This window comes from Rhododendron vialii, chromosome 5a, assembly GCF_030253575.1.
Source record: "Rhododendron vialii isolate Sample 1 chromosome 5a, ASM3025357v1".
NCBI lineage: Eukaryota > Viridiplantae > Streptophyta > Magnoliopsida > Ericales > Ericaceae > Rhododendron > Rhododendron vialii.
In genome coordinates, this window is record NC_080561.1 from 33,701,326 (window position 1) to 33,904,657 (window position 203,332).

General features: G+C 37.8%; 14 protein-coding genes, 2 long non-coding RNA genes, 1 other non-coding gene and 1 pseudogene across 26 annotated transcripts; 10 read left to right on the forward strand and 8 right to left on the reverse strand.

The window, feature by feature from the left end:
- The first annotated feature begins 2,317 nt into the window (after window positions 1-2,317).
- LOC131326818 (protein neprosin) lies at window positions 2,318-12,262 on the forward strand. 2 transcript variants are annotated; one of them, XM_058359703.1, is made up of 7 exons: window positions 2,318-2,847; window positions 2,965-3,051; window positions 3,526-3,810; window positions 7,749-7,919; window positions 8,610-8,663; window positions 10,942-11,088; window positions 11,677-12,262. In XM_058359703.1, the coding sequence occupies exons 1-7, from the start codon at window positions 2,632-2,634 to the stop codon at window positions 12,052-12,054; spliced, it is 1,338 nt and encodes a 445-aa protein (XP_058215686.1). In that variant the 5' UTR covers window positions 2,318-2,631; the 3' UTR covers window positions 12,055-12,262. The 2 variants fall into 2 exon arrangements, with proteins under 2 accessions (XP_058215686.1, XP_058215687.1); XM_058359704.1 differs by having other exon boundaries at window positions 2,357-2,847; window positions 3,637-3,810.
- A 976-nt stretch (window positions 12,263-13,238) lies between these two features.
- Window positions 13,239-21,730, forward strand: LOC131326772 (uncharacterized). Its single transcript, XM_058359655.1, has 6 exons — window positions 13,239-13,531; window positions 16,243-16,317; window positions 17,075-17,163; window positions 17,914-17,998; window positions 19,526-19,607; window positions 21,338-21,730. The coding sequence occupies exons 1-6, from the start codon at window positions 13,349-13,351 to the stop codon at window positions 21,430-21,432; spliced, it is 609 nt and encodes a 202-aa protein (XP_058215638.1). The 5' UTR covers window positions 13,239-13,348; the 3' UTR covers window positions 21,433-21,730.
- Window positions 21,731-24,382: 2,652 nt separating this feature from the next.
- On the forward strand, window positions 24,383-34,295 carry LOC131325814 (uncharacterized). 2 transcript variants are annotated; one of them, XM_058358267.1, is made up of 9 exons: window positions 24,553-24,937; window positions 25,576-25,635; window positions 25,746-25,793; window positions 27,537-27,669; window positions 27,755-27,831; window positions 30,345-30,443; window positions 33,460-33,530; window positions 33,630-33,720; window positions 33,969-34,295. In XM_058358267.1, exons 1-9 carry the CDS (start codon window positions 24,656-24,658, stop codon window positions 34,077-34,079), a joined length of 972 nt encoding a protein of 323 aa, XP_058214250.1. In that variant the 5' UTR covers window positions 24,553-24,655; the 3' UTR covers window positions 34,080-34,295. The 2 variants fall into 2 exon arrangements, with proteins under 2 accessions (XP_058214251.1, XP_058214250.1); XM_058358268.1 differs by lacking the exon at window positions 30,345-30,443 and having other exon boundaries at window positions 24,383-24,937.
- Window positions 31,403-31,510, forward strand: LOC131328115 (small nucleolar RNA snoR100). Its single transcript, XR_009200396.1, has one exon. It is a non-coding gene; the product is annotated as a small nucleolar RNA snoR100 (small nucleolar RNA).
- Window positions 34,296-35,522: 1,227 nt separating the features above from the next.
- Window positions 35,523-38,036, forward strand: LOC131327118 (uncharacterized). Its single transcript, XM_058360129.1, has 2 exons — window positions 35,523-35,717; window positions 36,983-38,036. The coding sequence occupies exon 2, from the start codon at window positions 36,986-36,988 to the stop codon at window positions 37,748-37,750; it is 765 nt and encodes a 254-aa protein (XP_058216112.1). The 5' UTR covers window positions 35,523-35,717; window positions 36,983-36,985; the 3' UTR covers window positions 37,751-38,036.
- Window positions 38,037-39,021: 985 nt separating this feature from the next.
- Window positions 39,022-54,472, reverse strand: LOC131327839 (uncharacterized). The gene is made up of 10 exons (XM_058360968.1): window positions 54,344-54,472; window positions 51,824-51,946; window positions 51,634-51,736; window positions 47,675-47,812; window positions 45,073-45,218; window positions 44,389-44,690; window positions 43,583-43,703; window positions 39,932-40,024; window positions 39,464-39,591; window positions 39,022-39,216 (listed from the first exon to the last, which is right to left on the reverse strand). The coding sequence occupies exons 1-10, from the start codon at window positions 54,470-54,472 to the stop codon at window positions 39,165-39,167; spliced, it is 1,335 nt and encodes a 444-aa protein (XP_058216951.1). The 3' UTR covers window positions 39,022-39,164.
- Window positions 54,473-64,768: 10,296 nt separating this feature from the next.
- LOC131327114 (putative protease Do-like 14) lies at window positions 64,769-79,672 on the forward strand. Its single transcript, XM_058360125.1, has 11 exons — window positions 64,769-64,845; window positions 64,992-65,085; window positions 66,691-66,828; window positions 69,583-69,719; window positions 70,396-70,700; window positions 71,662-71,722; window positions 71,941-72,071; window positions 77,074-77,194; window positions 78,641-78,733; window positions 79,066-79,190; window positions 79,426-79,672. The coding sequence occupies exons 2-11, from the start codon at window positions 65,007-65,009 to the stop codon at window positions 79,475-79,477; spliced, it is 1,242 nt and encodes a 413-aa protein (XP_058216108.1). The 5' UTR covers window positions 64,769-64,845; window positions 64,992-65,006; the 3' UTR covers window positions 79,478-79,672.
- Window positions 79,673-84,772: 5,100 nt separating this feature from the next.
- Window positions 84,773-86,257, reverse strand: LOC131327117 (uncharacterized). Its single transcript, XM_058360128.1, has 2 exons — window positions 86,067-86,257; window positions 84,773-85,774 (listed from the first exon to the last, which is right to left on the reverse strand). The coding sequence occupies exon 2, from the start codon at window positions 85,765-85,767 to the stop codon at window positions 84,994-84,996; it is 774 nt and encodes a 257-aa protein (XP_058216111.1). The 5' UTR covers window positions 85,768-85,774; window positions 86,067-86,257; the 3' UTR covers window positions 84,773-84,993.
- Window positions 86,258-91,288: 5,031 nt separating this feature from the next.
- LOC131327115 (uncharacterized) lies at window positions 91,289-94,684 on the reverse strand. Its single transcript, XM_058360126.1, has 2 exons — window positions 94,508-94,684; window positions 91,289-92,216 (listed from the first exon to the last, which is right to left on the reverse strand). The coding sequence occupies exons 1-2, from the start codon at window positions 94,667-94,669 to the stop codon at window positions 91,482-91,484; spliced, it is 897 nt and encodes a 298-aa protein (XP_058216109.1). The 5' UTR covers window positions 94,670-94,684; the 3' UTR covers window positions 91,289-91,481.
- A 9,358-nt stretch (window positions 94,685-104,042) lies between these two features.
- On the reverse strand, window positions 104,043-111,441 carry LOC131327840 (riboflavin biosynthesis protein PYRR, chloroplastic-like; annotated as a pseudogene).
- A 3,243-nt stretch (window positions 111,442-114,684) lies between these two features.
- Window positions 114,685-117,476, forward strand: LOC131327116 (uncharacterized). Its single transcript, XM_058360127.1, has 2 exons — window positions 114,685-114,873; window positions 116,369-117,476. The coding sequence occupies exon 2, from the start codon at window positions 116,372-116,374 to the stop codon at window positions 117,161-117,163; it is 792 nt and encodes a 263-aa protein (XP_058216110.1). The 5' UTR covers window positions 114,685-114,873; window positions 116,369-116,371; the 3' UTR covers window positions 117,164-117,476.
- Window positions 117,477-118,449: 973 nt separating this feature from the next.
- On the reverse strand, window positions 118,450-131,197 carry LOC131327111 (putative protease Do-like 14). 4 transcript variants are annotated; one of them, XM_058360117.1, is made up of 11 exons: window positions 131,065-131,197; window positions 130,851-130,952; window positions 126,907-127,044; window positions 124,324-124,469; window positions 123,638-123,939; window positions 123,393-123,453; window positions 123,050-123,180; window positions 122,834-122,954; window positions 119,401-119,493; window positions 118,933-119,060; window positions 118,450-118,679 (listed from the first exon to the last, which is right to left on the reverse strand). In XM_058360117.1, the coding sequence occupies exons 2-11, from the start codon at window positions 130,927-130,929 to the stop codon at window positions 118,628-118,630; spliced, it is 1,251 nt and encodes a 416-aa protein (XP_058216100.1). In that variant the 5' UTR covers window positions 130,930-130,952; window positions 131,065-131,197; the 3' UTR covers window positions 118,450-118,627. The 4 variants fall into 4 exon arrangements, with proteins under 4 accessions (XP_058216100.1, XP_058216099.1, XP_058216102.1 ...); XM_058360116.1 differs by having other exon boundaries at window positions 131,039-131,197; XM_058360119.1 differs by lacking the exons at window positions 130,851-130,952; window positions 131,065-131,197 and adding an exon at window positions 124,615-124,721 and having other exon boundaries at window positions 126,907-127,045.
- A 1,120-nt stretch (window positions 131,198-132,317) lies between these two features.
- Window positions 132,318-139,132, reverse strand: LOC131327119 (uncharacterized). The gene is made up of 4 exons (XR_009200196.1): window positions 138,602-139,132; window positions 137,445-137,636; window positions 134,951-135,076; window positions 132,318-132,906 (listed from the first exon to the last, which is right to left on the reverse strand). It is a non-coding gene; the product is annotated as an uncharacterized LOC131327119 (long non-coding RNA).
- Window positions 139,133-146,875: 7,743 nt separating this feature from the next.
- On the forward strand, window positions 146,876-162,104 carry LOC131327113 (putative protease Do-like 14). Of its 4 annotated transcripts, XM_058360120.1 has the most exons (11): window positions 146,876-147,005; window positions 147,131-147,224; window positions 148,993-149,130; window positions 152,082-152,218; window positions 152,894-153,198; window positions 154,148-154,208; window positions 154,428-154,558; window positions 159,481-159,601; window positions 161,022-161,114; window positions 161,450-161,574; window positions 161,810-162,104. In XM_058360120.1, exons 2-11 carry the CDS (start codon window positions 147,146-147,148, stop codon window positions 161,859-161,861), a joined length of 1,242 nt encoding a protein of 413 aa, XP_058216103.1. In that variant the 5' UTR covers window positions 146,876-147,005; window positions 147,131-147,145; the 3' UTR covers window positions 161,862-162,104. The 4 variants fall into 4 exon arrangements, with proteins under 4 accessions (XP_058216103.1, XP_058216104.1, XP_058216105.1 ...); XM_058360121.1 differs by lacking the exon at window positions 148,993-149,130 and having other exon boundaries at window positions 146,877-147,005; XM_058360122.1 differs by lacking the exon at window positions 147,131-147,224 and having other exon boundaries at window positions 146,905-147,005.
- A 2,792-nt stretch (window positions 162,105-164,896) lies between these two features.
- LOC131327122 (uncharacterized) lies at window positions 164,897-167,364 on the forward strand. The gene is made up of 2 exons (XR_009200197.1): window positions 164,897-165,180; window positions 166,933-167,364. It is a non-coding gene; the product is annotated as an uncharacterized LOC131327122 (long non-coding RNA).
- On the reverse strand, window positions 165,623-168,990 carry LOC131327120 (uncharacterized). Its single transcript, XM_058360130.1, has 2 exons — window positions 168,848-168,990; window positions 165,623-166,490 (listed from the first exon to the last, which is right to left on the reverse strand). The coding sequence occupies exon 2, from the start codon at window positions 166,485-166,487 to the stop codon at window positions 165,756-165,758; it is 732 nt and encodes a 243-aa protein (XP_058216113.1). The 5' UTR covers window positions 166,488-166,490; window positions 168,848-168,990; the 3' UTR covers window positions 165,623-165,755.
- A 2,695-nt stretch (window positions 168,991-171,685) lies between these two features.
- LOC131326834 (riboflavin biosynthesis protein PYRR, chloroplastic) lies at window positions 171,686-180,337 on the reverse strand. The gene is made up of 9 exons (XM_058359719.1): window positions 179,920-180,337; window positions 178,241-178,375; window positions 176,605-176,704; window positions 176,407-176,532; window positions 176,011-176,324; window positions 174,905-175,024; window positions 173,528-173,773; window positions 173,320-173,445; window positions 171,686-172,237 (listed from the first exon to the last, which is right to left on the reverse strand). Exons 1-9 carry the CDS (start codon window positions 180,265-180,267, stop codon window positions 171,959-171,961), a joined length of 1,794 nt encoding a protein of 597 aa, XP_058215702.1. The 5' UTR covers window positions 180,268-180,337; the 3' UTR covers window positions 171,686-171,958.
- Window positions 180,338-185,857: 5,520 nt separating this feature from the next.
- On the forward strand, window positions 185,858-194,669 carry LOC131326216 (bifunctional TH2 protein, mitochondrial). Of its 2 annotated transcripts, XM_058358903.1 has the most exons (8): window positions 185,858-185,873; window positions 185,906-186,266; window positions 191,029-191,137; window positions 191,453-191,746; window positions 191,857-192,271; window positions 192,405-192,671; window positions 193,676-194,264; window positions 194,364-194,669. In XM_058358903.1, exons 2-7 carry the CDS (start codon window positions 185,938-185,940, stop codon window positions 194,086-194,088), a joined length of 1,827 nt encoding a protein of 608 aa, XP_058214886.1. In that variant the 5' UTR covers window positions 185,858-185,873; window positions 185,906-185,937; the 3' UTR covers window positions 194,089-194,264; window positions 194,364-194,669. The 2 variants fall into 2 exon arrangements, with proteins under 2 accessions (XP_058214886.1, XP_058214887.1); XM_058358904.1 differs by lacking the exons at window positions 185,858-185,873; window positions 185,906-186,266 and adding an exon at window positions 189,848-190,014.
- Window positions 194,670-203,332: the final 8,663 nt, after the last annotated feature.

Below are 203,332 nucleotides of genomic sequence, written 5' to 3' on the forward strand. Positions count from 1 at the left end.
TTTGAATGAACCTTAAAGAATGGGAAATGCAGGAGTATTTATTCATGGGTACGTTTTGTCATACACCAACTAAAATGCATGAATATTGGTAGAGAAAATGGCACGTGGCAGCGGCACGTGCTGGTGGTAGAAACTACTAGTAGTACTAATAAAGCCCGGCCGGTTATTGCGTGCAACTTGGGACTAAAGAAAGAGAAAGAAAGGTTGAGAGACTGAGAAGCAAAGAAAACTCCAAACCAAAGTTGAGGGTGAGACTGAGCGGTTTCAAGAAGGCCGGGGAAATATTAATTGCCAAGGTATGTGTGGTGCCACAGTTAGATATGTCGAATACGTATGTATGTGAGAGAAACTTATTCACAGAGTTTCCGAAAACAGGATATCGTGACTCAATCTCGCGCGTTTGTTTCGGTTTTGAACGGTACAGATTTTCCAAAAATTTTTTTATTAACATCCGGACCGTCTAAAACCGAAACGAACGGCCGATATTGCGTAAAAAATTATCTACGTATATATATACATATATACATGGAGAGAGAGAGAGAGAGAGAGTGAATTACATCAGCGGTCCCTATATATATTTAGAAACAAGATTTGACTTATGTTTTTAAATTGTCGTTGAGAAAACCTACGTGAGTTAGATGATACTAACATATACTACTAGTATATCAGTTTTTATTGAAAGACACAAAGAAATAGCTAGTCATATGAGTTCTGCATGTTAATTGTGGTATAATGTCTACTCAAATTAATACTAACCTTCTCCTCAAAAAGTTTGTCGGATTCGCAAAACGAGAATTTAAAAATAATATTATCTTTTTCAGAACAAATTTTCAAAGTTTTTTTCATAAATTCAAAAAACTACTTGATATCTAGTAAATTGTCGAAAGTGTCGTTGGACTATAAAGCCCGTTGGTGGACACCTTAGTTATTTAAAAAAGAGAAAGTAAAAATCCGATATAACACGGGTAATACCCATATAGATATCGTAAAATTCCTATAAACATCCCTTTTAATGAGATTGTAATGATTTATACTACTTCTATTATAGAGAAAATGTGGGTTGTTTGTGTAATAAACGTTTTGTCTATCTGTGTGTGTTGAATTATGGGGGTAGGTCTGGGTTTTTATACCGCCTTGAATGAACATCTTCCCCCACTGGTCTCTCTCTCTCTCTCTTTCTCTCTCTCTGCTATCTTTCTTTCTTTCTTTGCTAGCTGGTGCAAGTAACCCCATAAATACGTACAAGAATTTCAACAGTGATTGTTAGATACAAATCCCATGTACATTGCAGGCAATATTAATGATGATGATGATGATGATGATGCTGAAACTCTTTGGGGTACTATACTTCTGCGCTCAGCTTAATTAATTACCTCTCCACCCACCTCCCCATCTGAACATTTATTTACCCTGCACACACTCTCACATATGTGTACTATGTGAGAGAGAGAGAGAGACAAAGAAGAGACGAGAGACAAAGAAGAGAGGGCGTTTATGTTAAATTAAATGGACTAAAACTCATGTTTCATGGATTTTTAGATAAATCGTTCTTCTCATTTTTATCGACTAAAATATTATTAGTGGAATCAACTTGACTATTTACATTAACCTATAATCCGATAATAAAGTGTAAACGCACATAGTCAGTTTCTCGAATTCAATAATGTAGCGGAAATGCACATATGGGGTGTTTTAGTTACCCTACCTTTTGGGTTTATACATTTTGGTTATTGACTTTTTGACTTTTTGTCAAAATGTGTTTTGAATATGGCAACGTGTTTGGGAGATGTATACAGAATGTATTTTGTAATATAATTATTGTTTGAGAGATATGTGTAGAATAAATTCTGTAGATCTTTTTGTTTACCAAAATAATAATAAAAAAAAAAAAGAAGCCAAAAAGCTCCTCTCTCTCTCCCTAGCTACTGTACTTCTTACTTCTCTTCTCTAAACCCAAAAACATCAAATGAGTGCTACGAAAATGGGTTTCGAAAATGAGAAAAACTTGTTCTCGGTTGTGCTGTAAACACAGCACTCAATCGTGACCGTTTAAAAGTGCTTTGGATGGTCCGCATGTTAATGAAATTTTTTCGGATCTCCGAAAAAGTTTCATCAAAATCTGGACTATCCAGAACACTTTTGAACAACTGTGATCGGTTTGTACTGTAAACAGGTTATTTATAGCACAGCCGAAAACAAAACAATCTCTTCGAAAATAGCTAACCAAACACCCAAAATTGGAAAAGGAGATAATGAGAAGCTGAAAATTAGGGAACCAAACAACCCCTAGTCATTTTCTGGTTTCCATTTTCTATTTCTAGTGAACATTTATTTACAAACACTCTCTCACATATGAGAGAGAGAGAGAGAGAGAGAGAGAGAGAGAGAGAGAGAGAGAGGAGGCGTGGTGGTAACTTTCATTTGTGATTAATTACCAGTCATTTTCTGGGTTCCCTTTTCTTCAATATTGGGCGTGTAAGTGCTAGCTAGGGGGGGGAGGGGCTAAATAAAGCTAGCTATTAAGGGGCCTCTGTGATTTCTTCCATCGTGAAGTTTGTTCTTTGCCAGTAATGGTGATGGTTTGTTTGTTCTGTCTCTGCTCCTTTCGTTGTTGGCACTGAATGCAACGACATGGGCATTACTGTCATTAAAAGGAAGAGAGGGGTTTCAACTCTGCATCTTCTTCTTCTCCTTCTCCATTTCCTCTCCTCCTCTGCCATTTTCTCTGGAAAACTAGTTGTGGGTTTGAATTACACCAAGCATACGAGGAGAGTTGGAAGCTTGAGACTCTCCAGGATTCAGAGGCACTTGGAGAAGATCAACAAGCCTCCTGTCTTCACCATTGAGGTACTGAATGTGTATATATAGATGAATCAATTAGGTTTTTTAGTTTTTTTTATTTGATTTTTGGTTTCTTGATTAGTTGGGTATTTTTAATGGTATATATGGTTTGATCTTTCTCAGAGCCCAGATGGAGATGTTATCGATTGTGTTCATAAGAGAAAACAGCCAGCTTTGGATCACCCTCTCCTCAAGAATCACAAGATCCAGGTACAAAAGTCAAACAAGACTCTCTCTCTCTCTCTCTCTCTCTCTCTCTCTCTCTCTCTCTCTCTCTCTCTCTCTCTCTCTCTCTCTCATGTTATTAATGTTTCCATTTCGTGAGAGAAAGTTGCCCAAAAAAAAAAGCCTCTATATGTTCTTGGGTTTCAATTGAATGGTCTCAACTACCAACTACTTCATTTTCTTGATTGGTGTAAATGTGGAGTCCCTTTGTGATGAAGGAAAAATACAGCTCACTGGAACAATATATGGTAAAAAAACAGTGTAAAAAATGTTCTAGAGTTTTCAAAATTTGCATCGAAAAGTGTTTAAAAGTGTACTGGAGCGTGTGTTTTTCCGTTTTTCAACTAGCAGTTTATTGACAGCCCCTTCAATAGGACCCTTGTGATGAAATATGTATATTATTATTATTATGTTTTTGATCGGCGACAAAAGGAATTTATTGATTATTGTATATTACAGAGACATCCACCAGAAAGGCCTAAATCAAAAACATTGAAGAGAGAGGAGGAAAATGGCTCCAACAACACAACTAGAGAGGGGATGGTTGCATGGCAGACGTGGCACCAAAAGGGGGAGAGGTGTCCGAAGGGGACGGTGCCGATACGGCGGAGCACGGTGGACGATGTGCTGAGGGCCAAGTCCTTGTATGACTTTGGGAAGAAGCAAGTGAAAACACCATTAATTAAAAATGGTGGTGGCAGGCAAATTAATGCACCAGATGTGGTTAGTGGTAATGGCCATGAGGTATGCTTGCTACCTATATCTTTTAATTTCTCACCTGTTTTTTTTTTCTTTTTTCTAAGCTTCTTTTTTACCCTTTTTTTATGAGTATCGAATGTCTGGGCCAGCTTGCGCATGCCTCAACTAGTTCGGGGTGTCGAAGTTAACAACCGAACAAACCCTTGAATGGCCCCGTTTGGAATGTTTGGCTGGCCTCCTTGTAATTCAAAAATACGACCTCAAGAGGACAAGTACTTATTTGTTTTCTCAAGTCCTCTTGGCCGAACATGTGTTTTGTTTTTTTTTTTTCAGTCAGTGTTTAGTTGAGTCCATGTGATTGGTTACTTCCTATACGAAATAACTTCACTGCACAATATCAGTAACAAGGAATTAAAAAAATAATAATAATGAAGGGAAATACTGCATTACACAATTTAGTAAGTACATTTGCACATAAATCCAAAAAAAAATTCGTCAATTGTAAATTTGCATGTTATGAGTTTTGGATATGTTATAAATTTTCAAGCAAAACATTATGAATTTTTCTTGGCAAATTTATGTATTTCTATGCAAATATTAAAATTATTACCTTACCGATTCAAGGGGATGGGGTCGATACCGTACAAGGAGTGTATATAAAGAAATAATGTGGTGTTTTTATTAGGCACAACGCAGATTTTATTAGGCCCCGTTTCACTAAAGTTTTTATCTTTAAAGTACTTTTTTTTTCGTTTTTTTTTTTAGCAGAACGGGCCTAAGTGGGGCTAAAAGAAAATCGGGCAAATTTGACACCAGAAATGAATTTGAAAATTAAACCTGTTACATCCGCATCGAGGCATCCATGTTGTAGATCTTTATTGCTTTTTGATCCAACTATTGATTAAACGGTGACAACTAATGGCAGTTGTGCCTTCAACTAATTGAGCAAATACTCCTATAAGAAAAGTTTTTGGGTGTCAGGTACCACGTAGCAAAATCCGTCAACGATTAGGATTGTCCAAACGGTGATCCAACGGCCCGGATTTATTCGTGGGACGGTCCGAATTGCCATCAGTGTACCCAAGGACGGAACCAAAATTTTATCCTAGCAGTGGCGAAATGTATACTAAAAAAAATCTAGTAGTGACGAGACTATATAAGTTTGGCATAAATTTTTTTTTTTACATATAATAATTGTATTTTTTAAAATTTTAGTCGTGGCGGTCGCCGCCACTAGACCCCCCCTGATCCCATCCTTGAGTGTACCACGCACGTGGTACCCTACCGGCATCTTTTAATGACAATATTGAAGCAAATCCATTTTTGGCAATGGCATTATGTTAGGACGGCTTAATAAATCGTGTAACTATGTTTAATTTCTTACCATCTTTAATGCTACGTGCATTTTTTTTTTTTTTTGCGCGGCATCTAGTTTAATGCTATGTACTTTATGGCGTGTCATACTCCTAAGATAAACGAAAATGCCACAAAAAAAAATGCAAATATATATATATATTCGCCTTTTATTTTAGTCCCACATTTGGGTTAAAATGAATACTGCAAGAGGTTCTCTATTTCGCATGTATTAATAGCGGTACATACTAGGGGTGGTGTAAGAGCGTAAGTTTGAGTAAAAGCTTCATTTGGTACTATGAAACACGCCAATGGGTAAACCCAAATCAAAATATAAATTTGAGTAAAAGCTTCATTCATTCATGACCCAATTGTAAAATTGGGAGGGAAAATATGCTTGTGAAATTTGAGCCTCTCTTTATCTAAGTAAGAATTTGAGTTGTGGTATAGGTTTGAAATCAAGGAGCGGATCGCAAGTAGATTTAGAAGGTTTTTACTTAAAAACTTTGAATTTCAGTTGAAAAAAATGGTAAAAGTTCTTGAGATTGAAACCTCATATTTTGCTATCTATTCCCGAGGTTGAGTTCCGTTAAGATTTTGCTTTTTTTGTTTTGTCTTTATTTAAAAAAAATTCGCATTAATTTGCACCTAATTTTTGTGAATTATTTTTTACCTAAACATGACCTTTACCCAAATATTTTTTGAAATATTCAAAATAAAGTCCAAAAAACCGGCTTTAACACGTATTTAACAAGTTCCATCGTGCCATCGACTTCATTCAACTTCTATATATAGAATTGTCTTCCCCTTGTATATGATTTTGTGTCCAAATAAATAAATAAGTTCATAATATTATACTCCATAAATAAGAATATAAAAAAAAAGATGTTCATAAATCAGCAAGTATTAAAAAATAGCATTCTACATTCCCTAGGTAAAATTACATGTTCGAAGTTCAAATCATGGAATCCTTTGACAAGTCAGAGCATTTAAAATACAACTGACTATTGAGGCAAACTAAACACTGAGAGGGTGAGTTTGACTATGTTATTTTTGGGTTATTTATTGACCTATTTTTATTTATTATTTTCGTGTCAAATTTTTTTTTTTGAATTATTTACTCGTCCTGTATGAGGAATAAGGAAAAGTAAACTATTGAGACAAAAAATTAAAAAGAGTTCACTAAAGACAACAATAGGTGGATTTTTTGAATTATTGTGACTTTTGCAGATTTTATTTAAAGTTTGATCTTAATTTTTTTCCTTTCGTGACTCCACTTTTTTAAAGTTTGAATAATAACGAAAAACTCCAAAAAAAAAAAAAAAAAGGGGGGGGGGGGGGGGGGGGGGGGGGGGGGGGGGAAGTGAGCTTTTTTTATTTATTTATAAAAGTTAAGACCCCGTTTCAGAAATCTTCTTAAAAAATAAGTACTTATTTTGGAACTTCTCAAAGAAAAATACGAAAGATTGTTCCACAAAGTCCAAATAAGCAGTTTATTTCATATTTTCAAACTCAAAAAATAATGTAAATAAAAAATAATTTTTTAATTTTTTTTGCATCATATTAAAGATCTCAATGAGATCTATCAAACAAGAGCTATATTGATGAAAAATTATTTGCGTAAGCACATAATTTTTAAGTTTCAAATTGTCTTCTTAAAAAGTAAATATTTATTTACCCTTTTATGAAACATGTCTTATTATTAGATAAAAAATAAGTTCTTAAACCCGTTCTGGAACGGGGTCTAAAAGAATTCTTCTTTCGTCGGTAGGAGTATAGAACTTATTTCATAATGGGTACTGTCACACTGTCACGGTGTCACCCATTTTCTTTTGAATTTACTATATCTCGTAAGGGATTAATTAAACTTTAAACGATTCTACCCCTTTAGACGATTTTATTGCACTGCTGGTCCCCGCAATTGATTGCTCACTTGCATTTTTATTTTTATTTTATTTTACTGTATTTCATCTGTTTTTAATTTTTCCAGAAGAAGATGATTGTACCTGTAGGCCCTCAGAGAAGTTTATTCAGTGGACCACCACGTGGTGGCATGACTTGGCACTTAATTTTATGCCAGTGGACCCACGTAGGGTTAATGTGCCATTTTCAAAATTGAGTGTTTATTCCAGTTGCAATGCCATTTTCTTTGGTCCAACTTTTACCCGTGCGTACTTATCACCTTAGGGGTCCTGTTTCGGATCTCGTAAAAATGCTCGTTTCGTTTAAAATATTTTATTAGAATTTTTGTAAAAAATTAACTGAATCGGATACCGTTAAAGACGTTTACCAAACATTCAAATTTGTCCCATAATTTAAGGTTTAATTCTGAGGCAAAAGTTGAATGATAATTAAACACCGTTAGCGACGTCCAATTGAACTGACTTTTTTCAAAGAGCCCTAAAGAATGGAGTTTTTTGAAGAAAATGGGCGACTCTAATCATCTTTGTGAAAACCCGAAACGAGGTTCAAATTAATTTGTACCCTCGGGCACAGACCCCCTTTTTTGTGTACCCGTATCCTTTCTGAAAAATAAAATGCCAGCCAACGGTGGAGTATTTTTCTGCGAATATGAGGAAGCTGACGTGGAGGAGTAACGATTTTTTTGGACGTTTGGTGGGTTTTTATAGCATGCGATAGCGTACACGGGAGCCTCGCAAGAGGTGTACGGGGCTAAAGCGACAATAAACGTGTGGGACCCATCCATAGAAGAAGTCAACGAGTTCAGCCTCTCCCAGATTTGGGTGCTCTCGGGATCGTTCGATGGCTCAGATCTCAACAGCATCGAAGCTGGCTGGCAGGTACTTCTTCCTTCCCCTGTCCCCGCATACACCCTCCCAAAACTCTCTTCTTTTCCATTTTTTTTTACTGCATTTCTCTTATTTATTATACTTGATTTTGGGGTGGTTTGGGTTCCTGCTCCAAAACCAAGAATAAATACTTACTTGTAATTTTCAATGAGATCTTTTAAATGATACAAAAAAAAATTAAAAATTATTTTTGTAAACTCATTATTTTTAAGCTTAAAAATTGCAAATAAGTACTTATTTTTTAAGAAGATTTCTGGAACGGGTTAATCATTGGGATTATTTTTCAATCCGGACCGTCGGTTGCATTTTTGGACGGCCTGGATGTTCGCGTCGGGCACCACATCAGCTGTATACCCTATTTACACCCAAGAATTGCTCGGATTAAATTCACCTTTTTTTTTTCTTTCTTTATGCAGCTTAAATTAAAGATTAGATATTCTTGGAAAGGGAAAATTAGGTTTTCGAACTCCAAATCCAATGAGCCAGCCCAAAAGCACTCACTACTTGAGCAGAACCGCTGATTTGAGAAAATATTTTTATTTTCGATGGAAATTGATTTTGTAAAAATGTTGGAGCCGATAAATTCAAGTACCAGATTTAAAAAAATAATTTGCTAGTAGTGATTTTTGCACTAAATATAGGTATTGAATTTTCTGAAGTTTTGATTGTTCTACTAGTCAGGTTAGTCCGGAGCTTTATGGTGACAGCAGGCCCAGATTATTCACTTATTGGACGGTCAGATCTCTCTTCCTTGTTACTTTTTTATTTATTACAAGTATTTTATTTTTTTGGTAATCCATACTGTCCCGGACCAGCTTGCGCACACCTCAGACTAATCCCTACAGACCCTCCCACGGCCGTTTCACATGCTTATGAGTGGGGGTAAGGCGGCCCCAACTCCAAGAGTTGTTGGAAAGGGGTGGAATCAATAATGTAATCTGTCCTAGGCTAAAATGGGTTGGGTTAAAATTACTATTTGGGTTAAGTTTTGCACATAATTTTTCTTTTCAAAGCTGACTTAGGCTATATATCCCACCCATCTATAATCATAATTCCGCACTTGGTTGTTGGTAAAGAGAATTGAATTTGAGACAATAGGAATAAGCAAATCCCAAGTTCCAGACCCAACACTACTAGGCCAACCGCTTCAGGTTTAAAAAAGAGAGCATGTAGTTCATTCTTTTGTTTTTATATTTTTGTAATCACTAGTTTGTGCTTTTATTTGTTTCATAAACTGTTGGAGGAACTAGGAAGTATAGTACTGTTTGTATGTCTCGTTAAAAAACAGCATGGTAGAGAAGTCAACCTCACCTTTTCTCTGTAGGAAAGGTCAACTTAAATATTTTTTTTTCCCAATATTGTATATATTAGAGGGGGTTAGTGGGGGTATTAGAGTTAACATAGGAGAGCTAGTCTAGAGGCTATCTATAGTCCTAGCCCCCAAAGCTCCACCCCTCATGGAACTCGAACCTTGGTCAACATAATTAGCTAGGGTTAACTTTAAGAAAAAGGTCGGTAACATAAATGTCCTCTTGGAGAGTATTTAACTATATTAGCAACATGTCAACATAATAACTTTCTCAATGCAAAATGATCCTCGCAAGTGAGTGGTTGGATCAGACTCTGAGAATTAGTCGATGTACGCGTAAATTAGTCCAAACACCTGAGTCATCGAAACATGGTCTTTTGAAAGAATAGCTAAATCACATCAACTTGTTTTTTTTTATTGGCAAAAAAGTTTTATTCATAAATTTTTACAAAAGGTACATCAAGATGGGAGTGGGAAAAGGAAATCCAACCAAGAGTTGGATGAAAATTAAAGATCTGTTTGGACAACGCCCAAACACTCCCAATGGGCCAGGCCCCAAAAAATACATCTCTTAAACAACACATGGGCCTGACCCAAAAAGGCTTAGCCCAAAAACAATGGGTTAAGCCTGCCAAGATTCAAAACCTAAACCCTAAAACAGATAAGAAACAACCATCGTCACTACAATCAGATCTAGCATCGCCACCACCACCAGAAGCCCCAACACCACCACGCGATCCACCACAGCCCCCACCTCCACCAGTCGAACGTCAACTTGTTGGTAAGACGATTAATGGAGTCTTTGACTTTATGACCGTCCTATGCTCTAAGGCCCCGTTTGATAACAGTAATAGATGGATGAGATTCGTAAGGAGATGGGATTAGGATTGGGATTGGTAATGAGAAGGGGTTGTCGGATTGATAATGAGTATGTTTGTTTGGGATGAGATTAGATGATGAAATTATTAATATTATGTTTATTTGAGATGAGATTAGATGATGGGATTGGATTGATAGAAGGGATTGGTAATGAGAAGGGGTTGGGTTCGGACTATGAATACCAAGTCTCACGGGGTATTGCTAATACCCCCTAAAGTCCGGCTTCCTCGTCCCAACAGATTACGAATCCGAACCAATTTTGAAAACCAAACGCAGTATTGTCAATACCTTCGGCTTAGTAATCCAATTCCATCTCCTAAGAGCTTTATCAAACGGGGCCTAACAGCAATCATGGTAGGACAAAAATTTCACTCGAAAGCCGAATGAGAAACACTAGTACAATTAATGGACCAAGTACATGGGGTTGTAGTGCCGGTGCAGATTTAATTGCTCATTAAGCACGAAAATTGACAGGTACAGTACCATGCCAGTGTTTATGCCATATTAGGCCCCTCCAATCCTCTGTACTAGAAATTTGGTGTACGCATGTTCCGATGGCACCATTGGAGCAACCTTGCTAAATTCCGACAAAATAAATACTGTAAATAATACTGTAGCAAGTCAAAACATAGCTTTGCCGTGAAAAAAAAAATTGACTCAAATCATTAGAGACGCTCGATGAAGAAAGAACTAGTTCGGTGTGGCTTTTCTATTTTAGTATAGTGTCACTATGGATCAATTTAGTTTTTTTTTTTTTTTTTTGAATTAACTCAGATCACTGACCAAATCCTCCAATTGTTATTTGTGATGGGATCCAAACAACAGAGTGATTCATACCAAGCAACAGGGTGCTACAACCTTCTCTGCTCAGGGTTTATCCAGACCAACAGTAAGATTGCCATTGGGGCTGCCATTTCTCCTGTGTCCTCACTTTCAGGCAGCCAATTCGACATCACAATCCTCATTTGGAAGGTATAATTAACATCAATCTCCCGATCTCCTGAGTGATTATAGCACCGTCACGTGACACTCGATGTGCTTTTTCCCACCATATATTTGTGTTGCGTGGGAGCCACACACTTGATAGTTTTTGAAGCACCACGTGGCGGTGCTCCAGGATCAAGTAATAATTTTCCCACAATCCCCTTTGATGTATATATCCTACATCTTGATAAATGAAAACCCATGAGACAATGGAAGGGGTAAATGGTAATTTTCTTTTCTTCATTCCTTTGTTTGGTTCCTAGTTTAAGGAGGAAATCTTTAAAAAAATAAAAATAAAAAGGAAAAACAAGCAAAAAGTTATTTTTCCATTTACTTTTCTTTCAAAAAAAGGTAATAGTATCGGATAAAATTTCAAATATCACAAATTTACAGTGTCTTGTGTCGTAGTAACATTCACCATAGAAGCAAGTAACATATACAATTTTTCTCGTACCATTTCTTATCTTGGCGAACCGACAAATTTCCATAATTAGCAAATAATCCTAGCAGAGCTTGCTACATTGTATGCACTAACGAGGTCTCAAAGTTTGCTAATTTCAAATTTGAATGATTCAGGATCCAAAACTTGGGAATTGGTGGATGAGCTTTGGAGAGAGCACGCTAGTAGGATATTGGCCGGCGGAGCTGTTCACGCACCTAGATGATGGAGCCACCATGGTGGAGTGGGGAGGAGAGGTGGTGAACTCACGGGCCAACAACCGACACACCACCACCCAAATGGGCTCAGGCCAATTTGCTGAACAAGGTTTTGGAAAAGCTAGTTACTTTCGAAATCTCGAGGTTGTGGACTCGGACAACAGCCTCACCTCGGCCAAGGGCATATCGACCCTAGCCGAGAACGTCAACTGCTACGACATCAAGAGTTTCTCCAACGGTGCATGGGGCACCTACTTCTACTATGGAGGGCCTGGGTACAACCCAAAATGTCCATGATCACCCTATATATATGTTTCTATAGAGAATTCTTTTGTCAAATCTTGGAAGTAAAAAAATGCTATTTCCACTCTTGTTTCTGCTACGTCCACGAATTTATTTTTTGGCGGGGCATGTTCATGACGTACGTGAACGTGAGGAAGGCATGTACTCGGTATATAAGACCGAAGTTAGCATCAAACAGGTATGGAAATAACATTATTTGGTACTTCATCGGAGCCGAATTTGTGGCGTACGTCATTGCGACCCTAATTTTCTGGAATCAACATTCGTGAGGATAAAGCATCTCTCTCTTGTTAGGGAATTGATATCGTCGTTAAGATGTTTAGCACGACTTTCCATTTAGGGTTTCAAAATGATCATTTTTTCACCACTAATACCATGTATGTTTTTATCCCTAATTGGACCCAAAATATCCTTTAAAGTAGAGACAATTTCAATCCTAGAGGGCGTGATTAATAATCTGGAATTAGAGGGGCACTGGACTACCAATCAAGTTTACCAAATAACCTGATGGCTTAATATTACGACTCATAACAATTTTATTTGAAAACCAACTTCACCTCTCAAACCCCAAAGTTTATATTTTTTGTGAGACCCACCTCGGGTACACCATTTGCGCATGGGGTTGCGTGAGACCCATCTCGGGGTCCTAAACAAATGATCAAAACCGTTTAATTTATTTAACATATTATTTAAGAATTTTTGCGAAAATGGCTTGTCGATTTTGTGTTAGATTTCCTGTCAAAATAATGAGCAAAGATCCCTTTATCAAGGCCCTTACTGATATCTAACTAAACTGATGTTTTACAAAAATCTTAAAATCGGTTTTAAATAAATCGAGCAGTTTTCATCATTTATGTGGAACCCATTTCTTTTCTTTTTTTTTTTTTTTTTGTCATACGATATACATCAGCGGAGTCAACGAAGGGTTGAGAGGCCCCAACCTGCTCCCCATGAGACTTGAACTCAAGTCACCATTGAAGAGAGAAATGAGACAACCAACTCGGCAAACTTGATTTCTCATGTCTAACCCAACTAGACATGACCTGAACCCGGGGTACCCATAGTTTTATTGAACTCAAACCGATTTCCGGTTCGACATTTCGGTGTAAGAAAAAAAAAACCCGTCGATTTTTGTTCCGGTTCCACTTTGATTGTAAATTTCGAATTCGGTTCAGGTTTTGGAAAAAACCCTCGCAGCGGACAAAGAACGTCTACTTCACTTTCTTTCGTCTTCCCAACCAAGCACCTCGATTCTAGAGAGAGAGAGAGAGAGAGAGAGAGAGAGAGAATGCAAGAGAGAGATGGTTCGAAAGAGGAGGAGGAGTTGGTAACGCCAGGTGAAGTGCTGGGGAAGGCGTCGGAGTTGAAGGCGGGAAGAGGGGCCTACGTCGCACCTCACGGCAACACCGTGTACGCCGCCCTCACTGGGCGCCGATCCCTCATCCCTCCTCCGCCCGACTCGTCCGACCAGGTAAAGTAACCTATGCTCGAACGAGCCGAACAGTTCGTTGTTCAAAGCATTTTTTGAAAACTCAAGGAGCTTTAACATTACATTCGGGTTTGGCTTGTTTATGAGAGGAACGTATCTCAAACGAGCTTTAATCGAGCCAAACAATGTATTGTTTGTTTGAAAACTTAACGAGCTTTAATTATGTTCGTGCTTGGCTTGTTTATGAGACGAACTTATCTCAAACGATCTTTAATCGAGCCGAACAATGTGTTTGAAAACTTAACAAGCTTTAAAATTATGTTCGAGCTTGGCTTGTTCGTGAGACAACTGGATCTCAAAGGAGCTTTAATCGAGCCAAACCATTTATTGTTAAGCTTTGTTTGAAAACTTGACGAGCTTTATAAATATGTTCAAGCTTGGCTTGTTATGAGACGTCGTCTCAAACGAGCTTTAATCGAGCCCGAACACAAACCGAGTAGCTTGAATTTTGTAGATATCAAAAATTGAACTAGCCCAGTAGTAGTAGTTTGTTCGAGCTTGGTTCGAAAGCTTAACGGAGTTTCAAAAATAGGTTCAAGTTTGGTTTGTTTATGTGACAAACCGATCTCAAATGAGCTTTAAACGAGTGAGTCCGTTTGTATAGGTTTGTTCTATTCTCATCTGTTACTTGTTAAGAATTTATGCTTGTGGATTTAAGCAGAATTTGTGTAAGGAAAACGAGTTAATCTTAAGACATAGCCATAAAATTCTGATGATTTTCAGTGCTTGTACCCCCAAAGACAAATGGACATAGTTTATCAACTTCAAGTTTTCTGTTTCTACCCTGTTTGTTTTGTCTTAGATTTATTTAGTTATATTTCCTTTGGTGATTTTTTGTCGTGAGGACTAATCTGTACGGCCCACAAAGGTTGAAGAGTTGCTTGAAAATTTCGGGATTACAAGGCTTGTTCTGTTTTCCTTTTTGGTATTTTGTTATATTTATAAAGATAAGAGAGTTAGATAAAAGCTGCCAAACGAGAGAGAATTCAGAGATCGTTCCTCCAGTTAATCGCACACCATTCGATCATGTGATTGTTCCCATAGGAAAGGTGGGCAAATGAAAATGTGGCTAAAGTGAGGTTAAAAGGCCGTGCTAACTTTTGCAACAGAAGGAAGGGTTATTTTACAGTTTGAGGGTGGATTTAGCACTTTCAAGAGCCACATCAGTCTCCACATACCATGAAGTGGGTAGGACTGTCATGGATTGGTAGTGCTTTTTTAGGATTGTATAGATTGTGATGATACATTAAGTGGAGGTTTCTTGAACCTTGGATGAGGTTTGTCTGTTTGTGGCAACGTACAGACGTACAATGGCAAACCTAAATATATCGTTACCACACAAGTAAAAGTTGGTGAGATGGATTTGAGTTGACACAAGGAGTGGTTGATGTGGGTGCTAAGAAATTGAAGTTATAAGCAGAATTATGGCAATGGAAGCTGAAGACGATGAAAGGGCCAAATCTAATCCTCCTCAGCATGTTGTTTGATCCTTTGTCGCAATTGGGGTTTGTTACGTTTGTATTTGTGGGTGTTTTTGTGGATTCGGGGTCTATTGTATCTCTTTGTGGTTGGGTGGAGCTCTTTTTTGGGTGTTTTGGTGTATCTTTTATGTTGGCACCTTGCCAATCCAAGGTTGTTATTTCCTCTTTCGGTCTTAGAGGCATATGATCTTTGTTGCTGGCGTTTGCCATTTCTTTGGTTTGCCTTTTAATCATTGTAATTTGCTTCCAAAGATTAATAAATTCTTCTTTTTCTGTTCAAAAAAATAATAACTTGAGATTGATGCCTCATCAACTGAAGGGCTCTTCGAGGAACAGTCGAACAGATAAGGGGTATGGAAAGCATACTTGTGGTTTTTCTGTAGGTTGGGTGTTTAGAGTGTCCATTTCTGTTTTGCTGACTTAATTTGGGTATGTCATGTGATTATTTTGGGGTATTGTAATATTTTACCTTTTTCTGCTATGTGTACTCTAGCAATAATAAGCTTAAGTTTGAGGGTGACTTTTGGAAGACCTAGTTGAGGATATTTCATGATTTGCTACCGAAAGAAAACTTCTTACTTGAGTTCCTCTTTTTCCCGTACTTGGTTCTCCTCGGTTTTTCCTTTTAAGGTGATAAATTGCGAGATTGATTGCTAAAAGGTTCGGGAATAAGTTAACAAGTTGGAAATGTTGCATTAGCGCAAGGGATGGGCTGATTTTGATTGAGAGAACTTTGTCTAGTCTTTTCCGAAGTGCTTTACGTGGGGCGATCACTAGAATAGAAGTTTGTAAATGATCTTAAATCAACTTAATGAAAGGAACAATCATGTCTAAGAAGATGCTGTGTTCATGTGAACTCGTCTGACATACCTCAACAGGAAGTCATTCTACCTATTCCTTCAGTTCAGCTACATGGATTCACTATTATCACATTGTAATACTACGAAATAAGAGGTGATTATAAACTTATCATGATAGAGTGAATGTCATGTTGATATAAATTATATAATTAAGAGGAACACTTTGTGAATCTTGTTAAGAGATGGTAAACTCTTGCTACCAGATTTTCGGTTTGTATAAGGTCGCTCTAAGGCTCTAACCTTATAATCCCTTTCTTTTCTCTTTCTTCTTAAATTTATAAAGTGAATATGGTACAGTAGTTACATGCCAATAGGTTCTTACTGCTTGTTTCTTCTTTGAATCATTTCTTAGAGACCAACAGTTGAAGTTACAGGTCACAAGGCCCATGGAGCTGTTCCTGAGCCTGGGTCTATTGTCATTGCTCGTGTAAGTTTTTCTTCACAATTGTTGTCCTTCTTCGTTAATGGCGAAAGGTCTAGCCTAGCGCTGCTTATTTTTGCAAAAAAAATACGTCTATAGAAGACTTTTTTTGGGAAATCAAATGAATATGACCACATGCAAGAAGTGTTGTCCTTTTTTCATCTCTTGTCAACGAGTTATATTGTGCACAAGATGTTAGATGAGAAAAAAAGAACATAGCAGAGGAAAGAACAAAAAGTGTCACGTGTGGACACTTTTTGGGTCCTATCATCGTTTAGCTTTTTTGCTGGGTCTGTCATTGTTGGGTGTGGGCTTGATTTATTTTGTTATAAAATTTGGGATGGGATGGGATGGGCCCGCTCTGATACCATGTAGAAACTTTATATTCATCTCAAAATATTTGAACAAAGGGTCTAGATTCTCCGGGGCAAGACAAAGGTGTTGCAACACATGCGGCTGGAAATCAAGGGCGAACGATCCGGACAAGAAACGATCGAGGGTTACTGCCTTATTGTGTTAGAAGGGGAACTGTTTCTTGTCCGGATCGTTCGCCCTTGATTTCCAGCCGCATGTGTTGCAACGCCTTTGTCCTGCCCCGGAGAATCTGGACCCTACGTTCAAATATTTTGAGATGGATATAATGTTTCTACATGGTATTAGAGCCGGCCCATTCCATCCCAAACAATGTGGGACAACTACTCTAACATCTTGTTTTGGTGACCTGAACCTCACGTTGTATTCATTTTTTGCTTGCTCATTATAGGTGACTAAAGTGATGGTTAGAATGGCTTCGGCTGACATAATGTGTGTTGGACCCAAATCTGTTCGAGAAAAGTTCACTGGCAGTATTAGGTAATTGGACTTGTTCTTAGTTATGGAGTGTTACTTGTTGAACCGTGAATTTAACATGGATTAGAATAATTTCTCATCATCATGATCACATAAATGTTTGATTATATTGTTGTAAACCTATTGTTACTTCTGTCTGTGAATGTAGTCTTTTATCCCCAATCAACATTATGGCAGCGTTATATTGACAAATTGGTAGTATTAAGCTGTCTTAATGTTTCTAGTTAGTCAGTGTGGTTTAGATTTTAACTTGTTAAAAGTTACGGAGGTTCCAGTTTTCACTATTATTGGATACCCAGTACCATAACAAGTTGCATGTTGTCTACGACTCTACTGTTATGCAATATGAAGCTTGAGCAATTTTGGAGATCTCTCTCTCTCTCTCTCTCTCTCTCTCTCTCACACACACACACACAAGTCCCACTTTTTGTTCTCTCCCTCTCTTTTGGTGAGTGGTAGAAGAAGCACTTAAGGAAGAATAGTTCTCTAACGAAATGAACATTAAATGAGCCTTTATTTCATTTGAAATACGATGAGGGGGCTACTAAATAATGTTTTCACTGCAGGATAAATACAGATCTCACTAGGGTATCTGACTGATAGAAAAACTCATTAGGATATGTGAGCGTGTCTAATAACTAATATGATCGAATGTTTAGTTGTTAATTTGATATGTACAGTTTATGTTCATGTAATCCCTCTCAGTTATAGAAGAAGTATGTGACAAACTCTGTTTTGGTTCAATGTAATCAGGCAACAAGATGTTAGAGCAACTGAGATTGACAAGGTGGATATGCACTCGTCTTTCCGCCCTGGGGATATTGTTAGAGCTTTAGTTGTATCCTTTATGCTTGGGATTGCTCTGCTATTTTTATAAAATGAACCTGACAAACATATTGTCCTGTGAGATCTGCATAAACATGAATTGTGTTTCATACTTGCTCTTTTTACTGATAACAGTACTGGATTCTTAGTTTTTCCCATGGAAATACTAGTCCCTGTAGATGGTAAGCAGAACTTTGCCTCGTTCTGTTGGTGAACACAAGCCTACTTTAGATCCACCAAAATCCCCTTCTTGGTAAAATACTAAATAAAACGAAGAATCCAGATATAGTTCTTTAATTCAAGTGACGTTTGTCTCTCGTATCAGATAGGTAATTAAATTGATGATTCCGAATACTTAACTGGACTCAAAGTAGCAGGAGAGAAAACAGTGAATGCAAGCTCGGAAAGTGCTTGCGTATTTGATTTTATTTTCTTTTACATTTTGCTAATTCCCATGTTCTGTAACTTTATTCCCCATTGTTCGTTGGCTTATGAAGCACTTATGTGCAATTAGGGCAAGCTTTTCAATTATTCTCTTTATAAGAATGCCATACAATTAATTTACCACGATAACATACATAGAGGTTTGTGTGTTGTCTCTCAAATGTCTTCCATCATGGACATCATAAGGAGTTATGAAGACCATGACGTTTTTCAACTGATGCTTTCAGGAATTGACACTGACAATTATGGACCAAGTTGTTGGCTATGAAACTCTTGCCTTTAGGTAATCAGAATCATCAGATAATGCATAAGTTTTATAGACATAAGAGAGAAGCATGAGCAACTCTATCTTTAATGATTCAGGATTGCTAATTCCTATTGATAGTACGATTCATTCCATTTTCAAGGAGTAGACAGAATATTGCTTAACATTTGATGGATTGGTTGTATTTGTAAGTCAAAGGTGATATTTATCTTTTTCATGAATAGTGATGGACAGTACTTGAGCTACTGGAAAGCACTTATAAAGATACCTGGTGGCATGGTGTTAATGAACATTCCAACATGGGTAGCAGCCGTAAAATACTTGGTGTAGCAGTTCAAGTATGCCTTTTGTTTGTCTATTGGGAAAAATTAATATTTTCCCTTCGTAACTTGCGGTTGGAACACTTCTCCCCTAGCTTTTGAACTAGCCAATTTATATTACTCCTACATGATCGAGGACTTGAAGGGGGATCATTAAAGGGCCGAGCGAGAGAATGAAGAGAAAGTATAGATTGAGAAAGTAACGTTAGCTACACCAGACCAGACACACCCTCTCTTTTTTTAATCCTATTTCTTGCGACTAGGCAGGTCGAGGTCCTATGAGGTGCCCGCTACTCAGTGTACCATCCCAAAAGGAAAAAGATGCGTCTGTCAGGGGATTTGATTAACAACTGTTAACACTGTGTGAAATTGGGTTTTTTGACTTGTATGTTGCTCATGTTTGTCCTTTTGTTTTTCTATTGCTCATCTTGTATCTTAATCAGTTGCGCAACCAATGACTCATAAATCACTCAAACGTGATAGTTACCCTTGACACACTGCACTTGGTTAGCTGTCCCTTGGAGATGCTCGGGCATACTATCTATCAACTGCCAAAAATGAATTGGGTGTTGTATCTGCGGAAAGCACAGCAGGTAAATTTCCATCCAGTTGCCCAGCAGTATTTGGAAAATTTATTGTCACACACACACATGTGTTCATGTGTCTGAGAATGACTTCGTATTCAGCGAATTAAAATTTTAGCTTGCAGTTTTAAGTGTTGAATGCGAAGCCTGTGTGCTTATTTTTTATTTGGATAAGAATGATTCTAGGGTGGGGCAACCATCATTGATAAGTATGGGAAAGATATATGAGGACATGTAGTTGCTTATGGCTTGTATATACCAAAGTTTTTCAGTGGTGAAAGCGCAAGGTAAGGCTGCTGACCTCTCATGAGGCGAGGTGTAAGCCTCAAGGCGTTGAGGCATAAGCCTTCAGAATTTTTATTTTTTGTTAAAAATAAAAAGATTAATTAAAAATACCATAGAAAGAGGGGATAGTGTTTGCGCCATACAAAGATAGCTAACAAAGAACAAGAAAATAGTAGATAAAATTCACAAAAAAGCATGTTAAGGCTTAGAATTAGAAACATAGTACATTAATAGATCCAACTTTTAAAAGCACTCTCAGTCGTCTCGCAAATACGTGAAAACCCTTTGTCTTCAGCCCAATAACTTAATAATGAACCGACTCTTCTGATGCGTTCGCCTCCATCATCTGGGCAAAAAGGCGTGAAAAGCGTACTCCTCTAAATGCCTCCAATAGATGGGCGAACGCCTTTGTCGTGCTCTGCCTAAAAAAATCAATGCCTTGAGGCGTTTTTGATGTGCCTTGCCTTGAGGCGAGCCCCAAATTGCCTTTTTAAACATTGGTATATGCCTCATTTTGAATTTGTAATTACCTGATCAATTAACAAAAAAAATTATTGCATGTTGATTTAGGTCGAATGAATGATACCTTCAGAGTTTTGTTGTCCATTCTTCTGTGATCTATAAGTATTGTGTTGTTTATTTATTTAGCAGTTTATTTATCTGTTTCTCCCTCCATCCCAATTGTTTGTCCTTTCATCCATTTTTGGGAAACCAACTGGTTAAACACAATCATTGCCCTTTACAAAATGCCCTTCAATTCATGTTGGACTTATCTCAACAGCGAAGAGCAAAAAGGGAATCTTGTAGGATTTTCGCTATTGAAAATGGACAATTATTTTGGAACATCAAAAAATCAAATAGTGAACAAACAAGATTGGATGCGAGGGGGTAGTTTTTATTGTCAGTAAGTCCGGTGATTTTCAGCAACAAAGACATTATATAGTTGAAATATAATGCAGGAGAAGGGAACACTGCGAAGCAAGGATCCCACTATACATCAGATACTAAAAGTAAATGAAACCAAACAAAAAAGGAAAATGTTAAATCTCACAATCTGCACTCTCAAGTTTCCAGCTATTACTATTCACAGAGGATTTCCTCTTTGCGGGAACCCAAAAAGAGGTCAAATAACAAATTGTCTCCACGGTAGGCCAATTCTTCCAACTTCAATGTGTGTGCCCGAGAGTGTTGTCATCCCATGTTCTTTTACTAATATGTCATTAGCCCACTTCTGCTGGAAGGTTTATATGAAATCTTTGTACTTTTAAGTTTAGCAGTCCTTGAGAATGTGAATGTATCTGCTACTTTTTTTTCCACTTGAAGAGCCACAATGTGCCTTCCTACAAGTGTTTACCTAGTTTGGAATATGCACGAGTCACACATTAAACTCCCCTCCCCCAGGTGATCTGTGATGTGTGCTAACCTGAGTTGATCTGTTCAAACTGTCACCTTAGGTGCAGCAATGGTCCCAATTAGTTGGACAGAGATGCAGTGCCCTCTGACAGGCCAAATTGAGCAGAGGAAAGTTGCTAAAACTGAGTCTTCATAATACCACATAATCAAGGATGGATTGGAAGTGATCTACGCCTGTAGCCAACTACTAATGCTTTGATGAAGGGACTCTGTATTGAGGTTAACGTAGTTTTATACATACCTTCTTATTTGATACTCAATGTGGCTTTGTTGAGCAACCATATTTTTTGCTGCAGTCTGTCGTTTTGACCTGCCTTTGCCAGCAATGTTGGTTCAACTGGTAAGGTTTATATGTTACTTTTTGGTCTCTAAGATTGTAGTGATCCTGATCCCCCAATTGCAAAATTAGAGAGAATCCATGTGGCTTTACATTAGGTTCTGGACTTATTTGCTGTTTTTTTCTTCTGTCCATTCATTGAAATTTTGAAGCCCTGACCCATATTGTGTTGGTTATCCTTATAAAAAAGGGTTGTGCGTTTAATCAAGATCTTTCTGGGGTTTCTTTCTTGTGATCATTTCTGACGAAGAGACCCTAACTCTGAATGCCTTGAGAAAAGGACAAGAATCTCTTATCGCAGCCCTATTAGGCTTTCTAGTTTGACTCTGTATGTTAGGTCTTGTATCGGAGTTCAGAGTTTTGATGAACTTGAACAATTGTGGTGTCCATGTGCTGTTTGGAAATTCTGAAATAGTTCATTAACTTGTTAAGGTAGTACCATGTAGCACATGCATACAGATGCATGGGACGATATCTCTGCTGATCTTATTGTCACAGTCATCTGTTGCTTGGACAATGTCTCTATTTTATATTTGTGCGAAGGGTATTCTAACCTCACTCTTGTTTGGATAATCATGTGGAGCGTAGATTGGTTTAGAAACAAATGACTGACATTGGATGAAGCTCCAACCTGAAAATATATTCTTACCTTTGAGGCCATACGTTACCTTTGACTGGCATCCTGTTCATTATCAAGCTTTCCTAGTACTTATCGTTCATGCTACTTTCAAAATTTTGCTTCCTCACAGTATCACACCTATTCTCATATACTAATTGTGACTTGCTAGACTTTGTATGCGTAAGATTCAGCTCCTCGCTGTTTCTGGTAGGTTTATGGGTAAGATCTGGCTTCTCGCTGTGTCTGGCGGGAAATGTTGATCTTCATTGCATCATCCGAATACAAAAGAAATAGTTTGCAACGTGATCCCTCAAGGTATTTTTAGTTATAAGACATTTCATCGGTTCAATTGATTTATTTTTTTGTTATTTCAATCGTTTTATCAGTCATTCTTCGTTGGCTTTCAATGTTTTTGCGCTCTCTCGGGAAGGCAGTTGAAGGGCGAAGCCATGCATTTGATAGTTCAAACAGATGAAAACTAGTAATTCTGCAGTACTGGGTTCATCTGCAACCAAGTCTTTCCCTGTTAGAGGCAAAACTTTCAGGGGGGTTTCCCTCTCTTTTATTGGCAAACGCATGAGCCAAGATGACCATGGTACCATTAAACCCAAACAAAACCAAAACCAAAACCAAACCGTTTGTTCGGAGGATGTAGAAGCCGAAGGTGGACTATACCTGGATATAAAAATCCGGGTGGAGGGATATCCGATGTTTGTATAGTTTTTTCTACCTGGATAAATGAGCCTAAGGCTTTGAAATTTGCAACACTTAACTCTGGTCAAATAGATTCAGCTCCAGAGCAAGACGTTCTTGATCAACTGCCGAAGAGGCAAAAAAACAAATCAATTTTACTTTTGATCTTTTACTTATTGTAAGTTACCACTGGAGCTCGCCCTCACTGAAAATCGCCAGAACTCACTTACACTGCCTGCATATGCCGAAAAATTGACCCGAACAGAATTAGATATCCAACGTTGCACTGGAACTCACCCTTACCGAAATCCGCTAGAACTCACTGACAGCTAAAACATTAACCCGAACGGAATTAGATATCCAACGTTGTGGAAGAAGGGAAAAAAGAGAGAGAAACTGATTAGATATCCAACTTTGTGGAAGAAGGTAGGGAAGAAAAAAAAGAGAGAAACTTGACGAAAAGCTTTCTTCGTTTGGTTTTCGTTACAAAGGGATGTGTGCGGGTCAGTTTTGGCGGATTATAAAACTAAAGTTTCAACCAATTCATAGTTGGCGGGTTGGATATATTTTCACTCAACCCGCACAACCTCAAAACCAACGATGGTTGGGTTTAGCGGTTTGGAACAACGGATTACGGCAAGTTGAGTTGGTTGCATGACGGATTAAGAAGACTTGCCACTACACAACTTATCACCCACTCAATCCAACTCGTTCCTCCTCCCTTACTGCAGGTGGCGGTATGGAATGGTTCATGTTGGATCGATTTGGCGGTTTTTAAGGGTGGTTGTGGGTCAATTTGGCGGTTTTGAGGGTGGTTGTGTGCACTCCAAATTTTGTACTCCAAATTCATAAGGGAAATTTCGATTGTTGAAAATAAATGATATAAAATGAAAAACAAGTTCAAGAGTACAATTAAAATGGATATACTTCCCTCTTACTCCCTCCGTCCCTAAATAAGTGTCCGGTGCGCAAAACTAGGCCTTACAAAATATGCATGTTTTTCATTAAAAAATTTAATTTTTTTTCACAATCTAATAGAACTCATTGCTATCTATTGATTTGTGAAAAATTTTTGATTTTTTTAACGAAAGAAATACATCTTTTTAAAAGCCTAGGTTTGCACATCAGACACTTATTTAGGGACGGAGGGAGTATTAGATAGATTGGAAACAACGCATATCTTTTAGCCCATATAGCCATTTGGCATAAGCAATTTTCTTTACTCTTGTCTTGTTTTCTTTTTCTTTTCCTCCTGAGGGATGTCCGTAGGCTGTATATTCAGTTAGTCTTTTTTTAATTTCAAGTTGTTTTACCCAAAAAAAAAAAGATATAATAGATAAGAAGGAAAAAATTCACTTGTTTTTTAAAAAGTAATAACAACTTCATTAATAATAAAGAGTACAACCTATAGTGTGCAGCTAATATAACTGAAAAAAAGACATTTGCTCATAAGCCAAACAAATAACACTTTTAAATCAAGTGAAAGATACATGATCAGCAAGGTGATCACGGTATTTTCACAATTGGCGAAACTTCCCATAGAGACGGACAATTCACTTGTTCGCGATTCCCCCTCCTATTTTCATGTTTTTTATAATAAAAAAAAAAAATGGATTAGTTTTTCTTGCTTGCTGTACGATTTTCCCTTCCACACTCTCTTGCTAACTTCCCAAGAACGCCCAAAAAGATTTCAGCGGCTGCAAGAGTGAGATGATGGCTTCTCCTCTCCACCTTCAACCCCCCACTCTCTCTACCACCCCCACCCATATCTTCATCCGAAGTACCCATCTTGTCCCTTCCCCAACAACCCATCTCAGACCCTCCTCCTCCTCCTCTTCTTCTTCTTACTACTACCGCAACAAGGCACACCTCAGCTTCTTCAAGTCCCTCACAGTAGTCCCGTTTGCCCTTACAGAATCAGAAGGCTCTTCCAAATCCCTTGACGAAGCAAACCAAGATCTCCAAGTCCAAACCCTCCTTCAAGAACTCGCGGTTATAACCCAACCCACCTTTTTTTTTATTGCTTATTATATTTTCGCATGAGTTGTAATTGCGGGTGCGAGCGAGCGGGGTCAAGCCGAGTTTTGTATTGTTTGAGCTCAGCTTGTTTACTCATGGAGCCTAAGCTCGAGGTCAAACAAGCCGAACCCGGTTCTTTTACTGAACAAGACTCTGTAAATGAGCCGAGCCTGTACAAACGCCCGAGCTTGAGAGTGTTGAGCTCGGTTCGTTTGCTACACGAGCTTAAAACTCAAGCTCGAGCTTGGCTCGATAACTAAGCGAGTTGTAATTGCGGGTGCAAACAAGCTGAGTTTTGTAGTGTTCGAGCTTGGCTTGGTTTGTTTACTAAATGAGCCTAAAACCCGAGATCAATGTCAAACGAGCCGAACCTGTTTACTAAACAGGCCTCTATAAATGAGCCGACTCTATAAAAACGACTAAAAGTTGCTGAACCGAGCTTTAGAGTGATTGAGCTTGGTTCGTTTACTACACGAGCCTACAACTCGAGCTCGAGCTCGGCTTGATAGCTAAATGAGTCAAGCCGAGCTTTGAGCTGCTCTCGAGCAACTAGGTTTGTTTGCATTTGCGTATAAAGTTTAAGCAATAATTGGCTTTACTAATTTTTGCAGGAAAGTTTTGTTCTTCCAGCGGATTACTTTGGGCAGCTGCCTCGGGATCTTCGATTGGATGTAAGTGGAATTTGTAGGGCATAGTTTAGTTTTGAGAAATAGATGTTTGTTTTGTGTGTATTTTGTCTCTAATTAGAAGTTCTTTGGGTGATGTTTCGAAAATGGTGAAGTTGAACGATGCAGCTTTCGATCTTTCTAGTGGCGCAATCATTGATGAGGTTAGCTGTTGTTATCCATTAGCTCTGTTTTTAGGTATTTCTTCTGTTTTCCTGGGTGAATCTCACCCAAGAATCAAGATTCTTGTATGCAACTTACATTAAAAAATGTGTAGTGGAGTGGCAACAAAGGACGCGAAGATGGAATCCTTTTTATTTTCTTTCTTCAGTAATTGATACGAACTTAGAGGCCAACTCCAATTGATTGAGACACAGGGCTTAGTTTGGTGTGATTTATGCAACAACAACAATAACTGTACCATTTAACTCCCAATGGATGGGGTACGGACAATGAGGGCAGTAATATGCACAAAGTGATTACTCTCAAAATGTTTTACCACTGAAATGGAGGCCCTCTATACCTCCAAAAGTGGAGAAACTCAAGGGACGCCATGCCGTGGAACCATACCCCCAAATCAAAGCCAAAAGGCATTTGGTTTGGTTTTATGTCACTTAGAGTTTCAAAAACCTTTCTGGTGGTACTGTTTTCTTATGGAAACATAACCTTCTTGTATCAATTCCTTTATTTCTTTTGTAAGGATAGACATTCTTGTATCAATTCTAGACCCATAAAAGTTTTGGAAACCATGTGACTACCATCAAATTCCAACAAAATACTGCTAACCCTTAAATCATATTCAAGACGTATACCTGTCTAGGATGTAGTTTTTCATCTCTGGAAGCTATACAGACTTTGCAGACTTGTGAAAGGGTCATTGTAAAGTACATAATGCTCAAAACTTTGTTTACTTTTTTCATCTGGAAGCTACACCGACTTTGCATAGTTGTGGACGGGTCATTGTAAAGTACTTAATGCTCAAAACTTTGTTTACTTTGATGTGATGGTCACTCATACTGTACAGTCTACAGGAAGTTGCTTGTACTGTGTCTGATACCCACGGGTTTTGTGCTGTGGATATTACTCCACTACAATATTTTGAAGGGGAGAGAGAGAGAGAGAGAGAGAGAGAGAGAGAGGATTTCATAATTCCTGTTAATAACAAGATACAATACCGTTTTGAAGTTTTTGATTCCACGTTTCCAACTGAGCAAAGATCTCCTCTTCCGTGATCCTTCAGCAGAATCAGCACTTTAAAATACCAATTTCGTATTTTCGTACCATAAACTCCCTGGATAACTCAGATGTCCAAATTAATATTAATTCGTGGAACACAAACTATTTGTGGTTTCACATACAACATATTTGATGTTGGTTAGTTCCTTCAGCTTGTTCTGTGTTTTCGTATCAAATTTCTTGGTTAGATACGTTCAATCTAGCAAGGTAGAATACAAACTGCAGAATAGATGGGGGGAACAGTAACATAACACATGATAAGAAACGAAGAAAAAATGCTCATTCCAAGCAGCAAGCAATAACTGATGCTCACTTCTTCCCAGAGGTAATATTTTGTTTCAGAATAGGACTGATTGTTGGCACCTGAACCAGAGAAACATACACAGAAATACCAAACTTTAAAAGTTCAAATTTTCCTTTAAATTCTTATGACAGAGATCACTTCTCCCATGCATTGATTGCATTCTCATCAATTAATGAAGGCTTATTTTGGCTGTGAAATTCTTCAACTCTCTCTCTCTCTCTCTCTCTCTCTCTCTCTCTCTCTCTCTCTCTCTCTCTCTCTCTCTCTCTCTCTCTCTCGCATTTAATGTTTTCTCATGATTGACCTGAAGGTTTGTTGGTTAAACCCATTACCAAGGAAACTTGTTTCTATTAATTTTAATTTCCAGTGTGGACGAGAGCTGGGAGAGACATTGTTAAACATATCTCGAGCATGGGAGCAAGCAGACACATCAACTTCCAAAACTTTGGTGGGCAAGCTCCCTTTGTTAGTGGGCTCATTGGGAGGTAACGCCCAATCAGGTAAGAATGGCAAGATATGCTTTCTATGCTTATTTGCTTATAAACATTCCTTGTGACAAGGCTTTTGTTTCGATTGCTACTTCAGCATTAGGCAGGCGGTTGGTATCTGCTGGAAGGAGGTTCCAATCCATGGGACAATATGGTCAAGGTGAACTACAAAGGGTATTTTGCATTTTCTCCCTATAATGGTAATGTCTTCTAAATGTAAGTGTAACATTAGAACATTTCCTAAACTTTTTGGACCTTAAAGCAAAGAGGAGATGCTCTTTGTAGTACTATTATACCTCAACTATTTTTATCAAAAGTCTTTATATCTTCCTCCTTGACTCTGGACTAACCCGTACACTTGATTTGTGCTTAAACGTACAACATTTAGAAGGTTTTTATCATGGCAAAATGCCTATTTTGTGTCAGAATGATCATATCAATACTGAGAGGCAGATTGCGTGGAAACCATTACTGGGATACTATTGTCTCATTAGTGGATGCATGTCAGGCACATGCCATTAGAATATAACACCAATTAAAAACAATAGTGTTGTCCCCTTCCTCCAACAGCATGGCATAAGATGCATTATTGCCTGTTCTCTAAAGGCCTAGACATTATGGCTCTAGGCCTTACTCAGCGAGTCAATATCTGTGTGGTTGGCTAAATCTCCACACCCAACTACCTAAAGTCTCAAGAATATGCAGAACATAGGAATTTTTTGTGTTTTGTAAAGAACAGGAAGCAAAGAGGAATCAAACTCATGAGTTGACGTAATGCACGGTATAGTATTTGTAACGACCCGCCCCAGCTGACCTGCTAACCCGTAGCCTAACCACGTGGCTCAAAAGGTTAACCTCAGGTTAATATAGTAACTGGTGGACGTTTTGTTATATATTACACTTAGTTTCCTTTATCCACCTATGTGGGACTAAAGAAGTGGGATCTCACAGTATTAACCTAGTCAAAACCACAAATTTAGTTATTATTAGAACTCAATTTATATAGGTCTTAAGCCCATCAATACAGCTTTTCCAATTGTTGTTGCCTTACCCTTTAACTACAATGAATAGAAAATCTTGGTTTTGACAACACAATGGAGCAAGAAAATACCAACTGAAACAGAATTTTACCTTAGGTGTGGGGACTGAGTCTTGAAGTTTTGCAATTAGAAATTTGAGATCGACAATTGTGGTTTCTAATTTGTTACCGATGTTGGTAATTGTTGGTGTCGTTTTAGTGGAGGTGTGACGCCAGTGTAGTCGAGTCTGGATGGCCAATATAGCCCACATTCACCACAGGAAGGGGTGGGGGGACCCTTTTTTTATTAGAGTGTGCAGGGAGGTTATACATTTTTTGCTGGTTGGTTTACATTTGATAGGTGTTAAGTTTTAGGAGTCAAACGTAATCGTGAAGGCAAGGCAAGACCAATCTGAGCTTACGAGATTAGAAAGCATCCCAAAGCTGAAGAGAGAAAGCCAATCTTAGCCATTAATTTAAGGAAGAACTAATCTAGGCCCTTGGATTCAAGGCATATTTTAAAAGACTGAGCTTTCTTATTATATAGATTAAAGTTGAAGCATACAATGCTTTAAAAAGTTGCGTCTTAGGCAGCTTACTAGTCTGTCCATTTTGCGGTTTAACTTTCCAATCCAGCAGAATTGCAAATCACCTAACGTCCACATTGTATATGGTAATCAAATGAAACACGAAGTGTGAAATGCTTGTACATCTTTTGAAAGTACATGTCCTGGGGAATTACAATCATGTCAAGCTTTCTTAACCAAGATGTTTAAGACCCTCTGTAACGAGACCTGTTAAATTTAATGAGGTAGTGATATATGTTATTTGATGTCAAATTGTGGCTTCCATTTTTTGATGGCCAGCAAGCAGGAGTTGTCTAGATGTGGATAAAGGAATCTTGAGCCCTTTGGTCTCGTTATATTCCTGATTAATTTTTCAAAGGATTAGAAAAGGTGGGATTGAGGATGAAGATGGAGTGGGCATATGGGTCCCCGGGATAATAGATGATATTATGCGTAGTATGAGGTCATTTGTAGTATGTCTGATTTGTGTGGGATAAAGAGTGTAGAATCCTTTTTGACCACTGGATGGATGAAGAGAATCCAAAAGGCTCGGATTAAATGATAATCTCGTCTGGCTGCTATTATACAATCCCTTTTATGGGTTGCTAAGTGGGAAAATAGTCTGACCATAATCCAGTACTTGGATCTTATCATTATATCTCAGGCATCAAACGTGTGACCTAATAATTCAGGGGCACATGTGAGGCCACATGTTCCCCAGGGCACATGTGAGGCCACATGTTCCCCAGGGCACTATTCCAATCTTCTAGTTCCTGGCATCAAACATGGTGATAAGCGACTATGCGATCTTTTGTCCAGATTCTTCATGTAACCTTTTTAAAACCCTTATTTATCACACAATTGCCAGAAATCATGTGTTTCTTTTCCTCCCCTCTCTTTATTCATTGATTTGTGTTCTTTTAATCTTTTTTATATGCTGGACGCATTTGAAAGGTATACAGCAACACTTTCATGTGCACTTACCTGGATCATGCGGCGGGGCATTATATGCTTCAATGATTTATTAGGCGTGTTGCTTCTTTCCATTGTAAGAATAAGAAGTAAAGTAACCTACTTACCATCAAATACCCAATACAAAGCAGATCGCAAAAGCGATGCTGGCATGTGGAAAGCTTTTGGCTGAAATTGGGGTATCTACAGCAACCAATGGAGAACCAAAAACGGAAGCTAGGATGCTGAAGGTAATGATTCTACAAATTTTGTTGAACTTTGCTTTTGGATCTTGGGAATTTTAATGGGAAAAAAAGGAACACGGAAATATTGGGACAAAACGAAGTAGAACCAAATTCTCTTTTTCGGTTGTGTTAGGAAACGAGATGTTTCTGAAACAGCTTCATATTGTGTTGAGTTACATTACATATAGGGCCTGAGCCAAAAATCATGATTAGTGGGGTCAAAATCTCATATAAAATTGTGCTTGACTTTTTTAATGTGATAATGAGGAAAATTATTCTTTGTACGTGGATTTATTAGTTGCAAATGTACATTCTTATATCCAACATATTTCATTTATAGAAGGAATTTGATTTATGAAAGCCCCTAATTTTTTTTTATTCTAGTAAAATACGTGGTTAGGCTTGGGGCCATGGTAATTTTCACAAAAATTGATTTCCTACCCAGCTAAGAAGCATAGATACGGATACGTGATTTTTCCAAAAAGAAGGATACGATACGTTGGGGGATACGTTGAATATAAAAGTAAATAAAAAGTATATTATATATGTAATTTTTAATTCCTAAAATTCCATTAATGATTAGAGTTTTCCATTATACAAGTTCACCATTTCACATGCCAAGAGAGATATATTTATATATAGTTATATATATAGGGAAATGATTTTGCCACTCCCTTTTTTATTAACGTCACTCCGCTGCAAGTGTATTTTTGGTGCAAAAATACACTTGCAGGGGAGTGACGTTAACAAAAAAGGAAGTGGCAAAATTAGCAGCCTATATATAATTGTATCTATATAGTTATTTCTCGCAGGTACCCTTAAGATCACATTTTGATCACATTGAGCTGCTCACATCATCAAAATTTGATCGGGAACTATAAAGTGTTTTTTTAGGTGTCTAATTAGTTATCTCCGGAACCGCCCTGGTTATATACACACACACACACACCGATGCTCTGAACTATCAATGAAGGAAGCATGGTAATGTGCACATAAATTGATTTGGGTCTTTAGACCTGCCCTCTCTGATGCCATTTGGCTTTGATTTGAGGGCATGGTTTTACAACAAAACGTCATTGTAGCTCATCGGTTCTTGGAGGTTTAGGGGGGCCACTGTTTTAGTGGTATTCTGAGAGCAGCCACTTTGTACATATATTGTCAAAGGTTAGGTCTGTCTCCAATCATTCCCCGCCCATACCCCCAATGATTGGGGACTAGATGGGTTATGTTATGTTGTACACACACACACACAACGAGAGAGACTTGAGACGAGACTTACAAGGTTGTCGAGAGAGATGAGAGACAAGAGAGAGGATATCGTTGGTGTGTTCCTGGTGTCGATTGGTTGGGGAAAAAGAAAAATAGTCCTAATTGCAATTTTAACCCATATATTTTAAGTAATAATATATTTACCCTTGCGTATCCAAAACGTATCCGAGCTTATCCAACACGTATCTGAGTGTATCCAAAATGTATAGGGATACCAAAAAATAATTTTAAAAGCAAAAAACTCGTATCGCATACGTATCCAGAGAGTATCCGCACGTATCCAAAGCGTATCGGGATACCAAAAAATAATTCTAAAAGCAGGATACTTTAAAAAAGCGTATCGGATACGTATCCGGAGAGTATCCGAGAGTATTGGTATTCAATACGGATACGATACGTGATACGGATGCCAAAATGGAGTATCCATGTTTCATAGCCTTTCGGCTTTGATTTGGGGGCATGGTTCGGCAACAAAACGTCCCTTTAGCTCCTCGGAGCTTGGAGGTTTAAGGGGGCCACTATTTCAGTGGTATTCTAAGAGCAGCTAGGTTAGGTCTGTCTCTATTCCTCCCCCGCCCATACCCCCAAAGGTTGGGGGCTAGAAGAGTCCTGCTAGTGTTTTTTCCTTTTTTTTCCCTTTCATTGAAAAAAAATCACCAAAACAGGATCAACAGAGCATACCCCTGTCACTAGCCTGGGACGAGGCTAGACTGAGATCACTAGCCTGGGACGAGGCTAAACTGAGATCAAAACAAAAGCTCCACGAAAAGTAATGCAATTGAGTACTACAACTCCTATTCGAGAATACACGAAAAGGAATGCCATTTAGTACAAATAAGCCTATTCTCGTTAGTCTTCTTGATATGCCTCCATGAGGGAGTTATGTTGGAAAATTCCTCAGTTGCACTCACCAAATATGGTAAATGGTAGCAGCTAGGAAATTTTTGTAGACCCAATCAATCTCAGCTTGAAGGTGTAAAGTCAGCCTATCAATTCCATTCTTATGCAGAAAATGACCCCAAATATTAGCAGAGTAAGAACATTGAAAAAACAAGTGAGAGTAGTCCTCTTGGGCTAAGTTACACAGCACACACACCCCATCTGAGGCAATCCCTGATTTAAGGAGTCTGTCCTTAGTAGAGAGGCAACCAAGGATAGCCATCCACTATATAATAGCCCATCTAGGAATGTAGTGAGGGATCCAGACCACCTTGCTCCAAGGGACTAGAGGGGCTATACTTCTAATGGCTTGCCAAGCTGAATTAGTTGAAAAAAACTCCTGAACTTTTGAGAGTCCAACACACAGAATCAATACAGCCAGTTCTAGGAAGGGTCCTCCTGTTGTTGTTGGTAAAATACTTGGGCTATGGGTTACGCACAATAAGAATGGTAGAAATATTTGTCTTTTATTTTGGTAAAATACTTGGGCTATAGGTTACTCACAATGTGCATGATAGAAATATTTCTTTTGTTTTGGTGACATTCTTGGAACAATTTTGTAACTTGTGTAGAATGTTCAGTGCAATATCACTAGTTTAGTGGGGTCACATTTCTAAGTTAAGGTTCAATCCCATCACAATGACACAATTTTTAGAAAATTGAATGGGGTCAAGGCACCCTCACACCCCTTGGTTACATATGAGTTTGAGTAGGTACAAGTGATTCTATTTCCCTTGACAAACACGAGAGCCAAGCATAGCCCGAGTATACGCCCTAAGGGAACTCCAAATTACTGATGTTGTTTAAACTGCAGTTTGGGGATCTTCAGGTTGAGCTTACAGCAGACAAGGCCTATATTGGAGCTGTAATTAGTTTGATTTTTGGGTAACTATCCCCTCCAGTTTTTTGGTTTGGACTTCTACTTCCACTTTTAAGAGTACTAACCAATTTTTTTTTCTAATTATCTAATACTTTGCATTGCAGGATTATTTCGTGGCAATTAAATCAAGGAGTCCAAAGCACACCAGAGAACTCATTGCAATATGCAAATGACAACGCTTTGCTTCTTGCCAAGGTCTTTATGTCGTCTGCAAAAATTTCATATATTTTTTTTCCCTGCATGATGTAAAAGGTCAATTTCGTTCATCCACCAGATATGTTGGTGAACAAACCCTCTTTTTTTCTGGGTAAAGCTTAAATTAGTTGACCCCCACTGTTTTTATCCAAAGAGGGTTAGTTTCACCATGATAGGTTGGTGAACAAAATTGATAGGTAGGTGAACAAAATCGGATTCTGCTCACTACATCTACCATCATGATGCAGTCCTTAAGGGGAGCACTACTAGCACTTGGCTATTCATCCTCTATCTTATCTGCTTTTACTGCTGTGGGACTTATCTTGCTTGGACGACAACTCGAGCCAAAAGAAAAGTGACGTTATGGGTGCTATCTTTGCCTCCGTTTTGCTTGTAAATTCTTTTGTACTCGGCAAGTTTCACTAGATTAGTTACGATAATGAGGATGAAATGAACAATTGTGAAAGAGTGACATGGTCTTTGTCATACCTAACAAGAGAGGATATTCTGGAAACACCGTTTTTATCATCTGATGCCTTTTTTGGCCAGGAATTTGTAGCTACATTTCCCTGTAATGTTTGTGTTAGGGATGGAACACTATGGGAGCCGAAAATTCACACAAAAAAAAAAAAAAGTTCATCGATACCGCTTTTTTCTTTAAATCCTGAAAGCGGAAGGTGTCTTCAGACACCACGTAGCAAATAAACTTAGTGATGGATCCGATAATTGCAATGTGTGTGCATGATTTGATTTCCTTCGCTCTCGTTTCAGAAAACAAAAAAATTCACCTAAGGCTTCGTTTGCTTATCAAGAAACTAGTACAGCAGGAAAAATTATTCATGAGAAAATTTAAGTGAAGTGAGGGAAAAGTATTATCGTACATGTGTTCATTTGATAAAAGAAATTTGCGGAAAGAGTTTTTTTTCTTTTTATCCTCTAAATTATGCACATTTTTTCTGCTTAGTCTCTAAACTATCAATTTGATAATTTCATTCCCTCAATTATTATACCGTTACCTAATTTTATCTCCTCAATTATCATCCCCTCAAAGTGACCGGGCCGATGGGTCATTGATTCAACCATTAGGTCAACCGGATCGAACCGGTCATTGATTCAACCATTAGGTCAACCGGATCGAACCACGACGTTATTATTACATAACATATATAAGTATAAAACATTCCAAAAGATCAAAAAATAGCCATATTAGATTTCCAAATCAGTACTTGTAAAACTACTCTAATTAACTTTGGAAGTCTTCCAACTTTGTATTGAAAACCTTGTCTTGGCCCAACCTGTTTATTCTGGCAATGTTTGCCACTTCGTTTTGGCTCTCAAACACAGAACTCTTTTTGTTGTATATGTATACTCTATAGCTTCTCCCTGTCCCAAATTGGTGGCCCAAGTAATTGTTGAAAGCTGATCCTGTTCGTTTTGAGATTTTGAATTTGAATTTGTAGGTAATGAGGGTAGGGAGAAATAGAATAATTATTAAAAATATGAGTAATGATTGGAGAGAGATAGAGAAAAAAAAAGAGAGTAATAATTAGAGAAAATTAGGATAATAATTAGAATCCAAAATCGAAAACCCCAAAACGAACGTGGTTACTATGCCTTGTTTGGATTGGTTTTTGAAATTTTTTTTGAAAAATAGTAGGGACAATAAATGGAGTGAGATAGAAAAAGAAATGTTAAAAATAAGAATAATTTAAAGGGAATTTTTTCTAAAATTTTTTTTTGAGTTATAAAACAAACAAAAACCCAGTTCCAGTACCAAAAGCCATTTCCCAGTAGTACCCATAGCAGGGCACCCAAAAAGCGTAACGTCTAAAAGGGTTTGTTTCACTTTTACCAAGTTCTACGCTTGAGTGATTCAACTGTAGTGGGCAGGCAGGCAGGCATCCCACTCGCAGGAACCGCATCTCTCCCGTCGGCGAAACAGATCCGGTACCGGCGACTATACTTCGACCATTCACACAGCAGCAGCTCCGACACAGGTAACTGCAATGTAGAAGAAGCCGTTCTTTAATTGTTTTGTGCTCTGATTTTGGAGCTGCTTTCGAAAAAGCCCCCTAAGTTTGTGGAACTTCTAATCTAACGAAACCCTATTTTCTCGGGGCCTGGGAGATTATTCTGATCTTGATCTGCAACTTGGGCTAAGTTTTCTCCGCTTGCTTTCACTTTCATGTTAGGGCTTTGAACTGATTGCATTTTCATGCTAGGACTTGGGACTAATTGCTTTCTCTCTCCTCCTTTTGCCTTTGATACACAGATTATGGATATGGGTTCCTTGTCCTACTCCTACTGTTACTAGTGATGATATGCATCCCAGTATTATGAACTCTGCTATGCTACACACACACACACACACACAATTTTCTATTTTCCAAGTATTTTCTAAGTTACCATAATATCTGTATCCCATTGTATCCATATTCCATTTCCATATTCCATTTCCTTGTCCGCGCTCCATAGCATACATGCTTCTGTCATCCTGCCCCATTTGAGTTTTATACTAGTTTTCTGATGTACCTCAAAACAAAAATTGGTTAAGCATGATGGCCTCTTTTGGTCGAGGCTGTCGAAAATTTGCTCAAGGTCCAATGTTTGTTACATATTTCCCATCTCTGATTTGTAATCCATTATGCCCAGAGTATCTTTCTACTCAGTTAGGCGTCATTTCAAGTTTCCTACTTTTTTTTTTACAACCCTTACATGATCCATTATGTGTACTCCATTTTTTGTACGGTAACTTGCATGCTACTAATTTCCACGTTGCTTATCACATTAAATTGGAAACCTTAGCAACATTTGTTTCACTCTTGTACTCGATGCCCGTTGATTCGATTTGATAGTAATGATAACATTGTCACATGTTGAGAAATACATTCTTGATTTCCCTATAAATCTTTTGCTTGTTTGTGTTTGTCTTTGTCCTTAGTACTTGGTAGTAGTTTGACAACAGTTTAATCAATACCTAATGCAAGAAGAGAACCTTATCTTGCCTAGGAGGAATTAAGTTGCTTGCTAGTGCCCATCCTGCACTAATCTTGCCAAATGTGATATCACTAACTTAGTGTCCATTAGTGGTGGTCATGGTCACTACATTTACGAGAAAGGTTCTAACTGTGATGTCCTTATATTCTATGTCAAATCATAATGCATCAATTGTTTTGCTAATACCAGTATATTGTGAACTAGCTTGTTTTTTAATAGCAATTTGCTAGATGTTGATTTTCTGGGTTCTTGTTTATTTATGCAGGTAATGGCAATGGCGCTTGATTTTGAAACGGAGTTCCCAAGGACCAGTAGTTCTTACCTTTCCCCAGAACAAAGGCATCAATTCTTCCTAAAATTGAAGCAGGTTGTTGTAATTGTAAGAACTGAGTTGGTGAAACCTGGAGGTGGATTTGCTAAGGGACGAAAATATGAAAGGCCTGGAAGCTCAAATACTACTTGTCCAATAGTTTATCATGGTGCCGGGGTGGTTTTGGATAAAAATGGAACGATATTAACAAGTGCATATTTAGTTCCGAACAACCTACAGACTATTCTTGTCCGCCATGAGGTTGATGAAGCCTTCTGGGAAGCAAAATGTGAGGCGAAAAGTCCACAACATGATTTAGCTATTATTGTGCCAAAGAAGAATGTCGGTCCATTTGCTTTTGCAACATTGGGCACAGAAGGGTCATTTCGGATAGGAAAGGAAGTGCTTTCAATTTTTCATGTGGGCAATCTCTCGTACACATCAGTGGTAGGTCAGCTTGCATGCCAGGATCACAGACTTTTCAGGGATGTGGGGGATGACAAAGATATCGCTCCTTCAAGGTCAGAAAAGCTCGACCGTGATTTGAAACTTCTACAAATCAACAACTGTCATGGATCGCCAAGTGCATCGGGTGCCCCGGTATTCAATTCAAGTGGCCAAGTCATTGGACTTTCTTCTTTTGTCTTGAATAAATTCGACTTTGCTGTGCATTTAACGATTTTGGAACGGTTCTACAATGATTATCAAGAGAGAAGGAAATGAAAGGGGAGAGTCTAACAGGAAATGACTCGGCACCTTGGTTCTTTGTTAGATAGTATTTTATATGCTTTCTTCACTGTACATCATCTGTAGTTACTTACAAATATTGTATTCCGATGAGTTTCTAATGCCGGTTGTTAGTTTGTCGATCGTTTTATCTTATAATGTTCTGTGTTGTTTTCCCTTGTAGGTGTTTGTCTTGTTCGCAACTAAATACTATCAAACTCCAAATAACTATGGTTGTTAGTTTGTCAATCGTTTTATCTTATTATGTTCTGTGTTGTTTTCCCTTGTTAGTTTGTCAATCGTTTTATCTTATTATGTTCTGTGTTGTTTTCCCTTGTCGGTGTTTGTCTTGTTCGCAACTAAATACTATCAAACTCCAAATAACTATGGTTGTTAGTTTGTCAATCGTTTTATCTTATTATGTTCTGTGTTATTTTCCCTTGTAGGTGTTTGTCTTGTTCGCAACTAAATACTATCAAACTCCAAATAACTATGGGGGTAAGGTAGATTTTTTTTAATCTGGTGCTTTGCAGATGGCAGTGGTGATTCAGACCATTTTGTGTAGGAAAAAAAGAAAGAGAGGAACAAAAGGAGAGAAATCAGTGAATGGGTTTTGTGAAATCTAAGGGGTTTGATTTCATGGTTTTTTTTGTCCTTTTTTCTCCTTTTCTCATTTTGGATGGCAAAAATCTTGGGCATGAATGAGAATATGATGCCTTATTTCTATGATTCTGACGTTTAGAAGAAACAAAAATGGGAATGAAATTTCATATTTCCATATTCCTGTTAGCAGCTTCATCACTGGTGGATCGCCCGGATGATGGGCAAGCCAAGGAAAAAAAATATGGGGGGGGGGGGGGGGGTGGGTTTGGTGTGGGTGAGAGGTTTAGCTCAACGTGCCTTTATATCGCACTAATTTGGAATAACTATCTCACAGGTAAACCATGCCTTGCATAGAAACCTCACCGTACTTGATCCAATTATCATTCAAAATTTACAGCCAACATTTTTATAAACGTGTATGTTATACCGTATGGCAATAGTCTCGAGTTAAAACAGTCCATCAACGTCAAACAAATAAAGCAAGTGTAGTAGCCAAGTGGTAGACACCGCATACTCTCATGCATTAGACAGGGGTTCAAACTCACTAACTACTCTCATGCTGACATTCGCCAAGGGAAAAAAACGTCAAATGAATAGTAAGATTAACGAACGAATGGGAGCTAGAGAAGTAGATAACCAACATTAAGTAACGTACACAATAACAATAAGTTAACGGTAATTAATTAAACGAGAATAGTTAATTGGAATAATTCTATGCAAATAAAACAACGGAGAACATAATTAAACAACTCCGATAAATATTGCAATTAGCAGGGTATATATACATCACTTTCAACTGTTCATGGGTTTACATCCGAACTCTTTTAACAGCCACCATGCATTCTTCAGGGAGCGGCCACCTGAGAAGAAAACGAAAATAATGAGAAATCGAACGAACCAAACGAAAGATCAAATAATTAGATAAAAAACACCCACTTCTCTGATAAATTGCTCGAATTTATCCGAAGTATACACATAAAACTACCCAAAAGTACAAACTCGTTTCTTTTGACAAAAGTGATGAAAAAATCCATGAATTTAAAGCCTTTCTAAAGACGGGTACAAATGTATGAAGACATTAATCAAAATGCTTAAGAGGTAATTAACCTATAAAAATTTTCTCGTCTAATCTCTTCGAGCTTCACCTTTAGCTTCAAACGGCCACCACTTGTTGCTCTTATCACAACCAGCTTCTCAGATTTCCCTGCCGTCTTGTCCCATATTATACCACAGAACTGCAACAGGAGAACGATTACACAAACATACACCATAGCGCAAGTGGCAAATGACTAGTAAGAGGGAACAAATGTGAAAAATGGAAAACAGGGTTCATACTACATAGTGGAAAGGCTTCTGGCAGTCAATAGTCCATGGAGGCATCAATAAAGGCCCCTTAACAACCTAACAGGGAGCCTTAGCAACCTAGAGCCCAAGACCCACCCATATGAACAGCTTATAGCATGCAATACGGGGCGAGAGGCCCCAACACATCCCTTAACAACAGTGATTTTTCTCATTTTCTTCCTTTTTGGGACAAGTTCTGTGATAACAACAATGATGATAAAAACGATATACCTCCAAAAAACTCCTAACATTGTTGCGTGCGCATCGAACAATAACATCACCGTTGAGTATTCCAGCACGTTCAGCAGGCGACCCTTCTATAACCTGTTGATTGTTAGCAAGAATATGCAGCAGAGTATAAGATTACTAGGAAATAACTCAACTGAGAGACAGATTAAACCCATCAATATATACATATGCACACCAACATTATCGCTGTTCTAACGAGACAAACAAACAAAAACAAAAAGGAAATTATTTTGGTTAAAGAGGGAGTGAAAATCATTTCTCTAAAACTCAAAGGCAAGAAAGCACTTGATTAGAACACATGCGAGTGCATAAATCATAATACATTCCCTGTTTCCTACACTTACAGAAAATTAGGGTTACATGTACCAAAATATCGAAACTGTCCATCAAAGGAATCTTGATTATTGTGTTTTATGTTCCAAAATTACAATTGCTGTGATACTGTTTTCTGTCTCTGTCCAATAAAGTTTCTGGTTCAAACAAAGAGCTCAAAATGCTTCACCACATTGTCGATCAGGACCATTTGTGAGAAACCAGGGAAGCTAGCCACTTTCCTTGCAAAATACATGAAAAGAAGCTTAACTTCTAGCTTTCCTTGCAAAATACACGAAAAGAAGCTTAACTAGAGCTCTTTCAAATTCCGGATTGCATTGAGAAAAGCGCCTATAGAATCCCACGTTTTCAAAAAATGGTGGTCTCTCTTTTTTTTAGGGGGACCCACTTAATACGGTTATAGAGGTAACTAACACAAAGAACACCAACATTTGCTTAAGCTGCAAGAGTTCAGGCTATGTTCAAGTCAATAAAATCCTGACCTGAATCTCATTTAACTTGAAAGTGACTTGCTAGCATCTATAATCCCTCACTTTCGCCAGGAGCTAGGAAAAAGTTATCTCTGCCTGTCCTTCCTTTCGTTCGCGGCCACTATTAAGGCACTCTGGTCAGTCTCTCGCTCTTTAAATAAGCAGATATGTTAAGAATCATTTTTCAATGCCCCATTCTGCGATATGAAACTTACATGAATACGTCACTAACGACACACCCACGCCTGAACCTCGTACTCAAGTCCATGTATCAATATCCAGTGCTCGATTAGGAAAGAACTAACAATTGATGTGTTAGGCAGATGGAGTAAACACGAACAAAGTTTCGAGAGTTCTCAATAACCACCAAAAGCATAAAGGTTACCATATCTGACTACCATTTGAATCCAAAAGGTCCAAGAGAATCCAGTAAACAAAAATTCCCCAGAAAGAACCAATATCTATGAGGAAAAGGCAAAGAAGTGGAATATTGATGAGTTATGCGACCGAACAAAATTACCCCAATTAAGAATACTAGAGAAGGACGATCAGGCTACTTGGTGGTCAGCAAGCCCTTAAAAATGAGCCAGCATTAGCTAGCACATAATTTAAGGATTCGTCGCTAAATTCGTAATCTTTTGCAACTACTTCTAAAAGAACATGAGAAATTTGCTTATTTCCATTGTTTAAAATAGAAAAGGTATAGAACCTTTTCCTGCTTTGAGTAGTTGTAGCTATTCCACCATTTAGAAATACATCTACTTTCCATCCCAAATAAGAAAAAGTACTGACCCATTCTGCCAAAATTAAAAATCCAAAGAGCTTGTAGTCTATTTAGTAGACGCATTAACTCGGAGTAGCATGGGAAATCCGGTTAACAGGATCATAAATAATAAATGTCTACTTTCTACTATATTTTATTCGAGCCATTGGATGCCTTTATGACCCATTACCCTGAACCTGATCTTCCAACAGCCCTAAGCAGATCAAAAATTTCCCCTAGTTGTCCTCATTGATGCAACCAAAGATACCCATAGATAATGTAGAGAGAGAAACTCCCAAATAGGATACAAAAGAGACTAGCTCTTGATAATATTTGTTCAAAATGATAAAAGCTACCAAATAAGAGACTCCAACACATATATATAGACCCCTTACTACTAAGAGCACAAAATGACATAGGTACCCTTGCTACATACTACATCACTCATAACCGAGCTACTTTCTAAAAAAAGTGTCAGACATAGGTAGCCATGAATCTCATGCCAAAAGGCACCTGATACACCATACTTCCCAGGAAAACCTACTTCTTGCTGTTTCAGAAAATTTGACATGAAAAGCAGTTCCATATTGGTCCGTAAATTACTAATGAAAAAGCATATGCAAGATAGTCTTCCTTTACAACCAGTAAAATCTTTTAAAACGGATGTGCATATGACTCAAGCATTTTGGAACACAGTTATCCAAGGTACAAAGCACATTTAAGTGTGAAAGCTGTCGAGCCTAGATAACCGGAGAGGTGCCAAACAGAGGATTGGATTATGTTTCCAACCTTCGAAAACTTTCCTTTTATTGCACATTCAAAGAGTCGTGCATGCAGCTATTTTAAGACTCTACATGGATGATAACAGATCATGTTCTTTTCTTCAATCCTTAAATTTACCCAAAACAAAATTGTTGTTCTAGGCATTAAAGATTATGAAAGATTCGAGATAAGAGATAAGTAGTTTATCTCAATCAACTTTGATTTACAAACATAGATGAATCTAGTAATCAACTGAGTTAAGAGAGTAGAAGCATTAATCTCCTCTAATTACAAATGCCATTATGGTGGAACCATGTAAACCTTTCGCATCTTCTCTCTCTATTATTGCCCCTTCCATTCCTTGTGTGACTCATGTCTATATGCATTCTTATTGATAATCCAGGTACTAACTCTTCTCTGTAACAGGATGATTTGGATCGAGTGTGCCCCTTATCGTTGGTGTTTGATGACGTTTTCTCATAAGAAACTTAATACCAATGATATGTATCAAAAGAGAGGACCAATTTGATTTTCACCCTGATTCGTCGGTCCTGTGAGGGGAGCCAAGGAGAGTATGGATCTTTGTTCTTACATTCCCTAAATGGGAGAAAGTACAGCATTTGGCGATACTTCATGGTAGTAAGTACAGCATTTGGCAGTAGTAGACTGGGCAACTCATCATAATTGGTGTTTGTTATGCATTCAGTTCAGAGGCTTTGGTTCAGATGACAAAGTGGGACTCTTAAGGAGTCGTGTGGTGTGTGCTGTTACACAGTTCTTTGTCTTGAAAGGAATGCTATAATTTTCTAGGATAGAAGCGAAGACATGAGAGTATGTGGAGACAATTCGTTCTCTTGCTTCTTTTTGAGTTGGGCTGCCTCCTCCTTGCAAAGGGACACCATTGCTTTTTATTACTACTAGATAGACATCAAGTAGGGATTTGTACTTTTTCCCTTTTCTTGGTGGACTACTGTTGCTAATCAAAAGGGACAAAAAAATTGAGATTGGGACAAAAGAAGTCTAATCACATTTAGTTGCACCAAAATATGCCACAATATGACTTTCTGGCCAGCATCACAGTCAAAGTACAAAAAAAGACAGATTCCTGCCAATTATTTAACAAATCTATTATAGAACCTCACAGAGTAGAAACAAGAGGTCAAGATTGCATGTGGCCACAATAATAGGTTTGGAATGATCCTGACACCAACAACCTCAGTTCTAAACATAAGCAGTGAAATTTCTTGTAGTTTTTCACTGCCGTTCTATTTAATCATCTACAAAACACGGTAGCAGAGAAAATACCTTTTCAACAAGAACACCTTTGGAGACGTTGGGAAACTTTTGGATTATCTTTTCCAACAGGCCCAACCTTGCAGCACAGAGATTAGTCATCTGCATTCCAAGCCAATGTCGACAGAATCTCCTGTGCACAACATTATAGCATCTAAGACAGCTTTAAAATGAGACTTAATAGGAAAGACTCTACAATAAAATGACACACAAAGATTTGGAACATGCCCGTATTGCTTAAAATGCTCCAGCCATTTCAAAGCTATGTTGATGGGTAGAAAAGGAGTACACAGCCGGTCGTAAAAATTGACTCCAATGACGTCTCCATACATATTAATAAGAGGTCCACCAATGCCACACTAGCAAAAGAAAAATCATTAGCTCAAGAAATAGCCATAAATACACATAATCTACTCAAATGAAACCAAGAGCAAATTGCATTAACTTCTACAGACACACAGACATACATACATCAATTGCCTCCAAGATGTTTTAGGGTAGGATCTCAACCGCATCTGTGTTCTACATTTAAGGACATAACTCTTTGCCTAAAGAGAGAGTAAAGTACGTACTTTTGAAATCTTACAGTTCGCCCTGAACAGCTCCTTACAATCAAACTCGCACAAATCAAGGCTGGACGAAAAAAAATAGAGAGCAAGAGTAAGTAATTATCAAGAAATTGCCATACAAGAGCACCCCACAATTTATACAACAATGCATCCTTGATCTGTGGAAAGATTACTAAAGGCTAACATATATGGGATACATTCTTGCATTTTTGTTTAAGAAAATCACAGCATGTAGGCATTTTCGCGTACCTGAATTCCCCTGGGGCAGCCATAATCTCATGTGGTTCCTCAAAGTACCGGCCAAGAGCAACAACCTTGTCTCCAGGACAAAGATGAAATAAATCAGAATGGGGACGAAGCTGAAAAGATTCAGAACCCGTCCCGCTTTGGATTTCACAAGGATGTATACTGATAGAGTCATCCAGATTCCTTAGACTTGCTGGTTGCAACAATGCACCAGATTCAATCTTAACCAAAGCAAGATTATAGTGGAAATCGCAGGCGTACACTTGACCATCCAGTAATGTACCATCTGATAAATACACTTCAACCTGCCATAGTAGTGAAACCATTTTTCACATCATTGCAAAATTGTGATTGGTATTCTTCTAAACCATAAAACTACTTTACAGATATGAGACATAGACTCTTGGAAATGCATAGTGTACTTGCCGATAAGGAAATTAGTTGTGTCTGAAAATTTTGTTGGCACACATCTCGAAACATCTTTAGTAAATCAAGTATAGCACAACTGTTCATTTGACTCTCATATAATGCATGAAATATGTTGAGAAATCTCAATACATCATCTTCCCTTGTCCCTGTGTCCTTGATTTGATAACACTATGGCCCAACACTCATATGCGTACCTCCGTCCACATACCTCCACCATTACTCATACCCAAGTCCAGGCAACATAGATCATAAAACTACCTTGATATCATTAGGTAAGGCGTCTGATTCAGCAGAAGTTCTGAAAAGACTGGCTGAAGTCAAGATAGTACTAGTACTGAGGTGTGCACCATTAGCTTCCTCGCAATCCACGATAGTGCCAGAGCCCATAAATAGTGGCTTCCCACCTTGAAAAAAATTTTGTACGTAATTAGACATATAAAAACATTACAATCAAAACAGGTATTGTAGTAATAACAATTTACATTTTCAGAATATGCAATATGAACCACAGTACAACCTACCCATACAGAGGAAAAATTAGTGTTTTACCTGTGTAATTCAGTTTGTTATCATTTCAGGTGAAAACTGTTGAGCTAGAAACTATTAACTCATAGTTCCAAAAAGTCAGCATGTTTCTTGCCGAGTCAACCATTGGTACTGGTAACCAACAAAAAACTAGTCTTATAATCATCCATAAGTGTGAATTATCTTGCAATGAAATAGTACTTGAAGCATAACGATTAACGACTCCCCGTCTATGACCTCTCTAATCACTTCCCCAAAGATAGACAAACTTTACATCTACTAAGCAATCAGTACGGCACGAATTCAAAGACATAACACACTGAATTTTCACACATGATCTTCGTATAACAACCTGAAAGTATTAGCAATCAACCTGGAATGAGGATACATAAAGTAATTTGTCTAACAATCAGCTAAAAAAGATTTTCAACCTGAAAACAGTTTCAATCCGTAGTAAAGATACAGGACAATGTCAGCTTTTCACAGTTTAAATAACTTTTTTCTAGCTATTATTATTCCTTCCAAAGAAAGGGTTTACATGGTTAGACCTAAACGGTTCAAAATGGAACCAAACACGACAAAAAGGCCAACACTTCCAGGTTGGATGAACCAAAAAGCATTAATTACCAACTCAGCACATTCTCATTCTCTTTAGGAACAATGAACAAAGATTGAAGTGAAGAGTCAAAAGATTATTCATGCCAATTGAACCTTAGCTGAAACCTATCCAAACAACAAAGTAAAGAAAGTATCAGATAGCAATTACAGGTTAGTCAAATTTCCCAAGACTCCAATCAAAAGGTGTAATCCCAGCAGTAGTTCGATAATAACTTCCATACATTGGCTTTGTACAACCACCTGATAGTATTCGCTATCAAAATCCCTCCAAAATGAAATAACACCAATATAAAGAGAAAAATCATTCAGGGTCAAAACCAAAAGTGCCAAAGAAAAAAACCAAAAAGTGTCAGGAGCAAAATTCTTGACAGAGCAAGATTATGACCCCAATTTCCTTAGCTATATTACTTTCTGTTTGCCTCACCCATCTTGAGACACAAAGTCAGTTGAATACTGATTTCAACTACAAAGAGTTCTACCTTCAACAAAAAACTATGTAGTTGAATACTGATTTCAACTACAAAGAGTTCTACCTTCAACACAAAACTATGTACTTCTAATTCTTGAGAGAAAAGCTTGTTTCTACATGAACTATGCTAATATTGTCCTAGAAGACACTGAGATTACATTAATAGGTTGAAACCCGCACACCTGATAACACCTGAATGCAACCGTTTAGCTTAATCAAATATGGGCTGTAAAGAAATTTCAAACAAACAATAGGTTTAAACGATGCCAAACATAAAAAAAAAGTGAACATCAAATTTCAATAGAGCAACATTAAATTAGAAAAATACCCTTCTCATGAATCTGGTAATTGGTTCCTAAGGACAATCATCCTGAGCTTCAAATCATGTCCGTGTGAGGGGGTGCATGGTTTGTTATGAGGAATTGTTGTGGTTGGCTTGTGGTGGCCGTGATAAAATGGAGTAGGGTCTCAAAAAGAAAAAGATCAACGGATGGGTGAGGGACCAAGTGATGATTAGGGGTCCAAATTTGGAAGTTCATATCAGGGTGGGATTCAAAATTTGGAAGCTAAAAATACCACATCGTACTAGAAAACAATTGTCCTGACTGCTAAGGTTATCCAAAAATAAATGTCAAAAGGCATAAAAAAAGAGGAGAGTGGTTTGGGGGAAGAGAGAGTCCCACGTATGGTAGAGATAGAGAGTTCGGACCCTCTTGGGGAAACTCCGCTCCTTACTCAACATAACTCACAGGAAACGAAACAAACACATTAAAACCTCTCTAATCCTTTACCTAACCAACCACCGATTGAGATTACTCAAACTCCTACCAAATAAAGGGAGACACAAATCCTTAATCAAATTATTCAAAGCCATTTTATGTCTTTTAAATTTACACAGATGCTTTGCCCATCGGAGTACATCATTAAAGCTTTTACTCAAACTTTCACCCAAATTAGAGCAAGGGCTGGAGATAGTTGATAGCCTACTACATTGCCATATCACAGGTGCTAAAGATGGAAAAGAAGGACAATCATACTGAAAAAAATAAAAATGGAACAGTTTAATAAATGTCAACCTTCAACGGAAACAAAACGGACAACAAATGGGGAATCTTTCAAAGCAGCTCCTTTCGTACCAATGTCCAAGTCCATATTAGCATAGGTGTAGATGGAATGAAAGGACATAAACCAAGGGCCATATGGAGAATAAAGAAAAGAACAAAATATCATAATTCAGTAAACATCAACCTGAAAGGGAGACAAGGCTGACAACAAATGGAGAAGCTTTCGTAGCAGCTCTTTTCGTGTCAATGTCCAAGTCCATATTGGCAAAGGTATGAGTATCAAACTCTTCCCAAAAAGAATGCCGGCCAATTTGGCAGTGACCTGTTCATATCATTATCAAATCAAAGATAAAAAATATAAACCTATGCATAATCGAAAAGAATAAAGCCTGAAAAGTCTGTCCTACTTTTACTGTCCTAAACTACCCTTGAATCCTTGATCAGAAAACAAAAACACAGACTGAAACGTCTCCAAACCAACAAGGAGAAAATTGAAACGTATCCAACACAAACAAAATGGCACAAAAGTGAAATATAACTCATCCTTCCACCCAAGTAACACAGTTTCAAGCAGAAACATCATATCATTTCAACCTGCAATTCAAATTGGTTCTCCAATACAATTCGAATGCATTCTATCCGCAACACTATTGTCTCCACTCCCACACAAAAACATCATATGGACACTGGTAATCGACCATGGAAGCGTTCTGGTGCAGCATTTTGGTTTGAATTGCAGTCAGCCCCCCTGATACTCCACCAGGTAATTCAATATTCGTAGTTCAAAGCTTGTAATATATACAATGTATAACGCATAAAAAGCTAGACCTGACTGAGTACCATAAGTGTAGATTTGCATACATGACCTATGTACATACATTTTAAATTTGTGAGCGAAAAATAATGAGCATAAATTTGAAATTTAATTGCCTCATGCAACGTGTTGTATAACACTGTTAGAATGCGAGGACAGCATAGAATTATGTTTGACCAACTTTTTATGAACTACTCGCGACAAGAATGTTTATAAAACTGCTGAAAAATAAATTCACACAGAAGTTTTATCCATGACCTGTTTGGGAAGATAGAAATATAAGAAAGTAAATGTGTAGAACACTACAATTTCCTGTTATAACAAGTTCTTTAAAGCAAATAAAGAACAAAGCTACTTTAAGAAATCAATAAATCATGTCAGTATACTTATTGATGATCACTCTGCTTCTAGATGATTAAAGACGAACATATTAACGATTCCTGTATTAAAGCCTGATTAGATAGTTTTTCTGTTTATTAAGAAAACATTTCTAAGGCTTGAATCCGGCAAACCAAAGCAGAAGCGTTTCCTGAAAGAACATGAAAATCCAAATTACCATCACTTGCTTTCCTCAGACGTACACACCTAGAAAATTTATGTTACGTTCTGAGAATCTCAGTAAGACTACAATTAAAGTTTAATAGAGCTGCCTCGTCATTAAGGAGATGGCGTAGAAATTTAAGGATCCACGAGTTTTTCATACTGACTGTTTCCCTCCCAATCCACATTGCATATGTTGTAAAAATAACTTTCTAAGACAGTTTGTTTGAAGTTTTACTTTGCAAGGAATGCCACATATCCATACCATTTAATTAATTTACCACAAACATGCAAGTTAGAGCAAAAAACTACGTGAACTCCAATACTAATTATCTAGAATTGCTACACAACTATGAATGATTTCCAAAACAATGCATTCAAATTACATTTATTTTTGACACAAGTGAGTAATGAGGAAGAAAACGCGGACATTCATCTAAATTATCTTTGACCTTAAGACTGAGGTTAGATAACCTTATCTAACGTTATCGACTTGTGAAATGTGAGATAGTATATGTGGAACCATGTCCCATTCCAAAATGCTCTGGCAACATGTGGAAAAGCACACTACTGGATTAACACGTGCACCCATAAAACAAGAATATCATCACTCATCAGCATGGGCTATTAGAGAAGTGATAAGCACCGAGATTTTTTGCCTGACAGGAAAGAGGAAAAACAGAAAACAAAGAAGTAATCGAAGAAATTTTGGTGCCATCACGCATGTATAGTACAATGAAGAGCAAACAAAGGAGAATTTGTTTCAAGAAAAATAAGGGGGAATAGTTAAATTTTACCAAGATAGTTTTCCTTGGATTCAACCTCTAATGATCGTCCCTTTTCAATCTTCTAATTTTCTAGATCATTGTCAATTAGAGTCGCATCACATTTAACACTTTGGTCAAAAAAGGAAAATCCCAGATATCGCAAATGTACAAAAGATGTTGAACTAACATTGTCGGGATACACGCATGAAGAAATGCCTAATTGGAGGTCACATCATAAGACCATTCATGGTCATGATCAAAGTGAGTTGACTTCAGGGTTCAAAATCGCGGGATCCGGATATGTATCCCAAACGGTGATATCGCCATTTATTGGCCAATAGCGGATAGTATCAAGCGATATATATATGCAAATAATGCTATAGGAAGACCAAAATCACATATAGGCCAGTTCTATAGGTAATGACCGCTATTTTGAACCATGGTTGGCTGAAATAGTAAAACTACAGCAATATAAACACGACGTGGGAATCCATGTTGTAAAAAACCCTCCTCAAATCCATTTCTTAGTTAGTGGCTATTTGTTTCCCTTCTCCAGGAAACTATATTACAAGCAAATAAACCCTGAATAACAGCCCGCAAACCCTGAAAAAAACTTAGAAAGAAGGATCAAAGTCCACGAATGTCCATAGAGTCAGGCTACAACAAACAATTAGGTATACAGACTTCCAATTCCGAGATTGGAAGACATACCAGAGAAAATGGAGGGCTCTAAAGCTTTTCAATAAGGGATTCAGCAGCCCATCAAAGAGGTGAAGTAGTGGTATTGTTCTTGCCATTACAAATTGTGCGTCCACTAGCGCCCTTGTCTACTTGTCTAGAGCAAAGAGAAGGCAAAAAAATGGTGCCAAAGCAGCATGAGCGGACTTCTATTGCTACGTAAGAATAGAGCAACATTTTGTGCCACACTTGAATTTGAAGGTAAAGGGCTCAATTGTTATATGGTCTCCAACTCATGCAGCAGAGCAAAACAACGTTCCATTTTTTTATGCACATCCATCCGCATTGCAAGCAAGCGGTGTGCCACAACCCCATGCTTCATTTTTGTTATCTAAGGTAGGAAGTAAAGACGGAGAGCTACCGGAAAGGGGAGAGGAGAACAGAGGTAGCCATCAAACTATAGAACCACACCAAAACAAAGGCCCTCGGACGAGCATAAAGTATAGCAACATGCAAATAACAGAAACCCTACGAAAGGCTTCATCTCAAAGAAATAGAACGTTTGATTATAGAAGCTCTAGTTGTCTAAAATTGGAATTATTTTTGACGAATAAACTCTTAAACAAAAAGGATGCCAACCGAGATTCGAACTCGGGCATTTCCTGTGGGATGAAATCAATTTACTGCTAAACCACAAGAGCCACTTTTCCTAAGATGCGAATAAATTATGTATATACATATTTAGGAAGGGGGCTCCTATTTTGGGCCTAAAATTTAGAGGCCCTGCGCGACAGCCTCTTGGGCCTTGCAAAGGGTAGTTGCTTTCCAAATCTATGGATTGCATACGTAATATCGTTGATTGTTCCAGTTACAAGTTGCCTCAGGGGGGAAGATTATTTTCGAAATTAAAGTTGGTAAAAACCTACCTTTGGTCAACCATGTCACAGGGGTACATTTGCAACTAAAAATGCACGAAGAACATTGTTTAAAAGGATAATTTTTAAAATATTGTAAGAATTAGTGATTTTGAGTATTTATGCTCTCAAATTCTTGTACACTAAATTGAGGGCCCTATTCAAAAAATTAGCTTTATGCTCCATAAATCTCAGAGCCAGCCGTAGGCACAATACGACAGCGTGACAGGGAGGTGTCGTGTGTCTTGTATACATGCACGTGCAGTTGTGTAATCTTGTATTGTGTAGTGAGAATATTCAATACAAGTGTATCAGTTTGAGGTGTCCAAACTCAACAATAATCATAGAGTTAGACTTTATTTACTGGCTAAGAAATTGCTCCTTCCCAAACTCAAATAAAAAAACAATGCACGACCGTTATTTTACCTACCCCAAGACTCGGAGCGTCCCCGTTTCCATGGGCTAAAGCTCGCCATTTTTTCCTCTGGGTCGCGAGTGTCGAACTCCATTTTTTTCGTCTGGTACGTTTGGACCTGATAGTAAAAATTTAGACAGAAAAAAAAAAAAAAAAAACCAAGTTTAACCATAGAAAGCAGAAGCAATCGCGCTGAGAAAATAACCTCAAATAGAGCGATGAGAGAACGACCGTGCAATCTGCCGCTGGCGACGGCGCCCGTGGCGGTGGAGCAGATACTTGTAGCAGTGGAGATTCCGACCTGAGACCGAGGTATTGTACTGAAGTACTTTGTTGAACCGTTTTAATAAGAGGGAGGGTGAACATTATAATGGGTAGAAATTTTGTAGGGTGCACAAAATCAATACACTTTTGGCATGAGTTGGGCTCTGTTATATAAATTTTTTTTAAAAATAAGTACTTTATTTTATATTTTTAAATTAAAAAATAATATAAATAAAAAATAAATTTTTAAATTTTTTTCATCGTATTCTCGATGAGATCTTCCAAAGAAGATCCATATTGCATATTTTTAGATTTCAATAAATTCATAATTTTTTACCTTGAAATTGTCTTATTAAAAAATAAGGGTTTTTTAACGTTCTGGAACGGGGTGAAAATTGTGTCGGGTATACGAAATTTTAGGGGTGTTCAAGAAAATCGAATTGTAAACCGGTCCAATTCAGACCGAACCATCTTATTTGGTCCGATTCTGCAGTTTTACGATCAGGTTATGATTCCAAAAAAATAAGAACCGTTAATTTTAGTTTGGTTACTGATTCTCAATTAATGAACTGTGGTTAGAATTGAACCGAACCGAACTGTTTAAAACTAAGATAAATATAGAAACACACATGTTTGTGTAATTAAATATGTAATTGAATTTGGTAGGTTAATCTTTTCCTTGCTAAACTTAATTTATTTAGAGATGAAATCTCATTTGTTAGGAAAGTTTTTATTTTCTTCCTTCATTTCTTATTCAAGCAGGTTATCTTCCTATTTCTTTAATTTTATGAATTCATATTTTGTGAATAAGTATTTGGATGCTTATTGGATAGAATCGAAACCGAACCAAAATCGGACCGGTCTTGCGGTTTGGTTCTGGTTAGGTTTCATGTATATGTTGGTTAGGTTCTGGTTTTCAATTTTCTAGAACCGTTTGAAATGATCCGATTATTGATTTTCTAGAGAACCGGACCAATCCGAACCGTGTACACTACGAAAATTTATATATATTTTGGTAATAATGAGTTAGTGGGAAAAGAAAACTTTTTAACGGGGCTTCCCGTTAATAAAGTTTATGGAGGTTAATCTTGCTATCCAAAAATATTTTGAACGATCCAAATTAAAGATAAACTATAAATTATTAACAGTAAGAAGTATTTATTTTCAGTAATAGTTTAAAAATGTATATCAATCGTTGATTGTCAAAATAGACGGATGAAATTGTGCGAAGACGTGAATAAATTTTTCTCCGGTAGAAATTATGTAGGATCCACTGAACTATACTTTTTTTTCTTTTTTGGTAATAATGAGTTAGTTTGTCGTATAATCGGGCGAAGAAAATTATTCTCCACTCCGAAGGACCGAAAGAGTATATAATATGAGAGGGAAATTGTGTAAATAATCCCTGAGCTTGTCCGCTATTTGCATTTAGGACTTTAACACAAACAAAATTCAATTACTTTTGGTTCCGTCAATAATCCCTGACGTCAAGTGCATCAAAACCCAAACGAAAATGGTTTGCGGAGCGCTTATTTGAACAAACGCCTAAATTGCATGGCTGGCAATGATGCGGCCAAAGTCCTGGGGAAAATTTCGAAGCAACACCTAAACTTGCCCTGCAATTGCAATCTCACACCTGACCTTATGGAAATTGCACTCCCTCGTACACGTATGTGTATATGTACAGTGTATGTGTACAGTGTATATGTGTGATTAGGGGATAATTGGGTCCCCATTCACCGTTGCAACTTACACGAAATCTATTCTATTGAGAGGGTTTCCAACGGGAAAAAAAATATTGATGGATGATGATAGTTATAAAAAGAAAACAAATTGTTGAAATTTACTTTATTGTTTTGCTATTCTATCCTTACTATGTTTAGAGAAACCTACATGGATATATATAGATAAATAGCGTAATCGGGACTGATTGGGTAAAACGAGACCAGGGGAAGCAAATAACTAGTAATTTGTATCTTATTTTATCTTTTGAACTCTCATCACTTATTATTATTATTATTATTATTATTTTGATGGAACCCCTCTCATTTTATTTTATTTTATGAAATCCCTCTCATAAGAATAAGAGGGTCTTAGTTGTTTCTCCCGATTAACCTTTTATATTTTTTTAGCTTTTTTGATTGAGACGAATCCCAAGAGTAAAAAATCTTGACCAATATATGAAAAAGGTTCACAAAGGTAGTAATAAAAAGGCCAAAAAACTGCCTTTCTAATACTTTTTTTGTCTTTTTTAAAACTTTTTCGTCTCCTTGTCAAGATTTTTTAGTTTTGAAATTCATCTGGACAAGTGAATTCAAAAAATAATAATATTTAACCCAAAATGCAAAATAATAATAATAATAATAATAATAATAATAATAATAATAGAAACAACAAAGGATTCATAAAAAATAAAAAGACAAAAAGAAAGCCTAGGCCAAACACTCTCTAAATTTAGTACAAGTTGCAACGATGAATGCTGAACCAATAATTTCTTGAGCCTGTCTTCTTCTTGATTGTCCCCACTCTGTCCCCAATGAGGAACGAGGCGGCGTTCCATAAAACAAGCCCCAATTCGCAACTTTGCCATCCCTAGTTACAATTAATTCCACTTTTGTTGATGATCCATTGATCATATACATACATTGTACATGCATACGCACACATCTAGAGGGAGAGTGTGTGTGCACGCGCACGCGTGTAGGATTGCAATTTTGATAAGATCATATGTGAGAATGTTGGATGACAAGTTTAGGGGTTCTTACGAAATTTTTCTTAAAACTGGCTGCATTCATCGCCAACTATGCAATTTAGGCACCGTTATGTCTACATAAATGCCCTTCAGACCATTTTTTTTTGGATTTTGACGGCATTTGGTGACATGGGTCTACAATTATTTTATCAATAATTTTACAACCACACATGCCCTTTAAACCATTCGCCAAATTGCAGGTGTGCAGTGTGTGTATGACCCACTCCCTTTGTGAGTGTACGTGCAAGTGTTTATGTGTGATTGTAGCATTATTGTTATTTTATAACCATACATAATCACACAAATACTTTACACACACACTCACAACTTTTGACGGGTCTCACACACACTGAAGATGTAGTGTGTATGGGACACAATGTGGATGTGAGTGGATTTGTGTAAATAGTGTTTGTGGTTGTAGAATGATTGCATGGGTCTACTTGTTGGGTTTTGACTGCATTTGACAATAAGGGTCTAATTGTTGACAAAATCCAAAGTTCAAGTGTTTAATTGAAGTTTATTTAAGTTCAGGTATCTAAATGCAAATCGTGGACAAGGTCAGGTTTTCTTTGAAATTTTACTTTACAAAAAAATATATATATATTTAAAGTATCCTCTTTCGAAAGACTACTATCGGATGTCCCCCAAGGAACCGCAAGATTATAGAACCCCCAAAAAAATAGGGAATTGATATTTGTGCTCATTTTTTTTTTTACAGACGCTACTTTCAACGTGAAGTTACTAGTAACTTCATGAACAAAGTGAAGCGCCTGCATCAAAAAAATGAATGTGAATATCAATTTCCAAAAAATACTTGTATATTACTTATTGCTCCCTTTGTCCCTTATTTTTTATTCACTTGTTGACTATTTTATGTCTCATATTGACTCGGTTAATTAGCACTTATATTCTAGCTTAAAAAGCTAATTAATGATACTAGTACTATATAAATAGTCAATTATTTGATTTTTCTAAAATACGTACGGCCCCTTTATCTTGAGGTTCTTTGCGAGCTAAGGACACCGAGCACCAGCCATTTTTTTTAATCAGTTAAGAAAGAAATATACTCGTATACATCTTTCCTTTATTTTTTAGTTAATTTGAGCTTGTATAAAAACTTAATTGCTGAATGGAAAAGATATTAAGAAAAAATAAATGGGATATATGTAATGTAAAGTCCCACATCCACTAATTGTGAAAGTGTTGAATGGTATATAAGGATTTGTGAGCAGCTACTATATAATTCAAGATTAGCACGGACCATTACATGTGGCATCAGAGTTTGCACCAATTGAAAGTGTGGGGCGAGTCCGCAAGAAGACGTGCTTAGGTGAACTCGACAAGTAAGGAGCTTGAGGAAATTGACGTTCTTAAGCGGGGACCTGTCTCACATCTCTTGTTGGGTGGAAGTTGTTGAATCATGGGACGCAACAAAAACGTTGCCATTGTGAAAGTGTTTAACGTTATTTAAGGATTTGTGAACAACTCTATAATTTGAGCTTAAGCTTTTGAGTCAAGTGACAAGACTAAGGGTTAGCTGGCGCAAGTCATTACATGTATTTCACTAATGTTACTTGGAAAGTTTAAGACTCTGTTTGGTTTGGATTTTGAGGGAGTTTTCAAAATAATGAGTGAAGTGGAATAAATAGAAAACTTAAGGCTCGTTTGGATGGGGTATTGAAAAGGGGTATTAGTTTTCCCCCTCTTAAGACCATGAGTCCAAGTTTATCACCTGATTTGGCAACCAAAAAATGCAAGGGTATTAGGTTTCCCCCCTATTCTCTTGTACCAGCTAATATCCCCCGCGGGGGATTATTTATGGGTAGATTTTGGGGTGTTATCCACTGGATAAGGCCGAAATAATACTCTCTCCTCCTCCATTTCAACTACAAAATAACATTATCCCCTCATTTTATCTCTCATTCAAACCAAATACTATTTTATCTACCCATTTTTAATACCCTCATCCAAACCAACTTCTATTTAATTCCCCTCTATAAACATCATCATATCAATGTGGGTCATCATTTATTAACCAATACCATCTACTGTTTTATCTCTCCTTCATAAATAATACCCCTACTCCTTATCCCACATCCAAACGAGCCCTTAGAGTAATAATTAGGGAGAAAAGTTTTTGGAGACAGTGTGCAGCCCCTAGACTCAAACTGTAGAGACCCGTATTTTCAACAAAAAAATAAATTCGTTTAAAGGTTTTATTAATGTTAGACTATCGAGTAAATGTGAAATTTGTTGAATTTGTTTGATTTGGGGTCAATGTGATAGGATTAAAAATGGAGGGAGTGCAAGTGTGGTTGGTGTGTGTCCTAGTATATATATGTGTGTGTGTGAGGGTGTAGAGGAAAAAAATCCTCAACCCTCTCTCTCTCTCCTCCCGATCTCTCCCTCTCTCGGCTTCTCTCGTTCTCTCTCTCTCTCACACTCTAACACCCCAAAATACCTCGAACCCACCTCAATCCGCCGCAAAGTTCTCGCATTCAAGTGTTCTAGAGCTTGGAAATTCGTGGGTTTGAGCTCGGAGAGGAGTATGCGGATGATTCGAAGTTTTCGGAGCTAGGGCTTGCTTGGTTGGGCTTGGATTTCGTTCTTCGACTTCGAGGTAGGGATTTTTCACAACTATTATATGTTTATGTGTTGATTTGGTGTTTAAATCGCACCCTAGATCATTGGTTTTGTTGTTGGAATTGTTCTGGTGAAATCTGAAAATCGTGCACTGAAAACCCAAGTCCTACCGGTAGGAGTTTTGGCCCTACCGGTAGAAACGCTGTCCAGCAGAGTCATTTTCGTGAAATTGTGGTCTCCTACCGGTAGGAAAATATGTCCTACCGGTAGGGGAAAATATGTCCTACCGGTAGGAAATGAAAAATTCAGCATTTTGGCAAAACTTCGGAAGGGCATAACTTTTTCATCCGAACTTCGTTTTGGGTAAATTTTATACCGAAATTCATGTGCCGGAAGTCTACTTTCCAATGGTGGTGGTCTCACCTCCTAATTCTTAACCAATAAGATTTGGTAGCCAAAATAAGATAGATATGTTCGTAGATGTTGGAAAATCCTTTTCCTTAGAATCGTTTGGGTGAGACATGGATATTCTTAGGTTCTCCTAAGTACTTAATTGAGTGGTTTGACGAGGCTAGTGGTATACTAGGCTTTGTGGTGGTCGTTGGGTTCCGTATGAGTCTTATGACACCGAAACGAGGGTTTAGAGAATATAAGGAATATAGGTGGGCGAAGGTTATATGTGTTGACATACGATGTGAAAAACGAATACGTAGAACACTCTTTTGAGTTAAACAACGCTAGGCGTGGACACGTGAGACATTTCTTTGTGTTTGATATGTGGTATACCTCTTGCGTAACTTATACGATTTTACGAGTTGCAAGGTGAAAATCTATGAATCGTTGTGAGAGAAAATCCTTTGATATGTGAATGCTTATATGAAGAATGAACGGTGTAATGATTATGAGTTGAATGAAGTCGGATTATCCTTATTACTATTACAACTACTACCTCTTGTGAATAAGTCTTCGTTGTGAAATCATTATATGTGATTGAGATGAATGGTTGAGTGGTGAGGTGTGTTGGAGGAATTGTGGTACGGTGACTTATGCTACGTGATGTGATTTAGTTCCTTTAGTGAGGAAGGTATTTGTAGGGAGTAGCGGGACTCCATAAATAGCCCGGAAGGAGCACTCGTTTACGCCATGTGATGTGGGATTGCAACGGTGATATATATATGAGTAAACGTAAGGGTTTATTTGATGAATATACGAGAGAAGTGATTGGTTGCTGAGACAACACCATAGAGTCATGTATCAACAGGTCTTTTTCTTTAAACATGTGACGTTATGACTAAAGCGAAGTCGAGGAGCGGATAGAGTATTCGGAATAGGGTGTTATGGTTAGCCTATAGTCTTGATGTATAGTCACGGAACTTCATATATGTCGTCGATATTGGGACAATCACTAATCATGTTTTGTTTCTACTTTGAGATACCTTACCTTGTCTCCGTTATTCATTCTACCTGTCATCCCATTTGCATATAATGGTCGTGTAGATTTCTCTGCTGGGCTAGTGTAGCTCAACCTATCATTTTTCAGGTATGAACCCGGAGTAGTAACATAGAGCGAAGTGCATGCATTCAAGTGATATTCTCGAAAGAGGTGGTAAAAGAGACCTATGGACATTTTGATAAAACGCATTTTTTGGGAATGTAATGGTACCTATTTTTTTTTATGATGTAATATATTCAAACTCTTGAAGTTGGATTTGTAATTTAATGATTAGGACATGGTGAAATCTTTTGGGGTATTATGTAAGATATCGTGAGGAGTTTTATTTACAAAAAGCTATCTTTATTTATGTTAAAAATCGAGGGCGTGACACAAACCGAACACAGTCCCCGTTCACGCAAGTAATTAACTTATGTACCACAATTTTTTGATTTTGTCCTTATTCATTTTTTTTTTTGCGTTTGTTAGTTTTACACCAAACTTTTATGTGATATGGGTAAGTAAAGACGAGAAGAATTGAAAAAATAAAAACTTTTAACTTTTTTCTTGGGTAATTTAAAATTTTTTTTTTGTAACTTATGCACAAGTATTTTTGGAAATATCCAAAAAAAAAATCTCAAAAAAGTTAGTTTTTAGACTTTTCTTGAATATTTACTAAAATACTTATTTAAAAGTCAAAATTTTTAACTTTTTCGATTCATCTCGTTCTTATTCACTCATATCACATAAAAATTTGGCATAAAATTAACAAATGAAAAAAAAATTGAACAAGTTTGAACCAAAAAAATATTCTGCAAAAATTAATCGCTATCGTAAACACCCTTGAGTCTATCTATTTGTGTAGCATGTAGAAGTTGGAACAAATTGGTCTTGTGGTACCACTACAACACTGTCACATCCCATCCCGGGCCAGCATTCAAATGAACCCAAATCGATGTGAGGGTGCAACATCAACCACCAACCCATTCATAAAACTCAAGTTCTAGAAATTAAGTTGATCAAAAGTCATTTTATTGATAACGCAAAACATATCGTTCTTACAAACACAGTGGAAGTTTCAAGAAAGCATTAAATTGTACAACAAACTAAATATCAACATAGGTTGAAACTAGATCCCTATCTACAGTGTCTCGCCAAAAAACCGCCAAGTATTCTTGTCACGCTATCCTAAGCAAGGGTACAACCACACGACGATCAGCAGTGGATATATACAACGCCTGCAAAACTGGATTCCATAATGGAATCCGGGAGTGTTTGTAAAACATGGATGCAATTCCATATTAAATGTACAGCTAAAAGATAATCTTAACTTGCTAAATAGTTATCAACAATATTAAAAGCAACACCGGGCACAAAACCAATAATTTAAGGCATAATAAGCCTTTTAACATTAAGCCAATCACCGGGCACACAGCCAATAATTTAAGGCATAAGCCTTTTGGCATTAAGCCAATCATCGGGCACACAGCCAATAACTTAAGACATTAAAGCCTTTTGGCATAAAGCCATTCACCGGGCACACAGCCAACAGTTCAATTTAATATAGAACAACATCTATGAATCAAACACTCACATCGTACTCCAAAAGAAAGTACAATTTATGGTTTCGGTACTCCTTGATTTACCGACTCATCACCTATCCATAAGCCAAACATTTTAGTATAGAAATACTTGAAAGGCCTAACAAATATAAAATTTAGGTAAGTTCACCAATTCACACCCCAAAACTGAGAATCTCACAAAACACACACAACACACACAAGAGACAACCGACAACCCTGCGATCTACGATTTTATGGAATTGATCTACTCATCCGCGTATCTTGATATTTTTACCTCAAACCATAGACACGTACATGAACGTCATATTGAAATCTCAGAATTTTCCAAGCTTTGTAGCTATTTCTAATCAGATAATAACTAAACCAAGAACTCGCAGCAAATTCCACAAAATAGATTTCTAACTAACTTCAAACTATAATCTGCTATTCCATAGGAATAATTGGGTTACAAGGCTGGTCAATTATGAAAGCCCCATGCGTCTAGTTTCAGAAAAATCAAGCGGAACGTAAAACCGTTACTCGAGCTAGGAGATATGCTTGTTTCCCCAAGATGTGTCGGTGCAGTCAGCACATACACGAGTCTGACAGTAGTTTGGTGCGTGTTTTTTTTATCTTTTTCCACACTTCATATAAAATTCTGAAAATTTTACAACATATGCTAAACACATAGAGGCATCTCCAGTAAAAATACCAGAAAATAACATGGTAGGCGTGTTAATGAGAAAAATTTGTCAAACACAAGACAGATTCACAAATCTGTCTCAAACAGATTCTCCAGAACAGGCCAACATTCGAAAATTCAGAATAAATTGAGTTCTTAACCATTTCAAGTGATTCCAATGCCAAAATATCATCAATTGATCAATCTTAAAGACTCATGAGAACCCATGTCCACCCAGCATGCTTAAACTTGTGAAATTTCACGAAGAACACAAAGCCAAAAGCTGTCCAGAATCCCAGAACTCCCCAAAACCTGAACTTTAATTAAAAAACTGCTATAATCTAGAAAGATTCAAGGCACAACCCATACATATTCAGAAAAATATACGAGTCTAGTTTTTGAATCAAGAAACGGTTCACAAAATAGACACCTGAGCAAGAAGTTATGCCCGTTTTTCCAACACGTGTTTGTGTTGCCAGCACAGACGCGAACCAGACACCAGTTCAGTCCACGAATTTTGTAGGCCAAAACACTTCGAGTTATTTTCTGAAAATTTAACACGATGCAATAGACTCACAGATGAACATTCAAGATTTTAGTTCAAGAATTTAGAAGATTTCTAGGTACCTTGAATAAATTCGTGAAGTACAGCCACAAATTCCCTTTCCTCCTCTGCTTCTTCTTCCTCTTCTCTCTCTCTCTCTCTCTCTCTCTCTCTCCTTCTTTATGCTGAAAACACACCTAGCCCTATTGGGTTTCTTCTTTTTTTTTTTAATGAAACACACATACACACGGCACACATGCACAGTTCTTAAAAAAAAAACACTTTAGCCCTTTAAGTTATTAAATGTAACTTTAAAGCACCACAAATATAAAGGATGTTACACCCTCCCCTCTTAGAAAATTTTATCCCCGAAATTACTTACCAAGTTCAAACAAATGCGGATAGCTCTTTCGCATAGACTCCTCTGTCTCCCACATAGCTTCCTTCTCCAAATGATTACGCCGTTTAACTTTCACCAACGGTATTACTTGTGGTACTGGTGGTTGAACATTTGGTAATGGAGCTAAGAGCAACCTCTGACTTCCCTCCCACCATATTAAAACTTGCCCTTTTCAGGTAAAAGTTTCTAAGGTCACCTTCTGTTAATCAGTAACCCCCATAGTTGTTAGAACCCTCTCAAGCACAATTCCCGGTAATTCATCTGGAAAGACATCCGGAAACTCCCTCACAATCGATATATCCGATAACTCTGAAAAGGAGTTCCACGTCCACTTGAACTACTCCCCTTGCCAAAACTTGGCTTACTTGCCTCATAGCCTTGACTGCCTTGTTGTTTACCCTCATTTTGACCTTTCAAATGTTGAAATCTTCCTCCACCTCTGTAAAACCCTCCAGGTCTTCCCCTTGGCTCGCCTGCCTTGCCTTGAATTTACTCTTCTTTGATTGTTCCAGTCTGCTACACATTTCTTCAACATCCTTGCCAACCTTCTTCGCCGTTTCAATTAAATCCGCATAGTCTTTTTCTTTATAAGGCGTCATTTAGGTTCGAACATTTTCCTCCAGTCCACCTCTGAACCGTCTACCCTTCTTTGATTGTTAAAAAGATTCATGGCACAACCCATACATATTCAGAAAAATATACGAGTCTAGTTTTTGAATTAAGAAACGGTTCGCAAAATAGACACCCGAGTAAGAAGTTATGCCCGTTTTTTCAACACGTGTCTGTGCTGCCAGCACAGACGCAAACCAGACACCAGTTCAGTCCACGAATTTTGTAGGCCAAAACACTTCGAGTTATTTTCTGAAAATTTAACACAATGCAATAGTCTCACAGATGAACATTCAGGATTTATTTCAAGAATTTAGAAGATTTCTAGGTACCTTGAATAAATTCGTGAAGTACAGCCACGAATTCCCTTTCCTCCTCTTCTTCATCCTCCTCATCTTTGCTTCTCTCTCTCTCTCTCTCTCTCTCTCCTTGTGCTAAAAACACACTAGCCCTATTGGGTTTCTTTTTTTTTTTTTTAATGAAACACACATACACAAGGCACACATGCACAGCTCTTAAAAAAAAACCATTTTAGCCCTTTAAGTTATTAAATGTAACTTTAAAGCACCTCAAATATAAAGGATGTTGCATACACACTCTTTGATAGGCTGTTGTTCAAAATTCAAGGGAAAAATGACGGTCAATGACGTGTTTTGATAATTAATATCTGTCAAGAACATGCTGAGAACATTTTTGTTAATGCTGAAAATGTCTTTGACGAATATTAATTATCAAAACACGTCTTGGGCCATCATTTTCCCAAAATTCAATAGGTAAAAAGTTTTTAAATACGTCAGGGAAAATGACGGCCAAGGACGTGTTTAGATAATTAATACCCGCCAAGGATATTTTCAGCATTAATAAATATTCTTAGCTTGTCCTTGGTAGGTATTAATTATCAAAACACGTCCTGAACCATCATTTCCCTTTTACAATACAGTCTTTGCCGCTGGGCCAAAGTCCATATCTTGGGCTATTTATATATACTTTGACCTATTGGGTCTTGCCTTAGGAGCTAGGGAAAAGAAAAAAAAAAGATTATTTTAAGATTTAATTATAATTTTTTAGGAAAATGACTGTGCCAAGACGTGTTTTGATAATTAATATCCGCCAATGACATTTTCAGTATTAACAAATGTTCTCAGCATGTCCTTGACGGATATTAATTATCAAAACACATCATTGACTGTTATTTTCCCTCAATTTTTTTGGTTATTTAAATTGTTAAAACATGAATGGATAAAAAAAAAATCATAAAGTGATTAGTTTATAAAACAACTATTTGATAGCTTATTCAAGCAAACACGTTTTTTTTACAACTTATTAAAAGCTACTCCTATAACAAACAGTTTACAACTTACTCCATTTTATTTTTCTTAAGCCCATAATCTAAAAATCTATGGCATTGTTTGCTAACACTTATATTATAATTATGGAGCTTGTTTGCTTTAAAAAAATTGATGAATTGTTTTTGTAAAAGTGTCTATACACAATGATTAAGGTTAATTTAGGCATTTTCATGAAAATAAGTTGTTTTACAATTTATTTAACATTCAATATGAAATTTAATTTAGCCTATAAAAAGCTATACACCAAACGCATCACCAACTTGTTTGAATTTTTTCAAATGAAAAAAATCAAAATATTCACAATTTTATAATGTAAGTAATAATTTACAAGGGATAACAAATGGAGGCAAAGCAAAAGAAGTAATTGTTCGTCTATTTAAAAAAATACTAATGTTTTTTGTGACTATGTATGAGTACCACAATTTTGGGCACCATGTAAAGTGTCACGAGTGTATTGATAGAATGCGTCTCATTTATCATTTAGGGGAGCACATTCAACCAACGTGTTACCCAAAAATATGGTACTGGTCACCATAGCATTGCACTTCAGAAAATAGAAGTATAATTTTTTACGAACTTCCTCTTCTACCTTTATTTCAAGAGTAAGGGCGTAAAGGAGCCGGGTCTAGCGTCGTAGTGTTCGAGCTTGACTTGTTTACTAAATGAGCCTAAATGCGAGCCCAAGCTTGGTTCGTTTACAAACGAGCCGAGCCCTTAACAATTTGAGTTTGGCTAATTTACTTAACGAGTTTATTTAAACGAGTCGAGTATACACAAATGAACCAAGTTTTTGCAAGTAAAAACCGAGCTTTTGAGTGTCAAGTTGACTTGTTTAGTAAACGAGTCAAAAAACTTAAGCGCGAATTTGATTCAATTACTAAGTGAGCCGAGCCGAGCCGAGCATCGGAGGAGCTAGCCACCCGGTTCGTTTGCAGCGATATTAAATCAAGAGTTGGAAACTTGGAATGACCCAAGACTACAAATTTTGACCGGGACAAATTGGCACGGAAGGAGTTGAGTATCTTGCCCAGCTGCTCCACCGCCACCACGGTCCTTCCTCGTCTCTCTCTCTCTCTCTCTCTCTCTCTCTCTCTCTCTCTCCATATATATATATATATGTATATTTTTCGATTTAGCTTCGTGGTTTATGTGAGAGTTTGTTTGTTTTTTTACTACTTCTAAAACTTTACTCTCAGGTTCACCGTAACTTAATGGAGCCCGATCTTCGCGGCCCGGAGGAAAAAATGGCGAGCTTCAGCCCATGGAAACGGGGACGCCCTGAGTCTTGGGGTAGGTAAAATACTGGTTGCACATTGTGTTTTGTTTAAATTTGGATAGGACAGAGTAATTTTTCTGTTTTTGGCAACTGGGATTGAGGAATTTCTCAGCAAAAAAATATATAAAGGGTATATATATACGGGACGGTTATGCGGACAACTATTTAGACACCTAAAAAAACACCCCAAATCTCAATCTCATAATTACCGATCAAATTTTTACGATCCGAACCATTCAATGTTTGCAGAATGTGATTTTAAGAGTGGTTGCGAGAAATTAGCAAAAAAAATACCGGGAAGTGCTTGTTTTGAGCAGTTTTTAATTGAACCGTTCATTAAATCTAAGCTAAAAACTGCTCAGATCAAGTCATTCCCGGTCTTTGTTTTTGCTGATTTTTTCGCGAGTACCCTAAAAATCACGTTCTGATCACATTGAGCTGCTCGGATCATTAAAATTTGATCAGGAACTACGAGATGTTTTTTCAGCGTTTTTGCCATGCTAAAAAAATGTGTCTAGATGTTGTCTTGGGTGCTAAGATAAATTATTTTCACACAATTCTATTCCTTTGAGGTGAAGCCTTTGGTAATGCCTTAGAGACGTCTCCTTAATGAACAGAAAGGCTATCTAATCAGGTATAATGCCGGAATTGTTTATATATTGGTCTTTAATCATCTGAAAGCAAAGTCTCTCGTGTACTGACACTTTATGGTTATGTCATTCGTATTTTCTCAAAAAGTTGCCGCCTTCTTTATTTCCACAAAAGAATGAAAATTTAGTTCTACACATTTTTGTTTTGGATTTCTATCTTCTTGAAGAGGTAATGCATAAAATTTTGGGTGGTTTTGTTATTCAGCAGTTTATAAACATTTGTTCTTGTGAGCATTGATTTGTATAATGCTCATACATAAACTTTCCCTGTACTGAGAGGAGGGCTTTGAAGTAGCCTTTCCACTGGTGACTTTCTATGCAGATCTATGCATTCTAAAAGTGTTCTACCGGTACAATGAATCACATTAGGCAATTAAGTTGAAATTTATCTCCTTTCTGGTTTGCCCAGCGAAGTTAGAACGTATGCACATATGTCACGTATGCCAATGTACGCCTGTTGGTCTTGGTCAGTTCTGATGTTATGCTTAGTTCCTTTAATCTCTATCACATGCCTTGTAAGCACAAAGTTGTATTTACCTGGTGAAGTATCTGGGGAACTGACTGCAATTCAAACCGAAACATGGTGCTACGCGCTTCCCTGGATGATTACTCGTGTTGATATGACATTTTCTTGTTGGAGTGGAGACAGTAGTGTTATGAACAGAATGCAATTGAATTGAAACCGGGAACATGCTTCTGATTCCAATTGCAGGTTGAAATGAGAAGTAGTTTCTGCTGGAAACTATGTGCAACTTGGGAGCAAGGATGAGTTCTGTTTCAATGTTGTGCCTTTTTTTTTTGTCCTAGATACATCTAAATTATGTGCTTGCTGGTTTGAGATGTTTCAGCCAGTATATTGTTATTTTTCCTGAGCAGGGGTGTTTCTACTTCTTCTTCTTCTTTTTTTTTTTTGTCTTTTCAATGAAGTATAGGTTCGTATTTATGATTTTTGTATAATGATATGAACAGGTACCTGCAAAATTGTCCGGCATTCTTTTTGGGAGAAGTTTGATAATCGTGTCTATGCTAATATGGACTTGGACATTGACACAAAAAGAGTTGCATTGAAAGCTTCCCCATTTGTTGTTAGCCTTGTCTCCCTTGCAGGTTGATGTTTATCAAATAATTCCATTGTGTTTTTTCCCCCTTTGTTCTCCATATTGTGTTTAATGTCTGTCCCTTTGATCCCATATTATACATGATACGACAACGTAGTAGGCTCTCAACCATCTCCAGCTCTTACTCAAATTTTAGTAAAAGTTTCATTTGAAGCACTCAAATGAGCTAACTCATAGCCCAGAGCACCAACACTGGAGGCTTGACTCGACTGAAGTCGTGATTCTTCTTCCAAGCCACTTATACAATTTCCAACCCACCCTTACTAAAAAAGGAGTTTGCTCAATTGATGCTTTCTTCACTTTCGCTTTTGAGGTCTGGCTGGCTTAGAGCATCTCCAGCAGAGTTTACAAACATCAAATTTGTTACCTCTAACAGATTTTAGGTGCTCCAGCAGAGGTAGCATATGCCAAACTAATTTTACCCAACCTTCAAATCTACCTTCTCTCTCTACAAATTTGTTACCTACCCACAAACCTTCAAACACCAAATTTACAATATTCCATTCCTTTTTGTATTTACCTTTTCTCTTTTTCTATTTGGGTTTACAACTAGCCATTGATTTACATGTATTTTTTTCCTCTCAAATGTTACCGTTTGAACAGTACAATCCCAATGTTCATTTATTATTTATTTTAATCCTTCTACATTTTTGACTATATATACTAATTGTTCTTGAGTTTTTTTCACTACCAAATTTTCTAGACTTTTTCACTCTCCTAAGTTATTTTAATCTCAACACGAACTCTATAAATGTTCCAGAAAATGATTCTTATATTCCAAAAATATATTTTTCTTCATGTATTGATGATCAAAAATCTCAATTTGCTTCTCAATTCTCTAAACCACATACACAATACGTACGTGGATAATTCATTGGCAAGTGGTAAGGCTAAAAAGAGAGGAGACAATTTCTCTATGGCTAATGAAAAGGTTGAGTCTTTACTTGCCATGATCCATTACATTTGATTGTATCTCCAAACCACATTGAACTGGATGTTTCCACTCCACAAATTAGATGTTCCTACTAGCTCCTCGTTGTTGCCACAAGTACTCCACAAGATCAGCTTGGAGTTGAGAAATCATTACCTTATTTCGAATGCGATGATGATTTTGAAAGAATTGCATTAGTTCTACTATATGCTCCCAACTCACGTGACACCACAACATCAACATCTCCAGCAATGTATGATAATTGTTCGTAAACAAAAAACCAAAGATAAAGGGGGTCATTTTTTTCTGAAATTGTTAAAGATATAAAATGATAAAAAATTTGAATTTGTAGAGTCTGCTGGAGTGCAAACCAATCAATCCACCCTTCAAATTTGTAGAATGGTAGCAAAGTACAGTTTTGAAGCTAGTTTTTGTAACTCTACTAGAGATGCTTTTATGATCATTTGATTTGGTCATGCCACTACTTGTCTCCCTTACTTAGATTATTAGTATTGGGGCACAAATCTCAAAAGCTCTTTGTGCAATTTGAATGAATCGATTATGTCTAAGCATACTTCGAGTTAAAGGGTTGATTTATGGCATAGGTGTAAATTTAAAGACAGAATGGCTTTGAAAATCTTGATTAAGTGTTTGAGTCTCCCTTGATTTGGGTAATTTTTGTAGTAAACTTCAATTTGATATAGTTTTTAAGACTAAGTAAATGAGTGGAAATGGTTTAAGGGTATTTAATTTTGGTCTGAAATTTGAGTTGGTCCTGGACTAAACATTTGAAAGGCTCCTAACATTCTCATTTATATCTCTCTTAGCCTGGAGTCTCCCCTTTCCCACCCCACTCTTCTCTTTTTTTTCCTGCTTTTTGATAATTATTTTTTGCACAACCTCAGCAGTTAGGACAAATCATAATCTAGTGTGTTACAAACTTCTTTTGATGCTGTCGTCACGATATCTATTTTAGCTGATAGTGACTTGAGTTTATTTTATGTGCTGTGTTTATTGTTCTCATGCTAGGTTGTTTTAATCATCTATTTGCGAGTGCAACATATGATGTTACTTCAGTTAATTCGTGTGAATTGTTGGTCCAATTTATTTGAACTGATGGAACTGGAAACATTACAAGTTATGTCTTCTATGTTTGCTATCTGGGTTGGTTTTATCTTTTACGTTTCAGATAGGACATGAGCTATTACTTGTTTGGTGTGAATATTAAAGCGTTTCACTTATTTGAAGTCGTAGATGATGGGTGTGCTGGCTGATTGCTTCGTAGATGTACAGTTGCTCCATATTTCCATTATGCTCGGATTATATTTCATAACAAGCTATTTTGATGGTTAATCGGCAAGAGAAAGCCTCATTTATTTACATGTTCATATTTGTTTTTTGTTTCTAACTTTCTAGCTCAGCAATTTTCCACTTGAAAGGATCACATATTTTCTTCCCACGGTTATGAACCCCTACATTGCACGGGTTACTCGCTACTTCATGTATATAGATGTATTGTATTGGCACGGTCCGTTTCTCCTAAGGACCACCGCATTTTAAGCATTTTAATGCGGGCTACTGTTTTGGCCGTTGGATTGTGTTTTGAAGGGTCAGGGTTCGCGGACAATCTATTCGTGCGAATAGATATCCATTCAAAACACAATCCAATGGCCAGAACGGTAGTCCTCATTTTAGCTTAAAATGCGGTGGTCCTCATGTGAAACACTCAGATCACTAATAATTCCTACAAGTTGTCATTCTGACATTGTTGTGTGTTTGTGTATAAATGAATCTATTTGTTTCTTTTTCAAGGTGGGGAGCTGTTGTGCATGGGTTCTGGCACTATTGTGGATTGTGAGGCAGCTAATGGTGCATACTCTATTACTATATTGGCTTCGGCTGGGCTGCTCGGATCTTCGGCTGGATTAGATGTAGATAATGATATCGAGGTAGTTACTTTTGATCAATTTTTACAAGGACTTGGGCTGTTGGGAATGGGTATGGGGTGCGGGAACATGTTTGAGTGTTGGGGTCATAGACTCAGAATAGTCTCTGATCAAGGACACATGGACCTCGGCAAAATGTTTGTATATTTATGAGTATATTCATGGATTAACTCCGCCTGTGCCGTGCTTAGAGTCTTATTGTTTTTACAGCCAGTCCCAAGCCTAGAAGCCCGGATAAAGGAGGAGAATTGGCTGTCACGTAAAACCCATTAGATCTTTATGACATGAATCATAATATGAATAGGCGAAATGCTAGGGCGTTCCCCTTAAGCGACGCTTTGTGCCTTCTTGCCCTGGGCTGCCCAATGGAAAAATTAGGATTCATGTAGCCGACCCCTATTGATTGGGACACAAGGCTTGGTTTGGTTTTTTATATTTCATGCATGACATGGGAGTTCAATGCATGGGTTCTACACTAAACTCAAATTGCTTAATAAGTTTTTATGTGTGTCCCGCACACACAACCAATACCCTTATTTGGCGAGCGTTTTCTATGGAGATACATAATGCATTTCAAAGAGTCCATGTAACAGAGCTTTCGGTAGAAGTTATCTTAGGTCCTATAAAATCACTGTTCATTCATTTGGATATTTGACATCCAGTTGCACTTTTGTTGCAGATTGAAGTGCGTCTCTCAGATGGTACATTGTTACATGGTCAAGTGGATGCATGTGATTTCCACTATAATCTTGCTTTGATTAAGATTCAACATGAAGTAATGGTGCAACCTGCAAGCCTTAGGATTCTTGATGATTCTATAAGTACACATCCATGTCGAATCCAGGACAAGGGGGTGGATTCTGAATCTTTTCAGCTTCGCCCTCATTCTGATTTAATTCGTCTTTGTCCCGGAGACGTGGTTGTTGCTCTTGGCCGATACTTTGAGGAACCATATGAGATCATGGCTGCACCTGGAAGATTTAGGTACACGAAGATGCTTACATGTAATTTCTTTATCAATTGGGAGAATACACCACATACCTTGAAGAGTTGAACACAAGAAGTAAATGTATCTTTATTAATTAGAAACACTTGTACTCTAAACTTGTGTACACACAACACCACACACTATAACTTTCAGAGGACAACTCACACACACACAATATTTAGTACACTATCTTGGAAGACAATTCAACTTTTGGACACCTCACTTGAGTCTCTCACTTGGACTCTTACTCTCTTACTTGGAGTATCTCTCACTCTTTTTTCTTGATCGGCTAGTATCTCTCACTCTTGCATGCACTCTCTTTTTGCATACGTGCCTAAAGAGGCTCCTCCCCTGTTGAGTTGTGTCTTCTAGACTCAATACTTCTACAAGCTTCTAGAGAGCTCCTTAGGTTCTAACATATTCTGGTGGAACCCGACTGAAAAAGAACCTCTTTTATTACTTCCTATGATGCAATTGGAGCTTATCGATAGAAACGAATCAATTTGGAGAACCCGATGTGGCTCCGGTGGCGACTATATCAATGTGTTATTTCTTCAAGAGAAGTTCCTGTCAAGGTTCACTATGAATCTTAGCCGAAAGCATTACGGAAGAGTCTGAAAGACTCTAGCATATTCTAGATGTTTCCGAAAATGTTTGGAAGTTTCCGGCGACATCCAGAAGACTCCGAAAAATTCAAGAGAGGTGGTGATGATTTTTTACTCATCTTCTATCCTATGATAAGTTTTCCGAAGATCAAACTGAGAGTGTATGAAGCTCATGTCTTTCAAAGATTGTATTATGCTATACATATTGCCCACTAATTGTGCTGTTTTGTGTTAATCACACTATCACAGTGCATCAAAGATGCACCAGAAGACATGATGTATATATTGTGGAGCATTCTTGTTTCGATTTCTTGACAAGTACTTACCTATGCTCTCCTTTCTTTTTGTCCAGTCTTGATTCTGTCGAGTTTGATTGTAAAGAACTATTCAGAGCGAACTGCAAGATTTCAAAAGTAATAACTCATTCTCTCTTTAGGCAAGTGTTGTTGTAGTATAGTGTAGATCACACATGATGGAATGAGACCCTAGCCTACACAGTTTTGGTGACAATTGACTTAATTCTTTGTAAGTTTGTAGTCTCTAGAAGTTAATGGAGTTTGGTCTTGGTTTTATTTGAGTAGATTTTTTGTCTTTATGGTTATCTCTTGAACTAATGATCTTCTTTTGCTAGTGTGGCATTGGTGGACCCCTTATTAATAGGTATGGAGACGTCATTGGAGTCAATTTTTACGATGAGCTGTGTACTCCTTTTCTACCCATCAACATAGTTTTGAAATGGTTGGAGCATTTTAAGAAATATGGGTAAGTTCCAAGTATCTTCGTGCGTCATTACAAAGTAGGGTCTTTTCTATTAAGTAGCGTGCAATTCATGTAGGGGTTTGTTTGATAGTTTAACAGGCATGTGAATGAATGTTTCTTTTTGTCACCACTTTTGATTGTTTGAGCTTGGACAAGTAAAGAGAGCTCCTATATGCAAGTTGTCTCTCACACTGGAAACCTTCTTGTCAAAATTGCTCTTTTGAGGTGTATAATGCTAAGCCTAATGGTTCAGTTCTGCAGAATTTGACACCATTGGTTGACCTACTTGCACATGGGGTGAAACAAGCTTGTTTGGCTTGGAAAGTTCATGGGAGTGCCCAAGTTTGGACAATCATAGTTGGGTTCGGTCAATTTTTTTTGTCTGACCTTCCTAAAGCTTATTCTGCTAGCCTTAATTGGTCGACCACTGTACTATCGGCAACCAGTGTATATTGGGGCATATTTATAACGTGTAAGATATGAAGTCAATCAACCATTGGGGAATGCATTTTTGTTTTGAATTTCTAGAGTGCCTAGCTATCAAAACTAGGGCATCTAGGCCCAATTAGATCTCCTCGAAGCACCACTTTATTGTGGATGGAACTCCTTGATCCTCCATGTGGTCATCAATCTTCCCTTTGAGGTGCTAGGTGCTTCATGTAGCCTTCGGGTAGTAACTAAAGGCATTTGTGTAGTAACTCTTCTATGGATCCTTTGTCCTAGAGTACAAATGCAAGTGTATGGAAAGGGAACCCTTGCAATCGTGGCTTTTGTACAATCCCTTGTAAATTGTAAATGCAAATCAATACATCCCAAATTAATATTCCCTTCCTTTTCACGACTTTGGATTAACTGGTGTGTCCTCACAGAGGCATATTATGGATTAGGAGTTATGACGTAGTTGTTTACATTGTCCCATTAAAAATAACCATAGGAAGATTTGAGGTGAATGATCTTATCTCTTACTCCTATGGCCTTGTGGCTTGTGCCTGAAAGAAGTTACTAGTTTCATTGAAGTTATATTGTGGACTGTAATTTAGGCCCCTAGCATGGGATCCAGTACAATAAAATCTAGCGTACAAGAGTAGTAGAGTCAGATGGGGACAACTGCAAAGGTGATGATGGTAGGTTGCACGAGGATATGAGGATAAGTTGCAAGTCGTCGATGTAGGACGGTTTTCGGACACTTAGAATTGGAATCATGGTGGTTTTTCGGTGGGGACATAAGAATCATTACTTGGATAAGTGCACAAAGAAGAAGGAAGGAAAGAATGAGAAGGAGAAGAGAGAGATTCACCGTCGCAAGGGGTAGGTGGTTAGTTTTGAGAGTTAGAAGGCGATTGGCGAAATGAGGCGACTTCTCTCTAAACCCTAGCCGCCGCACCGACCACCGGCGATCCTTGCCAGCCGTGCCTCCCCACTTCCCCCGCCTCTTCTCTCCTCTCTTCCTCTTCTCCATCCCCTCTTTGCAGTGGAATTCCTTGGGATTCACGTTGATTCTCGAGGAGTTGTGCAGTCTGAGAGAGCAAGCTGGGGGGTTAGCGACGAGCGATTGGAAGATCGGCGGGGTGTTCGGCGAAGATCGGCGGGGTGTTCGGCGAAGAACGGCGGAGGGAAGGAGGGGGAGTGAGGGACGTGCACAGGATAATAGTGGAACAACCGGGAAGGTTGACTCCACAGATCAGTCACTTAAGGGGCCTCACCTAGGCTTCTCTGTTCTTCTCTCGTCAGAATAGTAAGTACCCTCCCTGCTCTTGTTAGGGTTTGACATTAGGGTCTTTGCAAATCATGGGTAAACAAAAATCGGCTAAGAAATTTACTCTACGGGACTTTCATGACCAAATTGATAATGAGTATGGTTTTTTTGATGTCGAAATTGTCTCTATTAAAGAGGAAGATGATGATGAGGCAGCTGATAATGATTTAGGGGTGGCAATGGCTATTTCCAGTCCTGGATTGAAAACTTCGGCCAAGGCTGCTGAGCATGGTGAAGGAGTGATCTTGACTCCTCCTCAAAGTCCGTCTACTAGACCTTTGAGTGTGGTTGCTCAGATTCCTCCTGTTCAAGGGGACAAACCAGAAGGTAAAGCTACTGTTTGGACAAAACGGAAGATTTTACCTACCAATGATGTTAAAATTGGAAAGCTAAGTAAACACGTTAAGAAGGTTCCAATTGTTTATGAGAATGGTCAAGTCATGATTCCGTCTAATATTTCTGAAAATGGGGCTTTGAAATGGAAAAATGCCATTATGGGCTGCTTTGTTGACAAACGGTTATCCTACTTTCAAGTTAGATCCTGGGCTCAACGGGTGTGGAAAACAGAAGTTGAGGATGTCGTCCCCTTGGACAACGGTTTTTTTGTTTTCAACTTTAGGGACACGGAAACTTTGGACTCCATTCTTGAGAACGACCCATATTTTTGTGGGGGCAAACATAGTGTGATTAAAAAGTGGCATCCTGGGATGCATCTCACTAAAGGAGCCTTCTCTAGTGTTCCGGTTTGGGTTAAACTCCACAATGTTCCCCTTGAATCATGGACCAAAGATGGATTGAGTTATATTGCTAGTTATATCGGTAATCCCCTTAGATGATTTCACGCAAAATCTTAGCCGGTTGACGTTTGCTCATGTCTGTATTGAAGTGGAAGCGGCGAAGTAGATTCCCAAGTCCTTTGTTGTTAATTTGGGTTATGGTGAGCCATAAGTAGAGGTTTCTTGGAAACCCCAAGCCTGTAACACTTGCAAAATTTTTGGCCACACTACTAATGCTTGTGCAATCCAGCCCTAAGGTCCTCCTTCTCAAGTGTGGAAAGCCAAGGAGCCAGTAGGACATGAAGTCCTCGTTGCTCAAAAGCGAATTTCCCCCGTTGCTTGCCTTTGGTTACCTCTTCTGGCTCCTTAGCTCCTTGGAAACGAAGGTAAAGCGTGGGAAGAAGTTAAGAGGAAGAAAGACCATAGATCCCCTCTGAGCTTGCCTTTGGTTACCTCTTCTCCTTGCCATTCGGGTGCCTCCTTCGATGTGCTAAGGAAAGATGATACGGGGAATATGCCTCCTTCGGTCATGGCATCTTCTAGTTGTTTTGATGTGCTGAAGTCGTGTGACACCAACAATTACTCATGTGTGATGGACCAATGAGAGGTTCCTGAGATTGACCCTGTGGCTCCTCGTCGGTCTACACGGTTCCGAAAGCCTCCAAGGATTCCTTTGGAAGGCGACTTCGTAGGGCCTAGACATGGCTCGAATCCGTTGGTAGGGGAATCTTCATCCTCTCGAGGTGAAAATAAAAAGAAGCTTCACGAGAAGATAAAAATGTTAAAGGCTTCGAGGACTTAGATAGTTGGGGCTTAGGTGGTTGAGGCTTGCCTTTTAGAGTTGTGTTGCTTCTTTGCAGTGTGCTTTGAGCGTCATCGGATATCTCTTTTGCTTTGTTTAGTTTTTTTTTTTTTAGCTTTGTATTTGCTTTTTTGTTTGCCTGGGGTATGCCCCTTGTAAACATGTACATTCGGTTATCCTTTTTTAATTTCAAGCTAATTTACCAAAAAAAGAAGAAGGGGTTAGGTGGTTGTCTGCAAGGAAAGACCGCAGCCCAAACCCCAATTACAATGGCCCCAACCTTATAAAAACTCAATTCATTAATCAACTCTGTGTTGGAAAGAAAGATTACATCCATAACTAGGCTAAACAATGGCCTGTTGAAGTCCTAGAAGTCTAAGTGACATGAACCTAATCAATGAATACGTTTAACAAAATGATGGATTAACCTAGATATAAATGCATACATTGAACCTATAACAATTAGATGCAAAAAACTAAAAATATGTTTAATGCATACACTGAACAAAGCATTTGTGCTAATGAACCTAACTAAATAATAAATGCAGATTCATGTACTAAAAGACCTATAAGATGACCCTTGAGTGGCCCCGACAACCCATGAGTAACCCCATGACTAGGGCTGTAAACGAACCGAATCGAGCCGAACCCTGTTAAGTTCGGCTCGGGTTCGTTAAGGTACTAATCTGGCTCGAGTTCGGATCGAGTTTGATTCGAGCCTGAACAACTTGGCTCGAGTTTGGCTCGTTAAAAATTTTCAAAGCTCGGGTTTGGCTCAGTCGGGTTCGTTAAGGTACTAGTCTGGCTCGAGTTCAGCTCGGGTTCGATTCAAGCCTGAACATCTTGGCTCGAATTCGGCTCGCTAAACTCAAATGAACCGAGCCGAGCCGAATCTAAGCTCGAATTGAGCTCGTCAAGACTCGGGTTTGGTTCGGCTCGGCTCATTACACTCAACCGAACCTAAACTCTCTCCTTGATTGTATAGAATTTGGGAGAAAAATAAGTATTGAATTATATATATAACCTTAAAATTTTTTATATTTACAAATAGACCCCTAAAGAATTATTAATTATATTTAACTACAGTTTCGCGAGCCTAACTGAGCCAAATACCGTTAGGCTCAGGTTTGGCTCATTTACGGAACGAGCCTAGAATCGAGGTCCAAGTTCAGTTCGTTTAGTAGACGAATCAAACTCGATTGAGCTCTTGCCGAATCGAGCCTCGAACAGTTCGCGAACGGCTGAGTTCATTTACAGCCCTACCCATGACCAGAGCCTCTCTGAACCTATCAAAGCACCCTTGACTGCTTCTCGTGGACCACATCAGTTGTATAAAGTAAGGATGATATTTTTTCCTAGGTTTTCTGGCCTGCATTTCTCTGTCATAACAATTTTTTGTTAAACTCCTCGCATTCCTCTGTTACATACTTCTCGATGGAGGGATATAGGGTAGCAGTATCTTTTGAGACAGTGTTTTCCTCTAATCTGTTGTTTGAATACTATTAGTGTTGCTACATGTTCTCATTTATAGGCAATCCTCACCCTCTCCCTCTGAAAGGAAAAATAACTAGTTGGTCAACTAAAAGTTTGTATAGATTTTTTGTGAACTGCCAAAACATTCATCTGAAATCATTTTATGCGGTCTTAGAGGGTTTAATGTCGTGGTATCAGGAGATTCTTCCGACCTTGCCTTGGAATGCAGATGACTAATCTCTGTGCTGCAAGGCCAGGCCAGTTGGAAAAGATTATCCAGAAGTTTCCCAATATGTCCGAAGGTGTTCTTGTTGAAGAGGTATGTTCTCTGCTGCTACTCCCTTTTCCTAGATGGATCCTGATTCACCTGCAATCTTATTTAGGACTTACAGATGCATTTCTTCGTAGATGTTTAAATACACCCCTATGGTAAAGCTACAAGAAATTTGACTGCATATGTAGAATATTGAGTTGACGGTGTCACGATGATTGGAAAAGATATTATTGTGGCCATATGCAATCTAGACCTCTTGCTTCAACTCGGTGTGACCAGTACAGATTGCTAAATTAATTGATTGTCCTTTTGTAGTTTGACTATAATGCTGGCATAAAGGCTTTGACATATTGACACTTAACTAGCTGTGATTAGTCTTCCTTCTCCATGTATTTTCCCTTCTTTTCTTGATCAGCAACAAATTTGCTAATATTAATAAAGAAATTGACAGAAAGATAAAAGAAAAGGAGGACAAGTAGTCCACCAACGTGAAGGGAAAAAAAGTACAATAAACTCTACGTGCCACAAATGGCTCTCCAATCTCTTGTAATAAAAAAACAATGGTATCCCTTGAAAGGAGGAGACACTGCCACCCAAAAGAAGCAAAGATAACATATCTCTCAGCGATGTTACACCGACTTAGGTGCAGATATCGGGTGTGGGTGTTTATCAAAGGATCGGGCAGCTCAAAATGTATGATACACAGCTATGGATCCGAGTTCTAATATGGATATGGTGCACATTAAACACCTTGTCCATTATGACATTTCCTGTCAGTTACTGGGAAGTAGAAGCTGGATATGAGCCTGTGAGTATCAAACTCAGCGGGTCGCCACCGAATATTTGTAAAGCTCCTGCCCAGGTCGAAACCTTTAACCCTGGTGGCCTGGTCAAATACCAAACTCCTTTGATATGCCAACTGCTAAGACACCCCAAGTTCCTAACAGCACTGCAATCAGTACAGACCCTGGCAGCACCACACTATCGACAATATGTTCAAGCATTTTGAGCTTTGTTTTAACAGTAAACTTCGTTGGACAACGGCAGTTAGCAGTCACAAAAGTTCAAATTTTGGAAAATGAAACAGAATAATCAAAGAGGATATCTTTCACATGCAATTTTGATATTTTAAGGTACATGTAAAACTAATAAGGAATGATTTTCTTACACTCCTTGTTTAACCAAAATCACTCCTTTTGTCTTCTTTTTTTATTACACGTTAAAAAAGCCACTGTATTTTGGTAGTATTTTTTTTTCCTCTGGACGTCAACACAAAATGCCCCGACAATTTTGGATATTTGGATATTTTTGCATAATGATACAAGAAGAGCAGTGCTTTCAATCAAAAGTGGAGTGTGAATGATTTCCGTTGTGTTTGACAAGTACGTCTATGGCATTTATGGTTTCGAACATATGGATGTGCTCCCTCTCTCAATTGAGATGTTACAAGTAATCTTATAATCGCTGCATTTTGTTGTAACAATCAACTAGGTTATAGAAGGGTCCCCTGCTGAGTGGGCTGGAATACTCCATGGCGATGTTATTGTCCAATGTGCAGGCAAATTTGTTCGAAGTTTTTTGGAGGTACGCAACTTTTATCATTGTTGTTACAAGCAAGGACAAAATAGAAAATTGTCATTGCTGTTAAGGGGAGGTATTGGGGGCTTGCCCTATATGGGTGGCTGGTCTGGTCACTGGCCCTGTCTAGGTCCATGAGGCTCCCCATTTGGTTGTAGAGTGGCCTTTGTGGATATGCCTCAGCCTAGCGACTGCCAGTAGCCTTTTCATTATGGAGTATGAATTGTGTTTTTATTTTCCTCCCATTTTAGTTTATGTTATTTTTCGATTGGCCCCTTGTGTTTTTGCATTATTGCCCTCTTATGATATGTTTTTGTTTAATCTTTCTCCTGTCGCAGTTCTGTGGAGTAGTATGGGACAAGGCTGGGAAATCTGTGAAGGTGGTTGTGATAAGAAAAACAAGCGGTGCCCGTTTGAAGATTACGGTGAATGTTGATGAGATAAACCCAGGAAATTTTTATAGGTAAATATCTTTGCATTTTGGTTAATCTGTACTTACGTTTTTAAAATGGGTGTAAGTTTATGGATTTGCTTTCGTATCACATTTTGTCGAAAGAAATGGGCTTGTTGTTTGGTGGTTTTACTATCTTATCATATTTTATTATGAACTTTTTACATCTAACTTACGTCAGTCATGTTGTTTTACACTGACCATTTATGCTTCATTCTGTTTCTTACGATTTGGCTTTTCTTCTTAGATGGCCGCTCCCTGAAAAACGCAGGGTGTCCGTCAATAGAGTTCGGAGGTAATCCCGTGAACCACTGACTGTGATGTATGACCTGCTAATGGACAATATTTATCGGCACAACTGTAGTAGTTTAATACCTTACCCCTTCTTCTGTCTGCTTTGGATGAATTTCTGATTACGTATGTATGTATGTAATTAAGTAACTTAACGGGTGGTTATTATGGTTTTTACTCAATGATCAGTATCTACTTTTGTAGCTCCCATTTGTTCACAGATCTTTAGAATCTTAACTGACAATTTAACACACCTAACTATTGCTGTACTGAGAAGAGAATATGATTCTATCAAATGTCGGATGTAAATTATGAGGTTTCTACAAGAACTTGGTTTACTGGTGAGATGCTTATGGAAAAATGAGACAGGTTGAGGTATTATGGTTCATTTTTTTGTTTTTTTGTTTGTGGTTTTTCTTTTGGGGGTGTCCTAGCACCAAGAAAAAGAGTGGCCGGCCCTTTAGTCTATGTTTAGGTCTGTCCCTGTTCAGCTCAATGTTCTCCAAAAGATCAGTATTCACCCGACGGTCCTTATGTTCAGTCTCCTTTGCCACTACTGCAGTTATCTCAAGCTCTTTTTACTCGGTCCTTTGATAATGGTGCAACTAGCCGTGATTTGTTTAATCTCTCTATTCAACAACCGTACTCTGGATCTGACACTGTTATTGTTAGTAATGGTTCGGCTTCACTCATAACTCATTCTGGTAAGGGCTTACTACCAACTCCTCCCTACCCAATTCACTTCGAATAATGTTCTTCATTTTCCCTGAATTACGCATTTTTCTATGTACATTAATGATAAATCTGAGAAACACAACCATGGCAGACTTGTTTTTTTATGTGTTCGGTTTTTATAATCCTTGACAAGCACTCACAACATAGTGCTTCATCAGTGCCATTATACTAAGGATCTTATTCGACCTTGCTCTGACCAAGATAAACGTCTTATTGACTTTTTCGCCAGGGGTTTGGTCACCACAATTCAAGTTTTTGCGCCAGGGGCTTTGGTCACCACAGTTCACGTATAGGCTCCGTTATTCTGCAGTTAACTATCAAATACCTTATCAGCTATCAGTACCTCGTTACCCTAGTGGCCTAAGTTTCAGTTACTTTGGTGGTTGTTGCTTCCCTTGGATAAGACCATACACAAACTCCTCCAAAGTAATATCATATCAATACATGTTTTGATCCATTTCTAACACGTATGTTTCTAGACACATTGAATTTGCTCAGTTCCTAAACGATATAGGTGTTCGTTGTTTTCCCATGATTGTGCAAAATGTGCCCAATCGAGTAGGGGCAGAGAATTGGCATAATGCTATCCCCATTTGGCTTTCTCTTGTTCATGATTTGACCCGTTATGGTCAATTGTGATGTGCTTTTCACGCTTTGTTCTTCTAAATCCTTTTGTTTCTTTTTGTTTCTTGTCTAATGTTGTTTTAATTGATTCCTGTTTCTGCTCAAATCGTTCCTTCAATTCTTGATTCTTCTACTGCTCCTCCTTCTGCTCCTCTTCTTGATAATTTTGTTTCCTCATTGTCCCAGTTTCTGCTATTCCTTCTGGTGGTCCAGCTAGTTTAGTTTCTTCCACTCATTCCATGTTCACTACAGTAGTATATCGAAAAATGGCCTTTCGAAGCCTAATAAGTATCGTGATCATGTCTTACCTTGTATGACCAGCCTTGATTTTTTGGAGAAGCTGACAAACTTGTTTGTTTTTGGAAACTAGGCACCTGGACTTTAGTCCCTTTTTGTTAAACAACCAAAAAAATTTCATTAATTTTGAAATTGTTACAAGACTAATTACGAGCAAGGAAATAGTATCAAATGTTCTCCCTCGTTGGTTGTGCAGATAAAGTTGAGGGATTCTGATAAGTTAATTAAGTCCAGGCGTTGAACGGGGCACCTCAAGGCTCAGGTGTGGGGGGCCAATAATGGTTCCCAATGATATCCCGGAAATACATAAAAACTACTTGTAGTGAAAAATAGGAGTATTTTTTGGAAGGAACGGCAAGAAATTCATTAATATGAGTACACTGAAATTGAATATAAATTTCAATAGTCATCGGTATTAAGGCTCTGTTGGTTTTGGCATAAAATAATTCACGACAAAAATTTCCGTGTAAGATTCTACACATAACGAACTTGGTCAAAACAATTTTTCAGCTTTTGGCATCAACCTAGAAAGAAATTTTATGGACAAACGATTTTCTGAATTGCGTTGCAAAAACCGTAGTGAAGCGGCTGAATGACTACGCCGACCACGGATAACTCAAACAAATCGAGAATTCAAGCCAAGTATTCATAACGATTGTTCAAACATACGAGGTTTGATACCGAGGCAAGTGGTGATCGAGCATTAGAGCATGTCCAACCAAGCTCCATATTTTCTACATATGGGGATTACGTGCACGCTAAATCAACCATCATTTTGGAGAATTACAATGGAGACGACCCAGTTAAAAATCGAAGACTCCGTCTCTATTTTTGCTTTTCTTTTTTGATTTGTACTTTATTAATTTTCACTATTCATCTTTTCTGAGACCCCATTTTATGTTTTGATGACAACTTCTAATACCATATATCCCTTGCACTTTCTGTTGCATTTATGTTAAATATGATAAACTTTTCCTTGTTATAGATCTAATATTCTAAAAATTGGTACCATTGCAAACATATCGACGATACCCTTAAAATGAGTCGAATTTCGAATATGAAATTAAAAACTCATCTCTTTTTCTTTCTTTTTTTTATTTAAGTTTTTAGCTATTCTTAAACAGTTTTTTTATTTTTTTTTATTTTTATCGGTACCATTTGTACCATACTACTCCAGTATTACTACGCATGTAATCTTGACTTTACTGACCAATGTAGTCCATTTAACTTCTTTACCAACTAGCTAGTGCTACCACCAATAAAGTTTGCTCAACGTGGCCATTGGATGGAGTGTCTACCAACCAGTCTTGATTGTTGAACTGAATACCTCAGCTGCAAATGGTCTAAAGACTCTCTCATCACTCCTCTTCCATCTTCCAAAACCAGAGCTGAATTCTTCCCATTATATACATTCTGCCTAAAGTTCTTCGACAATGGAGTCTTTTTTTGAGTTACAACCATGGAAGTCTTATTCAAAGTCTTCGCAACGTGGCCTGGCTTTTTCGAGCTGTAAGAGAAGAGGCTTAAACAGAAAGGAGAAGACGAGAGGCAGCAATTGGATTCCAAGGGGCATCGGCGGCCGGACCTGACATCGACCGACCTTAAAATAACTTACAGAGATTTGGCCGGCCGGTAAGTTATTTTCATCTCCTTCTCCTAAAATATTTTTCAGCCAAACAGATATTGCTCCATTTACATGCAACCAAACACCGGAAATTGAAGAATTGTTTGTGCCAAAAATATTTTACCTATGATCAAATGAGAGAGCCTAAAAGTTTCAGAGGTTAAATCCAATGGCTGGAACTGACAAAAAATGCAGATTCCTCGGTAAAGCTAATTACAGTTTCGTGGTAGCTAGAGGTCGCAGGGTCAAGAGACAAAGATCATGTCCAAGCCTAGACTAGGTAACATGTACTTTTGCAACCCATATTTGCAAGAATCCTAGATTTATAAGAACACAGTAGTTTTAACTCTGTCTGCATGTTAAGCCATTTGCAATTTTCCCTAGGTAAAAAGAGGTTACAATCTGCATTCTTTAACACATCCTTTCGAATATGTTTCAAAAAATGTATTCATGGAATCCTTGCGTTTGTGCGCCTGTGAAGATAGTAGTCAACAACTGCCATACAAGACAGAAAGGATGTTGAATAGCCATGATATGTGAGATACAATGTCAGACAGATGAAGCACCTTTAGTTTAAAAAAACAGACAGACGAAGCGCCTTCGTCATAGCTGGTAGCCCCAATAACGCCTATATAAGCATGCCTTGTGCACTTGAATGGTTTTGAATCACGGAAGGCACCGGTTTCAGATAGAATGGAATATGGGCGGGAAAGGTGAAAATTTCAGACCTGACATTTCGCCGTTCTTAAGACTCACCACTTCAAGAGATCACTTCTTGAGTACATTTTGTGAAAACCACTGAACAGGCCCTCAACATTGCTTTCATGAAAGAGGGAGTTGCTGCAAGATTAGCTGAAATGGCATAGCTGCGTAGTTCACCAATCATACTTCAGCATACATTACGTGAGATTAGCTCAGACAATACACCGACTTCATCTTAAAACAAACAAATTGCAGCTGCTAACAGTCGCTTGTTTAACATTGATGTGTATAAATTGGGAAAAGGAAAAGAAGTAGAAGAAATCAACACAGAATCAATGCTGTAAAGAACTGAACAAACAAAACAGTTGAACACCACACGTCAGAATACAGAAAAGAAAATAGAAAACCTGTTTGTTTTAGTTCAAAATTCGTTGTGAATATCCTTGAACTCGTAAAAGCAACAATTACCTTATCTGCCCACTATGAACATTTTTTTTTCTTCCCATATTTGTTGTTTGGAACAATTTTTCTATTTACTCCCGTATGAGATGCATACGTCGTTTTACATTGTGCCCAAAGAAACAGAAAAAAGCAAAAAATATCCTTTCGAATCTGTTCGAAACAATTTACTAGGGAATCCTTACATTTATGCACCTCTGATGATTATGGTATCCCTCTGCTATGTATGCTGTAAATGAACAGGAATAGTCATGACGTGCGAAAACAATATCAGCAGGATGAAGCACCTACACCAGAGCACCAATGACTCCTTAAGTAAGCAAGGCTAGCAAGCCTTAAGTACTCAAAAAGATCTTGATTCGCCAAAGACACAGGTACTGATATAAAGGAATGTGGGCTGCAAAGGTAAAACTTTCAGTTTGGCCATACACATTAAGAACAAGCCATGGAAAGAATAACCTACTTGTCTCCTTCTAACATGAAGTCTATGAGGAGGCTTATCACACGGAATTCCAACAGCACACGAAACTTGGTCATTTTGGAGTTGCCCCCAGCACATCATTGACCAGCTCCAAAGATGCCCTCACTTGTTGGGGGTTTGTAAACATCCGAGACAAGACGAAATCAAATTGAAACTTGGATGAAACGCCAGAGCAAAATTGTCAAAGCAACATAAGGTGGACGAACCACCAAAGTAACAGCCGTCTTCTTCTCCTATGATCTCTCCAAATTATCAAAGATGTGGTCTATGTCTAAAGAAATTCACACAAGGTTTCTATCTATCCATGAAGTTTTCTAATTTTACCCAAGAGCAGGAGGAAAAAAAAAGTTAAACAAAAAGAAATCAATCCACCATTCAAAATAACAAAAGGAAATAGTTAACATTTGATTGTAAAAGATTGCACCAAAAGACTACATAAAACGGATATCATATCGGAACAAAATAGAAGAAAGACCGGTAAAACCATGGTGCAATGTCTAGAAAAGAAACTTAACATAGAGGGGCCTTGTAGCAACTAACATAGATGCACTTCAATTACAATTGTTCCCTACCAAATTAAATATCATACCAAAAATACCAGATCATTTTTTCTTTCTCCTTTTAGATCCTTTCGTGTTCTGTCTTTCTCGAGACCCTTTCTTGTTCTTCCCTTTTTGAGACTCAGCCCCAGGATGTTGTGCTTCATAGTACGGTTCACAGAACTGTTTTAAGGTGGTGAAGTGAATGGCGAAATCAAAGCCATCCAATGTGAGTGCAATGACACCAACGACTTTACCTTGGGAATCAAAAACTGGGCCTCCGGATAAACCGGTTGAACCATGAGAGTTGTTTATTTGCACTACTCTCAAGTCTCCCTTTAAATTGAACAGCTCATCCTCAAATCCCTTGTAGATATCCCGATAAAGCCTATAGTCCTCAAAAGCTACCTCACCGACCATGTAGGAAAACATCAAATCCCTAGGATGACCAATTAAAAAGACTTCTGTTCCGATGTGAAGAGGCCCCTCGCTGAAAGTTGCAAAATCAGGATGATATTCTTTTTTTGGCTTCAAGATAGCTAAATCAATGTCATACTTTGCATAAACTACATTGGCTTCCTTATCATTCTGACTATCATCATCAACTCCCCAGAAACAAACTGCATTCCAATTTTCTGGAACATTATGTCCAGCTGTCAGGATAAGCCCGTTGGAGTTGAAAAAAAACCCCGTACCATGTTTTATCTCACCGTCATCTGTTACTGTCTCAATTAGTACAACCACCCCCTTCATTCTCTGAAAGAATGCTGCCCTTTGTTGGGGGGAAAGGCGCTCACGGCTGTTCTCGATAGACTGGCGTTCAAAATCAATCTTCATGATGCAACTACGGTAGCAATTTAAAAAAGAATTGTTAACAATTTACTTCGAATATAAGAGAACCTTTACTAAGTCCACATTATCCATACATACCTATCATCAAAGAGTTTCTTATAACTACAATTAGAGGACCCGATTATTGAAATTAGGGAACTTACCCAAAACAATCTCCCTAATTACAACGACCATCTAGTTCTTTTAGGGCTGGATGAACTAATTAAGGTATACAATTGGGTACAAGGATGTACATAAAGGCCATCTATTATCCCAATTAAAGGAAGGGAGAAAAAGGATCAAACCTAGTGAAGGTAGGCAACGATGGAAGTTGAAGTCGTGCACGTTGGTGGTTGGCCGCGAGAGCTGTACGGCGCCGGTAAGAAACAAGGAGAGAGAGGGAGAGAGAGAGAGAGAGGATGTGGTAACCAAGAAGTGAATACGTCGTGGTCCTCGCCGGTGATGGGGGTCGCCAGTGGTCTCGAGCTCCTCCCCCTCCCCCTCCCCACACCCCACCCCCGTTGTTGATTTTTGATTGTTAATCCAGTGTCGGGTGTACAAAATGCGTGTTTTAGATGTTTAAGTTAAAATTGATTCCCATTTTGTGGTATGTACATTGCTAGTAATGATTAGGATAAGAGTAATTTATAGGGATGTTCAAGAAAACCGTTCGAACCGTAAAATCGGTTCGACCCGGATCAAACCGTCCTATTTGGTCCGGTTCTGCGGTTCTACGGTCAGGTTATGGTTCTAAAAAAATAAGAACCGTTAATTTTGGTTTGGTTACTGGTTCTCAATTAATGAACCGTAGTTAGAACCGAACCGGACCGTTTAAAACTAAGATAAATATAGATATACATATGTGTGTGTAATTAAATATGTATTTGAATTTGGTAGGTTAATCTTTTCTTTACTAAACTTAATTTATTTAGAGATGAAATTTCATTTATTAGGAAAGCTTTTATTTTCTTCCTTCATTTCCAGTAGGTTATTTTCCTATTTCTTTTAATTTTATGAGTTCATATTTGTGAATAAGTGTTTGGATGCTTATTGGATAGAACCGAAACTGAACCAAAACCAGACTGGTCTTGTGGTTAGGTTCCATGCATATATTGGTTAGGTTCTGGTTCCGAATTTTTTAGAACCGTTTGAAATGGTTCGATTACTGATTTTCTAGAGAACCGGACCAATTTGAACCATGTACACCCCAAATAATTCCTTTATCAAATTAGCATTTGAATTTAGACACTGATGGGCGTTAGTTTAAATAGGAGTGGGTTTTAATTAAGCCAAACAAGCCAAATAGAGTATTGTTTGCCTTATCTCAACATTTTTTTTACACGTGTTCGACTTCGAATGGAAATTGAGAATTTTTTAAGATTTTGGCTTGCAACAATTACTTTAGCCCCCAATTTGGGACCGAGAAGCTATTGGAGTAGTATACATAATCTGATATACAGCAAAAAGAGAGAAGTTATTATACATATACAACACACGAGTTCTATGTTTGATAGTCCGCACTGCTCCGTTTGGATTGGAGTTTCGGGAATCTTTTTGCTGATCAACTAAATTTTGTCACTCCCTTGTTTATTAAGTGACAAAATCAAATTTTTTTTTTTCAAAAAGTGAGCCCCACCACCATATCTGCGGCCGGTGCTGGGCAGGGGTTGACTTCGTGGTACCTAGACTGACTTATTGCACATGGATCACTTGTGAGAATGAACCCTCTATGGACCTAGGGCTCTAGCTAGCCCAAGTGGGCACTTGAAGTGTTCAGGTGTGAGGTTTTATTATAATTTATTTTTTATTCGATTAGAATAGAACGAAGGATTGTTAAATAGGAACGAAAGGAGCATTATCCAGAAAGGAAAACAAGAACATAAAATTAGTTGGCCAAAAGAAACCTCCTTGGATTTGAACCATAGGCCTCTGGGTTTAATACGCTTCCACGAACCTCGTAGGCCAAGAGTTACCTTGTATTATACTCCCTCCGTCCCACTTTGTTCCGCCTGTTTCCTTTTTTGGACGTCGTAAAAAATTGTCTATATCTCATAATCTATAATATTTTATATATTCAATATGGATCTTGTTTGATAGATCTCAATTTATTTTATTAAATAAAATTTTCAAAATCATAAAAAATATTATGGATTGTGAGATATAGATAATTTTTTGGGATGTTCCAAAAAAGAAACAGGCGAAACAAAGTGGGACGGAGGGAGTATTAGATAGCTGCATTATATGGAAAACGTATTGGGGTCCACCCCTTCGGTGGACCAGTTTCTTTTTCTCTTGTTGGTCCAGTTTCTTTTTCTCTTGTTTTATATTGAGAAATGATTTTGTCACTCTCTTTTTTGTTAACGTCATTCCCCTGCAAGTGCATTTTTGCACTAAAAATACACTTGTAAGAGAGTGACATTAACAAAAAAAGGAGTGACAAAATCAGCGGCCTTTACATTTACATATAAAAGGGTTTTCCTTTTATTGTGTGTGTGTGTGCTAGTTACCGATGAGAGAGAGAGAGAGAGAGAGAGAGAGAGAGAGAGAGAGAGAGAGAGAGAGAGAGAGAGAGAGTTGGGTGAGGCTCCTCCTTCTGGAGAAAGAGTGCTCCTCAGAGATGCTCAAATACTCCGTCGGAGAGCCACTGGATGAGGGAGAGAGGGTGAGGACTGAGGGGAGAGTGGAGAAACGATTTGTGGCTCTCCCAGAGAGGTTTTGTCAGTTGTATGTTTGTAGACATATACAATGAGTTTTTTATCAGTGTTGGTCTCTCGATTTGTGCTTGGTTATTTTGTGCTAGTGCTTAGAGGTGTGATCGGGGTCGAGGTCTCGACCCAACAGTAGTATCAGAGTTGCAATTGCAGGTTCGAAGTACATCGGAGGTGCACGGACACAGCATGATCGGAAAGCACGAGAGCATTGCCTTAACTAGGTTCAGTTTTGAGCCATCTAAAAACTCGATCGGACCAGTAAGGGTTGTGCGCCTCATGGAGACGAGTCCATCGGAGGTGTCAATGTCCGGTTTTGACATCGGAGGAAGGCTTGAGAGCTGTTTGAATGGCGACAGATGGTGGCGGAGAGGCGGTTCAAGGGCGGCTCGTACTAGGACTGGTCAAATACAAGATTTGATCATGGGATTTTGTTCGTCTCGTCGAGATGAGTTCGGAACTAGTTGGAAGACGCCGGATGAAGCCATACGCGCTGATCAAAGTTTGGCGTTGACCGCTAGTGAGATCTAGTCTCAGGCATGCCAGGTGTGTGCCACACGTGTGTAAGCATGTGCCACGCGTGTGCTGGAGCCTAGGTGGCGCCATGTCAGTGGCACATCATCTGCCGCATCATCAAATGGTTTAGGTGGACCCTGGGTTTGACCCCTTGAAGGGTCAACGGGGTCAGTTTCGGGTTATAAGGGTCAAATTTGCCATGTCAAAAGGTCCAGAGACGGTTCAGAGTCTTTGGAGGAAGGGTCCAAGGTGTTGTTCGCGATTTCGAAGCCAATACAACTCCGTTTTTCACGAATAAGTCATTGATTTTGATTATCTCGACGTCCCGGGTCCAAGCTGGGCACCCGGTGAGAGGGTGCGGCGTATTGGCGGCTATGCCAGTATGGGCCATTGAGATCTAGCCAGAGATGAAGACGTCCCGGATTCGAGAGTTTTGTATCTCGGTTTAGAGGTACGGAGTAGCTCAACGGGGGATGCTAGAGTGACGGGATTGCAACTGGACAGCGCTGCATGATCGACGATTACCCACTCGGGCTGAAGGGGGTGATTGTTGGGATCCACCCCTTTAGTGGACCAGCTTCTTCTTCTCATGTTTTACATTTACATATAAAAGGGTTTTCCTTTTATTGATATTGTGTGCGCTAGTGACTTGTGAGAGCATAGAGAGAGTGAGCACTGTTCCTCAGTGATGCTCGGATACTCCGTTGGAGAGCCACCAGATGAGGGAGAGAAGAAGGACTGAGGGGAGAGGGGAGAGTGGAGAGCCGGTTTGTGGCTCTTTCAGAGATGTTTTTTCAGTTGTATATGTGTAAATATATACAAGGAGTTTTTCCCAAGTGTTTGTCTATCGGTTTGTGCTTGGTTATTTTGTGCTTGTGCTTGGAGGTGTGATCGGGGTTGGGGTCTCTATCCAACAAAATGGGGCCTCGACTTTTGCATAAAATCAGAAGGTCTAAAACGATTGCAGCTCCGACAACGCTGAATATAACTAAAGTTCACTGAAAACAAAAAAAAGTTTGGAAAAAAATTAATCTTTTTAGTGTATTCAGCATTCAACTTTAGTCTCTTCAGATTTCCCTCCTTGACACAAACGCTGTAAATTGTAATGCAAGATAACTAAAAGTTAAATAATATTGATTGTATTTACCAAAAACCTATTTATTTCAAATGCAACGTAGAGTCTATTCACTATTGTTTTTGCATTTTTTACGTCGGCAAAGAGGGAATGCAAGAGAAATAAAGATAAAGATACAAGAAAGAATGAGAATGAGAGCACAAGGGAATAGAACCTCACCTACAATTGCAAGTCAAAATAATTTTCAAATAAAGGTCAAGAACTCACCTACAATTGTAGGTCAAAAGGCCCAGAACCTCCGAATCATTTTAAAACGTTGGCATTCAAGAAAAAATAGAACATTACCCATCACGCCAAAGCTCGTGAAAAGCAAAAAACAACCAGCAGGCAGTATAAACAACATTCTCTTCATGCTGAAAAATGACCTCTGATAATCAGGCATATATACCTTCCCCTCGTTTGATTGACCTGCTTCTCCTTGAAAAACAGCTCCACTTATCTTCTTCTTCCACCGCAAACGAAGCAGTGCAAAGAAAGGACCGAGGGTTGCAAACGCAAATGCGCAAGCAGCTTGAAGCTAATATTTTCTTCCACCGGGAGAAAACAAAGCAGGTCGAAGAAAGGACCGAGGGCTAGCGAACGCACAAGCAGCTCGAAGCTAATATCTTCTCGATTCAAGCTCGTAATCTTCTTGACTCAAGCTTGTTTAATTTTTATTGCTGCAACTACTACTTTTGAACTGCAGAAACTGGTTTTAAAACTACTGAAACAGAGTTCTCATTGGCGGAACTGCTGAAAGAAAGTGTTCTAAATGCAGAAACTGGTACTTCAAAAACAGAACCTTATTTTAAAAGGTGTATCTAAATCTCCATATCAATATCCAATTTTAGAAACTCCGTGCTAGTCTTACATTGTCCGTGTTAGTTACGGAGAGACTAATAAATAAACATGAATGTTGTAATATATAGGTAAGTTAATTTTTCACATTTCACCACATATACTAATTGCCTATTGTGTGCAACAAAACATATTTCATAAAATTCCGAACAAAAATTCCCTCGTGCAGCTCACGTGAAATTAAACTAGTAGCAACAAACATACCCGAAAAAAAAAAAAAACTCTTTCTACAGAATCCTGTTAGCCAGTGCATGGGGTCATTGGGATATTTTCGATGCATAGAGTAGAATACGAAATCGAAATTAGGGTTTAAGAGCGATGGCAATAACAATAACAATAAGCATGCTTGAATCATAGATATATAAGAACCATGAGGTCCATAACCAGACCCAAAAAAAACATGGATACGCTTGCCCAAACCCCATTACAAGTATACAGTCAAACATGACAAAGCTTTCAAAACAGATGAATAGAGTAGGATAAAAAGACTAATACAACATAGAGCTATAACAAAGCTTGGAGTTTCACTTTTTTTTCCCCTTTCCCTTTTTATAAGATCTGTAGAAGTCCTTTAGAACGGTTAAATGTACGGCAAAGTCGAACTCCTTCCAGACAAAAGTAGAAAGTCCGATAAGTCCGCCGCTTGAACTGAACACCGGGGCACCCATTGCATTATTCCATCCATGAAAATTATTAATCTGCATTAGCTTCAAATCACCGTCGAGCGATAATGGAGCAACGTTCTTTGGGTCATCCTCCACGTCTCGCGCAAGCATGTGATCCTGGCATGCGAGATGACCTATCATTAGTGTGTACATAAAATTGGCTGTGTGAGAAATAGAAAGCACCTCCTTCCCAATATCGAATCCTTCTTCCTCGTCAAATGTAGCAAAGTCAAAGGCACACACATTCTTCTTCGGCACAAGAATAGTTAAATCATATTTTGGCATTTTCCCCTCTCTATTGGCTTCCCAAAAGTCTTCATCAACTTCCTGGCGGACACGTATAGATAGTGCGTCGTCTGGAACCAAATACGCACTAGTTAGTATTGTCCCATTTTTATCTATGATCAGCCCGGCACCACGAAGAACCATTGGCTTAGTAGGCGGAGCACCCCCTGCGATTCCAGGTATTTCGGTATTTACAATAACAACAACTTGCTTTAGTTTTTCGAAGAATTGATGTCTTTGTTCTTGGGAAAGGTAATTATTACTAATCTTTGGAAACTCAGTTTCAAAATCAATCGCCCTCGCCATTACCTGTACAAATAAACCAGGACCCCGAAAATTAACATCTAAGAAATTGCTACCAAATCAGGCAAGAGTCAGCAACCTAGAAGACTAGTGTAGGACAAGCATTTGCAAACAACTTGGTTGGTCTTAGGCAAGATAAAGTTCTCTTCTTACATTAGGCAGTGATTAAACTGCCATCAAACTACTATCAAGTACAAACATACGAAAGAATGAAAGAGTAAGAGGCTCCAAAAGGAGAATTGGGAATTTTGAATTTTCGAAGCAAGAACTTTATGTAGGAGTTTTGAAGCTCCAAAAGGAGAATTGGGAATTTTTTTGAATAGGAGATCAAAATGTTTTTTCCTAGGAGATGGAAAATTCAACCGCTGGATTTTGTAAATTTGCAAGTTCTTCCTCAACTAGTTAAAAGAATGAAATTGGTTGAAATTTTGATGATACTTGTAGCATAGATATTCTAACAATGTTATCATTAGTATCAGATCAAATCAACGGGTATCAAGTACAAGATTGAAAACAAATGTTGCTAAGGTGAAACAATTAGGTGCAGGAACTACACTGCACATGCTGAAACTTGGTAACTTCAAGTATAAAATGAGGCATAGGAGTGGCAAATATTGTTTTTAACTGACGAAAATATGCCCAAGTGCTGAGTGACTTTGATGCGAGAAACCATGATGGAAATGCATCTGATCATGGGGTTTAGTACGGGGGAATCATATTTCATATCCAGCCATCTTCATTTATCAGCAAAGATCCGAGCACATGAGCATAAAGAGAACAAAAAGAAGCTTTGATGTCAAACCAACGAGTATAATTTCACTAAGAACAGTCGATGCAATAAACATGTTGTTGCTAAGCCAACTATTATGATTGATCCCATAAAAATAGTTGAAAACAGTTGATCCCACAAACAATTGGGCAAGGACGAAGCTAGAATAACCTCTTAAGGGGAAACTAGCAAGTCTATATAACATAAAAAAAGAAGAAGTCCCACTGGTACAATTATGCATAATACAAAAGGCACTTGTTAATCTATTCTAATATATAACGGGAGAGGAACTTTTGGTGTGAAGTGTTTTCGTGTGAAGTGTTTTCGAAGCCGTGTCACAAAAGTGATTTACATTTTTGCCCTAATCAAAACTCATGTTTTACATCTGATTTTACTGTAACACGATTAACCTTAGGGCAAAATCGTAAAATCACAATAGAACACTAGTATTTAAAAATTAGGCTATGACAATAGAACACCACCATATATTTTATTCTTTAATACCTGGCAACACCTTCCTTTTTGAAGTAAGAATCAACTTTTGATTCCTCTCTCAATTATATTTCCTAGAAGTATCTATAGCAATATTTTATAATTCTAAATGCTAGTAATATAGTAAATAGTTATCCATTTGGATTCACCCATTTCGATTATATAGCAGTAAACTAAAAAACTATTCTAAAATTATTTTAAAAGGAGGAATCATAATATTAAACTCCCTCTAAATTTCAGCAATCAGTAGTAAAAATATAGGGGAAAGATTTCGAAAGTGAGGAAAGTATAAAAGATTGGTATAGGTACAGATTTTTTTTTTATACCATCTTGTAATCAGCATTAGACTCATCTAAGGTGTTTCGGCTTCGGCCTTTTCAGGTGGACTCCATCCCATATGGGTGTTCTCCATTAGCTTCTTGCCAATCGTAAGTTTGGGTCTTGAATTTGGGCAGAAGTTTGTTCTTTGAACTTGTTGTTTCCCTTTCCTATTAGTCTTGCAACAATTTCACGATTTTCTTTTGCCGTTCAAAAAAACCAACAGCAAATGACATTTCTGTTTGCGGATTAGAAAAAGTAAAGCCAAGAACCAAAGCCTATTAGAACATCGCCATACTAGAAAAGTAGCCAAGGACCAGGTTTCTTTACCAACATTGGCCCTCATTGTTCAAAATATTCAGAAATAAGTAGTAAATTTCAGCACATGTAACATCGTTCTTCCAAAATATCATAAATGAGTATAGTAAATTTCTACACATTTAACAGTTCTTCCAAAATAAATGGTCAGCCGAAACCCATGCTGAAAACGAAATCTTCAAGATGGAAATTCCCAAATAAAACAGATACATTTCCCAAATAAAGCAGATACGTTTGATTTTGACTGTCGTGAGGATACCTCAGCTTCCGATTCGAACTTTAAAACCCTTAGATGAAAGTGAAAGAAAACTTAGCCCAGGTTGGAGAAATTAGGGCGTTAGATTTAGAACTTTCACAAACTCCAGGGGGTTTCGAAAGCAGCTCCAAAATCAGATTATACCTGTGTCAGAAGCTGCTGCTGAGTGATTGCTCGGAGTTCAGTCGCCGGCACCGGAGCTGTTTCGCCGACGGGACAGAGCGGGTGGGTTAGTGACTGTAGTAAAAGAGCTCTTGTAGTGGATTTGCCTGCTGCCTGCTGCCTGCTGTCCGGGACAGCATGCATGTTTGGCCAATCCAGGCAGCCTGTGCTCGGTAATAAACAGCTCAGATTGCTTCTCAGCTGAACAGACTGAACAGTAATGGACGGCTGAGATCTGTTCAGCTGAGATGCAATTTGAGCCGTCTATTGTCAAGCATGAACGATCCGGATTGACCCAATACGCACCCCTACTTCCTAAACCTGTGACTCGAGGGCAGAACTTATTACTGGGTATAAGTGAAACCCAATTGACTGAAGTGTGAACTTTTTTTGAGCCCTTGTATGGGTACACCACTATGGTGTACACCAAATATACATCGCATCTTGTGGGATCTATTTTGGAGTTCCACATAAATGATCGGAGCCTCTTAATTTTTTTAAAATATTTTGAAAAGGTTCGTGCAAAAAAACAGTTCATCCAGATATCGATAAGAGCTTATCAACTATTTACTCAATTTTCTATGAGCAAATTGGGCTTAGAATCGATCAAGCCTTTACCGGTATCCGGTTGATCTTGTTTTTACAAAGACCCTTAAAAAAGTGTTTTAAAAATATTGAACGGCTTCGATTATTTGTGTGTAACTCCAAGTGGGTCCCATGGAATGCGATGTACATTTGATGTACCAAATGGGGTACCCATAGTTTTGTTGTTTTCTGGGGGAAATGATTTTGTCACTCCCTTTTTTGTTAACGCCACTCCCTGCAAGTATATTTTTAAATCAATAGCCTTTTTTGGGTACGTCGGAAATTCAAGTGTTGATTTTTGATTGTTAATCACCAAAAATACACTTGCAGGGGAGTGACGTTAACAAAAAAGAGAGTGGTAAAATCAGCAGCATTTTTTGGGTATGTCGGAAATTCAAGTGTTGATTTTTGATTGTTAATCCAGTGTCGGGTGTACAAAATGCGTGTTTTAGATGTTTAAGTTAAAATTGATTCTCATTTTGGGGTATGTACATTGCTAGTAATGATTAGGATAAGAGTAATTCCTTTATCAAATTAGCATTTGAATTTAGATACTGATGGGCGTTGGTTTAACTAGGAGTGGGTTTTAATCAAGCCAAACAAGTCAAATAGAGTATTCTTTGTATTATCTCAACACTTTTTTTACACGTGTTCGAGTTCAAATGGAATTTGAGAATTTTTTAAGAGTTTGGCTTGCAACAATTACTTTAGCCCCCAATTTGGGACCGAGAAGCTATTGGAGTAGTATACATAAACTGATATACAGCACAAAAAGAGAAGTTATTATACATATACAGCACACGAGTTCTATGTTTGACAGTCCGCTCAGTTCTATGCTTGTGTAATTTGTGGAGGTAAATATTAAAAAGGGCCCATTCGACTTTTGTTAAGGTTAAAAAAATATATTGCAATGTTTGAATTGTGTGTAGAAAAGTGTAAAAAATGTAGGGAAGATTTCAAAATAGCACCTGACCTTTTGCACAAATCACATATAGGCACCTGACCTTTTAAAATTATCAAAAAAACACCTGACCTATTTAAAAACCCATCAATTTTACACCCGCCGTTAACTTTCTATCCAAAACAAACGGAAATGCTGAAAATGTATATTTTGGCACGAATATTGGCAAAACAAGATTAAGGCTCATTTTGGCAAAACACAATATTATACTCATAAACAAAATTAAGGCTCGATTTGACTTTAAAAGTCAATTAATAACTTAATTTTTGTCTTTATTTAAAAGAAAAAAAACGCATTTGTTAATTTTGCGTCAAGACGAATCAATAAGTCACAAAAATTACTTAACTTTTCAATCCAAATCCGCCCTAAATAAGGAATCAAGCTTAATTTAATAATTAAATACCCATAACTATGTAGCCAAATAAGATTACTCTGTATTAAACAAAGGAACATGCAAAAACAAAAAATATAGAATAGTCAAGCTTAATTTAGTAATTAAATACCCATGACTTGTCACTTTTCACACCTACTCGTGACTATTGTATGTTTTTTGTTTTTGCCTTTTCCTTTGTTTATTTAATACAGAGTAATCTTATTTGGCTGCATAGTTATGAGTATTTAATTACTAAATTAAGCTTGATTCCTTATTTAGGATGGGTTTGGATTGAAAAATTAAGTAATTTTTGTGACTTATTGATTCGTCTTGAAGCAAAACTAACAAATGCGTTTTTTTTCTTTCGAATAAAGATAAAAATTAAGTTATTAATTGACTTTGAAAGCCAAATTGAGCCTTAATCTTGTTTATGAGTATAATATTGTGTTTTGCCAAAATGAGCCTTAATCTTGTTTTGCCAATATTCGTGCCAAAATGCCAAAATTCACATTTTCAGGATTTCCGTTTGTTTTGGATGGGAAGTTAATGGTAGGTGTAAAATTGATGGGTTTTTAAATAGGTCAGGTGTTTTTTTGATAATTTTTTTTTGATAATTTTAAAAGGTCAGGTGCCTGTGTGTGATTTGTGCGAAAGTTCAGGTGTTATTTTGAAATTTTCCCAAAAATGTATATTAGAGTTTATGTTTATTTTGTCATTTTGTTTAGCTTAATGAAAGTCCGATCGGCTTTCGATTTTTTTTTTTATCTATCAAAACATTATTTTGTGGATCTCCCTCTGTGGAGGCTTTTTTGCTTCCTACAAGTAGACCTTTCTGTTGGAGAAAATATATGCATTAGGAATTTTCTGATAGAATAATAAATCTAAATAATATTCATCGATCAAATTTACAGAATCAAATAAATAGAGAAAGGAATAGAATAGCCTGTGGGATAGTCGAGGCACGTGATAGCGCTCTCCTAAGGAGCGATATACCCATTCTTGCACAGGGTTGAATGGTACTCCTTCCCTAAGATACATCGACCGTCAACAAGTTCTCTTCTGTGCAGTGAATTGAACTCACGAACCATGTAGTTTCCCGACGCGGCTCGAAATCCAAATAAATTATAATCTATATCGGAAAAGGATGGCTGAATGTATTTAATCGGAACAAAAGCAGTACATATGAAATATGTGATAACCACTGTGTATGTTTTTTAATGCAGGGTAGAGAAGAGGATATTGATGAGAGTTTTTTCACCATGTGTTTCAGCCGAAAAAGGGGATTAGATTTATATGCAGTTTAAGCAAACAACTTCTCTGATTTTTTGGAGAACAAATAGGAGATAATCAAGCTAAAGGTTTTTCTGCCGTTAGTATGCAACACATGCTATTAATAATTAGGAGTAAAACAAGGAGACCACTTCAAAGATATTTACACTCCTTTATCTCTAACTGCATATATTACCTCTTTTATAAATAAACCCACGAAATTAATATTAACATTAAAGTAAAATATTAAATTAAACCAACACTTTCTTTCCCTCTTGGGACCTTTATTGTGCACCGATCTACTTTAGTGTTCGAATTTTTGTTGGTATTGCGATATACTCCGATTAGTCGATTTATCAGCCTAAACATGCAAGGAACACTAAATAGTGGTTTATGGAGGTGAATTGCACCGGTCCAAAGTGTATTGGACAGTCCGGATCTTAATGAAGCTTTTTTAGGGAAAAGTTTCATTAAGATCAAATCTTCTCCAGAAAAGTTTCATTAAGATTCAGACCATCCAATTCCGAAATAGACGACTGAGTTTAAACGGCTCCTTAAATTTCCTCTTTACATTGGTTCCGCGAATAAGGCACACTCCACAAGTAAATCGTTGTTTGCAATTTTGGAACTTGGAACTGTTACAGAAAACGTGGATGGAAGGTGAGAGGAACTTGCATAGGGCTTCTCCAACCCTTCAACAATTAAATTACTTATCAAAAAGGGTTCCAACCTTTTCACTAAATTAATAAATCCGTGGAAAACCAAAATTTTCATTAAATTGAGCCAAAACCAGATGGCCAAGCCTTGTCAACCGTTGATCTCTCAAATTTAATGGTGAGGATGGGAAATGTGTGTGGTGGTGGTGACAGTGGAGTGTGGCGGCGGTGCTAGTGATGGTGGTTGTAGTCGTCGTGTTGGTGGGGCGATAGTGGTCAAAATTCTGACAGCTTTTCATCCTCGTAGCTGGTGGTTTGGTTCAAGTCGTTTTCACAATGAAGCAGAAAGGTGAGATAAATCGCGTGGCACAATAATTTTTGGCAGCAAACATGAGTCAAAAGGTAGCCGTTACTCCTCAATTCATTCCCCAGCCCCACGGTACTTATTGCTGAAACACACCGTTTGATCAACGGTAAAGAAAACAGATCAAGAGGCAAGACCCGGTTTCATCTGATCAGTTTGCCAGTTCCAGTTCCATCAGATCAGTTTGCCAATTCCGAGTCCTCTCCCCGAGTCTCGCGTAATGCCCTAACCCCCCTTGACGCACATTCATGTGAAACCCGTACACCTAGTCCTGGACCCTACATGAGTGCAGTGGTGGAGGGGGTCGGGACACCACAAGGCAATTATCCCGGAGCACTTAAATTTTTGTCATACCTAGACCACTGTATCGAAGCTTTGTACGGAATACTGTTTAACTCATTTAAAACCACACCAAAAATTCTTCTGAGAACCAAATTTAAAAATAAAAAAAAAACCTCGAGCAAAAAAGAGAAGAAAAAATTTTCTGTAAAGAGTTTCATAATTTATTTGCTGCAACTACAATTAATCCATTTCACCCAAATACGTAACTAATATTTCTGTCTTACAATGCAAGGGTACAGCCACAGCAAGACCATATGTGCAAGTATGAGAGCACAAAAAGTGATTCAGTGTCAAAGTATAAAGTTCCCATCTCAGAAACTCAGATGACATCAACTAGGTCGTACAAAATATACAGCAAAATTGACTGACAAAATTATCATTTGTTGACAGTTATTCTGCACAAGGATGATGTTACATAAGAGAAGATCATGATGTTTCTCAACTCATCTCTATTTCTTGATGAGTTATCGGGTTGTTATTTGGTGTCGAAATACTTGATTGATTTATTTTCTTCTCATAATGAGGTACAATATATAGACTGGATACAAGGTAAAATAAGGAAAGAGAATAAAATCAAATCAAATTCCTAATTGATTCTACCTAATTGAGTATCTTCCTAATTACATTCAATACATTAAATACAATCAACACTCCCCCTCAAGCTGGAGCATAAACATCATGTACTCCTAGCTTGTGACAAATAGTATCAATGGAAGTCTTGGGAAGTGTCTTGGTAAAAATATCAGCCAGTTGAGAGCCTGAATTTGAGAGCCTGAAGGAACAAAAGGAGTGAATATCTTTAGATTTCACCTTTGACCAAATGAAATGACAATCAACTTCAATGTGTTTAGTCCTCTCATGGAATACTGGATTATTAGCAATGTGGATAGCAGCTTGATTATACAATATAGAGGAGCAGGACCATGTACCAGGATCCCAAACTCTTCTAAAAGTGTGCGCAACCAAGTCAACTCACTAGCGGTATGAGCCATTGCTCTACACTCTGCCTCAGCACTAGAACGTGCTACAACTAACTGTTTCTTACTTCTCCATGTCACAAGATTGCCTCCTATAAAGGTGCAATAGCCAGTAGTAGAACGACAATCAACAGGAGATCCTACCCAGTCAACATCTGTATATCCTTCAATACGAAGATGTCCAGATGATTTGTAGAGAAGTCCACGTTCGGGAGCATTTTTTAGATACTTCAAGATACGAACAACTGCCTCCATATGAGGAACTCGAGGACAAGTCATAAATTGACTGACAACGCTAACTGCATAGGAGATATCGGGTCGAGTAATAGTTAGATAGATAAGTTTTTCCACAAGTCTCCGATACATCTCAGGGTCGTCAATCAGCTCACCATCTTCAGGCATTAACTTAAGATTAGTCTCCATAGGAGTAGCTATAGGTTTAGACCCAATATAACATGTATCTTTCAAGAGATCGATAGTGTATTTCCTTTGTGATAAACTGATACCCGTTTTGGAACGAGCCACCTCAATGCCAAGGAAATATCGAAGCTTGCCTAGATCTTTGGTAAGAAAGCTAGAACCAAGATGGTGAATTAGTGTTTGAATCCCAATACTATCACTACCAGTGATGACGATATCATCCACATAAATCACGAGGATCACAATACCACGAGTGGACTTTTTAAAGAACACGGAGTGATCAGCCTGACTCCGAGTCATACCATGAGAAATAATAGTATTGCTGAACTTATCGAACCAAGCTCGGGAAGACTGTTTGAGGCCATATATAGATTTGTGGAGACGACACACACTCTCCCCCTTGGACTTAAAACCGGGTGGTTGTGCCATATAAACAGTCTCCCCTATGTAGAAAGGCATTCTTGACATCAAACTGGTGGAGAGGCCAATCAAGATTTGCTGCAAGAGAGATAACAATCCGTACAGAATTAAGTTTGGCCACTAGAGAAAAAGTCTCAGTATAATCAAGCCCTTAGGTTTGGGTGAAACCTTTGGCCACAAGACGAGCTTTCAGTCGATCAAGAGTACCATCAGGATTTTGTTTAACAGTAAACACCCAACGACAACCAACAATATGTGCCCCAATAGGCTTGGAAACAAGGGTCCAAGTATGATTTATGGACAAGGCACGCATCTCTTCTTCCATAGCGGAGCGCCATCCAGGATGAGAAAGAGCCTCCAAATAAGACTTAGGAACAACAACAGAAGATAGAGACACAGAAAAAGTGCGAAAAGATGGAGATAAACGATCATAGGACACAAACTGAGAAATAGGATGGAAAGTGCAAGAACGCGCACCCTTACGAACAGCAACAGGCAAGTCAGAATCCGAATCCTTAGACGGTGAAGGAGATGATGTTGGTAAAGAAGTTGGGTCTGCAGGAGCAATAGGTGGTGCGGCGGCGGAAGAGCGACGAACATAGACATGTTTTATGGGTGGTCGAGGAACAGTCTTGGGAGGATGGACCGGTGTAATGGGTGGTCGAGGAGCAATCTCGGAAAGACAAGGTGACAGACCAAGATCAACCAACATGGGTGGCTGTAACCGTGCACCTGCTGGGGAATAATATGGGATGGTCTCAAAGAATGTCACGTCAGCACTTACAAAGTGCTTACGTAGCAAGGGACTATAACACCTGTATCCTTTCTGTGTCCGAGAGTAACCAAGAAATATACATTTATAGGAACGAGGATCAAGCTTATTACGACCTGGAGAGAAATTATGTACGAATGAAACACAACCAAAAAATTTTGGGAAGAGAGAAAAAAAATACCTTGTCAGGAAAGAGAATCTAGTAAGGAGTTTTGCCGTTCAAAGCCTGAGATGGCATTCTATTTATAAGATAATTAGCTATAAGAACTGCATACCCCCAAAAATGTTTTGGAACATGCATGTGAAGCCTAAGAGCTCGAGAAACTGCTAAAATCGGTCCATTTTTCCGCTCAGCAACTCCATTTTGTTGAGGGGTGGTTACACAAGTAGTTTGATGGATAATGCGATTAGTTTCAGTAAAATTCGTAAATTGATGAGAAATATATTCTTTGGCATTATCAGTCTGCAAAATACGTATTTTGGCATTAAATTGAATGACAATTTCAACATAAAAATTAGAAAACACATAAAATAATTGAGACCGATCTTTGAGAAGATATACCCAAGTTAAATGAGAAAAATCATCAATAAACGTAACAAAATAGCGAGCACCACATAAACTTGTGGTACGAGATGGTCCCCAAATATCCGAATGAACTAAAACAAACGGTTCTAAACTAGGTGACTCAACTCGTAAAGGAAAAGAAACCCTATGATGTTTACTGAGTTCACAAGTGTCACAATTAAAAGGAGAAAAACTAGGTAAATCAGTGACTATCTTGCGAAGATTGGCAGAAGATGGGTGTCCAAGATGACAATGCCACTGGTAAGGTGTGGTAGTGGAGTGGAGGCAGATAACTTGGAAAGATTGGACGGCTGAAGGTAGTACAGGCCATTCTTCTCATACCCCCTACCAATCATCCTCTGTGTCTTGAGATCCTGAAATTCACAATGAGAGGGATAGAAGAGTACAGAACAATTGTGAGTTTGAGAAAGTTTATGAATAAAAAGTAGATTAAAAGGAAATTGTGGTAAGTATAAGACAGAAGTAAAAATAAGGCCAGAGGCACGATAAGTACCAATGCCATGTACACGAATTTTAGTACCATCCGCAATAGTAACATAAGAAGGAACGGAAGGTGTAACGACATCAATAAGAAGAGACAAATCACCTGTCATATGATCAAATGCACCAGAATCGAGAATCCATGGAGCACTGCCAGTACGAGAAGATGAGTGAAGGCAAGTATTACCTGATGAGACATGAGTCGCAATGGAAGTCGAAGATGCATTAACCTTGTGAAACATGGAATCATACTCAGACCTAGAGATAGTAATCTGATCCGGAAGAGCCAGCCCAGACGGCTCCCCCTCAAATGTAGCCTGATTAGCCCAAGCCGGCTTGCCATGAAGCTTCCAACAGAACTCAACAGTGTGATTGGTTGCATTGCAATGTGTACACTTTTTGGTGCCATGACCACCACGCCCCCCACGGCCGCCACGTCGACCACCACGTTCATAAGAACCATTACGACTGTGGGGAGGATTAGAGTGGCTAAAATTCCCAGAAGATAGAATAAGACCAGTAGCAGGAGCAGCTAGGGCAGATGGAGTTGGATGCTCTAAAACAGAAGCCTGAGGAGCAGCCCTTCGAATACGAGCAAAAGTCTCACCAACAGTAGGAACTTCCTTGCCGGAAAGAATTTGGGGACTAAGAAGAGCAAGTTCTGTATACAACCCGAACAAGAATTTGGTAACTCGAAATTCATCTCTGTACTTATGTTGAACCTTTAAATCTGTGGTTAAAAGTTGATAAACATTTAACTCATCCCACATCCCTTTTAAGGTAGAAAAGTACTCATCAACCAATCGATCTCCTTGTTGGAAAGAGAAAATATTCTAATAAATCTAATAAATGCGAGAGAGATTCTGTTCGGATGAATATAACTCATGTAAAGTATCTCATACTTCTTTGGATGTGTCAAGGCATGCAACATTATTAAAAATATCAAGTTCAAGACTATTCCAAAGCAAAGTCATAATATACGAATCATTTTGAATCCAAATAGAATCTTCAGATGGGGCATCAGGGATATAGGAAGTCTCACCACTTGCTCGTAAAGAAATAATCACGGCACGTGACCATGGCAAATAATTGGCCCCATTTAATTTAATTGAGGTGAGAGAATGACGATGAAATGGATCCCTAACAGTGTCCTTAGAGCCTAATGTTTCGGTTTTCTTATCCTTATCACCCATAATACGAGAGCAAACCAAAAAATAAGAATAAACCAAATATTACCAGATCTGGTGGGGATGCAACAGAGATACCCGGAGTTGATATGTTTTAGACGAGGGTCTGACGTAGCTGCTGGGATTCAGGCAAGTTTGCCAGAGTCCGACTGAGTGGGCGGCGGAGTCTGTAGAAGGTCGGAGAAGGCAGTCTCAGTGTTGTTGAGAACTGAGAGTACTTCGTCGGACAAGATGAGTTTCTCAGATAGGTCTGAGAAACAGAGATCGTTCGAGAGAGAATAGAGACAGGCTCCCTGGCTCTGAAAAAAAGACGATACTTGGTCGAAAGACCAAGAAAAGAAGAAAAAAGAAGAAATCAGGTTCTTGGAACCCGCTCTGATACCATGTCGAAATACTTGATTGATTTATTTTCTTCTCACAATGAGGTACAATATATAGACTGGATACAAGGTAAAATAAGGAAAGAAAATAAAATAAAATAAAATCCCTAATTGATTCTACCTAATTGAGTATCTTCCTAATTACAATCAATACATTAAATACAGTCAACATTTGGTGTCAAAGAGTCGCCTAGAAACTCCGACCTTTACTGCATCAGCAACCTGCCTAGATAGTTTAGGCCTTCCCCCTTCCGACCTCCGCCCCAAAAGAGATCATGGGGTGAGGCCTCAACAAGAACACACCCCACCGTAGAGAGCAACATAGAGTTTAGATGAGGGTAAACTGAGAACTTACATTTCAAGGCCCTGTACATAACATCAATCTTGACAGACTCCCAATCAGATCTTACCTGTATTTTCACATACGAAGAATGTTCAAAACAAGATTGCAAACTACATCATATTCCTTAACCTAAATTTACTTGCACAACTCTTGGTGTTGTCAATATTTTTACTTCCAACTGTCAAACACCATTTCTGAAAGCCTTTCATTTGAGGGGTATTTTACAAAAAATAATTACACCCGTCAAGTCTTTCATGACACCAAGTATTCAAATATCGCCAAAAAAAACCAGAACAAAAAATATTATCAAAGGCATGGAGTTAGTCAGCGGAGGGAAGCAAAAAATGGAAGTCACTGGAGGTGCATTGTTCTAGCTTTATCGGGAAACAACAAAGCCATGAGTGAATCTGGATCAGGTCTAAGAGTAATTAACAGGGTGTTTATACAATCTTCTCTCTATAAGTCCAAGTTCAATGATTAGATCCAGAACCTCAAAATACTGATGAGTGATGATAATAGCATGTCTGTGACATAGAGAATCGTGGGAATTGATGAACATCAATATGAAACCAGCACATCTGTAATTTACACAGTTAGTATGTTCTACGGAGCCATAGTCTAACTATCAACCATATCCGGGTTCACTGCCTTCTTTATTCTTTGAGCAAAGGACACCAGCTTTTGCTTTTTTAATACAACAATTTCAGTTATTCCAACTCCAAGATCAAGAGCAAAAACAAATCATAGGAAAGCCAATATTTTCAAGCATTACATGATAACATGATCTGTCAAGAAGTCATGTTTCCAAATCCATCCAGGCATCCACATAACCTTTACAGTAATTAAGAACTTTAGCGTTTATTTAACTCTGCTGAATAGTTTGTATACACAGCGTCCATTGGACCTAATAAAAACTTCACTGCATGTCTACAAATTATAGCTATAGACAACAAAAGGCTGAACAATCAAGTAGGAAGTGGATACAAATTATTGCTATGGGTATCTGAAACCATACCAGATCAGGGTGCTGTCTCTGCATTGTCCATCCCATTCGTGCTGCTTCCTCGGGACTTTTTGCAGATCTTATAGCTTCCACACAATTTCTGGCTTCAGTATTATTCACCCCCCAAAACTTGTGTGCCTGCATATGAAAACAAGATGATAATAACAGTAGAGCCACAAAAGTTGCAACAACCCATATAATTCTGGAAATAGCAAGTCACCTGATAATAATTCTCCACACTTGGCCAGCTGATGTAATTGCCACTTTCGTCAGTCATTTGAATTGCATGAGGAGAGAAGTTTGAAAAAGCTCCACAAGGATCCCATGTCTTGTAAAAGAATATTATGCTCGATTCATAAGGAGTAACCGTCGGATCAATAGTAGAAGTTTCCTCCACTGACGGAATAACAGGTGTCAAGTCTGGAACGGGCTGAAGAAATCCACTTATAAGCATGTCAGGTCCAATCTGCAGTTCACGTGTTATAGATAAGCCACAACAAAACCTGAAAGTGTAGATGGAACCTATTTAGCAACCAAGCAATTTTTACATAAGAAACTACTAACAATTGAAGTTTTCACACTTTTCTAGGATATGAATGACCCCTGTGGCATCAGAAATGCTTAATTAAATTAATGAAATAAGGATTTTGTCAAAAAAAGCCCTACTCCCGCATGTTAAGAGGCTTAAAATGGTTGTACAGTCCCCATGAAAGTGCGTGGTTAGAGAATGTGTGCGAAGTTTAAGCTCTCTTAATGTATGCCCTAAGCCCTTGGGGCACATGCTCACAATACCAAAAAATAAGACTTCACCAATTAACATCTTGCTTATTTTCCGATAACAAGATCTAATTTTAAGGCAGGTTATCGATAAATAGACTCCCTACTTGGTCACACAAAATAGACTTACTCCATTTCAAATCAAATTTGACGGCAGATGAAAATGGTCCTTTTGTAATTTGGTTAACTTTAAACTTGCGTAGGTGTTGAACACAGATTTTTTGATTCTCCTTAACTTTAAACTTGCGTAGGTGTTGAACACAGATTTTTTGATTCTCCTTCAGTTAAGATCTTTATATATTCCCAAGACTGGCAATAAAATGGGAAATAATATAAACAGGGTTCGTTGAGGAAATAAGAAGAGTTGCCATCACAGCTACAGTTGTATCTGCCTTCCCTTTCAACCTTGGTTGAAGCAGCCTGAACATTCAAGACGGAGCAGTCCCAGCTCACTACATGGAAAACATTGGTCTTATACATGTACCTATAAGTTAAATGATTTCTTTAGGTGATTTTGTGTTGAATGTGATCCTTAGGGGTTGGTTGACCTCAGGGAATGTATGTTCTTTTTCTTTACATCAATTGCACCCTCATTCTCTTCATTATTTTAGAGAACATAGATTTAGCATAGAAAGAGAAATTGAATGACTAATCTTCCAGCAGAACACTAACACGGCACGGCTTTGGGTAAAGTGAAACAACCTCCCCACAACAAGAAACAAATGAAAAGTCCAGTAAGGCTGCCTACTACCTTTTCTAGACGCCAAGCATGAGCATCATACTCTGGTATGGCCTTGTTTAAAGATAAGCAATTGAAATTCACGACCATTGTTTTGACATTGCGAATATGTTACTAGGTCAAAGAATATATTACTAGGTCAGAAAAATCATTCTAAGAAACACGAAAATCAACATGAACCTGCTAATAGCAAACGTCAATTAATTCCAAAGCTTGTGCAATCTCAACCATCCCAAGTTCACCAACTGGAGAAGGTGCATTCTTGCCACCAATGACTTTAGGAGCAACAAATGCATACACCTGAAACAAGTCAAAGTCAAACAAATGACCAATATGCAAGCAAAATTACATGGGAGCCAAAATGGGATCATTGGGATGAAAAGTTTGTATTGACCTTTTCTTAAGATCTACATATTTCTCAAATCCATGTTTAACATAAACCAAACCAAGCCCTAAGTCCCAATCAACTGGGGCCGGCTACATGAATCCGTTGTCTCCATTGAACATATCCATAGTCGGATTCATGTCCTGAGGATCTAACGGGGTTTGTCTCGTGCTGGCTATCAGCTACATAATGCACAACCTTCTCCTTTGTCCGGACTTGGGATTCGTTGTGTGGTAGCAACACTCGAAACTAAATCCATGTTTAGTTTATTTGAATCAAAATTGTCGCTACAACACCTTCGCCAAAACGTTTAAAACATGTATACTGGTAGGAGTACTGGTTCAATACTCGTACGGAAAAACTTATAAATACAGGATACGGGTATGGATGGCCTATGTCTGTAGAAATCTATTTTTCCAAATTTGGAGAAATATATTCCATGTAATAACTGCACATAGGTGAAGTGAAATGAATTAGGTGATTATCAAACATAGAAATCACAATAAAATGCGAAAAAATTAAGGTAAATCAAGAGTTAATGTCATTTACACTAAAGAACATACAAACAAAAATCATAATACTACAAGCAATATAAGCATAGGTAAAAAGTATTATCAAGCTAGCTTCATCTGGTGATTAAAAAAAGAGTTAGCTCCCACTATACAAAACAATGAACTATACAGAATAGGGTACTGCAACAAAGGGAAAAAGTCTCATCAAGTTAGATTCATCTCTATGTAACACAAAAAATTATTCCTGTGATGGTAGGGCTTGGTTATATGTCAGGTGTAGCAAAAATCTGGTATGTACTTTGCATACCTGGAATGCATGAACCTGGTACTTTATGGTACAGGTCCGATATGGCTAAACAAATACCCATGCTATGCAAGCAAGATTACATGGGAGCCAAAAATGGATGCAGGATTTTGATAGGCCTACTCTCAAGATCTACATTCCGCAGATCCACGTTTAATATACATGAATCAAATTGTCTCTCCTGCACCTTGGGCCAAAACAGAAATATCCATAGATACAAAAGTTATCAAATCACAAATAGCAAGCCCAAAGAAAGAACTAAATCCAACATTCAAAACTAAACCTGGAAGTTAGTGTACTATAGTAGAAGCTCAAAGAATCCTTAGTACCAATTGTAAAATAGGAAAAAGATCACATTAGGTAGCCTGCTGAAGGAAATAGGCAAGAGTAACTTAATAACAATAGTTATATATGACAAACAAATTATGTACACATGAGCCAAAAACCAATTCAAAGTGTCGAGATATACGAGTATTCTGGTAAAACATGCAACCTGGCGGGTAATAAATAGAAGCACACAAAATAGCCACCTTTATGATACCAAAGAATCACAGAAAATGTGGAAGGATAGGATCATGGATGCAAGCCCACCAATGATATTATCCGCCCACAAATATCATAAAGCTCTGCAGAAGGCTGAAAAACTGAATTGAAATGACGGAGAAAATCTTGCACCTACCTTGTGTATGACACCAGATGAAATGGCAGATGCAGCTAATGTCCCTCCACACTCCCACATTATTGAAAGGTAACCACGGTCGTATAAATATTCCATGACATCTTTAGGATTTAATATGTCAAACTCCACTACTTCAACACCTTTGGATGCAAGGAACTTCTGAAAACTCTTTCTGGCACCTCGTTGTGTTGCAACTACGGTGGGCACATCAGCAACATCCCAAAGATGTGCTACATCAGGAAGATTTGAGAGTTTGTGACATAACAATCCTCATGGGCAGATGGCCACCTCCGTGTCTTGCAGTTAATCATGGATCCGTTTTTAAAGTAAAATTAGAACAGCACATAATTATATAACAAAAAAATCTCCATACATAACTGCTCTTAAAAATCCTTACTATCCATGCGAACGGTATTTCCTCCAACAATAACAGCATCGCTTCTACCCCATAATTCAAACACACGACTTCTTGACATTTTGCTGCTTATCCACGATGCACGTCCACTGCTAGCTGCAATTTTTCCTGCAATCACTACCAGATGTTAGAAACTATTTGCAAACCGGTTAGATATTCCTCTGAAAGAGCAATGCTTACCGTCAAGGGTCATTGCATACTTGAGGGAAGAAAATGGAACTCGAGAGGCAACTCTGTAAAGCAAAGGAGCATTGACCAAGAGGCAGGATTTCAGAGCTCCCTAAAACACACAATATAAAGCTTCAGACACAACAAAGGAAGCAATTTACAAACACAGGACTCTATACAACCTAAAATACAACCAATAGAAGTGCAAAAGTTAGACAAGACGCTTTGTCCGATGGAAATGCACACATGCCCCAAGAAGTTGTTGGAGTTTTTTCACAGCAATAGGAATCTTCAGTCATCTCTGATAGAGTAAGTTAGGTTCCTATCCCATACATGGTACCCGTACATTGCTCCATAATAATGACCATCGGTTTAGAACTTGTACTCCTAACTCGTTTGTAGAACTCCTTGACTGTATCTAAAATATTGCTCAAAGTTGATCTCCATTTAGAATACATGCAGCCACTTTAGCAACCAGAGGTGCAAAATGAGCAACACTATGCTGGCCCATTTATTTCCCTGCCCAGTCGGACTTTGTGTTGCGCTAGGCCAGACCCATTTCTTAATCTAATTGTGTCGTGCCGGCCTATCAAAAGAAAACCTAGGCCCAGTTTGGCCGTGGTCACAGCACGGTTCATGCCTAGTGTCATGTGGTGCCTTGCTGATGCCGTACCTACCTAATCGTGCTCATGCCCATACTGTGCTTGACAATAACTGATTTAACAAATCAAATTCTTTCTAACCACATTTAAAAAGAAGAAGAAGTGGTTTCCAGCACAATGTATCAATTTCAAAACATTTCATAAGTTCTGGTTCGACAGCAAAACACCTAAATAATGGATATCAGAAATTCTGGAAATCATTTGCAGAGTCATCAAGAACTTCTATATATGTTTCACAACCTTAAATAATGACACTAGAGAACTGTAGAACTATTTCTCAAAAAATCCAACAATTTACCACCTTCAAACCTAACCTAGTTAGAGTAGGCTTAGACCTAGAACTACTAGACCAAAATCTGTTTTGTTCATCACATAAAAGCCTAAAAGCTGTAGTCTATACCTTACACCCGTATTAGTTTTTCAATGGAGAAGCTTTCTTTAAGAAGTGAATGCTTCTTTGGACATTTAAACTATTTCAGCATGGGATCCTCTCCAGTACCGTATTCTAGTAATCTTGTCTTGGTTTTAAATAAAGAGATGGGAGGTGAAGGGTCTGATTAATTTCCTAACCTAGTTTCCCTTCTTCTTCTCTATTCCGCTCTTCCCAACCAAACTCTAGTCTGTTTTCTACAATTCAACTGAACTGATAAGAGAACCTCCTTATCAAAATCCAACAACCACAAAAATGCACTATCTTGGGCTTAGATTAAAGCGCTCGCGAAAAGACAACCTGGTAACTTCACAATGGCTCTGACGTGTGTCACCAATCTTAAGTATCCTCAATATGTCAGAAGTCAGAGGATATGTCCAAGTCTTCACAACATAATTCCCAAAAGGAGTCTTGTTTCAAAAAATCAGGAAAGGACTTCGCTGGCGTACACTCAACTTTATATAAAATGGGCTACTTCAGTTCCAAAGCTCGTCAAAAAATATTGAGACCATTGCGCGTAGAGGTACCCCTCCCCGACCCCCTCGCTGGCCGGGGTGACAATCACGCAGCCGAAATTCGGGTGGGGGAACGTGAACCCGGCGGACTTGTCGGCGATCCCGGCGGCGCGTTGGATGTAGGACGCGTCGAGCGCGTGCGAGTTGCTGCCGTTGCTGGCTATGGCTTTGCACACGATGGGAGAGGCAGAAACTCCTAGTGGAAACCCCATTTCCAGCAACCACCACATTGTAAGCAGGCAAACTCCTAGTTAAGAAGAACCCATCTCCAACAACAAAAACTCCCCTAATTCCCGGTTCGGTCAAAGGTGAACCATACATGTCAAAATTAAAATTTAAACAAAATAAATAAATAAGGAATATGGTTTTTACACTTTTATTTTTTTTTATAATTCATACTTTTTTTTTATCTCTATTCATTTGAATTTACAATATTACCCTTGAACACGTTAAAAAAGTACTGAACAATGGACAAAATAGTAATTTTGGATAATGACAAAAAAGAGTGAATTGTAAGAAGAGGGGTGTCAAAATCGCTTCCCAAAATTAATTTCTTACAACCTGAATTCAAAGACCGCATTGTAATGAAAGCAGACTCGCCAGCCAACGAGAGTTACTTGGACTGAGGTTGGGTTCTTTTAACTAAATTTCTTCATTTTTGTTTTGTGTATTTTATTTGTCTTTTCTGAATTTTTATTAGATTTGCGTGATTTTTTGGATTAATCATTTGTCAGATGAGATGAGTCTAAAAGGTGCAAATTCATGACTAAAAGCCAAAAAAAAAATCACTAAAAACGAAAACAGTGTCAAATAGATATCTTAATTGTCTAAAATACCGTCTTATTTAAAAAAGATTAACATCTGTTCATATTTTAATAGCTTTTCTATTCATCTCGTCGAGACAAAAGATTAACCTAAAAAATTATGACAAAAAGCTACATAAAAAGTTACGAAAAATAAAAAAATATCGAAATAAGTTTTAGACTTATAAGTTTGGTAGAACGTAGCCTAAGGCCCAATTCTTCTAAACTTAACTTATTTTTTCGTTTTTTTGTGTTTTGTTCGTCTTTTCTGAATTTTTGTTAGATTCGCATGATTTTTTTGGATTAATCATCCGTCTCGACGAAAGAAGTCTAAAAAGTACAAAATTATGATCAAAAACCAAAAAAAAGAGAGAGTATCAAATAGCTATCTTTTGAGCTTAAGTGCTGTTTTATTTGAAATTTTTAATATCGGTCCATATTTTTATACTTTTTCGATTCGGCTCATTGAGATGAACAATTAATTCCTAAAATTACGTCACAAAGCTAAGTAAAAAATTACGTCACAAAGCTAAGTAAAAAATTACGAAAAATAAAAAACACCGGAATAAAAGAGTTTAATATCGTTCTCATAGTACCGGTCCTCTTGCTGGCAATCAGTTTAGCTTAGAAAACCATAGGTCCTTCGTTCGAGGATCGGTACAGGTCAAAGAGTCGGTATTTGAGTCGAGTCGGTATTTGAGTCGAGTCGAGTCAAGACTCGACTCAAGTTCAGTTTGGTTTGGTTTGGTTTAAGTGTGAGGTATTGTAATTTAAACCGTTTATAGTATAAGACCCCACAGTATAATATTGCCATGCAAAAAAATCAGTTTCATCGAATTTGGATTTTGGTTTATAAAATGGACGATCTGATTTCTGTCAATAATAATAAAGATAAACTGTTCATTTTATAAAACCAAATTCAATTTTTGATACTCCTCTCGATGTCCGATCGCATGGATACACTATTATGTGGGGTCTACAAGATGAACGGTTTAGATCAATAATAAACACACGATTGGACCGAAAAAGACGGTGATGAAAAAGTGGAGTTTTTCTACCGCCGGTGTAAATAATTTAATCTTTTTATTATTTGTATGTTCATAATTCATAAATATGGTCGAATTGCAGAAAAAAACATTTGCCGGAACAAGCACTTTTCTGACCACCACAACTCATATTCACCAACAAGACTATGGTACACCATTTGATATATACCAAATATACACTGCATTTCATGGGACTCATATCGGAATCCATACAAGTTATTGAAACCACTCGACGTTCTTAAAATATCATTTTAAAAATTCATGTGGAAAATCAGCTCAATTATATATAAGTAAGAGTTTCGTGAACAAGAAATTGTGCAAAAAAATTAAGGCAAATTTCACTTAGACTCCCTGAGGTATTTAACAATGACAGAATGTACCTCTCAGCTTTTAAAAATGACAAAGACCTCCCCTACTTCACGGTTTGGGTTTCATTTCGTTAGTTCCACTAGTGAGATGTACGGAAAATGTAATCTTCAATTTTATTTAGTTCTATAGCTATCTTAGGACTCTTATTGAAAGTCTTAGCGCAAAAAATTAATTGTGACCTTTTAGGATAAAATGATCAGAAAAATGAGATCTTTGCACCGATTCAAACGGATTGAAAATTGGAGTACTTAAGTATCTTCTCTTCATTTGGTTCTATGGTTTTTTTAGGGCTCTTATTGAAAGCACTAGAGCGAAAAATTAATTATGACCCTTAGGATAAAATGATTAAAAAAATAAAATCTTCGCACCGATTCAAATGGATTAAAAATTGGAGCATTTAAATTTTTGCTCTTCATTTGGTTTTAGGGCTTTCAATAAAGAGCAAATACTTAAGTACTTCAATTTTCAATCCATTTGAATCGGTGTGAAGATCTTATTTTTTTGATTATTTTATCCTAAAGTGTCATAATTAATTTTTAGTTCTAAGATTTTCAATGAGAGCCCTAAGATAGCCGTAGAACTAAACGAAGAGGAGATACTTAAGTACTCAAATTTTCAATCCGTTTGAATTGGTGCGAAGACATTATTTTTCTGATTATTTTATCCTAATGGATCATAATTAATTTTTCGCTCTAGTGCTTTCAATGAGAGCCCTAAGAAAACCGTAGAACCAAATGAAGAGCAGATACTTAAGTGCTCCAATTTTCAATCATTTTGAATCAGTGCGAAGATCTCATTTTTTTTATTATTTTATCCTAAAGAGTCATACCTATTTTTCGCTTTAGGATTTTCAATGAGAGCCCTAAGAAAATCGTAGAACCAAATGAAGAGCAGATACTTGAGTGCTCCAATTTTCAATCTGTTTGAATCGGTGCGAAGATCTCATTTTTCTGATCATTTTCTCCTAAAAGGTCATAATTAATTTTTTATTCTAAGACTTTCAATAAGAGTCCTAAGATAGCTGTAAAACTAAATAAAATTGAAGATTACATTTTCTGTACATTTCCGTCCATCTCGCTAGCAGAACTAACGGAATGAAACCCAAACTGTGAATTAGGAGAGGTTTCTGTTATTTTCGAAAATTGAGGGTACCTTCTGTCATTGTCAGATACCTTACGGGGTCCGAGTGAAATTTGCCCAAAAATCTATTAAACCCTGGAGTACCCCACAGCAGGGCACCCAAAAAGCGTAACGTCTAAAAGGTTTGTTTCACTTTTACCAAGTTCTACATTTGAGTGATTCACAACTGTAGTGGGCAGGCAGGCAGGCATCCCACTCGCAGGAACCGCATCTCTCCCGTCGGCGAAACTGCTCCGGTGCCGGCGACTATACTTCGAGCATTCACGCAGCAGCAGCTCCGACACAGGTAACTGCAATGTAGAAGAAGCCGTTCTTTAATTGTTTTGTGCTCTGATTTTGGAGCTGCTTTCGAAAAAGCCCCGAGTTTGTGAAATTTCTAATCTAACGAAAACCCTATTCTCTCGGGGCCTGGGAGATTGTTCTGATCTTGATCTGCAACTTGGGCTAAGTTTTTAGGGCATTGCATTTTCATGCTAGGATTTGGGACTAATTGCTTTCTCTCTTCTCCTTTGGCCTTTGATACACAGATTATAGATATGGGTTCCTTGTCCTACTCCTACTGTTACTAATGATGATATGCATCCCAGTATTGTGAACTTTGCTATGCTACACACACACACACACAAAATTTTCTATTTTCCTAGTATTTTCTAAGTTACCATAATATCTGTATTTTCTAAGTTACCATAAGTTTTCTCCACTTGCTTTCACTTTCATGTTAGGGCTTTGAACTGATTGCATTTTCATGCTAGGATTTGGGACTAATTGCTTTCTCTCTCCTCCTTTGGCCTTTGATACACGGATTATGGATATGGGTTCCTTGTCCTACTCCTACTGTTACTAGTGATGAACTGATGATATGCATCCCAGTATTGTGAACTTTGCTATGCTACACACACACACAAAATTTTCTATTTTCCAAGTATTTTCTAAGTTACCATATTATCTGTATCCCATTGTATCCATATTCCGTTTCCTTGTCCGCGTTCCATAGCGTACATGCTTCTGTCATCATGCTCTATTTGAGTTTTATACTAGTTTTCCGATGTACCTCAAAACTAAAATTGGTTAAGCATGATGGCCTCTTTTGGTGGCTGTCGAAAATTTGCTCAAGGTCCAATGTTTGTTTCATATTTCCCGTCTCCGATTTGTAATCCATTATGCCAAGAGTATCTTTCTACTTAATTAGGCGTCATTTCAAGTTTGTCTTCATACTTTTGTTTACAACCCTTACATGATCCATTATGTGTACTCCATTTTTTGTGCGGTAACTTGCATGCTACTAATTTCCCCGTTGTTTATCACATTAAATTGGAAACCTTAGCAACATTTGTTTCACTTTTGTACTCGATGCCCATTGATTCGATTTGATAGTAATGATAACATTGTCACATGTTGAGAAATACATTCTTGATTTCCCTATAAATCTTTTGCTTGTTTGTTTTTGTCTTTGTCCTTGGTACTTGGTAGCAGTTTGACAACAGTTTAATCATTAACTTATTCGAGAAGAGAACCTTATCTTGCCTAAGAGCAATTAAGTTGCTTGCTAGTACCCATCCTACACTAGTCTTGCCAAATGTGATATCACTGACTTAGTGTCCATTGGTGGTGGCCGTGGTCTCTACATTTACGAGAAAGGTCCTAATTGTGATGTCCTTGTATTCTATGTCAAATCATAATGCATCAATTGTTTTGCTAATACAAGTATATTGTGAACTGGCTTGTTTTTTAATAGCAATTTGCTAGATGTTAATTTTCTGGATTCTTGTTTATTTATGCAGGTAATGGCGATGGCGCTTGATTTTGAGACGGAGTTCCCAAGGACCAATAGTTCTTACCTTTCCCCAGAACAAAGGCATCAATTCTTCCAAAAACTGAAGCAGGTTGTTGTAATTGTAAACACTGAGTTGGTGAAACCTGGGGGTGGATTTGCTAAGGGACGAAAATTTGAAAGGCCTGGAAGCTCAAATACTACTTGTCCAACAGTTCATCAAGGTGCCGGGGTGGTTTTGGATGAAAATGGAACGATATTAACAAGTGCATATTTAGTTCCGGACAACCTACAGACTATTCTTGTCCGCCGTGAGGTTGATGAAGCCTTCTGGGAAGCAAAATTAGAGGCAAAAAGTCCACAACATGATTTAGCTATTATTGTGCCAAAGAAGAATGTGGGTCCATTTGCTTTTGCTACATTGGACACAGAAGGGTCATTTCGGATAGGAAAGGAAGTACTTTCAATTTGTCATGTGGGCAATCTCTCATACACATCAGTGGTTGGTCAGCTTGCATGTCAGGATCACAGACTTTTTAGGGATGTGGGGGATGACAAAGATATCGCTCCTTTAAGGTCAGAAAAGCTCAACCGTGATTTGAAACTTCTACAAATCAACAACTGTCACGGATCGCCAAGTGCATCGGGTGCCCCGGTGTTTAGTTCAAGTGGACGAGTCATTGGACTTTCTTCTTTTGTCTTGAATAAATTCGACTTTGCTGTGCATTTAACGATTTTGGAACGGTTCTACAATTCTTATCAAGAGAGAGAAGGAAATGAAAGGGGAGAGTCTCACAGGAAATGACTCGGCACCTTGGCTCTTTCTTAGATGCTTTCTTAACTGTAATTCATCTGTAGTTACTTGCAAATGTTGTATTCCGAGGAGTTTTTAATGCCGGTTGTTAGTTTGTCAATCGTTTTATCTTGTTACGGTAATCCTAGTCCTGTTTTGTAAGCTTTGTCATAGTTGAGTGTAGACTTGTATTGGGGTTTGGTTATGTGTTCCAATGTTTTTGTTGTCTGGTCATGTACCTCATGACTCGGGTTGGGATGTAAGATGAAACTATCCAATGTAGTATTTTCATTTCATATATTTATAGGAGTAATTTTCTTGCGAAGCATCTTTATATTAAAGTAAGACGGTATCTTTTCTTTAGGGATGTGTGGTTCTGTTATTCTTTTCTAACTTTGAATTCTGCCCAAAAGATAACAGAAACAACAGAAATGGGGAAAAAAGTAAAGCGAAAACAAGTTCAAATGTTAAAGCATTACAGTAGGTCAAGTATATAGAGGGGAATTCGTTCAGTCCCTCTTTTTTCTCCCGAAGTTCCAAAAAAAAGGAAAAAAGGAAAAAAGAAAAAGAAAAAGAAAAGAAAAGACACGGACACCTCCTAAATCTTGAATTCGTTCAAGAATTCTACTACAACGAATTCTATGTTGTTTTTCCTTGTAGGTCTTGTTATCAAATTCCAAATAACTATGGGGTAACGTTGATTTTGTTTATTCTGGTGCTTTGCTGATGGCAGAAAGAAAGGAACAAAACGAGAGAAATCAGTGAGTGGGTTTTGTGAAATCTCGGTGGTTTGATTTCATGGTTTTTTTTTTCCTTTCTTTTTTCTTATTTCGGATGGTAGAAATCTTGAGCATGAATGAGAATATGATGCCTTATTTCCATGATTCTGACGTTTAGAAGAGACAGAAACGGGAATGAGATTCCATATTTCCATATTATTCGTGTTAGCAGCTTCATCACTGGTGGATCACCCGGATGATGGGCATGCCAAGAAAAAAGAAGGGAGGTTTAGCTCAACATGCCTTATATCGCACTAATTTGGAATAATTCATTCCCAATTTACAGCCAACATTTGATAGAAACATGTATATTACACCGTATGGCCATAGTCTCAAGTTAAAACAGTCCATCGTCAAACAAATGGAGCAAGTGTTAGTAGCCAAGTGCTAGGCACCACACACTCTCATATATTGGGCAGGGGTTCAAACTCACTAACTACTCACATGCTAACTTTCACCAAGGGAAAAAAAAACGACAGATGAATAGGAAGATTAGTGATCGAATGGGAGCGAGAGAAGTAGATAACCAACATTAAGTAACGTACATAATAACAATAGGTTAACGATAATTAATTACACGAGAATAGTTAATTGGAATAATTCTATGCAAATCGAACAAAGAGAACATAATTAAACAACTACGATAAATATTGCAATTAGCAGGGTATATATACATCACTTTTAACTGTTCATGGGTTTACATCCGAACTCTTTTAACAGCCACCATGCATTTTTCAGGGAGCGGCCACCTGAGAAGAAAAGGAAAATAATGAGAAATCGAACAAATCAAATGAAAGATGAAAGATCAAATAATTAGAACAAAAACACCCACTTCTCTAATAAATTGCTTGAATTTATCCGAAGTATACACATAAAACTACCCAAAGTACAAACTCGTTTCTTTTGACAAATGTGATGAAAAAATCCATGAATTTGAAGCCTTTTTAAAGACGGGTACAAATGTATGAAGACATTAATCAAAATGCTTAATAGGTAATTTACTTGTAAAATTTATCTGGTCTAGTCTCTTCGAGCTTCACCTTTAGCTTCAAACGGCCACCACTTGTTGCTCTTATCACAACCAGCTTCTCAGATTTCCCCGCCGTCTTGTCCCATATTATGTCACAGAACTGCAACAGGAGAATGATTACACAAACATACACCATAGCGCAAGTGGCAAATGACTAGTAAGAGGGAACAAATGTGAAAAATGGAAAACAGGGTTCATACTACATAGTGGAAAGGCTTCTGGCAGTCAATAGTCCATGGAGGCATCAATAAAGGCCCCTTAACAACCTAACAGGGAGCCTCAGCAGCCTAGAGCCCAAGACCCACCCATATGTACAGCTTATAGCATGCATTATGGGGCGAGAGCCCCCAATACATCCCTTAACAACAGTGATTTTTCTCATTTTCTTCCTTTTTGGGACAAGTTCTGTGATAACAACAATGATGATAAAAACGATATACCTCCAAAAAACTCCTAACTTTGTTGCGTGCGCATCGAACAATAACATCACCGTCGAGTATTCCAGCACGTTCAGCAGGCGACCCTGCAATAACCTGTTGATTGTTGGCAAGAATATGCAGCGGAGTATAAGATTACAAATCCATATATACATATGCACACCAGCATTATCGCTGTTCAAAAGTTGCATTACAGACAAGCAAACAAAACAAAAAGGAAATTATTTTAGTTAAAGAGGGAGTGTAAAATCATTTCTCTAAAACTCAAAGGCAAGAAAGCACTTGATTAGAACACATGTGAGTGCATAAATCATAATACATTCCCTGTTTCCTACACTTACAGAAAATTAGGGTTACATGTACCAAAAATATCGAAACTGTCCATCAAAGGAATCTTGATTATTGTGTTTTATGTTCCAAAATTACAATTGCTGTGATACTGTTTTTTGTCTCTGTCCAATAGAGTTTCTGGTTCAAACAAAGAGCTCAAAATGCTTCACCACATTGTTGATCAGGACCATTTGTGAGAAACCAGGGAAGCTAGCCACTTTCCTTGCAAAATACATGAAAAGAAGCTTATCTTCTAGCTTTCCTTTCAAAATACACGAAAAGAAGCTTAACTAGAGCTCTTTCAAATTCCGGATTGCATTGAGAAAAGCGCCTATAGAATCCCACGTTTTCAAAAAATGGCAGTCTTATCTTTTTTTTTTGGGGACCCACTTAATATGGTTAGAAAGGTAACTAACAAAAAGAACACCAACATTTGCTTAAGCTGCAAGAGTTCAGGTTATGTTCAAGTCAATAAAATCCTGATCTGAATCTCATTTAACTTGAAAGTGACTTGCTAGCATCTATAATCCCTCTCACTTTCCCCAGGAGCAAGGAAAGAGTTATCTCTGCCTGTCCTTCCTTTCATTCGGGGCCACTATTAAGGCACTCTGGTCAGTCTCTCGCTCTTTAAATAAACAGATATGTTAAGAATCATTTTTCAATGCCCCATTCTGCGATATGAAACTTACATGAATACGTCGCTAACGACACACCCACGCCTGAAACTCGTACTCGAGTCCATGTATCAATATCCAGTGCTCGATTAGGAAAGAACTAACAATTGATGTGTTAGGCAGATAGAGTAAACATGAACAAAGTTTCTAGAGTTCTCAATAATCACCAAAAGCATAAAGGTTACCATATCTGACTACCATTTGAATCCAAAAAAGGTCCAAGAGAATCCAGTAAACAAAAATTCCCCAGAAAGAACCAATATCTATGGGGAAAAGGCAAAGAAGTGGAATATTGATGAGTTATGCGACCGAACAAAATTACCCCAATTAAGAATACTAGAGAAGGGCGATCGGCTACTTGGTGGTCAGCGAGCCCTTAAAAAATGAGCCAGCATTAGCTAGCACATAATTTAAGGATTCGTCGCTAAATTCGTAATCTTTTGCAACTACTTCTAAAAGAACATGAGAAATTTGCTTATTTCCATTGTTTAAAATAGAAAAGGTATAGAACCTTTTCCTGCTTTGAGTAGTAGTAGCTATTCCACCATTTAGAAATACATCCACTTTCCATCCCAAATAAGAAAAAGTACTGACCCATTCTGCCAAAATTAAAAATCCAAAGAGCTTGTAGTCTATTTAGTGACGCATTAACTCAGAGTAGCATGGGAAAATCCGGTTAACAGGATCATAAATAATAAATGTCTACTTTCTACTATATTTTATTCGAGCCATTGGATGCCTTTATGACCCATTACCCTGAACCTGATCTACCAACAGCCCTAAGCAGATCAAAAATTTCCCCTAGTTGTCCTCATAACCGAGCTACTTTTTAAAAAAAGTGTCAGACATAGGTAGCCATGAATCTCATGCCATAAGGCACCTGATACACCATATTTCCCAGGAAAACCTACTTCTTACGGTTTCAGAAAATTTGACACGAAAAGCAGTTCCATATTGGTCCGTAAATTACTAATGAAAAAGCATATGCAAGATAGTCTTCCTTTACAACCAGTAAAATCTTTTAAAACAGATGTGCATATGACTCAAGCATTTTGGAACATAGTTATCCAAGGTGCAGAGCACATTTAAGTGTGAAAGCTGTCGAGCCTAGATAACTGGAGAGGTGCCAAACACAGGATTGGATTATGTTTCCAACCTTCGAAAACTTACCTTTTATCGCACGTTCAAAGAGTCATGCACACAGCTATTTTAAGACTCTACATGGATGATAACAGATCATGTTCTTTTCTTCAATCCTTAAATTTACCCAAAACAAAATTGTTGTTCTAGGCATTGAAGATTATGAAAGATTCGAGATAAGAGATAAGTAGTTTATCTCAATCAACTTTGACTTACAAACATAGATGAATCTAGTAATCAGCTGAGTTTAGAGAGTAGTAGCAGTGATCTCCTCTAATTACAAATGCCATTATGGTGGAACCATGTAAACCTTTCGCATCTTCTCTCTCTATTATTGTCCCTTCCATTCCTTGTGTGACTTGTGTCTATATGCATTCTTATTGATAATCCAGGTACTAACTCTTCTCTGTAACAGGATGATTTGGATCGAGTGTGCCCCTTATAGTTGGTGTTTGATGATGTTTTCTCATAAGAAACTTACTACCAATGATATGTTTCAAAAGAGAAGACCAATTTGATTTTCACCCTGATTCGTCGGTCCTGTGAGGGGAGCCAAGGAGAGTATGGATCTTTGTTCTTACATTCCCTAAATGGGAGAAAGTACAGCATTTGGCGATACTTCATGGTAGTCAGTACAGCATTTGGCAGTAGTAGACTGGGTAACTCATCATAATTGGTGTTTGTTATGCATTCAGTTCAGAGGCTTTGGTTCAGATGACAAAGTGGGACTCTTAAGGAGTCGTGTGGTGTGTGCTGTTACACAGTTCTTTGTCTTGAAAGGAATGCTATAATTTTCTAGGATAGAAGCGAAGACATGAGAGTATGTGGAGACGATTCGTTCTCTTGCTTCTTTTTGAGTTGGGCTGCCTCCTCCTTGCAAAGGGACACCATTACTTTTTATTACTACTAGATAGACATCATGTAGGGATTTGTACTTTTTCCCCTTTCTTGGTGGACTACTGTTGCTAATCAAAAGGGACAAAAAAACTGAGATTGGGACAAAAGAAGTCTAATCACATTTAGTTGCACCAAAATATGCCACAACATGACTTTCTGGCCAGCATCACAGTCAAAGTACCAAAAAAGACAGATTCCTGCCAATTATTTAACAAATCTATTATAGAACCTCACAGAGTTGAAACAAGAGGTCAAGATAGCATGTGGCCACAATAATAGGTTTGGAATGATCCTGACACCAACAACCTCAGTTCTAAACATATGCAGTGAAATTTCTTGTAGTTTTACTGTCGTTCGATTTAATCATCTACAAAACACGGTAGCAGAGAAAATACCTTTTCAACAAGAACACCTTTGGAGACGTTGGGAAACTTTTGGATTATCTTTTCCAACAGGCCCAACCTTGCAGCACAGAGATTAGTCATCTGCATTCCGAGCCAATGTCGACAGAATCTCCTGTGCACAACATTATAGCGTCTAAGAAAGCTTAAAAATGAGACTTAATAGGAAAGACTCTACAATAAAATGACACACAAAGATTTGGAACATGCCCGTATTTCTTAAAATGCTCCAGCCATTTCAAAGCTATGTTGATGGGTAGAAAAGGAGTACACAGCCGGTCGTAAAAATTGACTCCAATGACGTCTCCATACATATTAATAAGAGGTCCACCAATGCCACACTAGCAAAAGAAAAATCATTAGCTCAAGAAATAGCCATAAATACACATAATCTACTCAAATGAAACCAAGAGCAAATTGCATTAACTTCTACAGACACACAAACATACATACATCAATTGCCTCCAAGATGTTTTAGGGTAGGATCTCAACCTCACCTGTGTTCTACATTTAAGGACAAAACTCTTGCCTAAAAAGAGAGTAAAGTACGTACTTTTGAAATCTTACAGTTCGCCCTGAACAGCTCCTTACAATCAAACTCGCACAAATCAAGGCTGGACGAAAAAAATAGAAAGCAAGAGTAAGTAATTATCAAGAAATTGCCATACAAGAGCATCCCACAATTTATACAACAATGCATCCTTGATCTGTGGAAAGATTACTAAAGGCTAACATATATGGGATACATTCTTGCATTTTTGTTTAAGAAAATCACAGCATGTAGGCATTTTCGCGTACCTGAATTTCCCCGGGGCAACCATAATCTCATGTGGTTCCTCAAAGTACCGGCCAAGAGCAACAACCTTGTCTCCAGGACAAAGATGAAATAAATCAGAATTGGGATGGAGCTGAAAAGATTCAGAACTCGTCCCGCTCTGGATTTCACAAGGATGTATACTGATAGAGTCATCCAGATTCCTTAGATTTGCTGGTTGCAACAATGCACCAGATTCAATCTTAACCAAAGCAAGATTATAGTGGAAATCGCAGGCGTACACTTGACCATCCAGTAATGTACCATCCGATAAATACACGTCAACCTGCCATAGTAGTGAAACCATTTTTCACATCATTGCAAAATTGTGATTGGTATTCTTCTGAACCATAAAACTACTTTACAAATATGAGACATAGACTCTTGGAAATGCATAGTGTACTCGCCGATAAGGAAATCAGTTGTGTGTCCGAAAATTTTGTTGGCACACATCTTGAAACATCTTTAGTAAATCAAGTATAGCACCACTGTTCATTTGACTCTCATATAATGCATGAAATATGTTGAGAAATCTCAATACATCATCTTCCCTTGTCCCTGTGTCCTTGATTTGATAACACTATGGCCCAACACTCATATGCGTACCTCCATCCACATACCTCCACCATTACTCATACCCAAGTCCACGCAACATAGATCATAAAACTACCTTGATATCATTAGGTAAGGCGTCTGATTCAGCAGAAGTTCTGAAAAGACTGGCTGAAGTCAAGATAGTACTAGTACTGAGTTGTGCACCATTGGCTTCCTCGCAATCCACGATAGTGCCAGAGCCCATAAATAGTGGCTTCCCACCTTGAAAAAAAAATTGTACATAATTAGACATATAAAAACATTACAATCGAAACAAGTATTGTAGTAATAACAATTTACATTTTCAGAATATGCAATATGAACCACAGTACAACCTACCTATACAGAGGAAAAATAAGTGTTTTACCTGTGTAATTCAGTTTGTTATCATTTCAGGTGAAACTGTTGAGCTAGAAACAATAAACTCATAGTTCCAAAAAGTCAGCATGTTTCTTGCCGAGTCAACCATTGGTACTGGTAACCAACAAAAAACTAGTCTTATAATCATCCAAAAGTGTGAATTATCTCGCAATGAAATAGTACTTGAAGCATAACGATTAACGACTCCCCGTATATGACCTCTCTAATCACTTCCCCAAAGATAGACAAACTTTACATCTACTAAGCAATCAGTACTGCACGAATTTGAAGACATAACACACTGAATTTTCACACATGATCTTCATATTACCACCTGAAAGTATTAGCAATCAACCAGGAATGAGGATACATAAAGTAATTTGTCTAACAATCAGCTAAAAAAGATTTTCAACCCGAAAACAATTTCAATCCGTAGTAAAGATACAGGACAATGTCAGCTTTTCACAGTTTAAATAACTTTTTTCTAGCTATTATTATTCCTTCCAAAGAAAGGGTTTACATGGTTAGACCTAAACGGTTCAAAATGGAACCAAACACGACAAAAAGTCTAACAGTTCCAGGTAGGATGAACCAAAAAGCATTAATTACCAACTCAGCACATTCTCATTCTCTATAGAAACAATGAACAAAGATTGAAGTGAAGAGTCAAAAGATTATTCATGCCAATTGAACCTTAGCTGAAACCCATCCAAACAACAAAGTAAAGAAAGTATCAGATAGCAATTACAGGTTAGTCAAATTTCCCAAGAATCCAACCAAAAGGTGTAATCCCAGCAGTAGTCTGATAATAACTTCCATACATTGGCTTTGTACAACCACCTGAAAGTATTCGCTATCAAAATCCCTCCAAAATGAAATAACACCAATACAAAGAGAAAAATCATTCAGGGTCAAAACCAAAATTGCCAAAGAAACAAACCAAAAAGTGTCAAAACCAAAAGTGCCAAAGAAACAAACCAAAAAGTGTTAGGAGCAAAATTCTTGACAGAGCAAGATTATGACCCCAATTTCCTTAGCTATATTACTTTCTGTTTGCCTCACCCATCTTGAGACACGAAGTCAGTTGAATACTGATTTCAACTACAAAGAGTTCTACCTTCAACACAAAACTATGTACTTTTAATTCTTGAGAGAAAAGTTTGTTTCTACATAAACTATGCTAATATTGTCCTAGAAGACACTGAGATTACATTAATAGGTTGAAACCCGCACACCTGATAACACCTGAATGCAACCATTTAGCTTAATCAAATATGGGCTGTAAAGAAATTTCAAACAAACAATAGGTTTAAACGATGCCAAACATAAAAAAAAGTGAACATCAAATTTCAATAGAGCAACATTAAATTAGAAAAATACCCTTCTCATGAATCTGGTAATTGGTTCCTAAGGACAATCATCTTGAGCTTCAAATCATGTCCGTGTGAGGGTGTGCATGGTTTGTTATGAGGAATTGTTGTGGTTGGCTTGTGGTGGCCGTGATCAAATGGAGGAGGATCTCAAAAAGAAAAAGATCAACGGATGGGTGAGGGACCAAGTGATGATTAGGGGTCAAAATTTGGAAGTTCATATCAGAGTGGGATTCAAAATTTGGAAGCTAAAAATACCACATCGTACTAGAAAACAATTGTCCTGACTGCTAAGGTTATCCAAAAATAAATGTCGAAAAGCATAAAAAAGAGTAGAGTGGTTTGGGGGAAGAGAGAGTCCCACGTATGGTAGAGATAGAGAGTTCGGACCCTCTTGGGGAAACTCCGCTCCTTACTCAACATTACTCACAGGAAACTAAACAAACACCTTAAAACCTCTCTAATCCTTTACCTAACCAACCACCGATTGAGATTACTCAAACTCCTACCAAATAAAGGGAGACACAAATCCTTAATCAAATTTTTCAAAGCCATTTTATGTCTTTTAAATTTACACAGATGCTTTGCCCATCGGAGTACATCATTAAAGCTTTTACTCAAACTTTCACCCAAATTAGAGCAAGGGCTGGAGATAGTTGATAGCCTACTACATTGCCATATCACAGGTGCTAAAGATGGAAAAGAAGGACAATCATACGGAAAAAAATTAAAATGGAACAGTTTAATAAAGGTCGACCTTCAACGGAAACAAAACGGACAACAAATGGGGAATCTTTCAAAGCAGCTCCTTTCGTACCAATGTCAAAGTCCATATTTGCATAGGTGTAGATGTAATGAAAGGACATAAACCAAGGGCCATATGGAGAATAAAGAAAAGAACAAAATATCATAATTCAGTAAACATCAACCTGAAAGGGAGACAAGGCTGACAACAAATGGAGAAGCTTTCGTAGCAGCTCTTTTCGTGTCAATGTCCAAGTCCATATTGGCAAAGGTACGAGTATCAAACTCTTCCCAAAAAGAATGCCGGACAATTTGGTAGGGACCTGTTCATATCATTATCAAATCAAAGATCAAAAATAAAAACCTATGCATAATCGAAAAGAATAAAGCCTGAAAAGTCTGTCCTACTTTTACTGTCCAAAACTACCCTTGAATCCTTGATCAGAAAACAAAAACACAGACTGAAACATCTCCAAACCTACAAGGAGAAAATTGAAACGTATCCAACACAAACAAAATGGCACAAAAGTGAAATATAACTCATCCTTCCACCCAAGTAACACAGTTTCAAGCAGAAACATCATATCATTTCAACCCGCAATTCAAATTGGTTCTCCAATACAATTCGAATGCATTCTATCCGCAACACTATTGTCTCCACTCCTACACAAAAACATCATATGGACACTGGTAATCGGCCATGGAAGCGTTCTGGTGCATCATTTTGGTTTGAATTGCAGTCAGCCCCCCTGATACTCCACCAGGTAATTCAATATTCGTAGTTCAAAGCTTGTAATATATACAATGTATAACACATAAAAAGCTAGACCTGACTGAGTACCATCAGTGTAGATTTGCATACATGACATATGTACATACATTTTAAATTTGTGGGCGAAAAATAATGAGCATAAATTTGAAATTTAATTGCCTCATGCAACGTGTTGTATAACACTATTAGAATGCGTAGGACAGCATAGAATTATGTTTGACCAACTTTTTATGAACTACTCGCGACAAGAATGTTTATAAAACTGCTGAAAAATAAATTCACACAGAAGTTTTATCCATGACCTGTTTGGGAAGATAGAAATATAAGAAAGTAAATGTGTAGAACACTACAATTTCCTGTTATAACAAGTTCTTTAAAGCAAATAAAGAACAAAGCTACTTTAAGAAATCAATAAATCATGTCAGTATACTTATTGATGATCACTCTGCTTCTAGATGATTAAAGACGAACATATTAACGATTCCTGTATTAAAGCCTGATTAGATAGTTTTTCTGTTTATTAAGAAAACAATTCTAAAGCTTGAATCCGGCAAACCAAAGCAGAAGCGTTTCCTGAAAGAACATGAAAATCCAAATTACCATCACTTGCTTTCCTCGGACGTACACACCTAGAAAATTTATGTTACGTTCTGAGAATCTCAGTAAGACTACAATTAAAGTTTAATAGAGTTGCCTCATCATTAAGGAGATGGCGTAGAAATTTAAGGATCCACGAGTTTTTCATACTGACTGTTTCCCTCCCAATCCACATTGCATATGTTGTAAAAATAACTTTCTAAGACAGTTTGTTTGAAGTTTTACTTTGCAAGGAATGCCACATATCCATACCATTTAATTAATTTACCACAAACATGCAAGTTAGAGCAAAAAACTACGTGAACTCCAATACTAATTATCTAGAATTGCTACACAACTATGAATGATTTCCAAAACAATGCATTCAAATTACATTTATTTTTGACACAAGTGAGTAATGAGGAAGAAAACGCGGACATTCATCTAAATTATCTTTGACCTTAAGACTGAGGTTAGATAACCTTATCTAACGTTATCGACTTGTGAAATGTGAGATAGTATATGTGGAACCATGTCCCATTCCAAAATGCTCTGGCAACATGTGGAAAAGCACACTACTGGATTAACACGTGCACCCATAAAACAAGAATATCATCACTCATCAGCATGGGATATTAGAGAAGTGATAAGCACCGAGATTTTTTGCCTGACAGGAAAGAGGAAAAACAGAAAACAAAGAAGTAATCGAAGAAATTTGGGTGCCATCAAGCATGTATAGTACAATGAAGAACAAACAAAGGAGAATTTGTTTCAAGAAAAATAAGGGGGAATAGTTAAATTTTACCAAGATAGTTTTCCTTGGATTCAACCTCTAATGATCGTCCCTTTTCAATCTTCTAATTTTCTAGATCATTGTCAATTATAGTCGCATCACATTTAACACTTTGGTCAAAAGAGGAAAATCCCAGATATCGCAAATGTACAAAAGATGTTGAACTAACATTGTCGGGATACACGCATGAAGAAATGCCTAATTGGAGGTCACATCATAAGACCATTCATGGTCATGGTCAAAGTGAGTTGACTTCAGGGTTCAAAATCGCGGGATCCGGATATGTATCCCAAACGGTGATATCGCCATTTATTGGCCAATAGCGGATAGTATCAAGCGATATATATGCAAATAATGCTATAGGAAGACCAAAATCACATATAGGCCAGTTCTATTTGTAATGACCGCTATTTTGAACCATGGTTGGCTGAAATAGTAAAACTACAGCAATATAAACACGATGTGGGAATCCATGTTGTAAAAAACCCTCCTCAAATCCATTTCTTAGTTAGTGGCTATTTGTTTCCCTTCTCCAGGAAACTATATTACAAGCAAATAAACCCTGAATAACATCCCGCAAACCCCGAAAAAAACTTAGAAAGAAGGATCAAAGTCCACGAATGTCCATAGAGTCAGGCTACAACAAACAATTAGGTATACAGACTTCCAATTCCGAGATTGGAAATGGAGGGCTCTAAAGCTTTTCAATAAGGGATTCAGCAGCCCATCAAAGAGGTGAAGTAGTGGTATTGTTCTTGCCATTACAAATTGGCGTCCACTAGCGCCCTTGTCTACTTGTCTAGAGCAAAGAGAAGGCAAAAAAATGGTGCCAAAGCAGCATGAGCGGACTTCTATTGCTACGTAAGAATAGAGCAACATTTTGTGCCACACGTTTGAATTTGAAGGTAAAGGGCTCAATTGTTATATGGTCTCCAACTCATGCAGCAGAGCAAAACAACGTTCCATTTTTTTATGCACATCCATCCGCATTGCAAGCAAGCGGTGTGCCACAACCCCATGCTTCATTTTTGTTATCTAAGGTAGGAAGTAAAGACGGAGAGCTACCGGAAAGGGGAGAGGAGAACAGAGGTAGCCATCAAACTATGGAACCACACCAAAACAAAGGCCCTCGGACGAGCATGAAGTATAGCAACATGCAAATAACAGAAACCCTACGAAAGGCTTCATCTCAAAGAAATAGAACGTTTGATTATAGAAGCTCTAGTTGTCTATATTGGAATTATTTTTGACGAATAAACTCTTAAACAAAAAGGATGCCAACCGAGATTCGAACTCGGGCATTTCTTGTGGGATGAAATCAATTTACTGCTAAACCACAAGAGCCACTTTTCCTAAGATGCGAATAAATTATGTATATACATATTTAGGAAGGGGGCTCCTATTTTGGGCCTAAAATTTAGAGGCCCTGCGCGACAGCCTCTTGGGCCTTGCAAAGGGTAGTTGCTTTCCAAATCTATGGATTGCATACGTAATATCGTTGATTGTTCCAGTTACAAGTTGCCTCAGGGGGGAAGATTATTTTCGAAATTAAAGTTGGTAAAAACCTACCTTTGGTCAACCATGTCACAGGGGTACATTTGCAACTAAAAATGCACGAAGAACATTGTTTAAAAGGATAATTTTTAAAATATTGTAAGAATTAGTGATTTTGAGTATTTATGCTCTCAAATTCTTGTACACTAAATTGAGGGCCCTATTCAAAAAATTAGCTTTATGCTCCATAAATCTCAGAGCCAGCCGTAGGCACAATACGGCAGCGTGACAGGGAGGTGTCGTGTGTCTTGTATACATGCACGTGCAGTTGTGTAATCTTGTATTGTGTAGTGAGAATATTCAACACAAGTGTATCAGTTTGAGGTGTCCAAACTCAACAATAATCATAGAGTTAGACTTTATTTACTGGCTAAGAAATTGCTCCTTCCCAAAACTAAAATAAAAAAACAATGCACGACCGTTATTTTACCTACCCCAAGACTCGGGGCGTCCCCGTTTCCATGGACTAAAGCTCGCCATTTTTTCCTCCGGGTCGCGAGTGTCGAACTCCATTTTTTTCCTCTGGTACGTTGGACCTGATAGTAAAAATTTAGACAGACAAAAAAAAAAAAAACCAAGTTTTAACCATAGAAAGCAGAAGCAATCGCGCTGAGAAAATAACCTCAAATAGAGCGATGAGAGAACGACCGTGCAATCTGCCGCAGGCGACGGCGCCCGTGGCGGTGGAGCAGATACTTATAGCAGTGGAGATTCCGACCTGAGACTGAGGTATTGTACGAGAATGAAGTAATTTTGTTGAACCCTATTAATAAGAGGGAGGGTGAACATTATAATGGGTAGAAATTTTGCAGGGTGCACAAAATTAATACACTTTTGGCATGAGTTAGTGGAAATTGCGTCGGGTATACGAAATTTATATTTTTTTGGTAATAATGAGTTAATGGTAAAAGAAAAACTTTTTAACGGAGCTTTCCGTCAATAAAGTTTACGGAGGTTAATCTCGACTATCCATAAGTGTTTTAAACGATTCAAATTAAAGATAAACTATAAATTATTAACAGTAAGAAGTATTTATTTTCAGTAATAGTTTAAAAACGCATATCAATCGTTGATTTTCAGAACAGACGGATGAAATTGCCCAGAGTCGTTAATAAATTTATCTCTAGTAGAAATTATGTAGGATCCACTGAATCTATACATTTATTTATTTTTTTTGATAATAATAAGTTAATTTGTGGTATAATCGGGCGAAGAAAATTATTCTCCACTCCGAAAGAATATATAATATGAGAGGGAAATTGTGAAAATAATCGCTGAGCTTGTCCGCTATTTGCATTTAGGACTTTAACACAAACAAAATTCAATTAAACACACTTTGGGTTCCGTCAACATTTAGATCCCTGACGTCAAGTGCATCAAAACCCAAACGAAAATGGTTTGCGGGGCGCTTATTTGGACAAACGCCTAAATTGCATGGCTGGCAATGATGCGGCCAAAGTCCTGGGGACAATTTCGAAGCAACCCCTAAACTTGCCTTGCAATTGCAATCTCACACCTGACCTTATGGAAATTGCACTCCCTCGTACACGTATGTGTATATGTACAGTGTATATGTGTGATTAGGGGATAATTGAGTCCCCATTCACCGTTGCAACTTACACGAAATCTATTCTATTGAGAGGGTTTCCAACGGAAAAAAAAAAATATTGATGGATGATGATAGTTAAAAAAGGAAAACAAATTGCTGAAATTTACTTTATTGTTTTGCTATTCTACGCTTACTATGTTTAGAGAAACCTACGTGGATATATATTAATATAAAAATAGAAAAATAGCGTAATCGGGGCTGATTGGGTAAAGCAAAACTAGGGGAAGCAAATACCTAGTAATTTGTATCTTATTTTTATCTTTTGAACTCTCATCACTTATTATTATTATTATTACTAGTGTAATGCTCGTGCTCCGCACGATTTCACGTGCTCATTGGATTAATTGGTAGTATGGAAGTATTTTTGGTTTTGCAGTGATGATAATAGAAAAATAGCAAGAGCTTATTGAAATATAATGAATCGTAATGTAATCTATTTATATGACTACACATGAACTATTCCATTATAGAAATATAATTCGAAAAATAATCAAATGGACCGAATGGAGCCAGACTTAACGAAGACCAGAACACAGAAACAAAATCCAATGACTTAATACTCTCTAAGAAACTCTTGAAATTGAAGTATCGATTTCATGACGACGATTAGAAAGGAATGAAAACCAGTATTATCAAAAAGATGAACTGCACAAAATAATCCTTCAGATCTCTTGATTTGGATGCCAAAAGGATTTCAATCAATCTACAACTCATCTTTCCGGTATCCATTGTCCTCTATGGGACTGGCATTATCCACTGTCTGTGTCATTTTGGTGCTTCTCGAGAAGTAGTTCAAAAGGAGGATCTCCTCGTCGTCGAAAAACTTGATCTCCTATCTTAATCTCGTATGCTTCAGGTTGGTTGAATACAAGCTCTTTAAGCTGAGGAAAGAGTAGATAGAAATTAGCAATGTGATATGTTTGAGGATGCAAATGGGGAATGTAGGATCATGACCAAACTTACTGAATCTAGACATCTTCAATCCTAAGCATAAAATTCAGTGCAATAAAAATCAATAAAGATGCATAAATGAGAGACCATCACAACGAAAGCTTGGGATGTAAAATCCACAACACATGGATCTACCAAACTTGAAGGAGGCTAGCAATCTTACTCGAACCAAAACACAACCTAGCAAACAATACATAGATACACAAATACAAACCTATAATTAAGCAAACAAATCGACTGCTAAACCATGGAATTGGTTACTATATTTGTAGTTATATGCCCAATGATTTCTGCCTAGGAATTAAAACACGGTCTTTTGAGCTTATGAAAATTCAGGAGAAACATTTGTTCTTGACATTTCTGAAAAGTGTTTCTAGCTTCAATAGAAGACTGACAAATGGATGAAAAGCATGTATGGCCGATGATAATTGGTAATATCTAAAACGAACAGTCGCTTAATTAAAAAAACATTGGAATTGGCTTAAGAACCATACTGCAACCAGCTGATATCCAATTTTGCACGCCAATTCATCACCCTCTAAAGTTGAAAAATAGGTGCAACTTCTCAGTGGGACATTCATATATCTTCAAGTCCAGGATAAGAACTCAGATTTGCTTATTAGCTTATAAAAGAGAGAATAATTCAGATATGGATAGTACAATACAATTAAGAAAGTGAGAACACCACAGTTTGGTCAATTAAAGTTCCAGCAGCAAATTAAGTTTAAAATAGGACTACACGAGAGCTCTAAAGGGCAGTCAACGTCTTCAAATGGTGCACACATACAAGATGACTAAGTAATTCAAAAAAGGGCAAAATTGTATCCCTATATACATAAGATAAATTTGGTCAATTGCACAGATCCGATGGCCATATTCTATTGAACATCTAATCTGTTCCACTTCCCCAATTTATCCTTTATTAGCAGTCTAAACATACAGTATGAACAAAGGATAGTGTATCTTTTGAATTATGCTCCATTGTCAAAGATAGTGTATCCATAGTTTAAGGAACTCATCACCTCATGAAACCTCCATTGTCCCACCAATTAGTGTATTTTGTCTCATCTTCCCTTCTTTTTTTTTCCTTTCTTTTTCTGTTTTTTTCCTCTACCTTTCTCCTTTTCCTTCCTTCAAACCTAAGTGACTATTCATATGGCTTCTATTACTTCGATTACTAATGCTCAGAAACTCTTCTACTCAAATAAATACAGATTTTCTAAACCTATGTAACTGCCTTCTAAGCCTTATGATTCAGTGACATGTTGTAAACTCCAGTGAGTTGTCCAGTATCTTTTTCTTTCCTATCTTTTTTGTGCTTTTTTCCTCTGCCTTTCTCCTTTTCCTTCCTTCTCAACTCAGTCAGTGACTCAGTATTCTTATGGATTCTATTACTTCTATTACTGATTCTTAGAAACTCTTTTACTCAAAGAAATACAGTTTTTTCGAGCCTACGTAGCTGCCTTCAGTGGCATGTGAAATCCAGTGAGTTGAGTCATTTAACAATTATAGCGACATCATAAATGGAATACATGCACCATTTAAAGCGGCAATAGGAAAAATATAGTGCTCAAAATTTCCTACAGAAAAATGAACACTGTTCCCAGTCCTTTGGCTTTTAACTCTTACTATATGATTTTCAGATCAAGTTGCATACCTAAAATACTGGGTTACTTCCAGGTTTAAACAATTAGAATCTATGCATGGAGCCACAATAGGCTTTTTTGTCAAACTAAAACATGTGACCAAACATAAGTTTCAGCATCCATCGCTAGCTATCTCGAAGTGATTTAAAATGCACGCAACCATGCACTAAAGCACTTGGCGGCCAAGAGAGCAGAGTACCAGCTGGGTCTTTAGACTACTAACCCCGTACCAATTATAGGAACACACAATAAAAACCACATGTGTGGTAACATACCAGTGAGTGTGACACATGAATTAGTGCTTCATCGAGTGGAGCTGAGAACTCACCAATCTGGTTAATTCCTTTTCTATCACCAAGTCCGTGTTGCAAAGTCTGGATGAACCAGAAAGTTAAGTTGTAAGACTCGAACTCGTATACATGTATTAGTGCGCTGCTTTCCAGTTTCCAAGTACCTAGCATAAGCACATACAGTTCAACGCTTAAAAAATGAGGTATCACCGGAATGAATGACGTGAAATAGAAACAAAGTCAATAACTGAAACTCAAAGAAATCCTCAAAATTACACCCAAAAATATCTTAACAGAAATTCTAGTACTTGTCTTCAACCTACCAATTAGAAAGGAATTCAGTAGAAATGGAAACTGCAATGTTTCCCACCTCAACTTTTATGTTACATCTTGTTACTTTCATGGAGAATAGAGAAGTCAATTGAACAGAAACCCAGAAGTAGATTACCGTTCCAATGTCAATGGCAACATCTTCATTTGTGTGATGGTCATCAATATGAATTTCACCAGTAGCCTTTACATGAACGTCAAATAACCCATGCTAAGCAAGTTGCTGATATACCCAAAGAAAACACAGAAATCATCACATAAAACTCACAGTAGACAACTATTACACCAAGTAAATCCTCAGCAGTTTTAAAATTTTCACATTCTAAATCCTTGGCAACGAGGACATGACTGGGTCGGAGACATTTTAGACCAAATCTTTGAATAAGGCTACATTGAATGGAAATGTATCTTCTCTTAGCTCCCTCCTAAACTTTCTAAACAACCAAATATAGCATTATCCTTCACTTATCCTGTGGAAATTAATATCTGCAACTATAGTTGTCAAGGACAAAAGGCGCACCACGAGCAAAGTTTTATTGGGCCTAGGGCGAGAGGAGCAAGGTGAGGCGCATGCCTATTTGAAGAGAGGCGCACCTATGCGGAAAAATAAATTATTTCTGAAAATAATTGTGTAATGTGCACTTTTTTGGAAAGAAAAAAAAACCTCATTTTTCATGCATTTTTTTTGAAAAAAGTGCGCTTTTTTGATCTATTTGAAATGAAAGAAGCTTGCTTTTCTCGCCTTGTCACTTTTCGCTTGCTTTTTTCAGGTCGCCTCACCTTGTGCCTAGGCGCACCTTTGACAATTATGTTTGCAACTTACTTAAATTGCCTAAAGAATGCATCCTGCTGCTGAAAATAGAGTTAAAACTTCAAAACTCTCAGGAAAAAAATATATCATCAAAACAGACATCACCATAGAAATTGAAAATAGTCATTCATGAGAGCGGATCAAAAAGAAAAAAGTCATTCATGAGAGAGATATTGACGTCCAACGACATGTGGTCAAGAAAAAGGATCCCAATGTATCAGGTATGCCCGAACCATCTAAGTTTATTCTCATTGACACATTGGTCTCTTTTGTAACCCTCTTCACCTCTCCAATCCGAGCACCTACATAAAAAAACTATAAACTGGGAATCGAGAAACAAAACTCAAAGGCTCCGTGTGGATAGATGTAGATTTCAAGCATATGGACCCGATGTTCAACTCCAACAAAAAAATAGAAGTCTAGTTATCAATTGTGTATAACTACAATCCTTTCATCAGTTCATGAAGTCACTCCAACTGAATCGATATTTCAAGTTCATCGTGACTAAGCTCTCAAAGTATATTCTCATGCATACAACCAAATCTTGACTGGAACTATTGTTGTCGAATACTAAAATCAAGACCATTTGGAACCCATGGTTATAGAACAGAGACCAAAATGTAATAGTATCATTGTATAAGAGCCTCTCTAGCCCTTACCAATTTCTTAACTCAAAACTCAAAATTTGAGTAAAACCTCCTTAAAACCCACTCCACTCTTTAACTCAAGCCTACACCAAATTAAGTTTTACTCAAACTGTTATACAAATCAAAGGAGACTTGTATTTTTATTCTAATTTTGCAACGCTATTTCTCCTCTCAAATTTACAACCATGTCATTAATGTAGCTTTTGGCTTTTACTCATGTTTGTGCCAAAATTTGAGTTTGTCCATCGGATAACAAATAAAGTTTGTACTCAAGTTGGAGTAAAAGTATAAGGACTGGAAATGCTCTAACCACAATCATTGACACGAAGTCACTTGTGACAAAGCTCTCAAAGAAAGTTCTTAAGCACACTACCAAATCTACATTGGGGTTGCTTTTGTTTTTTGTTTTTGAAACGGAAAAATATTACTAAGAAACTTGATAGGGGTACATCAAGTGAGGAATATTTGAGGCTGTTTTTGTTGAATGCTACTATTAAACCCCTCCTTTTGAAACCCATAGCTGCTCAAACAGAGCCTACAATGTAATAGTATCACCGTATTCGACACTTCCGTTATAAATCAGGTGTTCAGGTAAGCTTACGTGCACCTAAACTAAACACGTGACCAATCCAACCGTCCATAAGCGGGGGCCAATTAAATATCAAGATCGATCGCAGCCAATCGTCGAAGTTCCTAGAGTTGTTCCACTCAAATACTTGTCTAAGTTCAAACAAACCTAAGTACCTCTTGATGAAAGTCCAATCAGCGGAATACTGTATGCTATGATCCTCACGCATTGCTTGTCCCACTTTTGTACCTTTGTTCCTTTCATTGATAAGAAAGTATTTATCTCGAACGCGTAGAATATACACAAAATTGTGGCAAGTAGAAGCCAACTGATCTTCAATCCTCATAGCCATAGCAAATTTAAACCACCTGTAAATGTTTTTAAGAACATAAGGTGCGATTACCATTCGAAGTTATCAATATGGTAAACAATTAAAAAGGAATAAAATCATCCAATCTGATTACAAATAAGCAAGTCTTACAATATGAGGCCACAAATTAAATCTTATTTGGACTTCATGAAGATGGTGGACAATATGCGGAAAGTTTAGTATATGTGATCACAATACATTCATTCTGTATCCTTTGGTTCATCTGCTAAGCAACATGCAAAACAATTATGCTAATGACATCATGTAGAAGCACTCCCATTTTCTCCAAATTCGGTTTCGTCAATGTTGCGGGGAAATTCTTTCAAATTGTGCTACATTGCGCCCTCTTGCTTCATCAATTTCACTTTGGACCATTTGATCACATTGGCGCAAAAGACTCAATGTTTTGTTTTGTTCTAATGCATTGGTAAGTAGTTTATTGCCAGTAGCTGTAGATTTTAGAATCCAAACCAATTCAATGATTTCATCTCTAAGCCACTCGTAACTCTGCTTATTTTCATTGTTAACAGAAGATTCTGAGCCTGTTGTTTGGTTGTCTAGTGTGACAGGAACGGGGGATCATGTGATTCCTCTGGCTGTTGAAGATTATTTTGGAGATGGCCACGAATGTGCCTTCATTTTTTAAACTTTGCAGGTTAAAGGGCTAAAAAGAGGGCATTAGATATTAATAAAGGGTGCAATCTAATTTTTTGGAAAATAAACACAGGGACAATCGTAAAGGAGGGTTTCTACTTTTGTAAGCCTGATGATTTAATTAAATGTTGTAAAATCGAGTGAGTTGTTGGATTCAACCACGATAGCGAGATGATTAATCCACTAAATCGATCATTTGAAGTAGTAATAGTGAGCTAAACATACAATTCTGTTACCATACCACACAAATCATAGATATTACAAACTAAGGTAAATATTCCTCCGCAAAATGGAAAACCTAAAACATACCGAATCACGAAGCTGCTTTGTTGTAGCCCTAACCAACACAGTAATTAAGCCATGACAAATCCTGCGTTTGGTTTGAAGCTTGAAATACCGATTACAATAGTGGTTTCAGATTGAAAAGCTGAACAAATCCGCCCAACTTCGGATTGGCATCTTGAGGTCTGGCTAGCGTAGTGCGTTGAGGAAAGCAAATGTGGCAAGCAAGAGGAAGATAGTGATTGTGAGAAAGAAATAGAGGGGAATGGAAATTTTATTCGGCGCCGTTCAAGGACCTGGATTTCTGGTATTGATGTGGGCAACTATTTGCACAGTGCCGTAACAACAGTGCCGTGATGATGAGATTGGACAGATTAATCGGCTCAAAAAGTACAAAAATACAGTGAAATCCGGAAACGAAGTACCAATTTAGAGAGCAAAAGCAGGAGGACCTAGCCCTAACCAGAACATGAATGAGTGAAAGCCGGAGGACCGATGAACCAAACACAAACACACAAGAACAAAACACAAAGGAAAAGATCAGAGGGCAATAATGTAAATTCAGACCATGTCTTGGCTTACCATGCTAGGTTCTTTTATATACAAGTGTATTGATTATTGATGGAACCCCTCTCTTTTCTTTTCTTTTTATGAAATCCCTCTCATAAGAATAAGAGGGTCTTAGTTGTTTCTCCCGGTTAACCTTTTATATTTTTTTAGCTTTTTTTATTGAGACGAATCCCAAGAGTAAAAAATCTTGACCAAAATACGAAAAAAGTTCACAAAGGTTGTAATAAAAAGGCCAAAAAACTGCCTTTCTAGTATTTTTTTTTTTTAACTTTTTCGTCTCCTTGTCAAGATTTTTTAATTTTGAAATTCATCTGGACAAGTGAATTAAAAATAAATAAAATTTTAACCCAAAATGCAAAAATAAATAAATAATAATAATAATAATAATAGAAACAACAAAGGATTCAAAAAATTAAAAAGTCAAAAAAGAAAGCCTAGGCCAAACACTCTCTAAATTTAGTACAAGTTGCAACGATGAATATTGAACCAATAATTTCCTGAGCCCGTCATCTCCTTGATTGTCCTCACTCTGTCCCCAATAAGGAACAAAGTGGGGTTCCATAAAAAAAGCCCCAATTCGCCACTTTGCCATCCCTAGTTACAATTAATTCCACTTTTGTTGATGATCCATTGATCATATATATACATTGTACATGCATATGCACGCATCTAGAGGGAGAGGGAGAGAGTGTGTGTGTGTGCGCGCGTGTAGGATTGCAATTTTGATAAGATCATATATGAGATTGCAATTGCATGACAAGTTTAGAGGGTTTTAAGAAATTTTTCTTAGGACTTTGGCTGCAATCATCGCCAACTATGCAATTTAGGCACCGTTATGTCCACATAAACGCCCTTCAGACCATTTTTGTTTGGGTTTTGACAACATTTGGCGACATGGGTCTACAATTATTTTATCAATAATTTTTCAACCACAAATGCCCTTTAGACCATTCGCCGAACTGCAGGTGTGCAGTGTGTTCGTGACCCACTCCCTTTGTGAGTATATGTGTAAGTGTTTATGTGTAATACCCGCTCCGGATATTTCGATATTTCAATTACTTTTAATTGAACTATGTGTTTTAGGGGTTTAAATCGTAAATAATAAAACTTGCGAGAGTTCTGTGTGTGATTTGTGATTGGAGCATAAGTTAGGACGTGGTTCTGCTTACATGTGATAAAGTCCCTTGTGCCTTTATATAGCAATTTATCTTTCTCCATACGTATCTTGTTTCTATGTAGAGAGAGAGAGAAGGAGAAGGAGAAGAAGAAGAAGAAGAAGAAGAATAAGAGAAAGACATGTGCAGGGCTGTTCTTTATAAAATTATTCAAGGTACTTAGAAAGCTTACAAATTTCTGTAATTTTTACTGAATGTTCATTTATGTGTCTAGTATACGGTGGTAAATTTTCATAATTTTCCGAGAGGTGTAAAAAAAGATAAAAATCATAAACCTAACTGTGGTCAGTATCCTATTTTTTAGCAAACAGCTTACAGAGCTGTGTCTTTTATCAATTTTTTATAGTTAAGCGATCCTCCTGATTCTGGGTCCTTATGATTCTGAAAGATTGATAAATTGGTGATGTATTGGCGTTAGTATTACTAAAAAGTATTAAGTATTCAATTTTTAATGAATTTTCGAATACCGACTGTTCTGCTAGAAATTGTGCTTCGCTGCACAGAATTTCTGAGTTTGGAGGTGATTTTGATTAGGTTCCTTTATTTTGAAAAATCTGGAAAAAATCAGGAATGAACTTTGACGAGTGATAATGGTGTGTACCAAATTTGAGATTTATTAGATTTGTATTCTAGTGTTGACGGATTTTACATGTTTGTGTGACACTGTTGGGTTTCATTGACACATTTTGGGAAAAATGGTCATATCTTTTAGCTCGGGTATCGGGTTAGCGTACGGATTGTTGATTCTGAAACTACTTGTATACCTTTCGAAATATGTAGGAGTTGTGACTTGTTTTGTACCAAGTTAAATCAGTTTTTGATTTTAAATTGATAGACGTGCATAATCTGTGATTTTGGACAGATTTTTGTGTAACTTTGGATGAGCATAACTTTGTCATCTGGACTCTGTTTTTAACAAATTTTATATCAAAATTCATGTACCGGAGGTATACTTTCTAATGGTGGTGGTTTCATGATCTGGTTTTAACCTTATAAGAAGTCATAGGCAGAATACGACAGGCTGGTCATAGATTTCAAACCAAATGTAGGGGTTATGTGGTGTTTGAGTGTTACGCTTGTTTAGGAATACTTCTAAACCTTTGAGATGGACATGCTAGTATGCGTTAAGCATCTTTAATTTATTATTAGTATTATAAATTATTGTTAGGAGTTAGTTTTGACGTTTAAGCGTTCAATAAACTGATATGGTTAACTTGTGGTTAGGTGTCAAGCTAGTCAATTGAGAGAGGTCAAAACCGTAAGTTTGGCATACCTCGGTCGATACAAAAGTGAGTGTGTTTAATATGGTTCTTCTCCATATAATATTGCTGTGGTGGTGAGTGTATATCTTGCTATTTGTGATTAGCTTTCGATATGATTATTTTTAATGAGATGTTGTAGTGAGGGGTGTATATCATGCTATTGTTGTTTAGCTTTTGATATGTTGTGAATGATTGCGTGTGAGGCACACCATGTCGTAAGCCATATCGTTCAATGGACGATGGTTGGGAACATGATATGTGGGACACGAGATTTGGTTGTGATATGCGTATCTGATGAAAATACATGTTGATGGGTGTTGATTGAATCGCAGAAAGCTAACATGTGAGGCATACCATGTCGTATGCCATGCCGACTAATTGTCGGTGGATGGGAGCATGGTATGTGGGACACCTTATCTTGGGTTCATGAGATATGGCAGACGTGTCACTGCATGTGATGTGATTACATTCGTATTGTTCTGCAATGATTATTATTGCTTAGTTGGGTGGATATGTTGGTTATAACTGTTGTATATATTCTAGTATTTTCAGTTACATTGGTGATGTGTATTCATGTTGATATTCCTTCAAATATTGTGGTATTATGTTGAGCATTTTTATATCTCACACACTCTAGCTTTCCTTTTTGGTCTACCAGGTAGCAGGTTGCTTAGATTGGGTCCACTACCGGTAGTCGTGTTGAGGTGTTTTGCTAGCGTCAGGTGAAATTTTGGTTACGTTGTTGTCGAGTGCCTTAACTGGTACAGAATTTAATTTGTAAGGAGTTGTAACTAAGGATAGTTAAAGTTTTTTTAAATTGTATAGGTTGTAATTAAGTTTGGTCGATGGTTGGCGTTCTATTTGAGGTTAGCCTTGGACGTTGTGGATGGTCGAGTTTGTTGTATGTGGTTGATGATGAAGTTGGTTTATTCAAGTTGTAAGTAAGTCGTTGGTGGATGTGTTGAAATGTAGAATTTTTAAAGTGCTATAATGCAGATGTTGTTTCTTGGTTGTGCGATGTCATGGTTGGTTGGTCAATACGTTGACTCAGTTTTATGTTAAGGTGATAAGTCTTCTGCTAAGTGTTTATTTCTGATAGGTTGTGATGTGTGGTTTGGTCTTCTGTGTGGAATGCCATGTGGTCGCGTCAACTCGGGCCCACTTTGGGTGCCGTTTGCGGGGCGGGGTGTGACATTATGTGTGATTGTAGCATTGTTGTTATTTTATAACCATACATAATCACATGAATACTTTACACGCACACTCACAACTTTTGACGGGTCTCACACACACTGGAGATGTAGTGTGTATATGACACAATGTGAATGTGAGTGAATTTGTGTAAATAGTGTTTGTGGTTGTAGAATGATTACATGAGTCTATTTGTTGGTTTTTAACTGCATTTGACGACAAGGGTCTAATTGTTGACAAAATCCAAAGTTCAAGTGTTTAATTGAAGTTTATTTAAGTTTAGGTATCTAAATGCAAATTATGGACAAGGACAGGTTTTCTGTGAAATTTTACTTTACAAAAAAAAAAAAAATTTAAAGTATCCACTTTCGGAAGACTACTGACGGATGTTCCCCAAGGAACCACAAGATTATAGAAATCCAAAAAGATAGGGAAATGATATTTGCGCTCCTTTTTTTTATTTAGGCGCTACTTTCAATTTAAAGTTACTAGTAACTTCATAAACAAAGTGGAGCGCCTAAATAAAAAAAAAGAACGTGAATATCAATTTCCAAAAAATACTTGTATATTACTTATTGCTCCCTTTGTCCCTTATTTTTTATTCACTTGTTGACTATTTTATGTCTCATATTGACTCGGTTTATTAGCACTTATATTCTAGCTTAAAAAGCTAATTAATGATACTAGTACTATATAAATAGTCAATTATTTGATTTTTCTAACTTATTTAATTCAAAAATACGTCCGGCCTTTATCTTGAGGTCCTTTGCGGGCAAACGACATCGAGCACCGACCATTATTTTTTAATCAAAAAATAAATCAGTTAAGAAAGAAATATACTTGTATACATCTTTTCTTTATTTTTTAGTTAATTTGAGCTTGTATAAAAACTTAATTGCTGAATGGAAAAGATATTAAGAAAAAATAAATGGGATATATGTAATGTAAAGTCCCACATTGACTAATTGTGAAAGTGTTGAACGGTATATAAGGATTTGTGAGCAGCTACTATATAATTCGAGATTAGCACAGATCATTACATGGGACATCAGAGTTTGCACCAACTGAAAGTGTGGGGCGAGCCCTGCAAGAAGACGTGCTTGGGTGAGCCCGACAAATAAGGAGCTTGAGGAACTTGATGTTCTTAAGCAGGAACCTGTCTCACATTGCTTGTTGGGTGGAAGTTGTTAAATCATGGGACGCAACGAAGACGTTGCAATTTTAAGTAGAGAGATTGTAAAGTCTCACATTGGCTAATTGTGAAAGTGTTTAACGGTATATAAGGATTCGTGAATAGCTACTCTATAATTCGAGCTTAAGATTTTGAGTCAAGTGACAAGACTAAGGGTTAGCTGGCGCAGGTCATTACATGTATTTCACTAAATGTTACTTGAAAAGTTTAAGACTTTGTTTGGTTTGAGTTTTGAGGGAGTTCTTAAGATAATGAGTGAAATGGGAATAGATAGAAAACTTAAGGCTCGTTTGTATGGGGTATTGAAAAGGAGTATTAGTTTTCCGGATCGGGAGTCCAGGTTTATCACCTGGTTTGGCAACCCAAAAACGCAAGGGTATTAGGTTTCCCCCCTCTTCTCTTGTACCGACTAATACCCCTGCGAGGGATTATTATGGGTAGGTTTTGGGGTGTTATTAGTTAATACCACTGACTGGATAAGGCCAAAATAATACCCCCTCCTTCTCCATTTCAACTACAAAATAACATTATCCCCCCATTTTATCCATCATTCAAACCAAATACTGTTTTATCTACCCATTTTTAATATCTCGTCCAAACCAACTACTATTTAATCCCTTTCCATAAACATCACATTAATGTGGTTATCCCTTATTAATCAATACCCTCTACTGTTTTATCTCACCTTCATAAATAATACCCCCACTCATTATCCTACATCCAAACGAGTCCTTAGAGTAATAATTATGGAGAAAAGTTTTTGGAGACAGTTCGCAGCCCCTAGAGTCAAACTGAACATAGTCCCTGTTCACGCAAGTAATTAACTTATGCACCACAATTTTTTGGGTTTGTCCTTATTCATTTTTTTTTTTCGTTCGTTAGTTTTATACCAAACTTTTATGTGATATGGGTGAATAAAGACGAGAAGAATCGGAAAAATAAAAATTTTAATTGGGTAATTTAAAAAAAATATTAGTAACTTATGCACAAGTATTTTTGAAAATATCCAAAAAAAAAAAAATCTCAAAAAAGTCAGTTTTTGGACTTTTCTTGAATATTTACCAAATCAAATTTTTTTACTTTTTCGATTCTTCTCGTCCTACTCACTCATATCACATAAAAATTTGGCGTAAAACTAACAAATGCAAAAAAAAAAAAGAAGAACAAATTTGAACCAAAAAAATATTCTGCAAAAATTAATCACTATCGTAAACACTCTTAAGATTATCTGTTTGTGTAGCATGTAGAAGTTGGAACAAATTGGTCTTGCGGTACCACTACTACACACTCTTTGATGGGCTGTTGTTCAAAATTCTAGGGAAAATAATGGTTAATGACGTGTTTTGATAATTAATATCCGTCAAGGACATGCTGAGAACATTTATTAATATTGAAAATATTTTTGACGGATATTAATTATCAAAACACATATTAAGCTGTCATTTTCCCAAAATTCAACAAGTAAAAAGTTTTTAAATACGTACTCCACTATTTTTTACAATACGGTCTTTGCCGCTGGGCCAAAGTCCATATCTTGGGCTATTTATATATACTTTGACCTATTGGGTCTTGCCTTAGGAGCGGAAAAAAAAAAACTAGATGATTTTAAGATTTAATTATAATTTTTTAGGAAAATGACGGCCCAGTACGTGTTTTGATAATTAATATCCGCCAATGACATGCTGAGAACATTTGTTAATACTGAAAATGTCTTTGACGAATATTAATTATCAAAACACGTCATTGACTGTCATTTTCCTTAAATTTTTGGTTATTTTAAATTGTTAAAACATGAATGGATAAAAAAATCATAAAAAGTGATTAGTTTATAAAACAACTATTTGATAGCTTATTCAAGCAAACACGTTTCTTTTTACAACTTATTAAAAGCTACTCCTATAACAAACAGTTTACAGCTTACTCCATTTTAATTTTCTTAAGCCCATAATCTAAAAATCTATGGCATTGTTTGGTAACACTTATATTATAATTATTGAGCTTATTTGCTTTAAAAAAATTGATTGAATTATTTTTGGTAAAAGTGTCTACACGCAATGATTAAGGTTAATTTAGGCATTTACCAGAAAATAAGTTGTTTTTACAACTTATTTAACAAGCAATATGAAATTTAATTTATCTTATAAAAAGCTATACACCAAACGCATCACCAACTTGTTTGAATTTTGTCAAATGAAAAAAATGAAAATATTCACAATTTTATAATGTAATAATTTACAAGTGATAACAAATGGAGGCAAAGCAAATAAAGTAATTGTTCGTCTATTTAAAAAAATACTAATGTTTTTGTGACTATGTCTGAGCACCACAATTTTGGGTACCATGTAAATTGTCACGAGTGTATTGGTAGAATACGTCTCATTTTATCATTTAAGGGAGCTCATTCAACCAATGTAACTGGTGACACCTCACATGTTACCAAAAAATATGGTGCTGGTCACTATAGCATTGCTCTTCAGAAAATAGAAGTACGTAGTATAATTTTTTATGAACTTCCTCTTCTACCTTTATTTCAAGAGTAGGGGCGTAAAGGAGCCGGGTTGAGCGTCGTAGTGTTCGAGCTCGACTTGTTTACTAAACGAACCTAAATGTGAGCCTAAGCTTGGCTTGTTTACAAACGAGTCGAGCCCTTAACAATTTGAGTTTGGCTAATTTACTTAACGAGTTTCTTTAAACGAATCGAGTATACACAAATGAATCAAGTTTTTGCAAGCAAAAGCCGAGCTTTTGAGTGTCAAGTTGGCTTGTTTAATAAACAAGTCAAAAAAACTTAAACTTGAATTTGATTCAATTACTAAAACGAGCCGAGCGGAGATGAGCCGAGCATCGGACGAGCTAGCCACCCGGTTCGTTTGCAGCGATGTTAAATCAGGAGTTGGAAACTTGGAATGACCCAAGACTACAAATTTGGAGGGGACAATTTGGCACGGAAGGAGTGAGTTGTTCCTAGTACGACTGTCTCGTGTTCGAAACCTCTACCGCTGCTAGTATCTTGCCAATCTGCTCCACCGCCACCGTCCACGGTCCTCTCTCTCTCTCTCTCTCTCTCTCTTCATATATACATATATATGTATATTTTTCGATATAGCTTCGTGGTTTATGTGAGAGTTTGTTTGTTTTTTTACTACTTCTAAAACTTTACTCTCAGGTCCACCGTAACTTAATGGAGCCCGATCTTCGCGGCCCGGAGGAAAAAATGGCGAGCTTCAGCCCATGGAAACGGGGACGCCCTGAGTCTTGGGGTAGGTAAAATACCAGAAATCCTAGCCGTATCGACCAATTTCAAACCGAAACCGTACCGACGGCCGCTCCGGGCTGTCTCCGGCCACCGGACGGCCGATCCGAGCCGTTCAAAAATTCTAAAAAAAAAAACCGAGTGGCCCTACGCGGGAATAAACGGCATCCGATGTGTGTAGGGTGGTTAGATCGAGTACCCTATTTTTCGTGTATACTCGTGTATATATGTATACGCGAAAAATAGGGTACTCGATCTAACCATCCTACACACATCGGATGCCGTTTATTCTCGCGTGGGGCCACTCGGTTTTTTTTTTTAGAATTTTTGAACGGCTTGGATCGGCCGTCCGGTGGCCGGAGACAGCCGGGAGCGGCCGTCGGTACGGTTTCGGTTTGAAATTGGTCGGTACGGCTAGCACTTCTCGTAAAATACTGGTTGCACATTGTGTTTTGTTTAAATTTGGATAGGACAGAGTAATTTTTCTGTTTTTGGCAACTGGGATTGAGGAATTTCTCAGCCAAAAAATATATAAAGTGTAGATATATATATATCTGAAGTCTAGCTCTAATAAACGTATATAAAAAGATTTGATACGTTATTGCAACAGTTTAGCTGTATAGCTCTGTAATGACCAATGTGAAAATTCATCGTTTTTGCCATGCTAAAAAAATGTGTCTAGATGTTGTCTTGGGTGCTAAGATAAATTATTTTCACACAATTCTATTCCTTTGAGGTGAAGCCTTTGGTAATGCCTTAGAGACGTCTCCTTGATGAACAGAAAGGCTATCTAATCAGGTATAATGCAGGAATTGTTTATATATTGGTCTTTAATCATCTGAAAGCAAAGTCTCTCGTGTGCTGACACTTTATGGTTCCGTCATTCGTGTTTTCTCAAAAAGTTGCCGCCTTCTTTATTTCCACAAAAGAATGAAAATTTAGTTCTACACATTTTTGTTTTGGATTTCTATCTTCTTGAAGAGGTAATGCATAAAATTTTGGGTGGTTTTGTTATTCAGTAGTTTATAAACATTTGTATAATGCTCATACATAAACTTTCCTTGTACTGAGAGGAGGGCTTTGAAGTAGCCTTTCCACCGGTGACTTTCTATGCAGATCTATGCATTCTAAAAGTGTTCTACCAGTACAATGAATCACATTAGGCAATTAAGTTGAAATTTATCTTCTTTCTGGTTTGCCCAGCAAAGTTAGAACGTATGCACATATGTCACGTATGCCAATGTACACCTGTTGGTCTTGGTCAGTTCTGATGTTATGCTTAGTTCCTTTAATCTCTATCACATGCCTTGTAAGCACAAAGTTGTATTTACCTGGTGAAGTAGTATCTGGGGAACTGACTGCAATTCAAGCCGAAACATGGTGCTACGCGCTTGCCTGGACGATTAGTCGTGTTGATATGACATTTTCTTGTTGGAGTGGAGACAGTAGTGTTATGAACAGAATGCAATTGAATTGAAAGCGGGAACATGCTTCTGATTCCAATTGCAGGTTGAAATGAGAAGTAGTTTCTGCTGGAAACTATGTGTAACTTGGGAGCAAGGATGAGTTCTGTTTCAATGTTGTGCCTTTTTTGTTTTGTCCTAGATACATCTAAATTATGTGCTTGCTGGTTTGAGATGTTTCAGTCAGTATCTTGTTATTTTTCCTGAGCAGGGGTGTTTCTACTTCTTCTTCTTCTTCTTCTTTTTTTGGGGGGGGTCTTTTCAATGAAGTATAGGTTCATATTTATGATTTTTGTATAATGATATGAACAGGTCCCCGCAAAATTGTCCGGCATTCTTTTTGGGAGAAGTTTGATAGTCGTGTCTATGCTAATATGGACTTGGACATTGACACAAAAAGAGCTGCATTGAAAGCTTCCCCATTTGTTGTTAGCCTTGTCTCCTTTGCAGGTTGATGTTTATCAAATAATTCCATTGTGTTTTTTCCCCCTTTGTTCTCCATATCAGAAATGCTAGGGACAAAGAAAATTTACTCCAAAACTACCCCGAAAAGATCAACTAGTGGTTGAGATTCACTTTGATATGTGTGACCCAATCATCAAAGTGAATCTCAACCACTGATTGCTACTTTCGGGGTACTTTCGGGGTAAGTTTTCTTTGTACCTAGCATTTCCCTCTCCATATTGTGTTTAATGTCTGTCCCTTTGATCCCATATTATACATGATACGACAACGTAGTAGGCTCTCAACCATCTCCCGCTCTTACTCAAATTTTAGTAAAAGTTTCATTTGAAGCACTCAAATGAGCTAACTCATACCCCAGAGCACCAGCACTAGAGGCTTGACTCGACTGAAGTCGTGATTCTTCTTCCAAGCCACTTATACAATTTCCAACCCGCCCTTACTAAAAAAGGAGTTTGCTCAATTGATGCTTTCGTCACTTTCGCTTTTGAGGTCTGGCTGGCTTAGAGCATCTCCAGCAGAGTTTACAAACATCAAATTTGTTACCTCTTGACAGATTTTAGGTGCTCCAGTAGAGGTAGCAAATGCCAAACTAATTTAACCCAACCTTCAAATCTACCTTCTCTCTCTACAAATTTGTTACCTACCCACAAACCTTCAAACGCCAAATTTACAATATTCCATTCCTTTTTGTATTTACCTTTTCTCTTTTTCTATTTTTTCTATTTGGGTTTACAACTAGCCGTTGATTTACATATATTTTTTCCTCTCAAATGTCACTGTTTGAACAGTACAATCCCAATGTTCATTTATTATTTATTTTAATCCTTCTACATTTTTGACTATATATACTACTTGTTCTTGAGTTTTTTTCACTGCCAAATTTTCTAGACTTTTTCACTCTCCTAAGTTATTTTAATCTCAGCACGAACTCTATAAATGTTCCAGAAAATGATTCTTATATTCCAAAAATATCTTTTTCTTCATGTATTGATGATCAAAAATCTCAATTTGCTTCTCAATTCTCTGAACCACATACACAATACGTACGTGGATAATTCACTGGCAAGTGGTAAGGCTAAAAAGAGAGGAGACAATTTCTCTATGGCTAATGAAAAGGTTGAGTCTTTACTTGCCATGATCCATTACATTTGATTGTATCTCCAAACCACATTGAACTGAATGTTTCCACTCCACAAATTAGATGTTCCTACTAGCTCCCCGTTGTTGCCACAAGTACTCCACAAGATCAGCTTGGAGTTGAGAAATCATTACCTTATTTCGAATGCGATGATGATTTTGAAAGAATTGCATTAGTTTTACTATATGCTCCCAACTCACGTGACACCACAACATCAACATCTCCAGCAATGTATGATAATTGTGCATAAACGAAAAACCAAAGAGAAAGGGGTCATTTTTTTCTTAAATTGTTAAAGATATAAAATGATAAAAAATTTGAATTTGTAGAGTCTGCTGGAGTGCAAACTAATCAATCCACCCTTCAATTTTGTAGAAAGGTAGCAAAGTACAGTTTTGAAGCTAGTTTTTGTAACTCTGCTGGAGATGCTTTTATGATCATTTGCTTTGGTCATGCCACTACTTGTCTCCCTTACTTAGATTATTAGTATTGGGGCACAAATCTCAAAAGCTCTTTGTGCAATTTGAATGAAATCGATTATGTCTAAGCATACTTCGAGTTAAAGGGTTGATTTATGGCATAGGTGTAAATTTAAAGACAGAATGGCTTTGAAAATCTTGATTAAGTGTTTGAGTCTCCCTTGATTTGGGTAATTTTTGAAGTACACTTCAATTTGATATAGTTTTTAAGACTAAGTAAATGAGTGGAAATGGTTTAAGGGTATTTAATTTTGGTCTGAAATTTGAGTTGGACTAAACATTTGAAAGGCTCCGAACATTCTCATTTATCTCTCTTAGCCTGGAGTCTCCCCTTTCCCATCCCACTCTTCTCTTTTTTTTTCCTGGTTTTTGATATTTATTTTTTTGCACAACCTCAGCAGTTAGGACAAATCATAATCTAGTGTGTTACGAACTTCTATTGATGCTGTCGTCACGATATCTATTTTAGCTGATAGTGACTTGAGTTTATTTTATGTGCTGTGTTTATTGTTCTCATGCTAGGTTGTTTTAATCATCTATTTGCGAGTACGGCATATGATGTTACGTCAGTTAATTTGTGTGAATTGTTGGCCCAATTTATTTGAACCGATGGAACTGGAAACATTTCAAGTTATGTCTTCTATATTTGCTATCTAGGTTGGTTTTATCTTTTACTTTTCAGATAGGACATGAGCTATTACTTGGTTGGTGTGAATATTAACGCGTTTCACTTATTTGAAGTCGTAGATGATGGGTTTGCTGGCTGATTGCTCCATATTTCCATTATGCTCGGATTATATTTCATAACAAGCTATTTTGATGGTTAATCGGCAAGAGAAAGCCTCATTTATTTACATGTTCATGTTCATATTTGTTTTTTGTTTCTAACTTTCTAGCTCAACAATTTTCCACTTGAAGGGATCACATATTTTCTTCCCACGGTTATGAACCCCTACATTGCACGGGTTACTTGCTACTTCTTGTATATAGATGTATTGTATTGGCGGTCATACTTCTTATTGGTTATCACTAATACGGTCCGTTTCTCCTAAGGACCACCGCATTTTAAGCTAAAATGCGCACTGCTGTTCTGGTCGTTGGATTGTGTTTTGAATGGTCAGGATTCGCGGACAATCTATTCGCGCGAATAGATTTCCATTCAAAACACAATCCAACGGCCAGAACGGTAGTCCGCATTTTAGCTTAAAATGCGGTGGTCCTCATGTGAAACGCTCAGATCACTAATAATACCTACAAGTTGTCATTCTGACATTGTTGTGTGTTTGTGTATAAATGATTCTATTTGTTTCTTTTTCAAGGTGGGGAGCCGTTGTTCATGGGTTCTGGCACTATTGTGGATTGTGAGGCAGCTAATGGTGCATGCTCTATTACTATATTGGCTTCGGCAAGGCTGCTTGGTTCTTCGGCTGGATTAGATGTAGATAATGATATTGAGGTAGTTACTTTTGATCAATTTTTACAAGGACTTGGGCTGTTGGGAATGGGTATCGGTGCGGGAACATGTTTGAGTGTTGGGGTCATAGACTCAGAATAGTCTCAGATCAAGGACACATGGACCTCGGCAAAATGTTTGTATATTTATGAGTATATTCATGGATTAACTCTGCCTGTGCCGTGCTTAGAGTCTTATTGTTTTTACAGCCAGTCCCAAGCCCAGAAGCCCGGATAAAGAAGGAGGGTTGGCTGTCACGTAAAACCCGTTAGATCTTTATGACATGAATCATAATATGAATAGGCGAAATGCTAGGGCGTTCCCCTTCAGCGACGCTTTGTGCCTTCTTGCCCTGGGCTGCCCAATGGAAAAATTAGGATTCATGTAGCTGACCCCTATTGATTGGGACACAAGGCTTGGTTTGGTTTTTTATATTTCATGCATGACATGGGAGTTCAATGCATGGGTTCTACACTAAACTCAAATTGCTTAATAAGTTTTTATGTGTGTCCCGCACACACAACCAATACCCTTATTTGACGAACGTTTTCTATGGAGATACATATTGCATTTCAAAGAGTCCATGTAACAGAGCTTTCGGTAGAAGTTATCTTAGGTCCTATAAAATCACTGTTCATTCATTTTGATATTTGACATGTAGTTGCACTTGTGTTGCAGATTGAAGTGCGTCTCTCAGATGGTACATTGTTAAATGGTCAAGTGGATGCATGTGATTTCCATTATAATCTTGCTTTGATTAAGATTCAACATGAAGTAATGGTGCAACCTGCAAGCCTTAGGATTCTTGATGATTCTATAAGTACACATCCATGTGGAATCCAGGACAAGGGGGTGGGTTCTGAATCTTTTCAGCTTCGCCCTCATTCTGATTTAATTCGTCTTTGTCCCGGAGATGTGGTTGTTGCTCTTGGCCGATACTTTGAGGAACCATATGAGATCATGGCTGCACCTGGAAGATTTAGGTACACAAAGATGCTTACATGTAATTTCTTTATCAATTGGGAGAATACACCACATACCTTGAAGAGTTGAACGCAAGAAGTAAATGTATCTTTATTAATTACAAACACTTGTACTCTAAACTTGTGTGTACACAACACCACACACTATAACTTTCAAAGGACAACTCTCACACAATATTTAGTACACTAGCTAGGAAGACAATTCAACTTTTGGACACCTCACTTAAGTCTCTCACTTGGACTCTTACTCTCTTACTTGGAGTATCTCTCACTCTTTTTTCTTGATTGGCTAGTATCTCTCACTCTTGCATGCACTCTCTTTTTGCATACGTGCCTAAAGAGGCTCCGCCCCTATTGAGTTGTGTCTTCTAGACTCAATACTTCTACAAGCTTCTAGAGAGCTCCTTAGGTTCTAACATATTCTGGTAGAACCCGACCGAAAAAGAACCTTTTTTATTACTTCCTATGATGCAATTGGAGCTTATCGACAGAAACGAATCAATTTGGAGAGCCCGATGTGTCTCCGGTGGCGACTATATCAATGTGTTATTTCTTCAAGAGAAGTTCCTGTCGAGGTTCACTATGAATCTTAGCCCAAAGCATTACGGAAGAGTCTGAAAGACTCTAGCATATTCTAGATGTTTCCGAAAATGTTTGGAAGTTTCTGGCAACATCCAGAAGACTCCAAAAAATTCAAGAGAGGTGGTGATGATTTTTTACTCATCTTCTATCCTATGATAAGTTTCCCGAAGATCAAACTGAGAGTGTATGAAGCTCATGTCTTTCAAAGATTGTATTATGCTATATATATTGCCCACTAATTGTGTTGTTTTGTGTTAATCACACTGCATCAAAGATGCACCAGAAGACATGATGTATATATTGTGGAGCATTCTTATTTCGATTTCTTGACAAGTACTTACCTATGCTCTCCTTTCTTTTTGTCCAGTCTTGATTCTGTCGAGTTTGATTGTAAAGAACTATTCAGAGCGAACTGCAAGATTTCAAAAGTAATAACTCATTCTCTCTTTAGGCAAGTGTTGTTGTAGTATAGTGTAGATCACACATGATGGAATGAGACCCTAGCCTACACTGTTTTGGTGACAATTGACTTAATTCTTTGTAAGTTTGTAGTCTCTAGAAGTTAGTGGAGTTTGGTCTTGGTTTTATTTGAGTAGATTTTTTTGTCTTTATGGTTATCTCTTGAACTAATGATCTTCTTTTGCTAGTGTGGCATTGGTGGACCCCTTATTAATAGGTATGGAGACGTCATTGGAGTCAATTTTTACGACGAGCTGTGTACTCCTTTTCTACCCATCAACATAGTTTTGAAATGGTTGGAGCATTTTAAGAAATATGGGTAAGTTCCAAGTATCTTTGTGCGTCATTACAAAGTAGGGTCTTTTCTATTTAGTAGCGTGCAATTCATGTAGGGGTTTGTTTGATAGTTTAACAGGCATGTGAATGAATGTTTCTTTTTGTCACCACTTTTGATTGTTTGAGCTTGGACAAGTAAAGAGAGCTCATGTATGCAAGTTGTCTCTCCCACTGGAAACCTTCTTGTCAAAACTGCTCTTTTGAGGTGTATAATGCTAAGCCTAATGGTTCAGTTCTACAGAATTTGACTCCATTGGTTGACCTACTTGCACATGGGGTGAAACAAGCTTGTTTGGCTTGGAAAGTTCATGGGAGTGCCCAAGTATGGACACTCATAGTTGGGTTTGGTCAAATTTTTTTTTCGGACCTTCCTAAATCTTATTCTGCTAGCCTTAATTGGTCGACCACTGTACTATCGGCAACCAGTGTATATTGGGGCATATTTATAACGTGTAAGATATGAAGTCAATCAACCATTGGGAAATGTATCTTTGTTTTGAATTTCTAGAGTGCCTAGCTATCAAAACTAGGGCATCTAGGCCCAATTAGATCTCCTTGAAGCACCACTTTATTGTGGATGAAACTCCTCGATCCTCCATGTGGTCATCAATCTTCCCTTTGAGTTGCTAGGTGCTTCATGTAGCCTTCGGGTAGTAACTAAAGGCATTTGTGTAGTAACTCTTCTATGGATCCTTTGTCCTAGAGTACAAATGCAAGTGTATGGAAAGGGAACCCTTGCAATTGTGGCTTTTGTACAATCCCTTGTAAATTGTAAATGCAAATCGATACATCCCAAATTAATATTCCCTTCCTTTTCACGACTTTGGATTAACTGGCGTGTCCTCACAGAGGCGTATTATGGATTAGGAGTTATGACATAGTTGTTTACATTGTTCCATTAAGAATAACCATAGGAAGATTTGAGGTGAATGATCTTATCTCTTACTCCTATGGCCTTGTGCCTGAAAGACGTTACTTGTTTCATTGAAGTTATATTGCGGACAGTAATTTAGGCCCCTGGCATGGGATCCAGTACAATAAAATCTAGCGTACAAGAGTAGAAGAGTAGTAGAGTTAGATGGGGACAAGTACAGAGGTGATGATGGTAGGTTGCACGAGGATATGAGGATAAGTTGCAAGTTGTTGATGTAGGACGGTTTTCGGACACTTAGAGTTGGAATCATGGTGGTTTTCGGCGGGGAGATAAGAATCATTACTTGGATAAGTGCGCAAAGAAGAAGAAAGGAAAGAATGAGAAGAAGAAGAGAGAGATTCACCCTCGCAAGGGGTAGGTGGTTAGTTTTGAGAGTTAGAAGGCGATTGGCAAAATGAGGCGACTTCTCTCCAAACCCTAGCCGCCGCACCGACCACCGGCGATCCTCGCCGGCCGTGCCTCCCCACTTCCCCCTCCTCTTCTCTCCTCTTCTTCATCCCCTCTTTGCAGTGGAATTCCTCAGGATTCACGCTGATTCTCGAGGAGTTGTGCAGTCTGAGAGAGCAAGCTGGGGGGTTAGCGATGAGCGATTGGAAGATCGGTGGGGTGTTTGGCGGAGAACGGCGGAGAGAAGGAGGGGGAGTGAGGGATGTGCGAAGGATAGTAGTGGAACAACCGGGAAGGTTGACTCCATAGGTCAGTCACTCAAGGGGCCTCACCTAGGCTTCTCCGTTCTTCTCTCGTCAGAACGGTAAGTACTCTCCCTGCTCTTGTTAGGGTTTGACATTAGGGTCTTTGCAAATCATGGGTAAACAAAAATCGACTAAGAAATTAACTCTACGGGACTTTCACGACCAAATTGATAATGAGTATGGTTTTTCTGATGTCGAAATAGTCTTTATTAAAGAGGAAGATGATGATGAGGTCAGCTGATAATGATTTAGGGGTGGCAATGGCTATTTCCAGTCTTGGATTGAAAACTTCGGCCAAGGCTGCTGAGCATGGTGTAGGAGTGATCTTGACACCTCCTCAAATTCCGTCTACTAGACCTTTGAGTGTGGTTGCTCAGATTCCTCCTGTTCAGGGGGACAAACCAGAAGGTAAAGCTACTGTTTGGACAAAACGGAAGATTTTACCTACCAATGATGTTAAAATTGGAAAGCTAAGTAAACACTTTAAGAAAGTTCCAATTGTTTATGAGAATGGTCAAGTCATGATTCCGTCTAATATTTCTGAAAATGGGGCTTTGAAATGGAAAAATGCCATTATGGGCTGCTTTGTTGACAAACGGTTATCCTACTTTCAAGTTAGATCCTGGGCTCAACGGGTGTGGAAAACAGAAGTTGAGGATGTCGTCACCCTAGACAACGGTTTTTTTGTGTTCAACTTTAGGGACACGGAAACTTTGGACTCCATTCTTGAGAACGACCCATATTTTTGTGGGGGCAAACATAGTGTGATTAAAAAGTGGCATCCTGGGATGCATCTCACTAAAGGCGCCTTCTCTAGTGTTCCGGTTTGGGTTAAACTCCACAATGTTCCCCTTGAATCATGGACCAAAGATGGATTGAGTTATATTGCTAGTTATATCTGTAATCCCCTTAGATGATTTCACGCAAAATCTTAGCCGGTTGACGTTTGCTTGTGTCTGTATTGAAGTGGAAGCGGCGAAGGAGATTCCCAAGTCCTTCGTTGTTAATTTGGGTTATGGTGAGCCATAAGTAGAGGTTTCTTGGAAACCCCAAGCCTGTAACACTTGCAAAATTTTTGGCCACACTACTAATGCTTGCGCAATCCAGCCCAAGGTCCTCCTTCTTAAGTAAGGAAAGCCAAAGAGCCAGTAGGACAGGAAGTCCCCGTTGCTCAAGAGCGAATTTTTAAGGAGCGAGTTGGAAACGAAGGTAAAGCGTGGGAAGAAGTTAAGAGGAAGAAAGACCATAGATCCCCTCTAAGTTGCCTTTGGTTACCTCTTCTCCTTGCCATTCAGGTGCCTCCTCTGATGTGCTAAGGAAAGATGATATGGGGAATATGCCTCCTTCGGTGATGGTATCTTCTAGTTGTTTTGATGTGCTGAAGTCGTGTGACTCCAACAATTACTCATGTGTGACAGACCAACGAGAGGTTCCTGAGATTGACCCTGTGGCTCCTCGTCGGTCTACACGGTTCCGAAAGCCTCCAAAGATTCCTTTGGAAGGCGACTTCGTAGGGCCTAGACATGGCTCGAATCCGTTGGTAGGGGAATCTTCATCATCTCGAGGTGAAAATAAAAAGAAGCTTCACGAGAAGATAAAAATGTTAAAGGCTTCGAGGACTTAGATAGTTGGGGCTTAGGTGGTTGAGGCTTGCCTTTTAGAGTTGTGTTGCTTCTTTGCAGTGTGCTTTGAGCGTCATCGGATATCTCTTTTGCTTTGTTTAATTTTTTTTTTTTTAGCTTTGTATTTGCGTTTTTGTTTGCCTGGGGTATGCCTCTTGTAAACATGTACATTCGGTTATCCTTTTTAATTTCAAGCTAACTTACCAAAAAAAAAAAAGGGTAGGTGGTTTCTGCAAGGAAAGACCGCAGCCCAAACCCCAATTACAATGGCCCCTGCCTTGTAAAAACTCAATTCATTAATCAAATCTGTGTTGGAAAGAAAGATTACATCCGTAACTTGGTTAAACAATGGCCTTTTGAAGTCCTAGAAGTCTAAGTGACATGAACCTAATCAATGAATACATTTAACAAAATGATGGATTAACCTAGATATAAATGCATACATTGAACCTATAACAATTAGATGCAAAAAACTAAAAATGTAATGCATACACTGAACAAAGCATTTGTGCTAATGAACCTAACTAAATAATAAATGCAGATTCATGTACTAAAAGACCTATAAGATGACTCTTGAGTGGCCCCGGCAACCCATGAGTAACCCCATGACTAGGGCTATAAACGAACCGAATCGAGCCGAACCCTGTTAAGTTCGGCTCGGGTTCGTTAAGGTACTAATCTGGCTCGAGTTCGGATCGAGTTTGATTCGAGCCTGAACAACTTGGCTCCAGTTCGGCTCGTTAAAAATTTTCAAAGCTCGGGTTCGGCTCGGTTGGGTTCGTTAAGGTACTAATTTGGCTCGAGTTCGGCTCGGGTTCAATTCAAGCCTGAACATCTTGGCTCGAATTTGGCTCGCTAAACTCAAACGAACCCGAGCCGAGCCGAGCCGAATCTAAGCTTGAATTGAGCTCGTCAAGACTCGGGTTTGGTTCGGCTTGGCTCATTACACTCAACTGAACCTAAACTCTCTCATTGATCGTATAGAATTTGGGAGAAAAATAAGTATTGAATTATATATATAACCTTAAAAAATTTTATATTTACAAATAGACCCCTAAAGAATTATTAATTATATTTAACTACAGGTTCGCGAGCCGAATACCGTTAGGCTCAGGTTCGGCTCATTTACGGAACAAGCCTAGAATCGAGGTCCAAGTTCAGTTCGTTTAGTAGACGAATCAAACTCGATTGAGCTCTTGCCGAATCGAGCCTCGAACAGTTCGCGAACGGCTCAGTTCATTACAGCCCTACCCATGACCAGAGCCTCTCTGAACCTATCAAAACACCCTTGACTGCTTCTCGTGGACCACATCAGTTGTATAAAGTAAGGATGATATTTTTTCCTAGGTTTTCTGGCCTTATTTCTCTGTCATCACAATTTTTTGTTAAACTCCTCGCATTCCTCTGTGACATACTTCTCGATGGAGGGATATAGGGTAGCAGTATCTTTTGAGACAGTGTTTTCCTCTAATCTGTTGTTTGAATACTATTAGTGTCGCTACATGTTCTCATTTATAGGCAATCCTCGCCCTCTCCCTCTGAAAGGAAAAATAACTAGTTGGTCAACTAAAAGTTTGTTAGATTTTTTGTGAACTGCCAAAACATTTATCTGAAATCATTTTAAGCGGTCTTAGAGGGTTTAATGTCGTGGTATCAGGAGATTCTTCCGACCTTGCCTTGGAATGCAGATGACTAATCTCTGTGCTGCAAGGCCAGGCCAGTTGGAAAAGATTATCCAGAAGTTTCCCAATATGTCCGAAGGTGTTCTTGTTGAAGAGGTATGTTCTCTGCTGCTACACCCTTTTCCTAGATGGATCCTGATTCACCTGCAATCTTATTTAGGACTTACAGATGCATTTCTTCGTAGATGTTTAAATACACCCCTACAGTAAAGCTACAAGAAATTTGACTGCATATGTAGAATATTGAGTTGATGGTGTCACGATGATTGGAAAAGATATTATTGTGGCCATATGCAATCTAGACCTCTTGCTTCAACTTGGTGTGACCAGTACAGATTGCTAAATTAATTGATTGTCCTTTTGTAGTTTGACTATAATGCTGGCATAAAAGCTGTGACATATTGACACTTAACTAGCTGTGATTAGTCTTCCTTCTCCATGTATTTTCCCTTCTTTTCTTGATCAGCAACAAATTTGCTAATATTAATAAAGAAATTGGCAGAAGGATAAAAGAAAAGGAGGACAAGTAGTCCACCAAGTACAATAAACTCTGTGTGCTACAAATGGCTCTCCAATCTCTTGTAATAAAAAAACAATGGTATCCCTTGAAAGGAGGAGACACTGCCACCCAAAAGAAGCAAAGATAACATATCTCTCAGCGATGTTACACCGACTTAGGTGCAGATATCGGGTGTGGGTGTTTATCAAAGGATCGGGCAGCTCAAAATGTATGATACACAGCTATGGATCCGAGTTCTAATATGGATATGGTGCACATTAAACACCTTATCCAGTATGACATTTCCTGTCAGTTACTGGGAAGCAGAAGCTGGATATGGGCCTGTGAGTATCAAACTCAGCGGGTCTCCACTGAATATTTGTAAAGCTCCAGCCCAGGTCAAAACCTTTAACCCTGGTCAAATACCAAACTCCTTTGATATGCTAACTGCTAAGACACCCCAAGTTCCTAACAGTGCTGCAATCAGTACAGACCCTGGCAGCACCACACTATCGACAATATGTTCAAGCATTTTGAGCTTTGTTTTAACCGTAAACTTCGTTGGACAACAGCAGTTAGCAGTCACAAAAGTTCAAATTTTTGAAAATGAAACAGAATAATCAAGAGGATATCTTTCAGACAATTTTGATATTTTAAGGTACATGTAAAACTAATAAGGAATGATTTTCTTACACTCCTTGTTTAACCAAAATCACTCCTTTTGTCTTCTGTTTTTATTACACGTTAAAAAAGCCACTGTATTTTGGTAGTATTTTTTTTTTTCTCTGGATGTCAACACAAAATGCCCCGACAATTTTGGATATTTGGATATTTTTGCATAATGATACAAGAAGAGCAGTGCTTTCAATCAAAAGTGGAGTGTGAATCATGTCCTTTGTGTTTGACGAGTACGTCTATGGCATTTATGGTTTTGAACATATGGATGTGCTCTCTATCTCAATTGAGATGTTACAAGTAATCTTATAGTCGCTGCATTTTGTTGTAACAATCAACTAGGTTATAGAAGGGTCCCCTGCTGAGTGTGCTGGAATACTCCATGGCGATGTTATTGTCCAATGTGCAGGCAAATTCGTTCGAAGTTTTTTGGAGGTACGCAACTTTTATCGTTGTTGTTACGAGCCAGGACAAAATAAAAAATTGTCATTGCTGTTAAGGGGGAGGTATTGGGGGCTTGCCCTATATGGGTGGCTGGTCTGGTCACTGGCCCTGTCTAGGTCAATGAGGCTACCCATTAGGTTGTTGAGTGGCCTTCGTGGATATGCCTCAGCCTAGCGACTGCCAGTAGCCTTTTCATTATGGAGAGTATGAAGTGTGTTTTTATTTTCCTCCCATTTTAGTTTACGTTATTTTTCGATCGGCCCCTTGTGTTTTTGCATTATTGCACTCTTATGATATGTTTTTGTTTAATCTTTCTCCTGTTGCAGTTCTGTGGTGTAGTATGGGACAAGGCTGGGAAATCTGTGAAGGTGGTTGTGATAAGAAAAACAAGCGGTGCCCGTTTGAAGCTTAAGGTGAAGGTTGATGAGATAAACCCAGAAAATTTTTATGGGTAAATATCTTTGCATTTTGGTTAATCTGTAATTATGTTTTTAAAATGGGTGTAAGTTTATGGATTTGCTTTCGTATCACATTTTGTCGAAAGAAATGGGTTTGTTGTTTGGTGGTTTTACTATTTTATCATATTTTATTATGAACTTTTTACATCTGACTTACGTCAGTCATGTTGTTTTACACTGTCCATATATGCTTCATTCGGTTTCTTACGATTTGCCTTTTCTTCTTAGATGGCCGCTCCCTGAAAAACGCTGGGTTTCCGTCAATAGAGTTCGGAGGTAATCCCGTGAAATACTGACTGTGATGTATGCCCTGCTAATGGTCAATATTTATCGGCACAACTGTAGTAGTTTAATACCTTGCCCCTTCTTCTGTCTGCTTTGGATGAATTTCTGATCAAGTATGTATGTATGTAATTAAGTAACTTAACGGGTGTTTATTATGGTTTTTACTGAATGATCAGTATCTACTTTTGTAGCTCCCATTTATTCACAGATCTTTAGAATCTTAACTGACAATTTAACACACCTAACTATTGCCGTACTGAAAAGAGAATATGATTCTATCAAATGTCGGACGTAAATTAAGAGGTTTCTACAAGAACTTGGTTTACTGGTGAGATGCTTGTGGAAAAATGAGACAGGTTGAGGTATTATGGTTCATTTTTTTTGTTTTTGTTTTTGTTTTTGTATTTTGTTTGTGGTTTTTTTTGGGGGGGTGTCCTAGCACCAAGAAAAAGGGTGGCGGGCCCTTTAGTCTATGTTTAGGTCTGTCTCTGTTCAGCTCAATGTACTCCGAAAGATCAGCATTCACCTGACGATCCTTTTGTTCAGTCTTCTTTGCCACTACTGCAGTTATCTCAAGCTCTTTTTACTCGGTCCTTTGATAATGGTGCAACTAGCCGTGATTTGTTTAATCTCTCTATTCAACGACAGTACTCTGGATCTGACAGTGTTATTGTTAGTAATGGTTCGGCTTCGCTCATAACTCATTCTGGTAAGGGCTTACTATCAACTCCTCCTGCCCAATTCACTTCGAATAATGTTCTTCATTTTCCCTGTAGTATGCATTTTTTTATGTACATAAATCTGAGAAACACAACCCTGGCAGACTTGTTTTTTATGTGTTTGGTTTTTATAAATCCTTGACAAGCACTATCAACACAGTGCTTCATCAGGGCCATTGTATTAAGGATCTTGCTCAATTCAACCTTGCTCCGACCAAGATAAACGTCTTATTAACTTTTTTGCCCGGGGTTTGGTCACCACAGTACACGATTTTGCGCTAGGCGCTTTGGTCACCACCGTTCACGTACAGCTATCAGTACCAGGTTACCCTAGTGGCCTAAGTTTCAGTTACTTTGGTGGTTGTTGCTTTCCTTGGATAAGACCATACACACAAACTCCTCCGAAGTAATATCATATCAATACATGTTTTGATCCATTTCTAACAAGTATGTTTCTAGACATGTTGAATATGCTCAGTTCCTAAACGATATAGGTGTTTGTTGTTTGCCCATGATGGTGCAAAATGTGCCCAATCGAGTAGGCGCAGAGGATTGGCATAATGCTATCCCCATTTGGCTTTCTCTTGTTCACGATTTGACCCGTTATGGTCCCTTGTGATGTGCTCTTCACGCTTTGTTCTTCTAAATCCTTTTCTAATATACTACTCTTCCTCAGGTTTCTTTTCGTTTCTTGTCTAATTTTGTTTTAATTGACTCCTGTTTCTGCTCAAATCGTTCCTTAAATTCTTGATTCTTCTACTGCTCCTCCTGCTCCTCTTCTTGATAATTTTGTTTCTTCACTGTCCCAGTTTCTGCTATTCCTTCTGGTGGTCCAGCTAGTTTTGTTTCTTCTACTCATTCCATGCTCACTACAGTAGTATATGGAAAAATGGCCTTTCGAAGCCTAATAAGTATCGTGATCATTTCTTACCTTGTATGACCAGCCTCGATCTTTTGGAGAAGCTGACAAACCTGTTTGTTTTTGGAAACTAGGCACCTGGACTTTAGTCCCTTTTTTTTAAACAACAAAAAAAAAAATTTCATTAATTTTGAAATTGTTACAAGACTAATGAGAGCAAGGAAATAGTGTCAAATGTTCTCCCTCGTTGGTTGTGCAGATAAAGTCGAGGGATTCTGATAAATTAACTAAGTCCAGGCATTGAACGGGGTAGGCAACCCACTTTTGTGCCTCAAGGCTCAGGTGTGGGGGGCCAATAACGGTTCCCAATGATGTCCTGGAAATACATAAAAACTACTTGTAGCGAAAAACGGGAGTTTTTTTTGGTAGGAACGGCAAGAAATTCATTAATATGAGTACACCGAAATTGAATATAAATTTCTATAGTCATCGGTATTAAGGCTCCATAGTCATCGGTATTAAGGCTCCGTTGGTTTTCGTATAAAATAATTCACGACAAAAATTTCCGTGTAAGATTGTACACGTAACGAACTTGGTCAAAACAAATTTTCAGCGTTTGGCATCAACCTAGAAAGAAATTTTATGGACAAACGATTTTATGAATTGTGTTGCAAAAACCGTAGTGAAGAGGCTGAATGACTACGCCGACCAAGAATAACTCAAACAAATCGAGAATTCAAGCCAAGTATTCATAACGATTGTTCAAACAGACGAGGTTTGATGCCGAGGCAAGTGGTGATCGAGCATTAGAGCATCTCCAAGCAAGCTCCATATTTTGTACATATGGAGATTACGTGCACGCTAAATCAACCATCATTTTGGAGAATTACAATGGAGACAACCCAGTTGAAAATCAAAGATCCGTCTCTATTTTTACTTTTCTTTTTTGATTTGTACTTTATTAATTTTCACTATTCATCTTTTTTGAGACCCCATTTTATGTTTTATTGACAACTTCTAATATCATATATCCCTTGCACTTTCTGTTGCATTTATGTTAAATATGATTAACTTTTCCTTGTTATAGATCTAATATTCTAAAAATTGGTACCATTGCAAACAAATCGACGATACCCTTAAAATGAGTCGAATTTCGAATATGAAATTAAAAACTCATCTCTTTTTCTTTCTTTTTTTTTATTTAAGTTTTTAGCTATTCTTAAACAGTTTATTTATTTATTTTTTATTTTTATCGGTACCATTTGTACCATATTACTCCAGTATTACTACGCATGTAATCTTGACTTTACTGACCAATGTAGTCCATTTAACTTATTTACCAACTAGCTAGTGCTACCACCAATAAAGTTTGCTCAACGTGGCCATTGGATGGAGTGTCTACCAACCAGTCTTGATTGTTGAATTGAATACCTCAGCTGCCAATGGTCTAAAGACTCTCTCATAACTCCTCTTCCATCTTCCAAAACCAGAGCTGAATTCTTCCTATTATACACATTCTGCCTAAAGTTCTTCGACAGTGGAGTCTTTTTTTGAGTTACAACCATGGAAGTCTTGTTCAAAGTCTTCGCAACGTGGCCTGGCTTTTTCGAGCTGTAAGAGAAGAGGCTTAAACAGAAAGGAGAAGACGAGAGGCAGCAATTGGATTCCAAGGGGCATCGGCGGCCGGACCGGACATCGACCGACCGTAAAATAACTTACAGAGATTTGGCCAGCCGGTAAGTTATTTTCATCTCCTTCTCCTAAAATATTTTTCAGCCAAACAGATATTGCTCCATTTACATGCAACCAAACACCGGAAATTGAAGAATTGTTTGTGCCAAAAATATTTTACCTATGATCAAATGAGAGAGCCTAAAAGTTTCAGAGCCTAATTGAAATGAGAGAGCCTAATTGTTTGTGCCAAAAAAAACTGTAGAAGTCTAATTGTTTACCTATGATCAAATATTTTACCTATGATCAAATGAGAGAGCCTAATTGTTTGTGCCAAAAAAAACTCTTTCTACAGAATCCTGTTAGCCAGTGCATGGGGTCATTGGGATATTTTGAATGCATAGAGTAGAATTACGAAATTGAAATTAGGGTTTAAAAGCGATGGCAATAACAATAAGCATGCTTGAATCATAGATATATAAGAACCATGAAGTCCATAACCAGACCAAAAAAAACATGGATACGCTTGACCAAACCCCATTACAAGTATACAGTCAAACATGACAAAGCTTTCAAAACAGATGAATAGAGTAGGATAAAAAGACTAATACAACATAGAACTATAACAAAGCTTGGAGTTTCACTTTTTTTTCCCTTTTCCCTTTTTATAAGATCTGTAGAAGTCCTTTAGAACGGTTAAATGTACGGCAAAGTCGAACTCCTTCCAGACAAAAGTAGAAAGTCCGATAAGTCTGCCGCTCGAACTGAACACCGGGGCACCCATTGCATTATTCCATCCATGAAAATTATTAATCTGCATTAGCTTCAAATCACCGCCGAGCGATAAAGGAGCAAGGTTCTTTGGGTCATCCTCCACGTCTCGCGCAAGCCTGTGATCCTGACATGCGAGATGACCTATCATTAGTGTGTACATAAAATTGGCTGTGTGAGAAATACAAAGCACCTCCTTCCCAATATCGAATCGTTCTTCCTCATCAAATGTAGCAAAATCAAAGGCACAGACATTCTTCTTGGGCACAAGAATAGCTAAATCATGTTTTGGCATTTTTCCCTCTCTATTGGCTTCCCAAAAGTTTTCATCAACTTCCCGGCGGACACGTATAGACAGTGTGTTATCCGGAACCAAATATGCACTAGTTAGTATTGTCCCATTTTTATCTATGATCACCCCGGCACCACGAAGAACAATTGGCTCAGTAGGCAGAGTACCCTCTGAGGTTCCACGTATTTCGGTATTTACAATAACAACAACTTGCTTCAATTTTTCGAAGAATTGATGTCTTTGTTCTTGGGAAAGGTAACTATTACTAATCTTTGGAAACTCAGTTTCAAAATCAATCACCCTCGCCATTACCTGCACAAATAAACCAGGACCCCGAAAATTAACATCTAAGAAATTGCTACCAAAATCAGGCAAGAGTCAGCAACCTAGAAGACTAGTGTAGGAGAAGCATTTGCAAACAACTTGGTTGGTCTTAGGCAAGATAAGGTTCTCTTCTTACATTAGGCAGTGATTAAACTATCATCAAACTGAGTTAGAAGCTCCAAAGGAGAATTGGGAATTTTGAATTTTTGAAGCAAGAACTTTATGTAAGAGTTTTGAAGCTCCAAAAGGAGAATTGGGAATTTTGTTGAATAGGAGATCAGAATGTTTTTTCCTAGGAGATGGAAAATTCGACCGCTAGATTTTGTCAATTTGCAAGTTCTTCCTCAAGTAGTTAAAAGAATGAAATTGGTTGAAATTTTGATGATACTTGGTAGCATAGATATTCTAACAATGTTATCATTACTGTCAGATCAAATCAACGGGTATCAAGTACAAGACTGAAAACAAATGTTGCTAAGGTGAATTACATCGTGATGTTGGAATGAAACAATCAGGTGCAGGAACTACACTGCACATGCTGAAACTTGGTAACTTCAAGTATACAATGAGGCATAGGAGTGGCAAATATTGTTTTTAACAGACGAAATTATGCCCAAGTGCTGAGTGACTTTGATGCGAGAAATCATGATGGAAATGCATCTGATCATGGGGTTTAGTACGGGGGAATCATATTTCATATCCAGCCATCTTCATTTATCAGCAAAGATCAGAGCACATGAGCATAAAGAGGAGAACGAAAAGAAGCTTTGATGTCAAACAAACGAGAATAATTTCACTAAGAACAGTCGATGCAATAAACATGTTGTTGCTAAGCCAACTATTATGGTTGATCCCATAAAAATAGTTGAAAACAGTTGATCCCACAAACAATTGGGCAAGGACGAAGCTAGAATAACCTCTTAAGGGGAAACTAGCAAGTCTATATAACATAAAAAAAAAAGTCCCACTGGTACAATTATGCATGATACAAAAGGCATTCATTAGTCTATTCTAATATATAACGGGAGAGGAACTTTTGGTGTGAAGTGTTTTCGAAGCCATGTCACAAAAGTGATTTACATTTTTGTCCTAATCAAAACTCGTGTTTTACATCTGATTTTACTGTAACACGATTAACCTTAGGGCAAAATCGTAAAATCACTAAGACTCAACCGTCCACCACACCCCCAAAAAACCTCCCCACACACACTCCCACTCCCCAAATATTTTCCCTTGTGCTTTCACATGCACACACGGAGGGTGTGCCCCCAACCAATAGTATTTAAAAAACACCACTATATATTTTATTCTTTAATACTTGGCAACACCTTCCTTTTTGAAGTAAAAATCAACTTTTGATTCCTCTCTCAATTATATTTCCGAGAAGTATCCATAGCAATATTTTATAATTCTAAATGCTAGTGATATAGTAAATAGTAACCCATTTGGATTCACGCATTTCGATTAGTTAGATAGTAGTAAACTAAAAAACTATTCCAAAATTATTTTAAAAGGAGGAATCATAATATTAAACTCCCTCTAAATTTCAGCAATCAGTAGTAAAAATATAGGGGAAAGATTTCGAAAGTGAGGAAAGTATAAAAGATTGGTATAGGTACAGATTTTTTTTTTATACCATCTTGTAATCAGCATTAGACTCATTTAGGGTGTCTAGGCTTCGGCCTTTTCAGGTGGGCTCCGTCCCATATGGGTGTTCTCCATTAGCTTCTTGCCAATCTTCTTGCCAATCGTAAGTTTGGGTCTCGAATTTGGACAGAAGATTGTTCTTTGAACTTGTTGTTTCCCTTTCCTATTAGTCTTGCAACAATTTCACGATTAATGAAATTTTCTTTTGTCACGATTAATGAAATTTTCTTTTGTCGTTCAAAAAAACCAACAGCAAATGACATTTCTGTTTGCGGATTAGAAAAAATAAAGCCAAGAACCAAAGCCTATTACAACATCGCCATACTAGAAAAGTAGCCAAGGACCAGGTTTCTTTACCAACATTGGCCCTCATTGTATAAAAAATTCAGAAATAAGTAGTAAATTTCAGCACATTTAACATCGTTCTTCCAAAATAAATGGTCAGCCGAAACCCATGCTGAAAACGAAATCTTCAAGATGGAAATTCCCAAATAAAACAGATACATTTCCCAAATAAAGCAGATACGTTTGATTTTGACAGTCGTAAGGATACCTCAGCTTCCGATTCGACCTTTAAAACCCTTGGATGAAAGTGAAAGAAAACTTAGCCCAGGTTGGAGAAATTAGGGTTTCGTTAGATTTAGAACTTTCACAAACTCAGGGGGGTTTCGAAAAGCAGCTCCAAAATCAGATTATACCTGTGTCGGAAGCTGCTGCTGAGTGATTGCTCGGAGTTCCGTCGCCGGCACCGGAACAGATGCGAGTGGGTTAGTGACTGTAGTAAAAGAGCTCTTCTAGTGGATTTGCCTGCTGCCTGCTGTCCGGGACAGCATGCATGTTTGGCCAATTCAGGCAACCTGTGCTCTCGGTAATAAAAAGCTCAGATTGCATCTCAGCCGAACAATAATAGACGGCCGAGATTTATTCAGCTGAGATGTAATTTGAGCTGTCTATTGTCAATCATGAACGATCCGGATTGACCCAATACGGACCCCTAATTCCTAAATCTGTGACTCGAGGGTAGAACTTATTACTAGGTAAAAGTGAAACCCACTTGACTGAAGCGTGAACTTTTTTTGAGCCATTGTATGGGTACACCACTGTGGTGTACACCAAATCTACAAATATACATTGCATCTTGTGGGACCTATTTTAGAGTTTCACATAAATAATTGGAGCCTCTTAATTTTTTAAAAATATTTTGTTAAAGGTCTGTGCAGAAAAACAGTTCATCCAGATATCAATAAGAGCTTATCAACTATTTACTCAATTTTCTATGAGCAAATTGGGCGTAAAATCGATTAAGCCTTTACCGGTATCGGGTTTGAGCTATTTTTTTACAGAGACCCTTAAAAAAGTGTTTTAAAAATATTGAGCGGCTTCGATTATTTGTGTGTAATCCCGAGTGGGTCCCATGGAATGCGATGTACATTTGATGTACCAAATGGTGTACCCATAGTTTTATTGTGTTTTTTTTTGGTATGTCGGAAATTCAAGTGTTAATTTTGGGTTGTTAATCCAGTGTCGTGTTAATGTGTGTACATTGCTAGTAATAATTAGGATAAGAGTAATTCCTTTATCAAATTAGCATTTGAAATGTGTGTAAAAGTATGTGAAAGTGTAAAAAAAGTATACATCGGAGTTTATGTTTTTTTTTGGTCATTTTGTTTAGCTTAATGAAAGTCCATTGGACTTTCGATATTTTTTTTTTTCATTTGATTTGGATGGTTGGAATTCAAAAATTATTGTACTAGAAAAATTTAGGTTTTTGCCATTACTTGCCTGGAATTTGATATATTTTTAAAAAATTAAATCTATTATATTTTTTTGTCTTGAAAATTTTTGGGGCGGGGCGAAGATGGAGGGCAGAGGTGATTCCCAGTTTGAATAACGGGACAAGGGTGGAGGAGGATTTGAGGTTCGGGGATGGTCAAATGACTCAAATCCGTCTGTGATCAGCCCCGTTGGCATCCCAATGACTATGTTTTTTATTTTTTGGAATTTTTTATGGAGTATATATGTTATGTTCTAATGACATCACGACTCATCCGGTTTACATGATCGTTGAACTAGAAATGATATACGTACCAACCATTTGTAGGGAAACCGTACCGACCGGCCTCGCCGGGCAGTCTCCGGCCACCGGACGGCCGATCCAAGCCGTCCAAAAATTTAAAAAAAAAAAACCGAGGGGCCCACGCGGGAATCAACGGCATCCGATGTGTATGTAATATATACATGAAAAAAGGGTGTTTAGATCAAGCACCATGCACACATCGGATGCCGTTGATTCCCGCGTGGGCCCCTCGGTTTTTTTTTTAAAATTTTTGGACGGCTCGGATCGGCCGTCCGGTGGCTGGAGACTGCCAGGCGCGGCCGGTCGGTACGGTTTCCCTACAAATGTGTCGGTGCATTAAGTACTCGTCTTTTTGATCAAAAAGAAAAAAAATATTATGGTCTTTTTTCCTTATTTGCTCCTGGACACAAGTAAATGATCCAACCTTTCCACTTAACTTTTTCTAAAAGATGATTTTTTTAACTTTCCGATTCGTCTTTACGAGGCAATTGAAAAAGTAAATTTTTTTTACTTTTATCTAAATATTTTGATCAATAACCACTTTTAAGCTCAAAAAGTCAAATAAAAGTAATTTTTTTTTTACTTCTCTAATTCGTCTCAACGAGACAAATCAAAAAGTCAAAAAAAATTGACACAAAACTAAAAATTTAGAAAAAAATTCAAACACGGACAAAACAAGAAAAAGCTCAAAAAGTCCACAGAAAACTCAGCCTAAAATTAATAAATCCGAGGAAAACCAAAATTTTCATTAAATTGAGCCAAAACCAGATGGCCAAGCCTTGTCAACCGTTGATCTCTCAAATTTAATGGTGAGGATGGGAAATGTGTGCGGTGGTGGTGACGGTGGAGTGCGGTGGCGGTGCTAGTAATGCTGGTTGTAGTCGTGTTGGTGGGGCTAGTGATCGAAATTCTGACAGCTTTTCATCCTCGTAGCTGGTGGTTCGGTTCAAGGCGTTTTCAAAATGGAGCAGAAAAGTGAGATAAATCGCGTCGCGCAATAATTTAAGGGCTTTGGCAGCAAACATGAGTCAAAAGGTAGCCGTTACTCCTCAATTCATTCCCCGGCCACAAGGTACTTGCTGAAACAACACATCGATGGTAAAGAAAACAGATCAAGCGGCAAGACCCAGTTTCGTCGGATCAGTTTGCCAGTTCCAGTTCCGTTAGATCAATTTGCCAATTCCGAGTCCTCTCCCTGATTCTCGCGTGATGCCCTAACCCCCCTTGACGCACATTCATGTAGTCCTAGACCCTGCATGAGTGCGGTGGTGGATGGGATTGGGACACCTCATGGCGATACCCTGGAGCACTTCAATTTTTGTCATACCTAGACCATTGTATCGAAGCTTTTTACTGTTTAACTCATTTAAAACCACACGGAAAAATCTTTTGAGAACCAATTAAAAAAAAACCACAACCAAAAAAGCGAAGAAAAAGTTTTCTGCAAAGAGTTTCATAATTTATTTGCTGCAACTACAATTAATCCATTTCACCCAAATGCGTAACTAATATTTCAGTCTTACAACGCACGGATACAGCCACAGCAAGACGATATGGGCAAGTATGAGAGCATAAAAAAAGTGATTCAGTACAAGGTTTTCCCATCTCAGAAACTCAGATGACATCAACTAGGACGTACAAAATATACAGCAAAATTGACCGACAAAATTATCATTTGTAACAGTTATTCTGCACAAGAATGATGTTACATAAGAGAAGATCATGATGTTTCTCAACTCATCTCTATTTCTTGATGAGTTATAGGGTTGTTATTTGGTGTCGAAGAGTCGCCTAGAAACTCCGACCTTAACTGCATCAGCAACCTGCCTAGATAGTTTAGGCCTTCCCCCTCCCGACCTCCGCCCCAAAAGAGATCATGGGGTGAGGCCTCAACAAGAACAGACCCCGCCGTAGAGAGCAACATGGAGTTTAGATGAGGGTAAACTGAGAACTTACATTTCAAGGCCCTGTACATAACATCAATCTTGACAGACTCCCAATCAGATCTTACCTGCATTTTCACATACAAAGAATGTTCAAAACAAGATTGCAAACTACATCATTTCCTTAACCTAAATTTGCTTGCACAACTCTTGGTGTTGTCAATATTTTTACTTCCAACTGTCAAACACCTTGATTTCTGAAAGCCTTTCATTTGAGGGGTATTTTACAAAAAATAATTATACCCGTCAAGTCTTTCATGACACCAAGTCACCAAGTATTCAAATATCGCCAAAAAAGACCAGAACAAAAAATATTATCAAAGGCATGGAGTTAGTAGATGGTCTCTTTTGCCATCTTCTTCCTCTTTCATCTAAAAATCCTAACCACCCTAGCTTTTCTTGCCACCTCCAGCCACCCCCATCTCACTCATCTCCTTTCAAAACTATTATCGAAGGCATGGAGTTAGACTGCGGAAGGAAGCAAAAAATGGAAGGTCACTGGAGATGCATTGTTCTAGTTTTATCGGGAAACAACAAAGCCATGAGTGAATCTGGTCAGGTCTAAGAGTAATTAACAGGGTGATTATACAATCTTCTCTCTATAAGTCCAAGTTCAATGATTAGATTCAGAACCTCAAAATGCTGATGAGTGATGATAATAGCATGTCTGTGACATAGAGAATCGCGGGAATTGATGAACATCAATATGAAACGAGCACATCTGTAATTTACACCATCAGTATGTTCTATGGAGCCATAGTCTAACTATCAACCATATCCGGGTTCACTGCCTTCTTTATTCTTTGAGCAAAGGACACCAGCTTTTGCTTTATAAATACAACAATTTCAGTTATTCCAACTCCAAGATCAAAAGCAAAAACAAATCATAGGAAAGCCAATATTTTCAAGCATTACATGATAACATGATCTGTCAAGAAGACATGTTTCCAAATCCATCCAGGCATCCACATAACCTTTACAGTAATTAAGAACTTTAGCGTTTATTTAACTCTGCTGAATAGTTTGTATACACAGTGACCCTAATAAAAACTACACTGCATGTGTACAAATTGTAGCTATAGACAACAAAGGCTGAACAATCAAGTAGGAAGTGGATACAAATTATTGCCATGGGTATCTGAAACCATACCAGATCAGGGTGCTGTCTCTGCATTGTCCTTCCCATTCGTGATGCTTCCTCAGGACTTTTTGCAGATCTTATAGCTTCCACACAATTTCTGGCTTCAGCATTATTCACCCCCCAAAACTTGTGTGCCTGCATATGAAAACAAGATGATAATAACAGTAGAGCCACAAAAGTTGCAACAACCCATATAATTCTGGAAATAGCAAGTCACCTGATAATAATGCTCCACACTTGGCCAGCTGAGGTAATTGCCACTTTCATCAGTCATTTGAATTGCATGAGGAGAGAAGTTTGAAAAAGCTCCATAAGGATCCCATGTCTTGTAAAAGAATATTATGCTCGATTCATAAGGAGTAACCGTGGGATCAATAGCAGAAGTTTCCTCCACTGATGGAATAACAGGTGTCAAGTCTGGAACGGGCTGAAGAAATCCACTTATAAGCATGTCAGGTCCAATCTGCAGTTCACGTGTTATAGGTAAGCCACAACAAAACCTGAAAAGGTAGATGGAACACATTTAGCAACCAAGCAATTTTTACATAAGAAACTACTAACAATTGAAGTTTTCACACTTTTCTAGGATATGTATGACTCCTGTGGCATCAGAAATGCTTAATTAAATTAATGAAATAAGGATTTTGTCAAAAAAAGCCCTACTCCCGCATGTTAAGAGGCTTAAAATGGTTGTACAGTCCCCATGAAAGTGCGTGGTTAGAGAATGTGTGCGAAATTTAAGCTCTCTTAACGTATGCCCTAAGCCCTTGGGGCACATGCTCACAAAACCAAAAAATAAGACTTCACCAATTAACATCTTGCTTATTTTCCGATAACAAGATCTAATTTTAAGGCAGGTAATCGATAAATAGACTCCCTACTTGGTCACACAAAATAGACTTACTCCATTTCAAATCAAATTTGAAGGCAGATGAAAATGGCCCTTTTGTAATTTGGTTAAATTTAAACTTGCATAGGTGTTGAACACAGATTTTTTGATTCTCCTCCAGTTAAGATCTTTACATATTCCCGAGACTGGCAAGTGGCAATAAAATGGGAATTAATATAAACAGGGTTCGTTGGGGAAATAAGAAGAGTCGCCATCACAACTACCGCGGTATCGGCCTTCCCTTTCAACCTTGGTTGAAGCAGCCTGAACATTCAAGACGGAGCATTCCCAGCTCACTACATGGAAAACATTGGCCTTATGCATGTACCTATAAGTTAAATGATTTCTTTAGGTGATTTTGTGTTGAATGTGATCCTAAGGGGTTGGTTGACCTCAGGGAATGTATATTTAGCATAGAAAGAGAAATTGAATGACTAATCTTCCAGCAGAACACTGACACGGCACGGCTTTGCGTAAAGTGAAACAACCTCCCCACAACAAGAAACAAATGAAAAGTCCAGTAAGGCTGCCTACTACCTTTTCGAGACGCCGAGCATGAGCATCATACTCTGGTATGGCCTTGTTTAAAGATAAGCAATTGAAATTCACGACCATTTTTTTGACATTGCGAATATGTTACTAGGTCAGAGAATATGTTACTAGGTCAGAGAAATCATTCTAAGAAACACGAAAATCAACATGAACCTGCTCATAGCTAACGTCAATTAATTCCAAAGCTTGTGTCATCTCAACCATCCCAAGTTCACCAACTGGAGAAGGTGCATTCTTGCCACCAATGATTTTAGGAGCGACAAATGCATACACCTGAAACAATTCAAAGTCAAACGAATGACCAATATGCAAGCAAAATTACATGGGAGCCAAAATGGGATCATTGGGATGAAACGTTTGTATTGACTTTTTCTTAAGATCTACATATTTCTCAAATCCATGTTTAACATAAACCAAACCAAGCCTTAAGTCCCAATCAATTGGGGCCTACGATGCACGGACACAAAAAATCTCATCAAGTTAGGTTCATCTCTATGTAACACAAAAAATTATTCCTGTGATGGTAGGGCTTGGTTATATGCACGGTGTAGCAAAAATCTGGTATGTACTTTGCATACCTGGAATGCATGAACCCGGTACTTTATGGTACAGGTCCGATATGGCTAAACAAATACCCATGCTATGCAAGCAAGATTACATGGGAGCCAAAAATGGATGCAGGATTTTGATAGGCCTACTCTCAAGATCTACATTCCGCAGATCCAAGTTTAATATACATGAATCAAATTGTCTCTCCTGCATGTTGGGCCAAAACAGAAATATCCATAGATACAAAAGTTATCAAATCACAAATAGCAAGCCCAAAGAAAGAACTAAATCCAACATTCAAAACTAAATCTGGAAGTTAGTGTACTATATAGTAGAAGCTCAAAGAATCTTTAGTACCAGAGGTAAAATAGGAAAAAGATCACATTAGGTAGCCTGCCGATGGAAATAGGCAAGAGTAACTTAATAACAATAGTTATATATGACAAACTAATTATGTACACTGGAGCCAAAAATCAATTCAAAGCATCGAGATATACGAGTATTCTGGTAAAACATGCAACCTGGCGGGTAATAAATAGAAGCAGTTCACAAAATAGCCACCCTTATGATACCAAAGAATCAAAGAAAATGTGGAAGGATAGGATCATGGATGCAAGCCCACCAATGATATTATCTGCCCACAAATATCGTAAAGCTCTGCAGAAGGATGAAAACCTGAATTGAAATGACGGAGAAAATCTTGCACCTACCTTGTGTATAACACCAGATGAAATGGCAGATGCAGCCAATGTTCCTCCACACTCCCACAATATTGAAAGGTAACCACGGTTGTATAAGTATTCCATGACATCTTTAGGATTTAATAAGTCAAACTCCACTACTTCAACACCTTTGGACGCAAGGAACTTCTGAAAACTCTTTCTGGCACCTCGTTGTGTTGCAACTACGGTGGGCACATCAGCAACATCCCAAAGATGTGCTACATTAGGAAGATTGAGTGTTTGTGACATAACAATCCTCATGGGCAGATGGCCACCTCCGTGTCTTGCAGTTAATCGTGGATCTGTTTTTAAAGTAAAATTAAAACAGCACATAATTATATAACAAAAATATCTCCATACATAACTGCTCTCAAAAATCCTTACTATCCATGCGAACGGTATTTCCTCCGACAATAACAGCATCGCTTCTACCCCGTAATTCAAACACACGACTTCTTGACATTTTGCTGCTTATCCACGATGCATGTCCACTGCTAGCTGCAATTTTTCCTGCAATCACTACCAGATGTTAGAAACTTTTTGCAAACCGGTTAGATATTCCTCTGAAAGAGCAATGCTTACCGTCAAGGGTCATTGCATACTTGAGGGAAGAGAATGGAACTCGAGAGGCAACTCTGTAAAGCAAAGGAGCATTGACCAAGAGGCAGGATTTCAGAGCTCCCTAAAACACACAATATAAAACTTCAGACACAACAAAGGAAGCAATTTACAAACACAGGACTCTATACAACCTGAAATACAACCAACAGAAGTGCAAAAGTTAGACAAGACGCTTTGCCCAATGGAAATGCACACATGCCACAAGAAGTTGTTGGAGTTTTGCAATAGGAATCTTCAGTCATCTCTGATAGAGTAAGTTAGGTTCCTATCCCATACATGGTACCCGTACATTGCTCCATAATAACGACCATCAGTTTAGAACTTGTACTCCTAACTCGTCTGCAGAACTCCTTGACTGCATCTAAAATATTGCTCAAAGTTGATCTCCATTTAGAATACATGCAGCCACTTTAGCAACCAGAGGTGCAAAATGAGCAACACTATGCTGGCCCATTTATTTCCCTGCCCAGTCGTGCTTTGCGTTGTGCTAGGCCAGACCCATTTCTTAATCTAATTGTGTCGTGCCAGCCTATCAAAAGAAAACCTAGGCCCATGTTGGCCGTGGTCACAGCACGGTTCATGCCTAGTGTCATGTGGTGCCTTGCTGATGCCGTACCTACCTAATCGTGCTCATGCCCATACTGTGCTCGACAATAACTGATTTAACAAATCAAATTCTTTCTAACCACATTTAAAAAGAAGAAGAAGTGGTTTCCAGCACAATTATCAATTTCAAAACATTTCATAAGTTCTGGTTCGACAGCAAAACACCTAAATAATGGATATCAGAAATTCTGGAAATCATTTGCAGAGTCATCAAGAACTTCTATATGTGTTTCACAACCTTAAATAATGACACTAGAGAACTGTAGAACTATTTCTCAAAAAATCCAACAATTTGCCACCTTCAAACCTAACCTAGTTAGAGTAGGCTTAGACCTAGAACTACTAGACCAAAATCTTACACCCGTATTAGTTTTTCAATGGAGAAGCTTTCTTTAAGAAGTGAATGCTTCTTTGGACATTTAAACTATTTCAGCATGGGATCCTCTCCAGTACCGTATTCTAGTAATCTTGTCTTGGTTTTAAATAAAGAGATGGGAGGTGAAGGGTCTGATTAATTTCCTAACCTAGTTTCCCTTCTTCTTCTCTATTCCGCTCTTCCAACCAAACTCTAGTCTGTTTTCTACAATTCAACTGAACTGATAAGAGAATCTCCTTATCAAAATCCAACAACCACAAAAATGCACTATCTTGGGCTTAGATTAAAGTGCTCGTGAAAAGACAACCTGGTAACTTCACAATGGCTCTGACGTGTGTCACCAATCTTAAGTATCCTCAATATGTCAGAAGTCAGAAGATATGTCCAAGTCATCACAACATAATTCCCAAAAGGAGTCTTGTTTCACAAAAATCAGGAAAGGACTTCGCTGGCGGACACTTAACTTTATATAAAATCGGCTACTTCAGTTCCAAAGCTCGTCAAAAAGTATGAGACCATTGGAACCAAATAGAGATAAACTAAGATAGAAGACTTGTATTGATATTGTAAGTTGGCATACAACCCAAAGTTTCAAGAAATTATGGAAGCACAGACCTCAATTGTTTTACTTTGCAGATCCTCCCCAAGAACATCAACCTGTAGTTCTTCACTTCTCAAGGCACGAATAGCATTGCCTCGAAGATGTTGCAAAGGATGCCTGATCCCAACGACAACTCTATTAATTCCTGCCTAATGTACACAACATCAGTTACATGTAGAGATTCTCTCTAAGATGCAATGAGAAGGCTGAACAGGAGGAGAGCTTCTGAGAAGACATTAGCCAAAGTAATTGATAGCTGGTACCAAAAAGAAATCCTCTAAGCATAGCAATCATCATGAACAAAAGTACAAAAGTACTTATCAACCTATAGTATATTGGAAATAAAAGGGTCTATTAGGTGTATCAAACTACATTGAAATTACTGTCCCATCAACTAATTAGCCAAAGTTGCATGTTTTGCCAAAACCTTTTTGAGTTTGCCAGTCACAGTCATTCTGATGCTATTTGAACAACGGTCACTCTACATGTTCACCCTTACTATATTGGTTGCGAATGAATACACGCTGCCACCAATACAACTATTATAGGAACGTGACAACTTTATTTTAAACACAAACAAAAATAAAGTATCCAATGTGGTTGGGATAGCAATCAAGTATAAGTCCAGGCATTATCAATACAAAGGTTTACATCGATTCTTTGGTGCCGAGACCCTACCAGAACACTAGGTTGAAGGTAAGTCGTCCAACCGTTGGGTCATCTATAATTCACCATGATGTCATCATTATTATTCGTGATTCGACCCTGGCACAGGAAACCGACAGTCCGTTTTGGATGTCAAAAAAGAAACGATTATGATTTCTCACCAAATCTCATCACGTTTTGTGGGAAATGGGAACGGACAAAACAAAAGACCTACACATCCACAACTTCTCCTCATTTCCCACCTCTTCAATTCACACTACAAAACAAGTGCAAGTTCTCCTTTTTTTTTCCCCAACAAAACCCCTCTATGCAACTTGAACAGCTAAAGGGCGCAAAAACTGTTAGTTTACTCTTTTGCTCATACTTTACCTTGCTTGAAAAATCAAACTTGGATTCACTTTTAGTCGTAAACCCATGAAATGTACTTTCATATTCTTCCATAGAATTGCCTAACAAATTAATCAGTCCAAATACCCAGTGGCGGAGCCACATGGTGGGGCGGTGGGGTAGGGGCCGCCCCTGCCCCCACTTTCTACCTGATTTTTTCTTTTTCTTTTTATGTAAACCCAATGAGATATCATAATTATGATCCAAACTGTAATTTTTTAAAATGAGAGCTTCACATTAGCTGTATAAAGTATGAACCAAACTTTTTATTATTTTTGACCAAAAAAGGCCCACGACGAAATCTAATTAATGAATAAGCGAGTTACCTGGTGATTAAAAAAAAAGCGAGTGACCTTCGTCTTCACACTTTTACAGACAACGCGCAACAATAAAGGTGGACTTCTATCGAACAGTGCCACCTCCAAATTTAAAGGGAGGTACTCCGAAAATGTCCCAAAAGAAAACTCAATGGTTCAAATTCACTTGGATGTTTGGTCTCACACATCAAAGTGAATCTTAACCATTAATTTCACTTTTGGGGTACGTATCAGGTACATAGAATTATTGAAAATCTAGCAAATTCCACACCTAATCCTAATCTATCCACATACGTATCAAGTGATTTTTGGTTGAGCAAAACCTGAATGAGAGCCGAGACAGCTGCGCGGTCGCCGTAGCAGTCACCTGGCTCCATGTTGAGATAGGCGGTGGCGCCCTTACACAGGTCGCGGCCGGCCGCCTCCACGGCCTGGACCTCAGCGGGCTTGGTCCCCTGCGCGTAGAGGTACCCCTCCCCAGCCACCTTGCCGGCCGGGGTGACAATCACGCAGCCGAAATTCGGGTGGGGGGACGTGAACCCGGCGGACTTGTCGGCGATCCCGGCGGCGCGCTGGACGTAGGACGCGTCGAGCGCGTGCGAGTTGCTGCCGTTGCTGGCTATGGCTTTGCACATGATGGGAGAGGCAGAAACTCCTAGTGGAAACCCCATTTCCAGCAACCACCACAATGTAAGCAGGCAAACTCCTAGTAGTAGTTAAGAAGAAAACTCATCTCCAACAACAAAAACTCCACTAATTTCAGGTACGGTCAAAAGTGGACCATACACGTTAAAATTAAGATTTAAACAAAATAAATAAATAAATAAGGAATATGATTTTTACACTTTTTTTTTTTTATAATTCATACTATTTCTTTTATGTCTTTATTCATTTGAATTTACAATATTATCCTTGAATACGTTAAAAAAAGTATTGAATAATGGACAAAATAGTAATTTGGATGACAAAAGAAAGAGTGAATTATAAGAAGAGGGGTGTAAAAATCACTGATTAAAATTAATTTCTTATTACAACTTGAATTCAAAGACCGCATCGTAATAAAAGCAGACTCACCGGCCAACGAGAGTCACTTGGGCTAAGGCTGGGTTCTTTTAGGTCCCGTTTCATTTGATAACAGTGATAGATAGTTGAGATTCGTAAAGAGATGAGATTAAGATTGAGATTGGTAATGAATGGATTGGTAAGGAGATGAGATTGGTGATGAGTATGTTTGTTTGAGATGTGATTAAACAGATTATTAATATCATGTTTGTTTTACATGGGATAGAATTGGATTAATAGTATACATTTTCGTTTTTGTCCTTCACATAGGATATGATTGGTAATGAGATGAGATTGGTGAGACTGACTATTTTCGTATTTGTGCATTGGCAATGAGGGGATTGGATTGATAATACCAAGTCCCCAGGCCCCGTTTGATAAAAATATTAGATTGGGATTCGTAAGAATATGAGATTTATAAGGAGATGTAATTCGTAAAGAGGTGGGATTTGTAATTTGCATGTGTTTGTTTTGCTTGAGATTAGATGATGTAATTCGTAAGGAGATAGGATTGAAATATTTTTTTCCCCTACATTGCCCTTGCCCTTGCAAATCGGTAAAACCAAAATAAACCCAAAAAAAAAAAACAAACCCAAGACCCCCCACCCCTTCTCTCTCTCTCTGTAAACCCAGCAAAAAAACACAAGCCCAGTCCGGCAACAGGAATGGCTTGAGCAGGGAGGAAGGGGAGGGAGAGTGTGGTCATTGTAGTGTTAAGGGAAGGGAAAGGATTGTGAATATCAAGTCCTTGGGGGTATTAGATTAGTCTAAAAGATAAAATAAACTAAATTTCTTCGTTTTGTTTTGCATATTTATTTTATTTTTTTTGAATTTTTATTAGATTTGCGTGATTCTTTTGGATTAATCATCCGTCTAACCAAATTAGTCTAAAAAGTGCAAAATCGTGACTAAAAGTAAAATAAAAAAAAATTACTAAAACGGAAAAAAATATCAAATAGCTATCTTATTTCTCTAAAATACCGTCTTATTTAAAAAGATCAACATCTGTCTATATTTTTATATTTTTTCGATTCATCTCGTCGAGACAAATACTTAACCTAAAAAATTATGACGAAAAGCTAAATAAAAAGTTTCGAAAAGTAAAAAATATCGAAATAAATTTTAGACTTACAAGTTTGGTATAGAATGCAGAGGCCCAATTCTTTTAAACTTAGAGCCCGTTCCAGAAACGAAATAAGAACTTATTTTATTTTTTGTGTAATAAGAAGGCTTGTTCCTGAAAATAAGAAGGCTGCTACTTATTTTGGAAGAATTTATATAGGTACCGACCGGCCGGGGAGGGAAATCGTACCGGCACCCGCGCCGGGCCTTCTCCGGCCACCAGACGGCCAATCCGAGCCGTCCAAAAATTCTATAAAAAAAATGAGGGGGCTCACGCGGGAATCAACGGCATCTAAGGTGTGTAGGGTGCTTGATCTGAGCACCCCTTTTCCTTGTAGGGTGCTTGATCATGTATACACGGAAAAAGGAATGCTCGGATCAAGCACCCTACACACCTCGGATGCCGTTGATTCCCTCGCGGGCCCCCTCGTTTTTTTTTATAGAATTTTTGGACGGCTCGGAACGGCCGTTCGGTGGTCGGATACGGCCCGGCGTGGCGGCCGATACGATTTTCCTTCACCGGCACCCATTATCACAGCAACAGTCTTATTCTTTGTATAAGACAACTTCAAACTTAAAAATTATGTGTTTACGCAAATAATTTTCTTACCACTATGGATCTTATTTGATAGATCTCATTGAGATCTTTAATACGGTGCAAAAAAAAAATTAAAATTTTTTTTTCATTTGCATTATTTTTTAGTTTGAAAATGTGAAAGGAATTTTTTATTTGAATTTTATGGAATGACCCTTCTTATTTTTGAATGAGAAGTGGCAAAATAAGTACTTATTTTTTAAGAAGGTTTCCAGAACGGAGCCTTAACTTATTTATTCGTTTTGTGTATTTAGTTTGTCTTTCCTAAATTTTTGTTAGATTCGCGTGATTTTTTTGGAGTAATCATTCATCTCGACGAAAGGAGTCTAAAAAGTACAAAATTAACCAAAAGCAAAAAAAAAAAATATCACTAAAGGCAAAAAAATTATCAAACAGCTGCCTTTGGAGCTTAAGTGCCGTCTTATTTGAATTTTTTCAACATCGATTCATATATCTATATACTTTTCTAATTTGGCTCATTGAGACGAATAATTAATCTCAAAATTACGTCAAAAAAGGAATTAAGAAAAAAAAAAAGGAATTAAACAGTTTAATATCCTTTTCATCGTACCGGTCCTCCTGCTGGCTTGTTGGCAATCAGTTTAGCTTAGAAAGCTACAGGTTCTTGGTTCGAGGATTGGTACAGGTCATAGAGTCCGTCGTCGTCGTCAGGTCCAGGTCCTAGTTTAGGTGTGAGGTATTTTAAAATACCTCTTTTGCCGAAGGTTTTTTTTTTTTTTTTTCACTATCTATCAACTGCCGGTGCTCATTTTTCCGCCACCGTCTATTATTGTAATCTGAACCGTTTATATTATAAAACCCTGCAATATAGTATTGCCATGCAAAAAATCAGTTTCATCCAAAGCCGATAAATATATCAAAATTTGAACTTTGGTTTATAAAATGGACGATCTGATTTCTGTCAATAATAATAAAGATAAATTATCCATTTTATAAAACAAAATTCAATTTTTTGATACTGCTATTGATGTCCGATCAAATTTTTTTTTGCATGGATACATTAATATGTGGGGGTCTACAAGATGAAAGATTTAGATCAACAATAAACACACGGTAGGACCGAAAAAGACGGTGGTGGAAAAATGGGGTTTTTCACCGCCAATGAAAATAATTTAATTTAATTTAATTTTTTTGTGTGTGTTGATAATTCATAAATATGGTCGAATTTCGAGGGAAAAAAAAATCCCGCCGGAACATATACAAATCCAAACAAACCCTCGGCAAAAAAAAGTTCCACTTTTTTTTTTTTAATGATAATTTATAAATATGGTCGACTTGTGGAAAAAAACTTTCGCCAGAACAAATCCAAACAAACCTGAAGGATAATTTAGGGCCGTTTAATGTAAGAAGCCTAAAGCCATCCACAATGGTATAATCAAAAGTCAATTATTTTTAAAGTTGACAATATTAGTGTAAAAAAGATGGCTCACAATGGTATAATCAAATTTAGCACCATCCTTAGAAATAATCAAATTTTGGGTTTTGGATAACCAAAACTAGCAACCTTTTTCAATAATCAAAATTTGTGGATCGCACACCACATAAGTTAACTAGTTCCAAAATTTGCATACATGCGTGTTTCAACTGGTATTTTCTTCTTCTTTTTTTCGCCTACTATATATCTTCTCTACTTCACCCACAAACTATTTATATATCTTCTTCACTTCACCGACAAACTATCTTTTTATTTCCCTCAAAAAGTGAAGATTATATCTCTCGATCGTCTACAATTCAATCCATCGTTGCCGGATTAAGATATTTCACTATTTTTTCCTCCGAAAAAATTTCATAATAAGAGAGAGGAAAGTCACCGATTTTTGCCCAATAGTTAAAAGAGGGAATCGATATATTTTTGCCCAAATAAAACGTAAATAAAGAGAAGTGAATGATAGAAAACAGAGGGAGAGAGAGAGAGAGTGAAATTGTAGTGAACCTTTATTTTGGTTATGGACTAGAAGTGATCATTGTGAAGCTCAACATTGTTAAACTTAACAACCTTTTAAGTGAATAATCAAAAGCTAATGTGTCAACTTTTGATTATCCTTTTTTAATTATACCACTGTGGATGGCCTAATACACACTCCTCTTCGGTTGCCTTCCGATAAATTTTTTGGAATTTTTTAACATGATTTTTTTAGTTGTTTTACCTTAATTTACTATTTCCGTCCCGAAAACTTTTTTGTCGCTAATTATTAGACGTTAATGAGTTTTTTTTTTAATTTATGAAAAAAACTTTCTTGATAAGAATGTATTTTGCTAAGTTTACGTTTTTTCGAACCGAACAATCTTTTTGAACAAAAAGAGTGCTAGATATAGGTTAAATTTTAACTTCGCATTGTTCAACTTGATGAGAGAAACATCAAATCGAGTCAAAGGATGTGGTGTTAAAATGTAACCCGTGTTCCTCTTATCGCAATCCCAAATGTCTCTCCCTATTCTAGCTCGGTTTGTTTCAGAGCTGAACCTCCACGAGTTTGAGCTTTCATAAATGGGCAGAGTCATAATTAACTCGAGTAAAATTTAATATTGAGCCTAGATTCAAGGACAGATCTAAGAATATAGCCTAGTGAGGACACCTGTTAATTATAATGGTAAATGTTCAAATTTTTTTTAGTTAACCACAGTAAGAGCGTAGTACAAAATTAAGGTATGCATTATTAACTACAAAAATTTATAATTCATACTTTAAATTAAATTAGATAAAAATGGGCACAAATTCTCAGACAAAAATTTTAAAATATGTTTTAAACGAACATCGACAAGTTTTAGAATGATCGAACTCGTTTTGTTAATGACTTTATTTTAAAATATTTACTCCAGACGGTTAAAAATAAATAAAATAAAATAAAAAACTTCAAATAGATAAATAGCTCGTAAATCAACAATATAAATGTACCATATAATGAATTTAGACATAAAACTAATTCTATATGTGTATTTTTGATATATATGCAAGTGTGTGTGTTTATATATTAACACACTTTCATATTTAGGCTAATTTATACAAAATATATAAAAATATTTTTTAATTTTGAGTAGGGGCACGCGTTCGAATAGGGGCATATGCCCCGCGTGCCCCCTTTAGATCCGTCCCTTGCTGCATCGTTGGTTAACAAGCCGAGCTTTGAACTGCTTGCGATTAGTCCGAGATGGGGATGGTGCTGTGTAGTGGTGTGCGCAGCACTGTGCTGCGCACCTTCGAGCCATTGGATTGTATATCTGATGGCTCGGATCTCATCTTAGCAATGAACGACTTTCGATCGTTGATTGCATCTGAACCGTTGAATGCATAATCCAATGGAGTGCGCAGTACATTGCTGCGTACACCACTGCACGCTATCTGATTCCCAGCCCGGTTTGAAATAAAAATGTTCTCAGGCACCCCTCCGGTTCATCCCCCAGCTACCCACTCTCTACAGACACACCCCTATACAGACACGCACACGGGGGAGCAAGAAAGAGAATCTCTCTCTCTCTCTCTCTCTCTCTCTCTCTCCTAACACACACACACACACACTCTCTCTCTCTCTCTCCTGATTTGATGCGCCTGTTCCTCAATCCAACCCCGATCAAATTCATTCGATCTCTATTCTCTTCTCCCCATCACAAATCCCCACTCCTCAGACCCATCCGCGCCGAATCATCGCCATCGGCGGCGATCACAATGTCGACGATCACGAAGTCGACGTCCCTCGGAGCGGTCGCGGAGGAAGGCATCGCGAGGCGGTTCTGGATCAAGTTCAGGAAAGAGTCCACCCTCGCTCTCTACACTCCCTTCGTCGTCTGCTTGGCCTCGGGGGACCTCCGCCTCGACACCTTCCGCCAGTACGTCGCCCAGGACGTTCACTTTCTCAAGACCTTCGCCCAAGCGTCAGTAGTCTCTTCCCCCACCCTATCGGCTTTCTTTCAGTGCACTTTTATAACGTAGTTGTATCGTTTTGAAGTATGTTGCTCTTTCTGGTATTGTTTTGTAGCTGAGGAATAAATAAATGGAAAGTAAAGAAAAAGTGGAGAAACGAAACTGATCTTAGGGCTCGCTTGATTCACGAGATTAACGATCCTACTCCTGTACTGTTGTCTATTTGTCCCAGGACTTATTTGTTCCAATCTCATGTTTGACTGCTGCGGGATGGATTACCTCCCAGAGGGAGAGAGAGGTCATTTTTATAATCTGAGGGTATTTTTTGTAATTTTTAATAATGTGAGTTTCCCAGGTGCTCTCCTTGATCTCGTTTAATCCCGCGGTCCCCTCCTGCCTTGGGATTATAAGTACCCCCATATAGGATAAAAATTAATCATAAAGGATAAAAATTAATCATAGGATTTTTAATCTCGAGTCTCGACAGCCATTTTGGGAACCAGACATGGGATAACATGGAGGATTAGGTGCAGTTAGTCCTATCCAAGGCACCAAATCCGCCAATCAAATGAAGCCTTAGGTTATTACTTAGGTGCAGTTACTTGTTTGATTCGCAGTTACTCTTTTTGGTTTGTTTGGTAGTTGAGGAATGAATGGAAAATAAAGAGAAAGGGGAGGAACAAAACTGCTCTTGGGCTCGCTTGATTCACGAGATTAACAGTCCTAGTAGTGATAGTCCAACTCATGGACTATTTGTCCTAGGACCAATTTGTTCCAATCTCATGTTTGACTGATGCGGGACTACCTCCAGCCTCCAGGAGAGAGGTCATTTTTATAATCTAAGGGTATTTTTTTGTAATTTTTAATACCATGTCGAAATGAGTTTCCCGCTTGCTCTCCTTAATCCTGTTTAGTCCAACTGTTCCCACGTGCCTTGGGATTATAAAGTACGCCCATATTGGATAAAATTAATCCTAGGATTATTAATCTCGATAGTCATTTTAGGAACCGAAAATGGGATAACATAGGATTAGGCACCTAATTGCGCCTAATGCTCGAATCAAATGAGGCCTTAGGGCTTAGGTTATTACTTAGTCAATAGGATCTTAAGTTCGCTTGAGTATGTGACTTAGTTGAGTTCCGAGTTGATAGTTGAACTTATATCTTCATTTTTTTGACATATGGACGTAGAAATGTATGTGAGACACCTAAACTAGCAGAGACATGGAAACACGAAACTGCCATCGCCATGACCACCGTGGTCACGAATTAAAATTTCAAATTTTGCAGGACCACGCATTGAACATGTTAAAATCTACTTATAACTTTATTTATTGAGCTAAATATGAAAGTAGGGTTTAGGGTTTCGTATGGTGTCTACATTACTCAAAAACAGTCCAAACATATTAGAACTAGTGGTTTTGAAATTGAAATTCCTATTTCGATATCCACCCAATCACCAAGCAAGCAATAGGAATTGAAAAATAATGATGAACACCGGATATGTGTGGAAAACCCTAGATGGGTAAAAAACCACGTGAAGGAATCAAGCACTAAAGAAAACATTGTACGGTTACAATCGAACTTACTACACAATTGAGAATCCTCACAATTGACTCAAGACCGATAGCCGAATCCTCGTTCACCGTACCCAGTGCTTGACTGCCGCCGCCTCGAATCCTCAAGCCTTCCAATTACCCTTCCAGAAATCCACCTCAACCATAGAGATTTAATGTAACTTGTACCTCTTGGAGATTACTCGAGCGAGTATTGATCAATGGATCTTTTAATAACTCCAAGATACAGAGAATATAATTTCCAAGTCGGTTTTCTTTTGGCTGCTCTCGTCGCCCTAGAAGTGGAGAAGATATGTCTATATACAATATACGGATACCCAATTGATTAACCAATAAACCTGTTGTATTCCAATTTAGCTCCTTTAAAACCGTTTGATCTTAATTGCTGACGACGTCGCACCTTTGGTCATTTGATTCACTCACTCTCATTACATGAACCATGACTCCTTCCACTAATACACAGTCAAATCAAAGTAGATATCAACATGTTCAAGACAAAAATCAAAATAAATAAAAACTAAACTAATACACAGATCTTGAAATCACTTTACAGATGAAAGTAGGGTTTAGGGTTTAGTAAGGTGTCTACATTACTCAAAAACAGTCAAAACATAGTAGATATCAACATATTCGAGACAAAATAAATAAAAACCAAACTAGTACACAATTCTTGATATTGGTGCTTATTGAAGCGTGATAGAGATGAAAACAGTACATCGGGAAAGCCTATCCAAAACATCCGTGAGTGGAGAGAGATCTATTGCCGATAGAGTCTCAAAAAAGCTTCTAGTTCCAACTTTCTTGAGCAATGGTGCGACCTTTCTCACAGCACCATTGGGGCTGTCTAAGAGAGGCTAGACCGAAATGTAAGGGGGACATACGACCCTAATTTGTAGGGATTTGGTAGGAAAAATGTAAGGTGGGCTTGCGGTTCAAGGCCAAGGCCCTGAATGAGCTTTTAAGGCCCAAAATGAGTTTTTAAGGCTTAAATATTTATGGGCTTTAAAAACTCATTATTAAACCGCAAGCTCACCTCATATTTGACCTACCGGCCTAAATACTCATAACCTTTTTGGGGCTTTATAACTCATATTGGTTCTTAAAAATTCATTATGGGCTTTGGCCTTGAACAGCAAGTGCACCTCACATTTGATGATGCTGGATGAGATTGAAATTAGGCCTAGTATAATCAAACACAAGAGAGAGTGTCTGCTTTTGGGGCAATGAACAGTAGACTTGAAAAAAAAAATTGCAAGAAGGAGATGAAGGGTTAGAGAAGGATAGGTCTAGGCATCACACTTAGAAAATCCAAGGCATCACACCTAGGGGCTCTTTAGCATCACACCAAAGAAAAGATTGCATCACCCAATCTAATAGCTTGAAAGCTACTCAATTTTTCATTCATTCAATCACGATTTGCCATAAGGCTTACAGTCTTATTTATACCCATTTCAACTTGACTCTAGAACTTCCCAACATGAATAACCTTCAACTAACTTTAGACTCCCGAAGACACATTGAACATAGACTCTTTTACTCCATTAACGACATGGAAAAACTAAATGACTCTAAAGACTTTGACTAGAAATTAAATAGACTTGACTAGAACCCAAAAGACACTCCTAAGAATCCATCACATGTCTAGTCAAAATCCTTAGTACGACCCATGGGCAATCCTTACCCTCCAAGACCAAATAATGGTTAAATTACTGGAATGCCTCTGGCCACCTTTTCTGGACTGCATCATTTGACCTACCGGCCTAAATACTCATAACCTTTTTGGGCCTTAAAAACTCATTCTGGGCTTTGGCCTTCAACCTTTTTGGGCCTTGAACCGCAAGCCAACCTCTCATTTGACCTACCGGTCTAAATACTCATAACCTTTTTAGGCTTTAAAATCTCATTATGAGCTTTGGTCTTGAACCGCAAGCCCACCTTACATTTGTCCTACCAAATCCCTACAAATTAGGGTGTTCTCATATGTCTCCCTCACCTTGCGCCCTTGCCTCTCTCAGACAGCCCCAATGGCGTCCGGTTTCCTTCGGTCTGTGAGAAGGTCTCACCATTGCTCAAGAAAGTTGGAACAGAAGCTCTTCTCCGAGACTCTCTTGGCAATCGCTATCCACTCGCTTATGTTCTTGTAGGCTTTCCCGCTGTACTGTTTTCATCTCATCACACTTCAGTAAGTACTAATATCAAGATCTGCATATTAGTTTGGTTTTTATTTATTTTGATTCTTGTCTCGAATATGTTGATATCTACTCAATTTTGACTGTTTTTGAGGAATGTAGGCACCTTACTAAACCTTAGATCTGTGTATTAGTTTTTTTTTTTTTGGGTCTCGAATATGTTAATATCTGCTTTGTTTTGACTATTTTTGAGAAATGTATACACCTTAATGAACCCTAAACCCTACTTTCATCTGTAAAGTGATTTCAAAACCACTCGTTCTACTATGTTTTGACTGTTTTTGAGTAATGTCGACACCTTACGTAACCCTACACCCTACTTTCATATGCAAAGTGATTTCAAAACCACTCGTTCTGCAAGCACAAACCTGCGATGTACAAATTCTCAGTTCATCAGGCTGTATGAGCCGATACACTGTAGACATGGCTGGTTTGAGTCGCTTGACATTTCACAACACTTTTTCCTTTGGTTTTTCTTTTCATGCTGATTTCTTCCCCATTTGCATCAAGTTTTTTTAAACAATCTAGATGTCAATTATTGTCATTTATGATTCTTTGACCAAAGAAACTTCAATTTGGAAGGGCTCTCAATTAGGGTTCAATTTGGCACATGAAGGCCAGGTTTGGGTTTGATTTTTGTGACAAAGCATCAAATTGGGTTCGATCAGAGTTTGATTTCATGTATCTAACATGTATGCATATATATAGATCTCGCATTGACCAGTGAAGGTAAAACCATGTATTGCATATACAACTGCCGCAACTGTTACACTGGCTGATTACCTCTTTTTAAATCATAACATGAATAGAATGAACCAAAGGATGATATATTTTTTGTAGTCAATTGGTAAAAGATTCATAATTTATATTTGATATAAGAATAGTTGATAAAGTTATATAATGTCTCTTTGATATTTCATATCTGCATCTGCATGGACATAAAATTTTTAATGAGTCATTGGACAATATTACTGAACTTTTTCCATTTTTATTTGGGATTTTCTTAGGTATGAGTTGGCGGAGGAGTGTGCAGATGACGATGATGCAAAGGCTGCAATCAGTCAGTTGAGGAAGGCTGTCCTAGAGGAGCTAAAAATGCATGATTCTTTTGTCCAAGTAAGACATTAAACAATGTTTGGCACAAATAATGTTTCGTTACAAATGTGTTGGAAATTTCGATAAGATCACGACTACTCACAGATTGTTTCTTACTCCTCCCAAACCTCTTGATATGGGGTATTAACATCTTCTCGCTCTTTGATCCCTTGATGCATTTTTTCCGTGAAATGTTGGTCTTTTTTTTCCTTTTTTCTTCCTGTTTTACCTCCGAATTTATATTTGTTTAGTAAAGTACCATTAACAATAAGGCAATATACGTCCATTTCCTTGTTTAAATTGTGACTCATGGAATCTCGAATATTCGTTGTGTAGGAATGGGGTTCTGACATGGTCAAAGATTGCAGACTCAATTCAGCTACAGTTAAGTACACCGATTTCTTGTTAGCAACAGCTTCAGGGAAGGTTGAAGGAGTAAAAGGTCCAGGGAAACTTGCGACTCCTTTTGAAAAAACAAAACTTGCAGCTTATACTTTAGGTGCCATGACACCTTGCATGAAGCTTTATGCCTTTATAGGGAGTGAGCTCCAGGCACTTCTTGATTCCAACGAGAGTAGTAGACACCTCTACCAGAAATGGGTCGATAATTATGCGTGTGAAAGTTTTCAGGTTTGTACCATTATTAAGCGCACTGCGATGTTTCAGTTCTTTTTATTATACAATTCGCATACTGATTAAAGTTTCTGAGGGATTACTGTCCACTTTACTGGTAAGTTAAGGCATCAGCACTGCAAACAGAGGACTTGTTGGACAAATTAAGTGTTTCTTTGACCGGAGAGGAGCTGGACATCATTGAGAAGCTTTATCATCAAGCCATGAAACTGGAAATTGAATTCTTCTGTGCTCAGCCACTTAATCAACAAACAGTCGTTCCTCTGTTGACGGAACACAAGCCTGCAGATAATCTTTGTTTGATATTTTCTGATTTTGATTTGACGTGCACCGTTGTTGATTCATCTGCCATATTGGCGGAGATTGCAATAGTAACGGCACCAAAATCTGATCAGATTCAAGCTGAAAATCAGATTGTTCGGATGCCATCAGCTGACTTGAGAAACACATGGGGAGTTCTTTCTAGGCAGTATACAGAAGAGCATGAGCAATGCATTGAGAGAATTTTGCTCCCTGACAAAGGTACGGACGGAACTTTTGAGGCGTTCTTGTATGACATTTCAACTTTCGGAAAGTGTACAAAAAACTGTGTGACGTTTCTTTTGCGTTTTTTAATAGTGCTCAGGATTTGATGATCTTAATTCTGTCTTTGCAGCTGAGAGATTCAACTATGAAGGTCTGCATAAAGCACTTGAGCAACTTTCAGTTTTTGAAAAGGGGGCAAATTCTAGAGTGATTGAATCTGGAGTACTTAAGGGTCTAAATCTTGAAGACATAAAACGGGCAGGGGAACGTTTAATTCTCCAAGACGGTTGTACAGATTTCTTCCAAAGCATCATAAAGAATGCAAATTTGAATTCAAATATCCATGTACTTTCCTATTGTTGGTGTAGTGATCTCATTAGATCAGCTTTTTCATCAGGTATGTTCCCCATTGATTTAACTGTACGATATGAGCATAAAAGTCCTGCATTTAGCTTTTACATTGTATGTCAAATTTACTTTCTTAGACCGGCTTTCACTTGGGGATGCTGAAATCTGTTGTTTTTGCATTCAGTGGAATGTGCTGACATTTTTCACTTTACTGGTACTTGGTGTTTTTTTGAGTCAGACTTTACTGGTACTGATACTGTCAATTAAGTTGAATGTTGTAAATCCATTCTCTTCTTCAGGCACACTTCTTTAACCCAATTAGTTTTAGGGTGTCTTGCCATTCTGTCAGAGGCTCCTCTTAAAATTAGCATCATCTAGGGCTGTTCAACAATCCTTTCTTCCGAGTTCTGACTAATCAGACGGAGCCAAATTGACTCTTCCAGACACGGTCCGCTCCGAACCACACTGATTTGCCTAGAAGCAGTTGGTTCCATGAAAAGAGCATTCTGTTGAGTATTAAGGAGCTTTGGTCCATTGGTTGGTTTGGTCAAAGACACCCGCAGCAATTCCGATTCCCCTCCTCGAAACCTCCCCTCTGTTCTCCACTTCTCCTTTGCTAGAAACCCCTCTCCCTTGTTTTGTTTTAGGTTATATCTCAACAAATGCCCCTCATCTAAAGCCCGTTCCTTTTCAAGGTTTTCTTTATCGGTTTTGCTAACCTCTGCCCACTCGGTGGAGGATAATAAGCACATAATTCCAAACAAGTTCGGATATCAATGCATATCTTACAGATATTAATATACTTTCACAAATATCAATACACTTTTCTCTTATATAAATGCACTTTTTATCTATTATCCTACACTATTTGGGCGGAGGTTAGAATAATCCTTTCTTTATTAGTACTTATAGATGAAAGAGCTTGTTAATTTCGCAATGTTGGGATGTAGTTACTGAACTTTGGATGGGGTAATTTTCCTCTTTCCTATGTGGTATTTTTGTGAAATTGCTTGTTAAGATGATCAGTTCTCTTTGTTTCCTCTTCTTGGACAGGGGGTTTGAATGTTCTGAATGTACATGCAAATGAATTTGTCTATGACAATTCTGTATCTACTGGTGAAATTGTTAAAAAGGTTGAATCGCCCATTGACAAGGTTCAGGCTTTTCGAGATATTCTTACGAATCACAGAAGTGAAAAAAAGGACTTCACTGTTTATATTGGGGACTCAGTGGGTGACTTACTTTGTCTACTTGAAGCAGATGTTGGAATTGTGCTTGGATCGAGTTCAAGTTTGAGGAGAGTGGGGAGTCATTTTGGTGTTTCTTTTATTCCATTGTTCCCTGGCTTGGTTAAGAAGCAGAAAGAATGTGTTGAAGGAAGCTCTTCTAGTTGGAAGGGGCTATCTGGCATTCTTTACACAGTCTCTAGCTGGGCTGAAATACATGCTTTCATTTTGGGTTCGTAGAAACACTTTTTGTGCCCACGCACTCATCGTATGTATGATAGAACACACATATACAGGTTGGTGGCTAGTTTTATTACGGGCCATGGATCAGTTGCTTTCCTCCATTTATGTAATTCTACAGGGTCTTCTATGCAGAGACGTAAACAGGCTTCTTTTGGCTGGTTGTGCTAAGCGGGGTACTTACTATTTCTCGGTGTTCTCTTTCTTTTTCCATCGGCTATGATATTTCCTCTTTGTAGGTTGTATTGACCTTTTTGTTGAAAATGTTTTGTCAGGTATTGAACGTTTTATGCGGCAATCATATCCCGAAATGGAGGGCTATCGACACTGTCCTACTATATGTCAAAATTAAGTGGTACTCTTGTGCTTTCACAGGTTATTGCTGTTCGGAATTTTGTAGAATGGCAATTTAGAGGAAACATGCTATATGTGGATGTTGTGGCACTGGTTCTTATGGAGATAAGTTCTTGCAGGCCATTTCTTGATCTTTCAACTCTCCATAAGTGAATTAGTAGTATGGCCTAATCTTTGATGTCATACTGCTTTTATAATCCGATATCAGTCATTTTTTTTGATGATTATTTCGGATGCGAGCAGAGTAAACTTTTCTTCTATGTTTTTTTACTGGCACGGTCAAGAATGACTAGTAACTTTACCCATCTTGTATGGAGAAACGGCGATTGTCTATGCACGTGTCTGACCAAGATACAGTGATTGCCAATAATACTTGCCAGTTAGGAAAAAAGGCCATGACTCCACTAATGGTATGCTTTGGGGTTCAAAACTGGGGGCACAACATTATAATCGTTGGCACATGTACTGGGGGAATACTCTGGGTGAATACTTCACTTTTATTCTTTGGTGGCATTTTTTCTTATCTGGCCTGTGTGACTGGTTCACTTTTCCTTATGCTAAGAAATGGATTGTTGTTTTCAGTCTCTTTCTTCCTACGTTGTTCATTGAATTTCCCTGTATTTTCATGCTGTTATGCATTCATAGATAGAGTACACCAATCTCCTGGAATTCAGACACAACACAAACATAGCATTTTACCTGTCTACTTCTAAAAATTTCCCCTTAAGCCCCACAACTTGATGGGCATTTCTTCTAGAAAAAAAGTATTTTCATCACTCCTGATCATTGGGTTTTACCTGCCCCTACATAGCCTTGGCAAGTTTTTTTTTTTTTTTTTGATTGACGAATGTTGGGTGTTGTTAGAATAGTTAAAGATTAGCTCCTTGGAGGAGGAGTTTTAACTCTTGACCTTATTTCTCCTAGTGTCTAAATGCACTCCATGATGTCATTGGGCGAAAGGCCTCTTTTCTGGTGGCCTAGGCAAGATTTCTTGGTTGTTGGCACTTGTTGCTATGGGGTTGAACCGTTGAACTATGACTACTAGTAGTCTAGTGTCTACTCACTGGGTTTCTTTAGCGAAGGAAGGTAATAGTTTTGTTATTGGAATGTTGTAGGTAATTCCGTTTTAGGTTTATTTTGTCAACATCAAGATTACACTAGCAAGCTAGTTGGAGTAGGTATTTTTGTTACACGACAACATGCGAATACAGATTTGTCACAAATTACCAGTTTGCACGTGGCACGTAGACTATTAGTAAATGCTGTGTGCCGTTCACACAAAAACAAGCCTGTACTAAAAATTCAAATATTTCCAAATTACAACACGAATGGGAACTGCACTTGAGCGGCTTGAGGGATTCGTTTTGCTCTGGATTACTCATCATCAGTAGGAGAACGAAAAGAACACGCCAACGTTTAGATAGTTGCAATAACATGTGATGCACGTATGTAAAGCAAAATGAGTACCACTGGCTTAAAAACCTTTTCATTGTGCCAAATTATGTCTTCTTTATTGTGAAGAAGATGATTGCATGAAAAGGTGAAGGTTTTTTCCCATCTTTACTTATCTGTGTCTGAATGGATGTCTGTTGCTCCAGTTCTTTTCTCTTTTATTTTGTGCGGCGGTTAGGGATGTCTGAGTCAGTTTACAAGCACCTCGACTATTCCCTTTCCCGATCGGGTCTGGCTTCAGTTCGGTCATGCTGTTACAGTGGTTATTAACTTATTACTTTATGTTTTGTTGTTTCTGGAAGACAATTGTCAACACCTCTAGTTCATGAGGGCTGGAGCGTGCTGTCCAATTCCAATGTGACTTTTCCGAGTTTATTTCAATTGGTCGAAATTGTTCACTCTAAGAACTCATTGAGAACATTGAGCATGTCAAAAATCTCCTAGTAACAACTTTAAATCTCTGGACCATCCTAGAATTGCCTCATCCCCCTTTCTTCAAGCGAAAAGTCTAACGATACAGAGGAAATTGGCACAGATCTACAGATTTTTTGCGGGACTCTTTTTGGATTCCGCAAAGACCGCCCATTTTTCTTAAAACATTATTTTAGGGATCTTGGTACAAAATCATCTCAATTGGACATCGGTAAGGATTTTCTCAAAATTTGCATGGCAAAATTGATTGATTCGCCCTACGAATTTTGAAAAAGCCTTTAGCAATATCCAATTGAGACAATTTTTTTACAGAGATTCCTTGAAAAGATTAAGCGGTTTGGGCTATCTTTGCGGGACCTGAATTGGGCCCCGCAAAAAATGTGTGGATAATCTATTCTCACTTTGTGTGAATAGCATTGTTCTCCGTCGGGTGGAATTGTTGTCATGTCACGCTGATTTTCGGCGGATCATCGTGTAATTCACCTAATTTGCTGATCACTGTTCTGTTCTTTCCTTTAATTGTAGTTTATGGCAACTCTCAAAAGATTTGGCCAAGTGCGTATGAGAAAGTAAATGAGTACTCGTTTTCTATGAGGTCGTATGTTCGAATTTTATGAAGGCCAAATATTCCAAATCTTGGAGCCACTGGAGTGATTGCCTGATCATTAACTTCAAGACACTGAAATTAGTCGAGATGCGTGCAAACTGATTGATTCGTACACCCGGTTATAGAAAAAAAGGATGTAGTTTGTGGTGGTGGTGGTTGGAAGAAGTCAAGCTTGAAACAGGAAGGAACAATCATATATAGCTAGACAAATGGGATTGTGATACTGGAGGGATTATTGTATTGTCCCAATGGATAATACTATCATAATCTATCCATATTATAAAATGCAAGATTTGGTAATTCAATGCTTTTTGAGATTAACCCAACTTGTCTTGTTTCTCCAGCCGCCGGCTCCACTGACTAATGAAACCTTTTCTAGTCACATGTACAAATGAAAGCATACTTCTGATATTGAGAAAAGAAGAAGAAAAAGAAAAAGCACCCTCCCTAGTCCCTCCACCTTTACCCTTTAATTTCTCATTTACTCTTCATTGTTTGCAGATTTTATGTTGTATTTGTTTATTATAGATTGTTACTCCCTCCGTCCCCTTTTTAAAGTTCATTATTTTATTTGAGTTGTCTCTTAATAAGTGTCTATTTTGTAAAATTAGTGGGTAAAAGTTTATACATTTTCTATTTTGCCTCTAAAAATAGATTACATTTTGAAAAGTTAGTGAGTAAAAGTATAATGATACTCCATAGAGAGTAAATAAGAAAAGTAGAGGTAAAACTTGATGTGAAAGGTGTAGTGATGATGTTTTCTTAATAAGTTGGAGTTACGAAGCGGGACATTTAAAAATGGACGGAGGGAGTAATATCTATTCTAATATGAGAAATGTTAGGGACAAAAAAAACTTACTCCGAAAGTATCCCGAAAAGAGCAGCTAGTGGTTGAGATTCACTTTGATGTGTGTGACACAATCATCAAAGTGATTATCAACCACTGATTGCTTTTTTCGAAATACTTTTTAGGTGTCTCCCATTTTTAAAGTCACTGTCACAAAAGTGATTTCCGTCATTGTTCTTATAAAAGGAAAAAGTTGGTAAAATTACTCACGCTCTCCCATCCCACTCTCTTCTTATCCCACGTTTCAATTTCAACATACTTGCACACACGTCTGTGTGTGCCTAAACTGCTAGTAAAAATAAGAAGAGAAGAATATAAGTATATTCATCATAGCTAGTCCATTGACGAATACGTTTATCTAGTCCATGAATCCCTTTGTTGTCTAGTGTGCTTATGATCTAGAATGACAGGTTTTTTTGAAGAAATTTTATTTTTATTGAAACAAAAACCCATTCTAGGAGTAAAGGGATTCAAGCAGAATGAGGGCTAATTTGGTTTCAAAAGTTAAACAGTAACTTCTTTTTTTTCTTTCCTTTATTCAATTTTTTGTTTTTTGTATTTGTTAGTTTTGCGTCAATTTTTTGTTAGTCGTCTTATTGACTTATTTTTGTCTTTATTAAAAAAATTATAAGTTTCGATCAATTTTTTTTACTTTTTCGATTCTTTTCGTCGAGACGAATTAATAAATCACGAAAGTTTGACGCAAAACAAACAAATGCAAAAAAAGAAATTAAAATAAAGACAAAAAATTAAGTCACTCTACGGCTCCGTTTGTTTTGGCATAAAATATTTTCCAGTAAAATGTTTTACCTATTTTCCGGTGTTTAGTTGTGTAAAAAATGAGAAATATTTTTCCTTAATTGGATGAAAATGACTTACCCTTAAATCTTCCGAAAGTTATTTTCCGAAATGAACCCGCTACCTTCTACTGCAATTCTCACTGCTCAGTTTCCTCAATCGTCAATCCTAACCCACGTTCAATTCCACTATTCTCAGATCTCTTTACCGTTTAAGTCCCCATTCTCTCTCTCTGTCTATACTATTCTGTTGATTTCTAAAAATATTTTTCAAGTGCCAACCAAATACTGAAAAATAAAAGTTCAAAATTTGTTTTCTGAAAAAAAAAAAAATTATATCGAAACAAATGGAGCCTATTTTTCAATCCAAACCCACCTTGAGTATTCAAGAGTGGTGGAGATTGTAAAATATCATATCCTTCCCCATATCTGAGCGGGGATTTTTAAAAGGCCAACATACCTGCTACCAGTGGGAATTTTTTTTTAAGGAAACACCCTTTCCATTTGTCACCCCTATTTGGATAATTGGATCTTAGCGTTTTGTTAGATGCAAATTGCAATAGTCATTCAAAAAACGCCGCCATAAAGAGGTGTCAAATCTTGGATAGTTGATCCGCGCGAGAGCTCCGAAAGTTTTTGCAAGGAAGTCTAATGAACGGTGTTGTGATGGTTGTCTTTAGTCATAGACTCTCCGAGATGTTCAAGTTAGATGAGGAAGGTGAGAAATTGTACGATAATCGGATAATTTTGAAAATTTAGCGCAAACCAGGGTGCATACCTAGCGAAGGTGGCATATATTGTAAGTATACTATATGTAGGGTCATTGTTGGATAAGAATGCTATGATTAATGATTTGAGTTCCATATTGATGTATATCATTTTTGCGTAGATTTCTTTTCAACGCGTGCTCTTAGCGATTCGATGTGATCTCTAACAATATCGGGTCCCTTAGCCTGTTTACTTGTACTGTATTTTGCTAGGCATAGCCAAGCAATCAATCCTCTCAATGACCGAAATGAGAAATATTCTACCGCTACAATGGTGGCACATCAGATGATACTTAAAATGTAATCACCGAATGTGTTCACCAACGTACTATTGCTAGCAGAAATTTTCCAAATTTTTCGGACCCCTTGGCTATTTTTTGTGGATTGGAGTTGCTGTAGCGCGGCAGCTGCACTATACGGTGTAGTGCGATAGATCCGAACATCCATCTCGATATGAAGGGCTCGGATTTAATCCGAGCTTTTATAAATCCGAGCCATCTATTGTTCGGATGAAAATCCGAACCGTCCATTGTCAAAATGGACGGCCGGATTGACCGCACTACAATACTCCCGATTGTGGAAATTACTGCCGTCTCAGATATTATCCGTGCACGAATGATCAGCAGTTGACTTGTGCATATTAATCCAGATATTTTATTTTAATTGAAAATGTCACTTCAAATCATCTGAAATTAGGAAAGATTAGGTCTGCACGTATCATCTCATCCATGTCCTACAATTAGTAGGTAACAAATAGACCCTCAAGAAAATGAGAGAGAGAGAGAGAGAGAGAGAGAGAGAGAGAGAGAGAGGAATTTGATCCACTACTTCAAAGCGTACAGTCGATTACGAGATACACGAGATAGAAACCACATGTACTTATCGCAAACAACTGTGGTCGACACACCATGGGTTGCTCCACTGTTTCGAGCGGATGTTCAGATTTTAAGAGTACTCTTCAAGACCTAAGATTCGATTCTCTATCGGGTGAATACCCCGAAGTAAATGGGGAGCCGTGACTGGTGTAGTCGCACTAGCTCCCTTGAAAGTTTGGATTGCGCAATCGGGTCCATTTAGTGGCCAGACTGTAAGACTGTTCCTCCATTATCCAAAAAAAAAAAAACTGTGTTCGGTTTGAGCCTCTATAAGCTATAATCAACTTTTTTTTGCGCACGGTCTCCAATAAGTTTTATTTATAATTGTTATTATTATTTCTCTGTCGACCTCCCTTAAAATTCAAACCAAACAGAGGGTTCCGATTGAACTCAGATTCATGTTGATTTCTCTCTCTACTTCTACATTTTTTAATTACGAAATTCCAGTGGCTCTGTAATTAACTTTCATTTTGGTTTAATTTGTAGTAATTGTATTTAATTTTCCGGTCGACCCACAATTTTACATGGTTCACCACTTCACCTTAGATTCCCATACTAATACTACATGAGTGTGTGTTCACCAAAGCTCCAAAAAGCAGATTTTAGTTTTTTTAAAAAAATGAAGCTGTTGTGAGTTTTTGTAGAAAATCCTTTTCAATAGATTTTTAGAAACCGAAAATGGGTTCAAAATTTGATTTTAGAGAACTTGGGTTCGAGGAGCTTTTCGGATCAAATTTTATATTCTAAGTATTCCGGAACTAATTTTTCAACTTTTTTTTGCAGTAAACTTTATAAACTTTTACCGTAGTTTAATCATAATTGCTATATCGCAACTGCAATAAACAAGTTTATTTGCTTCTTATAAAATCTAAATAAATATACAATCTGGATTAAAATCTGAAGTTATAAAAATATAAAAGTTGAATCCTTGTTCCGATGGTCTTACCATGTCTTGAGTGCAAGATGTACAAAATTAGGTACTTCTCTCTTCATTAAAAATATCCATATTCGTGCAGTGCTAGAAAATGATAAATAATTCGGGGACAGAAAATTCCACCAACGTTTACATGTGTAATTTACATTATCTCATTTCTTGTAAACTTATTTTTTTTTCTTGTTTCGTGTGTTTATTCGTTTTTTTTGAATTTTTATTAGATTCGAATCATCTTTTTTGGATTAATCATACGTCTCGATGAGAAGAGTCTAAAAAGTACAAAATTATGATGGAAAGACAAAAAAAGCTAACCATGCAAAGACGGAAAAAGTTCCAAAATTGGTTTATATTTTTATATTTTTTCGATTCGTCTTGTCGTGGCGAACGATTAAGTCCAAAAATTACGATGAAAAACAAAAAACATCGAAATAAATTTCAGACTTATAAATTTACGAGAACACAGATTGTTTTAAGTTCAACCCTTTTTCTTTCCTACGTCCTTTTCCTCCATACTAATAAGAGACTACAAAATCTCATATACAATATACATGTAGCTAGCCGACACCACCACCACTACTACTACTACTTCTTCTTCTTCTTCAATCTTCCTTCAAAGCACTCGTTATCTTCTACAAATAGCGAAGACGACGATGTCTGCGAAGGAGTCAGGACGAAGACGCAGAGACTCTCTCGCTTCGAAGACGTTCGAATCAGGTTCGACTTCGGACGAACGAGAGTCGACGTTTCCTCGCTCTGCTATGGCTCAGACTGGAGTGGAGATGAAGCTGCTGCAGCAACTCAAGAAGGGGTGATGATCAGTTGAAGAAATGGAACGCTTAGGCAAGTCTAACGCTTGGCTTTTCACAAATTTGCTTCTTTCCCTCTTAATTTGCTTTCTTTTTTTCTTTGGATTTTGCTTGTTTGGTTGCTGGGAAAATATATGAAGAAAATAAGGAACTGGGATGATGATCACCATCGGAAGCCGATCGAAGATTTCGGAGTCTCCCTTCGGCTGATCATGTCCTTTTCGAATACAAGCCACTGGGGTTAGCTCAGTTGGCCAGTACCCTATATATATACTTCCGTAGGAAAGGTTAAAAGGGACCTATATATCCTTGCCAAAAACAAGGATTGATTATTTCTTTTCATGAATTGAGGTTATTTCTTAAGATAACCTTACTTGGCTATCGGTCGGGCTTAGTTTGATTGTGGGCTTATGTTCAGTTTGATATAATTCAAAAACTTGTATTCTTCTATCGCTTGCAATAAACAAAATGCCCTCTCCGAAGATCATGTATATTTCTCGTTTCTTCTGCAGATCTTTTTGTTTTGTCCGAACTCTGTGTTTTGTAGACTATGCATGGGAGGGATAATCTTAGTAAAGCTTGATTAGTGTTCTAAAACATGCTCATTTGGATTCATTATCAAATTATGGGACATCAATTAATTTTTGAAAATATCAAACTCAATGCTGATCATCTGAGGATGTAATGTTTTTAACATGGTATCAGAGCTAGATCTTGTGTGGCTTCATCTTACCAGCTGGTCGAGTTTGCGTCTGAGTCAATTCTCTCATCTCATTAATCAATACCTCCACGTACTGTAACACACTGTCCCACATCGAAAATCTACATGGATGGTAGCCCAATACAATTTCTTTTAAATTTGTAGGCTACACGGAACATACGTCTGAAGGGAATGGAATGTTGCCAAGCAGCGTCTTGCAAAACGGTGCAAAGCAGTTGATCCGGCCGTTCATTTTGACACAAATGACTTGGATCGATCCAATTTGTATGTGCTTAGATTCAATCCGAATTGTCCGTATTGAGATAAACGACCGAATTGACCGCTCTGCACCCGCTTGGCAGCATCCTGAATCCCATTAAATAAACAGAGTATATATTTTGCAGCTTTTCTATACCTTAGAGCATCCCCATTGTAATAATCAAATTGACATGGATAAGCAAACTTAATAACAATGCTAAAAAAATACTTCACATTGTAATAAGCAAAGTTACAAGTTTTTTAACAAATAACCAAATTTCACTCATTCCATAACCAAATTTAACAACTTTTACCAATAATCAAAACTCAATAACCAAACCCACTAATTAAACTCAAAACTCAATAACTAAAAAATACCCCATATTAGAATCGTCTCATCGAGACGAATAATTTG

Excerpts from the sequence above, each read along its gene's own strand:
- LOC131326818 (XM_058359703.1), top strand. The coding sequence starts at position 2,632 with ATGGGCATTACTGTCATTAAAAGGAAGAGAGGGGTTTCAACTCTGCAT. Across the intron at positions 2,848-2,964 it reads CTCCTGTCTTCACCATTGAG|AGCCCAGATGGAGATGTTAT; the intron begins GTACTGAATGTG and ends GATCTTTCTCAG. Across the intron at positions 11,089-11,676 it reads TCACAATCCTCATTTGGAAG|GATCCAAAACTTGGGAATTG; the intron begins GTATAATTAACA and ends TGAATGATTCAG.
- LOC131326772 (XM_058359655.1), top strand. The coding sequence starts at position 13,349 with ATGCAAGAGAGAGATGGTTCGAAAGAGGAGGAGGAGTTGGTAACGCCA. Across the intron at positions 16,318-17,074 it reads GGTCTATTGTCATTGCTCGT|GTGACTAAAGTGATGGTTAG; the intron begins GTAAGTTTTTCT and ends TGCTCATTATAG. Across the intron at positions 17,999-19,525 it reads ATATTGTTAGAGCTTTAGTT|CTGTCCCTTGGAGATGCTCG; the intron begins GTATCCTTTATG and ends GCACTTGGTTAG.
- LOC131325814 (XM_058358267.1), top strand. The coding sequence starts at position 24,656 with ATGATGGCTTCTCCTCTCCACCTTCAACCCCCCACTCTCTCTACCACC. Across the intron at positions 25,794-27,536 it reads GTGGCGCAATCATTGATGAG|TGTGGACGAGAGCTGGGAGA; the intron begins GTTAGCTGTTGT and ends TTTAATTTCCAG. Across the intron at positions 27,670-27,754 it reads GGGAGGTAACGCCCAATCAG|CATTAGGCAGGCGGTTGGTA; the intron begins GTAAGAATGGCA and ends TTGCTACTTCAG.
- LOC131327118 (XM_058360129.1), top strand. The coding sequence starts at position 36,986 with ATGGCAATGGCGCTTGATTTTGAAACGGAGTTCCCAAGGACCAGTAGT.
- LOC131327839 (XM_058360968.1), bottom strand. The coding sequence starts at position 54,472 with ATGGCAAAGTTGCGAATTGGGGCTTGTTTTATGGAACGCCGCCTCGTT. Across the intron at positions 51,947-54,343 it reads AGCATTCATCGTTGCAACTT|TACTTCAGTACAATACCTCG; the intron begins GTACTAAATTTA and ends GGTTCAACAAAG. Across the intron at positions 40,025-43,582 it reads AAGGTGTTCTTGTTGAAAAG|GTTATAGAAGGGTCGCCTGC; the intron begins GTATTTTCTCTG and ends AACAATCAACAG.
- LOC131327114 (XM_058360125.1), top strand. The coding sequence starts at position 65,007 with ATGGAGCCCGATCTTCGCGGCCCGGAGGAAAAAATGGCGAGCTTCAGC. Across the intron at positions 70,701-71,661 it reads GCTGCACCTGGAAGATTTAG|TCTTGATTCTGTCGAGTTTG; the intron begins GTACACGAAGAT and ends CTTTTTGTCCAG. Across the intron at positions 79,191-79,425 it reads AACCCAGGAAATTTTTATAG|ATGGCCGCTCCCTGAAAAAC; the intron begins GTAAATATCTTT and ends TTTTCTTCTTAG.
- LOC131327117 (XM_058360128.1), bottom strand. The coding sequence starts at position 85,767 with ATGAAGATTGATTTTGAACGCCAGTCTATCGAGAACAGCCGTGAGCGC.
- LOC131327115 (XM_058360126.1), bottom strand. The coding sequence starts at position 94,669 with ATGCATGCTGTCCCGGACAGCAGGCAGCAGGCAGCAGGCAAATCCACT. Across the intron at positions 92,217-94,507 it reads AGCAGCAGCTTCTGACACAG|GTAATGGCGAGGGCGATTGA; the intron begins GTATAATCTGAT and ends TTATTTGTACAG.
- LOC131327116 (XM_058360127.1), top strand. The coding sequence starts at position 116,372 with ATGGCGATGGCGCTTGATTTTGAGACGGAGTTCCCAAGGACCAATAGT.
- LOC131327111 (XM_058360117.1), bottom strand. The coding sequence starts at position 130,929 with ATGGAGTTCGACACTCGCGACCCGGAGGAAAAAATGGCGAGCTTTAGT. Across the intron at positions 119,494-122,833 it reads AAGGTGTTCTTGTTGAAAAG|GTTATTGCAGGGTCGCCTGC; the intron begins GTATTTTCTCTG and ends AACAATCAACAG. Across the intron at positions 119,061-119,400 it reads AAGTTAGGAGTTTTTTGGAG|TTCTGTGACATAATATGGGA; the intron begins GTATATCGTTTT and ends CTCCTGTTGCAG.
- LOC131327113 (XM_058360120.1), top strand. The coding sequence starts at position 147,146 with ATGGAGCCCGATCTTCGCGGCCCGGAGGAAAAAATGGCGAGCTTCAGC. Across the intron at positions 152,219-152,893 it reads ATGTAGATAATGATATTGAG|ATTGAAGTGCGTCTCTCAGA; the intron begins GTAGTTACTTTT and ends CTTGTGTTGCAG. Across the intron at positions 161,575-161,809 it reads AACCCAGAAAATTTTTATGG|ATGGCCGCTCCCTGAAAAAC; the intron begins GTAAATATCTTT and ends TTTTCTTCTTAG.
- LOC131327120 (XM_058360130.1), bottom strand. The coding sequence starts at position 166,487 with ATGGCGAGGGTGATTGATTTTGAAACTGAGTTTCCAAAGATTAGTAAT.
- LOC131326834 (XM_058359719.1), bottom strand. The coding sequence starts at position 180,267 with ATGGGGTTTCCACTAGGAGTTTCTGCCTCTCCCATCATGTGCAAAGCC. Across the intron at positions 176,533-176,604 it reads GTATGCAATGACCCTTGACG|GAAAAATTGCAGCTAGCAGT; the intron begins GTAAGCATTGCT and ends TAGTGATTGCAG. Across the intron at positions 172,238-173,319 it reads AGAGACAGCACCCTGATCTG|GTAAGATCTGATTGGGAGTC; the intron begins GTATGGTTTCAG and ends GTGAAAATGCAG.
- LOC131326216 (XM_058358903.1), top strand. The coding sequence starts at position 185,938 with ATGCGCCTGTTCCTCAATCCAACCCCGATCAAATTCATTCGATCTCTA. Across the intron at positions 186,267-191,028 it reads CTCAAGACCTTCGCCCAAGC|GTATGAGTTGGCGGAGGAGT; the intron begins GTCAGTAGTCTC and ends GGATTTTCTTAG. Across the intron at positions 192,272-192,404 it reads AATTTTGCTCCCTGACAAAG|CTGAGAGATTCAACTATGAA; the intron begins GTACGGACGGAA and ends CTGTCTTTGCAG.